The 288,358-nt window shown below is 42.2% G+C and overlaps 6 protein-coding genes, 1 non-coding gene and 1 pseudogene across 11 annotated transcripts; 6 read left to right on the forward strand and 2 right to left on the reverse strand.

Annotated features, from left to right (window-relative positions):
- The first annotated feature begins 8,060 nt into the window (after window positions 1-8,060).
- On the forward strand, window positions 8,061-50,425 carry LOC115199651 (electrogenic sodium bicarbonate cotransporter 4-like). The gene is made up of 27 exons (XM_029761965.1): window positions 8,061-8,137; window positions 12,422-12,534; window positions 18,363-18,590; window positions 22,916-23,045; window positions 24,677-24,837; window positions 25,391-25,531; window positions 25,783-25,902; window positions 31,615-31,670; window positions 33,860-34,017; window positions 35,133-35,220; window positions 36,106-36,260; window positions 36,464-36,592; window positions 38,307-38,481; window positions 39,885-40,018; window positions 40,275-40,455; window positions 40,654-40,744; window positions 41,417-41,481; window positions 41,949-42,140; window positions 43,253-43,366; window positions 43,855-44,016; window positions 44,398-44,576; window positions 45,460-45,532; window positions 45,822-45,890; window positions 46,267-46,440; window positions 48,265-48,447; window positions 48,581-48,705; window positions 50,254-50,425. The coding sequence occupies exons 2-27, from the start codon at window positions 12,423-12,425 to the stop codon at window positions 50,423-50,425; spliced, it is 3,567 nt and encodes a 1,188-aa protein (XP_029617825.1). The 5' UTR covers window positions 8,061-8,137; window position 12,422.
- Window positions 9,453-9,528, forward strand: trnat-ugu (transfer RNA threonine (anticodon UGU)). The gene has a single exon. It is a non-coding gene; the product is annotated as a tRNA-Thr (tRNA).
- A 4,005-nt stretch (window positions 50,426-54,430) lies between the features above and the next one.
- Window positions 54,431-56,417, reverse strand: LOC115199652 (2-oxoglutarate and iron-dependent oxygenase domain-containing protein 2-like; annotated as a pseudogene).
- Window positions 56,418-89,473: 33,056 nt separating this feature from the next.
- LOC115200379 (ATP-binding cassette sub-family B member 9-like) lies at window positions 89,474-108,965 on the forward strand. Its single transcript, XM_029763402.1, has 11 exons — window positions 89,474-90,586; window positions 94,358-94,472; window positions 94,678-94,808; window positions 95,811-96,016; window positions 96,209-96,406; window positions 96,665-96,793; window positions 97,141-97,329; window positions 106,229-106,402; window positions 106,655-106,814; window positions 107,038-107,174; window positions 107,731-108,965. The coding sequence occupies exons 1-11, from the start codon at window positions 89,887-89,889 to the stop codon at window positions 108,049-108,051; spliced, it is 2,460 nt and encodes an 819-aa protein (XP_029619262.1). The 5' UTR covers window positions 89,474-89,886; the 3' UTR covers window positions 108,052-108,965.
- A 289-nt stretch (window positions 108,966-109,254) lies between these two features.
- vps37ba (VPS37B subunit of ESCRT-I a) lies at window positions 109,255-129,649 on the forward strand. Of its 2 annotated transcripts, none has more exons than XM_029763400.1 (4): window positions 109,255-109,573; window positions 119,680-119,851; window positions 126,171-126,253; window positions 126,576-129,649. In XM_029763400.1, exons 1-4 carry the CDS (start codon window positions 109,469-109,471, stop codon window positions 127,056-127,058), a joined length of 843 nt encoding a protein of 280 aa, XP_029619260.1. In that variant the 5' UTR covers window positions 109,255-109,468; the 3' UTR covers window positions 127,059-129,649. The 2 variants fall into 2 exon arrangements, with proteins under 2 accessions (XP_029619260.1, XP_029619261.1); XM_029763401.1 differs by lacking the exon at window positions 109,255-109,573 and adding an exon at window positions 111,252-111,389.
- Window positions 129,650-131,495: 1,846 nt separating this feature from the next.
- ppp3cca (protein phosphatase 3, catalytic subunit, gamma isozyme, a) lies at window positions 131,496-175,529 on the forward strand. Of its 2 annotated transcripts, XM_029763403.1 has the most exons (14): window positions 131,496-132,467; window positions 140,827-141,024; window positions 144,057-144,181; window positions 149,256-149,367; window positions 155,894-156,039; window positions 156,245-156,384; window positions 160,152-160,229; window positions 160,337-160,431; window positions 160,668-160,793; window positions 160,977-161,054; window positions 163,682-163,769; window positions 164,553-164,650; window positions 166,210-166,236; window positions 172,367-175,529. In XM_029763403.1, exons 1-14 carry the CDS (start codon window positions 132,404-132,406, stop codon window positions 172,507-172,509), a joined length of 1,518 nt encoding a protein of 505 aa, XP_029619263.1. In that variant the 5' UTR covers window positions 131,496-132,403; the 3' UTR covers window positions 172,510-175,529. The 2 variants fall into 2 exon arrangements, with proteins under 2 accessions (XP_029619263.1, XP_029619264.1); XM_029763404.1 differs by lacking the exon at window positions 166,210-166,236.
- Window positions 175,530-177,868: 2,339 nt separating this feature from the next.
- Window positions 177,869-208,201, reverse strand: LOC115200381 (zinc metalloproteinase-disintegrin-like lachestatin-2). Of its 3 annotated transcripts, none has more exons than XM_029763408.1 (24): window positions 208,011-208,201; window positions 198,627-198,663; window positions 197,931-198,005; window positions 195,627-195,712; window positions 195,156-195,232; window positions 194,784-194,862; window positions 194,608-194,684; window positions 192,775-192,958; window positions 192,389-192,451; window positions 190,618-190,689; window positions 187,347-187,516; window positions 186,088-186,169; window positions 184,754-184,887; window positions 184,299-184,476; window positions 183,218-183,307; window positions 181,829-182,024; window positions 181,503-181,608; window positions 181,227-181,383; window positions 180,997-181,083; window positions 180,688-180,781; window positions 180,342-180,450; window positions 180,069-180,159; window positions 179,852-179,941; window positions 177,869-178,089 (listed from the first exon to the last, which is right to left on the reverse strand). In XM_029763408.1, the coding sequence occupies exons 3-24, from the start codon at window positions 197,986-197,988 to the stop codon at window positions 178,060-178,062; spliced, it is 2,310 nt and encodes a 769-aa protein (XP_029619268.1). In that variant the 5' UTR covers window positions 197,989-198,005; window positions 198,627-198,663; window positions 208,011-208,201; the 3' UTR covers window positions 177,869-178,059. The 3 variants fall into 3 exon arrangements, with proteins under 3 accessions (XP_029619268.1, XP_029619265.1, XP_029619267.1); XM_029763405.1 differs by having other exon boundaries at window positions 198,627-198,745; XM_029763407.1 differs by lacking the exon at window positions 198,627-198,663.
- Window positions 208,202-227,650: 19,449 nt separating this feature from the next.
- tcima (transcriptional and immune response regulator a) lies at window positions 227,651-228,678 on the forward strand. Its single transcript, XM_029763409.1, has one exon. It carries the CDS (start codon window positions 227,771-227,773, stop codon window positions 228,074-228,076), a length of 306 nt encoding a protein of 101 aa, XP_029619269.1. The 5' UTR covers window positions 227,651-227,770; the 3' UTR covers window positions 228,077-228,678.
- Window positions 228,679-288,358: the final 59,680 nt, after the last annotated feature.

Here is a 288,358-nt window from a genome sequence, read left to right on the forward strand (position 1 = left end):
CTGACTTCAAAAACTATAGATTATTAACAAGAAATGTGTGGAGTGGTTGAAAAACAAGTTTTATTGACTCTTACCTAAGTGTAGGTAAACTTCCGACTTCAGCTATATTAGTGTTCATATATAATCTCTATTTAGGGTTTAGTTGTGGTCGATTTGCAGTGTACAAATAATTATAATTATGTTGTTTTGGCCAGCCAACCATCCTCTCCAACAAAAATCAGCCGATGGCAGGTAGTCTTGGGCCAGTAACTGGAAGGTTACTGGTTCGAATCCCTGAGGTGACAAAATCTCTTCTGGTGCTGATGATGTGGATCTTGATTAAGGAAGCCCGCCTGCACTTCTATGATTCAAAGGGGTTGGGTTAAACGTGGAAGACACATTTCAGTGGAATGCGTTCAGTTGTGCAACTGACTAGGTATCCCCTTTCTTTTTGTCTACCTCTGAAGTAGTGAGACAGTCCATAAAAGGGAAAATAATTAATTTCCTACTGAAGCATGGCCATACATATTATCACAGCAAAGGCAGAGGTCATTGAATCCTTTCCCGAGGACTCAAATTCTGAATGCCATTTTTGTCAGCCATATGAAAGTAAATATACTTCCATATTAGCCTTTGAGATTAGACATGGAAATTCTATTAAATCATGAACTCCATTCAATCGCTTATTCTCAAGCACTAAGGGAGATAAGAGCAGCTCTCTTGGGATTTCCTCAATGTGATACTGTACCTTCAAACTCAAAGAGCACCTCCTCCCAGCTGTCCACCGCACTGAGGATAGGAAACATTATCACCACCGATAAATCTACAATAATCGATAATTTCAATAAGCATTTTTCTATGGCTGGCCATGCTTTCCACCTGGCTACCCCTACCCCGACCAACATCTCAGCACCCCCTGTAGCAACTTGCCCAAGCCCCCCCTCCCCTGCTTCTCCTTCACCCAAATCCAGACAGCTGATGTTCTGAAAGAGCTGCAAAATCTGGATCCCTACAAATCAGCAAAGCTAGACAATCTGGACCCTCTCTTTCTAAGATGATCCGCCAAAATGGTTGCAATCACTATTACAAACCTATTCAACCTCTCGTTTTGTCTGAGATCCCCAAAGATTGGAAAGCTGCCACGGTCATCCCCCTCTTCAAAGGGGGAGACACTCTAGACCCAAACTGTTATAGACCAATATCCATCCTGCCCTACCTTTCTATAATCTTCGAAAGCCAAGTTAACAAACAGTATCACCGACCATTTCAAATCCCACCATACCTTCTCCACTATGCAATCTGGTTTTTGAGCTGGTCATAGGTGCACCTCAGCCACGCTCAAGGTCCTAAACTATATCATAGCCGCCATCGATAATAGACAGTACTGTGCAGCCGTTGTCATCGACCTGGCCAAGGTTTTCGACTCTGTCAATCACAGCATTCTTATTGGCAGACTCAATAGCCTTGGCTTCTCAAATGTCTGCCTCGCCTGTTCACCAACTACCACTCAGACAGAGTTCAGTGTGTCAAATCGGAGGGCCTGTTGTCCGGACTTCTGGCAGTCTCTATGGGGGTGCCACAGGGTTCAATTCTCAGGCCGACTCTTTTCTTTGTATCTATCAATGATGTCGCTCTTGCATCTGGTGATTCTGATCCACCGCTACGCAGACACCATTCTGTACACATCTGGCCCGTCTTTGGACACTGTGCTAACAAACCTCCAAACGAGCTTCAATGCCATACAACACTCCTTCCGAGGCCTCCAACTGCTTTTAAATGCAAGTAAAACTAAGTGCATGCTCTTCAACCGACTGCTGCCCGCACCCTCCCGCCCGACTAGCATCACTACTCTGGACGGTTCTGACTTAGAATATGTGGACAACTACAGGTGTCTGGTTGGACTGTAAACACTCCTTCCAGACTCACATTAAGTGTCTCCAATCCAAAATGACATCTATAATTGGCTTCCTATTTCGCAACAAAGCCTCCTTCACTATTGCTGCCAAACATACCCTCGTAAAACTGACTATGCTACCGATCCTTGACTTCAGCGATGTCATTTACAAAGTAGCCTCCAACACTCTACTCAGCAAATTGGATGCAGTCTATCACAGTGCCATCCGTTTCGTCACCAAAGCCCCATATACTACCAACCACTGCGACCTGTATGCTCTTGCTGGTTGGCCCTCACTACATATTTGTCGCCAAACCCACTGGCTCCAGGTCTTCTGTAAGTCTATGCTAGGTAAAGCCCCGCCTTATCTCAGCTCACTGGTCACCATAGCAACACCCACCCGTAGCACACGCTCCAGCAGGTATATTTCACTGGTCACCCCCAAGCCAACACTTACTTTGGCCACCTTTCCTTCCAGTTCTCTGCTGCCAATGACTGGACCGAATTGCAAAAATTACTTTAGCCTCATATCTCCCTCTAACTAAGCATCAGCTGGCAGAGCAGCATACCGATCACTGTACACAGCCAATCTGTTAATAGCACACCCAACTACCTCATTCCCATATTATTACTTATCCCCTTTTGCACCCCAGTATCTCCACTTGCACATCTCTCTCCAGTGTTAATGCTAAATTGTAATTATTTTGTCTCCATGGCCTATTTATTGCTTTACCTCCCTACATTTGCACACACTGTACATAGATTTTTCTATTTTGTTATTGACTGTACATTTGTTTGTAACTTTGTTTTTGTCACACTACTTTGCTTCATCTTGGCCAGGTTGCAGTTGTAAATGAGAACTTGTTCTCAACTGGCCTACCTGGTTCAATAAAGGTGAAATAAAAATAAAGTGAGATGAGTATGCAATATAGCTTGCTTTATTCCTTATCACTTAATGTTGGTTTAATTGTAGCCTATTTCCAAGCAGGTGTCTGTTTTGGTGGGATGGAGTTATTCTTCCAATGTGAATTCATGACACCAGTTTTCCCTCCCTACTTCACTTAGACCACTCCCAATCAAGTCCTAGCAAAATTGTTGCTTGAGAAATTGCTCTTTGCTAACAAGCTATTTTTTTAATTACCATTTTAATAGAAAACTATCACAGTAATGTACTTGTTACCCAGAAATTATATTGAGATAAAACTGCATTGGATGTCAACGTCGTCGTAAGAACTGGACCAAGGCGCAGCGTACGTAGCTTTCCACATCTTTATTATAAAGTGAAACTTCAGCAAATACAAAACAATAAACGAACCGTGACGTTCTGGAGTGCTCACAGACAACTACACAAAACCAAAACAAGATCCCACAAAACACAGTGGGGAAATGGCTGCCTAAATATGATCCCCAGAGACAACGATAAATGGCTGCCTCTGATTGGGAAACATACCAGGCCAACATAGAAATAAAACAACCTAGATTACCCACCCTAGTCACACCCCGACCTAACCAACATATAGAATAAGAGGCTCTCTATGGTCAGGGCGTGACATTGGACCTCTAATGCTTAGGCTATTTCTATTTGCCTATGCTTGCAAATGCAGCCCGCCTCTCCATCAGTGTAGGCCACTGAGCAATGGTCATTAAGGACACCGTGTGAATGGGGAGAGGAGTGACAGACAGCTCAAAAGCATTCTGGTAAGTAGACTTACCTTCATACTTGTCGACCCTATCTAAGGGGCTGTATTTTTCATGCCACAATTGTGCAGCTTGAGTGTGTGCGGAAAGGATCACAGACTACCTGTGCTTTGACAAAAAAAGGGAAAAGTTAGTTTTACTTGGGGGTGTTTTGTTTCTAAAATCAGTGGAGATTTTATATACCTTTCGAAATAGTGAATAGTTAGTGCTATCCGGCATCCTTGGGACGTCCATAAACCCTAACCCTTACCATAATCCCAACCAAAACCCTTACCTTAACCCTTTATCATAACACAAGGTGAGACAGGAGGCAGATGGTTGGAGTCTTAGATGTTTAATAATCCAAAAAGGAGTAGGCAAGAGAATCGTCGTGGACAGGAAAAAGGTCAAAACCAGTTCCGAGTCCAGGAGGTACAGAATGGCAAGCAGGCTCGAGGTCAAGGAAGGCAGAATGGTCAGGTACAGAGTCCAGAAACAGGCAAGGGTCAAAACCGGGAGGACTAGAAAAAGAAGCATAGCAGGGGAATGGGGGGAAAAATCGCTGGTTGACTTGGAACATACAAGATGAACTGGCACAGAAAGACAGGAAACACAGGGATAAATATACTGGGGAAAACAAGCGACACCTGGAGGGGGTGGAGACAATAACAAGGACAGGTGAAACAGATCAGGGTGTGACACCCTTGCCTTAACCATTTTAACGCAATTTCAATGGGGTGATGTCAGAGTTGGATGTTCCAAGGTATCCTTCTTCTTGACAGTGATCATTCCTCCCAGTCAGATGTTTTCCTACCAATTTCAATATACTGTTGAGCCATGTGTATCCCAGTCTCAGCCTTGTGATGACACTTTTCTCCCTTCTCTCTCGACCTAAGGACCTCCCTGCCCCCACCTTTTCCTGGATCTTAAACAGTTCTCTTCCCTTTCCCTCCCTGTTCCACAACTCTTGACATTTGTTTTTAACCACTGTTATTTTTAACCCATTGGCTTCTGCTTTACTGATTTGATATTTCCATATCAGGATTTCAACATCATGTTTGAGAGCCTGCTTGGAACGAGCACCCCCGTTGTTCGCTTTACAACATGTTAATTCGTTTGCCTTGCGACCATGATATATAGGCATAAAGGCTGAGACAATTAGAAGACACAATGGCAGAATATATTCACCACACCTTTGTTTTATCACAAAACCGGATAGCGACCTCTGTCCAGTGAAGTCCACAAAGCATATTGCATGACCCACAGCATGGTCAAGCAAGTTAATGTTTCCACCATTTTCGGACAACTAAACAACTATTGATTTAGACCAACAGAGATAAAAAAATGTTTAACCTTTATTTAACTAGGCATATCAATTAAGAACAATGATTCCCTACCAAAAGGCCCCCCGCAGGGAAAGGGGCTGGGATTAAAAATAAAAAATAAAAACATTTAAAAATAGGAAAAAACACATCACGACAAGAGAGACACCACAACACTACATTAAAGAGAGACCGAAGACAACAACATAACATGGCATGGCAACATACAACAACACAGAGCTGCCTGCACTATTCCATCACCATTTCAACTTCAACATTTCAACATCATCAAATCACCTCTGCTTAGTCTAATACAGTGACAACTAAAAGATACTAAAACCTATTTAGTCCAATCAACATAAACTAAATATTGTGTGGCCGTCCATGATTCTGATTTTTGTGTGTGTGTGTGTGTGTGTGTGTGTGTGTGTGTGTGTGTGTGTGTGTGTGTGTGTGTGTGTGTGTGTGTGTGTGTGTGTGTGTGTGTGTGTGTGTGTGTGTGCACATTCGTGCAAGTACAAAAACATGTTGACTCACCCTACTTGTAGAGAAATGCCATCCTCCTCTCTTTTATGTTGAGGGAACGGTCTATCACTCTGTCATACAGTACACTTTTTAATTTGTTGTTGTCCTTGGCTACCTGTTTAAAATGCTTGCTCGCTAGCCTAACTTCCATTCATTGACATTAGCTTGTTAACATTAGCCTTCTATATCTAGCTACATACTGAACTTCCATCCTCCCAGGCCAGGGGCACAACAATGTATGAATTAATGGTTGGATCAGAATCTCCATTATAAATATTGGCCAGTACAGAGAATTAAGTAAGACCACAAGTCCAAATCCTTATATCCATCCATGGCTAATTTAGGAACCAGACAATTTTAGCTAGCTGGAATGCAACAATTCAAGTTTTTCTGTCAATGACATAGGCTCTCAATGGGATTTGATAGGACTGACGCCAAATCCAAGCTGGCTTCCATTAACACTCTTTTGTTGTTGCTCCAGGACCATTCACAGTTGAGCTCGCTCAGTTTAGCTCAACGCTATTCTTTTTTATCAAGGGAGGCCAAGTGCTCAGCTTGCTTCCCTTGCCTTCAATGCTACGGTCGGTAACGATGTCATACTGGTTTGAACCAGACAGCATCAGTTAGATGGCCTACACGTAGAGAGACAGAGGGGCGCTGTTTTTCTCGCTCGGATGCTTTCTCCTGTGAGATACATTCAGCCTTTTGCAAACTGAAGGAAAATTATGAAACACAGAGAGACGAAAGATAAATTATTTTATGATATAGAAGTTATATATTGGTACATTTTGTGGGGAAGTATGGCTTCCCATGACACACATGAATACACGCCACTGCTAGCATTACCACCAGCTGTCTCACCCTAAACAGGCACTGCAAAATCACATACAATACATCTTGGATGCTCCTTCGACACAAATTCATTTAAACTCATCAGTGCTGCACATGAGACAGAGCAGATAACAACTCCATTGTATAAACAGATAAAAGATCCGTTGCTCTTTTTGTCAATGTTCTCTTAAACTCAGGAACACTATAAGCTGCACCTGTCCTCCCTGTTTTAGGGTCCTTAGATGCATCAGTGAATATATTCAGCATAGTACTGAGATCTTACATATTCACTTACAATATTTACTGGATTACCCTCTCAAGCAATGTCCCAAGGAACCTGGATAGCAAGGACCCTTTTTGAAATGGCTTCCTATTGCTCCAGGGACCAATCACAATAGGAATATAAATAAAATACAATGTGATTGGTAACTGAGATGCAAAAATCTGAACAATTAGAAGAACCCATATGAGGCTATTTTAAAAGGTATAAAACCAGTCATCCTTTCCTTTTTTGATCAGTAAAACCTATAGAGATAGATACTTGGAAATAACCCGTTTTTGCATGGACTTTGCTGTTGAGGACTTACACCATTTAAAGCAGTCAGCTTCCTATGGGTCAGCACCCATCAGCACCCGGGGAACAGTGGGCACCCATCAGCACCCGGGGAACAGTGGGTTTACTGACTTGTTCAGGGGCAGATACGACAGATTTTTACCTTGTCAGTTCAGGGATTCGATCCAGCTTCGGGTGCTGGCCCAACGCTCCTACCCACCAGGCTACCTGCCTGGCAGTCCTCAATCGGAGTTAATTCTACAGTATTTAAATGAATCTTTCAAGGACAAAATTACATGTATTTAACTATTTTGTTGTTGTAGAAGGGACAGTAACATTAGAAATTTCAAAAAATTATACTTTAAGGATACAAATATATATATATATATATATATATATATATATATCATCTAGTGTACATATAAATTATTGGGTAATGCCCTCATAGAGTACCACAGTATGAGTCATAATACCCATCAAATCTAGCGGTTAAACAGGGAAATGGTTACGACCGTTTTTTCGACCATTCAGTTTTCCCATAGAGGATTTTAGAAACACTTAAAATAAGGGCTGTGTTTCGTGTAGGCTTACCCTGGCGTGACATTTTGCTAACAGTGTAAATCTCTCTCAGACAATGGGATTCCAAATATAAAATACAAATACAAATCCAGGCCCCCCTCATATTCTGTTCGCATTCCACTTTCTTTTGTACAACACCCTTGGTTTTGACAGCGACTTCTAGGATGGCAGATTCAGAGAGTGAAGTGGAGTTAAATTCAAGATGAGTCGTCACATCAGGCAAGCCTACTACAGTGAGAATCAATGATGATGTAGTTTCTCTAGACAGAAGGTATATAACAGTTGGTTTATTTGTGTGTGGCAGGGGCAACTAGTGTTCGAAATAAGTACACCTCATTGATGGTGGAAAAGGCATACAGGGTTCAATTGAATTAAAAAAACGGTATAACTGACAATATAAATATGTTATGCCCTGGTCAGCGGAAGGGTATGTGTGTGAGTGAGGGAATTTCTATGGACTTATATAGAGTAGTCATATCACTGTAGAAGGTTGATCAGTCAACCCCACCACCACCCAAACCAGCCTGTAGCCCATCCTCAATCCTAGTTGTCCGGTTAGAGAGAGAGTTAGGAAGATGAGAGCGAGAGAAACGGGTGGGGGGGGGGGGGGGTGAACTGAGAGAGAACAACTCTTCCCCATTCCTCAGTTTGGTGTTGTCAGTAGTTCATTAGAGCTCCATTAGTACAGTAGACTATGTTTTCATTGATGCATCCCTGCAATTAACAGAAGACCTCTCTCTCTCCATTTGCTCATTTCAGGCCAGGAAACTACACCAGGTAAGCCATCTTTGTGCATATATTAACCTGTCCTCCAGGTCTTGTTTAGTCTGGTTCTATTTGCAGAATCAAGGCTCCCTGCTGGAGATGGCAAATAGAACCGAAATTCACACTGTCAACTACTTACTGAAATGCAGATGATGATTTCCTAAAGTCTGTATCAATTGTTGAAACTTGATGGTTTATGAAATTAATTTGGAAATTATGTTTTACCTTGTAAGCTTGGATATCCCAGCATATATATATGAACTGGCGCCTGTCAATGAATAGTCTTGTAGAGATATGGGCACAAAAATGACAGTGGAGTCTTTGAGCAGTTGACGTTTTTGAGGAAATTCATCTAAGAAGCAATGTTCTTGGGGAATAAACATCATTGGGGTACAAAACTAAATTTAGTTTAACTCAATGAGCAGTACGGTTCCTGATACAACAGAAATGTCAGAGGGCTGGCCTTTTTTGGGTGCAGGGGTTGTTTTCAGCTAGAAACAGTATAATCTGCTAGGCAGATGTGATGTGACAATTGATTGTGAGATGGGGAGATGGGGGAGTGCAGTGCACGTGTGTTTAGAGAGTAGAGAGAGAGAGAGAGAGAGAGAGAGAGAGAGAGAGAGAGAGAGAGAGAGAGAGAGAGAGAGAGAGAGAGAGAGAGAGAGAGAGAGAGAGAGAGAGAGAGAGAGAGAGAGAGAGAGAGAGAGAGAGAGAGAGAGAGAGAGAGAGAGAGAGAGAGAGAGAGAGAGAGAGAGAGAGAACACACACACCATTGTTTGTATCAGTGTGCTGTGGCTGTTCACATTGAGTTTAAGTGCCTTTGCAGGCAGATCGATCAGGCTGTCAGAGCAGAGCGGTGATGGCCTGCAGGTCCCACTCTGCCTGCCCACTGGGTGTGAAGGACACTGATGTGACAGGACTAATTACACACACAGGAAGCCAGCAGTAACAAGAGCCACACACAGGAAGCCAGCAGTAACAAGAGCCACACACAGGAAGCCAGCAGTAACAAGAGCCACACACAGGAAGCCAGCAGTAACAAGAGCCACACACAGGAAGCCGGCAGTAACAAGAGTCACACACAGGAAGCCAGCAGTAACAAGAGCCACACACAGGAGCCACGCAAGCTCAACACAGCCTTAACCATCTATGGCCTTAACCATCTATGGCCTTAACCAAGCTTTTTCCATCTCTGCCTGCTATCCATTTCATAGTAATTGTAGGTTGGATAGTGATATTAGCAAAGGGTGGACTCATAGTTGGTAGCAAGGCATACACAGGTGGTATAGTTTGAAGGGAAATGGATATTAACTATTGTTTTTATTAAGCCTTCCCTGTAGCTCAGTTGGTAGAGCATGGTGTTTGTAACGCCAGGGTTGTGGGTTCGATTCCCACGGGGGGCCAGCACAGAAAAAAAATAATGTATGAAATTGTATGAAATGTATGCATTCACTACTGTAAGTCGCTCTGGATAAGAGCGTCTGCTAAATGACTAAAATGTAAAAAATGTTACCCTTTTCCTGCTTGATGATTTTGTGTTAAAGTGGAGTCAATGTAGTCAGGGTCAATTCCACAGTAACAGAATGACGCTGAGATATTATACTTCAAATGTATGTCAAACAAAAAACATTGATTACAAAGTTAAACAAAACATACAACTCTATGCACAATTACTAATTTTAACAATTTCCACAGAAAAATTTACAAAAACACATTTACTTAAAGAATAGTGCAGGTACAAAGTTTGGTAACAATGACCACGTTTTCTAAGAACTCTGTTAAATATCTCATTTGAATCAAGCTTCAAATATGTCTGTGGAAATAATGCGGTGTCAGCTATGATATGACACCTTGGGTTTGAAAAAATCTATTTTGGTTAATGAACTACAGTAGGTGAAGTGGATTAACACCTGGTAACAGAATTGCGGTAACAGAATGACATTATGGGTCCCTGATCTGTACTATACAGAAATGCATAATTATGAATGTCATTCTCTTCATGGTGATGTATCCTGAATAGGCACACAAAGGTAGAAATATGTAATATTTTGAGGTATTATTCTACACACTGGCTATTATTCTATTTTTATTTTTATTTAACCTTTATTTAACTAGGAAAGTCAGTTTAGAACAGATTCTTATTTACAATGATGGCCTAGGAACAGGGGCAGAACGACAGATTTTTACCTTGTCAGCTCGGGGATTCGATCTAGCAACCTTTTGGTTACTGGCCCAACACTCGAATCACTAGGCTACCTGCCGCCCCGAATGAGGCTCCGCCCCCAAACAAGACCATATTTGGTTGGTCCGCACTGAACCAAATCTGTACCAATCATAGACTGATGTGTTTCACAAGTTTGGACATCACAGTAGAGTACAGTATAGCACAGCACAGCACATTATAGTAGAGTACAGTACAATACAATCAATTATACTGTACACTACTCTAGTGTGCTCTACTGTACTAAACCTTATTCTACTGTACAGTACTGTACTGTATTGTACTGACCTATACTCTGCTAGATTTTTCTTTACTGTTCTGTTCTGTACTATACTGAACTATACTGTACTGTACTGTGTTGTCCAAAATTGTGAAACAGACATCTATGATTATTTCAGATTTGGACCGACAAAATGTCAACAAATTTTCCACGTCCGGTATCAGTTGGTGCTGTGTGCGTGAGAGGGCTGGTTACAGTACAATATATGGAAAGAAAGGGGAATCATGGGAAGGTGTCAGTAATAGTTGGTAGTGTTGACATTAACTGGAGAGAGAGAAGAGAGAGAGGGAGGAGTTGTCCAGACTGTTTTCACATTCTTGCTTTGACCACCACGTGACAGAAAGAGAGAGACAACAGTTATTAGCTGAACATAAAAGTATGCCAGTGGAAGAGAGGACAATAGCAGTTGAGCCAACAGTGGTTTGTGACTACTATGAATTCCCATTGAAGCTAATTCAGTTGCAGTAATTCTGTTACCGATTTGGTAACATAATGACACATTTGAATCACTTAATAAATCATAAACCAAATTGTTATCAGTAAAAACACTATAACAATTCGTAGGTCTACCTTTACTTGTTACTTCTGTGAACTTTCATGATCCTCTCTCATGAGGGAGAGAAATTAGAAAATATCTTAAAGATATGGGTTTTTTTGGTAACAGAATGGCAAGACACTAAGCAATATTTCTTAAACTTACAGAAGATAAACAATTTCTGCAAAACGAAATATGTGCTGATATTAGTTGGCAGGAGGCTTTACTTCAACATTGTGTTGATGTATTTCTAACACCTTTTAAGACTTTATCTGATAGATGTTTTCTAAGACCCCTTTTCCATCTGTTTGACCAGAAATCATATCGCAATGTTTAGGATGAAAAATAGTTACAAAATGTAAATATCTCTTATTTAAATATATATATATATATAGACTCTTAGCTTTCATTTGACTTCAAATGTGTTGTGCCCCTATGAACCTCATGGGTTTTTTTACATGGAAATGCCCTCAGGCTACTTTATGAATGTGTAGTTTAGTCAGTATTGTTTATGAACTTTGTGTGCCACGTTATGATGTTACCTGGGAATAGTAAGACCCACAAAAATGAGAAGCCTAAGTATTGTGAATGGCATTGCCCCATATCTAGTGGTATGTCAAAATGTCACGTGCATGAAGTACTCTGCTCATCTGTTTTAATTATTACATTTCCATTGAGTTGGCCTGCCATTTAATTATTTCCACATTGATCTGTGATCCTCAGCAGCAGCAGCCTCACATGCAGGTCAATGCACAGGGCTTACTGCTCCTGGGCTTACCAGGCTTCAGTTGGGTCTCACGCACGCACGCACGCACGCACGGACACACACACACGCACACAACTACAATAGTAGCTATATAGTCAGTCACATCCATGCAAGCACTCTTCTAAGTGCATACAGTATAAGTGAACTGTCTCGCCCCTCAAATCCTTGGCATGTTCTCTACATTCTCGGGGTCTCCCAGATATGGGAAATGTTCGGCACTCAGTCTGTACACACACTGACCTGTAATTTGTGAACATGATCGTTGTATATTGCCTGGCTATCCAAACTTTTTTCTCCGGCCAAATGCTACTCACTGACAATATTTTCTTCTCCGCAATGCTTCTGGATCTGAGTACCTCTCCGATGATTTCTAGAACACAAATACATTCTAACCATTCTGATTGATTGTAGAAACCGATGTGTTGTCAACTAAGATTGTGTAAACTGGGCTAAATACACACAGTTCTTCCCCTTACTGTCTTTCTTTTTTCCAGGATGGACCAGGAGCGAATGGGAGACCGGGGTATGGGAGACCGGGGTATGGGAGACCGGGGTATGGGGGACCGGGTTATGGGGGGCATTCACCATGGATATGATGAGGAGGAGGGTAAGTGAGACACAGCACAGTACATCAGGAATCTGTCCTCATCTACAATAAAAATGAATGATGTATAATGTACAATAGACCTATCATGATGGAATAGGTCTAACAGTCTGTTGCTTACAAGAATGGACATGAGAGATTTACAGTTACAGTTAGTTTGTTTTCAATTCCAGTATTGTGTAAAACAGTGGCAATTATTACTGAGTGGACTATCCTGGCTAAAATTGAATGAAATGACATTCATCATTTCAGTGTATTTAAGTATCTAATGTATCATTATTAGATCTGATCATTTGTGTAAATGTGCTGTTTATCTTGAAGAATGAATCATGTCCTATGTGATGATAATTGCCAATAACAAAGATGAAAGAATAACATGATCATGATGGGCATTGAATACCATTTTATATGTGAATATGAGTTTGTGTGTGTGTGTGTGTATGTGTGTATAAATGATTGTGTGTGTGGGTGTTTGCATGTACTTTCAGTTTGGTTCACCATGTCCTAAGCAGGCCCCTATCTATCCATTTGGCAGCAGGGCTGTGTGTATTTTCAGCAGGGCTGTATGTTGTTGTTCCAGCATTGATTTCTCTGTATTTAGCTTTGCACTGAGGCGGATGTCACAGACTTTTCATTTTTCAAGTTTTATTAGTTGTATGTACAGGGTACACATGGTATACACCATCCAAATAAATTCTTACTTGCGGGTTCCTTCTCGACAACGCAACAACAATAATAAATAATCAAATCTAAGAATACGAACATAAATGGCTCAGTAGAATAGAATAAACATTTTAGCATAAGTATTATACAGGAAGCCACAATTTATAGTCCAATATTTACACGAGTATAGGGGATTGGGGGGCAAGTGTTTAAATTGTGCAGTATTAACAATAGTAAATAAGAATCTTGTAGCAGCAGTTGTGATGGATTTGTTTAACAGAAGTCCCCACAAGAATAGTAAACAAACAACAATTTGACCAATTGGGGACATTTTGTTAGTCCCCACAAGGTCAAATGCTATTTCTAGTGGGTTTAGGGTTCAGGTTAGAATTAATGTTAGGGTTAGAATTAGATTTAGGGTTAGGGTTAGGAGCTAGGGTTAGCTTTAGGGTTAGGGTTAGGAGCTAGGGTTAGCTTTAGGGTTAGGGTTAGGGTTAGGAGCTAGGTATTAAGTTTGAAGGTAAGCCCCAGGTGCAGACAATGTCGAAGTAACAAAAGTTTATTAATTAAAACACGGGCAGGCAAAGGTACAGGATGGCAGGCAGGCTCAGGGTCAGGGCAGACAGAAAGGACAAAACCAGGAAAACTAGAAAACAGGAATATAGACCAGGCAGGAGCAAGGGGGAAAACGCTGTCAGGTTTGAGGAACAAAACAAACTGGAAACAGACAAACAGAGATCACAGGTATAAAGACAAAGGGGATAATGGGGAAGATGGGCGACACCTAGAGGAGGGTGGAGACAATCACAAAGACAGGTGAAACAGATCAGGGTGTGACACTAGAGTTAGGTTTAGGGTTAAAGTTAGGTTTTTGGGTTAGGGTTAGGGTTAGGGTTAGGGTTACGGTTAGGGTTAGGGTAAGAGTACGGGTTAGGTTAGGGTTAAATTTAGGGTTAGGGGTTAGAGAAAATTGGATTTTGAATGGGACTGAATTGTGTGTCCCCATTGTTAGCTGTACAGGACTGTGTGTGTATGTGTGTGAGTGGGTGCATGCGTGCGTGTATGTGTGTATGTGGATGTGTGTCTGCGTGAGTGCATGTGTGCTAAGGTGCGGAGAATCAGAGCAGGTGGACAGTCCAGTTCAAGTGTTTAGCAGTCTAGTGGTTTGTAGATAGAAACAGCCTCTGAGCCTTTTGGTATAAGACCTCACGCTTCTATAACGTCTCCCTGACAGTAAGGGATTGAACAGCTCGTGGCTGGGGTGTGTGTGCTCCTTGATGATTCCCTGGGACTTCCTCAGGCACCCGTTACAAATATGTTTCCTGGATGGGTGGGAACACAGTCCCAGTGAAATACTTGGTGAACTTCACCACACGCTGGAGGGCCTTGCGGTCATGGACCGAGCAATTCCCGTACCAGGCCATAATGCAACTGGTCAGGATGCTCTCGATGGTGCAGCAGAAGTATTTGGCAAGGACCCGGGGTGGAAAGCCGAATTTCTTAAGCCGCCTTAGGGTGTAAAGGTGCTGTTGAGCCCTCTTGACAAGAGTGGTGTTGTTGTTGGTCCATGTCAAGTTATCTATGATGGGGACGCCCAGGAACTTAAAACTGCTGACTCTCTCTAATGCAGTCCCGTTGATGTGGATCGGGGCTTGTTCCCTCCTCTACTTCCAGAAGTCATCAATCAACTCCGCTGTTTTGCTGACATTGAGGGAGAGGTTGTTGTCCTAGCACCACAATGCCAGTTCACTTACTTCCTCCCTATAGGTAAATTGGAGTGGGTCCAGTGTGGCTAGCATGCTAGCCTTGATGTGGTCCATGACCAGCCTCTTGAAGTACTTCATGATGACAGTGGTGAGTGTGATGGGTGATAGTCATTTGGGCATGTCACATTGGTTTTGGGCACTGTGACAATGGTGGTCTCCTTGAAGCAAGTGAGGACTACAGCCTGGGACAAGGACAGGTTGAAGATGTCAGAGAAGATGCCCACCAGCTGGTCAACACACACCTGGCCAGGGATGCCATCTGGCCCGGTGGCTTTGTGAGTATTTCATCTTTTGAGAGTTTTCCTCATGTCAGCCTTGGAGAGCAAAAGCACCTGGTCACCTGGAGCAGCAAGATCCTTCCTGAATACCTTGGTATTATCTGCCTCAAAGTCAGCATAAAATGTGTTAAGCTCGTCTGGGAGGGAGCCTTCAGTGGGCACCACACATTTGGATCTGCCTTTGTAGTCCCTGATAGCCTGTAGTCCTTGCCACATGCGTCGGAAGTCTGTGTTGTCGAACATCGATTCAAGTTTGAGTTTGTATCATCTTTTTGCGGAGTTCGTACCTGCTTGGCTTGTAAGCTTTGCGCGTCAACGAGTCATCGGGGTTTGTTCTGCTGACATTGAATGCTGCAGTATGGGCTCTTAGCATGGTACGGATTTCACCATTCATCCAGGGTTTTTGGTTTGGGTATGTACAGATTGTTATTGTTGTTACAACATCATTAACACTTTCCTAATGAAGCCTGTGACTGATGATATATATTCCTCAATGTTGATGGATGAGTCCTGAGTAGACTCTTTGAACATATTCCAATCAGTATTCTCAAAACAGTCCTGCAGCATTGATTCTGCCTCTGTCACGGATGTTTGTATATCCTCTTACAGATGGTCCATCACATTGTTTCCTCTCATGAGACAGGATACATGTTGGTGATACTTTGGAATAATTTGTTTTAAAATCTCCTGCGACAATAAAGACTGCTTCCGGGTGAGAGGATTCTTGCTGGCTAATGTCCTTGTACAGTTCGCTGAGTTTTGCCTTGATGTTTGCTTGTGGCGGTAGGTACACACTGTGATAACAACACCGGAATTCCTTCGGCATATTTTAGCATCAGAAACTCAAGGTCAGGTAACCAGGAGCTTGAGATGTTTTGTTGATGAGGATGCATACCCCTCTCCCTACTCTTACCAGAAGCCGCCGTTCAATCCATACGGAAAATGGAAAAGCCGTCTGGTTGAATAGCAGAGTCAAGTGAATTGTCTGTAAGCCATGTCTCTGAAAAATAAAGACACAGCATTCCCTGATGTCCCTCTGCGATTGAAGCATTAGCCATCAGAATGCTAGGAAGAAGAGGCTGTGTAGCCAGTCTTTTCAGCCTAGCTTGGAGTCCCCCTTACATTCCTCTTCTTCATCACCAGCGTTGCCTTCGGTCATCTTGGTCAGCAACAATGGGTAAGACCGCTGTGAGGGGAAAAAAGGAGTGGATGTAGTATTCCAGATCTGGGAGGCTGAGAAATGCAGTTAGTATGTAGCTTCCGATTCATGACCCAGAAGTGTTTGTCGGTCGTAGGAAATTATTGCACAAACATTCTGAGCAAACAAAGTAGAAATAGCAATAAAAAAGTAGAGAAGGAACCGGCAAGATGCGCTCCCTCCTCAGTGCCGCCATCTTTAGTCACCCCTAAAGCTAGGGGTGACTAAAGGTAACTTTGGTCAACTCTGAGTTCAACTTGGGATAACCGGTACCACGAAAGTGGATCACCTTTTAGCCAAGTAACTTTCTATGACAATGAATCCTTCAGATCTACCCTGCTGGTTAATTCAGGGTTAATGACATTTATGCTGAATGAAGTGTCTGAGCCATGAGTTGAGGACCAATCAAATCAGATTCCCTCCCTCTCGCAAAGATTGCGTCATCATCCACTTTATATTAATCAAATGTTTTTTTGTGTGTTAAAAAATAGGGTAACACTTTATTTGGATAGTCTGGATTATCCATCTGTAGATACTTATACTATCCTGTTGATAAGAAACTGCTTGCTAAGGTTACAGTTAGGGTTAGGGCTATGGTCAGGGTAAGGGTTACATTTAGGGTTAGGATAAAGGTTAAGGTTAGGGTATGAGCTAGGTTTAGGGTTAGTAGTTAGTTAGTTGAAATGTTACTGATGGATTATCCAAATAAAGTGTTACCAAAAATAGTCATGTTAAAATAACTATCACATTAAACATTTACTAATGACAAAATTATTTGAAACCTCAAACACAATAAAACGTTTGTATGACTTAATACAATTATTTTATCGATAGAAGTGGGAAAAAAGTATTTTACAATAAAGTAAAGACGGAACTTCTAAAAGCCTGCTGAATTTTCAAGACAGCTTTTCTTTCATTTTGATTTCGGCACAAATGAAAATATGACACTAACTTGCCCATGGCTTGATGTTTCAGCATTGTCTCAATGAAGAGTTTGGAAGTCGACTAGTCACGTGCGACATGCACGCGCAGTTACAAGCCTGCTAGAGTTAGTGGCAGGCAGAAGAGCAATATCCACCGTCCTAGTACAGATGAAGCCTGAGACGGAATGGGAAGCTAACTGAAGCTGGATAACTTTAGAAAACCCTGAGTAGATCTGGCTTACCCCTCAGGCCTCACATGCTAGGTTCATTTTTGGGGGGTCCTTTCGGCAAACAGCGTATTATTCAATTATTGGTTTAGAACAATGTTCTAATTGTGTTTTAATGTAGTTGTTGCGTAAAATGAACTTGATCATGCATTGATAATCAAAAAGGAGCCTATTGCAAAGCGACAGTACAGTTGGTATCAAAGTAATGTAAAACAACACAAACGTTGACATGGTTCCTGCTGTTAGTAGCTGACAGAAAAACATGACAAAGTATGTCATGTAAGAAAAGACAATGTGTAGAAGAAGAGTCATCTTTTACATGCAAATCATTGATTAGAATGCATTTTCTTTGTCATTCAACCCTGGCTTAAATACTTGAGAATGGTTTATTTATTAGAGAAACAGACATGAACACTGTATCATAATTTATTCATTGTTTGTTTCAATGATTGAACACTTATGGAAATGTCCCTTTGTGTACCAGGGATTAATGAGTGATGTGGTAGGACTCAGTGATTATGTTAGTCTGTCAAGGTTGTTGTTTGGCTTTTCTAGATACTGTTAAACTATTATTAAGCCCAGTTTAATCTCTTTTTGAGGATGTTTTGTTTCTGTAGTACATGTTTGCAGTACGTTCTCCTCAATGACTGATTTAAATCATGTATGTTAATGTGACTTTACATTACGGTTTGTTTACAGGCCATTAGTCCATCTGCATTGGTGACCCAGTAACCAACTTTGATGTTAACGTAAATTGCATTACCGTTTGACCACAGACCAGCAGAACATCTACATCGGTGTCCCGGTGCCTCGTGGGTACAGACGGAAACGCCGGCGAAGACGTTCTGCGGGTGGCCGTGAGGCAGCAGACAAGGAGAGGGGGGACAGACACTACGACCACCACAGACACCATGACCATGACGACAGAGACAGATACAGAGACCTAGAGGAGGGACTCATGGACCCACATGACCTCCAAGTCCCTCAAGACATCAACCGCACAAGTGAGTCATGGTCTGTCATGGTCTGCGTGACAAATGGCACCCTATTCGCTATGTAGTGCACTACCTGGGCTTCAATCACATCACACTCCAGTGCCTATGCACCAGAACAACCAATGATGTAAATGCATGTCTAATCACTTCACACATCACATCACAAGTGAGTCATGATGAGTCACATGTCACTATGCTGCACTCCAGTATGGAATGGAATGAATGGTATCAAACACATGGTTTCCATTTGTTTGATTTCATTTCATTCCATTCCCTCCACAAGTCACATCAGACTCCTGTGACGCTGGCTGCATCATAACAACTCTCAGTGACGCACGGTTTGGACAGTTGACGAAGAAAGTATTTCAGATTCAATAGCCAGCTGTTATTTCCCTTTTGGCGGCAGGTAGCCTAGAGGTTAAGCATGTTGGGCCAGTCATTGAAAGGTCGCCGATCCGAATTCCCAAGACCACTAGGTGAAAAACCTGTTGATGTGCCCTTGAGCAAGGCACTTAACTCTAATTTCTCCTGCAAGTCCCTCTGGATAAGAGCATCTGCTAAATGACTAAAATGTCAAATGTAGATAACTGCATATCTTTTCCTGTATGAGGAAGTGGATCTGTAATGCTTACAGGAACCAAAATAGAACATAAATCAGGTTTGGTTGGAATTGCATCCCTTGGCCAGAATGCTGACCTGGTTGAATTGCTAGGTGAAGCTGTCCACATCACTCTATGTGGTGTAACTGAGTTCAAAGCAGCACAGTAGTTTGAATACGCAGTTGTTTTTAATCTCAGTCAGCTTGTTAGCTGGTGTAAGAGAGCATCTGCATGGCTGCAATCTTAGGAGAGGGCTGTTACACAGGAATAAAAGGAACACTATGTTTGAATATATTTGAGAGAAGGAAATACACAGTATAGTTCAGTTCCACATAAATATGTTGTTTTGTAGAACTATCCCTATAAGATTAGAAGCTGTTTGAAGGTTGTGAGTCGTACAGAAGTACCTTCAGGACAACAACGTTTTGGGAGATGAGAGCTTAGAAAACGCTGAATAAAGGGAATTTCAGGAAAGTGAATGAAACTGCTTACTGTAGCGACAGTCTCTCTGTCTACCCGTACCTGTCATTTTCTCACACTTTGTAAACAGTTTGTGTCAGTGTTTTTATTACAGTTGGATAAATACGTAAAGGTTATATATATACACTACCGTTCAAAAGTTTGGGGTCATTTAGAAATGTCATTGTTTTTGAAAGAAAAGCACATTTTTTGTCCATTAAAATAACATCAAATTGATCAAAAATACAGTGTAGACATTGTTAATGTTGTAAATGACTATTGTAGCTGGAAACGGCTGATTTTTAATGGAATATCTACATAGGCGTACAGAAGCCCATTATCAGCAACCATCACTCCTGTGTTCCAATGGCACGTTGTGTTAGCTAATCCAAGTTTATCACTTTAAAAGGCTTATTGATCATTACAAAACCCTCTTGCAATTATGTTAGCACAGCTGAAAACTGTTGATCTGATTAAAGAAGCAATAAAACTGGCCTTCTTTAGACTAGTTGAGTATCTTGAGCATCAGCATTTGTGGGTTCGATTACAGGCTCAAAATGGCCAGAAACAAACCACTTTCTTCTGAAACTCGCCAGTCTCTAACCAGAATAGAAAGAGGAGTGGGAGGCTCCATTGCACAACTGAGCAAGAGGACAAGTACATTAGAGTGTCTAGTTTGAGAAACAGATGCCTCACAAGTCCTCAACTGGCAGCTTCATTAAATAGTACCTGCAAAACACCAGTCTCAACGTCAACAGTGAAGAGGCGACTCCGGGATGCTGGCCTTCTAGGCAGAGTTGCAAAGAAAAAGCCATATCTCAGACTGGGCAATAAAAAGAAAAGATTAAGATGGAATAAAGAACACAGACACTGGACAGAGGAACTCTGTCAAGAAGGCCAGCATCCCGGAGTCGCCTCTTCAACTGTTGACATTGAGACTGGTGTTTTGCGGGTTACTATTTAATGAAGCTGCCATTGGATCACAGGAGTGATGGTTGCTGAATATTTGTTCCTCTGCTGAATATTTGTTTCCCACTAGTTTTCATGTTTTCTACATTAGGAAAAAGTAATATGCTCTGTCTCATTCGCATGTACTGTCTTTCTACATAGAAATAGAATCACTATGATGATGGGATTCTGTTTCTATGGTCCTTCTCCATAGGCTGACAAGTGAGATCTTTGTGGGTACTAATGTATGCAAACAGGCAATATAACAGGAATTCACTCCTGGGTTGGTTCCTGTCGATACAATGATTTAAAGCCATTGATCCATCATGGCCTTTTACAGCTCAGTGTGTAATTTCTAGCCGGCTCTGGTCCATCCATCGGTTAGGTTAGAACACTGTGACCACCAGCTGTAGTGCAAAGCTCCCTTCCCCCAGCTAACTACAACCCACATATGGAACGTGTCCCAAATGGCACCTTGTTCCCTATTTAGTGCACTACTCTTGACCATAACCCATAGGGCTCAGGTCAAAAGTAGTACATTATATAGGAAATGGAGTGTCATTTGGGACGCAGGTATGGACATCTATGTCAATCTTCATGTAAATGTTAGAGAAAAAAAAAACGGATTTTCAAATGAATTTATTGTGTTATAGGTTTTATGATACTTGTATCTAAACCTAAGTAGATCGTTTTAAGATTGTTTTATACATCAGTTGGGGTCTCTCTCAGCTACAATATGAGGTCCTAAACCTAGAATGAAAGTGCATACTTGTACCTGTATGGGCTAATATGAGCCAATGGCCACCATGCATACCCCTGTTAGGTTCTAAGTTCAGGTACAAATCCAGTTGGACTACAGTTGGAGTCACCTCCATGTATTTCTAGTTCAAACAGTCTGTCACTGTTGCTGGGCAACAACTAAGTCTGTTCCTCCTATTGGTGTTGTGGTGGCCCAGTCTGAGTCCAGAACCTTCAGTCAGATAGTCTCCAACACGTTTAGTCAGTTTTATGCATAAATGCATCGTACTTTAGCAAGGTGTCATCCATATGAACTCAAGATGTTGTTTTGTTACAGAGCTGACATCATCAAGCCCCGTGTAAACAAACGGAAAACAAGCAGGGGTCTAGCCCCCCCTTTGAGATTCTTGACAGAGCAGCCAAGGAAGTGAGAGAGGGGAAGAAGTCCATAAGAGTACCAGCAACTAGCAAGGGCTGAAAAAATAGACTGAATGACACTGAAGAGGTACAGTGACAAACAAACATGTAGCTGTGTGAAAGTGAGGCTGTGACAGAGTAGCAGAGGAACACAAGGTCTCATCTGATGACTTGGAGTCTGAGCTTGATAAACAAATCAAGAATCTTGCCGATCAGTATCATGGGCTTAGTAGCCTCAAATGCAGAGAACTTGCCTATGAATTGGCAGATTGAAACATCCCTGTCCCAGATAACTGGTCAAGAGATGGAAGGGTAAGTGATATTGAATAAAGAGATCTATGTCTGAATGTAGGCATACATTTAAGACATTCAATATACCACAACCCTCCTTCCATTAATTAAACTTTGACCTACCAGCACCTTCACCCAGTCACAGGACACCGTCACCCACTTACCCTGAACCTATGCTCAATTTACCTCATACCCGGGGTAAGTTGTGCCAAGATATCACTTTTTCTGGACAAGCTATGTTGTTATTTTTAAATTAATTCTGATTATTTCCAGGGATACACAACATCCTGAATAATAGATATCTTTGTTAGAAAAAATACTATATTTCCCTTGACGTAGCGATGTTGAATGTATAAAACGTCACAACGCACCCCATTCTCGCCTATATTGTGGTTGTAATGTGACAAGCCAGGTCGCTGATTTAGCCTAAGCATTGACCGCTCGGTGTGGAGACCAAACCCTCTGGTTATGGGTGTTCCTGTTGGATTGATAGAAATGCTGTCAAGCTCAAGATTAGATCATTACCATTTCAGTGGAATGAAAGGGGAAGACAAGTTCAACACTTTCTGATGTATCAGCAAACCATCCCTAAATAATAACGTGTGAGGAATTATAACAAGCCAGTCACATTCTAATATTCAGCTTGACCTTTTCGATATTAGGAAATGTGATCATCACTGTCTGTTGTTACACCATTTCTTGAAACTAATAAGTGGGCACACCGGGAAAAGATTATGCATGCTTAGATTTCTGATCCATAAATGTAAAAATAAATAAATAATCTCCAGAGTAAATATGAGTCTGACATCAGTGATGATATCTGACGTGTGTGTGTGTCCGGTGTGTGTCCCCGGCGTGTGCGTGTGTGTGTGTTCATCCCAGTGTCCCCTGCAGCTGAGCGGCTGCGCTATATCCTGGGAGAGGAGGATGACATGCCCACCCCCACACTGTTCACTGAGATGGACACGCTGCAACAGGACGGGGATGAGCTGGAGTGGAAAGAGTCTGCTAGGTGACTGCTGACCCACAGATTATACACACAGACCTACAGAATCATAACAGATTACTCACACAGACCTACCAAATCATAACAGATTACTCACACAGACCTACCAAATCATAACAGATTACTCACACAGACCTACAGAATCATAACAGATTACTCACACAGACCTACAGAATCATAACAGATTACTCACACAGACCTACCAAATCATAACAGATTACTCACACAGACCTACAGAATCATAACAGATTACTCACACAGACCTACAAAATCATAACAGATTACTCACACAGCCCTACAGAATCATAACAGATTACTCACACAGACCTACAGAATCATAACAGATTACTCACACAGACCTACAGAATCATAACAGATTACTCACACAGACCTACAGAATCATAACAGATTACACACAGAGCCCTACAGAATCATAACAGATTACTCACACAGACCTACAGAATCATAACAGATTACTCACACAGACCTACAGAATCATAACAGATTACTCACACAGACCTACAGAATCATAACAGATTACTCACACAGACCTACAGAATCATAACAGATTACACACACAGCCCTACAGAATCATAACAGATTACTCACACAGACCTACAGAATCATAACAGATTACTCACACAGACCTACAGAATCATAACAGATTACTCACACAGACCTACAGAATCATAACAGATTACTCACACAGACCTACAGAATCATAACAGATTACTCACACAGACCTACAGAATCATAACAGATTACTCACACAGACCTACAGAATCATAACAGATTACACACACAGCCCTACAGAATCATAACAGATTACACACACAGCCCTACAGAATCATAACAGAAACATACAGTAGAAGCCAACCAATGTCAAATATGTTCATGCCAAAACAAGTTCTTGCCAAGAAATTGACAGCCTATGTTATCAACGTCTGAGTCACCTGTAGTATAGGCTAATTTATATTTTAACATGTGCATGGTGATACCAAAAATACATGCCATAAAACAAATTGTCCCACTCCTTCAGCATAGACAGATGTCATTCTAGAACCCACCAATTTTGAATGAATGAATGTCTGAGCTACTGAATATCTGAGCTACTGAATGTCTGAGCTACTGAATGTCTGAGCTACTGAATGTCTTAGGTACTGAATGTCTGAGGTACTGAATGTCTGAGGTACTGAATATCTGAGCTACTGAATGTCTGAGCTACTGAATGTCTGAGCTACTGAATGTCTGAGCTACTGAATGTCTGAGCTACTGAATGTCTGAGGTACTGAATGTCTGAGCTACTGAATGTCTGAGCTACTGAATGTCTGAGCTACTGAATGTCTTAGGTACTGAATGTCTGAGGTACTGAATGTCTGAGGTACTGAATGTCTGAGGTACTGAATGTCTGAGGTACTGAATGTCTGAGCTACTGAATGTCTGAGCTACTGAATATCTGAGCTACTGAATGTCTGAGCTACTGAATGTCTGAGCTACTGAATGTTTGAGTGTGAGTAATTCCCAAGACAAGCAGTCAGTGTTGACCTAATACCAGATTCGACATTAGTAATTTTTAACTTTAACTCATTTGACACCTCCAACTCATGTCCTCTATCTGTCCCTGTGCTGTGGTCCAGGTGGGTGAAGTTTGAAGAGAAGGTGGAGGAGGGAGGTGAGAGGTGGAGCAAGCCCCATGTGTCCACCCTGTCCCTGCACAGTCTGTTTGAGCTGAGGACCTGTATACAGACCGGCACTGTGCTGCTTGATCTGGAGGGATACTCACTGCCACAGATAGTTGGTGAGCAACACAAACTCCTTTGTACAGAGCACTAATGCATGCCAAATCAGGTTTGTGTGATTCTTGCCTAACGTTTAGATGTAGTACTGTAAACAATGTCAAGTCTCTGTCACAATTGACAAGCAGAGGCATTTCAGCATGGTTGCCCTTCTAAGAACAGTTAGCTTAATGTGTACAGATGTAGGATCTTAATTTGATCACCTTATTGCATGAGAACTTTCCGGCAATACAGGAAATGTAAAACCTGTAGTGTATTTGAGGTTTAAAACGGCTTCTGAAGTTTGTAATTACCACTTACAAATTTCAGACTTGATTTTCCCTTACAACATTTTGTATCAACCTCGACAAAAATGTCCATGAATTATAATCTACATAATAATTTACATTTCCTGTTGCTGCAGGATTATTTTCCTGCTGTAGCAAACTGGCTCAAATGAAGATGCTAGTAGCCTTCAGTTGTTGACAAGAAAGGTGTTATGGTACCAAGAAGGAAATTAATTGGTGATCGTGAGTGATTCTACACAAACAATAATAAGACCACATTCTCCTCCAGATGAAATCATTGAGCAGCAGGTAGATGAGGGCATGCTATCTCCTGACCTGAGAGAGAAGATCAGCTTTGTCCTCCTGAGGAAGCACAGGCACCAGACCAAAAAGCCCATCCACCGCTCTCTGGCTGACATGGGCAAGGCCAGCGGCGGTGGTGCCCGTGAGTGTCCCTCTGCTCTCTGGTCAAGTATGGCCGTCAGTAGCTTGAGACACATTATAGTACTTCCTAAATGTTACATTTGTATTCTACTTATATACATTAAAACATCTAACAGGCTGTGTTACACTTTCATTAATTGCAATTGACACATTTTCATACAATATTCTCAGTTTTATTCAATTAAATTCAACAAACGTTATTTATCCCCAAGGCGAAATTATAATCTTGTTCAGCAGTCTCCCATCTCTTTACTTGTATTACCTCCTCAGCCCGTAGTCCAGGTGCAGCGGCCGCATTCAACCGCTCCACAGAAGACCTCCGCATGAAATCACAGCCAGGAGGCTATGGTCGTCTGCGTGAGTCTGCCTACTCCTCTGTCTCTCTTTGTCTCACTCTCTCTCTGTACCTCTGTCTCTCTCTCTCTCTCTCTCTCTCTCTCTCTCTCTCTCTCTGAACCTCTCTCTCTCTCTCTGTACCTCTCTTTCAATTCAATTCAAAGGGCTTTATTGGCATGGGAAACATATGTTAACATTGCCAAAGCAAATGGAGTAGATAATATGCAAAAGTGAAATAAACAATAAAATGAACAGTAAACATTACACTCACAGTTTCAAAAGAATAAAGACATTACAAATGTCATATTATGTAACGATGTGTTGTAACGATGTGCAAATGGTTAAAGTACAAAAGGGAAAATAAATAAACAGAAATATGGGTTGTATTTACAATGGTGTATGTTCTTCACTGGTTGACCTTTTCTTGTGGCAACAGGTCACAAATCTCGCTGTTGTAATTGCACACTGTAGTAGTTCACCCAGTAAATGTGGGAGTTTATCAAAATCTGGTTTGTTTTCGAATTCTCTCTCAATTCAATTCAAGGGGCTTTATTGGCATGGCAAACATGTTAACATTACCAAAGCAAGTGAGGTAGATAATATACAAAGCGAAATAAACAATAAAAATGAACAGTAAATATTTAACATACAGAAGTTTCAAAAGAATAAAGACATTACAAATGTCATATTATGTATATATACAGTGTTGTAACGATGTACAAATGGTTAAAGTACAAAAGGGAAAATAATAAGCATAAATATGGGTTGTATTTACAATGGTGTTTGTTCTTCACTGATTTACCTTTTCTTGTGGCAACAGGTCACAAATCTTGCTGCGGTGATGGCACGCTGTGGTATTTCACCGGGTAGATAAGGGAGTTTATCAAAATTGGGTTTGTTTTTGAATTCTTTGTGGATCTGTGTAATCTGAGGGAAATATGTGTCTCTAATATGGTCATACATTGGGCAGGATGTTAGGAAGTGTAGCTCAGTTTCCACCTCCTTTTGTGGGCATGTGTGCACATAGCCTGTCTTCTCTTGAGGGCCATGTCTGCCTACGGCGGCCTTTCTCAATAGCAAGGCTATGCTCACTGAGTCTGTACATAGTCAAAGCTTTCCTTAAGTTTGGGTCAGTCACAGTGGTCAGGTGTTCTGCCACTGTGTACTCTCTGTTTAGGGCCAAATAGCATTCTAGTTTGCTCTGTTTTTTTGTTAATTCTTTCCAATGTGTCAAGTAATTATCTTTTTGTTTTCTCATGATTTGGTTGGGTCTAATTGTGTTGCTGTCCTGGGGCTCTGTGGGGTGTGTTTGTGTTTGTGTTTGTGAACAGAGCCCCAGGACCAGCTTGCTTAGGGGATTCTTCTCCAGGTTCATCTCTCTCTAGGTGATGGCTTTGTTATGGAAGGTTTGGGAATCGCTTCCTTTTAGGTGGTTGTAGAATTTAACGGCTCTTTTCTAGATTTTGATAATTAGCGGGTATCGGCCTAATTCTGCCCTGCATGCATTATTTGGTGTTCTACGTTGTACACAGAGGATATTTTTGCAGAATTCTGCATGCAGGGTCTCAATTTGGTGTTTGTCCCATTTTGTGAATTCTTAGTTGGTGAGCGGACCCCAGATCTCACAACCTTAAAAGGCAATGGGTTCTATAACTGATTCAAGTATTTTTAGCCAGATCCTAATTGATATGTTGAATTTTAAGTTCCTTTTGATGGCATAGAATGCCCTTCTTGCCTTGTCTCTCAGATCATTCACAGCTTTGTGGAAGTTACCTGTGGCGCTGATGTTTAGGCCAAGGTATGTATCGTTTTTTGTGTGCTCTAGGGCAACGGTGTCTAGATGGAATTTGTTTTTGTGGTCCTGGCGACTGGACCTTTTTTTGAACACCATTATTTTGGTCTTGCTGAGATTTACTGTCAGGGCCCAGGTCTGGCAGAATCTGTGCAGAATATCTAGATGCTGCTGTAGGCCCTCCTTGGTTGGTAACAGAAGCACCAGATCATCAGCAAACAGACTTCAGATTCCAGTAGGGTAAGGCCGGGTGCTGTAGACTTTTCTAGTGCCTGCGCCAATTCGTTGATATATGTTGAAGAGGGTGGGGCTTAAGCTGCATCCCTGTCTCACCCCATGGCCCTGTGGAAAGAAATGTGTGCGTTTTTTGCCTACTTTAACCGCACACTTGTTGTTTGTGTACATGGATGTTATAATGTCGTATGTTTTACCCCCAACACCACTTTCCATCAATTTGTATAGCAGACCCTCATGCCAATTTGAGTCGAAGGCTTTTTTGAAATCAAAGCATGAGAAGACTTTGCCTTTGTTTTGGTTTGCTTGTCAATTAGGGTGTGCAGGGTGACTACATGGTCTGTTGTACTGTAATTTGGTAAAAAGCCAATTTGACATTTGCTCAGTACATTGTTTTCACTGAGGAAATGTATGAGTCTGCTGTTAATGATAATGCAAAGGATTTTCCCAAGGTTGCTGTTGACGCATATCCCACGGTAGTTATTGGGGTCAAATTTGTCCCCACTTTTGTGGATTGGGGTGATCTGTCCTTGGTTCCAGATATTGGGGAAGATGCCAGAGCTAAGGATGATGTTAAAGAGTTTTAGTATAGCCAATTGGAATTTGTTGCTGTATATTTGATCATTTCATTGTCACGGCTGTCAAAAGGATCGAACCAAAATGCAGCATGGTTGTAGTTCCACATATTTATTTAATCCGTGAAACGTCGCGATACACAAATAACTAGAATAACAAAAACAACACACCGTGAGGCAGAGAGAAATAAACACTACTCAAAAGATAAATCACCCACAAAACCCAGGAAGAAAAACCCCTACTTAAATATGATCTCCAATCAGAGGCAACGAGGACCATTGCTGGAGACTCTGGGCTGCAGGCCGCCGCTGGAGACTCTGGGCAGCAGGCCGCCGCTGGAGACTCAGGACTGGGGAACTTCTCAGGACTGGGGAACTTCTGTAGGCCGTCTCAGGAGGTTCCGGACTGTAGGCCGTCTCAGGAGGCTTCGGACTGTAGGCCGTCTCAGGAGGCTCCGGACTGTAGGCCGTCTCAGGAGGCTCCGGACTGTAGGCCGTCTCAGGAGGCTCCGGCCTGTATGCCGTCTCAGGAGGCTCCGGCCTGTATGCCGTCTCAGGAGGCTCCGGCCTGTATGCCGTCTCAGGAGGCTCCGGACTGGGGAGCGTCGCTGGAGGCTCCGGACTGGGGAGCGTCGCTGGAGGCTCCGGACTGGGGAGCGTCGCTGGAGGCTCCGGACTGGGGATGCGCCGCTGGAGGTCTGATGCGTGGGACTGGCATAGGTGGCGCCAGACTGGTAACACACACCTCAGATCAAGTGCGGGGAGGAGGCACAGGACGTACTGGGCTGTGGAGGCGCACTGGAGGCCTGATGCGTGGGACCGGTACAGGTGGCACCGGGCTGCTGACACGAACCTCAGGGCGAGTGCGGAGAGGAGGCACAGGATATACTGGGCCGTGGAGGCGCACTGGAACTCTGGAGCTTATGGCTGGCACAACCCATCTTTGCTGGATGCTCAACCCAGCTTGACAACTGCAAGGCGCGGGCACAGATTGCACCGGCCTGTGGGTGCGCCCTGACGACCCAGTGCGCATCACCGCATAACACGGTGCTTGCCCCGTCACTTGCTCCCCACGGTAAGCACGGAGAGTTGGCTCAGGTCGTCACCCTGACTCTGCCAAACTCCCCCTGTGCCCCCCCCAAAAACATTTTTGGGGGTGCCTCTCGGGCTTCCGTTGGGCTAGCTCCTCATAGCATCGCCGTTCCACTTGCTCCGTTTCCACCTGCTTCCTTGGCAGGGTCTTGTCCCCTGCCATTACCTCCTCCCAGGTCCAGGACGTCCTCCATTCTCTCTTCTCCCGAGCCCAGGAACACTGCTCCTCCTGGGCACGCTGCTTGGTCCTTTTGTGGTGGGTGATTCTGTCACGGCTGTCAAAAGGATCGGACCAAAATGCAGCATGGTTGTAGTTCCACATATTTATTTAATCCGTGAAACGTCGCGATACACAAATAACTAGAATAACAAAAACAACACACCGTGACGCAGAGAGAAATAAACACTACTTAAAAGATAATCACCCACAAAACACAGGAAGAAAAACCCCTACTTAAATATGATCTCCAATCAGAGGCAACGAGGACCAGCTGCCTCCAATTGGAGATCAACCCAAAAAACAACAACATAGAAATAGAAAAACTAGAACTAAAACATAGAAATAGAAAAACACAAAACACCCCCTGTCACGCCCTGACCTACTCTACCATAGAAAACAACCTCTTACTGTGGTCAGGACGTGACATTCATTGAGAATACCATCAACACTACATGCCTTTTTGGGTTGGTGGGTTTTTATTTTGTCCTGTAGCTCATTCAAGGTAATTGGAGAATCCAGTGGGTTCTGGTAGTCTTTAATAGTTGATTCTAAGATTTGTATTTGATCATGTATATGTTTTTGCTCTTTGTTCTTTGTTAAAGAGCCAAAAATATTGGAGAAGTGGTTTACCCATTCATCCTCATTTTGGATAGATAATTCGTCGTGTTGTTGTTTTTCTCTCTGTACCTCTCTCTCTCTCTCTCTCTCTCTCTCTCTGTACCTCTCTCTGTGTACCTCTCTCTCTCTCTCGCTCTCTCCGTACATCTATCGCTCTCTCTGTACCTCTCTCTCTCTGTACCTCTCTCTGTGTACCTCTCTCTCTCTCGCTCTCTCTGTACATCTATCGCTCTCTCTGTACCTCTCTCTCTCTCTGTACCTCTCTCTGTGTACCTCTCTCTCTCTCGCTCTCTCTGTACATCTATCGCTCTCTCTGTACCTCTCTCTCCCTCTCTCTCTCTGTACCTCTCTCTCTCTCTGTACCTCTCTCTGTGTACCTCTCTCTCTCTCGCTCTCTCTGTACATCTATCGCTCTCTCTGTACCTCTCTCTCCCTCTCTCTCTCTGTACCTCTCTCCATCTCTCTCTGAACCTCTCTCTCTCTCTGAACCTCTCTTTCTCTCTCTGTACCTCTCTCTCTGTACTTATCTCTCTCTCTCTCCCTCTGTACCTCTCTCATTCCCTCTCTGTACCTTTCTCTCTCTCTCTCTGTACCTCTCTCTCTCTGTACCTCTCTCACCCTCTTTCTCTCTGTAGCTCTCTCTCCCTCTCTCTCTGTACCTCTCTCTCTCTTTCTCTTGCTGTACCTCTCTCTCTCTGAACCTCTTTTTCTCTCTCTGTACCTCTCTCTCTCTCTGTACTTATCGCTCTCTCTCTTTCCCTCTGTACCTCTCTCATTCTCTCTCTGTACCTCTCTCTCTACATCTCTCTCTGTGTACCTCTCTGTACCTCGAACATTGCCAAAGCAAGATACGTTTATATCTCTATCTCTCCGTACCTCTCACTGCTTTCATCATCTCTCTAGAACCTGTTTGTCTCTCTTTCTCTCTTTCTTTCACTCTCTCTTCCTTTGACTTCTTGTATCACTTCTAAATATCCAATTATTTCCCTGTCTTTTCAGATGTGTTTAAAGCGCTAGAATACTAGACAATATATAATAATATGTACTATAATAGACAATATTTCATCGTCTTCATGGCATGAACTCATTTCAATTGAAGAAGAAAAAACGGAAGAAAAAATGGATTTGCACATTTTTCATTGATAATTAGAACCCTCTCCATATCCTAAGCAATTGTTTACATGTACTGTGTTGTTTTGCAGGTCATGCCCAAAGTAGGAGCATGAATGACATTTCAGACACTCCGAGCACAGACCAGGTGACCCACTAATATAACATTACAACTCAGCAGGCTCAATTCAATCAAACATTATCCTTGCACAGAGAAATTACTGGTTTTAACTGAATTATTTTCATAATATAATGTATTTTTATTTCATGTAGTTTAATCTAGGTTAGTTACATTACTGAAAATGTCATTATCTCTAAGCAGGGATGATGTTAGTTTTCTGCAAAGCTGTTTGACTGAATTGCAACCAGAGTGTTTTTATGCAGGAATTAATGTTTCTTATTTTGTAATGGCAAAACGTGTTGAGTGTGTGTACTCCATGTGAACGCTATGATCCCTTATTGATGTCACTTGTTAAATCCACTTCAATCAGTATAGATGAAGGGAAGGAGAAGGATTTTTAGCCTTGAGACAATTGAGACATGGATTGTGTATGTGTGCCATTCAGAGGGTGAATGGACAAGACAAAAGATTGAACTGCCTTTGAACGGGGTATGGTAGTAGGTGCCAGGCACACTGGTTTGTGTCAAGAACTGCAACGCTGCTGGGTTTTTCCCGCTCAGCAGTTTCCAGTGTGTATCAAACTACCCAAGGGACATCCAGCCTACTTGACACAACTGTGGGAAGCATTGGAGTCAACATGGTCCAGCATCCCTGTGGAATGCTTTCGACACCTGAAGAGTCCATGCACGATGAATTGAGGCTCTTCTGAGGGCAAAATATATTCAATATTAGGAAGGTGGTCCTAATGTTTGCTATACTGAGTGTATATGTGTGTTTGTACATGTCATATAGTGCATTAAATAACATTTAACCGGTAATCTAATGTTACTTTCTGTACATATGCTGTAGAGGATTTGGATTGCAGTTGTGTTTCATTGTTGCCAGGGGAGCACGATGGAAACAGTGTTGTTAATTAAATCTTGGATTGTGTTTGTTTTAGTGCTCATGTCACAGAGTTATCTGGGGAGCAGGCGGGCTCACAACTCAGTGTTGTCTAAGGATGATTTAACAGTAGCATTTAAACCCAGTGAGAAATGCAGCCCCTCCGTGAACACAGGAGACTTCCGTTGTAAGAGTTGTAATGCTGTGATTGATAGGTCAGGTGTATTGTGCTGAGCATTGGGTTGAAACAGTTGCCTCTGCCAAGTTTATGCCCAAATAATTGTCTTGAGATAATGTGCTGGACAAATATGCCATGTTTAACTCAGTAGACACATCCATGAATACATCTCTGGGTACTTGACTGTTCCTGCATCTGTTTGGCTAGCGTAAAGCAGAACCAGGCTGGTTTCCAGGCTATGCCAATCTGCCTTGCTCAGGGGCAGAACAACAGATTTTTACCTTGTCAGCTCGGGGATTCGATCTAGCAACTTTTCGGTTACTGACCCAACGCTCTAACCGCTATTAGTCTCTGGTTGAGTGGTTTTTACTTAACGTAGTCGTAGGGGCATGTTTGAATAAACAGTAGGTCACGTGCCAGTTTGCTAGTGATAGCCCACGTGTCGTGTGAGTCGCTGGCAATGGCCTCCATAGATAAGCTGAGATAGCCCGTGACTGTGCTAGGTTTGTCTGGGTCAGTATTGAGCTGCCGTTGGGAAAACGTGCTTCTCAGTGTCCCATCCTCGTGCCTCTGCTGCCTCACATGTAGAGACTGGGATTGGCATTGGGATTGTACGTTCATATCGGGTGAGATCGTTAGTATGTCATTTGCAGCCCACCTTCGCATGCGATCGGTCAGTTCAGGTTATACGGCCACATCTCTTTCCCACAGCCAAGCCCCAGTCTCCAATGGATGTAGTATTTTTTTTACATTCACTAGAATTGCTTTAAATGTTATGCTCAGAGACTAGTTTATTTTATCCAGCAGAAACATAATCTGCCAGAACAGCAGTGAGGTGAAATGTAATGATATTTTCAAACAGATCAGTGAGTGGATAGATGAAAGGCCAAGGGCATTGATAGAACACAATGACAACATCATGCAGGAGAACACCATTGTATACACATATCTAATGTCTTCCCTGTCACAACTGAATCATTTATTAGTGTCATATTAGGATATTTATGTGCATATATATGTATTAAAAAAAACTTGAAACTTGAACTTGAAAATATGATGAAATTTAATCCAGTGTCCATACCATATATGCCCTGATGTATCAACTCTCTCTGACTGTCCTTCTTACTCCTCCCTCCCTCATTCCCTCCCTCCATAGCTAAGGAATAAGTTCATGAAAAAGATCCCTAGAGATGCTGAGGCATCTAATGTTCTGGTGGGTGAAGTGGACTTCCTGGATAAGCCCTTTGTAGCCTTTGTCCGCCTGGCTCAGGCCACCACTCTGGGAGGACTGACAGAGGTTCCTGTGCCCACCAGGTAATGAGCTGTCTGTCTGTCTGTCTGTCTGTCTGTCTGTCTGTCTGTCTGTCTGTCTGTCTGTCTGTCTGTCTGTCTGTCTGTCTGTCTGTCTGTCTGTCTGTCTGTCTGTCTGTCTGTCTGTCTGTCTGTCTGACACGTATTACCAGGGTTGACTGTAGCATCCAGGCACGTATTACCAGGGTTGACTGTAGCATCCAGGCACGTATTACCAGGGTTGACTGTAGCATCCAGGCACGTATTACCAGGGTTGACTGTAGCATCCAGGCATGTATTACCAGGGTTGACTGTAGCATCCAGGCATGTATTACCAGGGTTGACTGTAGCATCCAGGCACGTATTACCAGGGTTGACTCTAGCATCCAGGCACGTATTACCAGGGTTGACTGTAGCATCCAGGCACGTATTACCAGGGTTGACTGTAGCATCCAGGCATGTATTACCAGGGTTGACTGTAGCATCCAGGCACGTATTACCAGGGTTGACTGTAGCATCCAGGCATGTATTACCAGGGTTGACTGTAGCATCCAGGCACTTATTACCAGGGTTGACTCTAGCATCCAGGCACGTATTACCAGGGTTGACTCTAGCATCCAGGCACGTATTACCAGGGTTGACTGTAGCATCCAGGCATGTATTACCAGGGTTGACTGTAGCATCCAGGCATGTATTACCAGGGTTGACTGTAGCATCCAGGCATGTATTACCAGGGTTGACTGTAGCATCCAGGCATGTATTACCAGGGCCGGTTCGGCTCTTTTACCCGCTACTCTTTTCTGTCTATTGGTCTAGCTGTCTGTCTGTCAGTCTGTCTGTCTATATGTCTCTTTCTCTGTGTTCTTTGTATCTGTTCTTAAGCACATATTTTGACATTTTGTGGACCCTAACCTATTCCCCACACAACCTCACCTAACCTTGGTTGACAGTAAGTTGCTCTGGATGAAAGTGCCTGCTAAAGGACTAACATGTAACAAATGTCTGACATATACGTACTAGCTGTACATAATGGCTACATCTTGCCTTGTCCATTGTATCTGTTCTTATGCCCATGCAGCACATAATGTAGACATTTTGTGAGCCGTTGTTGAGGTTTCTTTTCCCCCACACTACCACAGGTTCCTGTTTATTCTGTTGGGGCCAACAGGAAAAGCCAAGTCCTATAATCAGATCGGTCGAGCCATAGCTACTCTAATGGTGGATGACGTAAGTGTCTGTCAATGTTTCTTTATTTCATGAATACAGATGACATGACAGATGACATGACAGATGACATGACAGTTGACATGACAGTTGACATGACAGATGACATGACAGATGACATGGAAATACAGGCTTGATGGTGTGTTAACTTGAGTCAGCCAGAACTCCGCATGGTGATAATGAGGCCTTCATGGCTTCCTGTTGGTACCAGTCAGCCTCTCATTATCAAAATATCATGGATATAAATGTTTTATGTCAGACAGGCAACAGCCTGTTATTTCCCATAATAGACTGGCAGGTGTTTTGAACAGAGTCCCACCACTGTCATACATGAAGAATAGGTCCCTGGGTATGCATCCCATTACCTAATGAGGAGAGAGGTCAGAACCTTGTATCAGATACTGCAGCGCAGAGTAATAACTCTCTATCTCTCTCTCTATCTATCTCACCCCTTCTCTCTCTCTATCTCACCCCTTCTTTCTCTCTCCCTCTCCCTTCTCTCTCTCTCTCTCTCTCTCTCTCTCTTTCTCTCTCTCTCTCTATCCACCCCCTTCTCTCTCTCTCTCTCTCTCTCTCTCTCTTTCTTTCTCTCTCTCTCTCTCTCTCTCTCTCTCTATCCACCCCTTCTATCTATCTATCTATCTATCTATCTATCTATCTATCTATCTATCTATCTATCTATCTATCTATCTATCTATCTATCTATCTATCTATCTGTCTGTCTGTCTGTCTGTCTGTCTGTCTGTCTGTCTGTCTGTCTGTCTGTCTGTCTGTCTGTCTGTCTGTCTGTCTGTCTGTCTGTCTGTCTGTCTGTCTGTCTGTCTGTCTGTCTGTCTGTCTGTCTGTCTGTCTGTCTGTCTGTCTGTCTGTCTGTCTATCTCCCCCTAGCTGTTCAGTGATGTGGCGTACAAGGCTAGAGATCGAGAGGATCTGATTGCAGGTATAGATGAGTTCCTGGATGAGGTGATCGTGCTGCCGCCCGGAGAGTGGGACCCCAAAATACGTATCGAGCCCCCTAAAAAAGTGACCTCGGCTGACAAGAGGTTGGACTCTAGTCATTTCCCCCTACTTAATAATAATACATAGTATTTTTTGATAGCGTTTTTCTAAAACCCAAAGACGCTTTAATTTTCAAGAGCCAACTCTGAGACCCAGATGTGGCAGTCTTTCTCAGTATGTCTGTCATCATCACTTCCTATACCTCTCTTCTCCGCCGGTGTGTACTTCCTGTTTCCTGTGTGTACAGGAAGTCAGTGTTCTCTCTGAATGAGCTGGGTCAGCCGAACGGTGCGGCGGGAGGAGGTGGAGGCCTGGCTGAGGATGAGGAGATGCCAGTGGCTCATGAACTGGGAGAGGAGCTGGCGCACACTGGGAGGTAGGCTACTGCATGGGAACTGGGATTTACACAGTTTGCATGTATGTTAGGAGACTAGAAAGTATGATAATGTGAGAGAAACTGGGTCTGAACTGGGATAAGAGAGGAAAACTACTGAGCGAATTGAGATATGAGTACTAGAGTGGAATTGGAACCTTTAGCTGGCCTTTGCATAGAGCTGAGTTGCTGGGACAACCTATTAGTATTCAAGGGATATTGCATCTAAATGTGCTTTAAAATGTCCTGTCTCTTGTTCATTCACATTTGGAACATTCACTCACTCAGGAGTGATGAGTAAAGTGACTGGTCAGGCAGTCAGGATAGCCAAGATAATCCCCTCTCCATTTCTCATCGGCCCGAAATTATTGTATTAAATCATCAGCGGTTCCAATTGGCCCACCCAGTCACACGGTGAAACGAAGTGACTCAGTGATGCATTAAATAGATGATAAAACATTTTAAACAGAACGTGTGCAGCATCATAACCAGAGTGTCTGTGACAAGCATTTTGTAACAATTTTGGATATAAAAAGGGCTTTATAAAATATATTTGATTGATGTCTGTGGCAGATTCTGTGGTAACCAGTTTATTGTTTTTTGTGTCTGTAGCATGTTCTGCATCATAACCAGAGTGTTTATGTGTGTGTCTGTGGCAGGCTCTGTGGTAACTAGTGTGTCTGTGGCAGGTTCTGTGGTAACTAGAGTGTTTGTGTCTGTGGCAGGTTCTGTGGTAGCCAGTTTGTTGTTTTTTGTGTCTGTAGCATGCTCTGCATCATAACCAGAGTGTTTGTGTCTGTGCCTGTGGCAGGTTCTGTGGTAACTAGTGTGTTTGTGTCTGTGCCTGTGGCAGGTTCTGTGGTAACCAGTGTGTTTGTGTCTGTGGCAGGTTCTGTGGTAACCAGTGTGTTTGTGTCTGTGGCAGGTTCTGCATCATAACCAGAGTGTTTGTGTCTGTGCCTGTGGCAGGTTCTGTGGTAACCAGAGTGTTTGTGTCTGTGCCTGTGGCAGGTTCTGTGGTAACCAGTGTGTTTGTGTCTGTGGCAGGTTCTGTGGTAACCAGTGTGTTTGTGTCTGTGGCAGGTTCTGCATCATAACCAGAGTGTCTGTGTCTGTGGCAGGTTCTGTGGTAACCAGAGTGTTTGTGTCTGTGTCTGTGGCAGGTTCTGTGGTAACCAGAGTGTTTGTGTCTGTGCCTGTGGCAGGTTTTGTGGTAACCAGAGTGTTTGTGTCTGTGCCTGTGGCAGGTTCTGTGGTAACCAGAGTGTTTGTGTCTGTGCCTGTGGCAGGTTCTGTGGTAACCAGAGTGTTTGTGTCTGTGCCTGTGGCAGGTTAAGTGGTAACCAGAGTGTTTGTGTCTGTGCCTGTGGCAGGTTCTGTGGTAACCAGAGTGTTTGTGTCTGTGTCTGTGTCTGTGGCAGGTTCTGTTGTAACCAGAGTGTTTGTGTCTGTGTCTGTGGCAGGTTCTGTGGTAACCAGAGTGTTTGTGTCTGTGTCTGTGTCTGTGGCAGGTTCTGTTGTAACCAGAGTGTTTGTGTCTGTGTCTGTGGCAGGTTATGTGGTAACCAGAGTGTTTGTGTCTGTGCCTGTGGCAGGTTCTGTGGTAACCAGAGTGTTTGTGTCTGTGCCTGTGGCAGGTTCTGTGGTAACCAGTGTGTCCGTTTATTTGTCAGTGTCTGTGGTAAGTTCTGCATCATAACCAGAGTGTCTATGGCAGGTTCTGTGGAGGTCTGTTTCTTGACATCAAGAGAAAAATACCCTGGTTGCTTAGTGACTTCTATGAAGGCTTTCACATCCAGTCCATCTCTGCTGTGCTGTTCATCTACCTGGGCTGCATCACCAACGCCATCACCTTCGGAGGCCTGCTGGGAGACGCCACAGACAACTACCAGGTTGGGCTGATTTAGCCTGAAATCCAGAACCATTCCAACTCTTATACGCCGTGTCATATGCTAATATGTTTGGCATATCACAAAGTACAATGAATGGAATGTTAGCACAAACAGACTGGTACCCAGGGTAGAGCCAATTCATTCATATACTACTTTTCTGAGTCGATGATTTGCAAAATGAGGCCAAACAAATAAATGTATGGTAGTTAACTTACTATAGCAGGTAATTGGGGGGGGGGGGGGGGGGGGGGGGGGATAGAGATAGAGATAGAGAGAGATGGATTTAGTTCAGTCGCTGGCCCTATCCATCACATACATACAGTATATGGACCAGTGACTGAACTAAATCCATTTGTTCATCTCTTTCTCTCTCTCTCTCTCTGTCAATTCAATTCAGAGGGCTTTATTGGCATGGGAAACATACAGTAGGTTTACATTTCCAAAGCAAGTAAAATAGATAATAAATAAAAGTGAAATTAACAATACAAAAACATTACACTCACAAGTTTCAAAGGAATAGACACATTTCAAATGTCATATTATGGCAATGTACAGTGTTATAATGATGTGCAAATAGTTAAAGTACAAAAGGGAACATAAATAAACATAAATATGGGTTGTATTTACAATGGTGTTTGTTCTTCACTGGTTGCCCTTTTCTTGTGGCAACAGGTCCCAAATCTTGCTGCTGTGATTACACACTGTTATTTCACCCAATAGATATGGGAGTTTATCAAAATTGGATTTGTTTTGGAATTCTTTGTGGGTCTGTGTAATCAGAGGGAAATATGTGGTTATACATTTGGCAGGAGGTTAGTAAGTGCAGCTCAGTTTCCACATAGCCTGTTTTCTCTTGAGAGCCAGGTCTGCCTACAGCGGCCTCTCTCAATAGCAAGGCCATGCTCACTGAGTCTGTACACAGTCAAAGCTTTCCTTAATTTTGGGTCAGTCACAGTGGTCAGGTATTCTGCCAATATGTACTCTCTGTTTATGGCTATTTCCAGTTTGTTCTGTTTTTTGGTAAATTCTTTACAGCGTGTCAAGTAATTATATATATTTTTTCTCATGATTTGGTTGGGTCTAATTGTGTTGCTTTTGCTGTCCTGGGGCTCTGTGGGGTCTGTTTGTGTTTGTGAACAGTGCCCCATGACCAGCTTGCTTAGGGAACTCTTCTCTAGGTTAATCTCTCTGTAGGTGATGGCTTTATTAGGGAAGGTTTGGGAATCGCTTCCTTTTAGATGGTTGTAGAATTTAACTCTATCTCTCTTTCTTACTTTCTCTCTCTCTCTCTCTCTCTCTCTCTCTCGCTCTCTCTCTCTCTCTCTCTCTCTCTTTCTGTCTCCTTTTCTCTCTGTCACACTACCCTCTCCCCCACCTGCCCTCTCTCTCTTTCTCTGTTTCAGGGTGTGATGGAGAGTTTCCTGGGCACAGCATTGTCAGGAACAGTATTCTGTCTGTTTAGTGGTCAGCCCCTCATCATCCTCAGCTCTACTGGACCTATCCTCATCTTTGAGAAACTGCTCTTCGAATTCAGCAAGTGAGCGAGCTCAACCCCACCCCAGTTCACAATCAGACACTGTAGCCTATATGTAGTATTTGAATACATATGGTTCCTCCTCTTGATTTGATGAGAATTCAAGCAACACGCACATCAGACATTTATTTGAATGGCATGATGGTGAGATAAGATTTGATGTGTCTTATTGGAGAGTGTGCGTCCATTCCATCTTCATAAAAAGACTGTCCTGCCTTCCACGTTCTGCCCCTATATCAATAATGTTCTTATTTATAAGGAACAATGGTATAGACTACATGGAGCTGCGTCTGTGGATCGGGATCCACTCCTGTTTGCAGTGCTTCCTCCTGGTCGCCACGGACGCCAGCTACATCATCAAGTACATGACCCGTTTCACAGAGGAGGGCTTCTCCAGCCTCATCTCCTTCATCTTCATCTCTGACGCCATCAAGAAGATGGTGGGTCACACACATGCATGCACGCGGACGCGCACACACACACGCAGGCGAGTGCACATGTACTCATACAGGCACAGACACACACACACACACACACACACACACACACATACACACACACACACACACACACACACACACACACACACACACACACACACACAAACACTTAACTGTTGATATAATGTGTTGCTACAGATGGGCTCCTTCAAATACTACCCCATCAACACTGACTTCAAGCCAGACTACGTCACCGCCTACAAGTGCGAGTGCCTGGCCCCAGACCCCAGTGAGTCCATCCTTGGCTGTATAAAATATTACTGAAGTGCAGAGTCCCCAGCAGAGGATATAAGGGTTGTTAAAGGGTTGAAGAGGGTTATGATGAGGTTATCAGGACCTAGTAGCCTGGGTGTCAGTCTGTTTCCACTCTCTCATTACAGCTCCTTATGGAATTGTCTCGCCAAACATGTCAAACGTTTGACAGGGATAGAAATGGCAATAGCACAAACAAATGTGGGTATAAACAGGACCTGGCTACTGCCAAGGGGTTTGGGGACACCAAGATAATAGAATGGTTTGGTAATATAAGGATGTATTATACCTTTATGCCTGTCTGGAGACATTTATTGCATTGCGAAATCTTATATTGCAAACGTTATGAGAATTGACTGAAGATACTTGACTACTGTAACTGATTTGTCTCACGTTTGTTTTTGCTGCACACACAAATGGCTGCTGTCTGATGCGAGTGAGTAACACTTCCTGTGTATGCATGAGCTTTAACTAGCTACTCTTTCTCTCTGTTTAAAGTCTCAAAGTCTACCTGTTAAAATCTTGTTTCATTTTGTATTTCTCTTGTCCCCTGACTCTGCCGTCATCTCGTTTTCTCTCTCTACATCTCAATTTCTCCTTCATTACCCTCATCTCTCTGTCTCTTTCTCCCTTCTTCTAACTTAAACAGTGGCTTCAATGATCTTCAATGGTTTAGTGCCAGTGCCAACTGATAACACCTCTAGTCTCTTTGGAGTAAGTTGTTGTTTTTATTCTGTGTATTTTGTCATGTATTTTTAAGGAGATGTTAGAACTGGTGTTATGTTGGAAACACAACATACCCTTCTGAATACCCATTAGCCTTAAGGGCTTCTCAATATTTCATTTTTTGACACAACAGACTTCCTAGTTGTAGTTTGTTTGAACTCAAACTTTAATGATAGTAAAAAACAGGAGTATGACACTAATCCATGTGGGAACTATTTGTTAAAAGAGTCTGTTCATTTTCTTTTTGAGTCTGTTCATTTTCTTTTTTTGACTCCCTTTTGTTCTCCTGCACTTTCTTCCCTGTTATTTTCTTTCTTTCTTTCTTTCTCTCTCTCTCCCGACAAATCCTCACATCCATGCCAATCGTTTTCTCTACACATCACCTTTTTCTTCCACCTGTAAAACTGTGTCCCCCTCCCTGCCCCCCTCCACCCCCTCTCCCTCTCTCCTACCAGTTAAACATCACAGGCCTGGACTGGAGCCAGCTCAGTAAGAAGGAGTGTGTGAAGTACGGAGGCTCTCTGGTGGGCAACACCTGTAAGTACGTCCCTGACCTGGCCCTCATGTCCTTCATTCTGTTCTTCGGGACCTACTCCATGACCGTCTCCCTCAAGAAGTTCAAGTTCAGTCGCTACTTCCCCACCAAGGTGAGACCAGAACGAACTGAAGAGGGGCTGGATCTTTACACAGTGACATACAGGCTGCATCACAATTGGCAGCCTAATGCAGCCACAGTTTCATATTTTTCAAGACAGATAGTCTGTTCCAGGGGTCGGTAACAAGTGGCCGACGGGCCAAAACCCTCCTGCAAGTGATTTTAAAAAAGACTTAAAAAAGACTAAAATCACCAGGAATTCAGCAGAAAATGTGTTTCATTTAACAAATCTGTTCAAAAGAAAGACATGTGATTGTATTTAAAAACTACATTGAGACACAATCAGTTTTTTTTGTCTTAGTTGTGGTCAATTTGCAGTATACCAATTATTATAATAATGTTCCGCCGCCACGACCATCCGCTCCGACAAAAATCTGATATGTTCAAAACTCTCCAGCCAGTGGAAAATACACATTCCTGTGGTGATTTAGTATAAATGTCCATAGAGGTTGGGTGTAAATAAGAGAAATGACCAAAACATGTTTATATCCAAACTTTTGTATACCATTGTCTCCCCCAACTCCCCCCTCCATGTTTTTGCTCCTGCTCCCTCTCTGTCGCTCTCGCTCTCTCTCTCTCTCTGTCTCTGTCTCTGTCTCTCTCTGTCTGTGTGTGTGTGTGTCTCCATTGTCAAACAGTGAACCCTCCCTCCCTGATCCTCAATGTACGTACTGGATCCCCTGGTGACCTGAACCTGCATGGTCCTCACAATATTCTATTCCACCTATGTTACAGCTTATGATTTTCAATGCATTTGAGATGTTTTTAATGTGTTTGTGTCTCTGCATTTGTTGTTCTTTGAGAGATGATTTGTTTCACACTAGACTTGTTTTGTATTTTTTGCTTTGCTTTGTTCTATGTGTCTGTCTGCATCTGTGTGTTTGTGTCTCTGTCTCTGTCTCTGTCACTATGTCTGTCTCTGTCACTATGTCTGTCTCTGTCACTGTGTCTGTCTGTGTCTCTGTCTGTCGCTCTGTCTGTTGCTCTGTCTGTTGCTCTGTCTGTTGCTCTGTCTGTTGCTCTGTCTGTTGCTCTGTCTGTTGCTCTGTCTGTTGCTCTGTCTGTTGCTCTGTCGGTTGCTCTGTCTTTGGCTTCTGTAAACAGCTGCGGAAGCTCATCAGTGACTTCTCCATCTTCATGGCCATTATGACCTTTGTCGGTCTGGACAGGTTAATTGGGCTCAAAACCCCCAAGCTCATCGTTCCCACAGAGTTTAAGGTAAAGAAACAGGTTTAAAATATTAGTAATGTTCCTGACCATACCCTGGGCATAAACCTATAGTGAATGTAGAAAAACATTATGAACACCTGCTCATTCCATGACAAAGACTGACCAGGTTATTCTAGGTGAAAGCTATGATCCCTTATTGATGTCACTTGTTAAATCCACTTCAATCAGTGTAGATGAAGGGTGGGAGACAATGCCTTTGAACAGGGTATGGTAGTATGTAGACGCCAGGCGCACCGGTTTCTATCAGAATTGCATTGCTGCTGTGGTTTTCACGCTCAACAGTTTCCCCTGTGTATCAAGAATGGTCCACCACCCAAAGGACATCCAGCTGACCTGGGAAGCACTGGAGTCAACATGGGCCAACATCCCAACGAATTGAGGCTGTTTTGGGGACAAAAGGGGTGTGTACATGTTTGTGTTTGTCCTTTAATCAAGGAATGGTCACTCTGACACAGCCCCTTACTGACTCCGTTTAGCCCACACGTCCCGACCGGGGTTGGATTGTGCTGCCGTTTGGGAAGAACCCATGGTGGGTGTATTTGGCCAGCTTTGTCCCTGCTCTCCTGGTCACCATCCTCATCTTCATGGACCAGCAGATCAGTGCTGTCATTGTCAACCGGAAGGAGAACAAACTGAGGGTAGTTGGATGTTTTTGTTGATTTATTTAACCTTTAATTATCCAGAAAGTCCCATTGAGGTTAGGAGACCTCTTTCACAAGGGAGACCTTGATGTGCTGTATTAAATACACAGCCAGCCTGTTATAGTGAAGACATTGATAACTAGTTTAACCTCAGCTTTTGGAGGACACAATGAGCATCAGACATGTTGTTTGCAATGATGAGTCATTTATATAGGAGATAAGACATACCTGTAGTTGTAAAATCTAGTTCCTAGACCCTTAATTGGGCTCTGGTGTCACGTTAGGGCCTACAGTACATAGTTAATAGGACAGTTACCTCAATGACATCCTGCAGTGTGAAATCATGTCCTGCTCTACTCTGTGTGTCCCTCCCTGCAGAAAGGGTGTGGCTACCACCTGGACCTGTTCTGGGTGGGGGTGTTGATGGCTGCCTGCTCCTTCTTGGGCCTGCCCTGGTACGTGGCCGCCACTGTCATCTCCATCGCCCACATTGATTCACTGAAGATGGAGAGTGAGTCCAGCGCCCCTGGGGAGCAGCCTCAGTTCCTGGGTGTCAGGTGAGGGAGCACAGAGAAGAGAAAATAGAGTGTGACTATAGACCAGTAGTATTCAAACTTTTTCAGCTGGGACCCCATTTTTTCCGGCAGAATTTCTGGGGACCCCATTTTTTTCCCGCAATAGTTTCTCGGGACCCCAACCCACCCCAAATCTAATGGCACAACCTTAAAATCAGTACATTTCAATTTTTACATCAACAAATAACCTTCAATTAATTAAATGTTTATCTCTTATCAAAATTAAAAGAAACCAATAAATACATTACGCAATAACATTTTATTTTTCAAGATATCTTTCTAAAAAACGTTTGTTCCCTGGATCGCGACCCTGATTTTTAATACCACTTCTTTAGAGGATATACAGGAGAGTACAGTCCAGGCAGAGCTTGTCTCTTGTCTGCTGTCTGTTACAGATGGAAAGGTTTGCTGGTAGTCATTCTCTCTCTCTCTCTATATATATATATATCTATATCTCTCTCTCTATATATATATATATATATATATCTATATCTCTCTCTCTCTCTCTCTACATATATATCTCTCTATATATATATATATCTCTCTATCTCTCTCTCTCTCTATATATATATATATATATCTATATCTCTCTCTCTCTCTATATATATATATATATATATATATATATATATATATATATATATCTCTATCTATATCTCTCTCTCTCTCTCTATCTCTCTCTCTCTATATATATCTCTCTCTCTACATATATATATATCTCTCTATCTCTCTCTCTATATATATATATATATATATATATATATATATACATACATACATACATACATACATACATACATACATACATACATACATATCTCTCTCTATATATATATATATATATATATATATCTCTAATGTACAGGGAGCAGAGACTGACAGGGATTCTGGTGTTTGTTCTCACTGGGGTCTCCATCTTCTTGGCTCCCATTCTGCAGGTCAGTAAAATATGATAATTTCCTCCAACCTAAACTAGGCTTATTGATGAAAGATAACAGTGGTAGTGGCCCAAATGGCACCCTATTCCCTATACTGTGCACTACCTTTGACCAGAGACTTATGAAACCTGGTCAAAAGTAGTGCACTGAATAAGGAATATGGTGCAATTTTGGGTGCAATCAGTGTGTTTTCTATACCAACACATGCCATTACAAGAGATCAACAGGAATATGTGTTGATGTTGTCTATGTAGTTTAATTGTGTGTTGTCCCTCTGGTCCACTCACAGTTCATACCCATGCCAGTGCTCTATGGTGTGTTTCTCTACATGGGCGTGGCATCTCTCAGTGGCATTCAGGTACGTAGAGACCAGAAAACACAGTCGACAGCCGGTGGTTATGTGTCAAATCAAAGTCTCATCGTATGGGCTTCTTAGCACGGCATGTATTTCAGATGTCATCACATGCTCTGTGGTGCGGTTATTTTCCTTCTGAGAATGTGTGTGTCTGGAGGGTAGGTAACTATGTATTCCAGCAACATCTAAGCCGCAATTGGAGATGCATTTTGATCAGGGTGTTAGCTAGGCTGCTCAGAGCACGGCTAGGGTCTCACTGTGTGTGTGTGTGTGTGTGTGTGTGTGTGTGTGTGTGTGTGTGTGTGTGTGTGTGTGTGTGTGTGTGTGTGTGTGTGTGTGTGTGTGTTCTCATTATGTCTCCCCTGTCACTCCTCTGTAGTTCTGGGAGAGGATCAAGTTGTACATGATGCCGTCCAAGTACCAGCCAGACTTCCCTTTCCTGCGTCACGTGCCTCTGAGGAGGGTCCACCTCTTCACCCTGGTCCAGATCATCTGTCTGGCTGTCCTCTGGGTGCTCAAGTCCACCGTCCTCGCCATCCTCTTCCCTGTCATGGTATTATTCATGACTCGCTTTTGAATGGAACAAGTATTAATGCAGGGGTGTCAGACTCGTTCCATGGAGGGCAGAGTATCTGTTGTTTTTTACTATTTCCTTTCAATTTGTGTCTAATTAAGACCTAGAAAAGCAGGTGAGGGAAGTTCTTACTAAATTAATTACCTTAACTGATCAATCAGGAACATAGGAGGAGCGAAAACTTGCATACACTTGGCCCTCCATCAAATTAGTTTGACCCATGCATTAATGCATAAAAAAAGTATTACTTAGATGTATTACCAACAGTCCCAATGGCCGTGTTTCGGGATACATTCAAGCACCCATCAACATACAAATGACCTGATAGGATGTAAATGTTGGTTACTTATGAAGTAATGTTGGTTACTTATGATGTAAATGTTGGTTACTTATGAAGTAAATGTTGGTTACTTATGAAGTAAATGTTGGTTACTTATGATGCAAATGCTGGTTACTTATGATGCAAATGCTGGTTACTTATGAAGTAAATGTTGGTTACTTATGAAGTAAATGTTGGTTACTTATGATGTAAATGTTGGTTACTTATGAAGTAAATGTTGGTTACTTATGAAGTAAATGTTGGTTACTTGTGATGTAAATGTTGGTTACTTATGATGTAAATGTTGGTTACTTATGAAGTAAATGTTGGTTACTTATGAAGTAAATGTTGGTTACTTATGAAGTAATGTTGGTTACTTATGATGTAAATGTTGGTTACTTATGAAGTAAATGTTGGTTACTTATGAAGTAAATGTTGGTTACTTATGATGCAAATGCTGGTTACTTATGATGCAAATGCTGGTTACTTATGAAGTAAATGTTGGTTACTTATGAAGTAAATGTTGGTTACTTATGATGTAAATGTTGGTTACTTATGAAGTAAATGTTGGTTACTTATGATGTAAATGTTGGTTACTTATGATGTAAATGTTGGTTACTTATGAAGTAAATGTTGGTTACTTATGAAGTAAATGTTGATTACTTATGATGTAAATGTTGTTTACTTATGATGTAAATGTTGGTTACTTATGAAGTAAATGTTGGTTACTTATGAAGTAAATGTTGGTTACTTATGAAGTAAATGTTGGTTACTTATGAAGTAAATGTTGGTTACTTATGATGTAAATGTTGGTTACTTATGAAGTAAATGTTGGTTACTTATGAAGTAAATGTTAGTTACTTATGAAGTAAATGTTGGTTACTTATGATGTAAATGTTGTTTACTTATGATGTAAATGTTGGTTACTTATGAAGTAAATGTTGGTTACTTATGAAGTAAATGTTGGTTACTTATGAAGTAAATGTTGGTTACTTATAATGTAAATGTTGGTTACTTATGATGTAAATGTTGGTTACTTATGATGTAAATGTTGGTTACTTATGAAGTAAATGTTGGTTACTTATGAAGTAAATGTTGGTTACTTATGAAGTAAATGTTGGTTACTTATGATGTAAATGTTGGTTACTTATGATGTAAATGTTGGTTACTTATGAAGTAAATGTTGGTTACTTATGAAGTAAATGTTGGTTAATTATGATGTAAATGTTGGTTACTTATGAAGTAAATGTTGGTTACTTATGAAGTAAATGTTGGTTACTTATGAAGTAAATGTTGGTTACTTATGAAGTAAATGTTGGTTACTTATGAAGTAAATGTTGGTTACTTATGATGTAAATGTTGGTTACTTATGAAGTAAATGTTGGTTACTTATGAAGAGTTTTACATGTATCTTCTTTCCTGTTAATGTTATTTTCTTGTCACAGAAGTTGAGGATAGTGATAATTTGCTTGTGCGGCCATCAGATCCTGGGGTTGCTGGTGGTGCGTAAGATGTTGGACATGGTGTTCTCTCAACACGACCTGGCCTGGATAGATGATATCCTGCCTGGGAAAGACAAGAAAAAGGAGAAGAAGAAGAAAGGTGATAAAGATGACATGAAGAAGAAAGACAAGAAGAAAGGGAGATCAGACGACAGCGAAGACGAGGTGAGAAATGTTAGGTTTTACTGCCACCAACTGGCTGGTTTAGAGAAAAACAATCCTTGCTAAATAATTAATTTCTGATGGCTGTGTTTTGTGTGTGTTTGTTTTGTGTGTGTGTGCATGTGTTTATATGCAGGAGAAGTACCACGCGTACTCCAACTGCTCGCCCAGCTCTGAGTCTGACGTGGACCGCAGGTACTGTGTGCTCAAACTACACGTCCCCTACAGTGACCTCCTTCAGCCCGTTGACGCCCAGTCACAGTGGGCTGCTCACTGCCAGCCAGGCAAATACTTCCCCTGATTCATAGATTACATAAACATGAAACATCAGCCTGGCAGATATAAGCAGACATACAGAAACATGCACACGCACGCACACACACACACACACACACACACACACACACACACACACACACACACACACACACACACACACACACACACACACACACACACACACACACACACACACACACACACACACACAGCATCCATAATTCCACACATACATTCTCACAGACACAGTATTCCATTGTGTTCAGCCAAGGCTGGGCTGAAGTATAAGCTATATCTCAGAGAATATGCCTTCATACCCTTCTCTCCATGCACTTTAATGCAATGCAGATGTTATTTTGGGTTTTGCTAAGCAGCCCTTGCTGCTATTTTCCCTGCACTCCTATGCGTTATGAAAACTAGTTATGTGAGTTGTGTAATTTTGTGTCAATGTGTCTCACATGCATGTGCATAATTCCAACACACTAGTCATACACTATCTCCTATGTATTCTTACTTCCTACTTTTAAGGCACTGGCTTGGTTTATATTCTGTAGAAATGTGTGGCATATTTGAATAGATGAATAAAAGTTTGACATTCTATCTGTATGTAGCAGATAGCAGTATTTGAGAGTGAACAGTGTTTGGTGCACTGTGACCTCATACCACATGCATCAGGCCTTTCTCAGAGTTTTGGTTGTTTCTTTTTCCTCCATGTGTTGTTGTATGTACCCAATAGTCTAGTAGTCTATCGATGGGTCCCATTCACAAACACTACTGTTTCGTTCTTAGTTGTGTCTTCATCCCATATAGTTGAATATTCCTCTCCCCTCTATCCTTTTAGTCATGTTATCTGCGTGTTGTCTTTGACTTCTTATGTCAAATAGAAACTATGATCAAATTCATGTCTGCATTGCTTTTAAGGAAGCATGGTTCAGCAGTATACAGTAGGCCTACATATTTGCTCAAAAAAAATCTGAAGAATGTGAAATTAGGAGTGGGGAAACTGCAACATGGGGAGAAACTTTGTTTCTTTTACTGTTAGTTTCACATCACAAACTGTGCATTGCATTCCTCCCCACATCTCACATTCCACATAGGCTGAGAACGACACCACAGAAAGGCTTGGAACACTACGGCATCAAGAACAGACATCAATTACAGTTGACAGCTAGTCTAACTCTCTGTCATGTTGTTTCACAGTAATTTGCCCAACCTGTCCTCTAGTCTAATTCACTCTCTGGTACTCTCTGGCACCAGCTCCAGATGACATCTCACTACTGACCCCCCCTGTCTAGCCCAAGGTTACTTTCCCCCTCGCCTGTCTCCAGTCCCCCTCCCTTCTGTGTTTCTTTCACTGTGTATGTCATATATGTCATTTAGCAGACTCTTTTATCCAGAGCGACTTACAATAGTGCATGTATACATTTTCGTATGGGTGGCCCCAGCGAGAATCGATCCCATCTGAACCACACAGGACATACATACAGGTATGTATGATATGTATGATAACTGGGACTTGCCGTTCCTCAGCATCACCCTGCATCTGAAGATCTCCTGCCCCTCGTCCCCGGCGGTGCCTATGGCCCACGGCCGTGGCATGGCCTTCCCCGTGCCCCAGGTGAAGATCGAGATGGAGTCGGACTACGACACAGACACTGACCACCCCCGCCACAGGGACATGAGCAGCGAAACAACGCTGTAGGCACTGACTACTGTGTGACAGAGCAGTGGTATACGTGGGTTGAACGCGGACGCTCTACAGTACATAGCTTTAGAGCGCTGACCCACTCACACACTAAGACTCTTCTAGAATGCCTGCAGAGGACAGTGCAAGGTGTCATGGACTAACAGCTGACAGCATATGACACCTAATGTAAAGAAATTAGATGCTGGGAATACATGTACATGGAATAACTTAGCTTGAATGTACAGTACATTTATACTTGATCTGATTCCTCATATAGCTGTCCATTTTGATGTGTCCGAAGTCCAAGCAACAGCTTCTGCTTTTAACCTAGGAGGCACTTTGCTGTCTTAAACTGTCATGGATATCTCTGTTGAGAACATGTTGACTGTATAAGCTTCAGGACACACGTAGCTTTAGAAACAACGTAGAGGGGTATAGGAGAAAGGGGGAGTGAAGGATCTCCTCTGTATGTGCTGTATATAATAATATATTTTATGTCAAGATATTTATATTTCTATAAATATATACAGTACCAGTTAAAAGGTTGGACACACCTGCTAATTCAAGGGTTTTTCTTTTCTTTTTACTATTTTCTACATTGTAGAATAATACTGAAGACATCAAAACTATGAAATAACACATGTGAAATCATGTAGTAACCAAAACAGTGTTAAACATTTTAGATTATTCAAAGTAGCCACCCTTTGCCTTGATTACATCTTTGCATACGCTTGGCATTCTCTCAACCAGCTTCATGAGATAGACACCTAGGATGCATTTCAATTAACAGGTGTGCCTTGTTAAATGTTAATTTGTGGAATTTAATTCATTCTTAATGTGTTTGAGCCAATCAGTTGTGTTGTGACAAGGTAGGGGTTGTATACAGAAAATCAGCCCTGTTTGATAAAACAGCTCAAATAAGCAAAGAGAAACGACAGTCCATCATTACTATCATTACTTTAAGACATGAAGGTCAGTCAATCCAGAAAATTTCAAGAAATTTGAAAGATATTCAAGTGCAGTCGCAAAAACCAACAAGCGCTATGGTGAAACTGGCTCTCATGAGGACCGCCACAAGAAAGGAAGATCCAGAGTTACCTCTGCTGTGGAGGATAAGTTCATTAGAGTTAACTGCACCTCTGATTGCAGCCCAAATAAATGCTTCACAGAGTTCAAGTAACAGACACATCTCAACATCAACTGTTCAGAGGAGACTGCGTTAAATCAGGCCTTCATGGTCAAATTGTTGCATAGAAACCACTATTAAAGGACACCTATAAGAAGAAGAGACTTGATTGGGCCAAGAAACACAATCAATGAACTTTAGACCGGTGGAAATCTGTCCTTTGGTCTGATGAGTCCAAAATTGAGATTTTTGGTTCCAACCGCCGTGTCTTTGTGAGACGCAGAGTAGGTGAACGGATGATCTCTGCATGTGTGGTTCCCAACGTGAAGCATGGAGGAGGAGGTGTGATGGTGTGGGGTGCTTTGCTGGTGACACTGTCAGTGATTTATTTAGAATTCAAGGCAGACTTAACCAGCATGGCTACCACAGCATTCTGCAGCGATACACCATCCCATCTGGTTTGCGCTTAGTGGGACTATCATTTGTTTTTCAACAGGACAATGTTTAACACTTTTTTGGTTACTGTATGATTCCATATGTGTTATTTGATAGTTTTGATGTCTTCACCATTATTCTACAATTTATGAAATGAGTAGGTGTTTCCAAACTTTTGACTGGTACTGTATATATAGTGTTTCTTTTTCAGTTTGTTCATACAGAGAGTTACACTGAGTGTACAAAACATTAGAAACACTTTCCTGATATTGAGTTGCATCCCCTTTTGCCCTCAGAATAGCTTCAATACGTCGGGGCATGGACTCAATGTTCCCTCAAATTGTTTGGGGCACTGAGTAAATTTCAGGTCTGCTGAGCGCAAACTTGAATGTTGTGAAAATTCTGTGCAACTTCCAGCGTGCATTTACTATGACCATTGAAGCTGTACCTGCTTTAACTTACAGTTGCAGACAGTGGTCAAGTAGGCTCCTGTGGCTATTTGATCATAATTCAGGCCTACCAGAGTGGCCTATCATCAAAAACAATGGATAAAATGCATCCCATAACATTTTAACATGGAAATAGCTGTTCTATCATTCAGCCTACAGTAACAGCCAATGTGTGGTGTTCAATGTAGGCCAACATTCCATGACTTTTGAAAAAAAACATGCATGGCTTGACATTAACCTCTTTATCGACTTGTCCTTCAGACAAGGATGTGACTGAAAATGTTGTTGTGTTGTTTGATGCAAGAAACCCCTTTACAAAATAAAATGCACAATTATTCCCATAAAATTATTATAGAAAATCAGACAAATTATGCTACCCTATGCCTATGGGCTACTTAGCTTATTCAAGCCTGTCTCAAAATAGAACATTGACCCGTTTAAGACAAAAAAAAGCTCTTTACCTGACTCACTTTTGAAAGATGTCTGGAAATGTACACATTTTGTGCTCTTGTTGGAAGCAATTACTCCCCCATTGCTGACTACGAATTAGCTATAACTGGGCTAATAGCTCACTAACTAGCAAAGGATATGAACAAATGTGCCCAGGTGGCTATATGCAACTCTGGCTTTGATCTCAAAACAAGCGCATCTACTCACTACCACTCATGCTGTAAACACAGTCCTGTGTTTGTGTAGAGTACGGGCTGAGTGGTGAGAGTCAATTTAATAGAAAGCTTACAACAAAATCTCTTGCATACTTAGCCATGCATACTTGCATAGTTCTTGCATAGTTTGTTTTGTTTCGGTATGCTGCATTGAAAGTGACTAATATTGGGTGGATTCGATCACAATTCCCACAGTAAAGGGAAACTTGGATAGTATTAACTAAGGGGGAAAACTCTAGAAAGTTGAGTGAAGTTCAATCTCCTGCTTCTCTGCATGGGCTGATATTTCTTCTGCACACACTCGCAGCTTAGAGGGAACATTGTCTACAAGGTGTCGAAAGTGTTCCACAGGGATGGTGACCCATGTTGACTCCGATGGTTCCCACAGTTGTGTCATGTTGGTGGTGGACCATTCTTGATACACACTGGAAACTGTTGAGCATGAAAAAAACAGCATGGTTCCAGTTCTTGATACAAACCGGTGCGCCTACCATACTCCGTTCAAAGGCACTTAATACATATTTTCTGTTGCCCATTCACCCTCTGAACGGCACATATACACAATCCATGTCTCAAGGCTTAAAAATTGTTCTTTAACCTGTCTCCTCCCCTTCATCTACACTGGTTGAAGTGGATTTAACAGGTGACATCAATAAGGGATCATAGATTTCTCCTGGATTCACCTGGTCAGTCTGTCTTGGAAAGAGCAGGTGTTCCTAATGTTTTATACACACAGTGTATAGTAAGTATAAAGTATAAGGTCCAGGATAACTTTAAGTGCAATCCAGAATTTCAATGTACTGTAGGTGATTGTAAAAATGGCCTGCCTTTTGATGTGACAAATTCGTTTTTGAATATCCTTCTTTAGCAAAAGAAAATAAGTGTTTGTGTGTGTGTGTGTGTGTGTGTGTGTGTGTGTGTGTGTGTGTGTGTGTGTGTGTGTGTGTGTGTGTGTGTGTGTGTGTGTGTGTGTGTGTGTGTGTGTGTGTGTGTGTGTGTGTGTGTGTGTTTTGAGAGGTTGTATGGTCCATCTCTTCTGCTAGCAAACTAGCTTTCCTATTCCCTGTTCCCTCTTGTGTTTTCAAGCCACTGGAAAAAAGAAACAACCAAAGAAATTGAATAGCCCACTAGACTGAATATTGTTTTTAGTGCTGAAAAGGATTGATTTGATAATAACATGGTTGAATACAGTGTTTTGCAATCACGTTATTATCCCCTACTGTGTGCAAATGACTGCGTGCAATTACTGTGCAGACACTGAACAAAAGGATGTAATGAAGGACAATTAGGGAGGAGGGGTTACCATACTTGACAACAAAAGAGGCATGCACAGAGGGGCAATAAATTGATTAAAAATTATGGTTTATTAAATTCAATATTATAAATAATATGTACAAATTGTATTCTTGAGATATTTGGTGTGTAAATGTGCTGTTGATCCTTTCAATATTATTGATTTTACCAATACAGAGAAAAGCCTGTGCATTATTGTTTTCTAAAAATATATTACTGATGTACTAAGATAACTACAGCTATGAATTTATTTATATTACTTACATTATGTATAAAGTTTACAGCATTTCAAATATTTTCCAATTTCTGTGAACAAGAAGCAAGCCCACTAAAAGTAAGGTACAAAGGTGAATGCTCAGGTTTTCTTCACAGTGTCTATTGACTTTTGGATATGTATTATCCCTACCTGGACAAAAGACCATTCAATTCACAGGCTACACATATTTTATGGACATGATATTTTAGCAAAGATTGGAATAAATTTCACACTGCGTAATGAAGTTTGTAGTGCAGTGTTATGTAGAAATAGTGATGAGACTACCGATGTTCCTAATGTCTACCACTCTTCCTCTCTATAACTCTTTTTTGGCACATGCGATAATCTCCATGATAAGCAGACATCCAGACACAAGTCATACTAACATACACAAATACATATGGACCAGCAGCATGAAGTTAACGCGGAACGCATGATACATTCTGTAGAAGAGACATCCTTGAGTCACTGGTGAAGCCATCTGTGAAGCCCTGTCCCTCGACCAAGATGGGCTTCTTTTTGCACATGGGGCACAGTTTTTTCACATGAGGCCCTCATACAGACAATGAAGTTCCAGCACTGGCCAGAGGAGATGGGCAGGGCACCGTGCATGTGTTGTCCTCTATAGAGGAGATACTGTCATTCCCTGCTCTACCTCTGTAGACACTCTCACTCAGAGGCACCTGCCGGGTCAGGAAAACACTATCAACCAATGAGCCACACTAGACTAACAATGAGAATGTTTACTCATAGGGCTGTGGCGACTTTTGTTTGTGCAACTAATACTTCTGGGAGATTTCCCAACCCGAAATATAACAGTGTGTAACCTGTATGAACTGGCATGGTTTTAAAACTACTGTGTGTGGAATCAATGAGAGATAGTATGAATCTAAATCAAGATCACAGCTTTATTTGTTCTTTCATTCTACATAAGGTCAATTCAAATATTTCAATATCTATAATAAATTGGTTATTACACTTCCCAATCTGGCTCTGATTAGGTACCTGTCTCATGTCACCAAAGTAGAGGTTCCCTTCAGTGAACTTTTCCCCCAGAGACACGTTGAGAGAGACCTTTGCGTTGTCGTAATGGTAGCTGAGATCCAGGTCTTCATGAATGTCGTATTTCACCATGAAGGCCTTGTGGCTGTCTAGGCTGTGTCCGCAACAGTTAGGGTAGAGCAGAGATGTGAGAGGCTACAGATACTGCACACGGAGAGGGGTGATGAAGCCATCGTCAAACCCTAGCTCGTTCAGGAGGATCTGTGTGGACAAATGAACATCACAAACAAAAGGAACATGGCTTACCACAGGTAACACTTGATACATTGAATATTTTGCCTGAGGTCTCCATATCTAATAGCCTACAGATGTATTTTATATGAATGAGGAAGCATACCCTGTAGTTGATCATTGTGTTGGGTCTGTAGACTGTTTAAAGTGTTCCATCTCTTCTATCAGCTCATCACAGAAGCTTTTTTTTTTAAACACAGGAAGCGCAAGATCCTTGGGGCTTCTAAAAAATGGAAAATAATGACATGCACCACCTATTTCAAAGAGGAACTCTTTATGGAAAACTCACCTGCTTCTGTCTGCATTAAACTCAACAGTCCCTCTTCACTGGTCTCATCACTTTCAACAATAATCCATCATCTGCTTAAACTCTGGAGCCAGATAGGATTCCTAAAGAGATAGTGTAAGTCAAATATTACACTTTACAATTTTAGTGTGTATGGAGACTACAGTATTGTAGGCTTCCTTCCTACCTGTAGATGGTAGACATGGTCATGGAGGGGTTTATAAATCTCCCGTATGGCAGCAGCTCTCTCAGTTGACTTCACACCAAGGCTCTGACGCCATTAAACTTCTTTGGCAATCTAGAAAGGAAACATTTAACCACACATCAAAATGGAAAGATCATTCAGTAGTGTCTAGACATCCGCGTTGCCTCCCACAATTTTCAAACGCTCCGGTTTTCGAGACTAATCATTCAGTACAATTTTAATAAATACTCAAAATGCGTGGGCCTACTTTGCTTTGTCAGGATATCCTCGAACTGTGTGTCAGTGGAGCAGCCAAGCTTTCTTAAGACCTGTTTGGCAAACATATTTTTGGTTACTAAAAGTTTGGTTTCTAGCTAACGTTAGCTCACAAACTAGTATATTTATCCAACAAGATGTTTTAACATGACAATTATTTGTAGATCTACTGTACTGGCTAGCTAGTAGATACCCACCGCTTGATAATAAGTTCTAACTGCTGCTGATCTGACATGACGTTTGAACTCAAGGAAAATATTCAGCGCTAAAACAACTAGTGTAAACATTTGCGTTACGATCCTTACAGTTTTACATGATTATCCTATGAAGATAATACACATAAACGTATTCAAGTTATATGAACATTCATAATAAAAAGCTATTGTTAGTAGTTAAATGAGAGTGAAAAGGGAGCTGTCAAAAGCAGTTATGGCATTGCTTCCGGATTTTGAGTTGTTTGTTGTGATCCAACGTTGTTATGTGTCCGATGTGAACCGATACTCTTAGCATTTCGTTTCCAAATCAACAAAAAGGCTTTAATAGAGACACATTGCTAAATATAAAATTTCACAATATTAAACATTACTTAATTATTTAAATGTGTGTCAATTTTTCTTGGTGTAAAATGTATTCAAGAGGAACTGTAAAAATAAAACTGTTCGAGTTGTGTTTCCGCGTGCGTCAACATAAATCGTCCGTTCTCTGAATACCAGGGCAACATGCGAATCTTTCCTCCGTTGATTGACTCTTTAGCTAGTTCTTCTTTTATCATATTTCTTTGCACGTAAGTCGGTTTCTCCTTCCATTATATAATTTGGCTTGCATATTTTACGTAGATTGAGGTCCATTTCGCTGCAGAGATGTTGAGTGTGGACTCGTTGCAAGTGGTGGCTGAAGAGGAGGTGGTGGAGTCGAGCTCAAACCGCTTGGGTGACATCTACACGTTTGTGGCCGAGGGCTGCTACCCCCAGACAATGAATCCCATACGAAAGAAGAATCTCAAAAGATATGCTCAGAAATTCATCATTGATGGTAAAAAAAAAAATAAAGAAAATGCTTGAGACGTAGAGCGATCTGAAATGTGTGCCGTTGAATGTAGCCTAGTGTCTCTTTCTAATGGCATGTTTCATTGATTGTTGTCTGTGTGGTTGTGTCGTCCTAGAGGGTCGACTCTACTATGTGGGGCCCAAGAAGGAGGAGAAGCGAGAGGTTGTGATTGAAGCTGAACGTAAGAGGCAGATATTCCTAGAGTGCCACTTTAATGACATTGGTCATCACCTGGGACAGAAGAAGACTGTTCACAGGATCCAGAGCAAGTATTACTGGCTGGGTATTGTAAAAGATGTCGTGGACTGGGTATGTTTGTCTATTTGGAGTTCAGTGTAATACAGCTCGGAGGCATACATTCATTCTTCTTACAAATTGTGCACTTGTCTGTCTCAGATAAAGGTATGTGAAACCTGTCAACACACAGAGAGGAACAAAAACATGACAAGGACTGTTCGGCCAATCAAAGTGGATGCTCCCTGGGAAATTCTAGGGATTGATATATTTGGTAAATAAACTCTCAGATATCTTATCAGAAAATGAAACTACTTGGCTAGTCTCACAACAATAGATGAACTCCGACTACAATTGTTTGTATGACTTTGTTGAATTTGTTCATGTTTTCACCAGGGCCTTTCCAAAAAACACAGCAAGGTAATTCCAGCGTGGTAATCGTCACAGATTACTTCAGCAAGTGGGTGGAGGCGTTTCCCATTCAAAAAAGAGATGCCCTCTCTGTTGCCAGATGTATATCTACATCCATTTACAGGTAATTCTACACACACACAATTTCATCTTGATTTGACAATTATTTGCAAGATACAACCATCATCACCAACATGAGTGGATATGAGATGGAGCACCATATTTGTTTTCCTACCAGGTTTGGAGCAGCAAAAACAGTTATCTCCACACAAAGCGTTGACTTTTGTGACGAGGTAAGACATTATTAGCCTGTTTCTATTTACAAGCTCTTAAAGTAACTGTCCAGTGGAAATCTCACTTTTAAAAGTTCATATTCTATTAACTCGTACCTAAATAATGTTGACTCGTCATTCTATACTCGTATCTGAGGCCAAAGCATGAATTTGAGAGAGAACAAAATCCATCTCAAACTTGTATCTCAAACAGACTGTTTAAATAATGCTTGCTATTTACTCATAGAACGTGCCGTCATGTTGGCTCATTGACTGAGCTGACCAATCAGGGGTCTACTTGCATTAATATTTTTAATGACCTGTTTACGCCCACACTATTCAAACACAGAAAAGCTGCTAGAATTGTTTTAATAAAACATTTATTATAACCACAAATAGGTGCTAAGTTTGCATGAAAAAAATCCAAGTCCAGGCGCTCGTGTGGGTTTGCAAGTTAAAAAGCAGTTAATGTGTGGGCTAAGTCATTAAAAATACATGAATGCCTTCATCAGGGTGTCAGATACAATGTGTGACACACTTGTGTAAAGGTGATCACAGGTACAGAAAATATGCTTTTTAACATACTTAATAAAATGAAAAAATAAACTTTTTTTCACTCATATTGTAATTAATTATAGGTCTATCAACATTGCCTCTGTAATGTGTTAATTCTAGGTGACAAAGCACCTCTGTAACAGGTGGAACGTAGTGCAGAGAGTGTCTGCTGTAGAGTTGAACCCGCTACACGACCACAGCAGTGGATTACTGAAGGGAGCCATCACACAGGTGGTGGCAGAGAAGCAGGCAGAGTGGGACGATTTCCTGGACCCTGTCTTATGTCTGTTTAGGACGACCATCAACCCCACAACAAAGTTCACACCCTATTCACTCATGTTTAATAGGAAAACAATTTTACCTAGTGAGGTGAGGTTTTGTTTTTTAAAGACATTTATTTGCGTTAATACTATGTCTTAGTTGTTGTTAATATTTAATTATTAATTTAAAATGTATTTTGTCAAGACCGACCAAGAGACGGATTTGTATCACTCAAAGGAAGAGGTCTCTGCGTGTATGACAGTGATGCAGGAGCAGCAGAACTCTGTGAAGCAACTGGTGAGTTTGAATTGGAAATTGAATATCTTGCCTTTTGGGAGAGGCTGTGCTACACTGCCAAAGAGAGCCTGATGAGCTTGTTTCATGGTTGCCACTTTTCATTTCTACTTCAATGCTAACTTACTTGACCTACAACCCTATTGCGCTCTACGGAGCATAGGTCATTGTATGACATAGGTCATGTGTGTAATTCCCATGTGAGCTTTCTCTGGATTCCACTGGAAATGGTCAATAATTGTTTGTGTTTACAGGTGATTGCCAACATGAATGCGGCGTACAAACAGGAGAAGAAGAATGCCAAGAGAAGAGCTCGGAACATGCCCTCCATTACCTTCAAAGTCACAGACCCATTGTTTGGCTCGGGTGAGTCGTCCTCCCAGAAGAAACTGAAACGGAGCATTTACCTTTCTTTCCCGGTAGAAACGGTCCTTGCCACTGAGCAATGCAGTTCTGATGACAAAAAGAGTGACTTGGAATACCCCCTGCCGATTTCTGATGCGCATTGAGGCCTGCTATGCTAGTGGTTATAGTATACAAGAAACATAATCGAGAAGCACACAGTGGCTGTATTAATGGATTAACAATTCCTCTTGCTTCAGTGGTATGATGGAGACATGATGTCCTCATAAGATGCTTCATCTCAGAGAGAAGATTGGTGAACATGGAGGCACCGGAATCAAGAAGCCTGACCAAAAATATTGATAAGAAATTATATTGGGTTGGACATATGTCCAAATACATAGGTTTTCCCAGTCAGTGCCTGGTGGGTTTGTGGTCTAGTCATTGATATTGTGAGGAATGTAGGTGCTAAAGGCCAATCCTATCATGTAGGATACACCTTTCTCCAACTCTGTTAAAAATGTGATATGAAGTTGTATTGACATCATGGAGCAGGGTATGTGCACTTGGGGTCAGCATCATTTTTTTTTGTGGCCACACTTAGAATACTTTGTCTTCACAATCAGTGATTCATTCATAGTTTTTTGAGTTTCGGCTCTGCTACATGCTTTAAGGAAGGACTTTAAATAACTGGTTAGGGTCCATATCAAATGATGGCATTTGATTTATTGCTGTGCATGGGATTCAATATTCCCAATAGCCCCAACATTCTATTGACCAGTGCAACCTTGAAGAAATGTGGATGGAAAAGCACAATAGAGTTCTAAAGTAAAAACTATGTATTTTAAAATAAGCTAACACAAAACAAATCAACCTTTTAACCTATAAAGTTGCAATATTCAGAAATCGCTCCACCAATTCCTGGTTGCAAAAATTCTAATAGTTCACCAAATGTTAGTTTTTGACAAAACAAGCAATGTATTGTGTAGAGCAGGGTTCTCCCATTGTCTGCCCCGGGGCCAAATCTTGGACCCGAGATGCAAAAACTCTCAAATGTAATGTACCAAGAAGGAAGTTACCCTACCTCAGTAATGCAAACGTTACGTTTTACCTTCATGAGGATAGAGAATGCAGGAGACAGTCAACTAATAAAGCAGGCAGCGGACCATTTTGTCGTGCTGACACGTAAAGCTGCAAGCGCAGCGCAATCAATAGGACGCGAACAGCGCCTGGTGCTGAAAATATAGCCAACTTGTTATGCAAGTGTTGAAGAACCTACACCAGTGGATTAATTTCAACAATAATCTTAATTGTAATTTGACTTTACAAACAACAAGAGGGCTTAATTGGAGTCTTTCTTCGAGACTATATAAAATACTTTAACTGGCTGAGGTAGGCTATGAGGCTTTACAGCATCGTTCACAATAACATAACATATGGCCTTATAGAAGTGGGACATTTTTTATTTGGCCTGCTTACAATTGCAACTGGACAAAAATGTGGCATCCTACATAAAACAATACTTAATAAAAGAAAAAAAGGTGATGTTTGTATCGGGATAGCCTGCTGCTTTAACGACAGAACAAACAGAAAATACTGTCAGCTTGAGACCTAAATATCCCAGGATAAGCACTCACAATAATATTAGTATTTACTAAATACAGTCATATAGGCCACTAAGTAACTTACTCAATGGAAAAAAGTTGCATTTCCCGTCAGACACGATCTTGGATGTCGTGCGAGATGGGTGTGATTTTTGATGCGCAGTCAGTCCTTGATTGACTTATGTGAAAGCTGTCGTGAGTCTATATTATGTTCATAGAGGAAAATTAGGACTTCCTGAAGTTGTCCCTCAGCTGCTTGATGAAATATTCCATCACCTCTGTGACAATGCTGCGGCCTGGTCCTGCTACCTGTCGTTTCTTCAGTGTTCTGAAGTGCAGTAACCTTCCAGATGACAAGTCCAAATCGAACAACTCAAGCTTTCTAGTAAAGGCCTCGAGTTTTTCCACCATGTCCACGACTGTTTTCCCTCTTCCTTGTAACTGGAGATTTAACCCGTTTCACTGACAGAATATGTCAGCCAAAAAAGCCGTGTGTGTATCTTGTAGTTACATTGAAGAGTTATCTTCGTCGGGCCTCTGTCTGGGGCGGGAAGGCCACTTTGCAAGTTCCATGCTTAGATTCATAATGACGTCTGAGATTGAATTATTTGTTAACAACGACATTTTCATTGCAAATAAGATACTGGCTTGGCATTGGGAATAAATGGTAAGATGAACGCATATCTCTCTGTACATTCTTCCCGGAAACTTCGATTTTCATTATTCATCTTTTGATACTTTTTGATAGGGATTTTTTCTCTTGTTATCAAGCTAATTATTCTGAACGAATGATGACGTTAAAAAAGTAGTGTATCTTACAGTAGGCTGTAGACCTGTTTTTCCCATTAATCAACAGAGAAATAGACAAAATAATATTTGAATAGGGACATGGTGATTTTATGAGCGTAATCATATCGAAATGATTGTTATTGTCACTGAATGTGTTATGTACTAATCGGATGTGTTAAACAAATGGTACAATTTGTAGTGTAGGCCAGTTAAATGTGATTATATGATATACTAATTATGTTCTGGACCGCCGACTATTAGCTCAGAAATTTTTTGGGCCTATGGCCAAACCTAGTTGACGAACCCTGATGTTGAGAAACAATGTACTATCTAAATCTCTGTGAAATATATTTTCAATAATCAAAAATATTGTATTTTCAGCTGGTTTGTACCTAGTATACAAAAACCGATAGTAAAAAAAAATTACACTAAACCTGAAGCATAGAAATAGCTCACATAGAACATATCTACCGCTTCTTAGCATGGACTGTAAAGAATATTGGCAAAGCGATTACATCATGGCATATTTTGTATGGGAACGCTCAGTGGCACATTTTGAAGACCAGAAAGCGCGCGCATCAACGACGCTATCTTGTTTCATGGAAGAGTTTTTGGAACATCGCATGCGCCGTTTGAGCTAGTCCAGAAAGTGACGTCACAGGCTCCGACAGTCTGAAAGGACAACATTCCATCACGTGGAGTTTAGGCAAACTTCCGGTAGTTCACATGTATGGTAATAGGCCACTGCATGCAAGAGCTGTCTATGTGCCAGAGGCAGCTTTTGTTGGGGTTTTTTGTCAGTGAGAGCTACCGTACTCTTCGATCTGCTTCGGTACAAAAGGTGATTGTTTAAATAAAATGTTATTGGTCACATACCCATGTTTAGCAGATGTTATTGCGGATAAAGCGAAATGCTTGTGTTTCTAGCTCCATCCGTGCAGTAATATCTAACAAGTAATATCTAGCAATTTCACAACAATACACACAGATCTAAGTAAAGGAATGGAATTAAGAATATATAAATATTTGGATGAGCAATGTCAGAGCGGCATAGACTAAGATTCAGTATTTGGGTCATTCTTTCGCTTGGGTAATATTTCAGTCCCTCTGACTTTTTGTATTATATTTCAAGTATTGGGTCACCAAAATGAAATGTTAAGATTTTGTATATACATTTAAATGTCCAGTATAAATGCATTTAAATAAATAAAGCATTAATTTAAACTTTTTATTTAATAAATCTCATTTCTTAACTGACACTAAGAATTGTGTCATGTCACACCCTGATCTGTTTCACCTGTCCTTGTGATTGTCTCCACCCCCTCCAGGTGTCACCCATCTTCCCTATAACCCTCAGTGTATTTATACCTGTATACTCTGTTTGTCTGTTGCCAGTTTGTCTTGCCAAGTCAACCAGCCTTTTTCCAAGCTCCTGTTTTTTCTAGTCTCTCTTTTCTAGTTCTGAGCTTTTGCCTGCCCTGACACTGAGCCCGCCTGCCTGCCTGTACCGTTTGGACTCTGACCTGGTTATGAACTCTTGCCTGTCCTCGACCTGCCTCTTGCCTGCCCCTCGTTGTTCAATAAATAAACCATCTATCTGCCTCCTGTGTTTGCATCTGGGTCTCGCCTTGTGCCGTTATACCCCCAGGCATTTCACTTAATTTTTACTTGGGAAATTAATATTAAAATGTGCACATAATAACTTTTGCCATTAATGCAAACATATATTTGTGTTATTTTGTTGAGAAAGTATTTTTATCAAATAAATGCATGATTATTGATTAAAATCACACAATTTAGCTCTGTCCCCCAGTCTACACTCAAGCCTGTCACGCCAACCAAACTCTGCCAATAAAAATGGTCAGCCTTATGTGCCATCATTAACAAGAAGTGACATCATTCAACAATTTTCAACTGCATGGTATGGAAACAGGCAAGTAATCGCATTCTTTTATAATTGTATTTTGTTTTTTAAAGTCAGGTGGGGATTGTCGAGCTGACCAATTCAACCCTGTTACATGAAATAAAGATGGAAAACTAGTACTTATCAAAATTATACTTCAACCCATGAAAATATACAATCTATTAATTTCATGCACACCATGTCCTTCACCATATGAGGAGCAGTGGCCATTTTGAGCCAAAAAACTCAACCCTGTCACATATAGTAACAGGGTTGTAAACCTGTGACAGGGTTGAGTTATTTACTTTATTTATAAATATTGCATCTAAACAAATGAATTATTCAACATATTATACATTATATATTGTTAATATTCACTTATGAAACATGCTGTAATGTGTTCCATGTGAACAAAAAATATATTTTAAAGCAGATAGCCTAGTGGGCAAGGCTCTTAACTTCAGTTGTTCCTTTAATTTGCTCTACATCCTAAATTACTCAAGGATTATAGTGTATACATGTACATTTTCTAAGAATCTTTGATTTAACGTTATCCATTGAAACATCTAGCGAATGATGGTACCATCAGCAGCAGAAAGACAAAGATAGCGTTGAGCACGTCAAAATGCTGACACAGAAAAAAGGGAACAATACCTTGAGAGAGAGCGTCAGATGGAAAAGAAATGTTGAGGCAGGGAAAAAGAAAAAGATCAGTGATTAAAGTGAGAGATCAGCGTCAGAAGCGTAATCAGTGGAGAACAGCATACAAAAGCAGCAAGGAGAGGAAAGGAGTATGTGAGATTGAGATGATGCCAAGCTCGATAAAAACGGAACCCTCCACCATGAGAATACACCAGGTCATCACACTTGCTCCTGGTCAGCTGATGTCTCGTGATGGCAGTTGCCTTTGTTCAACAAAGAAGGACCTAAACTGTACATGCTTTAACACACAGCACTTCAGTTTCAGGCTGCTCCAGAACAGCCAGCCAATGTGGATGCCAGCCAATGAGGAAGATCCACAAACTGTGGATGAAATCCAGTGGGGAAATCCAGGTCATCTTGGACAATGGTGTGTAGTGGAATATGATGATGACCTTTATCCAGGCATCCTCCTGGGCACGGATGAAATGAGTGTACAAGTGAAATGTATGCATCGTGTAGGACCAAACAGATTTTTCTGGCCTTCTGGAGACGACATCCACTGGTATCAGTTTGATGAAGTCCTTGAGATGATTCCACCCCCACAGCGTGTGACATCCCGCCACGTAGAGGTTGAGAGAGATGTGTGGGCCAGACTCTCAGGAAGAAAACCATGAATGAATATGGTGCTCCTGAGAAGGATAGTCATGGTGACACTAGTGCTGTAGTTAAAGCTGTTATAGCATTCTAAATGCCCTCGGAAAATGTTTCTACAGTTTGATAACACAATTAACTTTTCTGATGAAACCTGTTGAATGTTATTAATTACCCTATCACCCTAGTCTCAACCCCGTTACAGTATTCAACCCTGTCACCCTAGTCTCAACCCCGTTACAGTATTCCATCCTGTCACCCTAGTCTCAACCCCGTTACAGTATTCAACCCTGTCACCCTAGTCTCAACCCTGTTACAGTATTCAACCCTATCACCCTAGTCTCAACCCACGTTACAGTATTCAACCCTATCACCCTAGTCTCAACCCACGTTACAGTATTCAACCCTGTCACCCTAGTCTCAACCCCCGTTACAGTATTCAACCCTATCACCCTAGTCTCAACCCTGTTACAGTATTCAACCCTATCACCCTAGTCTCAACCCCGTTACAGTATTCAACCCTGTCACCCTAGTCTCAACCCCGTTACAGTATTCAACCCTATCACCCTAGTCTCAACCCCGTTACAGTATTCAACCCTGTCACCCTAGTCTCAACCCCGTTACTGTATTCAACTCTGTCACCCTAGTCTCAACCCCGTTACAGTATTCAACCCTATCACCCTAGTCTCAACCCCGTTACAGTATTCAACCCTATCACCCTAGTCTCAACCCCGTTACAGTATTCAAACCTATCACCCTAGTCTCAACCCCGTTACAGTATTCAACCCTATCACCCTAGTCTCAACCCCGTTACAGTATTCAATCCTATCACCCTAGTCTCAACCCCGTTACAGTATTCAACCCTATCACCCTAGTCTCAACCCCGTTACAGTATTCAACCCTATCACCCTAGTCTCAACCCCGTTACAGTATTCAACCCTATCACCCTAGTCTCAACCCCGTTACAGTATTCAAACCTGTCACCCTAGTCTCAACCCCGTCACATGACAATATTTGTTAAATAAAATAGCAAAGATGAATAAATATAAATGTAATGTTTTCTGAGCTCAGTCTGAAAGCACTTCATGATGACAGAAGTGAGTGCTACGGGGTGATAGTCATTTAGTTCAGTTACCTTTGCCTTCTCGGGTACAGGATCAATGGTAGCCATCTTGAAGCATGTGGGGACAGCATACTGGGATAAAGAGAGGTTGAATATGTCCGTAAACACTTTTTTGATATTGTCTGTCAACGCAATCACAACAATACATACGAAAATTAAAGTTAGTGCAAGCAGCCATATATCAAAGTAAGCTATTCATGGCTTGTGTTGGACGTATCTTCTGATACCCAAAACAAATTAATAATAAGATGTCTATTAATAATTCAAGCCTTGTCCCAATAAATCAGTAAATTGCCTTGTATAACCAGACTGGTTGTTATTGTAATCATCATATACAACTTAAAATCAAAAGGCTATCATCGTGCAGATATAAGTCAGGGCTATCATGTTTTATGTGCGGATGCATAACCCAGTGCCACGTAGTACCAACTCCATGATTCTGTAAGAAGCTCAAAACAATATGTAGCTAGCTATTTATAGAGCCACTGACATTGTGAGTGTTGTCAAACCAATATAGGATGTTAGATATACTGTTTCTTGCTATGGTTTGCTGTGACTCTAAGGTGGGGTGCATTTCAACATAAGTACAGCATGAGCTACATTATTTCTGTCCTGCTATTCAAAACAATAAGTGCTGTACATTTATTATACCAAAAAAATTAAAACATCCCACATCCTGACCTAATTGGTCACATACACATATCTAGCAGATGTTATTGGGGGTGTATCAAAATGCTTGTGTTCCTAGCTCCAACAGTGCAGTAGTATCTAACAATTAACAACAATACACACAAATCTAAAAGTAAAAGAATTGAATTAAGAAATATATAAATATTAGGACGAGCAATGTCAGAGTGGAAGTAACTAAGTAGAGTGACTAAGTAGTACTAAAGTAGAATAGAATATAGTATATACAGTATCTCACAAAATTGAGTACACCCCTCACATTTTTGTACATATTTGAGTATATCTTTTCATGTGACAACACTGAAGAAATGACACTTTGCTACAATGTAAAGTAGTGAGTGTACAGCTTGTATAACAGTGTACATTTGCTGTCCCCTCAAAATAACACAACACACAGCCATTAATGTCTAAACCGCTGGCAACAAAAGTGAGTACACCCCTAAGTGAAAATGTCCAAATTGGGCCCAATTAGCCATTTTCCCTCCCCGGTGTCATGTGACTCGTTAGTGTTACAAGGTCTCAGGTGTGAATGGGGAACAGGTGTGTTAAATTTGGTGTCATCGCTCTCACACTCCCTCATACTGACTGGTCACTGGAAGTTCAACATGGCACCTCATGGCAAAGAACTCTCTGAGGATCTGAAAAAAAGAATTGTTGCTCTACATAAAGATAGCCTGGGCTATAAGAAGATTGCCAAGACCCTGAAACTGAGCTGCAGCACGGTGGCCAAGACCATACAGCGGTTTAACAGGACAGGTTCCACTCAGAACAGGCCTCGCCATGGTCGACCAAAGAAGTTGAGTGTACGTGCTCAGCGTCATATCCAGAGGTTGTCTTTGGGAAATAGACGTATGAGTGCTGCCAGCATTGCTGCAGAGGTTGAAGGGGTGGGGGGTCAGCCTGTCAGTGCTCAGAACATACGCCGCACACTGCATCAAATTGGTCAGCATGGCTGTCGTCCCAGAAGGAAGCCTCTTCTAAAGATGATGCACAAGAAAGCCCGCAAACATTTTGCTGAAGACAAGCAGACTAAGGACATGGATTACTGGAACCATGTCCTGTGGTCTGATGAGACCAAGAAACTTATTTGATTCAGATGGTGTCAAGCGTGTGTGGCGGCAACCAGGTGAGGATTACAAAGACAAGTGTGTCTTGCCTACAGTCAAGCACGGTGGTGGGAGTGTCATGGTCTGGGGCTGCATGAGTGCTGCCGGCACTGGGGAGCTACAGTTCATTGAGGGAACCATGAATGCCAACATGTACTGTGACATACTGAAGCAGAGCATGATCCCCTCCCTTCGGAGACTGGGCCGCAGGGCAGTATTCCAACATGATAACGACCCCAAACACACCTCCAAGACGACCACTGCCTTGCTAAAGAAGCTGAGGGTAAAGGTGATGGACTGGCCAAGCATGTCTCCAGACCTAAACCCTATTGAGCATCTGTGGGGCATCCTCAAACAGAAGGTGGAGGAGTGCAAGGTCTCTAACATCCACCAGCTCCTTGATGTTATCATGGAGGAGTGGAAGAGGACTCCAGTGGCAACCTGTGAAGCTCTGGTGAACTCCATGCCCAAGAGAGTTAATGCAGTGCTGGAAAATGATGGTGGCCACACAAAATATTGACACTTTGGGCCCAATTTGGATATTTTCACTTAGGGGTGTACTCACTTTTGTTAACAGCGGTTTAGACATTAATAGCTGTGTGTTGTGTTATTTTGAGGGTACAGCAAATGTACACTGTTATACAAGCTGTACACTCACTACTTTACATTGTAGCAAAGTGTCATTTCTTCAGTGTTGTCACATGAAAAGATATACTCAAATATTTCCAAAAATGTGAGGGGTGTACTCACTTTTGTGAGATACTGTACATATGAAATGAGTGAAGCAGTATGTCAACATTATTAAAGTATAATAGCTGTTTAAGGCTATGGTGGATGGCATCTAAAAAATATAATTTCCCGAAGGGGTGTAATGAACTCTTTCATGCAGAAATAGACCAGGGCTATCATGTTTTTAATGTAAGGATGGCTTACCCAGTACCCACCCAAACCCTGAACAAATGTCTCTATTACATTGTTCACCAATAGCCATGCTTTATTCATCTTGCTCCCATTGGCAGCCCTCCACTGGTGCCACAAGGTGATGGAAGAGAAGACCAGCTTCATTCTTGGGAACAGCCGGTGGAAGTGCAGCAGGTCCTGCTTCATCTTCCTCACAATGACCACACTTTACCTGCACCAGATCATTCCCCCCCCCCACATGGACCAAGAGAATATGGGCCAGGCTGGGAATCCATTTGTTTGTAGAATATGGTGAGAAGACCAGACCACCTCATCCCACCCACCCCAAACCATGACACCCTTGCCTCTAACCCTAGACCCTACCTAACGTTTCTCTGGCCCTTTTTTCCCCGCGCCACACACAGTGCATTCGGAAAGTATTCAGACCCCTTGACTTTTTCCACATTTTGTTACGTTACAGCCTTATTCTAAAATGTTTTGAAAAAAAACACGAATCATCTACACACAATACCCCATAATGACAAAGCAAAAACTGGTTTTTAGATTTTTTTGTAACGATATGTGTTCATTGTACTGTACGTCCACTATATTTCGTTATTACACTTTGCGAGAAGGGTGGGAAAAGGTGGCCATAGCTTAGCTATGTAGCCTGAATCTTTAAGTTATGTTTTGGCCCAACATATTTGTTTGTGCCTGTTGCATTTAAAAGTTATACAAGTTTTATGGCCTTTCTGGTGTGCATTGTATTATAGGAGGATCTCTCACCAAAACACTATGTTACTTAAGCTACACGGCTAGCTCTCCTAATTGTTTTTGTCTATGCCTCAGGTGCGCATGTAGAGCTAGCTAGAGCACATGTGATTTAGTCCTCAATAACTAATTTGCATGATTTAAAACACCATCTAATTATAGTTCAGAAATCAGCAGCACCAGTCTTAAAATGCATAATCTGTACTGAATTGTGTGTTTTGTAAGAGGTTGTTACCTGTTAGACACTGATCTTTGATCGAGCTGTGCGCTGTTTTCTGTCTCCAGCAGTGCCATCAACTGACTGCTTCTGTAGAGGTAGATGTTACAAGCATTGCAATGAAGGCTTACATGCGTCTTTTTATTTAAACTACCGTCAATAAATAAGAACAATGATACTTTATTAAGGTATATCACAAAAGGACATTTACAACATTTGTGAATTACAATTCTACTTGGCTTACAACCGGAAGTTGCAATATGATGATGTAACAGTGTAATTGGTCCTTTGTATGACCTCTATTATTTCCTGTTTTTATTTCATCTCATTTCAGAAATGAGTGAAATGGTACGGTGTCACCCACAGCTGCCCAAAGTGATGCAGGAGAAGGCTGTGGGCCATCCTGACATGTTTCTTCCTGGATAAGATCTGTGAGAAGCTCATTAGCCAGGCCCCTAGTCACAGCATGGAGGTAGACTTGGCAGAGCAGGACCAAGCCCAGGACCTCGGCACCATCGTGAATGACTGCTTAAAGTTCAGACCTTAACCCAACTCGGCCCACTTGCACAATGGCCAGGAACATGATCCCAATTATGCTGGTGAGCCTAAATGACGATTGTGAAAGTGAAGGTCCCTGTCGCTTACTTCCCTCCCAAGCCCTGATAGAGGCAGAGAGTGGCAACCTTCCCGGACCCGGCTAGCCCAGAGGATACAGGCCCTGCTAAATATGAGTGAGATGGTCCAGCCTGCTGCAGATCTTTCTGGTGTCCTCCAAGGTCATCAATGATAAAGGACTGAACAGAGCAATCATTGCCCAGAAATAGGAAGGGCAATCGTTTTTTATGTGAGGATGCCTAACCCAGTGGCAGGTAGTTTATTATACCAACTCCAGGATACACTAAGATGCTCACATTCAAGAATTGCTCTAATTTTCACTGCAAACATTAGATATCAATATAATTTCACACGTGAAATAAAAATGTCACACATTTCACACAACTGAAAATAATTATGTTTGATGAGCTGAGCTGGGGATCCCTCCTTGCGGCAGCGCGGGCAAAGTGGGATAGAGAGCGTGAGTTTGTCAGTCTTGAGTTTGATAGAGAGTGTGTGTTTGTCACTGTAGTCGGCCAGGTAGCTCTCTGCTAGAGGCAAGAAATCAGCAGCAGCAGTGTCTTTGGAGCTCTGGCGTCGGGTGGCCTGGAACACACAAGTGAAATTTGATAAATGGCATGCAATTAACAATGTTAGCTGTCACACTCAAGCTAATGAAGGAATTAGAAACGTCCATCCCTGTTTGCATGAGTAATAAGAAAATAAAAATTAATTGTCACATACACCGGATAGGTGCAGTGACGTGTTTTTTACAGGGTCAGACATACCCACTGGGCAGACACTGGTTGAATCAACATTGTTTCCACGTCACTTCAATGAAATAGAAGTAACGTGGAATACACGTGGAATGCAAAGTGGAATAGGCGTTGATTTGATGTCTGTGCCCAGTGGGTAGTAGTATGGCGCCCGTGGAGCAAATTAGGGTTAAGGGTACATCGACAGATGTTCACCTCGGATACTGGCCCAACGCTCTAACGTTTAGCTCAGCTAAAAATGGTGCCGGAGAAGAAGGCAGACGTTTCACTTGTTCCCAACCGATTGTGTTTTTTGTTAGTTTATTTGCGTTTTTTTGTAACTTATTTTGTACATAATGTTGCCTCTACCGTCTCTTATGACTGAAAATAACTTCTGGACATCAGGACTGTGATTACCTACCACGGACTGGCAGAATCCTTTGTTCCCTTTAACGAGTCTGATGAGCCCGACGCGAATGATATACTGCTTTCTCAGGAACAGGCCCAGATCCCGGTGATTTGCATGAAGAAGAGGCGGAGAAAAAGGGGCCAAAGGGCGGGCTGCCTTCTGAGAATTCGTAGGTGATCGAATAAATTCTCACTTCCTTCCATTCTGCTAGCAAACGTGCAATCTTTGTAGAATAAAATAGATAACCTACGCGCAAGATTAAACTACCAACGGGACATTCAAAACTGTAATATCTTATGCTTCACGGAGTCGTGGCTGAACGACGACACTATCAACATACAGCTGGCTGGTTATACGCTGCACCGGCAGGTAGAACAGCGGCATCTGGTAAGACAAGGGGTGGCGGGCTATGTATTTTTGTAAATAACAGCTGGTGCACGATATCTAAGAAAGTCTCAAGCTATTACTCGCCTGAGGTAGAGTATCTCATGATAAGCTGTATCTACCTAGAGAGTTTTCATCTGTATTTTTCGTAGCTGTTTACGTACCACCGCAGACTGAAGCTGGCAAGAGGACAGCATTGAATGAGCTGTATTCCACCTTAAGAAAACAAGAAAATGCTCACCCAGAGGCGGCGCTCCTAGTAGCCTGGGGACTTTAACCTCTCTGGTATCATTGGGACGCTAGCGTGCCACCTCGACGACAGCCAGTGAAATTGCAGGGCGCCAAATTCAAACAACAGAAATCCCATAATTAAAATTCCTCAAACATACAAGTATTATACACCATTTTAAAGATAAACATCTTGTTAATCCAACCACAGTGTTCGACTTCAATTGGCACGTTATGGTCAGTAATGCATTGTCTCAAATAACAGCCGGTGGAATTGCAGAGAGCCAAATCTAATTACAGAAATACTCATCATTAAAATTGATGCAAGATACAAGTGTTATACATAGGATTAAAGATAAATGTCTTGTTAATCCAGCCACTGTGTCAGATTTCAAAAAGGCTTTACGGCGAAATTACACCATGCGATTATGTTAGGAAAGCGCGTAGCCACAAAACACCATACAGACATTTTCCAGCCAAGGAGGACTCACAAAAGTCAGAAATAGCGATTAAATGAATCACTTACCTTTGATGATCTTCATCTGGTGGCATTCCCAGGACTCCATGTTACACAATAAATGTTCGTTTTGTTCGATAATGTCCCTCTTTATGTCCAAAAACCTCCGTTTTGTTGGTATGTTTAGTTCAGTAATCCAAAGGTACAAAGACGAAAAGGAAAAAAAGTACAATAAAAGTTCATAGAAACATGTCAAACGATGTTAAAATCAATCCTCAGGTTGTTTTTGTCATAAATAATAAATAATATTTCAACCGGACAAAAGCTTCGTCAATAGAAAAGGAGAAACAAGAAATGCCCGCTCCCAATCACGCGCTGGGCTCATGTCTGGAAATTTCCACTGTCCACTCATTGAAAGTGCTGTATCTCCCTCATTTTTCAGAGTAAAAGCTTGAAACAACGCCTAAAGACTGGCCACATGTAGAAGAAGACGTAGAGATCGTGAATTGGGTCCTAAGTCTTTGTATGGTGGATAGGCTTTCAATGGAAAAACAGCCTTTCAAAATAATAGTACTTCCTGGATGGATTTTCCTCAGGTTTTTGCCTGCCTTATCAGTTTTGTTATACTCACAGACATTATTTTAACAGTTTTGGAAACTTTAGAGTGTTTTCTATCCAAATCTACCAATTATATGCATATCCTAGCTTCTGGGCCTGAGTAGCAGGGAGTTTAATTTGGGCACGCTTTTCATCCAAAATTCCGAATGCTGCCCCCTACCCTAGTGAAGTTAATGCAGGGAAACTTAAATCCGTTTTACCAAATTTCTATCAGCATGTTAAAATGTGCAACCAGAGGAAAAAAAACTCTGGACTACCTCCACACACAGAGAAGCAAACAAAGCTCGCCCTCACCCTCCATTTGGCAAATCTGACCATCATTCTATCCTCCTGATTCCTGCTTACAAGCAAAAATGAAAGCAGGAAGCACCCGTGACAAGATCAATAAAAAAAAGTGGTCAGATGAAGCAGATGCTAAGCTACAGGACTGTTTTGCTAGCACAGACTGGCATATGTTCCGGGATTCCGCCGATGGCATTTAGGAGTACACCAAATCAGTCATTGGCTTCATCAATAAGTGCATCGATGATGTCGTCCCCACAGTGACCGTACGTACATACCCCAACCAGAATCCATGGATTACAGGCAACATCCGCACTGAGCTAAAGGCTAGAGCTGCCGCTTTCAAGGAACGAGATTCAGCATATATGAAATTTCGCTATGCCCTCTGACGAACCATCAAACAGGCAAAGCATCAATACAGGACTAAGATCAAATTGTACTACACCGGCTTTGATGCTCGTCGAATATGGGAGGGTTTGCAAAACATTACAGACTGCAAAGGGAAGCACAGCCGAGAGCTGCCCAGTGACACGAGCATAACAGACGAGCTATACTACTTCTATGCTTGCTTCAAGGCAAATGGCACTGAAACATGCATGAGAGCACCAGCTGTTCCAGAAGACTGTGTAACTGCACTCCACACTGCCCTTTCCCACCGGGAAGGAACACCTATGTGAGAATCCTATTCATTGACTACAGCTCAGGTTTCAACACCATAGTGCCCTCAAAGCTAAGGACCCTGGGATCAATAAGCTAAGGACCCTGGGACTCAACACCTCCCTCTGCAACTGGATCCTGGACTTCCTGACGGGCCGCCCACAGGAGGTAAGGGTAGGTAACAACACATCCGCCACACTGATCCTCAACACAGGGGCCCCGCAGGGGTGCGTGCTCAGCCCCCTCCTGTATTCCCTGTTCACTCATGACTGCACGGCCAGGTACGACTCCAACACCATCATTAAGTTTGCCGATGACACAACAGTGGTAGGCCTGATCACTGACAACAACGAGACAACCTCAGAGACCTGGCCGTGTGGTGCCAGGACAACAACCTCTCCCTCAACGTGATCAAAAAAAAGGAGATGACTGTGGACTACAGGAAAAGGAGGACCGTGCATGCCCCCATTCTCATCGACGGGGCTGTAGTGGAGCAGTTTGAGAGCTTCAAGTTCCTTGGTGTCCACATCACCAAAAAAACGAACATGGTCCAAGCACACCAAGACAGTCGTGAAGAGGGCACGACAAAACCTATTCCCCCTCAGGAGACTGAAAAGATTTGGCATGGGTCCTCAGATCCTCAAAAGGTTCTACAGCTGCATGATCGAGAGCATCCTGACTGGTTGCATCACTGCCTGGTATGATAACTGCTCCGACCACAAGGCACTACAGAGGGTAGTGCGAACGGCCCAGTACATCAATGTACTGGGACCAAGCTCCCTGCCATCCAGGACCTCTATACCAGGTGGTGTCAGAGGAAGGCCCTAAAGAATTGTCAAAGACTCCAGCCACCCTAGTCATAGACTGTTCTCTCTGCTACCACATGGCAAGTGGTACCGGAGTGCCAAGTCTAGGTCCAAGAGGCTTCTAAACAGCTTCTACCCCCAAGCCATAAGACTCCTGAACACCTAATCAAATGTCTACCCGGACTATTTGCATTGCCCCCCCCTCCCCCTCTTTTACACCGCTGCTACTCTTTGTTGTTATCATCTATGCATAGTCACTTTAATAACTCTACCTACATGTACATATTACCTCAACTAACCAGTGCCCCCACACATTGATCCTGTACCGGTACCCCCCTGTATATAGTCTTGCTATTGTTATTTTACTGCTGCTGTTTAATTACTTGTTACTTTTATTTCTTATTCTTATCCGTATTTTTTTAAACTGCATTGTTGGTTAGGGGCTCGATTGTAAGCATTTCAATGTAAGGTCTACACCTGTTGTATTCGGCGCATGTGACTAATAAAATGTGATTTGATTTAATTTGAGTGTGACAAAGTGTTCTTTTTTGGAGGTGAAGGTGCAGCAGTGGTGCCAGGTTTGCTTCGGGCATCAGAACACACAGGAGGACCTCATTTAAGTTTTAGGTGAACACAAAACGGTAAATGACACGCCAATGAAGAATAAAGTATAGAAAAATTTTCCTCACTGAAGTGCTTCCTCCTCGGCAGCATTCTGCCAATGCTGCATGCTACGTTGATAGACAGAGTGTGTGTGTTTTGTGTGTGAGTGAAAAAGACAACTTAATAATAGTAGCACGAGACAATGGATGGTGCTTTAAGAGTTTGGGGAGGATGGAATCACATTCACAATTTGTTTTTTAACACAAGATAAAACACATTCAACTATAGAGTAGCAGGGACAACAACCAGGCCTGCTTTGGTTTAAAGCCCACTCATCACTTCAAGCTACAGGCCAAGAGTGAGGTGTTAGTATGACTGAGTAAGTTAACGTAGACAATAACACAGAAAGTGTTATTAAAGAATACAAACGGACAATAGGTACAGTTGAAGTCGGAAGTTTACATACACCTTAGCCAAATACATTTAAACTCAGTTTTACACAATTCCTGACATTTAATCCTAGTAACAATTCCCTGTTTTAGGCCAGTTAGGATCACCACTTTATTTTAAGAATGTGCAATGTCAGAAAAATAGTAGAGAGAATGATGTATTTCAGCTTTTATTTCTTTCATCACATTCCCAGTGGGTCAGAAGTTTACATACACTCAATTAGTATTTGGTAGCATTGCCTTTAAATTGTTTAACTTGGGTCAAATGTTTCGGGTAGCCTTTCACAAGCTTCCCACAATAAGTTGGGTGAATTCTGACCCATTCCTCCTGACAGAGCTGGTGTAACTGAGTCAGCTTTGTAGACCTACTTGCTCGCACCTTTTCAGGTCTGCCCACAAATTTTCTATAGGATTGAGATCAGGGATTTGTGATGGCCACTCCAATACCTTGACTTTGTTGTCCTTAAGCCATTTTGCACAACGTTGGAAGTATGCTTGGGGTCATTGTCCATTTGGAAGACCCGTTTGCGGGTCTTTTGTGAAGTGCACCAGTCCCTCCTGCAGCAAAGCACCCCCACAACATGATGCTGCCAACCCCATGCTTTACGGTTGGGATGGTGTCTTCGGCTTGCAGGCCTCCCCCTTTTTCCTCCAAACACAACAATGGTCATTATGGCCAAACAGTTTTATCTTTGTTTCATCAGACCAGAGGACATTTTTTCCTAAATGTACGATCTTTGTCCCCATGTGCAGTTGCAAACCGTAGTCTGTTTTTTTATGGCGGTTTTGGAGCAGTGGCTTCTTCCTTGCTGAGCAGCCTTTCAGGTTATGTCGATATAGGCCTCGTTTTACTCTGGATATAGATACTTTTGTACCTGTTTCCTCCAGCATCTTCACAATGTCCTTTGCTGTTGTTCTGGGATTGATTTGCACTTTTTGCACTAAAATGACAATTAACCCTTATACTGGCCAGGACGTGACAGTTCCCTTTATTTTTTGAGCAGTATATTTTAGAAAATACACCTTAAAGACTCCATACCAAATGATATCACATAATGGGCTCAGATACAATAAAAGTTGTTTTGGAGTGTTTGTAAGGTGTTTTAGACATATTTTTAGAATGCATGAAGATCAATACCAATATCGAAATCAAAACTTGGATGACAATTATGTCAATAACGGCAATAATCTATTTAAAATAATTACCTTGGAGGATCAACTACGATTAAGGTAAGAATGGTACAGGCCACATTTCAAAACAGAGGATTTACTCTACGTGCCCAGCCACAGAAAGTTGAGGTTACAAAACGTTTAGGTTTGAGAAATGTTACCATTCTCAAATTCACAGAAAGGGCTCTGGATGCTAGGACTGATAGTCTAACATCCAAATAGTAGCTCTAAACATATTTTGAATGCAATAAATGGTTTGTTCACATGTTTGTAAACATTAAAGAAAAACAGAATTATATTTTGGGTTATGATGGAGTGAGTCATTCTGAAGTCACGAGGCATATAGCTAGTCAAAATGTACTAGAATCATTGGCTAATGGCTATATCATTAATGTTGGCCCTACATGTCCACAAAACCTTCCTTACTAGTCTCTTTCCATCAGGGGTGAAAGTAAAAGTTCCCGATACAGACCTCCTACGTGTGCACGCGCTTGTCAAACAATCACTTCAAAGGGCTACTTTACTAGGCCACCTATGCACATTCATCCACTTGCAACATACTGTATTTCCACCCTCCAAACAGTGGTGAATGGAAAAAGACACCTGTTACACGAAACATCAAAAAGTGTAATGACATCTGGTGATTTTCATTTAGGCTTGAATTTATGCGTCCACTGCTGCCCACGTGCAAAATGTAATTGTTCTAGCCCAATGGTTCCCAAACTTTTTATAGTCCTGTACCCCTTCAAACATTCAACCTCCAGCTGCATACCCCCTCTAACACCAGGGTCTCAAATGTTGTTTTTTGCCATCATTGTAAGCCTGTCACACACACACTATACGACACATTTATTAAACGTAAGAATGAGTGTGAGTTTTTGTCACAACCCGGCTCGTGGGAAGTGACAAAGAGCTCTTATAGGATCAGGGTACAAATAATAATATAATAATAATCTATAATTATGCTCTTTATTTAACCATTTTACATAAAAAACCTTATTAGTTCATCGAAAATTGTTAAAAACTCACCACAGGTTAATGAGAAGGGTACGCTTGAAAGGATGCACATAACTCTGAAATGTTGGGTTGTATTGGCGAGAGTCTCAGTCTTAAATCATTTTCCACACAGTCTGTGCCTGTATTTAATTTTCATGCTAGTGAGGGCCGAGAATCCACCCTCACATAGGTAGGTGGTTGCAAAGGGCATCAGTGTCTTAACAGTACGATTTGCCAAGGCAGGATACTCTGAGCGCAGCCCAAACCAGAAATCTGTCAGTGGCTCAATTTTCACAGAACCGCTTGTTGCAATATCGATGAGGCTCTCTTGTTCAGATATCGGTAAGTGGACTGGAGGCAGGGTATGAAAGGGATAACGAATCCAGTTGTTTGTGTCATCCGTTTTTGGAAAGTACCTGCATAATTGCGCACCCAACTCACTCAGGTGCTTCGCTATATCACATTTGACATTGTCCGTAAGCTTGAGTTCATTTGCATACAAAAAATCATATAATGATGGAAAAACCTGTGCGTTGTCCTTGTTAATGCAGACAGAGAAGAGCTCCAACTTCTTAATCATAGCCTCAATTTTGTCCAGCACATTGAATATAGTTGCGGAGAGTCCCTGTAATCCTAGATTCAGATCATTCAGGCGAGAAAAAACATCACCCAGATAGGCCAGCTGTGTGAGAAACTCGTCATCAAGGAAGCGGTCAGACAAGTGAAAATTATGATCAGTAAAGAAAACTTTAAGCTCCTCTCTCAATTAAAAAAAATTTGTCAATACTTTGCCCCTTGATAACCAGTGCACTTCTGTATGTTGTAAAATGGTTACATGGTCGCTGCCCATATCATTGCATAGTGCAGAAAATACACGAGAATTCAGGGGTCTTGCTTTAACAAAGTTAACAATTTTCACTGTAGTGTCCAAAACATCTTTCAAGCTGTCAGACATTCCCTTGGCAGCAAGAGCCTCTTGGTGGATGCTGCAGTGTACCCAAGTGGCGTCGGGAGCAACTGCTTGCACGCGTTACCACTCCACTATGTCTCCCTGTCATGGTTTTTGCAGATACAGATACCAACATGAGCAGCAGCTACGTTTGGCAACATACAGACCATTAGTGGAATTCCCGCTAGAGAGTAACGGTTAACGTGATTGGATGTTAATTATTTGACTAGGCTACCTGTATTTGACATTGTGTTGTTATTTCTCTGAACACTAGATGGTTTCATTTTATTTTTGGCAGTGAAATGCGACTACTCAGGCGAGAAAAAAACCTCACCCAAATGTATAGCCCCGTTGGAGTAACCCCAGTTCGGAATACCTGTTCTAGTCCAACCATCTATCAAGTCCCATTTGCTCATTTTTCATGCCTTTAACCCTCTACTGGCATAAACCTAGCCCTAGCTGACACAAAAATATGAAATATTACAGATATACCTAAAAAAAACAAAGATCATGACCCTCCTTCGAATAGCGATTAGTGCAATTAAATCCTGAACAAACCATGTTTGCCCTTTTATCAACACTGGTATCCAAACGACTCCGAAGAACAAACACGGGAAAGTGGTGCGATCAGAGATCGGAAAAATATCTCTGATAGCGTTTATATCAGCCTGTAGGGCGGTAGAAGACTGGAACATGGGGGGAGAGGCACTCAAAATGGCGACATGAGAGGGTGTAACATTTCTAGCTGAGGAACAATTTTAGGGTTTTCTCACAAAGTTTATAGTTTTAGACTGCAGTTTCAATTTGTTTTTGTTTTCACAAAAAATGATATCTAACCATACAATTTAGCTATTTTGAATAATTTTGTAATTAATCAAACCATTGAAATATATTTTTGACGATTTCCAACGAAGAAGCTAGCTATGGAAAAGTTTCAGCGTGTGTAGTTAAGTTAGCCTGCTAACGTCTTCATAGCTAGTATCATAGAATCAGGACATGACCAAACTGTTGCTGAGATAATGGATGTTGAAACTTCCAAGTAGAAAAGAGGCATTGTTGAAACTCACTCATATGCTTGCAGTGTAAAAAAGGGGGTGAATGCGATTCATATCCGAATACCCCAACCATGGAGCAACTTCCAAAGAAGCTGAGAAGTGAACCATCAATGAGCCAGCTACAGGACAACATCGTCCGCATCCTCATGGCTAAAATCAAAGAGAGCGTAGATGACATCATAAATTTGGTGAAAAAGAACACTATCAGTATCGTTAACCTGAAGAAATCGATTGATTTCAATACTGGGAAAGTAAAAACTCTGAAGCAACAGAATGCAAAATTGAAAATTCAGGTTGCAAAGCAGGAGAAGTAACTCACTGAAAGAGTCAAAGGTAAACGAGAATGACCGGTATAGTCGGAGATGGAATCTTCTAATTTATGGAATAGCAGAAAAATCTGACAAGAACATCAAAGCAAGAGTGAAGGACATTTGCAGGGTAATAGTCCCGGAGGAGGAGCGAAATGTTGTTGCAGGTTCTCTGGATGCAGTGCAGCCTGGGTAGGCTGAGAGATGGGGAAAACAACCAGCCACCACGACCAGTGATCATGAGATTCATCTCCAGGACAGCGAGGGATATGACATGGAAAAGTGCAAAGAAAAATGGGGTGGGTATAATTTGTGGAACGTTCCAACAGGAATCTGTTAAAAAAAATTGTAAATAACAAGATTGCCAACAAACAACGCATACAAAGTTGTATAGCGGTAGAAAAAGATACCGGGTAGGGAGTGGGGGGGTACTGTCATGCCCTAACAATAGCCTACGGTAGCCTATGGACAAACATTAAGAATAAGCTACGTGTCACGCCCTAACCTTAGAGAGTCCTTTGGGTTCTCTATGGTGTATAGGTCAGAGCGTGACTAGGGGGGGTTCTAGCATTTGTATTTCTATGTTGGTGGTTTGTATGGTTCCCAATTAGAGACAGCTGGTAATCATTGCCTCTAATTGGGGATCATATTTAGGTAGCCCTTTTTCCCACCTGTGTTTGTGGGATATGGTTTTGTGTGAGTGCATTCAGCACCACATAGTTCACGATCGTTGTATGTTTATTGTTTTTTGTTTACGTTTTCACTGCAAATGTGGAACTCAACACACGCTGCACCTTGGTCCGTCCATTATCACGACCGTGACAGAATATCCCACCACAAAAGGACCAAGCAGCGTGCGATGGAGGATGAAGTGAGTTGGACATGGGAAGAGATAATGGGAGGACACAAGACCGGACTGGGGAGTCGCCAAGGAGCAATAGGGGACAGCAACGATGCCGGGGACCACGGACACAGAAACCCCAAGATTTTTTTGAGGGGGGCACATGGAGCTGTCTGCTGAGCAGCGGAGAGTGCCAGAGCCTGTCTGGGAGTCAGTGGAGGAGTTTAATGAGGGATACCGGAGAGAGGTTTTGGCGAGGAGTATGCTGCAGCGCAGGCACGCTGAAGAGCGTGTCATCAGTCCGGTGCCACCTGTGCTGGTTCCTCGTACTCGCCCTGAAGAGCGTGTCTTCAGTCAGCTGCCTCAGAAACCCCAAGAATGTTTTTTGGGGGGGCACAAGGAGCTGTCGGTCGAGCCGCGGAGAGAGCCAGAGACCCCCGGGGAGGTGATGGAGCTGTTGGAGGAGAGAGAACTGAGAGATATGTTGGCTAGGTGTATTCTGCATGGCATTCGCCCCGAGGAGCATGTCACCAGTCTGGTGAGACCTGTGCCGGCTCCATGCACCAGGTCTCCAGTGCGCCTCCCCAGCCCGGTGCTACCTGTGCAGGGTTCCTCGCACTCGCCCTGAAGAGCATGTCATCAGTCCGGTGCCACCTATGCCGGCTCCACGCACCAGGCCTCCAGTGCACCTCCCCAGTCCGGTACATCCTGTGCCTGCTCCCCGCACTCACCCTGAAGAGCGTGTCACCAGTCCGGTGCAACGTGTGCCGGCTCCACGCACCAGGCCTCCAGTGCGCCTCCCCAGTCCGGTACGTCCTGTGCCTGCTCCCCGCACTTGCCCTGAAGAGCGTGTCACCAGTCCGGTGCAACCTGTGCCGGCTCCACGCACCAGGCCTCCAGTGCGCCTCCCCAGTCCGGTACGTCCTGTGCCTGCTCCCCGCACTCTCCCTGAAGAGTGTGTCATCAGTCCGGTGCAACCTGTCCGGCTCCACGCACCAGGCCTCCAGTGCGCCTCTCCAGCCCGGTACATCCTGTGCCGGCACCCCGCACTCATCCACCAGTGCGTGTGTACGGTCCGGATACTCCAGCGACGGTTCACAGTCCAGAGCTTCCAGCGACGGTTCCCAGTCCGGAGCCTCCAGGGACCGTCAACGGCCCAGAGCTTCCAGTGACGGTCAACGGCCCGGAGCTTCCAGTGACGGTCAATGGCCCGGAGCTTCCAGTGACGGTCAACGGCCCGGAGCTTCCAGTGACGTCAACGGTCCGGAGCTTCTTGCGCCGGTGCCATGGCAGGAGCCTTCTTCTGCGCCGATGCCCAGTCCAGGCACGGTGTCCAGTCCCACTCCATGGCAGGAGCCTTCCTCTGCGCCGATGCCCAGTCCAGGCACGGTGTCCAGTCCCACTTCATGGCAGGAGCCTTCCTCTGCACCGGTGCCCAGTCCAGGCACGGTGTCCAGTCCCGCTCCATGGCAGAAGCCTTCCTCTGCGCCGATGCCCAGTCCAGGCACGGTGTCCAGTCCCACTTCATGGCAGGAGCCTTCTTCTGCACCGGTGCCCGGTCCAGACACGGTGTCCAGTCCAGCTCCATGGCCGGAGCCTTCCTCGGCGCCGGTGCCCAGTCCGGGCTCGTTGTTCAACCCAGCTCCATGGCCGGAGCCCTCCTCTGTGCCGGTGCCCAGTCTAGGCACGGCATCCAATACCGCTCCAAGGCCGGAGCCTTCCTCTGCGCCGGTGCCCAGTCCAGGCACGGCGTCCAGTCCTGATCCATGGCCAGATCTGTGGTCTGAGCAGGGGCTACGTCCCGCACCGGAGCCGCCACCGATGCTAGATGCCCACCCTAACCCTCCCCAACTAGGTTCAGGTTTTTGCGGTCGGAGTCCGCACCTTTTGGGGGGGGGGGTACTGTCATGCCCTAACAATAGAGAGCTCTCTGGGTTCTCTATGGTGTATTGGTCAGAGCGTGACTAGGGGGGTTTCTAGCATTTGTATTTCTTTGTTGGTGGTTTGTATGGTTCCCAATTAGAGGAAGCTGGTAATCATTGCCTCTAATTGGGGATCATATTTAGGTAGCCCTTTTTCCCACCTGTGTTTGTGGGATATGGTTTTGTGTGAGTGCATTCAGCACCACGTATCTCACGGTCGTTGTATGTTTATTGTTTTTTGTTTAAGTTTTCACTGCAAATAAAGATGTGGAACTCAACACAGCTGTGCCTTGGTCCGTCCATTATCACGACCGTGACACTAGGTGGCGAGTTGATGCCTATTCAGCAGCTAGTTAGCCAGGTGAATTGATCATGCCAACTTACTTTGTATGCGTTTGTTGTTGGCATCCTTGTTATTTATGAAGTTTTTGGTACAGAACGTTGGAACGTTACACAAATTATACCCACCCAGAAAATGACTATTTAAAGAAGAACAACATGAGGTTCAAGGAGGATCTGACAGCATTTGACAAAGAAGCTCGGAATCGTCTGTGGCCGATGATTGAGAAAGCAAGCAAGGAAGGAACGGAAAAGTGCATACTTTGCGGGAGCTAAGGCTTTTGTTAATGGAACGGAAATTCACGCTGACGCCTAGCTTGTTGACTGCTGGACTTATCAAGTGAGTTGTGCAAGACTGAGTTTTATTTGCATCTGATAAAACTTTATATTTCTTGAGGAAAGAGCATTGTTTGTGTGAACCAAACTTTTTTTTATATATATATATATTTTATGGCAGGGAAATTCGCACTGACACTTAATGTTAGCTTGCTGGCTATTCGTTTTTACCAATCTATGGTACAATGTTATTTGCAATTGTATAAAAATATATATAAATATCATTTAGGTCAACCACTTGAGTGGTGCAAAGGACTGTTTTTATTTGCAACTAGTAAGACCTTTTATTTTTGTGAGAACCCGATTCATGTGAACGTATACAAGTTTAATATTCTTCATATAGTCACTGTGATAGTAAATGTCCATTTCTGTTTTTTCTACTAATGCCAGGAGAATCCGTAAAATTTTGAAAAGGAAATCTTTATTTTTGTATTGTAAGGGTAAGAGTGAAGACTTTTATTTCATTCAAGAAACTCATGCCTGTTCCACAGATACAGCGTTTTGGAAGTGTCAATGGGGGAATGATATTGGTTTTCATTTGGTACTAATCGGTCAGCAGGTGCCGCTATTTTAAAAGGCAACTTTAAGGATCATATATTGAGTCATGAAGCAGATAATACAGGGAGATGGATTATACTATTGGTAGATGTCAACCACGTTCAATTCATTGTTGTAAATACTTATGCTTCCAATAACAAGTCAAGTAACTGTATTTTATTTAGAGACATTGAGAGGAAAATAAATAAATTTCCATTGGCCAAAGTAATATGGGGTGGAGATTTTAATACAGTATTACATGATAATCTAGATGGCCTCCTAAGGATAGCAGTTCTGTTTGTGAGATAAGGACTATATGTCTAAGGTTAAGTGTTCTAGATATTTGGAGACATAAGAACCCAGATAAGATTATGTTTACATGGAGTACCAAAGATTTATCTATACAATCCCGTATTGATTTCTGGCTGATATCTGAAGATATGGCTGACAAGGTTGATACAGTCTCGATTTAACCATCGATTTTAACAGACCACAAAGGGATCTCAATAAAGATAAATATGCATGGTTTGTCAACAAAATAAAGTTAGTAAAGGTTACTGGAAAATGAACAAGATTTTACTATAGAATGAAGTATTTAAGAAATAAGTAGCAGGAATTATTGATAAATACTGGAATTGTGCCTGTGTTATGAATACGTTTGGAAGTTACTGGGAGCTAATGAAATTTGATATAAGGCTTTTGGCTATTTCAATGGGGAAAGAAATTGCTCGTGCCAAGAGAGAGAAAGAATATGACATCATAAAGGGAATAATGGATTATACTGAACAAACCAATCAGGAATTACTGGAGCTATCATCATTGCAAATGCAGTAAGACTGTATCTATGAGGAAAAGGCCCGTAGAGCGTTTGTAAGATCAAGACGAAAATAGATGGAAGAGGGAGAGAAAAATACAAAATATTTCTTTAATTTAGAAAAAAGGGCAGGCGAAAAGACTTCTATATGTAAATTAATTATGAATAATACTCCCAATGAAAATCTAAAAGAAATCTCTCAGCATGTTGCCCAGTTTTATCAGAATCTGTATACATCAGCCCAGCCAACTTCCAATATGGACCTTTTCTTAGACAATGTAGCAAACATTGCTAAGAAGATAGATAATGATTTCAGGGATTTTTGTGATGATGAGTTATCTGAAATTGACATGAAAGACTATTAAAAGCCTTTAAGGACAATGGGTCCCCTGGAAATGATGGTTTAATAAGCGAGTTTTATAAAGCATTTAATAATAAATTGATTCCTTTCATTCTTGCTATGTTTCAAGAATCAATAGAAAAAGGGGAGTTCCCGGCTTCCTTAAAGCAAGGTGTAATTACTTTGATTCCCAAACCTAATAAGGATACTCTTTATATAGACAACTGGAGACCCATTAGCCTGTTGCATAATGATGGGAAATGATTTGCCCTTGTATTTGCTAAGAGGTTGAAACAAGGCTTGCATCATATAATTGATGAAGAACAATCTGATTTTATGCATGGTCGACACATTAGTAATAACATCAGGTTGATCTTAGATATGATTGACTATAATGACCTCATCCTTGATGATAGTTTTCTTATGTTTGATTTTTATAAAGCTTTTGACACTGTAGAAACATGAGTTTATGTTCAAAGCAATACATTTTTGGGGGGTTTGGTGACCTTTTTTTGAAAGCAGTCCAAACTTTATATAGTGGTTGTACTAGCTCTGTAAAATTAGCTTACGGGACATCCCAAAGATTTGATATTGGCCCTGGCATGAGGCAGGGCTGCTCAATTAGTCAATTTTTATTGGTTACTCAAATTATGGCTCTTCATATGAAGAAAAGGAATTTTCAAGGTGTTTCAGCACTTGGCAAGAAATTTAAACTATGTCAACTGGCTGATGATACCACCATATTTTTAAGAGACAGGAATGAGGTTTCTAAAGCAGTTTCCTGTATTGAAGACTTTTCCTTCGTTTCGGGTTTGAAAATGTATATCAATAAGTCAGTCTTATTTCCACTCAAGGATTGTGTTTTACAGGAAGTATATGGTATCCCAATTAAAGATAAGGTTACTTATCTTGGAATTGTTATATGCAAGGATGAAAAACAAAGGAGTGAATTGAACTTTAACCCCATTATTGAGAAAACAAAGAAGAAATTGAACCTCTGGTTGATGAGAGATATTTCATTATACGGTCGGGTTTTATTATCCAAAGTTGAAGGGTTATCCAGATCGGTTTATGCCTCGTTATCACTTGGCTTACCCCCCAAAATTGTAAAGGACTTAGATAAGATTCTTTATCATTTTATTTGGAGGAACAAGCCTCACTATCTACGAAAAGATATTCATTCTCACTAATACCCAAGAACAAGAAGGTCTTGAGGTTTTAGATTTCAATACTCTAAATAATACTTTTAAAATAAATTGGATTCTAAAGTATGTTAAGAACCAGAACAGTATTTGGAATGTCTTCCCTAAGTATTTATTTGACTCTGTTGGTGGTTTAGACATTTTGCTTCGATGTAATTTTGATATTGATAAAATCCCAGTAAAGTTGGCCAAATTCCATAAGCAGGCAATTTTAGCTTGGATGTTAGCGTATAAACACAATTTTTCCCCTCACAAATACTTTTTACGGAACAACAAAGATATACGATTTAAAAATAAGTCTCTTTTTTTTCGTAACTGGTTTGAAAAGAAAATTATTTTGGTTGGTCAGTTACTGAATAAGGATGGATATCTACTCTCATATGGGGAATTTCTTGATAAGTTAAAAATTCCAATAACCCCAAAAGAATATGCAATTGTTTTTGATGCGAATCCAAGGGGGGTTGTATCTCTTTTAAATTCCTCTGTGGTTGATGTAAGTAACATAGATTTACATGAAAATATATCCATTGGCAATATTAACATCAAAGATAAATGTAGTAATAAACAGATTAGGAATATTGTTTGTGATACTACAATTCCCTCAGCAAGATTCTTTTGGTCAAATATCTATGGTGATATACAATGGGGGAAATCATGGAAAGTTGCTAACAAATATTGTATCAGTAACAAAGTAAAGGAAGTTTCATTTAAAATGTTACATAGAATTTATCCTGTGAAACATGTTTTGGAAAGATTCAAGCTGAATATTGACTGTAAATGTGATTTCTGTGGAATGGAGGAGGATACCATTTTACATGTATTTTTTGCCTGTATTAATAGCAGAATGTTTTGGATTGACATACAGAATTGTGTTACAAAAAAATAGGACTGGTTGTACTATTTCATGGTTTTGATATAATGATTTATTTCAGAAATTCTGACATAGATACAGATGTAGTATATTTAATTCAACTGCTAATAATACTAGGTATATTTCATATTCACAAATGTAAATGGTCTAATTCAAAACCTAACTTTTTTCACTTTATAAATGAGTTTAAACAATATGACACCACTTTAACTAAAATGAAAAACAAAAAGGCAATCATGAATATGATTTGTTTGTTTAGGATTCCTGGCAATGTAAAAAGTTTGTTTGTATGCTTGTTTGCATGTGACTATTCCTCTTCCTTGTTTGTTGATATTTGTTAATTAAAAATTAAAAAAGGAATGGAACATCTTTCCCGCAGGATGCAGTGACGATACGGTTTTCTCTTTTCTTCTCTACAGATTATTGTGAAGTCAAAACTAGCTGCCGGTAGCAACACAACTATCCACATAACTTCGTCTGTGAGTGATTTTAAAGTAATCGGTTGAAGGACATACATCTGGTGAAATAGAAGCAAGTATTGGTTCATGATTGTGTTCGAAAAATGTTTTTATATCCACGAATATTGACTACGAAGATCGCCATACTCCCACTGACTATAATCGAAGGGTCTTGTTTTCTGGAATCAATTACCTGCAGTACCGGGGTCGGCCTTGAACTTCAAATCCTCAATGCGAGGGGCGCAGTCGTTCTCCCCTGCTTCTTAGACTTGCTGTCAATGGGAATTAGAGATATATAACTCAGATTTCTATGTGAATTTGGTCGGGTCACCCAAGAAGTTAGATATTGCAGTTTTAAGACTGTAATGATACATATTACTTCCACTTAATGCATATTTTAATGTTAATATTAAAATAAATATTGACTTGTCAGTTCTGTTTTTCAAAAACGCTCTCTCCTCATTCACGCGCACGTGCGCACACACACACACTCTCATTCACGCGCACATGCGCACAAACACACACACACACACTCTCTCTATTTTGAATAAACCTAATATAAATAACAATGTACAGGTCTGGTTGTCCATTTGCTCCGCCAAACCCGTCCTTGTATTATCTTGAGGGAGGAGCCTCTCACACCACAACTATTACCGGCTTCCGTATACACTAAACAAGAACGAGAGACGGGTCTGTCGCCTAAAATGTAATACATTGCTGTAGCAAGGAAAGCTGTTAAGTAATCGAATATCAGAGAAAAGACGAGCAACGGTATAGAAATGTGATAAAGTAACGCAAGACCTTGAAACCTGATGTCACGGGCGCATTAGTGATCACGGTCGGTATACAATATGAGTTGAATTAAAAACTACTCTGAAAAAAAACTTTATAATTGTTATACCCTATTAATTTCTTGTAATAGCAGCTCTATTAAAACCAAAATAAAAAGCTATGGTTTGAGTTTCCCTGAAACTTGTTTCTCCCAAGACTTTTTGACATTACACCACTGATAGACTGAAACAGAATGGGGGTCATAGTAGTGGTGAGCTGCATCTTGGTATTCATCCTGGTGGATGTTATTGTCACCACTGTCATCTACTTACATGGATCCCAGACTGCAATATTCACAGAGGATGGGCAGAACTTTGACATTCTCCACTCTGTCCTGGACCTCTGGGGTACTGTGCTGGTCAGAGTCTGCCTTCTGCTGGGGGCCTCCATAGGCGTGTTATGGAACAGAGTGGACGGTCCACACAGGGTCTCTGCCCTGGGGACCCTGACCCTCCTCATCTGCCTGACCATCAGTTCCTATGCCTCAGCCAAGCTGCTGATCCTGTCGGAGCAGGGCAATCTGGCTCACCAACCCTGGTTCCTTAGCCTGTTCTCCTGGACCTGTGTGTCAGCGCTGGGGACCGTGCTCCTCTGGAGGCTCCTGGGAAGGACTCCCAACACTGTTACTGAAGGAGAGGGAGGTGGTGGTGGAGGAGGACATGGGGGCTCTGAAGAGACTGAGAGGCTGGTGGAGACAGCTGGAGAGAATGGCACTGAAGAGGTGGAGGAGCAAGGACAGGAGCATGGTGGGAAGAAGAGGAGGAGGGCTAGCAGGAAAGGGACACAGGACCAGACGGACTCAAGGGCCACAATGGGGCGGCTGCTGTCCTACTGCAGTAAAGATGCTGGGCTGCTCTCTGTTGCCGTCCTCTTCCTCCTCATCTCTGCTGTGTGTGAGTAACTCTAACCCCTTATTTAAGGTCACTGCTTTTGACATCACCTCGACATTAGGGATGCAGCCATTAGCTGCATCCCTAATGTCGAGGTGATGTCAAAAGCAGTGGCGTGTATTCATGGATGCCAAAGGAACCCAGGCTTTCCCCCCAAAAATGACAAAGAAAATAACAAAAAAACATACAAAATAATTTCTTATTTGTATAACTGACAGAAAAAAAATTGAATTGTTGCATCTCCATTGTGTCGTTTTCCTCCGGTGACTAACTAGCTAGCTAAAATTGTCCCTTTCCTAAATTAGCCATGGATGGAGATAGGGATTTGGACTTGACAATAACGGCCATCGATTATAATGCCAATTCTGATCCAACCATAAATTCATACATTGATGTGCCCCTGGTCTGAGAGGATAGGAGTTAGACGTATTATGCTAATGTTAACAAGCTGGCCTGGCATATCGTTGCCCATGAAAGGAAGTTTTGGTAGGAAGCATGTACAGTGCCTTCGGAAAGTATTCACACCCCTTGAGTTTTTCCACATTTTGTTACATTACAGCCTTATTCTATAATGTATTTTATTTTTTAAATCCTCAGCAATCTACACACAATACCCCATAATGTCAAAGCAAAAACATTTTGGGGGAAATTTTAGCAAATGTAAAATAAAAAACAGAAATACCATATTTACATAAGTATTCAGACCCTTAGCTATGAGACTCGAAATTGAGCTCAGGTGCATCCTGTTTCCATTGATCATCCTTGAGATGTTTCTACAACTTGATTGGAGTCCACCTGTGGTAAATTAAATTGATTGGACATGATTTGGAAAGGCACACACCTGTCTATTTATGGTCCCACAGTTGTCAGAGCAAAAATCCAAGCCATGAGGTTGAAGGAATTGTCCATAGAGCTCTGAGACAGAATTGTGTTGAGGAATAGATCTGGGGAAGGGTATGAAAAAAGGTCCCCAAGAACACAGTGGCCTCCATCATTCTTAAATGGAAGAAGATTGGAACCACCAACACTCTTCCTAGAGCTGGCCGCCAGGCCAAACTGAGCAATCGGGGGAGAAAGACCTTGGTCAGGGAGGTGACCAAGAACCCAATGGTCACTCTGACACAGCTCTAGAGTTCCTCTGTGGAGATGGGAGAAACTTCCAGAGGAACACCCATCTCTGCAGCACTCCACCAATCAGGCCTTTAAGGTAGATTGGCCAGACGGAAGCCCCTCCTCAGTAAAAGGCACATAACAGCCCACTTGGAGTTTGCCAAAAGGCACCTTAAGACTCTCAGACCATGAGAAACAAGATTCTCTTTGACCTGAATACCAAGCGTCACGTCTGGAGGAAACCTAGCACCATCCCTACGGTGAAGCATGGTGGTGGCAGCATCAAGCTGTGGGGATGTTTTTCAGTGGCAGGGGCTGGGAGACTAGTGAAGATCGAGACAAAGATGAATGGAGCAAAGTACAGAGAGATCCTTGATGAAAACCTGCTCCAGAGCGCTCAGGACCTCAGACTGGGGGCGAAGGTTCACCTTCCAACAGGACAACGACCTTAAGCACACAGCCAAGACAACGCAGGAGTGGCTTCGGGACAAGTCTCTGAATGTCCTTGAGTGGCCCAGAAAGAGCCTGGACTTGAACCCGATTGAACATCTCTGGAGAGACCTGAAAATAGCTGTGCAGCAACACTCTCCATCAAACCGGACAGAGCTTGAGAGGATCTTCAGACAAGAATGGGAGAAACTCCCCAAATACAGGTGTGCCAAGCTTGTAGCGTCATACCCAAGAAAACTCGAGGCTGTAATCGCTGCCAAAGGTGCTTCAACAAAGTACTGAGTAAAGGGTCTGAATACTTATGTAAATGTAATGTTTCAGGTTTTTATTTGTGAAAATGTATAAAAACCTATAATCGCTTTGTCATTATAGGGTATTGTGTGTAGATTGACGAGGGGGGAAAAAACAGTTTAATCCATTTTAGAATAAGGCTGTAACATAACAAAATGTGGAAAAAGTCAAGCGGTCAGAATGCTTTCCAAAGGCACTGTATTTTATTCAGGTAGCCTAGGACAACAACAACTAAATGTGTGGAGTGTATGACAGAGTCATAGATTGTTTAGGCAACATGAATGAAGAGGATGGCATTTCGCTACAAGTAGGGTGAGTCAACATATTTTTTTCGATTTGCACGCACACACACCACAAACACACACACTCAGAAATCAGTACCATGGACAGCTACATCATATTTAGCTTATGTTGATTGGACTAAATCGTTTTTGGTGTCTTTCAGTTGTCACTGTATTAGGTGATGTTGAAATGGTGCTGGAATAGTGGAGGCAGCTCCTGATTTCTTTGAGACTTGCGGTATCTCTCCATGGTTCTAAATCAATAGTTGTTTAGTGGTCTGAAAATAACTTGCTTAAGTATGCTGTAGGTCATGTAAATGTTTGTTACATGCGATAGGTTTTGTGGAATTCACAGAACAGATGTTGCTCTCCGGTTTTGTTGTGAAACAAAGGTGTGTTGGAATTCATTTATCCACTGTCTTCTTATTGTCTCATCTTTAGGCCTCTATATCACGGTGTCAAGGCATGTGAACTAAAAGGTTATAGAGCAAACAACGCATTTATCACAACACATGTTGTAATATGATATTTTTCAATGGATTGGCTTCCCCAGTGATTTTACCCAAGCACCGCTACTGGTCAAAAGTTGCATGTTTGAGTTGTATCGGGGATGATTTTTTCAATTTTAGCTAACCCTAACCCTTTTCCTATCTTTAACCTAATTCTCCTAACCTGCCACGCTAATTCAGCTAACCTGCTGTGTAAGTTCTCCTAACCTGCTATGAAAAGTCACTTCTGACAGTTGCAATCATCCCATCTAGTCAAAACCCTTATTTAAACACAATCCTCAGATGACTAGGGCTTGACCCAATGTCTCACGTTACGCTCGTCCCTCAACCTAGACGGCCTTCGCGCTATCTGATGTGAGACAATGGGGCCTGACCAGGAACAACTCATGGCTCCTATAGCTTATTACTAGGGCCACAGAGTTCTTCTTGGTCAGTAACATGTCAAAAGGGGACCATCGCGCTCTCCCAGAAGCTTGGCCTCTGTGGAAAACCCGCAAATTCATACAATCCAAAGATGTAATGGGTCCACACTCAAAAAGATGTCACATAAAGCTTACTTCGTTTTTTAAATGTTTCTTATTTTCACTGCAGTGAAAAAAACAAATGAAGTAAGCTTTATGTGACATCTTTTTGAGTGCGGACCCATCACACCTCTTGTTGGTCAGTAACATGGTCAGGAAAAACTGGGCCCTATAGATGACAAATCAAATTGCTTAATGATCACCATTGTGAGGCATACACTTTACACAGTGCTGTGTGAGATAGTATTCTATCTATAATAGGTCAAGGGTTAACATATGTAATAAAGCAGCAATACTATCTTTGAAGTTCTGTTTTGATCCCATGCGTTTGTGTTTTACGACGGTGTTACTCATACCAGCATTGTATTGCATTTACGGTTGCAATATGTTTCTCTACTACTTATTAGCCAAACTTACTGTCTAATTACAGTAGATGACTCATGCAACATGAGTTAATAACCTAAGCATGTTGTATAACTATTGCGCTATTCTTACTCATTTACCTTCATTAGAGACATCAGTATGTTGCATTACCATATTTCTATTTTACACTGTTGTGCTTATTGTTAGCATTTCATAACAGTTAATGATACAATGTTATCCCATTCATAGGTGAGGCCTTCATCCCCTACTACATTGGGCAGGCTATAGATGGCGTTGTTATTCACAAAAGTATGGAGTACTTTACCAAGCCCCTGATCACCCTTACGGTGTTGGCCTTAGCCAGGTAAGACACTATGAATGGTTGAAGGTGTGTGTGTGTGTGTGTGTGTGTGTGTTGTGTTAACTTTTTAGACTATGTTATGTGCTATATCTTCTCTGATGCACTGTATCTGTGCTTGATTCTACATTTGAATAGATTATGACGTCCATTCTTGTGTGCTTGTTGCGTATATCCTCGGCAGTGTTTAATTTCTTGCATCTCTTCTCAGCTCTATTGCTTTTGGAGTACGAGGTGGTCTCTTTAGTCTAACATTTGCCAGACTGAATCTTCGCCTGCGGAACCTTCTCTTCAGATCTCTGATGCGTCAGGAGATAGGCTTCTTTGATGCTAACCACACAGGTGACATCTCAGTTGCGTACCAAATTGCATCCTATTCCTTTATAGTGTGGGCCCTGGTCAAAAGTAGTAGACTAAATAGGGAATAGGGTATCATTTAGGAGGTATTGTAGACCTCAACACTTATTTCCATTCATTCCCTTTTCCTTTGTTCCTCTGATCAGAAGATACATAAAACACTTGCCAACGCTTCACGTTAAGCCTGCAAGTATAATCTTTTCTTAGATCCCCATCAGCTGACACCATGACAAGAGCTAGTCTACCTGTTATAGCAATTTGTAATGCTTTCTAACTTGTTGTTCATGCTTTCTAACTTGTTGTTCATGCTTTCTAACTTGTTGTTCATGCTTTCTAACTTGTTGTTCATGCTTTCTAACTTGTTGTTCATGCTTTCTAACTTGTTGTTCATGCTTTAACTTGTTATTAATGGTTTATAACTAGTTATTAATGCTTTATAGCTTGTTATAAGGACGTATAATACGTCTAAAGTGATAATGTCTTATAACAAGGCTTATTATACTATGTTACGTCTCTCTATGCCTGCAGGCTTTAAGTAAAGCGGTAAAGTTGTGGAGGAAAAAACCCACTCTGATGGGAATCTGATCTCAAAATACAGTGAAGCTTTATTTGAGCATGCATGGGAAAAACGAATTCAACTCGCTCTTTGTTCTCACAGACATTTTATACAGACCCAGGATGGGTGTGGTGTTTCACATGCCATTCGCATGAGTCCGGTAATTCTGCTTATCAGTACATAGCAGCCCCACAGGCAGAAGACAAATCATACCAAGGACACTGATTAAGAGCTGTCTTACAGAAACTAAGAGGAATCAGATGGCCTGCCCCTTCTTCATATAAGATATAAGATAACAAATAAATATAAGATAACAAATAAAATGTTCCTCTTCCTTGCTTCTGTTCCTATCCTGTCATAAAATAATGAGAATATGGAAGTTTGGAAAGAGTTTAGAAAAAATACAACAGAAAAACCTGTTTGTCCTCCAGGTGACATCACCTCTCGTCTGTCCTCTGACACTACACAAGTGAGTGACTTGATCTCTCAAAACGTCAACATGTTCCTAAAGAGTTTGGTGAAGGGCATAGGGTTCTTCATCTTCATGTTCGGGATTTCCTGGAAGCTGGCTCTGGTCACCATCATGGGATTCCCCTTCATCGCAGTCATCTCCAAAGTCTATGGGGAGTACTACAAGGTACACACACGCACAAGCAAGCACACACTCAAATGCACAAACACACACACACACACACACACACACACACTTCACTTGTCTTTCCGAACCAATGTCCCCAGCCCATTTATTAAGTTGAAATGCTTGTGTGTATTAACAGGTTCATTCACACAGTATTTAGTTCGTACATTTTCTTATTAACCATCCTCTCAGAGACTGACCAAAGAGGTCCAGACTGCCCTAGCTCAGGCTAACCAGGTGGCCGAGGAGACCATTTCAGCCATGAAGACGGTTCGCAGCTTTGCCAATGAGGAACAGGAGGCTGATTCCTACTACGGCAGGCTGCAGGTCATGTTTCAGCTGAACAAGAAGCAAGCGTTGGCCTATGCCCTCTACATGTGGTCCAGTTGTGTAGGTATTACCCAGATGTGAGACCGTCACTGTAAATAAGAATCAAGCATTTTGTTCTTAACTGTGAAAGTGAAATAAATAAAGATAGACGGGGACTGAACGTTGCTCTGACATACAACAGATGGAGATTTACGGAGCTGCCGCATGTTTTATATCTGTTTTGTGTTTTTTTTCTTTATTGTATGCAGTGTATCGGTGCTATACCCTTGTCATTGGGTACATTCACAAGAGTTTCAAATGTGTTTGTCATTGCTTCAGATCTCAGAGCTTGTTCTTGAAGTGGCTATCCTCTTCTACGGCGGTCACCTGGTCGTTACTGAGCAGATGAGTGGAGGGGGCCTGGTATCGTTCATCTTATATGAGCTGGAGCTAGGAGAGTGCCTGGAGGCAAGTCTGACTCATTCAAATCAAAGTTTATTTGTCACATGACAGAATATAACAGGTGTAAACCATACAGTGAAATGCTTACTTACAAGCTCCTTCTCAACCATGCAGAGCTCAAAATCAGAGGTCCGAAATAGAAAATAGGATCTTAAAAAAGCAAGGAAACAACACTAGGTCTGATAAAAATAAAAGCACATATACTGTACACATGACAATCACAACCTATCCCTTTAGAAACCTTACATTACCATAGGCAATATGATGAAGACTTTCACTATGAAAATCCAGAGTAACTGAAAAAGACCATAATTGTGTTATCATTATCCCCTGTCTTGATTGAATTGTGTTAGAGCATAGCATCGGTCTACACGGGTCTCATGCAGGGAGTGGGAGCAGCTGAGAAGGTATTTGAGTACATGGACAGGGAGTCCAAACACCCACATGATGGGAAAGAGGTCCCTGATACCTGCAAAGGACTGGTCGAGTTTAAAGATGTCACGTTTTCCTACCCAACACGGCCCGAAACACAAATTCTAAAGGTATGTGTCAGCTGACCATTAAAATTGGGCACAAAGCTAGACTGCTGAGTGGAGCTATAGACAGAAAAACTTGTCAGGCAATTCTGTATCATTTCATGCCAGTAGAAAGTTTATACACCATTACCATAGAGTGAAGTTAACCGCTACATGTCTCTTGTCTATTGTCATAAAATAAAGCTATTAATCAATGTCAGTACATTTCGTCATGTCTAAACTTATATTTGTGATATACTGTATGTATGCCTATGCCATGATGGCTGGGTGTGAATGAAGGGATGGTTTGTGTCAGAGCCATCTATTTAGAGCACAGGTGTCAAACTCATTCCAGGAAGGGCAGAGTGTCTGCGGGTTTTTGCCCCTCCCTTGTACTTGATTGATGAATTAAGGTCACTAATTAGTAAGGAACTCCCCTCACTTGGTTGTCTAGGTCTTAATTGAAAGGAAAAAACAAAAACCAGCAGACACTAGGCCCTCCATGGAATGAGTTTGACACCCCTGATTTAGTAATTTGGCAATATGATTTGGCAATATGACTGTAATGAGTACTGTAATGAACATAAACTATGTAGATGTCACGGTTGTCGTAGGTAGGAGCGGACCAAAGTGCAGCGTGTGTGTCGTTCCACATTTTATTTTCACTGTGAAACTATGCAATACATACAAATAAACAGAATAACAAAAAACAACAAACCGTGACGCAGAGGTGAAACATACACTAACTCAAAAACAATCTCCCACAAACCCAGGTGGGAAAAACACCTACTTAAGTATGATCTCCAATTAGAGACAACGATGACCAGCTGCCTCTAATTGGAGATCATCCCAAACAAAACCCAACATAGAAATACAAAACTAGAACATAACAACATATAAAAACTAAACTAGAAACCCCCCTTCACGCCCTGACCTACTCTACCATAGAAAATAACAGCTTTCTATGGTCAGGACGTGACAGAACCCCCCCCCCCAAATGTGCGGACTCCGAACGCACCAAAACAAAAAAAATAACAAAAAAAAGGGAGGGTGACAATTGTCTATGGCGGCTCTGGTGCAGTACGCAGAACCTTCTCATCCTGCGGATCCTCCAGCAGAGGAGGCGGCTCCGGTTCGGGGTGTAACCCCCGCTCTGCCTGCTGATCCCTCCGCTTTTGTGTCACCGGACTCTGGATCGTCGCGGAAGGACCCGGACCATGGATCATCACCGGAGGTTCCGGACTGCGAATCGCCGCTGGAGGTTCCGGACTGCGGACCGCCGCTGGAGGTCCCCGGACTGCGGGCCGCCGCTGGAGGTTCCCGGACTGCGGGCCGCCGCTGGAGGTTCCCGGACTGCGGGCCGCCGCTGGAGGTTCCCGGACTGCGGGCCGCCGCTGGAGGTTCCCGGACTGCGGGCCGCCGCAGGAGGTTCCCGGACTGCGGGCCGCCGCAGGAGGTTCCCGGACTGCGGGCCGCCGCAGGAGGTTCCCGGCTGCGGGCCGCTGCAGGAAGCTCCGGACTGCAAAACGTCGCCGGAAGCTCCGGACTGGGAACTGTCGCCGGAAGCTCCGGACTGGGAATGTGCACTGGAGGCCTGATACTTGGGGCTGGCACAGGTGGCGCCAGACTGGTGACACGCACCTCAGGACAAGTGCGAGGAGTAGGCACAGGGCGTACCAGGCTGGATAGACTCACTGGAGGCCGGGTACGTGGGGCAGGCACAGGATATACTGGGCCGTGGAGGCGCACTGGAGGTCTCGATCATAGAGCTGGCACAACCCGTCCTGGCTGGATGCTTACTTTCCCCCCGGCAAACGCTGGGCGCTGGCACAGGACGCACTGGGCTGTGAATACGCACTGGCGACACAGTGCGCAGAGCCGGCGCAGGATATCCTGGACCAAGAAGGCGAACTGGAGACCAGGAGCGCTGAGCAGGCACCACCCTTCCTGGCTGAATGCTCAACCTAGCTCGACAAATGCGGGGCGCGGGCACAGATCGCACTGGGTTGTGAATGCGCACTGGCGACACAGTGCGCATCACCGCATAACACGGTGCTTGCTTCGTCACTCGCTCCCCATGGTAAGCACGGGGAGTTGGCTCAGGTCTCCACCCTGACTCTGCCAATCTCCCCGTGTACCCCCCACAAAACATTTCTTGGGTCTGCCTCTCGGGCTTCCATTGTTGCCGTGCTAGTGCCTCATATATTCGGCGTTCATCTCTCGCAGGCTCTATCTGCTCCCTTGACCGGCGATATTCCCCGGCCTGCCTCCAGGGTCCTCTCCCATCCAGGATTTCCTCCCATGTCCATTTGTCCTGCTGACCACGCTGCTTGGTCCTTTGGTGGTGGGAGATTCTGTCACGGTTGTCGTAGGAAGGAGCGGACCAAAGTGCAGCGTGTGTGTCGTTCCACATTTTATTTTCACTGTGAAACTATGCAATACATACAAATAAACTGAATAACAAAAAACAACAAACCGTGACGCAGAGGTGAAACATACACTAACACAAAAACAAAAACAATCTCCCACAAACCCAGGTGGGAAAAACATCTACTTAAGTATGATCTCCAATTACAGACAACGATGACCAGCTGCCTCTAATTGGAGATCATCCCAAACAAAACCCAACATAGAAATACAAAACTAGAACATAACAACATAGAAAAACTCAACTAGAAAACCCCCCTGTCATGCCCTGACCTACTCTACCATAGAAAATAACAGCTTTCTATGGTCAGGACGTGACAGTAGAACTGATAGCTCTGTCCGGTACCACAGGCTTCCATCGAAATATAAATCAAATCCAAATGCATTGGTCACGTACACAGTTTTGTAGATGTTATCACAGTGCAGCGAAATGCTTATGTTTCTAACTCCAACAATGCAGCAATATCTAGCAGTACAATAACAATACACAGATTATCAAAAAATTAAGACATGTCAGAACGAGAAATGTCACAACGAGCAATGTCAGAGTCCGGAATATAAATAAATAGATATGTATGTGAATGGTGTGCATAAAGAGCACATACAGTGCCTTCAGAAAGTATTCATACCCCTTGACTTATTCCACTTTTTGTTGCGTTACAGCCTGAATTCAAAAGTTATTAAATCATTGTTTTCTCATCCATCTACACACAATACCCCATAATGACAAAGTGAAAACATGTTTTTAGAAATGTTTGCAAATGTATTAAATTAAATACAGAAATATATAATTTTCACAAGTATTCACTCCTCTGAGTCAATACATCTTAGAGTTGCCTTTGACAGCGAATACAGCTGTGAGTCTTCATGGGAAAGTCTCTAAGAGCTTTTCAAAATTCTTCAAGCTCTGTTAAAGTCGTTGTTAATCATTGCTAGACAACCATTTTCAAGTCTTGCTATAGATTTTCTAGCAGATCCAGGTGTGCAAAGCTCTTAGAGACTTACTCAGAAAGAGTCACAGCTGTAATTGCTGCCAAATGTGGTTATTGACTCAGGGGTGTGAATACTTATGTAAATTAGATTTTTCTTTATTTCATTTTCAATAACGTTGCACACATACAATGCCTATAGAAAGTCTACACCCCCTTGAACTTTATTCACATTTTGTTGTGTTACAAAGTGTGATTTAAATAGATTGAATTTTTAAAAAAGTGTCATAGATCTACACAAAATTAACCATAATGTCAAAGTGAAAAGAAAATCCTACACATTTTTACAAATGAATAACAATTAAATAACAAAAAAATGGTAATTGAGTAAGTATTCACCCCTTTAGTATTTATTAGGATCCCCAATTAGCTGCTGCCGAGGCAGCGGCTACTCTTCCTGGGGTCCAAACAGGAAACAACACAAATCAAATCCAAATAAAATGTTATTTGTCACATGCACATGTTTTGCAGATGTTATTGCGGGTGTAGCGAAATGCTTGTGTTTCTAGCTCCAAGAGTGCAGTAATATCTAACAATACACACAGTCTAAAGGAATGGAATTAAGAATATATAAATATTTGGACGAACAATGTCAGAGCGGCATAGACTAATATACAGTAAAATAGGACAGAATACAGTATATACACATGAGATGAGTAATGCAAAATATGTAAACATTATTAAAGTGACTAGTGTTCTAATTATTAAAGTGGCCAGTGATTTCAAGTCTATGTATATTGGGCAGCAGCCTCTAATGTGCCAGTGATGGCAACATCACAACCAATTAAATATATAATATACATAAATCGACATACATAGCACTACATTTACATTACAATTCAGCCGTTCAGCAGACGCTAGCGTCCACTGCGACCCACAGCTAGAGTTCCCTGGGGTTCAGTGGTGTAGTGCTATTTTCTTTAGGCGAGGGAGGCAAAAAATATATATATAATGACGTCACCGTTTCCTCTATCTACGTTTGTACGGACAGATGTATGCTTATAGCCTGTCATTATAGAATATGCATAAAATGCGTCCTCCAATTGCAACTTCTGTCTATGCCCACATATATTGTCCCAAGAACATGTTCTATTTTTAAAACCCTCAAACACCAAGTTAGGCATACATCATTTCAAATTAGGCCGTTTATCACTGTCAACACTGTCATGTTTTACCGGTGAAACTGCATCTGCATGCCAATCATTTCAATGATCTCAATACGTTTCATGGTAATAGCCAATACATTTTAATCTTTTTGAGTTACTGTTTCGTGAGCGAATTAGAGCAGATGGTGTTAACAAACTATTAAACGTTCTAATATTTTGTTAAAATCAAAGCATTTATAATGCATAGTGGCACGCTCTGTTGAGTTTTTGCGCATGATAAAACATGTTTACTATTCAGCTTCAGCTAACCATTCTAAAATCTCATTAGAAATGAGGTGTTGTTTGTGTAACAGTAACGTTATAGGCCTACTATGATATTCTATTACAGTATATTCGGTTCTGTTATGTAAAATACTAATGATCTTGCGAGACATTGATTCAGCTTTAATCTAACTTTACTAAACAAGCACCATTGTTGGAAGTGATAATCTTGTATTTGTAATAATAATCCTAATAATAAGTGATGAGTATAGGACTATTAGATATTGAAAGCACAGCGCCAGGATCGCACAATGATGTTAAAGAACTTGAACCAACTTGTGGTGCAGAATGATAACTCTGCCATTCGGCCAGTTTTACCGAAACAATCATTTCGGTAAAACCTCATAGACTTACGGTTACGTGGTATAGTTATGTGTAGGTTATAGCCTAATAAATACATATAGCTTAATTTCATCGCACTGTTTGCAGGAGAGCTTAAATTGCGCCTAGGCATGTCTTTGTATTGTGTAGTTTACACTACGCTGTATTGATTGATTGGTTATTTTATATTTGTATTTAACCTTTATTTAACTAGACAAGTCAGTTAATTAAGAACGCATTCTTATTTACAGTGACGGCCTATCCCGGCCAAACCTGGACAACGCTGGGCCAATGGTGCGCCGCCCTATGGGACTCCCAATCACGGCCGGATGTAACACCGCCTGGATTTATTTAATTTACTAGACAATTGTTAAAATACATAGATAAGGGCCAGCCGGTGACTCCTACACATACAATTTTCAAACATCATCAAGGATAACACAATAAAGCTTAAAAGCGTATTTCCATTGTGGTTCCTTTGGAAGGGGGGGATACAGCAAGGTTAGGCGGCAATAGTAGTGGCAACAGACAATGACAGACAAAATTGTTGTTTGTTTCATCAAATGAGCTAATTAGTACAGTTTAATTTCCTAATAAACAACTATGGACAGGTACATCTCCCTTGTCTCACATACCCTTAATATATAAAACAATCAATCCCTAATATATACAAGACAATCACAATATGATACACAACAGATACCAAATGACAGACCATATGCTATCCGGGGCATTTCCTTCTCAGCCACGTACTATAATTTTACGACTCACTTTTGAGACATGCTACTATTTAGCAATTTTTTCAGTGTGAACTTCAAACTACCCATTGAAGGTATACGTTTCAAATTCTTTGGAAGACAATTTTCAAGAATGGCAGCTGAGTACAAAAAAGTGTATTTCCCCATACCACTATTACATCTAAAATGAACAACATCAATTTCACTCCTAGTGGAATAATGATGGTTATCCCGAACCAAGTTAATGTAGTTACATAGGTGCCTGGGGGTATTGGTGGACAATCTAGTGTACAAGACACAATTTAATCTGAGAGACTCTCTCCTCCACTTTGAGCCATTTAAGGCATTCAAAGCGGGATTGGTTAAAATGAGTACGTGCTGGAAGTTTAAGAATAATCCTGACTAATTTGTTCTGCGATATCTGCAATTTATTTTTAATTATCATGGGGCACTATTGCACCAGGAAGAGCACGCATAGTCGAAGTGGCACAGAACAAGAGCCCCTGATTTCATTAGCTTGAACACATGGTTACAATATACCCTATTACAGAATAAAATTAACCATAGAGTTGAACTATAGATTCATATCATGTATTTGTCTAGATTTAAACATGCTATCAAGTAGTGAACATTAATAAATATAATTTCAGGAAATTCGTTTTAAAACAACGGAAAAAATGCTTTTGGTGTGGTGTATTCATGCATCTCAATAAACTATAACCTAAATAAATGCATTATTATCTCTAATTTGGCCCAATTCACATTTCCAATTTCCCACACTGATATACCAAGCTAGATCGGGCCATGAGTCTCAACCAATAGCCAATCAGCTACATATCCCAAGCATGGCTACAGCAACTTCTAGAGAAGGTCAGGGTCCTAAAGACGGGTAGATGGGTAACAATAACAAATCAGACATTGAATATACACTACACTGACAAATATATGTGGACACCCCTTCAAATTAGTTGATTCCGCTATTTCAGCCACACTTGTTGCTGACAGATATATAAAATCAAGCACACCGCCATGCAATCTCCATAGACAAACATTACCAATAGAATGGCTCAGTGTCTTTCAACTTGTAACCGTGATAGGATGCCACCTTTCCAAGTCATTTAGTCAAATTTCTGCCCAGCTAGAGCTGCCCTGGTCAACTGTAAGTGCTTTTATTGTGAAGTGGAAACGTATAAGAGCAACAACTGTTCAGCCGCAATGTGGTAGGCCACACAAGCTCACAGAATGGGACCGCCAAGTGCTGATGCCTGTAGCGCGTAAAAATTGTCTGTCCTCGGTTGCAACGCGCTCTATTAAGTTTCAAACTGCCTCTGGAAGCAACGTCAGCACAATAACTGTTCGTCAGGAGCTTCATGAAATGGGTTTCCATGGCCGAGCAGCCGCACACAAGCCTAAGATCACCATGCGCAATGCCAAACGTCGGCTGGAGGGGTATAAAGCTCACCGCCATTGGACTCTGGAGCAGTGGAAACGCGTTCTCTGGATTGATGAATCACGCTTCACCATCTGGCAGTCCGACGGGTTTGGCGGATGGTAGGACAACGATACCTGCCCCAATGCATAGTGCAAGCTGTAAGGTTTGGTGGAGGAGGAATAATGGTCTGGGGCTGTTTTCCTTCACTAGCCCCTTAGTTCCAGTGAAGGTAAATCTTAACGCTACAGCATACAATGACATTGTAGACGATTCTGTGTTTCCAACTTAGTGGCAACAGTTTGGGGAAGGCCCTAACCTGTTTCAGCATGACAATGCCCCCATGCACAAAGCGAGGTCGATACAGAAATGGTTTGTTGAGATCAGTGTGAAAGATCTTGACTGGCCTACCCCAATCCCTGACTTCAACCCCATCGAACACCTTTGGGAGGAATTAGAACGCCGACTGCGAGCCAGGCCTAATCGCCCAACATCAGTGCCTGACCCACTAATGCTTTTGTGGCTGAATGGAAGCAAGGCCCTGGAGCAATGTTCCAACATCTAGTGGAAAGCCTTCCCAGAAGAGTGGAGGCTGCTATAGCCGCAAAGGGGAACCATGATTTTGTAATGAGATGTTCGACGAGCTGGTGTCCACATACTTTTGGCCAAGCAGTGTATCTTTAAGCATGTCATGTTAATAATTATGCTGTGGATGATGTGTTAAACCACCCACACATCAATGATGCATTCGTCCTTCTGAACTGAGCTGCAGGACAGGAAGGAAACTGCTTAAGGATGGCACCATGAGGCCATTGGTAATTTTAAAACAGCTGCAGAGTTCAATGGCTGTGATGGGAGAAAACTGAGGATGGATCAACAACATTGTAGTGACTCCACAATAATGACCTAAATGACAGAGTGAATAGAAGAATACAAATATTCCAAAACATGCAACAAGGCACTAAAGTAATACTGAAAAAAACAAGGCAAAGGAATATACTTTTTGACTTAAAAGTAAAGCCTTTTGTTTGGGGCAAACACAATACATCATTGAGTAGCTGCCTCTTTATTTTCAAGCATGGTGGTGGCTGCATCATGGTATGGGTATGCTTGACATCAGCAAAGACTCAGTTTTTCAGGATGAAAAGAAACGGGTTGGAGCTAAGCACATGCAAAATCCTAAAGGAAAACCTGCTTCAGTCTGCTTTACATCAGACACTGGAATTCACAATCTGCTTGATAATCTATGGCAAGACTTGAAAATTGCTGTCTAGCCATGATACCCAACAACTTGACCGAACTTGAAGAATTCTGAAAAGAATAATGGGCAAATATTGCGCAATACAGGTCTGCAAAGCTCTTATGAGACTTACCCAAGAAGACTAACAGCTGTAATCTCTGCCAAAGTTTTTTTTTTAACATGTGTTGACTCTGAAATTTCTTCCACTTTTACATTACAGTGTTTTGTGTAGATCGTTGACAAAAAAATACAATTAAATCTATTTTAATCCCACTTTGTAACGCAACAAAATGTGAAAAAAGTTCAAGGGGTTGTAGACTTTCTACACTGTATATGACTCTGGTTTGTGTCTCCAGAGTGTGTCCTTCACATTGCGGCCTGGGGAGGTGACAGCCTTGGTGGGACCATCAGGCAGTGGGAAGAGCTCCTGTGTGGGGCTCCTAGAGAACTTCTACCCCCCACAACAAGGCCAGGTGCTGCTGGACGGCCGGCAGGTGCACACCTACCAGCATGACCTCCTCCACTCACAGGTCAGCACTCCACACTTGTCCTCTGGCATTTTAACTCCTTGTTTACAATGGCGTCTTTGAGAATCTGTGTTAAATCGCCATTACTATCTGAGAAGTTTGCCATGAAATCCCCATATTCTGTCTCGTGCTAGATATAGCTTATACTTTTTAAACACCAGATGGAAGCAGTGTTCTTTTTTTAGTTGAAGACTGGTAAAGAACTCTATGCAGGATCCCTATCCCTATGCCTCTGTATCTGTGTTGTTTTTGCAGGTAGCACTTGTGGGCCAGGAGCCTGTCCTGTTTTCCCGTTCTGTAGAGCAGAACATAACCTATGGCCTGACTGATATCCCTATGGAGGCTGTGGTGCAGGCAGCCACCAAGGCAAATGCACACGACTTCATCACCGGTCTAACCAATGGCTATGATACAGGTGATATTAATGCTATTGCCTAAGCTGTTGGAGTGAAATATAAAAACTAACATCTTAGGAGGTAACTAAAAACTACTGAATCTTATGATGTTTACAGCAACATATGAAAATTGGCCGATCAGTATGTTGAGAAACACAGCATATCCTCACAATGTTCATATGATTTTGCATTTCTATTTTAAGATCTCTAACGCAATGGAACTGTTCCTCATTCCTTTCTTAGGAGTGGGTGAGAAGGGGACCCAGTTGTCAGGGGGACAGAAGCAACGTGTGGCCATCGCAAGGGCACTCATCCGCAACCCACATGTTCTGATCCTGGACGAGGCCACCAGTGCACTGGATGCAGAGAGCGAACATGTTGTAGGTTAAGAGGCAGGCCAAATCAGTGTTCTGTGATCGTGTTCTGTAATCTGTGTTTAATTAAATCATGTTGTGAATTATAGATCAAGATACAGTATATCCTGAAAAATGAAAACCCCTCCCTGCCTTGGTGGCTTTAAAGAGGAAGAGTGTATATTCTGTAATATCCATCTCCTCAAGTTTAATGACAATAACCTACTTCTTGTTTTAGTTCAATAACCTAGTTCTCTAAATGCAGTCTAATGTTATTATAACGACTCTTAGCTGCTGGTGTCCTCTCCCTGCTCTCTGTCTTCAGGCAAATCAAGTATTGAACTATACTAGATACTATTAACCCTGGAGAATCCTCTTTAGAATAAATAAACTGTCTGCAATGTAACTATGCTGCTTTCAAAAGGTTAGTATTATTGCAGAAGAATGTTTGCCAGCATTCAACGTATTCTCTTTATCTGTTGTCTCGAATTTGATGCCACTTTATATAGTTTTCTGAATACTATATATTGTGTTATTTAGACTTAGTGTAGCTTAGGATCCTCTCCCTGTTCTCTCTCCTCAGGTCCAGCAGGCTCTGAACAACAAAATGCGTCAGCACACAGTGCTGGTGATCACCCACCGCCTCAGCACATTGGAAAAGGCAAACAACATCATAGTTATTGACCACGGCTGTGTGGTGGAGCAGGGGCCACACAACCAACTCATGGCCAAGGGGGGCCTGTACTGCAAGCTGGTGCAGAGGCAGGTCCTGGGAATCGAGACGGGGGCAGAGGTCCTCAACACCCCAGAAAAGCACTCCTGGAAGTCCGAGGGGGGTAGTCAGCGGAGTAGACTTGATTGCAACAGTCCCAGTAAGTCTGAATGTGAAGCACCACGCTACTGAGAGAGCTTGGGCTCCATTTGTAGCTAACACTGACTTACTGGCAATCATGGACTAAGGAGTGCCCCATATCCAAGGCATTACATTACAGTACCCTAGATTCATTAAAGGCTAATAATAATTTAAACAAATCTTGTGTTTTATATATATTTCCACGCTATGCAGTTGGAATAGTACTGTGAAATTGTGAAAATTATGATAATGCCCTTTTAGTGTAAGAGCTGTTTGGAAAGACCTGTTTTGGTGGGATGGAGTTTTGGCCTGATTGGTGAAATCACCAGGCGGTAAATTAGTTAAAGGTCAAACTCCACCCCTTTCTCAATTTTCTATCAAAACAGCTGCATTGGACCTTTTAAGGGATTTAACGGTGTCCAAACCCTTGAATAATGCATAATTATTGAATAATCAATAAGAGTATTGGTATTTGGTAGCCATTTGACCAGCTTTGATGGACTTGAATGAGCAACACTTTAATTAGTTTATCAATGTTATTTTTCATAGTCTATTATACAGTCTATGGTTATCGCAGTGGTCTTTGTGTTGAACATACATGTATTTTGAGGTGGAGACAGCTCAAGCCAAAGTTAACATCGTTGATTGTATGACGTACAAAACAGTAATAGTATTGTGATACTTTATTTCTTATGGCAATACTAGGTGGAAATGGTAAAGGCATCTCCGCTTACATGTCAACAACTAAGCCTCTCTCTCTGTTAATGTGTAAATGTGTACTGTATACAGGACAGAGAGGTGCCTTCGCTGGAGACTATTTTTTAATTCTTTGCAAATTAATGGGAAGTGCATTATCTTCAAACTATGACACGATCATTGCTGATTTTGAATAGATTACATTTTATGTTGATGCTGTCTGATTCTTGATTTTGCACAATTAAATGTGAATTTACTGATTGAACTAAGATATGATTGTCATTCTGAACTAGGCTACTGAAAACATATTGGTTGTTGTTGCCTGTTGGTTTTACTGTAGCAGAGATGGCTCTGACTGTAGAATACTTAGATCATAGCATTTCTAAACCTAACACTAATACTGTACTTTTTCTCTTATTATTTTTACAATTTGAAATTACAACACAATAACAAAAAAAACAGGATATCACTACACTTATATTTTCTCTGAAGAAACTTAAAATAACTATACTTTAAAAAAATATATTTGTTTTTAAAATAACTATACTTTCTGTAATGTACTGTCTTTGGTATGATGCCAAATCCCCACCAATCCTGTCCTAGAGACCCACAGCTTCCGGTGATACTCTAGCTTTTTTGTTGTTGTGTATCTTCAGCCAGTCACCTAGCTTGATGCTGTTATTTACTCCTCGGATCGCGTGAACTCCGTGATGTGAAGGCCCTTCACCGGAAGGATCCGCGAGGCAAAGAGAGGAACACAGCTGTGACAGAAATGTCTGGTTTTGGGAACAAGTTTAGTTCGTACTCGATGACACAGCTCAACGAATTGCTTGAAGATGATGACAAACTCAACAGCATTGTTCAAGAAATGGAAGAGGTAAGCCACTATAACAGTATTACTATATCACTTGGGTTTTCTGCAGCATTGTTTCAATTTCAAGCCCTTTGTTTAGCTTTCGCCAGCTTGTAGGGTAGGCAACGAAGCCTCCAGGGAAAGTTAAGAATTTGCGGAACAATGGCATAGTTCCCTATATGTGTGTATATATACATATATAACCTCAGTTATGTGCGGGAAGGTAGAGTAACCTATTTCGATGTCAGGTGTGTCACGCTCTTTACTTTTTAGAACGTTGCTTTCTTACTCGAAGTAACCTTCCTGGAACTCGTGACGTTTCGTAGAATCGAAACACTTGCAGTTTGCCATTTTACAGAGTAACAAGCAAAAACACTCTCAGTGATTGACAGTACAAGAAACATGGCAACACTGTTGTAGTTAAAATGGGCAGAATCCTTCCCATGTTTGTCTTGGTAGTAGATTCATATTGATCAACATGGAAGGAAAATAGTAAAAATACGTACTTCCTCTCTGGGGAGGGAGTCCGGTATTGTGGTTGGTGACTGAGTGACAAAGCAAAATACTGTACGCTATGTTGCCAAGCTGCAACAATGACATGACATACAGTTCAGCTGGTCAGAAAGGATCTGTTTGGGAAACGTCAATTGCAAGACGCAATAGGGCAGGCATTCACACTTATTTTTGTTTAAATTGGTGCAATGCCTCGAAGTCATGGTCATGCGCCCGATCTAAAACTATTACATTTTCACTTGTATAAACAGCATAATTTTTAGCCCAAGGGAACCCTGCCCTGAACCCAGTTTGTTAGTAAATAAATGCATATGACCACAACTGGCCATTTTTAAGGACACTGATGACAACAAGCATGGCGTTGTCAGCTGCTGAATGGACTTAGTTGCAAACTGTGCCATGGCATTCTGCTCAACAAAACAGAATAACTGTCAGTACTTTGTTAGATTATATTGAATGTAAACTACTCCACGGCTTAATACTGATGATTGCTTAAGTTTTCAGAGTTCTCCTTGGTCATTACTTCTATTATCACACAAAAAACAAGAACCTAGCTGTCCCACTTTATGTGAGGGTGAACTTACTTGGTTCCTAGACATGAATTCCATAGAATCCTCCTTTCCTCTACAGATGAATCTAGGCCTTCGTAATCTGTCAGTTCTTTAACTGACATTGTCAAATAATCAATGAAACCAGCAAGCATTGATTTGCTTGTCTCTATGTGCTATCATCAGAGATCAGCTTTTTATAGTCCAAGTTCCTTTTTTATTACTCCCTCTATCTGATTCTAGCTGACCATGGTTTCGTTTTACTCCGTATGATGCAGCAACAGTTTGTGGCAATGGAGTCGAATGCCGATAGGGCTATATATCACAGAGCTACTGCTGTAGGTTACCAACCATGGACCATTAGCTATGTCATTACAGGTTACAGAGGGTGGTGTATTGACCTGACAGTGGAGGGAATTAGTCATAGTCTGTGTACCAAATGGCACCCTATTCCCTATATCCCTTTTGACCTGGGCCCCGGTCAAAAGTAGTGCTGCTCTATGTAGGGAATAGGGTGCCATTTGGTACACAGTGATATAAGTGAGAAGTGCTCCTAATGACTGGAAAAGGCAGTTATGACTAACTCAGGACACACCTCATTGAGTAAGTTGAGAAGTTCTGCACCTTTATCATATGATGTGTGTGTGTATATTGTAAGGGGACAAAGGCAAAGCTGCTGGCTGTCACAGCTCTGAACATGTGAATGTAATCTGAGCAGGTACAGTACGTTAGTACACTGTGTACTGCTCCAGGAATGAGAATTCATTGAATGCATACCCGTAAGTACAGACACGTGTACACTTTCGGCTAGCTAACACATTTGGAAACGCCGGCGCAGTTATTGTGTGCAAATGGGGTTACATTTAAATGTGGTCTGTTCTTGTTATTTGAGATGAAGAATAATCTCAGTCTGGATCTACACGAGTCTCTTCTGTTTGGTTTGCCTTGGTTTCGTATCATAGGCTACAGACTGACTGTTTTATATTTGTCTGGCAGCCAGACATCAATCAACATTTACATTTTAATCATTTAGCAAGCACTCTTATCCAGAGAGACTTACAGTAGTGAGTGCATACGTATTGACATCAAATTATATTTGGCATATGCTTCGTAAACAACTGGTGTAGACTAACTTGTGCCCTACCAGTAGATATAAACCTACTGTTCTAGTTAACTCTGTGTATTATTATTTTACTGCGCTCTCTAATGGTGTGTGTGTGTGTGTGTGTGCATGTTAGTCAAGGACAGACGGGGACTATAGCTGCCAGACTGGCCTTGGTTTGATCAGGCAGCAGAAACTGCACAGTATTTTCAACCCAACACATCCAGCTAAGAATAGCATATCAAGCAAGGAAAGTTCCCTTTGAACAAATGTTACAGGGAGGATCTGGATGCCAGGGTGCTGGGTGACCTAGTTGTCTATCACCACATGGTGTATCTTATGATTAACTTAACATGTGAAATGTACAAATTCTAAGTGAATTTGAGTTTAAGCTGATTGTGTACAGTCATTCAGCCTCTATGTGAATTCCTTCCATGATCAATGTCTCAGTAGGCAAAGCCTCTTTCTCAGTAGAGCTGTAAGAGAGGAGACATATTGTCACCATTTTGATGTGATTGTAGTTAAAGAGACCGGAGGAAGTAAAATAATATAACCACAGGTGTAAGCCAGTATCAGTCAGTGAATAAGAGACTGTGATATGTAACTAGACCTATACCAGGCCTGACATTGAGACATGTTCTCTTTATCTCACTCCGTTTGGCTAGGCAGGGCTCTGCAATCCTCTCTTGGACTGACAGGGCTCCAGACTAACATTTTCCCCTACTAACTTTCAGTTGGTGATGACCAGGCCATGATTAGGTGGACCCCCCCCCCCCTCTCAAAAAATGTGTGCAGCATCTCACAATACATTTGAGTCATCATCTTATACGTTATTTTAGTCATTCACAATGTTTTATTAAGAAGTGACAGACTACTGAGATGGTATTCAATAAATAAGTTCTAACATGTCCAAACAGGAATGCATGTTTCAAAATATTTAGATATGCAACCTAATCCAGTGATTTGTCATGAATTTTGGGTTAACAATTAGGCCTAAATAGGACTACAGAATTTCAGAATTTTTTTTGTTCAATAGACATGAATTTGCCTTCATCTTTATGTGCACTAATAATATATATATATATATATATTACACACACACACACAGTGAGGGGGGAAAAGTATTTGATCCCCTGCTGATTTTGTACATTTGCCCACTGACAAAGAAATGATCAGTCTATAATTTTAATGGTAGGTTTATTTGAACAGTGAGAGACAGAATAACAACAAAAAATCCAGAAAAACGCATGTCAAAAATTGTATAAATTGATTTGCACAATTAGCTAGATTGTAACTCTAATGATAAAATTAATACCCTTGTCAAACCAAAGGCCTTTGAAAATGAATTTCCTATCAATTTTAATCTCTTTCTAGAAAAATGTAATTTGTTGGTGAAACTTTGATAATTTCACAAGTCATTTTTGGTGGGTCAAAATGACATTTCATTAGGAATTGAAGTCCACCAATTTTTTTTTAACAGAATTTTAGGGATATGATACCACAGAGGTAGGGTTAGACAGACAATTTCAACCATTTAATCCTAAAAGTACCCACTAACGACTCAAAATCAATAGTAAGTAAACATCCATGATCATAGTCTTTCACAAATTGATTTCCAAATGTGTTTTATTCTTCCAAAATAAATCTCTAACAGAATTTACTTTTTTGATGTTATTAGAAGAAAGAGAAAGGAATTGACTTGGGTAAATTGTTCTTGATAAACCATCAGTCTTGCACAAAAGAACACAACTCAATTTTGAGTCATCACGTTGCAGCCCCTGACTTAATCTCTCATGGAATTAATTATACTATCAATGTTGAATTTTTTTTTTGTGATAACAATTCCTTAATATTAAACTTTGTTTTTAACAGGTACGGAGGCAATGTTGACTTGAGTCACAGCAATGCATTGGCATGATATCACATTTGTTAAGGTTGAGTCAACCTAGAGGCCATAGAACATTTATTGATTCTGTCAATAGCCAAGGGAGGAAAAGGGCAATATCATCTGCAAATTGACTGATATTTATATCTTTACCAAAAATACAGATCCCTTTTTTAAATTCTCAGATTTGTTAGATACGGATCCCTTTTCAATTCTCAGTAAATTGTTGGCTACAATAAATAAGAGTGGAGATTGGACTACCCTGTCTAATTCCTCTAGCAATAGAGAAACGAGGGGATGTTCCATTACTCATAGCCACCGAACTGCTATTATCATGTCTATTGACATTTTTGGCCTGATATTAGAAGGTTCTTGCTTTCGGTCTACAAAGAGGGTATTGCTAATCCTATTTTACTTCCTTCTTTGAGACCGGGACTAATAGGTTTTATGCCCAAACCAAAGAAGGACTCTCTTGGACAATTGGAGACCAATCACATTGTTGGCAACTGACTAAATTACTAGCCCATGTCTTGCTAATATGCTGAAAAAGGTGATGTGAAACTCATCAGTGAAACTCAACCTCATCAGTGAAACTCAACCTTAATTAAAGGAAGGAGTATTCATAACCATATACTGTTGATATTAGATTACAGTAGTTAATAGATGGCTTTATATTGTGTTTAGATTATACTTTTTTTGACACTTTAGAGCATAACATTTTTATTTAGAACTATCTCTACTTTTGAGTACAGGGAGAATTTCTGCAAAGTGATAAGGATGATGTAACAACAGCCCTTATCTGTGGTATATTGGCCATATACCACACCTCCTCTGGCCTTAAATATAACACCTACTGCTAGTAGCCATGTATTAATCTAACAGTAAATATCCTAAAAAAACAACTTTGCAATGGCTTAGTGCACTTGCAATGTGACTAGATGGTCACAGTCTGGAGCCCTGACTGAGCTCTAGAGGAGGCTCCGAATGAAAGCCTCTGTTTGGGTGTGATGCTGCCTCAGGCCTTCTGAGCTCGGTGGCTGTATGTGTGTTTATCAAGCATCAGAGTAGGAGTGCTGATCTAGGATTAGGTGTTCCCTGTCCATAAAAATCATATTAATTATGATCTAAAAGGCTGAACTGATCCTAGATCAGCACCCCTACCTACTCTGAGCCGCTTGATACAGATACGGCTGCTGTACTCAATCCCCACACAGCTAAAAGCCTCTGCCTTCAGCATAATAACGACATTATGTTATATGGCATCTTAAATAGGAAGAAAAGGAATATGTTGAGCAGCACAGTCTGTCTGGTGTGACAGTTTTGGTGTTCCCCTGTTAAATTTGTTCCTCATCTATTGTCACTGTACAGAGAAAGTGGAGAGCCAGTCATTAACTATTTACTTCCCCTGCAAAACATAGTGTTTGTTTTTTTTGGGTTTGACAGAACAAGCCTGCAGTCATGGATGCTATTTAAGGCTGTTTTTTTTCTCCAGTGAACTGTGTTGGAGTGGTTTATTGAGACACAGTTCTGGGAAGTTAGTTAGTTGGTTGTATGGTTTGGTCAGCTCAGGTCACGGCAGTACAGTGTGGGAAGCAGTGAAGCACAGTGGTTATGATTGCACTTAGCCTCTGGCCTTGTCTGAAATGTTGTTTTCTCTCTGTCACCCTCCAACCCATCCACTCGCAGCCCAAGTCCACACTGCTGGCTGGCTTCTGTCATTCCATGACAAGATAATTTGTTTTGGAAGAAGTGTTATACTTCCTATTAGGCTAGTTAATGCATTTTCAGAGCTAGGCCACATGATGCTGTTCACGCCCAAGCTACTCGCTTTTTCTGTCCATGTAGCTTGATGAGACTGACCCAAGTCATGTGGTAAAATTACTCGAGTCATTGCAATTAGTTATGCTCATTTTCGCTTAGCATTTAGCTAACAGCGTCTGTAATTTCGCTATCAGTTTGTGCAAATTTTGTTAGAATTATCGTAATAGGAGCCCCAGAGGGCATTTCTTTTTTTGAGCTACATACAGTACCAGTCAAAAGTTGGGACATACTTTCTCATTCAAGGGTTTTTCATTTGTATTGTTTTCTACATTGTAGAATTATAGTGAAGACCAAAAAACTATGAAATAACAAATATGGAATTGTGGAGTAACCAAAAAAGTGTTAAACAAATCAAAATATATTTGAGATTCTTCAAAGTAGCCACGCTTTGCCTTGATGCCAGCTTTGCACACTCTTGGCATTCTCTCAACCAGCTTCATTAGAAATGCTTTTCCAACAGTCTTGAAGGAGGTCCCACATATGCTGAGCACTTGTTGGCTGCGTTTCCTTCACTCCGCGGTCCAACTCATCCCAAACCATCTCAATTGGGTTGAGGTTGGGTGATTGTGGAGGCCAGGTCATCTGATGCAGCATTCCCTTGGTCAAATAGCTCTTACACAGGCTGGAGGTGTGTTTTGGGTCATTGTCCTGTTGAAAAACAAATGATTAAGTGCAAACCAGATGGGATGGCGTATCGCTGCAGAATGCTTTGATAGCCATGCTGCTTAAGTGTAGCTTGAATTCTAAATACCAACAGTGTCACAAGCAAAGCACCATCACAAATCCTCCTACATGCTTCACGGTGGGAAACACACATGCGGCGATCATCCGTTCACCTACTCTGCGTCTCACAAAGACACTGCGGTTGGAACCAGAAATTTCACATTTGGACTCATCAGACCAAAAGACAGATTTCCACGAGTCTAATGTCCATTGCTTGTGTTTCTTGGCCCAAGCAAGTCTCTTCTTATTGGTGTTCTTTAGTAGTGGCTTCTTTGCAACAATTCGACCAAGGATGCCTGATTCATGCAGTCTCCTTTGAACAGTTGATGTTGATGTCTGTTACTTGAAATCTGTGAAGCATTTTATTTGGGCTGCAATCAGAGGTGCAGTTAACTCTAACTTATCCTCTGCAGCAGAGGTAGCTCTGGGTCTTCCTTTCCTGTGGTGGTCTTCATGAGAGCCAGTTTCCTCATAGCACTTGATGTTTTTTGCGACTGCGCTTGAAGAAACTTTAAAAGTTCTTGACATTTTCCGTGTTTATTGACCTTCATGTCTTGAAGTAATTTGTCTTTGCTTTTTTGAGCTGTTCAGGCCATAATATGAACTTGGTCTTTTACCAAATAGGGCTATCTTCTGTATACCACCCCTACCTTGTCACAACACAACTGATTTTCTCAAACATATTAAGAAGGAAAGCAATTCTACAAATTAACTTATAACAAGGCACACCTGTTAATTGAAATGCATTCCAGGTGACTATCTCGTGAAGCTGGTTGAGCGAATGCCAAGAGTGTGCAAAGCTGTCATCATTGCAAAGGGTGGCTACTTTGAAGAACCTCAAATATAAAATATATTTTGACTTGTTTAACACTATTTTGATTACTACATGAGTCCATATGTTATTTCATAGTTTTGATGTGTTCACTATTATTTTACAATGTAAAAAAATAAGTAGGTGTGTCCAAACTTTTGACTGGTACTGTACATGGACACACTGGCTTTACTCAAACCAGTGGCATGTCATTAGTAAAGATTGAAAAAAGTAAGGGGCCTAAATAGCTGCCCTGGGGAATTCCTGATTCAACCTGGATTGGTTTGGAGGGGCTTCTATTAAAGAATACCCCCTGTGTTCTATTAGACAGGTAACTATTTATCCACAGTATAGCAGGGGGTGTAAAGCAATAACACATGTTTTTCCAGCAGCAAACTATGATCGATAATGTCAAAAGCTGCACTGAAGTCTAACAAAACAGCCCCACAATCTTTTTATCATCAATTTCTCTCAGCCAATCATCAGTCATTTGTGTAAGTGCTGTGCTTCTTGAATTTCCTTCCCTATAAGGGTGCTGAAAGTCTGTCAGTTTCTTTACTGTAAAATAGCATTGTATTTGGTCATCATTTGATCAGTTATACTTGGATGTGTAGTGTCTGCGTTTGTTGCTGGCATGTCATGCCTATCTTCCCAATGAAAAAAATCATTAAAGTAATTTGCGATATCTGTGGGTTTTGTGATGAAGGAGCTGAGTTTGCCTGTTTGGCCAAAATTGTATTTCGGTGCTCCTGAGCTTTTTACTCTCATTCTTTATATAATTTATCGTTGTTTCATAGTATAGTTTCTTCTTCGTTTTATTCAGTTTAGTCACATGATTTCTCTATTTGCATTACATTTGACAATCTGTTGTGCTGCTAGACTTATTTGCTATTCCTTTTGCCTCATCCCTCTCAGACATACAATTTTTTTTAATTCCTCATCAATCCGCTGTGATTTAACCGTTTTTAGTCATTTTCTTAATGGATGCATGCTTATTAGTAACTGGAATAAGCAATTTCATAAACGTGGCAAGTGCAGCATCTGGTTGCTCCTCATTACACACCACAGACCAGCAAATTATTTATATCAACAACATGGGAATCACTACAAAATGTCTTGTATGACCCCTTTTATACACTATATTAGCCCCAGCCTTTGGAACTTTGGTTTTCCTAGATATGGCTACTATATTGTGATCACTACATCTGATGGATCTGGATACTGCTTTCAAGCAAATTTCTGCAGCATTCGTGAAGATGTGATCAATACGCGTTAGATGATTTTAAATCCTGTGCTGTTTGTTACTATCCTGGTAGCTTGACTGATATCCTGAACCATGTTACAGGCACTGATTAGAGTTTGAAGCTTTTTCTTGAGTGGGCAGCTTGATTAAAGCCCGTCAATATTTAATTCACCCAGAAAATATACCTCTGTTGATATCAAGCATTTCACACACATTATCCGAATACTGACTAGCACTTGGCGGTCTATAGCGGCTTCCCACCAGAATGGGCTTTAGGTGAGGCAGATGAACCTGTAGCCATATTACTTGAACAGTATTTAAAATTACATCCTCTCTAAGCTTTACAGGAATGTGGTTCTGAATATAAACATCAACACCTCCATTGGCATTTGTCTTTTCTGTAGGTTTTATAACCATGTATTGCTACCATTGTATCGTTGAAGGTATTATCTGAGTTTCAGAGTCAGAATTTGAATATTATCTGTTACTACCAAGTTAGTAATTTCATGAATCTTGTTTCTTAATAAGCTACATATGTTAATGTGGGCTATTTTTAGCTCTTTACTGGGATGCTTGATTGTTTGCATTGCTTTACTGGGAAGCTTAGCAGAAGTATACATGCTCATGTTATTTTTGTTATTGCAAGGTGGGCTGCACACAGTGGACTTCCTACTAGGGCACACCGCCTCAGTGCTAACAGTATAACTCTGGTTCATAGGCACCTGATTACTGCAAACAATAGCTGTAGGATCAGCAGAGGCATTCAGGGCAGTAAAAGGGACATCAAGTAGGTTACTTACATTTTGTCTACCAACGCCCCTGGTATAATGTACTTTTGTAGTAGCATTATGACAACTCAGCGACACAATGGTAGGGATTAACTGAGCTGGGCTTGGGTCACTGATAACTCATTGTCTCAATAGCATTATAAGGCTGCATTAAAGGATCCAGGAACCCAAATTATGCTGGTGGATCCCATCCTCCTTAAGAAAATGTGTTTTGTTTCCAAAAGGTATCGAAATTGTCAACAAAAGTTACACCCATTGCGCTGCAATAACATGTAAACATATTAATCGGCGTTTCAGTGGTGTATTTGATCAGTGCATGTGCTAGCACCAGCTGAGCGAACCTCCTTTATGTGAGAGTGTAGTTCAGCAAAACAGAATATGCTTACTTAGAAGTAGTTTTCACAAACAAACTTTATACTGCATATCCGAACTCAGAATCAAGTATGCTTCCCAAAAATAACATGGTCACCGTGGTAGAATGTTTATTTAGATTGCCGATTTGCTGATTGCCATCAGGTAGCCTGATTTTCAGGTGTGTCCATGTAAACAGGATTATTAGGGAAATCATTCGTCTTGCAAACTTTTTAATCATTTAACTTTTTTAACTTTTTGTATTTATCTGACTATCCACAATAATCACATTATTATATTCATACAATCATATTTAATGTCTGTGCGATCCTTTGTATGTTGTAGATGCAGGAGGTGCAACAGACCAAGGAGATGATCCTGGCCAGTAACCGGAGCCTGGCAGAGCAGAACCTTCAACTGCAGCCCAGACTGAATCACCAGAAGAGCCAGCTCACCAAGTGCTACAGCTCCCTACAGGAGAGCTTCGAGGCCTACCAGGTTCACAAATCCAAACTAGGTAATATATGTTGAACTAGGTAATACACGCTACAGAAACAAGACTAAGGTTCCTGCCCTATTGGCCATTCTTGCTCAGACGAGGCTTTCTTGCTGTTTGAATTTATATATTTGAATTTGAAATGCATGACTGTTGACATGAATAGGTTGTTATGATAAACAACTTTTATTTTGGTTGACATGGTTTGTGTTATGGCTTGACGGTTTGAAGAAGTTCAATGCTATTACCCGGATTGCCAAATTGACAACTCACTTTGAGCATTTGAACATTGTAATTTACTGTCATGGCAGGTAGTTTGTAAGTTTGCATAATATTTTCTCTTCCTCTTGTTTGTTCTTCCGTTGGATTATGACACACAGACCTGACCAGTTTCTCCAGCTTTTCCCATCATAAGGCCCATATAGTGGCCCTAACCCAGTTTAATTTTCCCACTCGCAGTAGCTCATTTCTGCCAGTATTGAGCAGGATCCAGCATTGAATTGAGGGAGGGGGGGACACAATACCCTATAATGATAAAGTCAAAACATGTTTTTAGAATGTTTTGCAATTGTATTAAAAATGAAATACAGGAATATCTCATTGACATAAGTATTCACTCCCCTGAGTCAGTACTTTGTAGAAGCACCTTTGGCGGCGATTTCAGATTTGAGTCGTCTTGTGTATGACTGTATTAGCTTTGCACATCTGGATTTGGGGATTTTTCCCCCATTCTTCCTTGTTAGATGAGGAGCAGCGGTGAACAGCAATCTTCAAGTCTTTCCTCAGATTTTCAATGGGATTCAAGTCTGGGCTTTGGCTGGGACACATTCTTGTTCTGAAGCCATTCCAACGTTGCTTTGACTGTATGCTTGGGGTCATTGTCCTGTTGGAATGTATATCTTTGCCCCAGTCTAAGATCATTTGCACTCTGAAGCAGGTTCTCTTCAAGGATTTGCCTGTATTTGGCCCATTCAATGATCCTTACCTGTCTCTGCCACAGAAAAGCATCCGCATAGCATGATACTGCCACCACCATGCTTCAGTTGTAGGGACATCTCAAGGATGATCAAATTGAGATCAGGTGCATCCAATTTCCTTTGAAGTGTCATAGTAAAGGGGTGTGAATACTAGAGGTCGACCGATTAATCTGAATGGCCGATTTCAAGTTTTCATAACAATCGTTAATCGGTATTTTTGGCCCCCGATTTGCCTATTTTGTTTAATTTTTTAAAATGTATTTTTTATTTCTTTTGATAAGAGAAAAAAAGTAATTTTTATTTTTTTAACCACCTTTATTTAACTAGGCAAGTCAGATTAAGAACACGTTCTTATTTTCAATGACTGCCTAGGAACGGGGGTTAACTGCCTTGTTCAGGGGAGATTCGTGCTCTAACCACCTGCCTTACATTGCACTCCACGAGGAGCCTGCATGACAGGCTGACTACCTGTTACGCGAGGGCACCAAGAAGCCAAGGTAAGTTGCTAGCTAGCATTAAACTTATCTTATAAAAAAACAATCAATCTTAATGTAACAGTGTAGGTTCCGTCCCTCTCTTCGCCCCAACCCGGGCTCGAACCAGGGACCCTTGCACACATCAACAACTGACACCCACCGAAGCATCGTTACCCATCGCGCCACAAAAGCCGCGGTCCTTGCAACGCAAGGGGAAACCCTACTTCAAGTCTCAGAGCGAGTGACGTCACTGATTTAAATACTATTAGCGCGCACCACCGCTAACTAACTAGCCATTTCACATCGGTTACATTAACATAATCACTAGTTAACTACACATGGTTGATGATATTACTAGTTTATCTAACGTGTCCTGCGTTGCATATAATCGATGCGGTGCCTGTTAATTTCTCATCGAATCACAGCCTACTTCGACAAACGGGTGATGATTTAACAAGCGCATTTGCGAAAAAAGCACTGTCGTTGCACCAATGTACCTAACCATAAACATCAATGCTTTTCTTTAAAATCAATACACAAGTATATATAAACCCATATTTAGTTAATATTGCCTGCTAACATGAATTTGTGTCACTTCTCTTGCGTTCCGTGCAAGCAGTCAGGGTATATACAGCAGTTTGGGCCGCCTGGCTCATTGCGAACTGTGTGAAGTCCATTTATTCCTAACAAAGGCCGTAATTAATTAGCCAGAATTTTACATAATTATGACATAACATTGAAGGTTGTGAAATGTAACAGGAATATTTAGACTTAGGGATGCCACCCGTTAGATAAAATACGGAACGGTACCGTATTTCACTGAAATAATAAACGTTTTGTTTTCGAAATGATAGTTTCCGGATTCGACCATATTAATGACCAAAGGCTCGTAAGAATTCATTCAAACAAGCACCTTCGTGCGTTTTGCCAGCAGCTCTTCGCAATTCTTCAAGCATTGCGCTGTTTGACTTCAAGCCTATCAACCCCCGAGATTAGGATTGTGTAACCCATGTGAAATGGCTAGCTAGTTAGCAGGTGCGCACTAATAGTGTTTCAAACGTCACGCACTCTGATACTTGGGAGTGGTTGTTCCCCTTGCTCTACTTGGGTAACACTGCTTTGAGGGTGGCTGTTGTCGATGTGTTCCTGGTTCGACCCCAGGTAAGAGCGAGGAGAGGGACGGAAGCTATACTGTTACACTGGCAATTCTAAAGTGCCTATAAGAACATCCAATAGTCAAAGGTATATGAAATACAAATTGTATAGAGAGAGTCCTATAATTCCTATAATAACTACAACCTAAAGCTTCTTACCTGGGAATATTGAAGACTCATGTTAAAAGGAACCACCAGCTTTCATATGTTCTCATGTTCTGAGCAAGGAACTTAAACGTTTTTTTGGTCCTCCAATAATCGGTATCGGCGTTGAAAAATCATAATCGGTCGACCTCTAGTGAATACTTATGTATTTCATTTTTAAGGTCCAGGCAAGTTTTGTAAGAAAATGGCTAACTTACTGCAATTCTACACATTTTGAAATGGGTCAGAGAGGAAAATGTACAGTTCTAACAGCTAACCTAATGCTATTCGACATATTTTGCAATGAGGCTCAGAGAAAATGTTGCGGTTTTAAAGTTAATTTCCTGTAATTCTAAACATTTTGTTACATTTGACGTGTTCATATGCTATCTGGGGGGCCCCCGAGCTTTAGGGGACCGCCCCCTGCCTTGCGGGGCCTGTGGGGGTGCATCCTATGCCACTGAATAAATTGACTGCTGATACTTATGACCTGGTATGACGCGAAGGTTGCCAGGCAGCCCCCTCCAAACAGTATGCCAACATTTCACTTCAGTCTTTGTTGTGGTGGATGTAGCACTCATTGATAAAGTTAGTTTGTCTTTGTGTTCTCCTCTAGTCACAAGAGTAGTGATTTGGCCCTCCTCAATGCATAGGCTGCCATTTACCCCCCTGCAGCTGAACAGGCTTTCTGTCTCTCTCTGCCTCCTTTTGTACACAGTAGATGGTATTGTGCTTTTACATTGACATTTTAGTAATTTAGCAGATGCTCATATCCAGAGCGACTTAGTGCATTCATCTTAAGATGGCTAGATGGGACAACCAAATATCACAGTCCTAGAATGTAAATTTTTCCTCAAAGTAGCTATCAGTGAAATCAGAGCTAGAAATTAAAGTGTGTGTGTGTGTGTGTGTGTTAGTTCACAAAATGCATGTTATTTTTTGGTGTGAGAGGGGATGCTGTGGGATTATTTAAGATACTCTTTGAAGAGGTAGGGTTTCAGATGTTTTCAGAAGATGGGCAGGGACTCTGCTGTTCTAGCTTCAGGGGGAAGCTGGTTTCACCATTTGGGGTGCCAGAACAGAGAAGAGCTTGGACTGGGCTGAGTGGAAGCTGCCCCCCCCATAGGGGTGGGAGGGCCAAGAGACCAGAGGTGGCAGAACGGAGTGCTCAGGTTGGAGTGTAGGGTTTGAGCATAGCCTGAAAGTAGGGAGGGGCAGTTCCTCTTGCTGGTCCGTAGGCATGTACCATGGTCTTGTAGTGGAGACGAGCTTCAACTGGAAGCCAGTGGGGTGTACGGAGGAATGGGGTGACATGAGAGAACTTGGGAAGGTTGCAGGGGTTTGATGGCACAAGCAGGGAGCCCAGCCAACAGCAAGTTGCAGTAGTCCAGACGAGAGATGACAAGTGCCTGGACTTACATTCCCATGCTCTACTTGTGTGGCTGTTCCTTCATGGAAGGCCTCGCCACCTGCCCTTTGTTTGTTGATGGCGAGAGGGCTTTTGTCAAATGTAGGATACCGGTTTCCCTGTGTGCTGGCTGTCCTAGTTGTGGATTTGCTGTAAGCAGCAGTAGCAGCAGCCGTAGTGTATCTGCATGGGAAGGACAGAGCAGGGTTGTGTCCCAAATGGCACCCTATTTTTGCGCTGTATAGTGGATAGGGTGCCATTTGGGAGACAACCCACATCGCTGGGAGCAACTGAACTCAGCCATGTGACCCAGATGAAAAGCATGGTCTTACGGCAGAATCAACCCAGTATTGTTTGGTCTGTGTGTTTCCTTTGCATGCAGTGACTCCCTCCATCCTCCACCATAGCAACGGCAACAGGGGTGCTTCAGAAGATTCTCTAGGGTGGCAGTGAGTGGGGGCCAGGGTGGCAGGACAGACTGTGCCCCCCTGCCCCTTAGTACAACAGCGGGCTGTTGTGCTGCTGGCGTGTGAGGGCAAAAAAGCCCTGGAGGGAGGGAAAGAGTGAGAGGAAGACAGGCCAAAAACTCCCCCCTCACTGTCAGTGGAGGCTGGTCTGTATCCATTACTAAATGGCAGTCTCATGATCCCTGGGTCCAAACTGTGTGTGTGTTCCACTCTGGTCTTTCAGAGGTAGAGAATCATTCCATTGTGTGGAGGAGTGCTGATGCTCCTGTGAGTCTTCTCGTTAGAGTGGAGAGGGGATGAGAGTCATTTGGCTGGGCCAGAGGAAGAGCTTCTATCCTCCTAACACTTCACTCTGCAACTCGCACCTACAGTACGCTTGGATTTGGTTCTAATACACTACTTGGAACATGTCTAGTTCACAAATAAATCAAACGATCCCAGTCATGCCAATTGGACCGATGACCACTTCCCGTCCTCTCTGTTTAAATGTTGTTTTCCTGTGATATTGGACAGACAGTAGTTCTCTCTCTGTCAGTGTGGTAATTCATTGTGAGTGGGTGCACTCCGCTGGCTGGGGCAGCTGTGAAACGCCTTGCATCATGCCCGGGGAAGCTGGTTAAATTAGGACAGTTTTTTTCTGGCACTGCGCAGGGAGGTCGAGGGGGCCAGGCCTTTGTCTAGGCTTTACCGTGTTTTCTCGATCGGTTTTGCTATCTGTCTCTCTGTCTTTCTTGCTGGAGCTCCCTGATGTATAGCTCAGATCTGTCTTATTCTGACAAGTCAAATGGGTTTACACATACATACTTGTTTTGTTATTACACAAACATTGTAATAACAGATATGATTTTTAAAAAAAATTATGCAATCCAATTTTTCCAACCACTCATGTTCTCGTCTTCTAGGCTACATGAGGTCTGTCTTTCTGTAAGGTGTGATTTGCCCAGTGTTGGTGAAATGTGGGTGAGTTGGCATTGGCACCACACTAGTGGGTAGGGATCATAAACCTAGAGTTTTGCTGTGTGATCTGGTTGCTTTGGTGTCAGGTCCTGCATGTAATTCCAGCAGCTCCAGCTGGTATTGTCTTTCAGTCAGTAGACTGACTCAACACAGGAACCAGGCTGGCCTCTCGTTCAGCTTCCTTGGAGACTCCCTGACTGGGCCAAATAGCACCCCATACTCAAAGGGCTCTGCTCAAAAGTAGTGCACTATTTATGGAGTAGGGTACATTTACAGACGCAGGCCCCAATCTATTTCAGTTCACCGCTCATTATGAAAGACAGTCAGTCCCTTTGCTCAGAGTGGTTTTATCCTGGGAACTCATAATGAGGCCTTGGTTTTGGTGTCAGAGATTGTTGTAGAGAATGAGTGATGGCTGGATATGGAGCTGTGTGTGTGTGTGTTCCCTGCTCACTGGTTGAATACTCCCTCATACTTCTGTAGCAGTCATCATGTGAGTCAGTGTCTCATGTTATTGAGGCCTACTCATTATTTTCAGCAGTACAGTTTCAGCAGTCGTGTGACTATGAGAGGCGACTGTTTGAGATTAATTCTAGTTGTGGTCGTCAAACAAAATGTCAACTTTTGTCTTGTCCTTTCCGTTCTCCTCTGTCCAGACCACATATTTCCAAGTCTTGTCACTGACATGATGAATTCTAGCTGCATTCGTAAACAAAATGGTAACTTTGTTTATTTTTTTTTTCTCTTCTGCTCACAGATCACAGCTCTGGGAACAGTTCATTGGAGACATTTCTTGCTCTATTGCAGGCAGAGGGAGCCAAGATTGAAGAGGAGACAGAGGTAAACGGCATTACAACACCTCTCTCTGTCAAAGGATGGCCTAATGTGTCCTGCGGCATCAGTTTAAACACTGTGTCCTGCCGTTCCTGTTTTTATTTCCACTGTGGCCCAGAGGGCCTATCCATTTATGGTTTATTAATCTGACTTTATGGTCCCGTTAGTTACAAGTTGGGGGAACACCTCGCATTTGTTCTTTAGTTTTGTTACTGTCGAGTCCTCACATCTATTCATCACATTGTTTATACTTTCACATTTCTTTTTGCATGGAATCTCCAGACTGCTTTCATGGAATGTTTTTAAACCGTCCCTCTTTTCTAAACAGAACATGGCGGACTCCTTCTTGGACGGGGACGTCACCTTGGATGCCTTCATGGACTCGTACCAGAGCAACAGGAAGCTGGCCCACCTGAGGAGGGTGAAGATTGACAAGCTGCAGGAGATGGTGCTGAAGGGTGGACGGCTGCCTCGGGTCCCAGTCTCCTGCTCCCATCCTCAGGAGGTCTCAGCCAGGCCAGCCCCCCTCTACACAGAGGCCAACAACCACAACCCCTTTCCAGTGCCTCAGCCCAGGAGAGCCCCCCCTCCCCCTCCTGCCCAACAACCCCCAGCTGTAGCCCCCCAGCCCCAGCCTGCTGTCTTTTCCTACCCTGCCACCCCATACCCCCCTATCCCCCCCAGGGCGGGCCACCCTTTGCTCAGTGTCAACCCTGGGTACCAGCACCCTTTCGTGTCTCAGTACCCCCCTGCCCTGCCTCAGAGGCCTCCCCCTCGCATAGCTCCGCAGTCTGGCTTCATGATTCAGTAGTGAAGGGGCCACAGTAAAGGTGCATTACAGTACACGCAGTGGACTTGCACTGCAGCCTCGCTGGAACTATCTTCTGTGTTGTCACGGTGCAACGTATCACAAAGGGGGTTGATTGACTTGCTAAGGCTGGTCTGGGCATGTCCAACTGAAAGAACAAAAATAATCTATACAACATCGGGATTGAATTTGCACTCTTCTCACCAGAATCACAACTCCATTGCTACAACACCCCAGAAAGGACTTGACCTACCAGTCTGCCTATGTCTGCAAAGCTAAATCCCTCAGCGACAGGGCTTTAGATGTAGTCTAAAGTGAAATAAATGTCCATGTATGGTTCACTGGCCTCAGTAGCCTGGACTGGCCATCACCCCAGTTAAATGAGCCCTAGGTTTTCACCACTTTGTCCCAGTCAGACAGTCCATGCCCCTCAGTTATGTCCTCAGTCCTCCCTTTTCTCCTGACGGTGCCTCGTCTGAGGTATCTAAACGGAAGGGGGACTATAGCCGTTCATCGCTGTTTCTCATCTGCTGTGTCATTTGAATTGGATGTTTTTATGTTGCGTTACCAGAGACTGTTCACAGAAGATAATGGCGAACCATATGCAAAACGAACAGAGACTTTACTGTGCTGTTTTTAAAACGTATTTCCCAGGTATATCTGCACAAACCTGTATCCATTATATTCTGACTTACTTATTATTTCCATAGGGTAATAATAAGTAAATTTCCATAGGGTACTTAGAAATGTTGAGGCTTCTTCTTAAATTAATTAATATATATTTAGAGTACTAATGTCTTACAGGATGCTGGATGCTTATTTTTGCCAGGAAGGAGTGGACAGACATTTTTACAGAAATTGTGAGGTGGGTGCATCTCTTCTCCAGCACAGGGATTTGTCAAAGGATTGTATGGATCACATGCTCAATCCAATAGGGAGGACAGTTGGTCTCTGTTGCTCAGGGCAGATATGTGCAAACATGCTCTTGTCACAAACACACTGAACCCTGGGCCTCTTGCTCTGGCCTAATGAAGGATCTGTCCATGGCCATATAATACATTTTCCTTAACTATATTTTAGTCAGTTATCTAGTAAGCATATTTTATGCTCGACAGTTGAGACATTTGTTTGCCTTTTTGTCTTATCCTTCATCACTCCTTTCATCATTGAATTACCTTTTTATCTTGATTTTTACTTGGGTACATGTTCTAAAGCTTATTCTTGATGTTTTAAGTCATTGCTGTTGAAACAAGATTTAGTCTATATATCTTAATCTGTGATATAACCATATAGTCGATTATAAAATCACACATATAACTGAGCCAGTCATCCACAGTTGTGTGAGCAGTAGCACCCTCTGCATGTAGACAATGTTTGTGTTGGGCTCTAAAGATTTGATTCGGATCATATTGACTGAACACCAAAGATTCCATGTCATCTTAATGTCTCTGAAGTTGTTTATAGAGTAACCGTTGTGTAAAAGTACTATTTTCATACCTTCCTGCATACCCATTTGTTAGGTTTATACCCATATGGCTGTAGTTTGAGGTGTGCACATTTTAACGTTTGTAGCCTATTGTTTTTTCACACCAGACACTATATTCAGGAAATGGAGTCTGGATCAAACATAATGCAGTACCCATCTTAAATGTCTCTTTGCACCATTTTTATTACAAATACTAATCCTGAAGGAGTCACATCCTAATACAGTGGTTGGTTACCTTGTCCTAAATGCTGCAGTTGTGCACTGTTAGAGTCACTGAGTGCCTACACTGGACTGATTTATGGAGAATCATACGGTTCTATACTTGATCTGTGAACACTGACCATGCTTGACTGCTCTGCTGCTCTGGATCCCCCTAGCCTAAGAACATACATGTATAGTATGTTCCTAGCCCTTTGCTAACCCTACCATCAATGTTTTACTTCCCCTTGGCTGTGCCCCAGTTCAGTTCTCCAACTAATGTGATGGTTATGCATGCCTGGGGGCAGGAAAGGCTTGAGTCTGACTGCCTGTCAGGATTCAACTCTCCTAACTGGTGCTATGGGGCTGGTGCCACCGCTTCAGTTTGCTTCTGAATTTGTGCTTGAGAGGTATGTCTTTAGGGACTGTGCCTAATGCTTGTGTGGTACTTGTACCGCTTCTTTATACCATCAATAGGTGGTTTGCCTGCCCTGAAGTGGGTGACCACTATTTCTGTTCTTATGCATATCTATGTTTCACCAACACAATAGGACTCCTAGAGTTTTTAAATGTGTCTAATATCAAACAAATGCATATTTTAGATAAATGGGCCACAATCAGAGCAATACGTTTGCTTGTGATTTATTATATAGCCATTTTGTTTGAACTTGCATTTCTAACTTAAACTGTTAATCAATGATTAATTTCAGAGTTTTTCTCTGCTGTAGATAGCTGTTTGTCTATAACTGGCATAATTCCACTGTTTGGGCTGCTTTAAAACGACATTTGTATTACTCATTTTCATACATTGTTTGCTATGTTATCCAATGTAATGTTGTAGGTCTTTTAGCTTTTAACATTGTAGAGGTGATTGGTGGAATTATAACTTTTTTTAAGGATGATGAATCAATCAAGTGTTTTTTGTTGTTGTATTTGTCTCTTGAGTTGCGTCACACAGCTTGATCTGTAAGTTTCATGTAGGTTGTTTGGGAGTAGAGCTGGTACAGTTGGCCATTTCAACTTAATTCAGAATACTTAGAAAGGTTATATTCCAAAATGTGATGTTAACAATGACATCTGAGCTTGGAATGAACTTTCAATGGAGTTGATCTCCCTCTACGGCCTAGGCCTCACAGTCCTATTCCTTTTATAGGGCTCTAAATTTGACCAGGGCCCATAAGGCTCTAGTCAAAAGTAGTGCACGATGTAGGAAATAGGGTACCATTAGGAACACAACCACGCTTACCTACTGTCTCACTGTTAATATATTTTGCTGTGAAGATGTATACATTGTCACATCTTGATTATGTTATAATGAACATTGGAGTTAGAGGAAGGTTTCTTTTTTTATGAATCCTAATTACAATACCAGAGCCAGCCTTGATGGTAAAATCAAACTGCAGGGTATATTGAAACAAGACTGCCATCTAGTGTTAATTTACTGATGTTGCCATGAAGTATAATTACTGTATGAGGTTCCTTGGACAACAGGGGAGAGTCTCAATTGCATCCTCATGTCCTCTCTCGATTCCTTCTCAAAACCCATTGGAGGTCAGAGGCGGGACCTCTGGATGAGAAAGCCAATGGGTTTTGAGAATGAGACAGGGAAGCACAGAGTATGTAATTAAGATTCTCCCTGTGTGTGTGTGTGTGTGTGTGTGTGTGTGTGTGTGTGTGTGTGTGTGTATGCTGTCTCTGGGACAATATTTAACTATTGTCTAAATCAGACTTTTCCTAATCTAAACAGAAATCTGAAGTGTATGGATAATGATATGACAGGTTGGCTGCCTAGTTGGTGTGTCCAATAGGTGTGCATTCAATACAAAAAAATGTTACAACAATCAATGTCAGTGCAACAGGACACTTGATTTAGGAACTATCTACACTGCTTTGAATTCATTGTAGACTTCTCATTTATGATGAAACTAATTTTTACATTTTACATATTTTGTACCCCAAGTGATGTGCAGATGTATGCATTACGTTATAGCTACATCATGACCGGGTCAGGGTACAGAACAGAAAACCACATTTTTGGAGGAATGGCAACAGAACCAGCAACGAAAGTTATCTCTAGTGTTCCGGAACAGAACTGTTATTTTAAAATCTTGAGAACCGGTTAATAATGTTATTTTTTGTTCTTAAAATATACTTGTTTACAGTGGTGTAAAGTACTTAAGTAGGACGTCAAAGTATTTTGACTTAAGTTCTCTTTTTGTGGTATCTGTATTTTACTATTTATATTTTTGACAACTTTTACTAAACTACATTCCTAAAGAAAATGTACTTTTACTCCATACATTTTCCCTGACACCCAAAAGTACTCGTTACATTTTGAATGCTTAGCAGGACATGAAAATGGTCCAATTCACACACTTATTAAGAGAACATTTCAGGTCATCTCTACTGCGTCTGATCTGGCGGACTCACTAAACACAAATGCTTAATTTGTAAATTATGTCTGAGCGTTGGAGTGTGCCTCTGGCTATCTGTTAATTTTACAACAACATGAAAATTGTGCCATCTGGTTTGCTTAATATAAGGAATGTGAAATGCTTCATACTTTTGATACTCAAGTATATTTTAGCAATTACATTTACTTTTGATATGTAAGTATATTTAAAGCCAAATACTTTTAGACTTAAGTAGACTTTTACTGTGTGATGTTTACTTGAATCATTTTCTATTAAGCTATCTGTTACTCTTGTATGAGAATTGGGTACTTTTTACACCACTGCTCCCAGGATGCCAGCCTGGTTTAGGATCAGATAGGGCCAAGTAGTGGCATAGTGGTGTGGTTTTAATGGATGTAGGGTTAGTTGGTAGGCAATTTTCTTCCCTTTTGTCCGTCCTTTTGCCCTTCCCTTTTTGTGTCACAAAGTGTAATGAATTCATACTCCCGAACAGTAGGTGGAAACAAGGCAAGACAAAATCAATTAATAGGCAGGTCGTGACCGGCATCACACGCCAGTACAGTAGGTGGCGGTGTAAGCACTTCTCGATTGCGATCGGCCAACACAAATTTAAAGAAGAAGGCGCATCGATTTGACAAAAATGGTCTGCTCGAACGCGCCCTGTCTGTGTGGGCTGTCAGATTAGCTAGAGTTTAATCCGTTGGGTTACGACCAGAACGCTAGTTATACCTGGAACAGGGCTCAATAACCACGAGGAAACGCAGATTTGAAAGCGATAGATTAGTTACTCATTCATAAAATCTAAGTAATCCAAGCCATTTGATGCGATGTCTGAATAACGTTCAAATGGCTTGATAGCTAGTGATTTGTCAATCTGATAGACATCTAACGTTAACGTTAGTTAGCCAGCTAACAGTTAGTTAGCTAGTTTGCTCTTAAACTCTTAAAGTGGAAAATCGGATTTTCCACAAAATATTAAAGACTTTTGATACGCGGAACAAGCAGTCCCGGTGTTGATGGTCCACTTCAGTTTGTGACATTCTGACACGGACTAGCTAGCTAGCTTGTTAGCAATCGAGCATAGCTAGCTAGCTACTGTAGCTAATCAAATCAGTCTTTTCGGAAATAAAGCCAGTCTCTCTTCAGTCTCAACATAACGTCAAAACAGTGAAAGCAGCTAGCTAGTGCTAGAAGCTAGCTAGCTAGGTCATCGAGCTTGGTCCTGAGTTTTGAGGCAAGGCGAAACAATCATGTCTGGAAAAGACAAAGAGAAAGCCGGAGAAAAACAATCTACAACTGAGCGGCTCGTAAAAGGTGAGTTGATTTTGCAGGAGCTAGCTAGTTAGACTTCAATTTAACAGTCCATGGGTTAGACAGTTGGCTAGCTAACGTTAGGTAGTCAACAGGCACGACATATACAGAATGGACAGAGAGACAATTAATGTTACTCGCAATCAAAAAAGTTAGTTTGTCATAAGTTGTCTAGCTAACTAGCTTTTCTAATGTGTATAACCAGGGATGTGACGTCCTAATCCAAAAAACAAAATGCTTGTTTTTGTGACAGTCACCAATTACTCTGTGATGGGGTTACACTTGTGGTGGTAATTTTTAGGACCAGGTTTATAGCAGCCCTGCCATGAAGCTTGTGACCAGGACTCAGGGGGCCCCTGTGACGTTGGCTCTAAATCAGGGTTATTTAAACTTTTTCAGATCGAGACCCAAAATGTGAAATTGACTGTCGGCCTGTGACCTAAATTGTCTTCCAACAACCCAAATTAATAATAAATGGTGTGTGATTATAAATGTATTCTCATAACTCGTGACCCACCTCTCACATTCACAGGGCCAACTTTGGGTCCCGACCCAAAGTTTAAGAAACTACTCTAAATCACCTGGACATAGCTTTGTGGTTGCAGACAGACACTTTTTCCCATGTCTACTGACTCAGTCTGTGGTCAAGGAATGTGATGCAGGGTGTCATCATTAGGCAGGTTTCAGTGGGGCGGTCTAGATAGGCCTGTAATTTCTCATCATGAGGAATTGAGTGACTGTGTGCAGTGTGTCACACAAGCGTGACTAAGGGAGAGTGTGCTGTGAGAGGTTTGCTATTTCTGTGATTAGGCTGACAAGGGGGATTCCTGCACTCTGCTGTTGTGGCTCCCTGGGCAAGCAGAACCTCGTTAGCACTGCCTGGCCTGAACCGGTCTCTTCAGCCGAACCCGAGCCAGCTCCCGGGGAGACCCCCTCTATCAACCCAGCGCTACCAACCCATTCGGGGAGAGTGCTGGGTCTGCAGCAAGAGAATGCCCTGGCAGGGGATTGCAATTTGTATGCATGTCTGCTAGTAGGGAGAGGGTGAGTTAATTGCGGAAAGAATCTCCCCAGTGACGTGTACAACATGGTCTAGCTACCACAGGGTGTGAGAGAGTAGCGGGTGGGAGGAAGAGTGGAAGAAAAATCGGTTTGTTCGTACAGCCAGCCAGAAGCAGTGGGGGTCCCAACCTGGCAGTTTAACTGTACCAGGGCTCAGGAGAGACCTGGTGAGTAGGATGATACTGCTACTCCTCTGCTGGTGGTACTATCCACACGATTGATCTCACTCACTGCTAGATATGACTTAAAAGTTACTGAAACTGACACTTTGGATAGCCTACATTGTTGAAGAGATGGGATGTTGTGCAAGTGCTCTACTTGTATCACAATTGTAGCCCAGATGGAAAAGCAGAGATATTCATAATTCTTTCTTTATTGGTGAGTTCATATTTTGCACTCCACTTCATTCGTGTGAATTATGGGGAGCCTCAAATCAATCATTTGGTATGGGTAATTAAAAACTGAGTGTAGCCTTGGCAAGCGTTCTTGTCTGAACGGGAGCGGCCCAGTTGGGTCCTGTGCAGTGCAGAGCATGTGATGTCACTGACTAAGTGCCAGAGATGACCACAACTCTGTAATTAATTCATTTGGAACAGGCATTCAGTGATTAGGGCAATTTGGATGGGAGGGACCTTCCCACAGCACCCTGGGCCACATCCACTGCCCTGATTCTGTAGCCTAATCATTCAGTGTGCCATTGCCCCCTTTTGTGAGTATTTGATTATATAATAGACAGACAGACTATAATAGACAGACCAAATCTGAAACAAGTTTATCAGAATTCAGTGTTTCCACTATATGCATTTAGCAGCGGTGCACCGCGGCTGCTAAATCATTGCTACCACAATACTTTTTTGTTGTTCTTGTAGTTGATGTATTCATATTCCACAGGAAGATCCAATCCCCCCCAACTGCCGCTGCGGCTGAAAAGAAATCCTAGGGGAAACACTGAGAATTAAATAAATATTGTTTGTTTGGTTAAGATGTAGGCCTACTTCATTAGATTCAAGACTCGTTTGTTATGAAGCAGAGGCTATTGAACATCCATGCTAATTAGTAAATTAATCTGAAGGAAAGATGAATTTACAGTGTACTGTTAGGGTTGGGGGGTGTCCAGATTTGTATACTGTCATACAGTTTCTGTACCATACCAGGTATATGGTATTACCGGAAGTGCACAGTAGGGGCGCTATAGCCCCTTCCCCCAAATACAAAATATGTATTTATTTTGTTACTCACATAACAATTTGGGCAACAGGGATCTTGATCCAGGAGGGGATTGATTGTCTCTGCTGTAACCAAGAAGCTTGATCTTGACATCTAACCACTTAGTTAGCAAGTTAGCAAACCAAATGCATAGCTGGAGCCCTGAGCTGGATATCATTTATTTGACATCTTCGAATTCTTATAGTTATAAGCAGTAGTGTACCACGCAGCTCCTGCAATGTGTAATTTAACGGTATTGAAAATGATATCCTGGTATAAACTGTATATTGCCCAAGCCTAGTGTATGTCTATCTTAACCTATCATTTTGTTTCCAAAGTCCTGGTCCTCCTGACCAGTAGCAGTTTGACTTTCACCACTACTGCAGACTGAGATCATGCGCGGGTGACCCTAGAATACATGACTGATCTATGCGACGTTTGTTCCAACTGCCTTGCTCCAGTCAGTTTCACTGAGATGGTGGTGTTGATCCCTATATCTGGCCAGTAGGCCTAGCCCTTGACATATGGTTGCCACTGCCTGCCTTTGCCCCTCACCGAGTATCCATCCATCCATCCATATTTTCTTGGATCCTTGGGGCCAGGGTCTTGCCTCCAGTGGGGCTAGCTTGCTAGGCTACCAAATAAACAGACTCTGACCCTGTAATAATAGGCTAATAGAGGCTTTTCCCTAATCTCTTCTTAACGCTCGTACCCAGCTTACAGTTCCTTTCGCGTCCTGCCTCGTAGGCCCAGGAGCGCTTACGTTTATTTATACCACACTTGTCAGAGCATGACAGCTTGTCCTGATCATAGGGTGAGTTGGAGTTCACTGTGTGTGCTGCTGTAGCAATCCTACTGCAGACTGGCCGTCCGATCCTATGCAAGCCCATCACGTTTTCGCTGCACACCAAAACAAGGCTGCAGAGTATAAGGTTCTGGTCATAAGTAGTGCGTGAATAGGTTGGACTTGCGTTTGACTGATGGTTGCTCCAAAATAAGGATGCACATTTCGGTCAACTAACCGACTCTCATTAACCGGTTAACAAACTGTAAAATTTGTTCCAAACAGTAAAATGATGTGACCAACAGAGCATCATATACCGAACACAAGTTTTTCATTAAGAGCTTAATTGAAAAATGCAAAAATAGCAAGCCTATCATCTCACAGCCATGAACATGCAACTCCTGTAATGAAGCAGCCAATGTAAAACATTCTTAAAAGGGCTCCTGATGCAAGCGGTTCCTTGTGTGACCAATGAAAATCTCAGGTTGAAACTTACAATGTGTTGTTATTATGACTATGATTGTGCCTTTGGCTTCTGGACAAATAAATAATGTTGATATGAAAACAGGGATAGACACAATTTTTTAACACACTTTGCTGTAGGCTGCTGTTTACTAGTTAACAAAAAATTGTGTATGTCATAAAATATATTCATCCCACCCAGTATTGTAATCAAAACTTACCAGAAAGCATGTAGTCTTTGGCTCAGACTGTAGTAGTATGGGCTCAATAGCATCTCATTGGTGTGCAAGATCTTGAGAATCATCTGCACATGTGATGGAAGTGCACTGTGCATGTAGAGGGTTGCAATTCCATTGAATTGGGGATATTTTAACCAAAATATGCCACAAGACCTAGAATTGCCTTGTGTATCCCACAAAAAAGGTTCACTTTTGGGGCGGCAGGTAGCCTAGTGGTTAGAGCGTTGGGCCAGTAACCAAAAGGTTGCTAGATCGAATCCCTGAGCTGACAAGGTAGAAATCTGTCGTTCTGCCCCTGAACAAGGCAGTTAACCCACTGTTCCTAGGCTGTCGTTGTAAATAAGAATTTGTTCTTAACTGACTAGTTAAATAATAGCTTATTTTTTATTTAACCAACTTTTTTGATGATTTTAAGTAAAAATTTCCCAAATTCAGACCTTTTGCAACCCTGATTGTACGCAAGGAACATTTTTATTTATTGTATTTTTTTGTACGCAAGGAACATTTTGTTTTATTTATTGTATTTTTTTAGCCTAGATTTATTTATTTAACCTTTTTAACTAGTTAAACAGAACAGTTTTTTTTTACCATAGAGAATCAGAAAAGAATGTAGACTACTCTGCCTATTGTCTTTCATATTCAAGCCTGTCTCTAAATACAACACTGCCCCTTTAAGGCTCTCTTGGAGGATGGTTGGCCACCCTTGGTAGCCTATACAATATTACAATTGCAACCGAATACTTCGTCTTTAAAATAATTCCCTCCAGGGCTCGATATTAAGGTTGTTTTTTATAGTTGGATTTTGGCTAGGCTACTTTAAGACATGCCTCATAATATGAACTAAAACATTCAGGTTTCAAACGATTAAGGAGGCTATATGTTTTCAAAATGCATACTGCCTCCAGTTTAGATTACAAGGTGCTGACACACTTATAGTCCTACCGTTTTGCCTATGCACTCTAATGGAGGACACCTTTCAATTAGTAGTTGAGAAATAAAAATGTTGCCATAGAAAGCTGGAATCCTCTTTTTAACCTCTATGGGACCGGCGGGACGAATTCGTCCCACCTACGTAACAGCCAGTTGAATCCAGTGGCGCGATTTTTAAAATGTTTGAAATACTATTACTTCAATTTCTCAAACATATGACTATTTTACAGCTATTTAAAGACAAGACTCTCGTTAATCTAACCACACTGTCCGATTTCAAAAAGGCTTTACAACGAAAGCAAAACATTAGATTGTCAGGAGAGTGCCCAGCCAGAAATAATCAGACACCCATTTTTCAAGCTAGCATATAATGTCACAAAAACCCAAACCACAGCTAAATGCAGCACTAACCTTTTATGATCTTCATCAGATGACACCCCTAGGACATTATGTTATACAATACATGCATGTCTGTTCAATCAAGTTCATATTTATATCAAAAACCAGCTTTTTACATTAGCATGTGACGTTCAGAAAAAGCATACCCCCCGCAAACTTCCGGGGAATTTACTAACAATTTGCTAAATTACTCACGATAAACGTTCACAAAAAGCATAACAATTATTTTAAGAATTATAGATACATTACTCCTCTATGCACTCGATATGTCCTATTTTTAAAATAGCTTTTCGCATGAAGCACATTTTGCAATATTCTAAGTACATAGCCCAGCCATCACGGGCTAGCTATTTAGACACCCGGCAAGTTTAGCCTTCACCAAAATCACATTTCCTATAAGAAAAATGGTCTTACCTTTCCTGTTCTTCGTCAGAATGCACTCCCAGGACTTCTACTTCAATAACAAATGTAGGTTTGGTCCCAAATAATCCATCGTTATATCCAAACAGCGGCGTTTTGTTCGTGCGTTCTAGACACTATCAGAATGCTAAATCACGGTCGTGCGCATGGCGCAGAATGTGACAAAAAATTTCTAAATATACCATTACCGTACTTCGAAGCATGTCAACCGCTGTTTAAAATCAATTTTTATGCAATTTATCTCGTAGAAAAGCGATAATATTCCGACCGGGAATCTGCAATTAGCTAAACAGCCGAAGGTAAATACTCCACGGGGTCGAATCGCGCACGCGCCTAATTCTATTGTCCTCTGATGCGACACTTGGAAAAGGGGATTCTGTGTTTCAGCCTGAGGCTGCCTCGTCATCGTTCAGGTTTTTCCCGGGTTCTGAGAGCCTATTGGAGCCCTAGGAATTGTCACGTTACAGCTAAGATCCTGACTCTTCAATAAACAGAAGCAAGAACAACAACACCTTGTCAGACAGGGTACTTCCTGCATGAAACCTTCTCAGGTTTTTGCCTGCCATAGGAGTTCTGTTATACTCACAGACACCATTCAAACAGTTTTAGAAACTTTAGGGTGTTTTCTATCCAAAGCTGAACAATAATATGCATATTCTAGCTTCTGAGTTGGTGTAGGAGGCAGTTAAAAATTGGCACATATTTTTTCCAAAATTCTCAATGCTGCCCCCTAGCCCGTAGAGGTTAATCGTGGCCATAAACTCGCGATTGCATTTTGAATTGTTGCACAGTGATTTGGCTTATAAGAACACTTCACTCCAGGAGCTGCAGCTTTTGCGATGTCCGACAGGTAATATTCCGCTCCTCAAACGTAGATTTATATCCTGTGTGCATGTGATTTAAATAAGATGCGTAGCGTCTACCTAAAAATGCACGTGTCAATTTAATTCCACTAAATCATGCAAATTAACCTTTAGACTGATAAGCATAACCTGTCAAATGTATTTCCGGCAGCTAACCGATTAACTGTTAACGTTAACATCCCTCAATGATGTCAATGACGCTGGTGAAGAAAAGAAGCATGGTAATTTGTTTCAGCATGACAAACGGTGTTTGTCTCAGACAGAAAATATTATCAATTGATTCTGCTGCCGGCACATCGCACAAGTCAACCTCCCCACTCATCTCGCCAGACCAGCGCCAACCTCCTGGAAGCCTGAGATGAATGGTAGTAGGTTATAATGCATTAGGCTACCTCTGTTCCTCTGCACAGTCAGGTGCCATCGAGCTGATTAAACACACCCACACAAAAGCTAATTAGAGCTCACTCATATTCCAGCCTCTGGTTTATGTCGCTTTCATGATCATCCTTGATGTTCTGTAAAGTGTTATAAGCAGAGCCATGTGGAGACTCTTCTCAGGCATCAACTCTTTCCATGGAGGTCCTATTGTCTGGGGGTTTTGGGTTCTTTCTTTCAATTAAGCTCTAGACAAACAGGTGTGGGCAGTTCCTTACTAAGTAGTGCCTTATATTCATCGATCAAGTACAAGGGAGGAGCGAAAACCCGCAGACTCTTGGCCCACCGTGGAATGAGTTTGACACCTGAAGTGACCATGATATGGATGTTTTTTTTAATGACAGTTTGATTAGTTTGGCATTGCTGGGCTTCTTTAGAAAACAAAGACCAGTGTTCTTGTAGTAGAAGACAGTTACTGTGTAGCTCTGTGAAAGGTTATAGGTCAATTTACCTAATCTTTCAAACCAGGACAGAGGGAAGGCTAGGCCCTACCTGCCAAACTGGATATGGCCTGCCTCATTATTCAGATGCTAAATGCCTCATCCTATCGGTCTGTCTGCTGATTTGCATTGGAACAGTCCTTTCCTGTTTAACGATTGGAGGTTGTTGCCCCATGTAATCCAACTGCCAACCCATCCATTCCACACCAAGTCTATATTATAACCTACAACTAAAAACAACAATTGTCATATTTTCTAATTGCTTGCCTGCGTAGCTACTTGCTACACAATTTAGCCTAGTTTCTGAACAAAAAAGAGGAACATTTTATTTTTCATTTGACAACAGAGTCCAGTAGCTAAAACATTATCAAATGTCTTATGCCATGGAAACCTTTTGCACTCTGTAAGGGATTGTGAGACTGTAGAACAGATTAGTGACCAGGCTAGGCGGTTCATGTGAGGTGAGCCGGGATGGATTGGTGCTCGGCGTCTGAGACCTTGCATGGCTGCATTATTATAGCGTAGCCTCTTCATCAATAAGAGTCCTCTTGTGACCATAAGTTCATCACTCTCTCTAAATGTCTACCTCTCCTGATAACACCTCAGTGGGAATGACATTTGATACAGTGATTGACTAGCCTACCAGGGATGCTGCCGTCCGCTGCACTAGTATATTGACTGGGTGGACACTGGAAGCAGATGGGGAAACACTTCCCATCAGTTTGTTTCAAATTATTACTGGATGGCTTAATATTGTTTCATTGCCTAAGATCTGGGTTCTCATTCTATTTCTCTAGGCTAACTTAAAGCCTAGATTATTCATTTGTGCTGGCAAACCACATACAATCTGTAGTACACTAATAGTGGACATAATGCATTGTAGATTGCTGCACTCATTTAAGTATTGAATCTAAATGCAAGTGGATCTAGGTTGCATCCCAAATTGCACACTATTCCCTATAGTGCACTACTTTTGACCAGGGTCCCATCCTAAATGGCATTCTTTAGCCTATGTAGTACACTACTTATGACCAAAGCCCTGGTCAAAAGCAGTGTACTAAATAGTAATGCCTTTTGGTACTCATCCATAATACCTGTTTGGCCCTCTGTTCCCCTGTCCAGCTGTGCCATACCCTCCACAGCAGCGTCTGTCTATGAAGGAGCTGTTTGAGGATGGCAAGCCCAACCCAGAGACCCTCCGAACCCACCTGGTGAAGGAGGGCCGGCTGGAGGAGGAAGTGGCCCTCCGGATCATCAACGACGGAGCCAACATTCTGCGACAGGAGAAATGCATGCTGGAGGTAGAGGCACCCATCACAGGTAAGAGAAGTAGAGTACTTTATTGATCTGTTTGAGACAGAAATGTTTCTACTGCACAACTCCTCCGATATAAACACAGACGCGCATTAGGTTGGAGAGAAGGAACTTGGTCACCTTTTTTGTTACTGTACACTGAGTGTACAAAACATTAGGAACACCTTCCTAATATTGAGTTTCACCCCATTTTGCCCTCAGAACAGCCTCAATTCATTGGGGCATAGGCTACAAGGTGTCAAGAGTTCAACAAGGATGCTGGCCCATGTTGACTCCAATGCTTCCCACAGTTGTCAAGTTGGCTGGATGTCCTTTAAGGGGTGGACCGTTCTTGATACACATGGGGAAACTGTTGCGTGTGAAAAACCCAGCGGCTTTGCAGTTCTTGACACACTCAAACCTTTGCGTCTGGCACCTACTACCATACCCCGTTCAAAGCACTTAAATCTTTTGTCTTGCCCATTCACTCTGAGGCGTGTCTAGACTTCACTGTTCATGCAGCTTTAGAATTCTGATCATAGAGTTCTGATCATGGAATTCCAAACCCTTAATGCATCTACACCTACATTTAAATGTGTCTAACGTGTCCACATTGTGTCTGGATTACCTTTTCCAGTGCAATATGCATTCTACAAACAGTGGAATAGGCAAAATATGAAAACACCAACTGATGGCTGTAGCTAGCTAGCAATCAACGCTAAAGGGATTGAAAACGGGTTAACATAACTAATTTTTTTTCTAAATTTTAGCTAGCTGGCTAGCATTTGAGGCCAGCAAACACTTTCCTCACACACTTGGAACGTATTTCCTCCAACGTTATAATGAAAAGGTGCCTCCCGGTCCCAAAACACAAGTTTTCTGGAGTCTTCTGGGAGGAGTGCTGATGACATCACCCACTGTATGCGCTTTTGGTGGACTTATTGCGCCCAGACTGAGAAATCCGCACACAATGCCCCCCTTTTATTTAGTTTTACTTTTACCACTTTTTCTCCCCAATTTCGTGCTATGTAATTGGTAGTTAGTCTTGTCTCATCGCTGCAACTCCCATATGGACTCGGGAGAGGCGGCGGTTTAGAGCCGTGTGTCAACCCAGCCAAGCCGCAATGCTTCTTGAGACAATGCCCGCTTAACCCAGAAGCCAGCCCCACCAATGTGTCGGAGGAAACACCATACACCTGGTGACCGTGTCAGTGTGCATTGCGCCCGGCCCGCCATAGGAGTCACTAGAGTGCAAATGGGACAAGCACATCCCTGCCGGCCAAACCCTCCCCTAACCCGGACAACGCTTGGCCAATTGTGCGCCGCCCCATGGGTCTCCTGGTCGCGGCCGGATGCGACAGAGCCTGGATTTGAACCAGAATCTCTAGTGGCACAGCTAGCACTGCGATGCAGTGCCTAAGACCACCACGCCACTCGGAAGGCCCCTACACAATGCCTCCCCTGACCACCTGAAATGGTCAGCCAGATCTGAACACAATCAGACCACGAAGTGACTTTTGTGCCTCTAGACCTGTCTTTTCAATGCAATCTCCGTATTCTGATAACAGAAGTCAGATGCAAGTGTCAAGTGTAGGCGCGGCCTGAATTGCACACATACACAATCCATGTCTCAAGGCTTAAAAGTATTTTATTAACCTGTCTTCATCTACACTGAGTGAAGTCGATTTTAACAGGTGACATCAATAAGGGATCATAGATTTCACCTGGTCAGTCTGTCATGGAAAGAGCATGGAAAGTTTATAATGTTTTGTACACTCAGTGTATGTGCCTGGCTGTTGACTTGAAGCACCCTTTCAATGTTTTACGCAAAAAGAAAATTGAGTACATTCCCTCCCTTTATCTGAGGAGGAACTTACCTGCTGCTACAATGGCTGTCATTCACCCAGCCTCCACTAACTCTACTTCAAACGGATCTTATGCAAATAGTCACATTTAGCCTGTCATTAGGTCTAGTTGTGTTTAGCTTGTGAAGCCTGACCTTTTGGAATTTGTCTAAAGCAACATCCGGGTTTAGGAAGTTAGTTTTAAACCCCAGGTCTTATGGATTTAGGTTACATCGTATACGTTCTATGGATTTGAATAGTACACACATTAGTGCCTTCTCGTAGCCTGGTGGAACCAGTCTGATTCCTCCATTCTGTTTTACTGCACGTATCAAGTGAAATAGAATGGTGAGAACACAGGGATCAGGTTGCTTCCACCAGGCTAGATTACTTCCTCTGGCCTAGACATGCTGAGTGAGGATGATGCATGCACCTCTCTCTCTCTTAGACAGACGGACAGACAGACCGATGGACAGACAGTCAGTGCCATGGAATAGTGCCCAAACAGGCCCAGAGTAAACACAGCACTGGGCTGGGCAGTATGCTCTGGTGCCACACCGCTGTTTAATGCATCTGTTGACAGAAGGTGTATTGGAGTGGAGTAGACCCGTTTTACTGGCCATAGTTCTGAGCTCTATTTCACACAGCTGTCCTTACCGTCCTGATCCAGCTTCAGGACATATCAGAGTCCAAAACGTGTACGTGTACACACAGCAGTGCTCTAGGTTAGAATATTGGACCTTTTAACTTTCATACCTTTCAAATTCTCAGCACGGCTCAGGCAATTTCTCCAAATGTTAACACATCCAGATGAATAGAGGAAGAGTATTGTGGAGAGGTGCGCGTTTGGCCTGTGCTTCCCCCTCGGATGGTGGTCTCAGAGCCATGTACCTATGTCACAATGGGACGCTGGACTCTGAATTACACTTTAATCTTTCTATTGAAGGCTTTTTCTTCTGACTCCCTTCAGGGTTATTCAAGATGTTTTTGTATTACAGAGAAATAATGGAGGAAAACATATTGATTTAATATAGACCTACATTTATTCCCTGTAATTCACATTTTTACATGAATAGTTGACTACTTCATAGACTGAATGAGGCTACTCTCCCAAATTACTGTCAAACTATTGTCATAGGACCATGCCTCTCCTGTATTAGAGGATAATAACCTATTATGTTTCCTTCCCTAACAGTGTTGTTTGTTTGTCCTCAGTGTGTGGAGATGTCCACGGACAGTTCTTTGACCTAATGAAGCTGTTTGAAGTTGGTGGCTTGCCCAGCAACACGCGCTATCTCTTCCTCGGAGACTACGTAGATCGAGGCTACTTCAGTATTGAAGTGAGTTTACCCTACTGCCCCAATTCCCTCTATCCTTAAGTCTACCAATGAAAAAGGAGAATTTAAATTTGGTTGGGGGGGGGGGGGAATAAATAGCTGGGAGTCATTGGGGGATCAGGGTTGGCGACTGCCTGGTGAGTATTAGAGACCACTCAAAATGAGAGGGCAAAAGCAATTGGCCCTATTTTAAATCCTGCAGCAGGAGGAAATTCCCTGTCTTGAGTTTGAAGGCGAGCAGTGCGGCGGAGGCATTTAACATTGTAATGGTCGTCTGGCCCTGCTGGACTGGTGTGCCATGTTTAATTAAAAGGTTGACTCAGTGAAATGTTGTCACGAGCAGTATTGCAGATATTGAGATGAGCATAATGCACGAGATGCTCTCTCTCAGGCCCAGGGAGGGACGGACACCCGCTCTGCTCTCACAAAGCAGTATGTCATGTCTGACATTGCTTAGGGCCAAGTTGGCTAAGTCTTTTGTTACATCACATAGTCAAAACCTTAATTTTATCTGCCATCTCGGTTTATGGTCATAAGTCTGGGGTTCCCCACAAGGCAAAGCATGTGAATTGGGGTCAGTGTCCCCTACTTCAGCTAGATTAATCTGGGTGAACGTGTGTAGACCACAGAAACAGCCTGGATTCTATTTCTATGGTGTAGCCTAAGTTGTTTTCTTCCAAGTAGGGATGATTACGTGTCTGTCTTTCTGTGCGAAGAGACTGGCTGTCTCATGCTAGCTAAGTCTAAGGCCCTTTGCTGCCTTCATGCCAGCCTCTCACTCAGCCATCTGTCTCTGTATAATGTCTGCTAGACACACAGAGATGGCCCCGCCAAGCCCTCTTCAGACCATACTGCCTTAAACACAGCCGCGAGAGAGATTTCTTTAACAGTCATTGTCGTCATCATGGACATGTCAAATGGGTTCTCAGTCTGCTGCTTTCCTGTGCTTTCTGAATGGTCATCATGGTTACTGCATGATTTAGTTTGAAATGTGAGTGGGAAATGAACATCTCAGTCTAGGAGCCAGTGTCATGTAAAGTGGATGGAAGCATTTTCACTTTTGCGTAGCTGGAGAGCATTTAAATAACGAATTTTACAGCCAGTAATAAGAAGAGCAGCGTGTGGAGGATTTTAGCCCTAAAGTGGTACGAGACAGAGTGGAAACCTGGATCCACACAGCAGAGTGGATTGGTCCACAGGCTACAGAGCTGGGCTGGGCTAGCTGGGTTTTGAACTAGGGCTGTGAGGGGGTTAAACTGAAGAGGCCATAGGGCCTGGTCGGCTAACTGGGCCAAGCATCAATCGGCTCGGTCTGTGGTTGTGGAGGTCTTTTGATGGGAGGTGGTGGGTGAAATGTCACAGATGAAAAGGTGTCGGTGAAAGAGAATAGGGAATGACAGGTAGAGTCAAACACTGAGGGAGCTTTCCAGATAGGTGACTCCTGGGGCATTGAACTATTCTGTCTGAAATCTTGTCCTCTCCCTCATAACCCAGGCAGGTGACACCTCTGGAAGCACAATGGAGGGATGTGCTTGTACAAATCAAGGCTCATTCCACTTCCAAAATGTCAGAAACACTTAGCTAGCGTGTAGTCAAGCATGCAGTGTTTATTGTTCACTTGATTCTCACTTTACACCCTGGAAACCAGTGGCAAGGGTTACTCAATGGACTATCCTGGTTAAATAAATACTAATGAAATGACTCCATGTGCTCTCTGTTACACATCCTATATAGGTTAGTAATGATGACTTACTGTGCCTTAGTGTAGGGGTAAGGAGGAGGGTACTGTCAGTGCCTTGCTCTCCTAGAAGGACTGGCAGAAAGAGGCTGTGCTGCATAGATTAAACCAGTGTGTTAACTAGGCCAGTAATGAGATTTACCATTGGTCGAAGGCCAAGGGTGGACGAAAGGGGACCGACGCACAGCTCAATGAATGTGTAGGTGGTACCGTTCAAAATGTCATGCTATTTCCTAATGTAGTGCACTACTTTTGACAAGTGCTCATAGGGCCCTGGTCAATATTTGTGCACTACATGGGGAAAGTGGCGCAGTGGTCTAAGACTGCATCTCAGTGCTAGAGGCGTCACTACAGGCAACCTGGTTCGAATCCAGGCTGTATCACAACCGGCCGTGATTGGGAGTCCCATATGGCAGCGCACAATTGGCCCAGCGTCATCTGAGTTTGGCCGGTGTAGGCCATCATTGTAAATAAGAATTTGTTCTTAACGGACTTGCCTAGTTAAATAAATGTAAAAAAAATTAAATAGGGTGCCATTTGGGACGTACAATGTGAGATCTATCTACCCCACTGAATTCATCTCCATCCACCTCAGTATAATCCTCCCAATGGAACTCTGAATGGAAGCAGCCAGGCACTTTGGCCCTATCCCCCAGCCAATGCCTCCTCTGTACACCCAGATTTTTGATTCAACGGAGCTGGGCTCAGAAACCTGTGTATTCCAGTTCCCTATGATGGCCAAGCACACAGAGCCACTCTGGAATCACACATAAAGAAGGATAGGCTGTACAAGGAAAGGGGATCTCAATGCAGTTACCTTGGTAACAGAAAGATTGACTTTATCCTCTCACAGAAAGTAGGTAGCATTACCATTTCAGGCTGGCGATTTGCTCGGGTGTCTAAATTGAGCATGTGTGAGCAATCCATTTTATTCTTTGCCTCTACGTCTCCTTTCTTCCTCTTTGATACAGGAAAGTGCTCTCACCTATGGACCCCCCCCCCCCCCCAGACAGCACACGTCTAGCTCAGGCTCAGGTGAAGTGTGTGTCGACTGTTGAGGCGAGGGAGGTAGCAGCCACTCATGTCTGACACACAATGTGCTGTTCTGCTGCCTTTGTCTGCCTCCCCCGCTCAGCTCAGCTCAAGGCTCCAACAGGCAGGCTGGCTGAAAGAGGGAGCAAGAGAGAGAGAGAATACAGGAGGAGCGCTCTCCTCATTTAAACGCCTGGTCCCTTCAGCCTCCACCATCCACCCCCTCACTCACACTAAGAGGTCCTTTCACCGACTACTGCCCCCCTCCTTCACCCTGGCCACCTCCCTGGCCTGAACCTCTCCCCATGGTCAGCCAGTCCTCTAGCCTGGTCCCAGATTGGTTTGTGCTCTTGCCAACTCTTTGCTTTCATTGTCAAGTCATGTTTGGCATACCAATGAGTGACATGGAGTTGGCATGATGGCACAAAGACACTCACTCAGGTTACCATCTCAGCTCCATAACACTTTGTCCGTCCTAGAAATTAGAATTCAAGGGTAGCGTAATGCTCCCTCTCCACACCTCTCGCTTCCATTGTCTGTTATTGGTGTATCATATGAATGCACACCTGCTGGCCTTGGTTACCTCGGCACCCTGTTCTCAGGACTTAATGTAGGGCTCTGGTTGTGTTCCTGGCTGTATGTTTATTCTGAAGAGGAGGACTGGGGGCTGCGAGAGAGACTGAAAGTGGCAAGCCAAGTGGAGACTGAGTGCTGCTACCTTGTCTGTCTGTTGTCTGGGGGTGGAAGGGGAAGCAGTCTCATTTGGATTGTAAATGCTGCCAGCTTTTCATATTGTCGTCGCACATTAAATGCGTACTAGACTCTATTTGTGTCCAGCATCAAAGAGTGTCTGAGGATAAATACATTTTGATTGAATCTGGTGGGCGGTTTTTCTCCCCCTATGAGTGCCCTAAACGGGGAGAGAAAATGTTTCTATTGTTGCTTTTCGGAGGAGGTCAGTTTCAATGCGCTGTTTTTTCTTCTTCTCTGTGTACTGTAGACACAGGCCATCTGGTTAGTTGAAGAGGTGGCTTTGGCTGCATCTTATTTGGCTGGATCATATGTTTTAACTAGGGTTGCAAAGGGAAGTTGTTACTTTCCAGGTTTACCAGTAAACTACCAGTTTGGTAACTTTCAAGGAATTTATGGAATTTATCACATGCCATCTAGTGGCCTTTTTGGGTACTTCAGATTATCACAGGTGTCTGTCTCTGGCCCTTTGTGTGTTTTGTTTTTAGCCAGATTTTAAAATATATTATAAAAAAGCTGTAAAACATTATCCTGAATATAACCCATCAACTTAGTGAATACCAATGGTGTTTAATAGGAGTGTTTCAACATGAAATATCCTTTATATTTTACACCAGGGGTTGCGTTAATGCAGAATTCTGTGTTTTTCACACAGGAAAAAGAGAACCCATAAGAAATATCTTGCTGTGTTTTATAAATGCAGATCTAAAGTGCTCCTTATTGTGATTTCTGTACGGTATCAGACTCATTTTGAGCTTCCATTACACATGTAACTTTTGGAAATGTAGCTGGCTACATTCTTTCTATGATCAACTTTAGAAATATCATTTTTGCAAAAGAATACCTTGCTTTTTCATTGTAAGCTCATTTACCTGTGTAGCTGCCAGCCAAATAGCGTTGCACTTCTGTTGTCATCTGATGAAAATGAATAGATTTTCTGCCGTATATGTTGCACTAATGTGTTTTCTGTGAAGGAAAACTATAGTTGCACGTCCCTGATCACTCTGTTGAAGCAAGTACTTTTGATTTTCAATGTAAAATGCAGGTGAGGTCTGCTTTTTGAAAATGGAGATTTCGTAAGTCTAACACGACCCCTTACACACTTGTGTATGTTACTAGCTATGTCAATATGTCTTGTAATTGTTTTTGTGCCAAACTGGTGGCAGTTGTGAAAAAAGTCCAAAGTAGGAAGCATTGCAGAGTTAATAAAAAATAATTCCATTGTTTATTAATGCTTTTTTCATTAGGGCTATTTTCTCTTTAACCATATGGTTTATCCACTAAACTCAATAACATTGCTGCGGGGGATGGATCAAGACCCCTGTTGCCTAAATTGTTTTGTGCTTCAAAGAAATAGCGCCCCGTTTGGTAATACCGTATATCCCCGGTATGGTACAGAAACGGTACGTCTGCATGGATACCACCCAACCCCACGGTATAGGGATTTGTAATTCATTTAGGGCATTCAGGATCTATGCAGGCTTTGTGTTATTGAATTACATGCCTTGTCCCTCTCTCTTTGTCTCTCTCGCTGTGTGTCCTTCCTTCCCTCCGCAGTGTGTGCTGTACCTCTGGTCACTCAAGATCAATCACCCGACCACACTCTTCCTCCTGCGAGGGAACCACGAGTGCCGGCACCTCACAGAGTACTTCACCTTCAAACAGGAATGTAAGTACTGTCACTGCAGCATGGCAGGTCACACCAATGAGGACAAGCCTAATGTGATGCAACACTGTAGGGTACTACTTAGGGATCAAAGGACCTATCCAACCTAGAGTAGCAGACCTGGTTCTGCTCTGCAAACAGATGGAGCCTAAAGGACATGCTTAAAGGGGACCTTCTTCCCCCTAGCTTTGATGCCTATTGCTGCTCTTAGTGCAGTTGTATTTGTGGCTGATGAGCTTGGCAACCGTTCAGTGATAGACAGACACCAGGATCAGGAAGCCTGTCAGTCACAGTCATCAGATGTAACATCTCATCATTCAGAAGCCTTTAACCATGCATAGAGACCATTTCTCCTATTCAAGGTACAGACAGACAGTGAGCTGCAGAGGCATGAAGAACAGCCAGCCATCTTGTTATTCAGACAGTTAAACACAGAGCTGACACACCCACAATGTGTTTATAGAGGTGGTAGGTAGGTAGGTAGGTAGGTGTGTGTGGGTGGCATTGCATTCAAGCGGCAGCACAGGTGTGAGGCAATAGTATGCAAAGAAACAAACCCCACTTTGGAAAACAGGACAGGAAAGACAGCCACAACATTGGCAAATAGCATTTAATTGGCAAACACCCATTGGAAAGAAAGATGCTTGTCTAATTTGTTTATAATGAAAGCACTCATAAGTATGCATTTAAGCTAATTGAGCCGCGCCAGGCAGGCAGAGGCAGTTTGCATGACTGATCCGTGTTGCCCTTCTCTTCAGGATGAAAGTAAAACAAACGGTCTGAAAATGTCTAGTAATATGGTTCCTGGGTCGTTAAAACATTTCTCCAGGTGTTGTGAGATCTGATCCTCTGAAAAAGATGACTTGGAACGTCAAGTGAGTGAGTGTGTACCTGTATGTTTCTCAGGCATTTTGAGAAGCGATGGGTGACCGGTCTAAGACAGGGTGCGTCCCAAATTGCATCATATTACCTATAGTGGAATAGGGCAGGGTTTCCCAAACTCAGTCCGTGTTTTTGTTTCTAAAGCCTGGCCTGGTTGCTACGGCAACACTGTGATCCGCCCTGGACCATCCCACTGGGCACACCACATCATTTCAACGTGGATAATTGGGTAATATTTGGTTGAGACATTGATCAATGAGAGAACCTATATTCACCCACTCAAAAAGACAGCCAAAAGTGTGTTGAATTTCCGATGTGTTATCACAATTTTTTTTGCAACCATCGAAAAGCACAACCAAATTCCAATGTCTGTTTTTTTGGTTTAGTTGTCACTCATATGTATACCACTGCACTTTCATCTATTTAAAAGCACAGGAAAATAGAACACAATGTCAGATATTTTGTTTATTTATACAACAGATTAATATGTTATCACTGTGATTCATCTAATAGCAGAACCAAATGACCTTGATTGCCGTTAACGTTACATTAAAAGTACATGGCGCAAGTGTACTTAATAGGCAATTTATTGTACTTCAAAAGTGATATTGAATTGTTTGGTTATCAATGCAACTAGGGTTGGGCTGTACCCAGATTTTCATATCGTCATATGTCCTTCTCTCACGTTGGATTTACCGTATTACTAGTTTAGTACACAAGGGGGCACCAAGAAAAGCAATAAAAGCCCATTGGGTGTCTATTACCAGAATGCTAACAAAATTAGCACAAGTAATAGCGAATTTCCATGGAGGCTGCTGGCTAAATATGCTAAACAAGCGCAAACTAAATAGTGTAATTGCAAAGACCGGCAATCCAGCTCATGAAGAAAGAGTACCAGTCAAAAGTTTGGACACATCTACTCATTCAAGGGTTTTTCTTTATTTTTACTATTTTATACATAGTAGAATAATAGTGAAGATATCAAAACTGTGAAATAACACACATGGAATCATAACACACCAAAAGTGTTAATCAAAATATTTTTTATTTTTGAGATTCTTCAAATAGCCGCCCTTTGCCTTGATGACAGCTTTGCACACGCTTGGCAGTCTCTCAACCAGCTTCACCTGGAATGCTTTTCCAACATTGAAGGAGTTCCCCTCATATGCTGAGCACTTTTTGGTTGCTTTTCCTTCACTCTGCAGTCCAACTCATCCCAAACCATCTCAATTGGGTTGAGGTTGGGTGATTGTGGTGGCCAGGTCATCTGATGCAGCACTCCATCACTCTCTTCCTTGGTCAAATAGCCATTACACAGCCTGGACGTCCTGTTGAAAAATAAATGATGGTCCCACTAAGTCCAAACCTGGTTAAGTGTGCCTTGAATTCTAAATATATCAGACAGTGTCACCAGCAAAGCACCATCACACAACATCTTCCATGCTTCACGGTGGGAACTACACATACAGAGATCATCCGTTCACCTACTCTGCATCTCACAAAGACACAGCAGTTTGAACCAAAAATCTCCCATTTGGACTCCAGGCCAAAGGACAAATTTCTACCGGTCTAATGACCATTGCTCGTGTTTCTTGGCCCAAGCAAGTCTCTTCTTATTGGTGTCCTTTAGTAGTGGTTTCTTTGCAGCAATTCGACCATGAAGGCCTGATTCACACAGTCTCCTCTGAACAGTTTATGTTGAGATGTCTGTTGCTTGAACTCTGAAGCATTTATTTGGGCTGCAATTTCTGAGGCTGTCAACTTTAATGAACCTATCCTCTGCAGCGGAGGTAACTCTGGATCTTCCTTTCCTGTGGCGGTCCTCATGAGAGCCAGTTTCATCATAGCGCTTGATGGTTTTTGTGACTGCATTTGAAAAAACGTTCAAGTTCTTGACATTTTCTGCATTGACTGACCTTCATCTCTTAAAGTAATGGACTGTTTCTCTTTGCTTATTTGAGCTGGTCTTGCCATAATATGGACTTGGTCTTTTACCAAATAGGGCTATCTTCTGTATACCACCCCTACCTTGTCAATACACAACTGATTGGCGCAAATGCATTAAGAAGGAATTAAATTCCACAAATGAACTTATAACAAGGCACACCTGTTAATTGAAATGTATTCCAGGTGACTACCTCATGAAGCTGTTTGAGAGAATGCCAAGAGTGTGCAAAGCTGTCATCAAGGCAAAGGGTGGCTACTTTGAAGAATCTCAAATATAAAATATTTTGGATACTAAATGATTCCATATGTGTTATTTCATAGTTTTGATGTCTTCACTATTATTCTACAATATAAAGAAAAACCCTTGAATGTGTAGGTGTCCAAACTTTTGACTGATAGTGTGTGTGTGTGTGAGAGCCCCCCATGACTAAACACAACCAAATATCAGGATTTTGAAGGAGATTTATCTTCTACTTGAATCGTTCCATCTGTGCCACTGACTTAGTCTGGATTTAATTAAAGTTTGTCTACAAATTAACATGTTGGATTAATCTTAACCAAAAATCTAAATAAAAAAATAGGACTAAATCAAACTAAATGCACTTGAAATAAAGTTTTTGAATATAATTTAGTCCTATTATTGAACATAGATTTTTTTTTTTTTGGAGATGGAGACTCCAACACATCAATTATTAATTTATAGACCAACAAATTAAAGCCAGACTTAAGTCAGTGGCACAGATGGAACTATCCAAGCAGAAGATGCATCTCCTTCAAATGTTTTTATTTGGTTGACAACCAAACACAATTCAATATCATTACATTTAAAATCATCCAGTGCGTAATACCCTAGGCCTGTTGTATTGTCTATTTTTAGTTGAATTCTGAGTTAATTGAAATAATAGCTCTTGATGACTTTGCAAGTGCTATATAGTCCTAAATATTATCATTTATACTATGTGAGTGAAATTATGGTCACATTTTAATTTGCTCTGTTAAACTTACCCATTGGAATGACGTTGGTAGCAACCGTGAATCTATTTTGTTTTTTAAGTGCTGATCTCTCAACAATCATTCTCACGATAGCACATTGGTAATAGTCAGTGACAAATACTATAGCTAAGCAGGGCTTGGTTAAAACCCTGGATGGTAGACCAAAGGGTAGCTATAGATGGATCAATTCTCCAGTAGGAGGTGCTGCCCAGCCTATAGTTATTGTTTTTCTGATTGGAGATATAACGTTGAAGGTCTTGTTTTTTAAAGGTGGTACAAATTCAACATTTTATACAACGTTTGTCAATGTTGAAATTTGGTTTCCATGTTATAATCCTGTGGTTGAAATTTCAACAAGTTTGACTTTTTTCAAATGTAATGTTTTTTCAATGTAGATTCCACGTCACAATACGTGGACAAATTACGTTGAGTCAACCAGTTTTTAACCAGTTGGTTATTAGCTCTCCTCTCCGGAAGTCAGCCAGAAGCTCATGTGACTGACAACAGTTTAGCTATGGGATCCTTCGGCATAGAGCTAGGCAATATGGCCTGAAAATTAGATCGAGATTTGTTTTCAAACTTATGGCCGATTTCACAATATTTATCTCAATTGTTTTTTTTAACGTGTTGTACAATTAAAGGTCAATTACACTGCATTTCAAACAGTCAGCTATCATCATAATTTAATTTTATCAAAGTAGTTGAACCAGTTTTTTTTTCTGCAATCACTCGTCTGGCTGTCAAGTATCTCTGTGAAAAATGCCTTTTTTTATTTTTTTTTATTACAAATTTAAGTAGAACCATGCATAATGCACATTCACTAATAATGACTCACTTCTTGAAGCAGGCATTAGGCTGTAGAAAATGAACTCGGGTCTCATCAACAATCTCCCAAGCCCACGTGCTAGTGATTAGCCAGCTAATCTTTATATTTCAAGTTTAGACAACTTGGATCTATTTGCTAGCTAACAAGGTTGAATTCTTACAAACACACCCTTCTGTCTCCAACTGTTTAAAAAGCATGTTAGACTGTCCACTTTGTTCAGATGTTGAAATCAAGTGGCTTAACTTATTTCTCAGAATGAGAACAAGTTGATAATTCCTTATATAATTGTGTTTTATGCTTATTCCACATTTATAAAACACACTAGACAGGTAGCATGACAGTCTTTGCCTAAAATGCTGCTAGCGGGACATGGTACCCCAGTAGCGCGCACGACAAACTGAGCATTCATTTTCCAGAATCAATATGCATTGATACTCTTGTTTTAGTAGTGTCTGCTCTACGCACAATTTGAGTAGTTGAGACAACTTTTCTAACGATAGCCTTTTTAATTTCTATCTTACAGTAAAATATTGTCTCAATGTGTTGTGGTGTCCATATGACCAACTCTGTTGGACCAAACCTCAAATGCAAATAGCAAGTTGAAACCACTTGTCAAAGAGGAAGATGTGTTCTCAACTTTGTTGCTGTGAGAGGCAGGGGGAGGGGGCTCTTGATGTGTGTGTAAACCATAGAGTAAGTGGCGACGCGAGAGGTTTGACTCTTGCTAAAACTGAGACTTGCATCTTGTCATTCTATACACATCTCTGGTGTAAATGAGAAGACTCTCAGAAGAGCGAAGGCGACGAGACCAAAAATACAACATGAGAACAAACGCTCATAAAAACAAAAAAATAACAAACCTCGATTCTTGCGATAGGCGATTTGAAATATCGCACAAAAACATGCATTCTAATTAAGTCGATATTTCGCCCAGCCCTACTTGGGCAGATGACTGGCTTTCACTTGATCGCCAAAATCTTTAATAGTAGATTCAATTAGATGGGCTATAGCCAAGGCCCTAGTATTTCAAAGACTTGTTCTGGTTGGTCATTCAGCCTTTGGGTTAGTGTAAGGCTAGTGCAAGACTGATTCATTCCCTTATGTGCGCCTAGACAGGCCTCTGAACATTTTAACCATGTCAGGAAACATGAGTTCCATATAAACTGATTTCAAACCCTGAAGGTCAAATAGAGTGCGGTGTGGTTCTCTCTCCCTTCGCTACTTTAGAATAGTTTGAATGCTTCTCTCTCTCAATCATGGTACTCACTGATTATCTTGCTTTCCTTCTACTCTCAATGATAAGCATTTTAATTTAGGGCATTTTTTGGACTAGTTAATGAGAGCGGGAGGTTTGTTGTTAGGCTGAACTAACTGCTCCTAGTTTACTGGCCTAATAAGAAACACTGCCATTCTCTCGCCTTATATGGACTTCACTTCCTCAACAGTCAGTCAGTTAATCTGACCTGTGGTAAGTGTTGTGCAAGACAAGTTACACTGATGAAAGTTCACCAGCATCTAAAGTAAAGAAGCTTAAGCAATTATCCAGGAAGACACAACATCCGCTGCGGTGTATCCAGTAACTGTTAAGATAGTGGTTGAACATATGTAGATTACTAGTCCCAAATGGCCAGTGTGAAGTATGTGCTGCCACTACATGTATGCTGTTGCTACTAAAGGCTGACAAACAAAACAACGAAACCCTCTGAAATACTAGGCTGTAGCTAATTGATTCTACTTTCTACTAAGTTGTTTTGGCATGTAGACACGGTTAGTTTGACCTCAGTGACAATTTGTGGTACTGTCTTATCAAGTGTTTTAACTAGCGCTAGTAGTTTCTCTCTGAAAGCAATTGTGAAGTTGTCTCACCTGTTCCATATTTAGGTAAGATTAAGTACTCTGAGCGCGTGTATGATGCCTGCATGGAGGCCTTTGACTGCCTGCCCCTAGCTGCTCTTCTCAACCAACAGTTCCTGTGTGTACACGGCGGTCTCTCCCCAGAAATCAACTGCCTAGACGACATTAGGAAAGTAAGTTCACCTGGCACCTGATGAGAAAGTGGTGTTTTGAGTCCACGTTTGACTACAAAACCAAGTGTGGATACAGTTGGTTGATTTTAATCTGTAATTGATCAACTTTCTGTGACTCACGGTGCTGTGTGTGTGTGTGTGTGTGTGTGTGTGTGTGTGTGTGTGTGTGTGTGTGTGTGTGTGTGTGTGTGCGCGCGCTCCACAGTTAGACAGGTTTAAGGAGCCTCCAGCTTTCGGCCCTATGTGTGACCTGATCTGGGCTGACCCAGGAGAGGACTACGGCAGTGAAAAGACAGCAGAACATTTCAACCACAACTCAGTTCGAGGCTGCTCCTACTTTTTCAGGTTCGGGAACTAGTTCAGCACAATGTGTTCAGTTTCAGATGGATAAAAAAATATATTATATTCAATAATGCTGGCCAATGAAATCAAATAATACTGTTTGCCACTTGAATAGTTTCCATATCCTTTGAGTATCCAGGGATATGTCTGCATGATAGAACAAATGCTGACACTACACATCCAAGTATAACTGATTTGAAATGGTTAAATTCCAGGCTGTATCACAACCGGCCGTGATTGGGAGTCCCATAGGGTGGTGCACAATTGGCCCAGCGTCGTCTGGGTTTGGCCCGTGTAGGCCGTCATTGTAAAAAATAATTTGTTCTTAACTGGAAGATGCCCAGTTAAATAAAGTTTTAATTTAAAAAAATGTAATTTTGAATTCTTTAAAGTGAGTGTGGAAGAGGTGAGAAAATTGTCTATCAACAATGACAACCCACCGGTGTCTGACAACGTAGATGAACAATTACTGAGGATAATAGAGGACGGTATTGCCACCCCTATTTGCCATATCTTCAATTTAAGCCTACTAGAAAGTGTGTTCCCTCAGGCCTGGAGGGAAGCAAAAGTAATTATACTACCCAAGAATAGTAAGGCCCCCTTTACTGGTTTGAATAGCTGACCAATCATCCTGTTACCAACCTTTAGTAAACTTTAGGAAAAAATTATTTGACCAGATACAATGCTATTTTATTGTAAAAAGAATTGAGACTTTCAGCATGCTTATAGGGAAGGACATTCAACAAGCATAGCACTTACACAAATGACTGATTGGCTGTCAGAAATGGCTAAAAATATTGTGGGAGCTGTTTTGCCTGACTTCAGTACGGCTTTTGATATTATTGATCATAATCTGCTGTAAATGCATATGTGTTATGGCTTTACACCCCCTGCTATATTGTGGATAAAGAGTTACCTGTCTAACAGAACAGAGGGTGTTCTTTAATGGAGGCCTCTCACACACAATTTAGGTAGAATCAGGAATGCCCCAGGGCAGCTGTCTAGGCCCCTTACTTTTATCAATCTTTACTAATGACATGCTTTGAGTAAAGCCAGTGTGTCTGTATGTGGATGACTCAACACTATACACATCAGCTACTACAGCGAGTGAAATCGCTGCAACACTTAAGAGCTGCAATTAGTTTCAGAATGGGTGGCAAGGAATAAGTTAGTCCTAAATATAACAAAAAAAAACTAAGCATTGTATTTGGGACAAATCATTCACTAAATCATTCACTCAACTAAATCTTATATTAAATAATGTGGAAATTGAGCAGGTTGAGGTGACCAAACTGCTTGGAGTAACCCTGGATTGTAAACTGTCATGGTCAAAAACATGTTAATACAACAGTAGCTAAGATGGGGAGAAGTCTGTCCATAATAAAGCTCTGCTCGTCCCACCTAGTCAACAGTCAGTGGAATCGCGTGGCGCGAAATACAAATACCTAAAAAATGCTATAACTTCAATTTCTCAAACGTATGACTATTTTACACCATTTTAAAGACAAGACTCTCGTTAATCTAACCACATTGTCCGATTTCAAAAAGGCTTTACAGCGAAAGCAAAACATTAGATTATGTCAGGAGAGTACCCTGCCAAAAATAATCACAGCCATTTTCAAAGCAAGCATATATGTCACAAAAACCAAAACCACAGCTAAATGCAGCACTAACCTTTGATGATCTTCATCAGATGACACTCCTAGGACATTATGTTATACAATACATGCATGTTTTGTTCAATCAAGTTCATATTTATATCAAAAAACAGCTTTTTACATTAGCATGTGATGTTCTGAACTAGCATACCCACCGCAAACTTCCGGTGAATTTACTAAATTACTCACGATTAACGTTCACAAAATACATAGCAATTATTTTAAGAATTATAGATACAGAACTCCTTTATGCAATCGCGGTGTCAGATTTTAAAATAGCTTTTCGGCAAAAGCACATTTTGCAATATTCTGAGTACATAGCCCGGCCATCACGGCCAGCTAATTTGACACCCACCAAGTTTGGCCCTCACCAAACTCAGATTTACTATAAGAAAAATTGGATTACCTTTGCTGTTCTTCGTCAGAATGCACTCCCAGGACTTCTACTTCAACAACAAATGTTGTTTTGGTTCAAAATAATCCATAGTTATATCCAAATAGCTCTGTTTTGTTCGTGCGTTCAAGTCAGTATCCGAGCGCATTTCGTGACAAAAAATGTCAAAATATTCCATTACCGTACTTAGAAGCATGTCAAACGCCGTTTAAAATTAATTTTTATGCTATTTTTCTCGTAAAATAGCGCTAATATTCCAACCGGGTGACGTTGTATTCATTCAAAGGCTGAAATATTTTTTTTTAGAATTCTCATGAACGCGCATCTCCAGTGTCACTGTGTCACTGTTCCCAGCCTGACCACTAACAAATACTCCTGCTGTTCTTCGCCCAGAGACAGGAGACACGTCATTCCACTTTCTGGCGCCTTCTGAGAGCCAATGGAAGCCTTAGAAAATGTCAAGTTACAGCAGAGATGCTGTATTTTCGATAGAGATGCAACAGAAGGATAACAAATTGTCAGACAGGGCACTTCCTGTATGGAATCTTCTCAGGTTTTGGCCTGCCATATGAGTTCTGTTATACTCATAGACACCATTCAAACAGTTTTAGAAACTTTAGAGTGTTTTCTATCCAAATCTACTAACTATATGCATATTCTCGTTTCTGGGCAAGAGTAGTAACCAGTTTAAATCGGGTACGTTTTTTATCCGGCCGTACAAATCCTGCCCCCTAGCCCCAACAGGTTTTAACAACACTATCAACAAGGCAGGTCCTACAGGCCCTAGTTTTGTCGCACCTGGACTACTGTTCAGTTGTGTGGTCAGGTGCCACAGAGGGACTTCTGAAAATTACAATTGGCTCAGAACAGGGCAGCACTGCTGACCCTTAAATGTTCACAGAGAGCTAACATGAATAATATGCGTGTCAATCTCTCATGGCTCAAAGTGGAGGAGATTGACTTCATCACTACTTTTTTTTTGTAAGAAGTGTTGACAAGCTGAATGTACTGAGCTGTCTGTTTAAACTAGTAGCACACAGCTTGGACACCATGCATACCCCACAATAATAAATCCAAATAGTACACTTTGGGAGTGGACTATAAGGTATTGACAGTGCCAGTGTATTGTCTCCCCAGCTTTACTATTCTATCTCCACTGTTGTCTTTTCCAGATGTCATAGGTTTGTTCCATGGATGCTAACTAAATGTAGGTGGCCTGCTAATTGCCTGACCGGTCTCTGAGGATAGGAGAGGTGGAGCGGGGTTGTATAAACCCCAGTAAAAGCCAGCCCAGCAGCCACACCGAGATCTGTCCCTAATGGCACCCTATTCCCTATAGGGCCCTGGTCAAAAGTAGTGTACTATATAAGGAATAGGGTGCCATTTAAGACTCACACCAAGTCTCCTTGCTGGCTGTAGCTGTGAACTCCTGTTCTTTTGACTGCATCTGGATCAACTATCAGAGCTCATAAATACCACTGCCTTGCCTCTGCTCTACTTTGGCCTCACTAGTTAATTAAACCCTGTCTACCTCCCAGGCCAGAGGGCAATACACAAAATGTATTTCCAAAAGTAAAGAACCGCTAGAGAACGCTTCTAATGGTTTTACTCGAAGAATCTGTCACATTGCATGGTTGCCAGACTGACTCTGTGAGGTCCAGATTTAATTCCACTGGCTGTTCTAGTAGTTTTTTTCTTCTCTCTGTCTTGCCTTGCAGTTACCCGGCTGTATGTGACTTTTTGATAAATAATAACTTGTTGTCGGTAATAAGAGCACACGAAGCACAGGATGCAGGGTAAGTTTCACTGTTTTTGATCACTTAACGTTACCAAAAATAGAAATATTTATTTTTTGCTCTCTTCACTATTGTGTTGTCAAACTAAAATAATTGTCTCATCCCAGGTATCGGATGTACAGAAAAAGCCAGACTACAGGCTTTCCTTCATTAATTACAATCTTCTCAGCACCAAATTACCTAGATGTGTACAACAACAAAGGTTTGTGTACTCCTTATATCAAGACAGTGATATGTGTGGGTGTTTTATGCATAGTCTTATATAGCTGTTATGTCTACTGGCTGGGATTGGCGTTCCCCTCTTCTGTCTGGCCTCTTCTGTCTCCAAAATATGACAATTTGCCAATGTGTTACAAGTGCTACTTTTGCCAGTGCTACATTTTCTGTCTGTCAGAATGGCTAAGTGTATAATTATTTTGTTCTTGCTCCAACTTCCAGCTGCTGTATTAAAGTATGAGAACAATGTGATGAACATTCGGCAGTTCAACTGCTCCCCCCACCCCTACTGGCTGCCAAACTTTATGGACGTCTTCACGTGGTCTCTGCCCTTCGTTGGAGAGAAAGGTATGCATGTGGTCCCCGTCCAAACTCAGTGTTTTAGATTTAAGAATGCGGAGTATAATGCCAGAAAGGAGCATTGGCACATTCTAGTGTAATAGGTCTGCACCCCAAAAAAATGCAGCAAAGAGTGTTTTGGTGGTGGTGCTAACCTGAGCTGTGGTGCTGCCGCCTCTCCCCTCCCAACAGTAACAGAGATGCTGGTGAACGTGCTGAACATCTGCTCTGATGATGAACTCATGTCGGAAGGAGACGACCTGTGTGAAGGTAAGAGGCACAGCCAGGATTTCACCCTCGCTGGTCCACAGGTTACAAAACGCACACCTTGGATATCAAATTTTATTAGTCACATGCGCTGAATACAACAGGTGTAGGACTAGATACAGATATACAGGGGGGTACCGGTACAATGTGTGGGGGCACCGGTTAGTTGAGGTAATATGTACAGTTGAAGTCAGAAGTTTACATACACTTAGGTTGGAGTCATAAACTCGTTTTTCAACCACTCCACAAATTTCTTGTTAACAGATTATAGTTTTGGCAAGTCGGTTAGGACATCTACTCTGTGCATGACACAAGTCATTTTTCCAACAATTGTTTACAGACAGGTTATTTCACTTATAATTCACTGTATCACAATTCCAGCGGGTCAGAAGTTTACATACACTACGTTGACTGTGCCTTTAAACAGCTTGGAAAATTCCAGAAAATGATGTCATGGCTTTAGAAGCTTCTGATAGGCTAATTGACATCATTTGAGTCATTTGGAGGTGTACCTGTGGATGTATTTCAAGGCCTACCTTCAAACTCAGTGCCTCTTTGCAAGCCGAAGAACACCATCCCAAACGTGAAGCACGGGGGTGGTAGCATCATGTTGTGGGGGTGCTTTGCTGCACGAGGGACTGGTGCACTTCACAAAATAGATGGCATCATGAGGATGAAAAATTATGTGGATATATTGAAGCAACATCTCAAGACATCAGTCAGGAAGTTAAAGCTTGGTCACAAATGGGTCTTCCAAATGGACAATGACCCCAAGCATACTTCCAAAGTTGTTGCAAAATGGCTTAAGGACAACAATGTCAAGGTATTGGAGTTGCCATCACAAAGCCCTGACCTCAGTCCTATAGAAAATTTGTGGGCACAACTGAAAAAGCGTGTGTGAGCAAGGAGGCCTACAAACCTGACTCAGGTGCACCAGGTCTGTCAGGAGGAATGGGCCAAAATTCACCCAATTTATTGTGGGAAGCTTGTGGAAGACTACCCGAAACGTTTGACCCAAGTTAAACAATTGAAAGGCAATGCTACCAAATACTAATTGAGCTTATGCAAACTTCTGACCCACTGGGAATGTGATGAAAGAAATAAAAGCTGAAATAAATCATTCTCTACTATTATTCTGACATTTCACATTCTTACAATAAAGTGGCGATCCTAAGACAGGGAATTTTTACAACGATTAAATGACAGGAATTGTGAAAAACTGAGTTTAATGTATTTGGCTAAGGTGTATGTAAACTTCCGACTTCAACTGTAGGTAGAGTTATTAAAGTAACTATGCATAGATGATCACAACAGAGAGTAGCAGCGGTGTAAAGGGGGAGGGGGGCCATTTGATTAGGTGTTCAGGAATCTTATGGCTTGGGGGTAGAAGCTGTTTAGAAGCCTCTTGGACCTAAACTTGGCACTCCGGTACCGCTTGCTGTTCGGTAGCAGAGAGAACAGTCTGACTAGGGTAGCTGGAGTCTTTCAGTTTTTAGGGCCTTCCTCTGACACTATCTGGTACAGAGGTCCTGGATGGCAGGAAGCTTGGCCCCTACCCTCTGTAGTGCCTTGCAGTCGGAGTCCGAGCAGTTGCCATACCAGGCAGTGATGCAACCAGTCAGGATGCTCTCGGTGGTGCAGCTGTAGAACCTTTTTGAAGATCTGAGGACCCATGCCAAATCTTTTCAGTCTCCTGAAGGGGAATTGGTTTTGTCGTGCCCTCTTCACGACTGTCTTGGTGTGCTTGGACCATGTTGGTGATGTGGACACCAAGGAACTTGGCGTTCTCAACCTGCTCCACTGTAGCCCCTTCGATGAGAATGGGGGCGTGCTTGGTCCTCTCATTCCTGTAGTCCACAATCATCTCCTTTATCTTGATCATGTTGAGGGAGAGGTTGTTGTTGTCCTGGCACCACACGGCCAGGTCTCAGAACTCCTCCCTATAGGCTGTTTAGTCATTGTCGGTGATCAGACCTATCATAAAATTAAAAGCAAAGCTGCCCTTCTGTTTTTAAAGAGGCACTTCAACGCCATCTCTTTGACAGAGGCCCATACACACACACACACACACACACACACACACACACACACACCTCCATGTTATCGCTGGAGTGCTAAGTAAAGCTGGTAGCTGGTTTTATCAATCAAATGTATTCATAAACCCCTTTTTACATCAGCCAATGTCAACGTGCTATACATAAACCCAGCCTAAAACAGCAAGCAATGCAGATGTAGAAGCACGTCAGAAACAGTCTCTCGTGCCTGGAGTTCAGCTCGGAGATCTCAGGACTCGCTGGAGATCTGACAGAGCTCTACTTTTCTCCTCTCCCCTCCCCATTTTGTCTTCTCCACTCCATTTCTTCCTTTGGCTCCCTTAATTTTCCCCACTGTCCTTTCCTCTTCCCTATGATAATGTCAGACTACACTGAGTGTACAAAACATTAAGAACACCTTCCTAATATTGTGTTGCATCCTCTTTTGCCCTTAGAACAGCCTCAAATCGTCGGGGCATGGACTAATGTGTTGTTTTGTAGACTCAGCGTATGTCAAATGGTAGAAACCATTACAATGCCATATGAAATCTCCAACATTGCTTAGCATATTTTTTTTTTCTTGTATTTTATGAGAAGATGGTGGAATCCCAGCGGTACGCAAAGAGGTGATCCGGAATAAGATCCGAGCCATCGGGAAGATGGCCAGAGTCTTCTCTGTTCTCAGGTGAGACGTTCTCTCTGTCAGCATCACACCAGACAGCATATATTGTGTCCCGAATTGCACCCTCTTCCCTGTATAGTGCACTAGTTTTGACCAGGGCCCTAGGGCTTTGGCTATAAGTAGTACACTTTAGGGAATAGGTTGCCACTTCAGACGCACCCAAAGACTCAAGACCTTGAGGTTGGGAGTAGACTGAAGTCTATTTTTAGTTCAGACTTGAGTCTAGTTCATGACATGACTGAAGTCAGTTGAGTGCATAATGAAGTAATGTTTGAAAACACAGTTCTGCTTCTCGGAGGTTTAATGAGCAGGCAACAGTGAGTCACAACACTCAGCACCGTGCTGAGGCTATGTAATGACCTTAGCCTGCCACACAAATGCAATGGGGAAAGGGAGATGCCGATCAGCACAGAGATCCTAGAATTCACACATGTTCTATATGTAGGTCTATTACTGTTTCTATATAGCCTTCCCTGTAGCTCAGTTGGTAGAGCATGGTGTTTGCAACGCCAGGGTTGTGGGCTTGCAAACACCCACGGGGGGCCAGCACAGAAAAAATATATATATGTTTAGAAATGAAATGTATGCATTCACTACTGTAAGTCGCTCTGGATGAGAGCGTCTGCTAAATGACTAAAATGTAAATGTATATGTAGGCCTATTAGTGGCCCATATACAGGGATGTCATTGGATGCTACAGAGGAGTGTTTTAACGTATGTAGTTTCTTTGTTAGATATCTAAGGTGTCTCTTCTCCTTTCTCTCCTCTTTCTCTCTCGCTCTTCAGGGAGGAGAGTGAGAGTGTGCTGACACTCAAAGGACTGACCCCGACTGGGTCGCTGCCTCTAGGAGTGTTATCAGGCGGCAAACAGACCTTGCAGACTGGTAAGTGTTCCTTTCACCATCCCTCATCCTCCCCTGTCTACCATCACCCTGCTGTCTCTGTCCTCTCTCTCTTGTACCCCCAGCTCCACCCGTTCCCCATGCCCTACCCTCAGAGGGCCCTGGGGTCCCATGCCGTTTCTACCTGCACTAACGACACAGCCTTACCCCAGCCACAGTAAACTGAAGGATGTACGCTTAATGTTTTGCATTTTGACATGAATAAGTTCACTTTGGGGAAAAAAACATATTAGACCCGGCTCTTCTGCTTTCCTTTTTCCATGATGCAGTGGAGATGTGGAAACCGTCGCTGAAGCCTACACCTGGCCTCTGTTAATATACATTAGATGAACATCCTGTTAGATTGCTGCCCTCACTCCTCTAGCTCACTGGGCTACTATGGGCCTCACTGGTCACTATAAAGGGAAGATGTTGTGATTTGGGACACAACCTTCGTCTGTCTGGGGCTCTGTATCAAGCCAGCCGTTCCCGTGGGGTAGAGGGGGGACTATGGGCGGGTGTCCGGGGGGTCGGCTCAGAGCCGCCTGTCACTGAAGTGGCCGTAGCCCTGATCTAAAGGTCAACCAGCCCAGCCAGTGGGGGAAATACACACACACACCAGGCCTGTCAGCAGGAAGGAGAGGGGGACTGGTCTCCCAGGTGAGGCGGAGGTGTACTGAACGTCACCACAAAGCTGTGCGCACTCAGAGAGAAACCACATGATGTGACCTTTACCAGAATGCCATTGTCTGGCTCAGGCTGTGTCCCAAATGCCATCCTATTCACAATCAAGTGCACTATTTATGGCCAGACCCCTATTAGTAATTGGGACGCACCCTGTGTCTTTCACCATGTGTTATTCAGTGACACTAGTAACAGAGCACCTCATTAAGAACAAGTTGAATAGAAAGATTAAAGCTGTCATCTCGCCACAGTTGTCATCTGTCATCACACGTGTTCCTTTGAGAACTGAGCCTAAACACACTTCATTAAGAGAAATGTAGCAAGGAGATCCGTTCCCTTCTCCTCCCAGCAGACTTCGTCATTTGATTATGTTCCCATAACAAGATCCAGAATAACCCAAAAAAAGACACTTGTGTGCGTGCAGGCCGCTCTCACTCTGGTACTGTCCTAAATGACACCCTGTTCCCTATAGTGGCCTACTGTTGACCAGAGCCTAAATGACACCCTGTTCCCTATAGTGGCCTACTGTTGACCAGAGCCTAAATGACACCCTGTTCCCTATAGTGGCCTACTGTTGACCAGAGCCTAAATGACACCTTGTTCCCTATAGTGGCCTACTGTTGACCAGAGCCTTGTGGGTGCTCCTAATCCTAAAATAATAAATTGTCATTAGGGAGGCAGACTCTCTCTCATCACACTAAAAACGGTTTGAGGTGTATTTGAATGGTACTGTTGCTCTGGAAGGAGTCTTTAGAAGCATGTATAACCTGTTTTCCTGGTTGGTTGGCTCTGTCTGTTCTGTTCTGTGATTGATGTTATTTGGTCTCTGCATTGATGACTTACTTTTCTCCTTCTCACCACTACTCACATTGACATAGCTGCCGCTGAGGCCGCGGAGGCCAAAGGTACGCAAGTGGTCCCCGGATCCCTCCCTCAGTGTCTTGTCCTTGTTGTGTAACTTTTAACCTTTTCAAATGGGGCCTGCCTTAAATGTTCTATGCACTCCTGTTTTTGTCACTTTTGAAATGTTTTTTTGTTATTCTTGTTGTACGTTCACTGTGTGTGTGGTTCATGAAATGCTTTGTCATGGATTGATGTACTTCACTTTGCAAAATGGCTGCTCTTGCATTACCAGTGCCTGCAACTACTCTTGCATTACCAGTGCCTGCAACTACTCTGTGTGTGTACACAGTTGAAGTCGGAAGTTTACATACATCTTAGCCAAATACATTTAAACTCCGTTTTTCACAATTCCTGACATTTAATCCTAGTAAAAATTCCCTGTCTTAGGTCAGTTAGGATCACCACTTTATTTTAAGAATGAAATGTCAGAATAATACTAGAGAGAATTAATTTTCAGCTTTTATTTCTTTCACCACATTCCCATTGGGTCAGAAGTTTACATACACTCAATTATTATTTGGTAGCATTGCCTTTTAAATTGTTTAACTTGGGTCAAACGTTTCAGGTAGCCTTCCACAAGCTTCCTACAATAAGTTGGGTGAATTTTGGCCCATTCCACCTGACAGAGCTGGTGTAACTGAGTCAGGTTTGTAGGCCTCCTTGCTCGCACATACTTTTTCAGTTCTGCCCACACATTTTCTATAGGATTGAGGTCAGGGCTTTGTGATACCTTGGCTTTATTGTCCTTAAACCATTTTGCCACAACTTTGGAAGTATGCTTGGGGTCATTGTACATTTGGAAGACCCATTTGCGACCAAGCTTTAACTTCCTGACTGATGTCTTGAGATGTTGCTTCAATATATCCACACAATTTTCCATCCAAGTTTGTGAAGTGCACCAGTCCCTCCTGCAGCAAAGCACCCCCACAACATGATGCTGCCACCCCCGTGCTTCACGGTTGGGATGGTTTTGTTTGGCTTGCAAGCCTCTCCCTATTTCCTCCAAACATAACGATGGTCGTTATGGCCAAACAGTTATATTTTTGTTTCATCAGACCAGAGGACATTTCTCCAAAAAAGTATGGTTTTTGTCCCCATGTGCAGTTGCAAACTGTAGTCTGGCTTTTTTATGGCGGTTTTGGAGCAGTGGCTTTTTCCTTGCTGAGCGGCCTTTCAGGTTATATCAATATAGGACTTGTTTTACTGTGGATATAGATACTTTTGTATCTGTTTCCTCCAGCATCTTCACAAGGTCCTTTGCTGTTGTTCTGGAATTGATTTGCACTCTTCGCACCAAAGTACGTTCATCTCCTTCCTAAGCAGTATGACGTCTGCGTGAAACCCATGGTATTTATACGTGCGTACTATTGTTTGTACAGATGAACGTGGTACCTTCAGGCATTTGGAAATTTCTCCCAAGGATGAGCTAGACTTTTGGAGGTCTACCATTTTTTTTTTCTGAGGTCTTGGCTGATTTCTTTTGATTTTCCCATGCTGTCAAGCAAAGAGGCACTACATCCACAGGTACACCTCCAATTAACTCAAATTATGTCAATTAGCCTATCAGAAGCTTCTAAAGCCAATTTTCCAAGCTGTTTAAAGGCACAGCCAAATTAGTGTATGTAAACGTCTGACCCACTGGAATTGTGATACAGTGAATTATAAATTAAATCTGTCTAAACAATTTTTGGAAAAATTACTTCTCATGCATGAAGTAGATTTCCTAACTGACTTGCCAAAACTATAGTTTGTTAACAAATGTGTGGAGTGGTTGAAAAATGAGTTTTAATGACTAACCTAAGTGTATGTAAACTTCCGACTTCAACTGTATGTATGTATATTTGTATATTTTAGTGGCAAGAAAAAGTATGTGAACCCTTTAGAAATACCTGGATTGCTGGATAAATTGTTCATAAAATTTGATCTGATCTTCATCTAGGTCACAACAATAGACAAACACATTTTGCTTAAACTAATGACACAAACAATTATACGTTTTCATGTCTTTATTGAACACACCGTGTAAACATTTACAGTGCAGGGTGGAAAATGTATGTGAACCATTGGATTTAGTAACTGCTTTGGCAGCAATAACCTCAACATTTTCTGTAGTTGCGGATCAGACCTGCACAACAGTCAGGAGGAATTTTGGACCATTCCTCTGTACGAAACTGTTTCAGTTCAACAATATATGGCATGTCTGGTGCGAACTGCTCTCTTGAGGTCATGCCACAGCATCTCAATTGGGTTGAGGTCAGGACTGACTGGGCCACTCCAGAAGGTGTATTTTCTTCTGTTGAAGCTATTCTGTTGTTGATTTATTTCTGTGTTTTGGGTCGTTGTCCTGTTGCATCACCCAACATCTGAGCTTCAATTGGCGGACAGATGGCCTACCATTCTCCTGCAAAAAATCTTGATAAACTTGGGAATTCATTTTTCCGTCGATGATAGCAAGCTGGCCATGATGCTCCCTCCACCATACTTTACAGTTGGGATGAAGTTTTGATGTTGGTGTGCTGTGCCTTTTTTCCTCCACACATAGTGTTGTATGTTCCTTCCAAACAACTCAACTGTAGTGTCATCTGTCCACAGAATATTTTGCCAGTAGCGCTGTAGATGTCCAGGTGCACTTTGCAAACTTCAGACTAGCAGCAATGTTTTTTTGGGACAGCAGTGGCTTCTTCCATGGTGTCCTCCCATGAACACCATTCTTGTTTTAGTGTTTTATGTATCGTGGACTATTTATGTAAGTCTTTAGCTGACATTCTGGGATTCTTCTTAACCTCATTGAGCATTCTGCGCTGTGCTCTTGCAGTCATCTTTGCAGGATGGCCACTCCTAGGGAAAGTAGCAATGGTGCTCACCTTTCTCAATTTATAGACACTTTGTCTTACCGTGGACTGATGAACATCAGGGCTTTTAGAGATACTTTTTTGTAACCCTTTCCAGCTTTATGCAAGTCAACAATTCTTAATCTTAGGTCTTCTGAGATCTCTTTTGTTCGAGGCATGGTTCACGTCAGGCAATACTTCTTGTGAATAGCAAACTCAAATTTGGTGAGTTCTTTTTTTTTTTATATAGGGCAAGACAGCTCTAACCAACATCTCCAATCTTGTGTCATTGATTGGACTCCAGGTTTGCTGACTCCTGAAGCCAATTAGCTTTCAGAGAAGTCATTAGCCGAGGGGTTCACATACTTTTTCCAACCTACACTGAATGTTTAAATAATGTATTCCATATAGACGACAAGAAAAATACATTTCAGTGTTCTTAGTTTAAGCACACTGTCTATTGTTGTGACTTAGATGAAGATCAGATCAAATTTGATGACCAATTTATGCAGAAATCCAGGTAATTCCAAAGGGTTCACATACATACATGCATACATGCATAGGCAAGACAAAGTATGTGGACACCCCTTCAAACTTGTGGATTCGGCTATTTCAGCCACACCCGTTGCTGACGGGTGTATAAAATTACGCACACAGCCATGTGATCTCCATAGACAAACATTGGCAGTAGAATGGCACGTACTGATGAGCTCAGTGACTTGCAACGTCATTGGATGCCACCTTTCCAACAAGTCAGTTTGTAAAATTTCTGCCCTGCTAGAGCTGCCCGGTCAACTGTATGGGCTGTTATTGTGAAGTGGAAAAGTCTAGGCGCAGCAACGGCTCAGCCGCGAAGTGGTAGGCAGCACAAACTCACAGAACGAGACAACAGAGTGCTGAAGTGCATAGCATGTAAAAATCACCTGTCCTCTGTTGCAACACTCACTATCGAGTTCAAAACTTGCCTCTGGAAACAACAACAGCACAATAAATGTACGTTGAGAGGTTCATGAAATGGGTTTCCGTGGCTGAGCAGCTGCACACAAGCTTAAGATCACCATGCGTAATGCCAAGTTTCGGCTGGAGTGGTGTAGAGCTCACCACCATTGGACTCTGGAGCAGTGGAAACTCGTTCTCTGGAGTGATGAATCACGCTTCACCATCTGGTAGTCCGACGGAAGAATCCTGTGCTAACTGTAAAGTTTGGTGGAGGAGGAATAATGGTCTGGGGCTGTTTTTCATGATTTGGGCTAGCTTCTTAGTTCCAGTGAAGGGAAATATTAAAGCTACAGCGTATGACTTTCTAGACGATTCTGTGCTTCCAACTTTGTGGCAACAGTTTGGGGAACCCCCTTTCCTGTTTCAGCATGACAGTGCCCCCATACACAAAGCAATTTCCATACAGAAATAGTTTGAGATAGGTGTGGAAGAACTTGTTCGACGAGCAGGTGTCCACATACTCATGGTAATGTAGTGTACATAATAGGTCTCAAATGCCCAAGCAGTGGGCTCTTCATTTGGCAGGAAAGACTTTAGCTTGAACCTCAACATGTACCAGACAGTTACATTATTCCTAAGTCCTAGGGGCATTGCAAGATCTGGACCATGATAACATAAAGGCAAAGCCTAAACAGTCTTCAGATAGACTACAGATATACTGGACTCACAGATACAGAGAGTCAGACATTAGGCCTAGCAGTGACTTGTACACAAACTGTAGGCAGAGGCCACATGGGTGAGAGCTGAGGTTGCTGGTTTTCTTTCCATTGGTCCAGGCAGCTGGTCCCTGAGCAAAGCCTGATAGCCCCCCCAACATCACTAATGGAGATAGAACATACCTCCTCCTGGTTATCCAGGGATATTTTCAGTCTAATCCTGTTATGCTGCTTGGCTGTTGCTACTCTGTCACTGTCTGCTCATGTTGACATGTTACTATCTTAGCACTCAGATACTCTCCTTGACCGCATGCACATTTTGAAGTAGTATAGGTAGTTTGGTTTCTGTCCAATGATATTGATATGTTTATCAGAGCATGTTTTATAGGGTTTTATGTACCACTGTTTGCCTTTCCTTGCAGTGATTAATTTCTCACTGATGTTAAGAGGTATTAAGGTGTTTGGCACTTCAGCTGTTAGTTAAACCTGCAGATCTCTGGTTGTGCAAGAGTGCCTATTTCTGAGTGCAGTGTTGTAGATCACATGATCATAACATCAACTCCAAAACTACCATTTTACGGTGTTATTTTCCTGTTATTCTAAATATTCACATTTTTTGAAACATTATGGAAAAAATGGAATAGTTACTTACTGTACATCTCTGCTTTGCCCATGTTTTCTTTGTGGTTTCTCCTTGGCACTTGGAATGTTACAGTAAGTCCCACATTCACTGTGAGGTGTTGTAGCTTGTTCAGTGGTTTTTCCAACCGTGCAATTTTTCTGTACATACAACTTGCTGTGTTTCTGTGTATTCAATGTATGTCTGCACTGTTTTCAGTCTGTCAGCTATTACCTGCATTTGGTAACAAAATAACCTGGAATTCACTAAGGGCATACAATTTGACCGAATCAAGGCAAAACTGTGAATCTGCACAAAAAAGCTGTAAATGGTTTCATTTTGCAGGTTTTACCTATAATTCCTTATAGCAGATCCATCAAATACACTGAACAAAAATATAAACGCAACATGTAAACTGTTGGTCCCATGTTTCATGAGCTGAAATAAAAGATCCCCAAAATGTTACATATGCACAAAAAGCTTATTTCTCATGTTGTGCACAAATTTGTTTACTTCCCTGTTAGTGAGCATTTCTCCTTTGCCAATCTAATCCATCCACCTGACAGGTGTGGCATATCAAGAAGCTGATTGAACAGTGTAATCATTACACAGGTTCACCTTGTGCTGGGGACAATAGCGGCCTCACAACCCCAGACCACATGTATGGCGTTGAGTGTGTGAACGGTTTGCTGATGTCAACGTTGTGAACAGAGTGCTGTGTATGTGGTAGGGTTATGGTATGGGCAGGTGTAGGCTACGGGCACAATTGCATTTTATCAATGGCAATTTGAATGCACAAAAATACCATGACAAGATCCTGAGGCCTATTTTTTTTTAATATATTTTTTACATTTTTTAATAATTAAAAGGTATCTGTGACTGACAGATGAATATCTGTATTCCCAGTTTTTATATTTTTGTTCAGTATAATGGCTAACTATTTTTCACCAACTAAATGTTTAATTATTCAAAGCATTGTTTCCTTTGATTTCTAATTGTCCCTCTGTCTTTCATTTCTTCCTTCTAGCCATTCAAGGCTTCTCTCCCACAAGGAAGATCAAGGACTTTGCAGAGGCACAGAGCCTGGACAAAGTCAACGAGAGAATGCCCCCACGCAAGGATGGCCAGCAGTCAGTCAACCCAAATGCCCCCAAGAATGGCACAGACTAGACCTGGAGAGAGACCCCTTCTTATCCCCACCAGCCCCAGGCCATGGCTCTGTCTCATACACCCAAACTATCTTTGTCTCTTTAACTCTCTTCTATCTCGCTCGCTCCCTCCTTCCCACATTATCACATTCTCTCTCATCTTTCTTTCTCTCTCTGTCTCATTGAGAATCTGCCCCCAGCTGGCCTATACAGTTGGACAGGCACAGAACGTGGGTAGAGAAGACAGCACAGCACTGGGAGAATGGTTTCAGCCATCACGCAGTAAAACCATATGAATAAAACAAACACTTATTTTGTTTATTCAATTAATTATATTAGGTATATGTCATAGCTACAATTTCATGAAATCGTACATTTCTAAGATGTTCAAATGTATAAGCATACTGACATTCTTATAACAATGGTAAATGTCAGAGCAAAAACCATGAAGACAATTTTGTAAATTTGAGTTGATGAATGAGGTAGCTATTGAAGGAGACCTTATTATCTGTTTTTAGTCAACTCAATTTTCTATTTTATGTGTTTCACAAGGGAAAAGTTGTGTGTGTGCTCTCATACGTTTATATTTAAATTATATGATGTGTATTAACTGGAGAGAAAATAATTATGGGAGCTAGATTTGAGACGCCATTGCAGAAGATTATTTTATACCTCCATCGGAAGTTCAGTAAAAACACCAACTGTTTTTTTTGTCCAATTTCTTTGATGAAACCACTGAATGCTGTTTAGATATTGTTTGATGAAACCACTGAATGCTGTTTAGATATTGTTTGATGAAACCACTGAATGCTGTTTAGATATTGTTTGATGAAACCACTGAATGCTGTTTAGATATTGTTTGATGAAACCACTGAATGCTGTTTAGATATTGTTTGGGTCAACATGTTCCTCCTGTATTTTAAAGTTCGGGTAAACAGGGTTTAATCTTACAACCTTTAGTCAATCCTTGAGAAACTGCCCTGGGGCTGCAGGTAGCCTAGAGATTTAAGATCATTGGCCCAGTCACTGAAAGGTCGCTGGTTCGAATCCCCAAGCCAACTAGGTGAAAAATCTGTGCCATTGAGCAAGGCACTTAACCCTAATTGCTCCTGTAAGTTGCTCGGGATAAGAGCATCTGCTAAATGACAAATGTGAATGTACAATTTCCGAATGGTATGGAAAAAATTGTGTATGGAAGAATTGATTCTAGTTTGCTACGATTATTGATGTGACGTGTCAATGGATGGTGGTTAGTTTCTCTGGTTTTATGTGTTCTGTATGGTGTTTTGACAGTTGGTGTTGCTTGCAGGCTGTCACCAACCAACATTTTTACCAGTGTGTTTAACTGTAAGCAGCTGGGGGGGGGGGTTTATATAATATATTTAGATCATCTTCTGCAAAACCAAAGTCTGATTGAAAGGGGATATAGGCATACAGTATGTATTGGTACATCTCCAAGAAGACTTGGTGGTGGCACTGCTATTTGGTTTGCTTTTCTGGGACATTGAGCTGAGAGTGGCCAACTGTTCTGCAGAGTGATTTTTCTGGATGGGGAAAGAAGTCTTCATGGTAAAGAAACATGCATACCAACCTAATATCAAGGAAGAACAACCAGTGTCCTCTTCTCAAGATGGAGGGGTAATATTTCCCATGGAGCAGATGGGGAAAAACACTCATATTGTCCCAAAATGAACTGAAACTCCATGTTCATTTTATGTTTTAGATAAGATTTCTGTGTTATAATACTACTACTAATAATGACACTTCATTTGATTTTATATTGCTCTCTGGTCAACACTACAGAAAGGATGTTTTTGGGTTTCTTGACTCCATCTACTGTTGATTTGATGCATATGTGTTAGATGACTCCAGTGTGATGAACAGAAGGGAAAGCTCGGCTCCAATCAAATGTTTTAGTTGCTAGCAGTTTGAGGAATGCTGTAGCCCGAAGAATAGTACATTGAGTCATTCTCAGTGATGCTGTGAAGATTGTTTTGGGTATTTCCTTTCTCTTTATCATGTATCCCATGGACTGACACAATTATCAGTATCGGTGGTAGTGCGAAGTTGGGGACCAACTACAGACTCTATACATTGATCATGCAGTAAAAAAGCTAAGTAATTCCTGATGTTTCTTCTATCTTCATTTGATTGAGTGTCTGAGTATTATGGTCTTGACACCTTTTTGTCTTTATCACCTCCATGGCAGGAATGAGGACTGGACACTTTTGTAACACCTGCGCCGAACCCTTTAATAATTGACTTCTTTAAGACTTGTGACTCAATGAACCGGTGCTTAGAGTTTTAGCCCTAGATTTTTGGGGGGGCTAAAACTGCTTCTCTGACACTCCATCCGTCACATGTAGTTACTCTATTGTCTTCAATCATTCAAGAAAAGCATTGAGATTTGTTATTCTCATGTGAATTTTCCCTTTTATAATATATACAGCTTTAAACGAGTTGCTTTTAATGTGCCATGCCACTTCCTAAACAAACACCAACACCTGTGTGTGACTGGTGGGGGAGAATGGCCATCAGAATGTCCTGTTCTTGTGTTCAGCAGTGGTCATGGAGCGATCCTGGAGCCTGTTTCAACTCAATGTGGGTCAGGTTCATTGAATTGTCATTGCCTAGATGCTTATTTACGGCCCCTTTTTGTTAGTAAAATAAAAAATCATCTCTACTCTATTGTGGGTTCAGAAAATGGTCAAAAGATGCTCTTTAAAAATGTTTTTCCCCACATTCTCAACCGCTTAAAATGTTGGTTTGGTGTGAAGTTAGCTAGGACTTAGGGGGAGTGGAGACCCTGGTGTGAAGTTAGCTAGGGAGTAGAGGCCCTATAGTAGGGCTGTATTCCTGACCTCTTGTCAGTTTCTAAATATTTCTCAGAATGTGCAGAAGTATTTGTCATTCAAAAGTCTTTAGCTGTAAAAAGGATGAAAATAATCCTTTCGTCAAGTACAGTACTTGTCATGCGAGGCCATGGAATCTTAATCTATGTAGATGAATCGCTTGAAAAATAAAATGTAAATACTAAGCGTTTCCCTGTCCTGGCTGTCTGAGTTTTTAGCTCTGCAGATTTTACGATGGTATGCCAGATGTTTCTCACTTCAATGCTCTTGTTAAATTCTAGTTTCCCTTGATCTAAGTTATTCTACATGTTGCTAATATTTTCTCTACATGTCAGGTTGAATGAGTGGATGCATGTCATTGGGTTCTTCAGTGTTTAAATGTTGAGCCCTAAATGTTGTTTATAAATATCACAATTCTACATAAGCAGGACTGTCATGTCAAAAAAGAATTACATTTATTTTTTTCACGCTTGAAATGTTAATCAGGTGGTACCTCTTGTACAATCAGAGAGAAGAAAATAGTGGCAACAAATGTTACAGAAAATGCTATTCCTCAAGTAATGGTATATGGTCATTTCTCAGTCACAGTTGGTTATGCAAAATTTAGAATGTTCTACGCTGTGAAAAGATGCATAGGATAAAAGGTCTCGCTCACTGAATTTAATATTTGTGTTTACTTTAGTCAGCAATGTCTGTCTCCCTCAGTAATATTTACTATTGATAAAAGCTATTTACTGTTGGCTTACAGTATTCAGCAAAAGTCAGGCATATACAGTCAGCCTAGAGCAAATGTAGTATAAAATAAATTGCATATATCACATACTGTGCACTCACTCCCTCAAATGACAATGACAAATCACAGGTATAAAATTATATGGCTAATAAATACTAAAGTGCAATTTTTAAGACGTCTGTTCCTCGTAAAGAGGACTCCTCAGTCCATGGCTCATTTGTAGCTACAGCTGAAGTCGGAAGTTTACACACACTTAGGTTGGAGTCATTAAAACTTATTTTTCAACCACTCCAAAAATGTCTTGTTAACAAACTATAGTTTTGTGAAGTCGGTTAGGACATCGTTGTGCATGACACAAGTAATTTTTCCAACAATTGTTTACAGATTATTTCACTTATAATTCATTGTATCACAGTTCCAGTGGGTCAGAAGTTTACATACACAAAGTTGACTGTGCCTTTAAACAGCTTGTAAAAATTCTGGAAAATTATGTCATGGGTTTAGGAGCTTCTGATAGTCTAATTGACTTCATTTGAGTCAATTGGAGGTGTACCTGTGGATGTACTTCAAGGCCTACCTTCAAACTCAGTGCCTCTTTGCTTGACATCATGGGAAAATCAAAAGAAATCAGCCAAGACCTCATAAAAAAATGGTAGACCTCCACAAGTCTGGTTCATCCTTGGGAGCGATTTCCAAACGCCTGAAGGTACCACGTTCATCTCTACAAAACAATAGTACACAAGTATAAACACCATGGGACCACGCAGCCGTCATACCGCTGAGGAAGGAGACATGTTCTGTCTCCTAGAGATGAACGTACTTTGGTGCGAAGAGTGCAAATCAATCTCAGAACAACAGCAAAGGACCTTGTGAAGATGCTGGAGGAAACGGGTACAAAAGTATCTATATCCACAGTAAAACAAGTCCTATATCGACATAACCTGAAAGGCCGCTCAGCAAGGAAGAAGCCACTGCTCCAAAATCGCCATAAAAAAAGCCAGACTACAGTTTGAAACTGCACATGGGGACAAAGATTGAACTATTTGGAGAAATGTCCTCTGGTCTGATGAAACAAAAATGGAACTGTTTGGCTATAATGACCATCGTTATGTTTGGAGGAAAAAGGGGGATGCTTGCAAGCCGAAGAACACCATCCCAACCGTGAAGCATGGGGGTGGCAGCATCATTTTGTGGAGGTGCTTTGCTGCAGGAGGGACTGGTGCACTTCACAAAATAGATGGCATCATGAGAAAGGAAAATTAAGTGGATTTATTGAAGCAACATCTCAAGACTTCAGTCAGGAAGTAAAAGCTTGGCAGCAAATGGGTCTTCCAAATGGACAATGACCCCAAGCACACTTCCAAAGTTGTGGCAAAATGGCTTAAGGACAACAAAGTAAAGGTATTGGAGTGGCCATCACAAAGCCCTGACTTCAATCCTATAGAAAATTTGTGGGCAGAACTGAAAAAGCGTGTGCGAGCAAGGAGGCCTACAAACCTGACCTAGTTACACCAACTCTGTCAGGAGGAATGGGCTAAAATTCACCCAACTTATTGTGGGAAGCTTGTGGAAGGCTGCCTGAAAAGTTTGACCCAAGTTAAACAATTTAAAGCCAATGCTACCAAATACTAATTGAGTGTATGTAAACTTCTGACCCACTGGGAATGTGATGAAAAGAATAAAAGCTGAAATAAATAATTCTCTCTACTATTATTCTGACTTTTCACATTCTTAAAATAAAGTGGTGATCCTAACTGACCTAAGATGGAATTGTTACTAGGATTAAATGTCAGGAATTGTGAAAAACTGAGTTTAAATGTATTTGGCTAAGGTGTATGTAAACTTCCAACTTCAACTGTATCTGTAAAATTATCCCAAAGACGTGAGGTCTCAATGCACTGACTGCACTCAGCTCTGGCGGCCCTGCATTTGATGTCTTGGTAAGATCTGTGTGATCCTCCTGTTTCCTCTCCTCTCGATGGCGACATCAGACCCGTGGGGGTGGGGGCCTCAAAGCCTGGAAGATAAATGACATTGTTTAACTTAAGCCTGAAATTTTGTCCGAACATTAACATTTAATTAACCATCCCTTTAACTATTGTTGTCTATATATTAGTCTAGGGAAACAGCACTATGTGGGAGCTAACCCATTTGTCTTCGGAGACTACAGTGCCTTCAGAAAGTATTCAGATCCCTTTACTTTTTCCACATTTATTTAGGTTACAGCCTTATTCTAAAATTGATTAAATAGTTTTTTTCCCCCCTCATCAATCTACACATAATACCCCATAATGACAAAACAATAAAACGCTTTTTTAGACATTTTTTACATCAAAATGGAAATATCACATTTACATAAGTATTCAGACCGTTGACTCTGTACTTTGTTGAAGCACCTTTGGCAGCGATTACAGCCTTGAGTCTTCTTGGGTATGACACTACAAGCTTGGCACACCTGCATTTGGGGAGTTTCTCCCATTCTTATCTAAAGACCCTCTCAAGCTCTGTCAGGTTGGATGGGAGTGTTGCTGCACAGCTATTTTCAGGTCTCTTCAAAGATGTTCGATCAGGTTTAAGTCCGGGCTCTGGCTGGGCCAATCAAGGACATTCAGAGACTTGTCCTGAAGCCATTCCTGCATTGTCTTGGCTGTGTGCTTAGGGTCGTTGTCCTGTTGGAAGGTGATTTCCTATCTGTACTTTGCTCCGTTCATCTTTGCCTCTCCTCGCTAGTCTCCAACTTCCTGCCCCTGAAAAACATCCCCACAGCACGATGCTGCCACCACCATGCTTCACTGTAGTGATGGTCCCAGGTTTCCTCCAGACGTGACACTTGGCATTCAGGCCAAAGAGTTCAATCTTGAATCTTGTTCCTCATGGTCTGAGAGTCTTTAGGTGCCTTTTGGCAAACTCCAAGTGGGCTGTCATGTGCCTTTTACTGAGGAGTGGCTTCCGTCTGGCCACTCTACCTTAAAGGCCTGATTGGTGGAGTGCTGCAGAGATGGTTGTCCTTCTGGAAGGTTCTCCCATCTCCACAGAGGAACTCTAGAGCTATCTCAGAGTGACTATCGGGTTCTTGTTCACCTCCCTGCCCAAGGCCCTCCCTGTCCCCCGACTGCTCAGTTTGACCGGGTGGCCAGCTCTAGGAAGACTCTTGGTGGTTCCAAACTTCTTCCATTTAAGAATGATGGAGGCCACTGTGTTCTTGGGGACCTTCAATGCTGCAGACGTTTTTTTGGTACCCTTCCCCAGATCTGTGCCTCGACACAATCCTGTCTCGGAGCTCTACAGACAATTCCTTCGACCTCATGGCTTGGTTTTTGCGCTGACATGCACTGTCAACTGAGGGACTTTATATAGACAGGTGTGTGCCTTTCCAAATCATGTCGAATCAATTTAATTTACTACAGATTGACTCCAATCAAGTTGTAGAAACATCTCAAGGATGATCAATGGAAACAGGATGCATATGAGCTCAATTTCGAGTCTCATAGAAAAGGGTCTGAATACTTATGTAAATAAGCTATTTCTGTTTATTTTTAATACATTTGTCATTATGGGGTATTGTGTATAGATTGCTGAGTAAATGTTTGTATTCAATCCATTTTAGAATATGGCTGTAACATAACAAAATGTGGAAAAAGTCAAGTGGTCTGAATACTTTCCGAAGGGACTGTATATATTGAAATCTAATGGATTTCTTTTTTTTAAGCCCGTTGCATTTGTTTAGGATGTATCCATCATAATAACTAGATGCTGATATCCTCAACCATCACCATTACCTGTCGTACGGCCCTGAAGTCATGGGCTGGGGCTTGTGATTGGTTAGCAGCAGGAGGGGGTGGGGGCGGAGCACCCTTTGGTCGCTTGGGCTAGAAATTGTAAAGAGATGCATTAGCTAATAGGCACAAGTCCAGTTCATGAACACAATAATGATATCAACCAAATCCTACATTGAGATGATGCTCTATAAATCAAAAGGTATTTCACTGTTATTACCTGTTGTGGCATAGCGTTGTTTTGGCTGGGGATTGGCAGTTTGTTATTGTGGTTGTTGTACATGGTATAGGTTTTCTGCTGGGTATGGTAGCTGGTGGATGAGCAGACAGTGACATTTTGTATTCATTTAACCTTTATTTATTCAGGAAGTCCCATTACGTTCAGAAGACCTCAATTGCCAGGTCTCCCTTGTAAGAGATTATATTTCAATTCATCAAAAGGGTCATCTTGTTGCAGTGAAGTCTTTATAAACGGGCCACCTAGTGTACTCACCTAGGGAGAGTGGGGGACTGTTGTCTCTTCTTAAGGAACACAGCCACTACCCCAGCAATAGCAGCCAGGAGCAGCAGAGTGACTGTCACTGCAATGGCAATCAGTCCTTCTACAATCACACAGAGAGGGAGACTGTTATGGCAAGGTCTATGAGCTGAATGAAAGCTAAGAGCAAATCTTTTGGCAACACTTTACATGAAGATGTTCAAATACCTGTGTAGTAAAACACTAACACTCTAGTAACATTGCATTGACATGGGAAGTATTATCCCTTTTAACCACTGAAACCATGTTTTAAAAAAACAAAGATTTTCTGGATGTCTTTAGCAAGGTCTAAAGGGCCTACCTCTGGAGAGACCTGTGAAGCTTTCATCCTTTGTATCGCAGCCGGGAAGTAACCATCCTGGCTCACACTGGCACTCCATTTTGTGATTACACACCTGAAGTGGCACAATACAGAAACACATTATTATAATGGTTTTCTACAATTCTATTTTATTGTTTGTGGTGTGACCTGGAAAGATCTGCCCCAAACCGAGTGAATCGGAGGACATTTGTCAATGGCCTATGTTCCTTATAAGAGCCAAGGACCAAGTAAGTCATCCCCAAGCTCACAAATAGCAGAGACAGGGGCCGCTTGAAGCACTGTACTCACCGCATGTCCTTTACATAGTGCTGAGCAGTTGGTGACTCTAGGTCCGTAGGCTGTCTCAAAATCCACACATTCATTCTGGCTGCATACCTTGTTATAGAAGACGGGAAAGGGAACAAGGGTTAAGAGAAAATAACACTCGCCACATTAAATCTGACGTCTCATTTCATTTCCCCAAAACACAGCTAGAGGTACAGAAGCCTCGTTGGGAAAAGCCAAAAATATCACTACACCTTTCCATCATTACACTTGGTCCCAGTGTCCACCTGTCCAAAATCACTAGTGTGATCATCGTAGAATGAGGCTTTGCAGTCTGAGAATTTCACCATGCGACCGTAGTTGGGGTTGTCGTTACCGTTCTTGCAGAAGAGTTTCCCACACAGCACATCTCTACAGAGGAGAACAACGGTGAATCATATCAGTGATACACTGCTTCAGTAACGAACACTATAATCTGAGTAAGAAAAACGGTCTATTAAAATAGCATGGTATTGCTTGTCGGGACTCACTGTCTCTGGCAGGGGATGTACTGATCATTTGAAGGCCGTTTACAGTAGGCGTAGTACAGTCCTCTGGTGTTCTGCTCATAGCAGTACGTTCTGGCATTTCCAGCAGCTAAGGAGGGGATAACGCCCAATGTTACACAATGCGTTAGAGTAGTAGTGAAGCTACCATGTGTGTCCTCTGTGTCCACACTAATACACTACAGATGGAAAATGACAGGCAACAGTAAGGTTGTTGTGTGAGAATAGTTACCAGAAGAGCTACCTACATCACCTAAACAGATGAAAGGTGCATCAGTGTTGTTGAGACGGAAGGAAATGCTTTCACTTACATGGTCCATACATTTTCACACACTGGTCATGGTGCTGTGGACACTGGCCGTTGTTGCAGTACCCACGTCCTCCATCACAGGGAATCCCGTTGACAGTGAAGACGTCCTCGGGACAGTCGGCTGATTTCCCTGTGCAGTATTCTGCCAAGTCACAGTCATCATGCTTCATTCTGCACTCTCTGGACGAGGACAATATCTGTGGAGAGAGTTGTTGTTTCCATGTTTCGTATCACTAGCGTGATAGTCTTCCCGCAGCCGACTGCCATGAGTATGGCAAGATAGTCTATAAGCTTGGTGAAAGACGTGTCATGCTGCAACTGCACTCTGAATCTACTCTGTTTGCTGAAATAGAAGTTCAAAACTAGCCTGGCTGACACGCAGACCGACTTGGGACACAGCAAGCTGCTTTTGCCAGACAAGTTCTAAACAATACATATCCAAGACTAAGGAAATGTATTTTATTGTGATGCTATGGAAAATATTCTCCTTCCAGTAATTCCTTTACTTTTTAAGTTTCATAAAATGACAGAGTGAAAGTCAAATGTCTTTAATTTACTTGTACATTTGAGTCAAACAATCTTTGACATAGTTATGCGTGTCTGCTGCATGTCCACAAGAGGGCTTTTGTATCAAAGGAACACAGAAGGAAGTAAAGAGTGGACAGAGGGAAGATCTCAATTGCAAATATCTTGTCTCTTTCTCAAAACCCATTGGAGGAGAAGGTCAGAGGGGAGGGACCTCTGGCTTACTCATCCAATGGGTTTGAGAAGGAGATGGAGTATGCAATTGAGATCTTCCCAGAGCAGAGGCATGGTTGAACTGTGGTCTGCTCTCACCCAGTGGTGGAAAAAGTACTCAATTGTCCTATTTGTGTAAAAGTAAAGATACCTTAAAAGAAAATGACTCAAGTGAAAGTCACCCAGTGAAATTCTTCTTGAGCAAAAGTCTAAACGTATTTAGTTTTAAATATACTTAAGTATCAAAAGTATATGTAATTGCTAAAATATACTTAGGTATCAAACTACAAGTACAAATCATTTAAAATTCCTTATATTAAGCAATCCTGAAACTTAAACATAATTTACAAACAAAGCATGTGTTTAGTGAGTCCGTCAGATCAGAGGAAGTAGGGATGACAAGGGATGTTCTCTTGATAAGTGGGAATTATTAAATTTTCCTGTCCTGGTAAGCATACAAAATATAACTTTTGGGTGTCAGGGAAAATGTATTGAGTTAAAAGTACATCATTTTCTTTAGGAATATAGTGAAGTAAAAGTAAAAGTAAAAAAAAAAAAATAGAAATAGTAAGTTAAAGTACGGATAGCCCAAAAAACGACTTAATTAATACTTAAGTATTTTTACTTAAATACTTTACACTATTGCTCTCACCTTACAGTTGTCACAGCACGCTCCTGCAGCACACTCTGAGCCTTTAGTCAGTGTGCAGCTGGTGGCATTACAGCATGGGTTTGTACACTCCTATAACAACATCAAACCATACAGCACATGTCATTTTGATAATGATTTAAAGAGATCGGTATGTAAATACTGTATCTTAAAATAGTCAAGCCTCTGTGTATGTGTATACTTGGACTAGATACTAAGCGGTTTCCCACTGCATATTTACCCCTTAGTGTATTACACCACACTAAGACATACACTGACTAAGTAAAACAAACATTGTACTGTAGTAGGCTATCAAGAGAAACTGGAATTACAGGCCTCTGAAGCAAACAAGACTTGGCAAGAGAGGAGTGGTTCAGCAAGACAGGGACATAATAAGATAGTGTCTTATCAGCCTGACTAACAGGTCGGGACAGACTGACTTGACTAAATCACTCTACTTAACTCCAACTCTGACTTGAACGTAAACTGTGGATAAATATAATCAAAGTTTCTTATGCCTGCTTAACATATAGGTATGGCTATCATACGGTGCATGGACATGTACAGAATAGCCTGCTGTACTATGCACAGAAATGTGAAGCATGTTGAATTTGATCAATCTGAATCACATTACTGCTATGTCAGTACAGTCATTTGAAAAGAAATGTCCCAAACTTAGTAAACACGGGTTTTTCTGAGGTGGGCGGTGGAGGAGCTACATCAGTTATCGGGAAAGGTCTGTGCTTGTCATATACATTCCTTATGTTTACCCCTAGCCAAGGAAAACAGGCAAGATCAGACAAAGAGTAAATCTTATTCCCAGAAGTGTTTGTCTTCATCTGTCTTGTTGAAAAATAAATGTACTCTACATTTGATCAGATGCGGTCAAAGATTAAAGTTAACATTTTAGTAAAAGATATCTTTGAATAATATATATATTGTAATCACTTGACATCCTTGTATTAACTCCATGAGAACCAAAATACTTTTGTATGATTTGAATGGTGCCGTGTTGATCTAGGATAATGAGGGAAAATATACGAAAAAGGTGGTGCAAGGAAATGTAAATGATAGGTTCATTCACCTCCAGGGAGCCACAATCACACTGCTCTCCTATCTCCAGGAAGCCATTGCCACACACTGGGGTTGATTCCACATTCCGGTAGTCTGGCTTGTCCAGCAGACACTCAGGGTTACGATTATTCAGAAACCGCTCGTAGTTTACACTACTGCAGCTACTGAATGACTTTGGGATATCCCAGCTGAAAGAAACACTTTAGTTACCCAAATAGGCTATGTTTTCACTTAATAAAACCACTGAAGCACACGACTGTGCTATTGCTACACAGTCTCATGAGCTATGTTCCATGTAAATGTTTTTGCAATATGGCTGCTCTGTGTGTGTTATGGGCGGAGAACAATGCCTGTGTGTTCTTTAATAGAGGTTCCCTCTTCCTTGTACAACAAAATCAATCAGATGGTTTATCATTGACACCATTCCAATCTAGTCACAAGATTATATCTCAAAACAGTCCTTACCTGAGGGCCCCAGCCATTATACAACTATTCCCAGAACAAGTACAGGCACTGGAGTCATCGTGGTTCATGCCCAGGTTGTGGCCCATCTCGTGGGCCAATGTGGCCCCTACAGCAATGGCCCTGGGGTTGTGATCCTGTAGTAAAACCCATAGTTAACATTCAGTAAACCTGAATGTGTTGGACCATATTTCTCTTGTAAAATAAATGTTATATCAGTGAAACTGACATGGATGCATTGGTTAGTGATTACATTGCTATAGAGTATGAGTTACTGTTCCACTGTATTAAAGTGCACTACAATTGATCTTCCTTTTTTAGATTATCTACATGTCGGTTCATTGGCTAATTTACCATTTGAAATTATTACTTCCTCCATTCACATGATTTTTTTTTAAATTTCACATACGTATTTCTAAAATGAGTTAACCTTGCAATTCAACACACAATTTCTTATTTGGAAACATCACTTCTTGGAAACTTGGCAACATCTCTCTGTTGTCCCCTTATTGCAATACCACGTGAAGCAACATTTAGTTGAAATACCTCAAGCAAATACAGTACTATTACCACATTCAAATAATGGCAGCTCATCGTGTAGGCAAATGTAGGGATACGGTCCAAACACTTAAAAGACACACCCTATACCCTCAGCTCTCAAATTAAAAGGACACTTCTGATGACGTATCATGACGTCTGATGAGTATACACTTGCAGGCCAAGGGGCGAGGGAGAAAGGAATTATTTTTAAATGGACCACCCTTGGCCACCGGTAGCTTGTGGGTGCTTTATATGTGGTACAGTAAATTATGAGTGCATGTCTACTTATATTAAATATATAATTATGAATATACGCATACTGTATGATAGCTAGCAAATTATTTAGCAAACTAACGTTAGGCTGCCTAGCTGGAACTTCAAAAGGAAAATGTTTTATTTCTACAATTTCTAAAAGAGACGTGTTTGTGCCATCATGTGCATTAGTAGCACAATTTCTAACTTATTTGCATTCGTTTTTACTTATACTTGTATGTTGACTTCTCCATTGATGTTTTTACGTTTTCGTGGACTTTTCTTAGTGGATGTACAATTGTCGCAAATTGAATTATGGGGAGTTTCAGGCCCCGGAGTGAACATAATTGTACACTCGTAAACTTGACTAAAAACAAGGGCTGAGGGGCTTACGTTGCAAACATCCCTTGCTTGGCTAATCCCTTGGACCGTCCTCCAAGATGGCGACGGAGATTCCCCTAAGGGCATAAGGCGAGGGTAAGTGGACGAGGGTGTGTCTTTTATGAGTTTGAACCACAGCCAAGATCTAATGAAATGTACTTTACCTGCACAATCCCAACTGAATGATCTGAACATAGAGTCCCAATGAAGGCCAGACCCACCGTCGATCCCTCAAAGTCAATGCCACTGAAACACAGGGAACAAGAAACATATGAACCCCACATATGGATATATATCAAGCACCCATACATGTCACATACTCATGTTAAGGTAATGATTGTAGCTCAGTTGGTAGAGCATGGTGTTTGCAACACCAGGGTTGTGGGTTCAATTCCCACGGGGGGCCAGCACAGGAAAAAAAAATTAAATGTATGAAATTGTATGAAATGTATGCATTCACTACTGTAAGTCGCTCTGGATAAGAGCGTCTGCTAAATGACTAAAATGTGGGTCTATCAAGAATAATGTTCCAAACCAAGATGGCCTCCTTATCAGGTGACCCATCAGCTGACTGTCACCTGACCCTATTTAGCTGTCTGACAAGCACACCAATAGAGAATGATAGAGGCCTCTAGTGTCCAAAAGATTCCACCATTTTAATGTAGTCAACTGGGTGGGACATCCAACTTCAATGGCTGATCTCTCCTGGTGATCTTGTTGGAGTCATGTCATTGGAGGACTTCCGGTATGCGCTCGTGTTATCTGCCTCTTTGATGTGTTATATTTAAGCAATAAGGCACGAGGGGGTGTGGTATATGGCCAATATACCACGGCTAAGGGCTGTTCTTAGGCACGACGCAACGCGGAGTGCCTGGATACACCCCCTGATATATCAGCCTTATACCACAAAACCCCAAGGTGCGTTATAGCTATTATAAACTGGTTACCAACATAATTAGAGCAGTAAAAATACAGGTTTTGTCATACCCGTGGTATACGGTCTGATATACCACGGCTGTCAGCCAATCAGCTTTCAGGGCTCGAACCAACCAGTTTATAATCCTGTTTATCTTGTACTCAACTCAAACCTTGAGAGCCTCACAGATATGTGTTTAATCAGAGAGTCAGAGATAGAGGTGAGGCACTTTAGATGAACAATTCCATTTATTTTAGTTAGCTGATTAAGTGTGCGTTGTGGCCCACTTGAAGGTGTGTCCAGGCCTACCTGATGAAGTGTGCATTGTGGCCCACTTGAAGGTGTGTCCAGGCCTACCTGATGAAGTGTGCATTGTGGCCCACTTGAAGGTGTGTCCAGGCCTACCTGATGAAGTGTGCATTGTAGCCCACTTGAAGGTGTGTCCAGGCCTACCTGATGAAGTGTGCGTTGGGGCCTTCCTAATAAGTTGTGTACGTCATGACCTACCTGATGAGGTGTGCGTTGTCATGATGCTTGGTGTTGACCAGGTTGCTGTTCCTCCACTTGGTAAAGGCATCCAGGGTGGCACCAGCAGGGGCGGTCACTGATATCTTATCATTGTCTGACCATACCTCCAGACCAACCAAGGCAATGAAGGTGTTGAGGGGCTTGTATACCTGCAGGCAGATTAATTGCATGGTGAGGTGAGACTCTCTCCATTAAAACAAGTAAGGGTATTTTACCCGGACACAGATTAAGAATAGTCCTGGACTAAAACAAATGGAGATAGGTTCTCCGTTGAGTTTATTTTCTTGTCCTTTTTTGTCTAGGCTTAATCTGTGTCCTGGAAACCGGCCTTAACAGTTCATTGGATAACAATGACTTCCTACAGTCCCACCATGACGCCTGCATGTTTTGGACTTCTAACCCTATAAAAACGCTGTGTTTGAGCTACAGACTTCTGGGTTGTACATTTGGATTTGCCTATTTCTGCAACCAATTAGTCTGTGCAATTAATGGGTGGCGGAGCTAGAGCAGTGTTTGTGAGATAAGGTGTTGTGGCTCAGCACTTTTAAAAAACATTTCTTTATCTTTAGTTTGAGCTACAAACTATTAAAGGATATCTAGGAAAATCGGAGACTCTCATGAACATGTTTTGCTCTATGACACTCACAAGCCACACAAAGAAAGGGGTTGCTCTACATAGAAAATCATACTGTAATATACTCAGAGTTGCTGTCACAAACTCCAAACAGTTGTCACTGACTAGTTGGATATTCATTTCCCACTGAGCAAACAATTTATTTTCAATGACAGCATTCATGTAAATTCATTTTTTATCAGGTTTTTACATGTCAATAAAACTCATGAATGCAATTGTTTATGTCAAATTGTTTTGTGTTCTACTTGTAGCCCTGGTTGTCCTGAAAAGAAAATGGTAAAACACTTAATTATGCACCACCGAGAGCATCCTGAATGGTTTCATCACCGCCTGGTAAGGCAACTGCTCAGCATCTGACCTTAAGGCGCTACAGAGGGTAGTGCGTATGGCCCAGTACATCACTGGCCCTAAAAATTGCCAAAGACTCCAGCCACCCTAGTCAGACTGTTCTCTCTGCTGTTCTTCGGCTTGCAAGCATCCCCCTTTTTCCTCCAAACATAACGATTGTCATTATGGCCAAACAGTTCTATTTTTGTTTCATCAGACCAGAGGACATTTCTCCAAAAAGTATGATCTTTGTCCACATGTGCAGTTGCAAACCATAGTCTGGCTTTTTTTGCCGGTTTTGGAGCAGTGGCTTCTTCCTTGCTGAGCGGCCTTTCAGGTTATGTCGATTTAGGACTTGTTTTACTGTGGATATAGAAACGTTTGTACCGGTTTCCTCCAGCATCTTCACAAGGTCCTTTGCTGTTGTTCTGGGATTGATTTGCACTTTTCGCACACAAAGTACATTCATCTCTAGGAGACAGAATGCATCTCCTTCCTGAGTGGTATGACGGCTGCGTGGTCCCATGGTATTTATACTTGCATACAATTGTTTGTACAGATGAACGTGGTACCTTCAGGCATTTGGAAATTGCTCCCAAGGATGAATCAGAGTTGTTGGAGGTCTACATTTTTTTCATGAGGTCTTGGCTGATTTCTTTTGATTTTCCAATGATGTCAAGCAAAGGGATACTGAGTTTGAAGGTAGGCCTTGAAATACATCTACAGGTACACTTCCAATTGACTCAAATTATGTCAATTAGCCTATCAGAAGCTTCTAAAGCCATGACATCATTTTCTGGAATTTTCCAAGCTGTTTAGGCAGTCAACTTAGTGTATGTAAACTTCTGACCCACTGGAATTGTAATACAGTGAATTATAAGTGAAATAATCTGTCTGTTAACAATTGTTGGAAAGATTACTTGTGTCATGCACGAAGTAGATGTCCTAACCGACTTGCCAAAACTATAGTTTGTTAACAATAAATTTGTGGAGTTGTTGAAAAACGAGTTTAATGACTCCAACCTAAGTGTGTGTACACTTCCGACTTCAGCTGTATGCATAGTTACTATACAAATTACCTCGACTAACCTGTACCCCCGCACACTGACTCGGTACCGGTACCCCCTGTATATAGCCTCATTATTGTTATGTAATTTTGTTGTGTTACTTTTTCTTATCACTTTAGTTTATTTAGTAAATATTTTCTTAAGTATTTCTTGAACTGCATTGTTGGTTAAAGGCTTGTAAGTAAGCATTTCACAGAATGTGACAAATCCAATGTAATTTTTTTTTATATGATTTCAAAATAAGGGCTGGACATGCAGATAAATGAAGGTCAGCTAAATAAATAGGCATTTTTGCTGTGGTCTCACGACTGATAGGGTTCAAATATAGTGAGGTTTCAGTTGAATGACCTTCACAAGGCAGAGAAGAAAACAAGTACTGTACAAGCATAGACAGAAGACAAAAAGGTGAGGAATTTTTTTTACATGGAGGTGTTGGGTGACTGGACAGCAGGGACATGCTCCTGTCTAGGTGCTTTTAGTGACGCAGGTCTATTTACATGCAATAGTGTTGCTTTGAATTGTATTGGGTTGCACAAAAACAGTCCGTGGGAAGCCAGAAGTTAAATACAATTCCATTTCAACTTAATGTTGAAACCGCAGGACGGTTGGTCTAAAAAAATATCATATTATTAAACAGACTTTCCAAACGTGGCTCTGTTGTAGAGCCATTTTCTCTGTGCTTACCTCATGTCAAAATAAAAGTCATGCACATGTGCCATATGTGGAATAAAATGTTAAACTTGTGGGGAACTTTTATTTTGACATGAGTTAAGCGGAGAGAAAGTGGGTGTACAACAGATCCACATTTGGAAAGCCTGTTTAATTACAATTGGCTCATTCATCCCCCTCCTCTCCCCTGAAACTATTCCCCAGGTCGTTGCTGTAAATGAGAATGTGTTCTCAGTCAACTTACCTGGTAAAATAACGGTAAAAAAAAAAAAAAAAAATATGGTCCATTAGATATTTTGTCTCAAATTCCAGCCATCATAATGATCAACATTCCTGCTCTGTTCCCACCGGCACAGTAAGTTGGAATGGAATTGCATTTAACTTCTGGCTTCCCATGGACTGTTTTTGTGGAACCCAATACAACTGAAAGCAACTCTAGTGTATGTAAATACACTCATGTTGCTAAAAACACCTATTGTAGGAACTGTTGGGGATCTTATACGGGATTTACTGGCAGTTTGCTAATACTGCCACCTTGCAGTGACTGACTCACCATGTTGACAAAGTTGACCACTTCAAACATCCTCTTACGCAGCTCCCTGAGGTTACTCTTCATGTTCTTGTACTGAAATAGCATAATGTTATAGTACACTCACAAGAGAACAGCGGAGATCCTTTTTCACAATGCATTACTCACTACTGACTCATCAGATTCTGTATACTGAACAAAAATATAAACGCAATATGCAACAATTTCTAAGATTTTACTGAGTTAATTTGAGGAAATCAGTTAATTGAAATAAATCCATTAGGCCCCAATCTATGCATTTAACATGACTGGGAATACAGATATGCATCTGCTGGTCACAGATACCTTAAAAATAGGTAGGGGCTAGGATCAGATAACCAGTCAGTATCTGGTGTGACCATCATTTGGCTAATGCAGCGCGACACATCTCCTTCACATAGAGTTGACTGTGGCACGTGGAATGTTGTCCCACTCCTCTTCAATGGCTGTGCGAATTTGCTGGATATTGGCGGGAAATGGAACACATCGGTCCAGAGCATCCCAAACATGCTGAATGGGTGACATGTCTGGTGAATGTGCAGGCCATGGAAGAATTGTGTACAGATCCTTGCAACATGGGGCCAGGCATTATCATGCTGAAACATGAGGTGATGGCGGTGGATGAATGGAATGACAATGGGCCTCAGGATCTCCTCATGGTATCTCTGTGCATTCAAATTGCCATCGATAAATGCAATTGTGTTCATTGTCCGTAGCTTATACCTGCCCATGCCATAACCCCACCGCCACAATCAGGCACTCTGTTCACAACATTGACATCAGCATACCACTCACTCACACGATGCCATACACGCTGTCTGCCATCTGCCTGGTACAGTTGAAACCGGGATTCATCTGTGAAGAGCATAATTCTCCAGTGTGCCAGTGGCCATCGAATGTGAGTATTTGCCCGCTGAAGTCGGTTACAATGGCAGTCAGGTCAAGGCCCTGGTGAGGACAACGAGCACGCTGATGAGCTTCCCTGAGATGGTTTCTGACAGTTTGTGCAGAACTTCTTCGGTTGTGCAAACCCCCAGTTTCATCAGCTGTCTGGGTGGATCATCTCAGACCATTCTGCAGGTGAAGAAGCCAAATATGGAGGTCCTGGGCTGGCATGGTTACACATGGTCTGCGGTTGTGAGGCCGGTAGGACATACTGACAAATTGTCTAAAACGACGTTGGAGGTGGCTTAAGGTAGAGAAAGGAACATTCAATTCTCTGGTAACAGCTCTGGTGGCCATTCCTGCAGTCAGCATGCCAATTGCATGCTCCCTCAAAACTTGAGACATCTGTGGCATTGTGTTGTGTAACAAAACTGCACATTTTACAGTGGCATTTATTGTCCCCCAGCACAAGGTGCACCTGTGTAACGATCATGCTGTTTAATAAGCTTCTTGACATGCCACACCTGTCAGGTGGATGGATTATCTTGGCAAAGTATAAATGCTCATTAACAGGGATGTAAACAAATTTGTGCACCACATTTGAGAGAAATAAGCTTTTTGTGCCTATTGGAACATTTCTGGGATCATTTACTTCAGCTCATGAAACATGGGACTAACACATTACATGTTGTGTTTTATATTTTTGTTTATTATAGATATAGGTTGGTTTGATCTAAATATAATTTGGTAAAGTAATGGCCAATTAAATAATGTTAACGAAATATTGTCGTATGAAATGTTCAAGTGTATTGTGTTGATTCTGGTAAAGGTGGGACTTGTATTTCTGACGTATTTGTCTGCGAGTTCTTACCTCACGGTTGTCTGCAACGAGGACGAGCTCAACATACTTTTGCTGTTGCAGTAGAGATGGACCCTAATAAACAGGAAACCATTGTTGTAATATATATGGTTAATTTATTTTTAGGAAGGAAGTGTAGTGTGCTCATCCAACTTGAGTCAAGGTGCAACCCCAAAAATGTGATCATCATTGAAAAGAAAAAGGCGCCACCCTCGCTTACCATTAAAAACTCAATGTTTTTTCAAGCAAAGTTAAAAAGATTGACGTTTCAGCTATCAATGGCTTTCATTAGAACACATAATTTCCTGTTCTTCTATTTCTGTTTTGATGTGAGATACCACATCAGACTATATTTAAATGGGGAAATTTCAAATATATTAATAGATTGTATGTCTTACTGAGGCTCGAGAGCGGCTCTTGCTAGTTATGGGAGGGTAGTCTGCATTCCAGCTAGTGTTGGTGACTCCACACACCACCGGCTTGGAACTCTGGTCCTCGTATTTCAGAACTGCGTGATCGCCATCATCCCCCCCTGACAGAGGCTCAATCAGGTACCTTTGGGCGGCTGTTCTGAAATATCCCCTAAAATAAAAACATATAATTGACATGACACAACTGATTTGGGGTATAAAATAGTGTTTCACTGTGGACTTACACTACTGGTCAGAAGTTTTAGAACACCTACTTATTCAAGGGTTTTACTTTATTTTTACTATTTTCTACATTATAGAAATACATCAAAACTATGAAATAAAACATATGGAATCATGTAGTAACCAAAAAAGTGTCAAACAAATCAAAATATATTTTATATTTGAGATTCTTCAAATAGCCACCCTTTGCCTTGATGACAGCTTTGCACACTCTTGGCATTCTCTCAACCAGCTTCACCTGGAATGCTTTTCCAACAGTCTTGAAGGAGTTCCCACATGTGCTGAGCACTTGTTGGCTGCTTTTCCTTCACTCTGCGGTGCGACTCATCCCAAACCATCTCAATTTGGTTGAGGTCGGGCGATTGTGGAGGCCAGGTCATCTGATGCAGCACTCCATCACTCTCTTTCTTGGTAAAATAGCCCTTACACAGCCTGGAGGTGTGTTGGGTCATTTTCCTGTTGAAAAACAAATGATAGTCTCACTAAGCCCAAACCAGATGGGATGGCGTATCGATGCAGAATGCTGTGGTAGCCATGCTGGTCAAGTATGCCTTGAATTCTGAATAGATCACAGACAGTGTCACCAGCAAAGCACCCCCACACCAGAACACCTCCTCCTCCATGCTTTATGGTGGGAAATACACATGCGGAGATCATCCGTTCACCCACACTGCATCTCACAAAGACACAGCGGTTTGAACCAAAAATCTCCCATTTGGACCAGACGAAAGGACAAATTTCCACCGGTCTCATGTCCATTGTTCGTGTTTCTTGCCCCAAGCAAGTCTCTTCCTCCTATTGGTGTCCTTTAGTAGTGGTTTCTTTGCAGCAATTTGACCATGAAGGCCTGATTCACACAGTCTCCTCTGAAAAGTTGATGATGAGATGTGTCTGTTACTTGAACTCTGTGAAAAATGTATTTGGGCTACAATTTCTGAGGCTGGTAACTCTAATGAACTTATCCTCTGCAGCAGAGGTAACTCTGGGTCTTCCATTCCTGTGGCGGTCCTCATGAGAGCCAGAGCCAGTTTCATCATAGCGCTTAATGGTTTTTGCAACTGCACTTGAAGAAATTTTCCAAGTTCTTGAAATTTTCCGTATTGACTGACCTTCATGTCTTAAAGTAATGATGGACTGTCGTTTCTCTTTGCTTTCTTGAGCTGTTCTTGTCATAATATGGATTTGGTCTTTTACCAAATAGGGCTATCTTCTGTAATTCCCCCCCTACCTCGTCACAACACAACTGATTGGCTCAAATGCATTAAGAAGTAAATAAATTTGACAAATTAACTTTTAAGAATGCACATCTGTTAATGAAGCCTCATGAAGCTGTTTGAGAGAATGCCAAGAGTGTGCAAAGCTGTCATGGCAAAGGGTGGATATTTGAAGAATCTCAAATATAAAATATATTTTGATTTGTTTAACACTTCTTTGGTTACTACATGATTCCATATGTGTTATTTCATAGTTTTGATGTCTTCACTATAATTCTGCAACATAGAAAATAGTAAAAATAAAGAAAAACCCTTGAATGATTGGTGTTCTAAAACTTTGCTGTAGAAATGTGGGGCTGCCTACCTGAGTCCATCGCAGGTGCTCATGCTGACCGTTGACTCACTGTCATTCACAATAGTGCCGTGGTAGTAGCAGTGGTCCTGGAGAAGAGAATTCATTTAAAGGTTTAAGGGCCTTCTAATCAAGACACTTCTACACAGCCTCCTGCTACCTATCAAGGGTTTGTTATAATCACTTACCACATCCTGAGGCGTAGAGGTGACTGGTGTACCATCCTCAGTGTAGTAAGTCTCACTATAGTCGTTGGTGAGTAATTCGCTGAGGGAACCAAAATAAAGTTATTCATTCCATTATTTCATCAGGCACCTACATGTTCAAAGGAATTTATGCTGTGGTAAAACAAAATTGTGTCATTCCATTAATGACGTTTGACAATGATGCAGTGTGTGATTATAAAGGAGAACTGAAAATTACACTGTGGTAAGACAGTTCTCTACATACTGACCGTTCTTAAGGGGAATGAAGAAGCATGTGATCATTCTACTGATGTTGTGTGAGAGGTTAACATTTTGGAGAAAAAGATTGAAGGAGGCTTTTGCTAGAGTACATACCCATTCTTCTCCAGATGCATCTCAATGTCTTTCCCACCCACTCTCATTGCATACTTCATAGTTTCCAGTCTGGATGACTGATGGAGAGAATTAGGTCACACTTTATATGGATAGTTTACTATACTGTCTGTTGATCAGCAACTGCTTGCTACATTTAGGGCTAGGGTTAGGGTAAAGGTTAAGTTTAAGGTGAGGGTTAGTAGATAGTTAGTTGAAATGTTACTGATAGACTGTAGATACTTTGTAGAGCATCTACAGATGGACTATCCAAATAAAGTGTTACAGAGAATTAGGATTAGTTGATACCCTAGATGCAGTATAATATCTCCTCACTACATTAACATGGTTGGTCTTCCACCACTTTATTACAAGCATTAAACACAGTTGTTAACAAATAATATTTTGGTAATTGGTGTGTATTTCACATCAAAACAGCTCCTGTGCAGGGAGGAAGAACAGGAGAAGACTTACTTGTGTTTCTCTTTTCTGCAGAGAATGTAGCCTGATGGGTCGGACCACCTCATAGTCGCTCACTCCTTCAAGCGGACCATGACTCACTGTGGGGAGATAGAGAGAGAGATGGAGTGGTAGAGAGATGAGAGAGAATTCAACAATGGACCAACTTTGTCTATCGCAACACTGATCCTATCTATTCTTAACATAATAACCTGGAGAGGATGATGTTAGCCTGCTTGTCTCCAGGTATTGACTGGTCCAATGGTAAGGAACCGTCAGGTGGCAGTATAGCAGTGTTTTGCCCTTGAACTGCAGCAGCACAATCCCGGCTTTCCTTATATAAGTTACTCTATTGAAATTCCTGGTCTCCTGAACATTTCATTTTGATCGTCTGGTTGTTCATCAACTTCCAGCCACTTCATCCCCACAGTCCCTTGTGCAGCCAACCCTGTAATTATGGGTATGGGCTATTCCATTGTGTGTGTCTACCAAACCATGACAAATTAATGTGTGGTGCGTACACTAACAACATAGTTGGACCTTTGGTTGAGCTACGGCAACTATCTTGTAATGAAAGCTTCTGCTGACTTGGCCCTATCTTTTAATAAGCTTGGGCTTTGTGCGGAACTTTAATGCATTTCATTATTGTTTACACATTGTTTCTTCAAACTACAGAATGAATACCGCAGATACACAATGAACACAGGCTGTTTGACCCTTGCATACGATAATAGACTGTGATAGACTTGTATCCTGTCCAGGGGATGTACTTGTACATCAGGCTGCCTCACTCTACAGAACCAGGACATACTGTAGACTCCTGCTCCTATGAGCGTTCCAGCAATAATTATACTCTGTGTTATGTTTTGTTCTTGTATGACACAAATGGATACAGATGCTTCGTTATTTTGATGCCTTTTCTTGTTCTTTGTCAGGCCTGTTTTGATTTGTACTTGACCATGGCCATTGAATTGCAATACATATCCACTGCTTTGGGATTGGGCCACAGAGGAACATTGGGAATTATGTAATTATATTGGTCATTTCGTTTTCCAGTCACTTCCACCTTTGTGCAATAGCTGTGGGATGAGGTTATTATATTTTGTAAACGTATGGGTATTTTCAAGTGAATTTGCATGATTTGCGGGCTTTTTAATTGTATGTTTTACAACGAACGGTTCACATTAAAACAAACAATACTGAGCAAATGAGGCAATCTCATTCCATGTCTCTACTTATTGGAAGAGCTAAGGTTTTGAAATGCTGGCCATGCCCACGACAATCAGGGTGAATTTACCAGATAATGCAATTATCTCTGTGTTGTCATTCTATCCATTCCTTGGATTTATTCATTACGGAAAATGTTTACCGTTTAAAAACCAAACGGAAGCAAACAGAGCAATATGATCGTTTCTGTTGGACAAATTCAGGAAGGTCCCTCCTCGTTTGATTCGGGTTGCTTCCATTTAAGAAATGTTTTTCAACAAAATCTGTGTAACGAATGCACCCTACGTGTGTCAATACTTACTAACACTACTACAATGTGAAAATGAGTCTAAGTTAAGGTTTCATCACTAAGTGTATTTACAGGGGCTTACAGGTAGTACCTGCCTGACTCACCTCACCTGATCAGGTAAGGAGAAAGAGAGAGAGAGAACTGAGAAATGTGGCATTGTTGTGGTATAAAGTCCAGTTACAGCCACACAATTTACTACTGTAATTACTACTGTAACTATTATACTATCTAGAACTGATAGCATGATAGCACTGTCTAGTGCTCTGTCGGTGCCACAGGTTTTAATCATGACTTTCTGTATTTCCAGAAGCCATGAAAGAAACAAATGGATAAAAAGTAGTTTCGACTGAAATCTACACTGATTGAAGTGGATTTAACAAGTGACATCAATAAGGGATCATAGCATTCAGCTGGATTCACCTGGTCAGTCTCTGTCATCCTAATGTTTTGTACACGCGTTGTACTTTTGCTGCTATTTCGAATTCTGTTACTTAACAAATCCATGTGGAAATCTGAAAGCTCACATAGACTTCCAATTTAACCAAAACATTATTTCACTCCCTCAGAAAAACATATACAGTAGAGATATTATTTCCCCCTCTTCATCTAAATATTTTTGCAGTATTAAACAACTCATATTATATTTATTCCTCACTTTAGAAATCCTTGTTTTACTTTCTCCCATGAAAATATCTATACAGTCACTGTAGTAGTCTGATTAAAGTGCACTGAGAAGATGGCTGACTGGGGTTTAGTTAACCTGTCATTGTATTGTGTGGAGATGGGTGTATCCAATGACTTACCTGAGAGATTGAGTGAAGCAGTTAGGGTAAAGATCCACAATATATGTTTATGTGCCATTGTCGACGTGCAGACAGCTGCTGAAACAGAAGAGAGTGACTGAGAGGCTTTATAGGTTACATGGCTGCATGCTCATGTCATGTTATCTACCGTCCACAGGCCACACCTTATTAGTATCACACTTCCTGATTGTAATAGCTAGTGTACACACAACTTGCTACAGTGTGTGTGTGTCCCAAATGGCACCCTGTTCCCTATAAAGTGTACTGCTTTTGACGAGAGCCCTATGGGCCCTGGTCAAATGTAGTACTCTACAGAGGGAATAGAGTGCCATTTGGGATGCACCCAGCGACTTGTATAAACACACTCCAGGTTAATTGAAAGAATGCAGGGGAAAATACCAGGCACCAATGGTGTTGAAGGTGTTAACACAACATTCTTTTTGCATAACTTTGGCTTTTTTCCTGTAACCTCCCGTCCTACCAACATACGCACGCATGCAAGCACACACACACATACACACACAATGGCAACAGTTAGAAAATATATATTTGTCAATTCACTTTTAGAAGTGCATCTTCATAGAGATAAAATAAAAGAGTTTAAACCAGTTTCTGGAGAAGCTATGTTCCCACAGTTCCCTTTATCATTACAATACAGATATTAGTAACAGTAAGTTAATACATTTTTATTTGTACCTTTTTATTTAGAAGACTTAGTTCTCCTTCAGCTTGCCTGAAACCCATGAGTCAGCTTGAAACAGCTTGTGGTCTGTATGACGATGATGATGATGATGATGATGATCACTGTAAATGTCCTATTTAGGAGTTTCATAAAGCATTTCACTTCTCTTTTCTATGTTGTCACACTCTGTTAAGATTTACTGTTCAAATATAGCCGAGACAATTCATTGTTCATGTCAAATAAAGACTCGAACCCTATCAGTAGCAGTTTTGATGCCCAGCGGCTCTCTCACCCTATACGCATGCTTAGATCACACCCAAAATACTGACACGTCTAAGACAATAAGGCTCTCTCACCCTATACACATGCTTAGATCACACCCAAAATACTGACACGTCTAAGACAATAAGGCTATCTCACCCTATACGCATGCTTAGATCACACCCAAAATACTGACACGTCTAAGACAATAAGGCTATCTCACCCTGTACGCATGCTTAGATCACACCCAAAATACTGACACGTCTAAGACAATAAGGCTCTCTCACCCGCTATACGCATGCTTAGATCACACCCAAAATACTGACACATCTAAGACAATAAGGCTCTCTCACCCTATACGCATGCTTAGATCACACCCAAAATACTGACACATCTAAGACAATAAGGCTCTCTCACCCACTATATGCATGCTTAGATCACACCCAAAATACTGACACGTCTAAGACAGTAAGGCTCTCTCACCCACTATATGCATGCTTAGATCACACCCAAAATACTGACATGTCTGAGAAGACAATAAGGCTCTCTCACCCTATACGCATGCTTAGATCACACCCAAAATACTGACACGTGTGAGAAGACAATAAGGCTCTCTCACCCTATACGCATGCTTAGATCACACCCAAAATACTGACATGTCTGAGAAGACAATAAGGCTGTGTCTCACACTAGAGAAGGATGGCTAGGCCATTCCAGAACACTGGGGAGAAATGTATGCTGTGTCCCTGGGGATCTAATAATAGCAAACATACGTAAGTCATACTTTCTTCTCAGATGAGACCATCTCTCTACTTTAATGGTATAAACTACCCCATGGGTACACTAGGTGTAGGCCTACTACCTATTTTAAAGTGTGTGGTTTTTCAATGATCTGGTGGCACTGTGATACATGGTTGACAATGAAAGAATGAGGTGCCCTGAGGCTGATTGGCTGGGAATGACCCATCTCAAGAATCTCATGGTTGAGAATAGGGTCACTGGGTTATGTCTCTGTTCACTGCATTGACAAAGATGTTGGTTGCTCAATCAGTAAGAAATGCACTGTGATTAGGGCTGTGATGGTGACCATATTACCGCCACACCGGTGGTCACGAGTCATGAAGGCAGTCAAATTCCACGTGACTGTTTAGTCACGGTAATTAGGCTTCTGGTCTGATACTGCTGATGGTCATTAGTAGCCTTCCAAATTTGCTAACTGCCTGGTACTCAGCACTCTATTGTCCCTCTAATCACTCTTGACATCGATGCAAATGTGATATAAAATCTAATCAAACACTTAATGAGTCCCCATGAGCTCATGTTGTGCAACATTTCTATAGGCTATGCAATTGTGTGAGAAAACAGAGTGATGGCCTCTGTTAAAAAGAGGAGTATCCCATCAGCTTTATATAGGCTAGGCCAACTCTATTTATTTCTCAACCTTCCTAATATTAAGTACATTGCTTCTCTTTACAACAGGAGTATAGCCTACCTGGCTGGCATTAAAATGAACCACGGGAAAAGCATCCTCTTTCCGCCAATCAAGTGTATAGATTACATGTATTTTCCCCGTTGCTCCTGTTTTGAGACAGGTGCATGATAATGGTCCATTCAAAATAAAAACACATTTCACACATTATTTAGTATATGTAGAGACAAGATTAAATCAAGTATGGTGTGATGGGTGACATTATTAGCTTGTCAGTTGTGAATGACAGATTTTCACTTTTGAATGATGTCCAGCTTAAGGCAAGAAACAGCCATGCTTTTTTATATTTTTTTACTTTTTCAAATCATAGTCGCACACCTTATGTAGCCTAGCCCATAGGCCTAGAAGGTTTGTATCACAACTAAAGTGGCCAAATAAATTCTCAAAATGAAGCACATTAGTCCGCTTTACAATGGGTGTAGAGTCTAACTGGCATACATACATACAGTGCCTTGCGAAAGTATTCGGCCCCCTTGAACTTTTTGACCTTTTGCCACATTTCAGGCTTCAAACATAAAGATATAAAACTGTAATTTTTTGTGAAGAATCAACAACAAGTGGGACACAATTATGAAGTGGAACGAAATTTATTGGATATTTCAAACTTTTTTAACAAATAAAAAACTGAAAAATTGGCCGTGCAAAATTATTCAGCCCCTTTACTTTCAGTGCAGCAAACTCTCTCCAGAAGTTCAGTGAGGATCTCTGAATGGTCCAATGTTGACCTAAATGACTAATGATGATAAATAGAATCCACCTGTGTGTAATCAAGTCTCCGTATAAATGCACCTGCTCTGTGATAGTCTCAGAGGTCCGTTTAAAGTGCAGAGAGCATCATGAAGAACAAGGAACACACCAGGCAGGTCCGAGATACTGTTGTGGAGAAGTTTAAAGCCGAATTTGGATACAAAAATATTTCCCAAGCTTTAAACATCCCAAGGAGCACTGTGCAAGCGATAATATTGAAATGGAAGGAGTATCAGACCACTGCAAATCTATGAAGACCCGGCCGTCCCTCTAAACTTTCAGCTCATACAAGGAGAAGACTGATCAGAGATGCAGCCAAGAGGCCCATGATCACTCTGGATGAACTGCAGAGATCTACAGCTGAGGTGGGAGACTCTGTCCATAGGACAACAATCAGTCGTATACTGCACAAATCTGGCCTTTATGGAAGAGTGGCAAGAAGAAAACCATTTCTTAAAGATATCCATAAAAAGTGTTGTTTAAAGTTTGCCACTAGCCACCTGGGAGACACACCAAACATGTGGAAGAAGGTGCTCTGGTCAGATGAAACCAAAATCGAACTTTTTGGCAACAATGCAAAACGTTATGTTTGGCGTAAAAGCAACACAGCTCATCACCCTGAACACACCATCCCCACTGTCAAACATGGTGGTGGCAGCATCATGGTTTGGGCCTGCTTTTCTTCAGCAGGGGCAGGGAAGATGGTTAAAATTGATGGGAAGATGGATGGAGCCAAATACAGGACCATTCTGGAAGAAAACCTGATGGTGTCTGCAAAAGACCTGAGACTGGGACGGAGATTTGTCTTCCAACAAGACAATGATCCAAAACATAAAGCAAAATCTACAATGTAATGGTTCACAAATAAACATATCCAGGTGTTAGAATGGCCAAGTCAAAGTCCAGACCTGAATCCAATCGAGAATCTGTGGAAAGAACTGAAAACTGCTGTTCACAAACGCTCTCCATCCAACCTCACTGAGCTCGAGCTGTTTTGCAAGGAGGAATGGGCAAAAATTTCAGTCTTTCGATGTGCAAAACTGATAAAGACATACCCCAAACGACTTACAGCTGTAATCGCAGCCAAAGGTGGCGCTACAAAGTATTAACTTAAGGGGGCTGAATAATTTTGCACGCCCAATTTTTACGTTTTTTATTTGTTAAAAAAGTTTGAAATATCCAATACATTTTGTTCCACTTCATGATTGTGTCCCACTTGTTGTTGATTCTTCACAAAAAATTACAGTTTTATATCTTTATGTTTGAAGCCTGAAATGTGGCAAAAAGACGAAAAGTTCAAGGGGGCCGAATACTTTCGCAAGGCACTTTAAATGCATGAGTTTGATGTTTGGGGAAGATAATTTTCACCATAAAATGCACCTTCCTTATAAACGTATTACATGCATAATGGCATTTATGGTCTCTTTTGAGAATGGTGTTTTCCTGCTAATGGCACATTCACGCTTATAGCCTACTGCCGTGTGCGCATTGCTGAGCTTATAATGTGAAGAAATAGCCTAACAGTTTATCAACATTTTAAGCTAAAGGTTCTCATCTGTTGTGTCAAGCTCAAAACAGGTTTTTTGATGCTAGTGGTTGTATTAATTTGGGATCTATCGCACTCCACAACAGTCCCAGACTGTTTGGAGTATTTATTTCTCACCCAGAATAGGTCAACTTTTGTACTATGGTGGATAGTAGATTGACATAGGCTAGTACTTTTGCTGTTCGTTAGGCCTACTCATCTTGTTGGCTGACGAAAAGTAAATGGAGACAGTTCTTCCAATATCTTCAAAATGGATGTGTCTGTCTTCACTAGTAGCCTATGAGAAAGACCCGATCACATGACATGGAGAGCCATGTGAGTGAGAGGTGCTTCGGCAAGCAGCCGGGAGAAGGGAATTATAATTATTATATTTAGCCCAAGGGCACAACGGCCACTGGCTGCAAAATGCCAGGAAATTCAAGGTATTATCAATTGCTAGTCAAATTGTGAATGAGAGACTGATGAAGTGTGTACAGCCTGCACAAAAAACAAAGCAGAGCTCATGCCTTTCATGCAACTTTAAAGAAATCATCATTAGATTCGCATCATGCAGCCTTAGAATGTATTAAAAATCAAAACATATATCGCAACATTTGTATCACAACTAAAGTTGCATAAATAACTCTGCATGTGTGCACTCCCTCAAATTGTTTGGAGAAAATATCCTTTCTATTTTATTCAGCTATGTTCAATTGTATTCTTCATACTATAAAATAATATAAAATAATTAAACAGAATTCTAAGCAAATCTTGTCTGCTAAATGAACTAGTGTAGCCCAAAGACATATGGCATAGCCAGATCAGGGCCTAACATAAGGACAACTCAGAGTATGCTATTCTGGTCTTTTGAAATAGACTACATTTTCTTCATATCATGTTTCTTTAGAACTGTCTAAAATAAATCATGGATTCATTGTGATGGTGTAGGCTATATTACATGGATTTATTCAACTTTTTTAAATGTAGATGATCCAAAGGTCTGCATCAGTGGCTTGTAGGCTATGCGTGGAAGCCAGGAGATACTAAATGTGTTTATGTTTATTAACGGTCAATTACCGTGAGACCGACAGTTATTTGCTTGACATTTATCAGCTTACAAAATGTCATGACTGCCACAGCCCTAACTGTGATTTGATTTATTTTGGGGTAAAACAATTTGTACAGTTTAAAAACTATTTAAAAGTACAAAGAAGTCCAACAAGATACCACAATTCTTTCCAAGGTAGTCCTCTGTGTAGCTTGGTCAATGTGAGCTATCACGAGATCAGACTGATTCCACCAGGCTATGGGGCTCTGGCTAGGTGAGGTGAAATTATAGACTTAGATCAGACTGATTCCACCAGGCTATGGGGCTCTGGCTAGGTGAGGTGAAATTATAGACTTAGATCAGACTGATTCCACCAGACTATGGGGCTCTGGCTAGGTGAGGTGAAATTATAGACTTAGATCAGACTGATTCCACCAGGCTATGGGGCTCTGGCTAGGTGAGGTGAAATTATAGACTTAGATCAGACTGATTCCACCAGGCTATGGGGCTCTGGCTAGGTGAGGTGAAATTATAGACTTAGATCAGACTGATTCCACCAGGCTATGGGGCTCTGGCTAGGTGAGGTGAAATTATAGACTTAGATCAGGGCTGTTCAATGTCGGTCCTGGAGGGCCGAAAACACTTCTGGTTTTCATCCTCTCCTTCTATTAAGAGACCAAGTCAGACTTGGGACACCGGTTGAGTGCAATTAACTACCAGCTAGGAACAAATACCAGAAGTGTTTCGGCCCTCCAGGACTGACATTGAACAGCCCTGACTTACTGTAGATAGACATCGCATCTTTGTATGTCCCATTATGGCATCTGTGACAGTACGGGCAATGCCATTGAGGCAGTCTACATTGAGAAGAAGTCAATTTTCTTCTACTACTATTTGTATTTGTATTTATTATGGATTCCCATTAGCTGCTGCCAAGGCAGCAGCTACTCTTCCTGGCATCCGGCAAAATTAATTAAAATTAACACAATTTTAAAAACATTACAATACATTTATAACAGATTTCACAACACACTAAGTATGTGCCCTCAGCCCCCTACTCCACTATCACATATCTACAACACAATATCCATGTGTACGTGTGTGTATAGTGTGTACGTTATCATGTGTGTGTTTGCATGTGTCTGTGCCTATGTTTGTGTTGCTTCACATTCCCCGCTGTTCCATAACGTGTATTTTTATCCGTTTTTTTTATCTGATTCTACTGCTTCAGTTACCTATTGTGGAATAGCGTTCCATGTAGTCATGGCTCTATGTAGTACTGTAGTTCCCATAGTCTGTTCTGGACTTGGGGACTCTGAAGAGACCTCTGGTGGCATGTATTGTGGGGTATGCATGGGTGTCCGAGCTGTGTGCTAGTAGTTTAAACAGACAGCTCAGTACATTCAGTTTGTCAACACTTCTTACAAAAACAAGTAGTGATGAAGTCAATCTCTCCTCCACTTTGAGCCATGAACATCATTAATGTTATCTCCCTGTGTACATTTAAGGGCCAGCCGTGCTGCCCTGTTCTGAGCCAATTGTAATTTTCCTAAGTCCCTCTTTATGGCACCTGACCACACGATTGAACAGTAGCGCTTTATTATGGTCAGACCTCCCCCCATTTTAGCTACTGTTGTATCAACATGTTTGGACTATGATAGTTTACAATCCAGGGTTACTCCAAGCAGTGTAGTGTCACGACTCCTACCGTAGGTAGCTCCCCCTCCTGTTCGGGTGGCGCTCGGCGGTCGTCGTCGCCGGCCTACTAGCTGCCACTGATTTCCTTTTCCCCCTTTTTGTTGATTGTGTGCACCTGTTTTTGGTTTCGGGCTGATTAGCTGGGCTATTTTAGCCAGGAGGCCCGCCTGCTCTGTGTGCGTGATTGTTTCTCTGTTTGCTTTGCTTGGTGACACTCTGATTTTGTATTTTGCAGTAGTGCGTGTGTTTGCGCCAACAGTGTTTTGTCCCCTGTGTTTGGGGCACCTTGTTTTGTTGTGTGCTTTGATCGCTGTTTTGGGAAGGCTTGTGTTTTAGCCGTTGTGCTTATTAAAGCCACTACCCTGTATCGCAGCTTCCTGCATTTGATTCCTCCAGTACGACACCCAAGCCTTACATGTAGTCACCTCAACTTGCTCAATTTCCACATTATTCAATACAATATTTAGTTGAGGTTTAGAGTTTAGTGAATGATTTGTCCCAAATACAATGCTTTTAGTTTTTGAAATATTTAGGACTAACTTATTCCTTGCCACCCATTCTGAAACTAACTGTAGCACTTTATTAAGTGTTGCAGTCATTTCAATTGCTGTAGTAGCTGATGTGTATAGTGTTGAGTCATCCGCATACATAGACACACTGGCTTTACTCAAAGCACACTGGCTTTGAGTAAAGCCAGTGTGTCTATGTATGCGGATGACTCAACACTATTCACATCAGCTACTACAGCATGTCGTTAGTAAAGATTGAAAAAAGTAAGGGACCTACTCAGCTGCTCTGGGGAATTCCTGAATCTACCTGGATTATGTTGGAGCGGCTTCCATTAAAGAACACACTCTGTGTTCTATCAGACAGGTAACCCTTTATCCACAATATAGCAGGGGGTGTAAAGCCATAACAAATAGGTTTTTCCAGCAGCAGACTATGAACAATAATGTCAAAAGCCTCACTGAAGTCTAACAAAATATCCCCTCAACAATTTCTCTCCGCCAATCATCAGTCATTTGTGTAAGTGCTGCGCTTGTTGAATGTCCTTCCCTATAAGCGTTCTGAAAGTCTGTTGTTCATTTGTATACCTTAAAAATAGAAAATAAATCCCAAAAGTTTACTATGAGTTGGTAACTGGCAGATTGGTTGGCAATTTGAGCCAGTAAAGGGGGCTTTACTATTTTTAAGTAGCAGAAGGAAAAGTGCTTCCCTCCAGGTCTGAAGGCACACACTTACTATTAGGCTTAAATTAAAGATATGGCAAATAGGAGTGGCAATATTGTCCGCTATTATCCTCAGTAATTATTTCATCCAAGTTGTCAGACCCGGGTTGCTTGTCATTGTTGATAGACAACAATCATTTTTTCCCCTCTTCAACACTCACTTTACGGAATTCAAAATGATGCTTGTCGTTTATCATTTGATCAGTTAGACTTGGATGTGTAGTGTCAGCATCTGTTGCTGACATGTCATGCCTATGTGTGCTAATCTTGCCAATTAAAACATCATTAAAGTAATTGGCAATATAAGTTGGTTTTGTGATGAATGAGCAATCTGATTCAATGAATGATGGAGCTGAGTTTGCCTTTTCACCAAAAATGTAATTTAAGGTGCTCCAGAGATTTTTACTATCATTATTCATCTAATTTATCTTTGTTTCATATTATAGTTTCTTCTTCTTCTTTTTATTCAGTTTAGTCACATGATTTGTCAATTTGCAGTACGTTTGCCAATCTGTTATGCAGCCAGACTTATTTGCCATTCCTTATACTTCATCCATCTCAACCATACAATTTTCCATTTCCTCATCAATCCACAGGGATTTAACAGTTTTTACAGTCATTTTCTTAATGGGTGCATGCTTATTAGTTAGTGGAATAAGCATTTTCATAAATGTGTAAAGTGCAGTGTCTGGTTGCTCCTCATTACACACCACAGACCAATAAATGATTTACATCAACAACATAGGAGTCACTACAAAACTTATTGTATGACCTCTTATACACTATATTAGGCCCAGCCTTTGGAACTTGGATTTTCCAAGATATGGCTACTATATTGTGATCACTACATCCGATGGATCTGGATACTGCTTTCAAGCAAATTTCTGCAGCATCCGTAAAGATGTGATCAATACATGTTGATGATTTCATTTTTGTGCTGTTTGTAACTACCCTGGTAGGCTTACTGATAATCTGAACCAGGTTGCAGGCACTGGTTACAGCTTTTTCTTGAGTGGGCAGCTTGATGAAAGCCAGTCAATATTTAAATCACCCAGAAACTATACCTCTCTGTTGATATCACATACATTATCAAGCATTTCACACGTTACCCAGATACTGACTGTTAGCACTTGGTGGTCTATAGCAGCTTCCCACAATAATGGGCTTAATGTGAGGCAGATGAACCTGTAGCCATATTACTTGAACAGTATTTAAAATTAGATCCTCTCTAAGCTTTACACGAATGTGCTTCTGAATATTAACAGCAACACCTCCACCATTGGTATTTCTGTCTTTTCTGTAGATGTTATAACCATGTATTGCTACCACTGTATCATCAAAGGTATTATCTAAGTGAGTTTCAGAGATGTGAGTTGACAAACAAACTGAAAGGGTACTTACCGAGACCTGGAGTGTGTTGTTCGAACAGGTAGGAGGCAAGTTTGGTGATTTACTGCCGCTTGCAGTTATGGAATGTTTTCTCACAAGTATAATTGATTGGCTGATCCCTCCTGGTGACCTGGATGGAATCATGGGATCCTTTCTTAACCTATAGGAAGTGCCACCCAGTTGACTACTTGAAAATGGTGAGTCCTCAATGGTGCTGCATATGCTTAAACAGGGCTTTGGGCACTAGTGTTGTCTATCTAAGTCTAAGTTTTCAGATGTTATAGCCTCCCCTAGTGGGTCAGTTATGAATGTATGTAGGGTTCCTGTAGCTCCTCTCCCAATCCGTTAAAGCACTTCCATCTGAAAATATAGTGACTTCAGAGCAACCAAATACATTTTTTCTTCTTTCCAATACCTTTGTGTAACTGCTTTCATGTCTACAGAACAATTGTTATTCCTTGTACCAAAATTCAGATGATGAAACTATCATTATTCCACTTTGACAGACGAAGCCATGTGACAGACAATGATTTTAGACATAGACAGTGATGAACTGTGTCAAAGGGCAGCTGGGATGTTTCATTGATCTCTCTTTGTTTGTTTTTCTGCAGGGGACAGCAGAGAGACCGAGCAGGGAGAGGCACCAGGAGATGTAACGGGACAGGGGAAACACTGAGGAGCGGTGGTCACAGGCTGATGACCCTATAGCTGGTCCAAGGGCACTTTTTTGGAGGTGTGACATGCAGAGATGACCAGCAGGTTACCATATATCTACCAGTGTAAAGAAAAACGTATAGATTTTTCAAAAACACAGTTAAGCAATACTTACCACTGACCACTGAGAAATCTTCATTTTAGAGCAATGTTATGTCATTATTCATTCGGTAACACAGTGAGTTTACACCATTGTCTAGGTCACAATCAAAATCTCATGTGAACACTGGCCTCCGGTGAGCTGTTTTCATCTCTGTTAGGACAGACTAACCTTTGACAGTAAAATGATGTGATGAACGAATACCACCACAAGAGGGAGATCTTTCCTCATTAATACCTCAGGCTCTCAAACCAAGTGAATCTGCACTCCCCAGTCAATCTCAGCTAAGCTAGCTGTCTGCCTGCCTGCCTGCCTGCCTGCCTGCCTGCCTGCCTGCCTGCCTGCCTGCCGGCCTGCCGGCCTGCCTGCCTGCCTGCCTCCCTGCCTGCCTGCCTCCCTGCCTGCCTGCCTCCCTGCCTGATCTCCATCCCTGCCTGATCTCCTCCCCTGCCTGCCTGCCTGCTCTGCTTCCCTGCCTGCCTGCCTGCCTGATCTCCATCCCTGCCTGATCTCCTCCCCTGCCTGCCTGCCTGCTCTGCTTCCCTGCCCGCTCTGCTTCCCTGCCTGCCTGCTCTCCTTCCCTGCCTGCCTACCCTGCTCATCCGCCTGCATGTCTACCCAGCCTGTCTGCTTCCCTGCCCTGCCTGCTCTCCTTCCCTGCCTGCCTGCCTGCCCTGCCCACTCTGCTTCCCTGCCTGCCCGCTCTGCTTCCCTGCTTCCCTGCCTGCTCTCCTTCCCTGCCTGCTCTCCTTCCCTGCCCACTCTGCTTCCCTGCCTGCCTGCCTGCCTGCCTGCTCTCCTTCCCTGCCTGCCTGCCCGGGGCCGATATGAGCACAAGGGCAGGGCAAAGGGAGAACCGCTGGCTGGGGTTGCTTGCTCATCTCTCTGTGGGACAATGTGCCTTTATTGATTGCAGACAGACAGACATTCCAGCCTAGCAGCATTACACTTGGGATGCTTTAGGGTGGAGCCTTGTTGCCAGGGACACGGTAATCTGTTATATGGCTGGTTTGCCCTTGATGACAGAGGGAAGCGTGTTGCATGATGGTGCACCACCCTTTTACAATTGGATTTCTATGCACTATTTACAATGCATGTCACCAATGAAGAAAGACAAAGCATACCATCCCTGACAGTAAGAAAAATGCCCGCATGACAATTTTGGGAGACAGAAGGGAGATTAGGCTAGAATTTGGGATTGGATCTTCTTATGCAGAACACTTTCTCTAATAGGCACCATGTTGCATGATTCCTGATTCCCTGGCTCTGCAGAAGGAGATGAATCTGCACCTTGAAACTTTAGCTTGTCTGTAGAACTGATAACCATGTTATGTTATTGCTATCATGACTACAGCGATGCAGTTATTTTATTGCTGGTTGCAGACAGTCAGGCTTCACTTGGTTTAACATGTGTTGGTGCAGACTGCAGGACCGTGAAAATGACTGTACAACCATACAAATGAGGGACTGCAGCTGCAGAAAGCATTTGCCTGTGTGGCCCAGTTGTAATTCATAATTGCGAAACAGATTAATTATAAATTACTTACTGTAAATTAAACATCCTATAAATCTATGAAATTGGGGGATATAATAAAGCCTACAGATTTTGCATGGTTATGAATGGGACTGAAGCTGCCTCCTTGCCTACCAGGGCCTGTAACTGAAAGGTTGCTGGATCAAATCCCCTAGCTGACAAGGTAAAAATCTGTCGTTCTGCCCCTGTTCAAGGCAGTTAACCCACTGTTCCCCGGTAGACTGTCATTGTAAATAAGAATTTGTTCTTAACTGACTTGCCTAGTTAAATAAAGGTTAAATAAAAAATACAACAAAATAATAATATACCTGCCCTGCCCTATCCTGCCCTGCCTGCTCTGCCTCCCTGCCTGCCTGCTCTTCTACCCTGCCTGCCTACCCTGTCTGTCTGCCTGCCTGCTCTCTTTCCCGGCATGCCTGCCTGGGCAGATATGAGCACAAGGACAGGGCAAAGGGAGGACAGCTGGCTGGGGTTGCGTGCTCATCTCTCTGTGGGACAATGTGACTTTATTGAAGTTACTTAAGTTAAACATCCTTTAAATCTATAAAATTGGGGGATTTATAAGAAAAGCCTATATATGTTGCATGATTATGAATGGGACTGAACCTCCTTGAGCCTAATTTGTATTCACTATCTCTTTCTTATTGTATAACAGGCATACATGTAGCTGAGCAGTAGAAAGTTATGTAAAATTGTTAAGACTCTGTGGTGCATTGTCTTACATCAGATAGCACAACCTTTTTCATAATCAGTTGAGTTGTTTAGAATGCAAGGTGATTAGTAGATGTTCTTTAGTTATTTAGGATAACGTGATTAGTATATGTTCTTTAGTTATTTAGAATAAAAGGTGATTAGTAGATGTTCTTTAGTTATTTAGAATAAAAGGTGATTAGTAGATGTTCTTTAGTTATTTAGAATAAAAGGTGATTAGTAGATGTTCTTTAGTTATTTAGGATAAAAGGTGATTAGTAGATGTTCTTGAGTTATTTAGGATCAATTTGGTTTGTAGATATTCTTGAGTTATTTAGGATAAAATGTGGTTTGTAAAACAATGACTTCTACATGTGATGCTCTCAAACACAGCCAATGTTTGTCTGTGGTACTAATCTGCAGATGGGGTTACTGTGGGGTCTTACTGCAAGTTTGGGACTTGATATAAGAGCAGGTATAATGTTGCCTACTATGCATGTTCTATTCTGCTCTCTTAAAATAACCCTCTTGTCTTCTCTGCTATATTTAGAAACCATTAAACACACGTGAATGGTTTTATAGAATTAGTCTCATTGTGGAGTTGGAGAGTCATGTCTTTTTGACCTAATTCTGTTCCTCTTTCCTTCCTTCATTCTATGATCAAGGTCCAGGTGAGGCTATGTACCTTCTAATCAACCTGAGATGCTGGGCGAGGAATTATTGGCAAGGTTGAATGTTATTCCCTGCCTGTCTCTCTCTGCATGGTGAGCTGCTGATACTGATGTTAGCTCCCTCCTGTCTGATCTGCTTTCTTTAGGCAGGTAACCTAGTGGTTAGAGCATTGGGCCAGTAACAGAAAAGTTGCTTGTTCTAATCCCCAAACCGACTATGTGCAAGATCTGTCAATCTGCCCTTGAGCAAAGCACTTAACCCTAATTGCTCCAAGGTCTCATCAATAATGTCTGATCCATGGCTGTGACCCCACTATCTGAGGGTGTCTCAGGAGGAGTGGGATATGCAAGAAACACATTTCCATTTCACACACACACTACAGGTTACACACTTGTACATGTGTAAAACAGGACAAATATATGCACCCTCTATTTTACTTTTCTCCATTGTCTGGCCCTAGTGCTGCTGCTGTGCTGATGGGTATCCAAGGCCTTGCCTTGTGGTGAGTTAAGTCATCCACAAGATTGATTGATTTCTCCGGGTGACCGGTTTGAACCAGCTTAAAACAGACCGCATTAGGACCTGGCGGGCCGGCGGTGCTCAGTTCCTCATCCAAGCAGCCATGCTAAGCACAATTAAACCTCTGAGCTCACACTGTTTCCTGCGGGGCCAGGCTCGAGACGGCTCTATTGTGGTCAAGCCTTCTGTTTTTATTATTAGAGCATTATTATGTATTACTATGTGCAAATCGCATTGGGATTTGTAGGGTATGAATTTGAATAAATACACCCCGCTGCAGGTTGTATAATATGGATGACCTAATCAACTTCTGTGATTCTTCTTTTTTTGTGTGGAGAAGGGTAATACATGTGCGCCATAATCGTGTCTTTATGGAAACGATACAGACTAACATTTGTAACACTTTTCATTGTGCTGTAAAACAGCTGTAGAATGGATCACTTCCTGTCTGACATGGATTTGCTCCTCTTTGATCCTTACCAGATGAATCACACATTAGTTTTGTTTTGGTATTGTTTTGTAGTACAGGGCAGTACTACTATTTATAGTTCAGTAACACTAGCTTTTCCAGTGAAGGTGCTGCTGCGGATATCCCAAGCTTTAGCCAGGGATTCCAATGCATCTAAGTCTGCAGTTAGTTACTGTAAATAAGTGCTGTTTTCCTATGTATAAGTAGTGTTTTCCCTTATCTACTGTGGTGTAATCCGTTGGCTCTAGGGTCCTTGGCACAGTGCTCCGAGTCCCAATGTGTCCTCTGGCGCACAGCCTGCTCTGCTTTCAGTGAGTAAGGGAGGGAGTGAGCTGTTCTACGACAGACACACGCAAATTACTTAGTCACTGGCTCCAGTCCCAGCCGTGGGTGTGGGGAATCGTGAGTGGGGATGCTCCAGGCATGGGGAGAGGAATGGAGTGGGGAGTGGGCAGCTGTAGGGAGTGAGGAAGGAGCTAGTCGCAGGCCCCAGCCATAGGAAGCAGGAAGAGGGGAGTGGGGAGAGGAGAGAGGGGAATAAACAGTGTAGAGAGTGGGGAGGGCCCAGCCTTGGGGAGCGGGGGAGGGGAGTCGGGAAGACAGCCTCAAGCCCTGTCTGCCTGCTCTGACCTTGTCCTCCAGTCAGGATGGACAATAGGCCTGTCCCTCCCAGAGACTCTCCCGCTTTCCTCTGGTACTTTCCTTTTCTTCAACAGGCGCCAGTCCAAACAACTCCCTTCTGTACTGTAGGCAAAATATCAAGTCGGCAGGGCCAATAGGATAGACCTTACATTGATCCCAGATAAAATTGTTCTTGGCGGTGGTACCTAGAGATTGTCAGTTTGATTGTTGCTCAAGTAAATGTGGCCATTGTTGTAACTGGTACTGGTGCGCGGTTTGTTCACCCGCATCTGCATGCAATTGCTAATAACCCATCCGCAACTGCCCGACTATATGTGATGAAGTGAAATCTGAGGCCCGCAAATATAGAAACTATGCTGTAGGCTACAGTCAGAGACGGCAGAAACATTTTTGGACGGGGGTGTAGGAATTTTGGGGGCCTCATTTAGATATGCTTCTGCTTATAATCTCATTTTTTTAGGCTATTTGTTAGTCAACTTGTCTATAATTAGATACATGCAGCTTCTCTTCTGTCATTGGACTACTTGTTGCCCTAGAAGACTAAATAAACCCTTGCTCATCCAGAATTATTTCTTAAATCAATCAAATGAATGCTTCAATCTAGTTGACATCAGTAAAGTTCGTAATGTTCATAGCAAAGACGTTTAGGGACACGGGACAAAATGAAAGAAAAAAAAGAAACAGGAAAGATTTTCTGCGCATTCGCATTCTTTCAAGATGCTGAAAGAAATAAATCATATTTCTCCATTCCTGTTTTTGAGTCCTAATTTACTTGGTGATTCATTTTACAGCAAGAAATGCTTAATTAATTCTACAGTAGTTCATTTTAAGGATATTTGCGAGGACCTACAGTCAGTGTCAGATTTTTTTCTTCATTTAACCCATCTGAACTGCAGGTCTAGGCTGCAGATCCGTTGACGTGCCATAAGCCTATTTGAAGTGGCCTCTTGTGACTGTTGAATTTGTGTACCGCCTCACAATCATCACACAAAACATACAATGCCTTGCAATAGTATTCATCCCCTTGGCGTTTTTCCTATTTTGTTGCATCACAACCTGTAATTTAAATGGATTTTTATTTGGATATCATGTAATGGACATACACAAAATAGTCCAAATTGGTGAAGTGAAATGAAAAAAATAACTTAATTCAAAAAAATAAAAAGCTGAAAAGTTGTGCGTGCATATGTATTCACCCCCTTTGCTATGAAGCCCCTAAATAAGATCTGGTGCAACCAATTACCTTCAGAAGTCACATAATTAGTTAAATAAAGTCCACCTGTGTGCAATCGAGGTGTCACATGATCTGTCACATGATCTCAATATATATACACCTGTTCTGAAAGGCCCCAGAGTCTGCAACACCACTAAGCAAGGGGCACCACCAAGCAAGCGGCACCATGAAGACCAAGGTCAGGGACAAAGTTGTGGAGAAGTACAGATCAGGGTTGGGTTATAAAAAAATATAAAAAACTTTGAACATCCCACGGAGCAACAATAAACCCATTATAAAAAAATGGAAAGAATATGGCACCACAACAAACCTGCCAAGAGAGTGCCGCCCCCCAAAACTCACGGACCAGAAAAGGAGGGCATTAATCAGAGAGGCAACAAAGAGACCAAAGATAACCCTGAAGGAGCTGCAAAGCTCCACAGCGGAGATTGGAGTATCTGTCCATAGGACCACTTTACGCCGTACACTCCACAGAGCTGGGCTTTAGAGAAGAGTGGCCAGAAAAAATGCATTGCTTACAGAAAAAAATAAGCAACACGTTTGTTGTTCGCCAAAAGGCATTTGGGAGACTTTTCAAACATATGGAAGAAGGTACTCTGGTCAGATGAGACTGAAATTTAGCTTTTTGGCCATCAAGGAAAACGCTATGTCTGGTGCAAACCCAACACATCTCATCACCCCGAGAATACCATCCCCACAGTGAAACATGGTGGTGGCAGCATCATGCTGTGGGTATGTTTTTCATTGGCAGGTACTGGGAAACTGGTCAGAATTGAAGGAATGATGGATGGCGCTACGTACAGGGAAATTCTTGAGGGAAACCTGTTTCAGTCTTCCAAAGACTGGGACGGAGGTTCACCTTCCAGCAGGACAATGACCCTGAGCATACTGCTAAAGCAACGCTCAAGTGGTTTAAGGGGAAACATTTAAATGTATTGGAATGGCCTAGTCAAAGTCCAGACCTCAATCCAATTGAGAATCTGTGGTATGACTTAAAGATTGCTGTACACCAGCGTAACCCATCCAAGTTGAAGGATCTGGAGCAGTTTTGTCTTGAAGAATGGGCAAAAATCCCAGTGGCTAGATGTGCCAAGCTTATAGAGACATACCCTTTTTCACAAGAAAAAATATTTTGCATCTTCAAAGTGGTAGGCATGTTGTGTGACACGATACAACCCCCCAAAAAATCTATTTTAATTCCAGGTTGTAAGACAACAAAATAGGAAAAATGCCAAGGGGGTGAATACTTTTGCAAGCCACTGTAGCTGGCACTGCCATCAGTCTCTTTTACCATTTCACCAAATAGATATAAATTGCTCAAGAATTATACATTCATGTTTTTTTGTCTGTATTCAACCCGCCCGCCCGACACCCACCCACTCAATATTTCATGACCCTAAACCCGTCCGACCCACACGGGTTATGAGTTAACCTGGGCATCATTAGTGTCACTGGGCTTGCTTAACTACCAGTACAGCTTCCTTCCTCACAAGTCCTTGCTGGTACTCTGTCTCGGCCCCTCTGCCTCGCAAACACACATGACCGCCCACTTGACGTCTTATTCAATTACGCTATAGAAAAGGTACAAACTCAGACACAGTACAATCTAAGGATGTGAGTTACGCTATCAAATCCGCATATAGCACAGTTCTGGAATGAAAGTGTTGTCGGTCTGAACCATTGTTCGCCTTATTGTTCAAAATGGGATTTTTGGTGGTGATAAGTGAGTATTCCATCTTAATAATTACATAATAAATGGGCATAACGTGATGCCTATATCCCTCTGAGTTCCTTGCTCTCCTTTCATCCTTGGGGTGTCAAAATATTTTTTTTCATTGTTTTTACTTTTACCCTTTTTTTTCACCAATTGGTTGTTAGTCTTGTCCCATCGCTGCAACTCCCCTACGGACTCGGGAGAGGTGAATGTCGAGAGCCATGCGTCCTCCGAAACGCGACCCTGCCAAGCTGCACTGCTTCTTGACACAATCAATCAATAAATCAATCAAATGTATTTATAAAGCCCTTCTTACATCAGCTGATGTCACAAAGTGCTGTACAGAAACCCAGCCTAAAACCCCAAACAGCAAGCAATGCAGGTGTAGAAGCACGTTGGCTAGGAAGAACTCCCTAGAAAGGCCAGATCCTAGGAAGAAACCTAGAGACGAACCAGGCTATGAGTCCTCTTCTGGCTGTGCTGGGTGGAGATTTACATGGCCAAGATGTTCAAATGTTCATAAATGACCAGCCAGCAGGGTCAAATAATAATAATCACAGTGGTTGTCGAGGGTGCAACAGGTCAGCACCTCAGGAGTAAATGTCAGTTGGCTTTTCATAGCCGATCAGTCAGAGTATCTCTACCGCTCCTGCTGTCTCTAGAGAGTTGAAAACAGCAGGTCTGGGACAGGTAGCACGTCCAGTGAACAGGTCAGGGTTCCATAGCTGCAGGCAGAACAGTTGAAACTGGAGCAGCAGCATGGCCAGGTGGACTGGGGACAGCAAGGAGTCATCAGGCCAGGTAGTCCTGAGGCATGGTCCTAGAGCTCAGGTCCTCCAAGAGAGAGAAAGAAAGAGAGAGAAAGAAAGAGAGAGATAATTAGAGAGAGTATACTTAAATTCACACAGGACACCGGATAAGACAGGAGAAATACTTCAGATATAATAGACTGACCCTTGCCCCGCGACACATAAACTACTGCAGCATAAATACAGGAGGGGTCGGGAGACACTGTGGCCCCGTCCAACGATACCCCCGGACAGGGCCAAACAGGCAGGATATAACCCCACCCACTTTGCCAAGGACAGCCCCCACACCACTGCTCGCTTAACCCGGAAGCCAGCCGTGTCAGAGGAAACACCGCCCAGCTGGCGACCTAGGTCAGCTTGTAGGACCCCCCCCCCCCGCCACAAGGAGTCGCTAGAGAGCGATGGGACAAGGAAATCCCGGCCGGCCAAACCCTCCCATAACCCGGATGACACTGGGCCAATTGTGTGCCGCCTCATGGGTCTCCCATTCACGGCCGGCTGTGACACAGCCTGGGATCAAACCTGCGTCTGTAGTTATGCCTCAAGCACCGCAGTGCCTTAGATTGCTGCTCCACTTGGGAGGCCAGGGATGTCCAACTCTGACATCACCCCAGTGAAGTTGAAATAATAGAAAATGGTTAAGGTAAGGGTTAAGATTGCACTAACCATCCCTCTGACGTGGTCACCCAGCCCACTATCACACCCTAGCTCCATGCAAAACCATTAGCCACTGTTGACAGGAAGCCACAATCTAGTTGTAGATTCCAGTGAACCAACCCCTCTGAGTAACCCTTTGTTGTTTGTGAGTGGGAATGCAGTACTATGGTGATTGGTGACACAGTCCACCCCGCTGATTTCCTTTACCCTCCCCTCCTCCATCCCCTCTCACCCCTCCCCCCCACTCACCTGTTCTTGTTGTCGCCACGGAATTGGGGTAGTGTTGGAAATCCCTTCCCCCTTCTCTTTCCCGCTCATGTCTTGGCCCACAGGTGATCTCAGAGACACGGCAAAAGCGTCATCACCGGTAACCTGACGCTGGACCTAGGCCAGTATTTACTATGCCAAATCTCTCTCTCGCTCTCTCTCTGTCCCGCTCTCTCTCTGTCCCCCTCTCTCTCTCTGTCCCGCTCTCTCTCTGTCCCCCTCTCTCTCTCTTTCTCTCTCTGTCCCGCTCTCTCTCTTTCTCTCTCTGTCCCTCTCGCTCTCTCTCTCTGTCCTGCTCTCTGTTAGCTAATGATACACAGAGACACAGTGTCAACACTGTTTTTGTTCTGCTTTTAGTGTTTATTATTTTGGACATTTATCAAGTGACATTTAGTTACATTTACTGATACCTGTTTATGTTTTTGTGTGCTCCATGCAAGGCAAAGGAACATATTCCTGATCTGTAGTCGATAATTCATGATCTGTAGTCGATAATTCATGATCTGTAGTCGATAGTTCCTGATCTGTAGCCGATAATTCCTGATCTGTAGTCGATAGTTCCTGATCTGTAGCCGATAATTCCTGATCTGTAGTCGATAATTCATGATAATTCGAAAAGCCTATTTTTTGGATTTGAGTGGTTATGCGGTAACAATGTCAAAGGTCATGTTTATGTTTCATGTAAGAGAAAGCAACTGGCACATGTATGTCGTCCTCCTCACCTGACTACAGCCTTATGTTCCTGATCTGATATATCATATAAATTCTTCCCTTTTCCTCCATTTAATCGAAAGTGTGAATGATAAAGAAAATTGAGGTGAAAGGTGACCCAAAGGAGAAATAGAACATCCCTAGCAGAGTGTTGATGCTGAGTGAGGAAGGTACAGAGTACAGTACACTACAGTAGGCAGCAGCAGCATCTAAGGTGTGTCACAAATGCCACCATCTGGTCAAAAGTAGTGCACTACATAAGTAATAGGGTGACATTTTGGACCCATACCTCATCTGGGGTGGTGAAAAAGTACTCAAATCAAATCAAATTGTATTTTTCACATGCGCCGAATACAACAGGTGTAGACCTTACCGTGAAATGCTTACTTACAAGCCCTTAACCAACAATGCAGTTTTAAGAAAAATAAGTGTTAAGTAAAAAATAGATAAGTAAAAAATAAAATTAACAAATAATTAAAGTGCAGCAGTAAAATAACAGTATACACAGAGGGTACCGGTACAGAGTCAATGTGCGAGGCACAGGTTAGTCGAGGTAATTGAGGTAATATGTACATGTAGGTAGAGTTATGCATAGATAATAAACAGACAGTAGCAGCAGTGTAAAACAGTGTGTGAGGGGGGCAATGCAAATAGTCTGGGTAGCCATTTGATTAGCTGTTCACGAGTCTTATGGCTTGGGGGTAGAAGCTGTTAAGAAGCCTTTTGAACCTAGACTTGGCGCTCAACTACAGCTTGCCGTACAGTAGCAGAGAGAACAGTCTATGACTAGGGTGGCTGGAGTCTTCAACAGTTTTTAGGGCCTTCCTCTGACACCTCCTGGTATAGAGTGATGTACTTGGCTGTACGCACTACCCTCTGTATTGCCTTGCGGTTGGAGGCTGAGCAATTGCCATACCAGGCAGCGATGCAACCGGTCAGGATGCTCTCGATGGTGTAGCTGTAAAACTTTTTGAGGATCTGAGGACCCATGCCAAATCTTTTCAGTCTCTTGAGGGGGAATAGTCTTTGTTGTGCCCTCTTCACGACTGTATTGGTGTGTTTGGTCCATGATAGTTTGTTGGTGATGTGGACACCAAGGAACTTGAAGCTCTCAACCTGCTCCACTACAGCCCCGTCGATGAGAATGGGGGCGTACTCCGTCCTCCTTTTCCTGTAGTCCACAATAATCTCCTTTGTCTTGATCACATTGAGGGAGATGTTGTTATCCTGGCACCGCATGGCCAGGTCTCTGACCTCCTCCCTATAGGCTGCCTCGTTGTTGTTGGTTATCAGGCCTACCACTGTTGTGTTGTCGGCAAACTTAATGATGGTGTTTGAGTCATGCTTAGCCATGCAGTCATGAGTGAATAGGGAGTACAGGAGGGGACTGAGCAGGTACCCCTGAGGGGCCCCCATGTTGAAGATCAGCGTCGCCGATGTGTTGTTACCTACCCTTACCACCTGGGGGCAGCCCGTCAGGAAATCCAAGATCCAGTTGCAGAGGGAGGTGTTAAGTCCCGGTGTCCTTAGCTTAGTGATGAGCTTTGAAGGCACTGTGGTGTTGAACGCTGAGCTGTACGCAATGAATAGCATTCTCACATAGGTGTTCCTTTTGTCCAGGTGGGAAAGGGCAGTGTGGAGTGCAATAGAGAGTGCATCTGTGGATCTGTTGGGGCGGTATGCAAATTGAATGTACTTAAATGTACTTAAGTACAGTGGTGGAAAAAGTACTCAATTGTCATACTTTTGTAAAAGTAAAAAGTTAAAGTAAATGCTATACATCAAATTCCTTATATTAAGCAAACCAGACGGCACAATTTCCGTGTTTTATTTATTTACGGACAGCCAGAGGCACACTCATTTACAGTCCACCAGATCAGAGGCAGTAGGTATGACAACACGTTATATTGACAAGTTCGTAAATTTTGATATTGATAGGTTCGTGAATGTGCCTGAGCAACCAAAATGAAACAAGTACTTTTGGGTGTCAGGGAAAATGTATGGGAGTTTTTTTCTTTAGGAATGTAAAAATAATAAAGGAAAGTACACATACCCCAAAACTACATAGTACTGCTAATCTGGAATGTCATCCTGACACCCCAGGTCCAACCCTGCAGTGACCTAATATGATGTTCCTGATTGTGTGTTGCCTTGATGCGTCTGGCTTTCAGACTCTCTGATTGGAGAGTGATGTGAAGACGGATGTGCCGCGGACCTCGTGGAGGTCTTTGTGCAGCCAGCCATGATCAGGGGGAGAGGTGAGTGGGCAGCGACCGATTTTGTGTAATGCTGCCTGCCTGGGTGCCTGGGCTTCGTGTGTGGTAGAGATGCACAGTCATTTAATCTATATGCTCAGGTCTGTCCCTGGGGTAGAGAAGGGAGGGAGAGGAGGTGGGAGGAAGAAAGGGGAAACACAAGCTCTATATATGTAGCTCCGCCTGCTCTCTGCGTGCCAGTGCTGCCTCCAGAATCTCTGACCTATGACCGATCTCGCCCATCATCTGTACCAGGCTCCCTGAGTGTTATGAAACTTATCCCAGAAAAAAAAGAAAAAGCTGATTTTGTTTTTGTTTTTCCCCTCACAGATTTGTCATTGTAAACACGAAACATTTTCTGGTAAACCTTCCACTGCTAGATGATTTACTAAGCCTATTTCCCATAACTGTAGGCAGATAGATTGGACCCCCACCTGAGGAGCTCCTCTCTGTAATAGGCTTTAAAAGTCAATCAAGCGATGCTGTGTGGTTTTCGTGTTACCGTCAGGAGAGAAAACACACACCAGTTTAATATCCCTCTGCAGAGCTGGTGTTTACCATCCCAGAGCAGTTCAGCTGCAGTGCTTCTATGTTCCAGTGCCCTGTCCCATTCTGGGTTCCAGGGCCCTGTTCCGTGTTCCATCCCTCTGAGACCCTGCCAGACTGTCAGTCAGAAGCAGGAATGTGGCTGGTATGCCGGCCTTGTCTGGTTCATACTATGAGAAGCTAGCTGTCTGTTGCCATTGGAGAGGTGCCATGGGTAAGATCTGTTCAAAACACAGCCAGGGCCCATGGAGAGACACTTCCCAATAACTCTCATAAATGCCCTTTGTAATAAGGGGGTAATGGGTCCAGTAATCAACCTGTCATAGTTATGGGATGATTGCTGCCAGCACTACAGATTCCTGAAAGGGAATCAGACTTCCAAACAAGGGTGCAATGAAGGTCATGTGTACACATAAACACGCAGCTATGGGCTCTATGGTCGGCTGCTTGATCTGCTATGCTCTATTTCATGTTACATTCCATGAGTCACTATTTACTGGTCAGTGGTACTGTGCCCCAGGATATTTCATTTGACTGTCAACAGATTTGCTTCCTTTGGAATTTTTGGCATAGTATAGTTTTGTACCACATAATAAATTGTTCTTTGATACTTTGTACTTTGATTTGTTCTTATAGGAATCAGTGGATTTATAATCCTTTTTTATTGTGGGTTATGAATAGCATTATATATTAGTTCCATTAGTGTCCAGCTGCAGGCCATTGGTATCAGATGTCAGAGTTGACAGAGCAGTCAACACAGCAGTAGTGAAACACAAGCATTTCGCTACACCCGAAATAACATCTGCTAAATATGTATATGTGTCACGACTTCCGCCGAAATTCGGCTCCTCTCCTTGTTCGGGCGGCGTTCGGCGGTCAACGTCACCGGTCTTCTAGCCATCGCCGCTCCACTTGTCATTGTTCCATTTGTTTTGTCTTGTTTCCCCGCACACCTGGTTTACATTCCCTAATCACACTACATATATATTCCCTCTGTTTTCCCCATGTCTTTGTGTGGAATTGTTTTGTTACATGTTTCGTGTTACGCGCCAGGCTGTTTTTTTCCCCGGGTACCATGTTGTACCCGAGTGTGTTTAATTGTTTAACTTACGCATTATTGTGACTGTTGTCGCGCTTTTGTCACGCCCTGACCTTAGAGATCCTTTTTATGTCTCTATTTTGGTTTGGTCAGGGCGTGAGTTGGGGTGGGCATTCTATGTTCACCTTTCTAGGTTTTGTATTTCTTTGTTTCAGCCGGGTATGGCTCTCAATCAGGGACAGCTGTCTATCGTTGTCTCTGATTGGGAGCCATACTTACTCAGCCTGTTTTCCTTTGGGTTTTTGTGGGTAGTTGTTTCTGTTGTGTGGTTTGCACCTGACAGAACTGTTGGCTTTCGTTTGTTTCTTAAGTTCAAGTGTTTCGTATTATTAAAACTTCAATATGAACACTCACCATGCTGCGCTTTGGTCCCCTTCTTTTACAGACGATCGTTACAGCTTTGCACTTTTGCCATTTGGCTGGAAGTTTTTGACGCAGTTGCGTCCGTCTGTTGTTACTTCTGCCAATTAAAGTGTGCGCCTGATCACAACTCTCCGCTCTCCTGCACCTGACTTCTTACCAGTAGCTCACAACCTGACAGTATGTGACCAATACTATTTTATTTTATTTGAAATCATCATGCCCTATATGATAAGAGAACTGTGCCGATCAGCAACAGAACAGAAGGGCAGAACTATAGCAGCAATACAAAGAGAATGATATGTCAATGCAGTATTTCATATTATAAACTGGGTGGTTCAAGCCCTGGTAACCAGTTTATAATAGCAATAAGGCACCTCAGGGGTTTGTGATATGTTGCCAATAAGGCTAAGGACTGTGTCCAGGCACTCCTCGTTGCCTCGTGCAACAGGTTAAGAACAGCCCATATCCATGGTATGTTGGCCATATACCACACCCCCCTGGGCCTTATTGCTTGAATAACTGTGCCCTTCTGAACGTCAGTAGCCTAGTAAACAACACAGAGCTTCACGTATGTATTGGACACATTTGTCTGCTGCGTAATACCCAATAACCCTGCCCTCTATCCGATACGGCCGGCTTCCCATTAGAAGGCTAATACTGAGTATTGGTTTTATGATCAATGCTTTCCTACGTATTGAACAACCCAGGCTGAAAACACATTCAAATCTGTAGCCCGGCGGACATGTTATGAAACAGTCAGTTGGATCTCAAATGGCACCCTATTCCCTATATAGTGCATTACTTTCGATCAGATCCCTATGGGCTTTTGTCAAAAGTGATGCACTAAATAGGGAATTGGGTGCCATTTGGGACACAGGCAGCGTCCCAGACTGCTCTGTGTGATTTAAGGAGCACTAAGATAATACTGAAGAGGAGTTTCAATGTCACATTGCCTATATTGTTAATGAGTATAGGACATGGCCAAGTTAGCTGGCTGGTTGACATCATGTGCCAAACTACAATGCATGAAATCATCCACTCCAGACACAGGGGAATTGCAAGAATATCCTACAATGGTACAAGTCAAACTCCAGCTGTGTTAGAGTTAGGTAAGCCAAGCATGCACAGACAGGATGGAGAAGACATCAAATAAAAACAGTTTAGCTCATTCAAACCACTAGAAAGCTAACTCAGAACACTGGCCGTAACATCAATATTATTGAATTTCTACTGATATTAGAGGAGATTGTGGTTATCGGTGGCACCATATGGTGTCATATGATGTAGCTCACATACCTTCATAAAACAAGATGTAGACAAGTTCAAGACATGGGGACATGGGATAGAGGTAGCTACAGAAAGACATGGGGACAGGGGATAGAGGTAGCTACAGAAAGACATGGGGACAGGGGATAGAGGTAGCTACAGAAAGACATGGGGACAGGGGATAGAGGTAGCTACAGAAAGACATGGGGACATGGGATAGAGGTAGCTACAGAAAGACATGGGGACAGGGGATAGAGGTAGCTACAGAAAGACATGGGGACAGGGGATAGAGGTAGCTTCAGAAAGACATGGGGACAGGGGATAGAGGTAGCTACAGAAAGACATGGAGACAGGGGATAGAGGTAGCTTCAGAAAGACATGGGGACAGGGGATAGAGGTAGCTACAGAAAGACATGGGGACAGGGGATAGAGGTAGCTACAGAAAGACATGGGGACATGGGATAGAGGTAGCTACAGAAAGACATGGGGACATGGGATAGAGGTAGCTACAGAAAGACATGGAGACAGGGGATAGAGGTAGCTACAGAAAGACATGGGGACATGGGATAGAGGTAGCTACAGAAAGACATGGAGACAGGGGATAGAGGTAGCTACAGAAAGACATGGGGACAGGGGATAGAGGTAGCTACAGAAAGACATGGAGACAGGGGATAGAGGTAGCTTCAGAAAGACATGGGGACAGGGGATAGAGGTAGCTACAGAAAGACATGGGGACAGGGGATAGAGGTAGCTACAGAAAGACATGGAGACAGGGGATAGAGGTAGCTACAGAAAGACATGGGGACATGGGATAGAGGTAGCTACAGAAAGACATGGGGACAGGGGATAGAGGTAGCTACAGAAAGACATGGAGACAGGGGATAGAGGTAGCTACAGAAGGACATTGACACTGTTGATCTAGATCGCTACGTCAATTTTCAAAATGACTCCCTCAAATGTACATTATTTAGAAATCAAGAAACACGTATGCTAAGCATGTTCTCCCCTATGTGTTCTCATATCAGCGATTGTGTGGACCCCAGGAAGAGTAGCTGCTGATTTCGCAACAGCTATTGGGGATCCTAATAAAATACCAAAATACCAGATGTCACTGTTTTGAGGACACATTCATGATTTAGACATTGAGATATGGCAAACTATAATAAAGTGTTCTGCCAAGCCTGCGGAGACGGTTTATGTCTGTAGAAGGAGACTCTCCCCAGAGTGTCTCCACAGAGTTGACCCCAAGGGGAAGAAGGATGATAAGACCTTTGACCCTCGTTACATTTAGCACTCTTTTGTTATTAATGTGGTTAATATGGAGACACTCTGTGTGTATGGGAGAATGGCCCAAACCGCTGCACATCCGTTTCCCCTCTGGCTGAGCTGAGAGATCTCATTGTGTAGCGCTGGTCTGACTGTGTCTCTGCTCTGAACTACTTTTATGTCATAAACATTCCATTTTTGCCGACTCCGACGATCCGGAACCTGGCTAATATTCTGTGTCCTCTGTCATAACTGCCATGACAGCTCGAGACAGCCAGGTATCCTGTGGCGAGACAGTATACAGACAGCCCTGTACAAAAACAGAGTGAAGGAGGGGTTGTGTAGTGAGTAGGTTGAGGAATGAGTGTAGCTTGAGGGTTGAAGCTCTATGAACATTCACAGTGGGTATTTCCAGGATATGTGCCCTAGAGGTTTATGTATTAAGTGAAGTTTATATATTCCAAAGTCTCTTAAGGGGAACACCTTTCTCTGGCTCTGTCCCCATGGCACCCTATTCCCTATATAGTACACTACTTCTGACCACTGCCCATTGGGAATAGGCTGCCATTTGGGACGTACTCTCTGTTATCAACAGCCATCAGTATGGGGCTGGGTTTCAGTTCACTCCCCTCCAGCCCAGACAGACCTGCCAGTAAACAAACCTTCCCCGTGGTTTGGAAAACATAACGAAGGGTATTTATAGTGCTACCAGCTGGAATTATTGAATGTCACCTATATTCATCTTACAGTAAATAAAGTCAGAGTCATTTCAAGAAATTAGTGCCTTTTTCCAAGTTACAATACTCAAAAAACACCTAATTGGTGGATTGACCCAGTAACAGTTTAATACAATACAACACTGTAGTGGGGATTATTTGGTTCACTATTTCCTGTGTTTGATTAACTGTTGATATGGACTGATATGTACCTTGATGGTATGGGAGACGCAGACAGATGTATACCTTTGGGGGAAGGGAAACAGGACTCAACCAAGTATGTGTCAATACCTCATTTTCTACAATTATCTGTTGTAACTATAATACTGATGTACCTACCTTGGATCTGCTTAACTGCCAGTATGAAATGTCTGCCATCGTTGAATGTTATGGTTAAAGTTTGACGCCATTCTGGGCCTGGGACACACTGATAATGTACTGTATATGTGAGACGGTGTGATTCTGTAGCAGCTGATGTTGAGCTGATGTTTACAGAACATGTCGTACTGTCTGATTCATTTAGAAATGCCTTCTCAGAGAAGGCCTGTTAGACATTTCTCTGGAGGTGTCTCCCTGTTGCAACTTGTAATTAAACCAACATTATTTTGATTGATTTGATCTGTGTCTGCTCTCCTTTCTCTTCATCTAGGAATTCCCATTATGAACATTGATATTTATTTAATGCTCAACTGAAGGAACATTTTGAGTAAAGTTCAGGATGCCTTTATTAAAGCTGATCAAGGTTTAATTTGGATATCTCCAGGAATGGATGGTTAATTGTAAGAGGATTATTACTCATTGTAGAAACAATTTGCCAACTGCCATAGCAAGTATCTTCAGAAAGACTGCATAGACGTTTTCTCTTCATTTAAAGTGAGACAGAGCTATGAGAATTGTGGGTTGAAAATGAAAAGACAATGGTTTGAAGAAACATGTGGGCCTAAACTATGGTCCTATGCAACCAAAACACACTATCACATCTAAACAGGGACTCTTGAACTATTAACAACAGGATATGATGCTTTTCAAGACAAAGATGGAAATAACAATTTAAGTTATTCTGTACTATAATGACTCAACTAGCTACAGTGTGTGGCAATTGAGATCGAAATTCCTTTACATGTCCTTTGTGGGAACAGACATATGTTTACATGTATTTACTGAACTTGTGACAACTGCCTTCTCAATACACAGTAGATACGGGCTACGGAACATTTGCACACATCATGCACCTCAGTAGGCTCTGCCTCTACTGGATGATACATAATTACTGTTTTAGTCGGTTTGATGTGCGCACAGCAACAGTACAGAGGCGTTCCCTGCGGGAGGGTAGCACGACCAGTGATGTCACTTCTGTAACTGGGGCTTGACAGCATGAGCGTCCCTAGCAGCCCTTTAAATAGCGCAGGCGGCGCTCACAGTACTCACTCACTCCAATCCCCAGCGCACGAGCGAGTAGTGTTCCCTCTCCCTCATACAACCCCAGTCAAAGAAGTTGCTGGACCAACTAAAAAGAGAGAGTCAACAAGATGTCTAACTACGTTGTACACTCCGACTCCCGCCGTGTCAGTCCATCGGTCCACGCGAACAAATTCGACACAGCGCACCGCAAGAAGGCCGTTCCCAACATATTCGAGAATGTCAACCAGGACGCACTGATGAGGCTGTTCCAGAAAACGGGGGACATGAAAGCGGAGGAGAGGGTGAGGAGCATCTTCTCCTTCACCCAAGATCCAGCGGAGACGGCCAAAGCCCTGATGGCGCTCAAGCAGCGAAAGAAGGACAAGTTCCTCCAGATTGTAGGCATGGTTCGCCACATGCTGAAACTGCGTTGAACATTCTCTCTCGGCTCTACTGAACGAGTTGAATTGAAGTGCACTAGAATGACGCTGTGGTGGTTTGGCAGGTGACGCCGACCTGTCACCTGGCAAGGAGAAGGAGAAGCAGCGTCCTGGAATAGAGGAAGCCTAAATTCAAACCACTGTCTTCGAAGGCAACAAAGTATGACTATTCCATGAAGATGCGCTCCATGCGTAATAACATCATGCACTGGTTCGTATGGATACAACGTGCTGGAAGAAGAAAGGGGAGAATGGGAATACTGGGGGCTGTTGTCCCGAGCAAAGAAACAGGGAGACATGACGCTCTCCCTGACTGACTATGCATTCTGTTGAATGCTCGGCTGTCAATGTGCACCTCATAGGTGCCTATTTGCTGGTGAATAATAACTGTAATAAGATAAACTGCCTGAAAATGCCTGTTCCTGTGAAAACACATGCCTTTTCTCTGTACCATTTTAACTTTGTGATACCTGCTAATAGCACTGTTTAATGGTAGCCACCAATTTATTTGTCAAAACATTTTATAGGATCATGATGACATGCATTTATGAAATGTCCTTTTGCAATTTCTTTAATAAATGATTATTGAAATATAACTTCTATTATCTTTGCTTTCATTTCGAATGACTGCATCATATTATTGTTTTATACAAACTCTGAATGATCTCTGATAGTTATCTTTTCAGGTTAGATTGTAAATACACTGTCTTTTTTAGTATTATTAGTTTAAAATGGGCTTCATCCCTAATTCCATCAAGTTACACCCTTATACACTATTATAGATTCATTTTAGTTGTTTGAAGGGAGACATTCATAGAGAGGGGTGCTTAGCACTTTAAAACGTATAATACTGCACACATTTGTCTTGAAATGGGTTAACACACAGTGTAGTGTAAACGTTAGTGTGGCCCCTCTTCACCTGCATCCAGCCTTACATAATTTATGGCCTCTCCAACCTTTATATAATTAGTCAAGTCAGTTAAGAACAAATTCTTATTTACAATGATGGCCTACACCAGCCAAACCCGGACAACACTGGGCCAATTGTGCGCCGCCCTATGGGACTCCCAATCACAGCCGGTTGTGATATTGACTGGATTCGAACCAGGATGTCTGTAGCACTGAGATAGCCCTGAGTGCCTTAGACTGCGGCACCACTCAGGAGCCCATAGATCCCTATGCAAACAGAACAAGAAGAAGTCTGTCTTTTCATTGCCATAAAATGATAATTATGATATCATTATTCGTTATCATATCAAGTTACGTATTCATATTCATCATAAGAATATGAAATAATAGCAAATGACAATGAATAAATGTCAAGTCATGTATTCTAGGAACTATAGCTAATTTCTCTGAAATTCTCTCATGATTTCACTTTCTCTCTGTCAATGTTGAAAAAAAGGTGTTTCGTGGGGGGGGTGGGGGGGGGTAAAGTTACACATGGCTTGATGTGGTTAACCTTTATCAGGTTTCCCTCATGGGGCTTCCTCCAGACCAGTGCAAACCAGTTCTGCTGGGGAGGTTTTCTGCAGTGCCCAGCAGTGTTTGTGTAAGGTGTATCTCAACGTCCACACTCTGCAGATAAGAGCTTGTTTAAGTAGTATTACAGGGTTTAGGCCTGCTGCATTAGAGGTTATACAACACAATGCCTTTAACTGTCTCTCATCAGACAGTACAGGAGACATATTATAAGTGTCACCTATTAAAATGTCTAATAACAGTTTCCATATTTTCACACAGTGTTTGGGTTTTTATCAAGTCTGTAATTTTGGTCAGGGTTTTGCTATGGGTTGGCTTAGCTGGAGCCAAGGGGATCAGCGAGTGGATGTCTGCTAATCTCATTGCTTTGATAGTCTCTCTGCCGGCTCAAACCAGTTCTGATGCATCACCTGACATCTGACTGTACCTGGCCTCTGCATGTGCCGCCCTCCCGCTGCAGTGGGAAGCGTAGACACAGGAAACCCTAGCCTGCGGGATTTCTCAGGTGAATATCCACGTTTGTCAGGCATGCTGGCGCTAAGTCGTCGTAAAACACCTCTCTCTCTCAGTCTCTCAGTCTCTTTCTGTCACCCACACACAAATGCACAGACTTAGCTGCTGTTAAAAACTGTGAAGATCAAACACAACTTTTTGTTTCATAAACACAATAAAAAGGAAACTGTCCACCTCTGTTTCAAACAAAGTGTCTGACATTATTGATATAGATTTAGAGTCCATTTTTGGGGTTTTTGCATAACCAGTTGCTCCAGTTCGGTTGCTCTGTGTATCATCTCGCAGAGGACAGCATTTATTTCCCTCTTTTCCTTTTAAGGCTACCCAATTGTTTCGGAAAACAAAGCTAAAAGAAAGCAAAATATTTAAACCAATTGTCTAGGTGGCTGGGTGATATGTTTAACTCAGGGCTGTCCTCCTCTCCCGCCCTCTTCCTCCCTTTCATACAGCGATCAGTGCTGCAACACTTTGATGTTAACAGACACTGTGGCACACAACCTTTTAGCCTTTATGTTTGGGCCATTGCCATGGTGACCGGTAGAGACGGAGCAAGAGAAAGAGAAAGAGAGAGGGAGACAGGATTTTATGATCAGTGGGACTAGCCTCTGATTCCGGTGTAGACCGGTTTTAACCATGTGCTTTAAAAAGAGGAACTAAAGCCCCGTTCATACCTGATTCTAACATTCGTCCTTTGTCCTGATCATGTCCTGATCTGGTTTCTTTTTATTTATAAGATCTGATCACAATCAGATCACAATGCGTCTTTTACACTCTAAAAATCCGGGCACAATCAGAATGTGGACAAATTTCAGGACAAAGGCCACATGTTAGAACCAAGTATAAACAACCACAAGTTATCCTCATGACTCACATTTACTTTCTTGATAAAGGAGGAAAAAGCTACCCCTTCTCAACATTTTCTCTGTTATAATTCCTGGCGTAATACTAGGCTTATATTAACCAAATCTTTAATACAAACTCGCTCCTAAATGTAGCTCTATTGTTCCTTAATCTCTCAAATGAGTTGCATATTCTTGAAAAAGACACTAGTGACAAATCATAGAGCTACATTTTAATGTTAACTGAAGACATTTCTATAGGAGTTTAAAACCAAGAAGTACCATAACAAATGAATAGTGAATCACTGAACACAACCGACTCTTATTAGAGACAGTTTTCTATTGGAGGCAGGTGTCTATTTCCTTAATGCACACATATTTTGCTCAATAAAATGTTGCAAAGACTACCACACCGTTTATTGTGACCATTATAAACATTATAATAAGAAATCCATTGCAGATCAGACTTGCAAAGACTAGGCTGCCTATCATACACCCCAGATTTCACGTTTCAGCACCATGAATTTGATGTTCTGTTTTCATTTTGGTGGCGCCATGGCTAGCTATGACGAGATCATTTTTTACATATATTTTTCATGCACATCACAATGGGAATATCAGAACTGTGTCCATGGTAACCTCGTAAACAATTCATTTAGACCCAGCGTTTATTTTGAAACAGGCGTTTATTTGTTGAAATGTGTGCCGATGCCCAGCTATTAAAAGGGACAGGTGGCTATTTGAGACAGTGTTTCATTTAAGTTTTATGGTTATCTAAACTCTTAAATGCATCTCCTAAAACAGACATTGGTTTCCCTCAATTCCCTGGGTCAGATTGCCACACAGACAGATCCCAGAAGTTGTAAATTGGGAAAGGATATATCAGTAAACAGATTATAATGCATCAGTCCAGGTTTGTTCTGGTAAGAACTTTGTGAACCATGCATCCCATCTGCTGAGCAACTCCTTTGGTTTCAAGTGTTCACCACAACAAAGCAATTAAATCTTTACTGGCATCTCCTGTTAAGGAGGGTTATAAAACACAATTGAAAACAGACTGACTGTGAATGACCATTCAGCATATCACACTCAGCGCTAAATCTCAATAGCCCTTTTTTTCTGTTAAGCAAAAGGATTATGGCTGTAGAATGCAGGAAAAAGCTGTTTTTGAAAAATGCAAAAAAAACAACATACAGATGTGGGGCCTTGCCCCCCTCCGGACCACCCCCCAGCCATCCTCACGTACTTTGTGCCCCCTCAGATTGTTGGGGTGCATGACACCCCTGGTCTCACACCTCCTTCTATTTGATGATTCTGACCTAAGCATTTAAGCCCTATTTGTACCTGGTTCTAATGTGCAGTCTTTGTCCTGATTTTGTCCACGTTTTGTGTAGACGGTTAAAAGACACATTGTGATATGATTGTGATCAGATCTTCTAAGTGTAAACAGACAAAATCAGGTCAAGATCAGGACATGATCAGGACAAAGGACGCATATTAACGGCAGGTATAAACAGGGCTTCTGTTGCTACTGCCGACTTTTCTTCTTTCTCGTCAATCTCTCAGCCGTGTGTCAAAAGCAGCTGGCTGGCTTAAAGAGTGACGACCCAAGAGTCAAAGGGGATGAAAAGGTAGTCTCCATACAGGAAAGACTGGAATGGGTGAGAGTTAATGATGGAGATGAACAAGCACTGATTGAGACCTTTCCTTTAAAGGGAACACAAAATAATCACGCAGAAACAACCCGGTTCTGGTTCTAGGACCTCAGAGAGAGGATTCCTAGCATTTGGCACATTCTTGTGGGTATTAATCACTGGCGTTATGTCGTAGACAGCGACACACAACTGACTTTAGTCTCTGTTGTTTTTGGATGAATCAGTGTATTGTGTGTTAGGCGCCATTTGTGTAGGATTGGTGCTGCTGGGCGGTACATTGAGGCCAGGGTGTATGTGTGTTGCGTCAGTCCACTGTGTTGGAGCTGACCCTTGCTTCCCCATCATGTGCCCAGAGGGGGACCATGGAGACACACTGTTGATTCTTTCACATCCCAAGCAAAACATTTGGTCTGTTTCAGCTGTGCATCACTCGACTGTCTCTTCCTGTTGCCGTGGCTTTATTACACGTGTTGATTTAACAAGTGGGCTATTATCCATCAGTGAGGCACACTCTCAGTGACCACACACACACACACACACACACACACACACACACACACAATATGAGATGGAAAATGTGATCGTTGATGAGGTCAATGTTAAAAACAATCACATAGTTCTCAGACAGAGGAAAAAGCAATTGGATTGTGCCCATAAGTTACCCAAGAGGTCAAAAACAGCAGTTGCATGCAGACACACATTTCAATTCCGTTTCTGACTCTTGAAGACAAGACGAAAATATATTTTTGTTGTTGAATTGTATGTATTTTATTTATTTTACCTTTATCTACATAACCAGGTTGTCCCATTCAGTTCAGCTTGACCCATTCAGGTCAGGCTGTCCCATCGAGCTAGGCCCTAAACCTAACACAATGGTTGAATAAACATTTTCTCAACCCATACTGTATAGATTGGATGCTGATGTGAGCAGTAATCTTGTACACCTCAGCACTACATCAATGTGCAACAGGGCATAGTGGTGGATCTCTACATGCAGAGCAGTTCTTCTAACCTTTTGTAAACCTCACTCCCTCGCTCCCTCCCTCTCTGACAGGACTGCCTGTTCCTTCGGTTGTGTGCGTTAAGTCCCTGGAGCTGGAGTCATGTTCGGGGCAGGGCTTGCCGGACCGGGGATGGCTGGGGGTCTCTATTGTTCTGTGTGTATATGTGTGTGTATCTGTATGTCTGTCGTGTATGTGTGTGTGTGTGTGTGTATCTGTATGTCTGTCGTGTGTGTGTATATCTGTATGTCTGTCATGTGTGTGTCTGTGTGCGCGTGCGGGGAGTGCTCCAGAGAAGCCTTTTCCTTTGTGACGCTGAGGTTCCTCCTGGGGCTGGGCGGCCGGCAGACTGGCTGTCTCGCTCTAGTTCCACCATGTGGCCTTGCTATTGTTCTTCCCTTCACTCCCTTGTCCTGTCCCCTACGCCCATCACACTAACCCCCCCAGCGCCCTCTCCCCACCCTGTTCTGCTCCTGGCCGTGCAGGTGCTGCTAGACTGTAGGCCTGAGGAGGAAGCCAAGGCAAGACACAGCACAATTGCCGACCCCAGCTGCTATTTATATATCACTTTTAGGTTTTGGTTTATTTATTTGCATGTATTTTTAGGTCGTCAGCGATGCAAATTTTGTAACGATGGATTATGAAAAGGTTCAAAGAAGGGAAAGATAAAAGTATTTTTTGCCGCACTGCACTGTGAATGAAACAGGCCAACAGAGTCATGGAATTTCCCAATGTCATTTTTCAGGGGTTGTAGCATACATACTGTATATGGTACACTGCAACACTTGTCTGTGATCTTGCAGTAGCATTGTCTGTGATCTTGCAGTAGCATTGTCTTTGATCTTGCAGTAGCATCGTCTGTGATATTGCAGTACCATTGTCTGTGATCTTGCAGTAGAATTGTCTGTGATTTTGCAGTATCATTGTCTTTGATTTTGCAGTAGCATTGTCTTTGAACTTGCAGTAGAATTGTCTTTGAACTTGCAGTATAATTTTCTTTGATATTGCAGTAGAATTGTCTTTGAACTTGCAGTAGAATTGTCTTTGAACTTGCAGTAGAATTGTCTTTGATATTGCAGTAGAATTGTCTTTGATATTGCAGTAGAATTGTCTTTGAACTTGCAGTAGAATTGTCTTTGAACTTGCAGTAGAATTGTCTTTGAACTTGCAGTAGAATTGTCTTTGATATTGCAGTAGAATTGTCTTTGATTTTGCAGTAGAATTGTCTTTGATATTGCAGTAGAATTGTCTTTGAACTTGCAGTAGCATTGACTTTGAACTTGAAATGGGCAAAAATCACAATTTCTTGCATGATGTAACGTTCTCTCTGTGTCACGGATCCCTCTGGAACTTTCACTATGCACACCTGGCCCCTATTCTCACTGATTGTATTTGTATATATGTGCCCTTTGGTTTCCATTGGGCGGTCGATTATTGTTACTATGTCCGTTGGTGCATGTGAGTACCTGTGCTGTGTGTTTTGGCTTTCGTGACATTGTGGATTGCGCAGATGATTACAGGTCTCGTCCCGTGTGTTAATAATCATTGTGCGCTTGTGTTAGCGAGGTACTCCTCGCTCTTTTGTTTGGGTTTCAACCCTGTGTTTTTGTATAGTGTTTGTTTGGTCTTCGTCCCCGTGCACTTCCCCCCACGCCGTAATTTGGGTGTAATAAAAACCCATATTGCGCATTCCTGCATCTGTCTCCCGATCCTTTATGCCAACGTGACACTCTGGGAAGTGAACATAAGGTAATGGCTGAATGTAGGTGCCATTCCAAGGGTCAACTGTTATCAGTGGTGGTCGGGTGCAATCTTGAGCCCAGATAACACAACATCCATGCTTTGAGAGTACGGCGAGGACATATGCAGGCAGATCCCATCACTGACACCTAGTATAATGCAGGTGAAAGTGCTTGGCTGGTAATACCTACACAGAGACTGATGAAGAGTAATAGGTCAGTGGGTGTTTGAACCAGGTGTTGTGGGGTTTTAAGAGTGCACTTTGCACTGTAAACGGATCATAATGGGTGTCGTCTCACTCTCTCAACATGCTGATAATGTGTCATCTGTGCTCAAGATTCTTACACTTACGGGTAACTTTGTGTTTGCATAATGTGTGTGAGTGTGCAGCAGTGCAGCACAATCAAGTCAATGTTCAAGTTCAAGATTTGTCATCTTGAAATAGATATTAAACCTCTTTTACAAGACGGGCACTGCCACCCCCACATCTAAATCTAACACTAAGGTGTCCCGATGGGCACTGCCAACCCCACCCCCACGTCTAAAGCTAACACTATGGTGTCCCTTCTCCTTATTGATACATAAATAGGGATGGTGTAGTTTTCTGATTTTGGGGAGTTGTCCAGTCTCTGTTAATAACCTATGACACCTCTATTTGTTTAGATAAGAGGCCTTGTTAGACCTACAAGTGTTAGGTCCCTGTTTCTGGAGAACTGTGAAACTACTAACAATGACTCTTTCCCTGTGCAGACTTGCCCCCCATCCATCAGTTAAAACAGGAACTTGATAAAGGGAAGGGAAACTGATAAGCCTCTATTGCTTCGCGGCTTGATCCGTATCAGGCCTGGCAAACGTCAGGTGGAAGGCCGATGAAAGAGCGGATATTTAGCGGATATTTAGTCAGGCTTTGTCACCTCTCTCTGTTCTCTGGTGAAGTCAGATATTTCACTCTGCATCCTGATGTGTTGGACAGTTATGGAGGGTCATTCTTTTGTATGTTTACTATTAATTGTATACATGCAAAGGTATTTCAGTGGAAATACAGTTCCTTGTGTCTATAGGATTGATTGCAGTCTTTAACCTCTCTGGGGTATGTGGGATGCTAGCGTCCCACCTGCGGGACACACTATTCAACAGCCAGTGAAATTGCAGGGCGGCATATTCAAAACAACAAAAATCTCATAATTCAAATTTCTCAAACATACAACTATTATATCCCATTTTAAAGATACACTTCTCGTAATCCAACCTCATTGTCCGATTTCAAAAAGGCTTTACGGCGAAAGCATAACATTAGATTATGTTAGGACAGCGCCGAGACAAGAAAAACCACACAGCCATTTTCCAAGCAAGGAGAGGCGTCACAAAAACCAGAAATACAGCTAAAATGAATCACTAACCTTTGATGATCTTCATCAGATGGCACTCATAGGACTTCATGTTACACAATACATGTATGTTTTGCTTGATAAAGTTCATATTTATATCCAAATACCCCATTTTACATTGGTGTGTAATGTTCAGAAATGTTTTGCCTCCCAATACTTCCGGTGAATGGGCACATCAATTTACAGAAATACTCATCATAAACGTTGATAAAATATTCAACAGTTATTCAAAGAATTATAGATGCACTTCTCCTTAATGCAACCGCTGTGTCAGATTTCAAAAAAGCTTTACGGTGAAAGAACATTTTCCAATAATCTGAGTACAGCGCTCAAATATCAAAACAAGCCATACAGATACCCACCATTTTGGAGTCAACAGAAATGACAAAAGTTACATTATAAATATTCACTTACCTTTGATGATCTTCATCAGAATGCACTCCCAGGATTCCCAGTTCCACAATAAATGTTTGTTTTGTTCGATAAAGTCCATAATTTATGTCCAAATACCTCCTTTTTGTTCACGCTTTTTGTTCACGCTTTTTGTTCCACTACTCCAAATGCAGGAAACGCGCACAAAATGTCATGACGAAAAGTCAAAAAAAGTTATATTTACGTTCGTAGAAACATGTCAAACGATGTATAGCATCAATCTTTAGGATGTTTTTATCATAAATCTTCAGTAATATTCCAACCGGACAATTCCAATGTCTTCAAAAAAGAAAAGGAACACAGCTAACTCTCACGTGAGTGTGCGCCACTGAACTCATGTCACTCTCTCAGTCATCTGACTCCAGGAGTTCTTATTCTCTCCCCATTCACAGTAGAAGCATGAAACAACGTTCTAAAGACTGTTGACGTCTAGTGGAAGCCTTAGGAAGTGCAAAATGAACCCTAAATCACTGTATACTGTATTGGCAATCACTTGAAAAACTACAAACCTCAGATTTCCACACTTCCTGGTTGGATTTTTCTCAGGTTTTTGCCTGCCATATGAGTTCTGTTATACTCACAGACATCATTCAAACAGTTTTAGAAACAGAGTGTTTTCTATCCATATCTACTAATAATATGCATATTCTACCTTCTGAGCCTGAGTAGTAGGCAGTTCACTACGGGCATGCTGTCACGTCCTGACCAGTATAGAGGATATTTTGTTATTGTAGTTTGGTCAGGACGTGGCAGAGGGTAGTTTATTTATGTATTACGGGGTTTTTTGGTCACTGGTCTATGTTTGTATTTCTATGTGTATGTTCTAGGGTAGTTTTCTATGTGTAGGTTGGGTGCTGGACTCTCAATTGGAGGCAGGTGTTTCTAGTTGCCTCTGATTGGGAGTCCTATAAATAGGTGTGTGTTTTGTTTGTCACTTGTGGGTAGTTGTTTGATAGCACTGCTTTTGTTGAGCCTGCTTCTCTGTTCCTGTCGTTAGTTTGTTTATTGTTTTTCCTGTGGATGCTTTGCTCATATATATTAAAAAGATGAGAATCCACATTCCGTCTGCAGTTTGGTCCATTCACCACGACAGCTTTTACACACGCCTTTCATCCGGATGTCAAAATACTGCCCCCTACCCTAGAGAAGTTAATGCAGCCTCTCATCCTATGCTGTCTGGGTCTCCATATTGATCATCCAATGTCTCTTTGTCTGAACATAAACCAGTCAGTATGTACTGAACAGTATGTACTATAGGGTCTCTCTATTCAGGGCATGAACTTCCTCTTCTGTCTATATCCTCCAGTGATCCAGTAATACAGGGAACAGAGGAGGACGTTCTCTCTCTTCTCTTTCCCTGTCGTTCTCTCAATTACCAACACTACGACCAGGAATACGACTTTCCCGAAGCAGATCCTCTGTTTGGTCCACCACCCAGGACAATGGATCGGATCCCAGCCGGCGTCCCAAAACAACGGCGGCGCAGGAGGGGCAGAAGAAGTGGTTTTCTGGTCAGGCTCCATAGACGGGCACATCGCGCACAGCTCCCGAGTTTACTACTCGCCAACGTCCAGTCTCTTGACAACAAGGTAGACGAAATCCGAGCAAGGGTTGCCTTCCAGAGAGACATCAGAGATTGTAACGTTCTTTGTTTCACGGAAACGTGGCTCACTCGAGACACGCTGTCGGAGTCGGTACAGCCACCTGGTTTCTTCACGCATCGCGCCGACAGAAACAAACATCTCTCTGGTAAGAAGAAGGGCGGGGAGGTATGCCTTATGATTAACGAGACGTGGTGTGATCATAACAACATAAAGGAACTCAAGTCCTTTTGCTCACCTGACCTAGAATTCCTTAATCAAATGTCGACCGCATTATCTACCAAGAGAAATCTCTTCGATTATAATCACAGTCGTATATATCCCCCCCAAGCAAACACATCGATGGCCTTAAATGAACTTCATTGGACTCTATGTAGACTGGAAACCACATATCCTGAGGCTGCATTCATTGTTGCTGGGGATTTTAACAAGGCTAATCTGAAAACAAGACTCCCTAAATTTTATCAGCATATCGAATGCGCTACCCAGGCGGAAACAATCCTGGACCATTGTTACTCTAACTTCCGCGATGCATACAAAGCCCTGCCCCGCCCTCCTTTCGGAAAATCTGACCAAGACTCCATTTTGTTGCTCTCAGTCTATAGACAGAAACTAAAACAGGAAATACCCATGCTCAGGTCTGTTCAACGCTGGTCCGACCAATCTGATTCCACGCTTCAAGATTGCTTCGTTCACGTGGACTGGGATATGTTCCTCATAGCGTCGGACAATAACATTGATGAATACGCTGATTCGGTGAGTGAGTTTATTAGCAAGTGCATCGGTGATGTTGTACCCACAGCGACTATTAAAACCTTCCCCAACCAGAAACCGTGGATTGATGGCAGCATTTGTGCAAAACTGAAAGCGCGAACCACTGCTTTTAATCAGGGCAAAGCGACCGGAAACATGACCGAATACAAACAGTGTAGCTATTCCCTCCGCATGGTAATCAAGCAAGCTAAGCGTCAGTATAGAGACAAAGTAGAGTCGAAATTTAACGGCTCAGACACGAGAGGTATGTGGCAGGGTCTACAGTCAACCACAGACTACAAAAAGAAAACCAGCCCCATCGTGGACCACGATGTCCTACTCCCAGACAAACTCAACAAATTCTTTGCTCGCTTTGAGGACAATACAGTGCCAACGACACAGCCCGCTACAAAAACCTGCGGGCTCTCCTTCACCACAGCCAACGTGAGTAAAGCATTTAAACGTGTTAACCCTGCCAGCCCAGACGGCATCCCTAGCCGCGTCCTCAGAGCATGCGCAGACCAGCTGGCTGGTGTGTTTACGGACATATTCAATCTATCCTTATCCCAGTCTGCTGTTCCCACATGCTTCAAGAGGGCCACCATTGTTCCAGTTCCCAAGAAAGCTAAGGTAACTGAGCTAAATGACTATCGCCCCGTAGCACTCACCTCCGTCATCATGAAGTGCTTTGAGAGACTAGTCAAGGATCATATCACCTCCACCCTACCTGACACCCTAGACCCACTCCAATTTGCTTACCGCCTCAATAGGTCCACAGACGACGCAATCGCAATCACACTGCACACTGCCCTAACCCATCTGGACAAGAGGAATACCTATGTAAGAATGCTGTTCATCAACTACAGCTCAGCATTTAACATCATAGTACCCTCCAAACTCGTCATTAAGCTCGAGATCCTGAGTCTCAACCCCGCCCTGTGCAACAGGGTCCTGGACTTCCTGACGGGCCACCCCGATTTGGTGAGGGTAGGAAACAACATCTCCACCCCGCTGATCCTCAACACTGGGGACCTACAAGGGTGCGTTCTCAGCCCTCTCCTGTACTCCCTGTTCACCCATGACTACGTGGCCATGCACGCCTCCAACTCAATCATCAAGTTTGCAGATGACACTACAGTAGTAGGCTTGATTACCAACAACGACGCGACGGCCTACAGGGAGGAGGTGAGGCCCTCGGAGTGTGGTGTCAGGAAAATAACCTCTCACTCATCATCAACAAAACAAAGGAGATGATCTTGGACTTCAGGAAACAGCAGAGGGAGCACTCCCCATCCACATCGACGGGACAGTAGTGGAGAGGGTGGAAAGTTTTGAGTTCCTCGGCGTAAACATCATGGACAAACTGAAATGGTCCACCCACACAGACAGCGTAGTGAAGCAGGCGCAACAGTGCCTCTTCAACCTCAGGAGGCTGAAGAAATTCGGCTTGTCACCAAAATCACTCACAAACGGGCTGTATCACCGCCTGGTACAGCAACTGCTCAGTTCACAACCGTTAGGCTCTCCAGAGGGTAGTGAGGTCTGCACAACGCATCACCGGGAGCAAACTACCTGCTCTCCAGGACACCTACACCACCCGATGCCACAGGAAGGCCAAAAAGATCATCAAGGACAACAACCACCCGATCCACTGCCTGTTCACAAAGCTATCATTCAGAAGGCGAGGTCAGTACAGGTGCATCAAAGCTGGGATTGAGAGACTGAAAAACAGCTTCTATCTCAAGGCCATCCGACTGTTAAACAGCCATCGCTAACATTGTGTGGCTGCTGCCAACATACTGACTCAATCTCTAGCCACTTTAATAATTAAAAATTGGATGTAATAAATGTATCACTAGTCACTTTAAACTATGCCACTTTATATAATGTTTACATACACTACTCATCTCATATGTATATACTGTTCTCTATACCATCTACTGCATCTTGCCTATGCTGTTCGGCCATCGCTCATCCATATATATTTGTATGTACATATTGTTATTCATTCCTTTACACTTGTGTGTATAAGGTAGTTGTTGTGAAATTGTTAGATTACTTGTTAGTTATTACTGCATGGTCGGAACTAGAAGCACAAGCATTTCGCTTGTAGACCTTACCGTCTTACCGTGAAATGCTTACTCAGTAATAGAGAGAGAACTTGGGCTCCTGAGTGGCGCAGAGGTCTAAGGCACTGCATCTCAGTGTTAGAGGCATCACTACAGTCCCTGGTAATAAAATAACAATGATGAGGCTATATACAAGGGGTCCATAATAATGAGGCTATATACAGGGGGTCCATAATAATAATAATAATAATGAGGCTATATGCAGGGAGTACATAATAATAATGAGGCTATATGCAGGGAGTACCGGTGCTGCTACTTCTATACTTTTGATCAGCGCCTAGAGTGCCATTTGGGACGCACGCATGGGGTAACATACAGTACTGTGAGGAAAGGGGTCAGTGCTCAGTATGTTGGGTCAATTAACATTAAGATAACACAAGGTGCAAGTGAAATTTGACTTCCCCTTTTAACCCAACCTCTCTGAAAGGCACTCAGAGGTTATGGAGAGGTGCTAACTCTGGACTGACCTCTGAACTCCAGCCAAGGGGGACAATCGAGTGCAATATATTTATATGTCTGCATGTTGTGTGTAGGGACTTTAAATCCAGAAATGAGAGGATAATGATGCCCTTGGAGATTTGATTTCTTCTGCATCCCTGCTCTTTGTTTCACCACTCCTATTCTATGTTTTAGCTGCTCCTGCTGTGTTGCAATGACAAATACATATTGGTTTCTGCACATTTATTGAAGAAACATTTGAGCAGTTTTCTACCAACAACACACTGTCAATACTAGAGTAGAGTTCATCATCATATCAACGTTGTGTAACAAAGCAAAACTTCTCCCAAAGTTTGGAAAGAGTTATTTGAACAAGTTCAAAATAACAAAAACATTAGAAATGATGACATTTTGAAAAGTCATCATTTGGCTAAAATAACAAGCCCCAGAATAACTTCTGGGTTTGACAGACAATAACATCAGAGAGCTTCTGGGAAAAGGCCCAGCAGATGTCCAAACCACATCTAAGACACTCAGAGCTGAGTAGACAGTAAGTATGCATCTGGCTGTGCAGAGAGAGCGAGAGAGCGAGAGAGAGAGAGAGAGAGAATACACTAGTACTAGCAGCAGTCGGTAAACTGCCGGTACACCCCAGCCAGATCTGCATGAGCTCAGGCACCACAGCTTCAGATCCAGTTTGAAACCAGCTCAGATTAACCCAGCAGGCCAAGTCAGAGTAAGTTAGAGAGGGCACCGCGTCAGAGAGTATGTCAGGCAGGCCAGGCCAGGTCACCTTATCACGTGCAGCAGCCTGGCACCTAAAGCCCATAAGTAGCTCAGATGTCAGCCCGCCAGTGTGGCTGACCATGCCGTAACCACCTCTGTAATTTCAACTGTCTTAAAATGGAAGGTATTTAGTCAGGATCATTATAAGATGATTATAAGACATGACAACAGGGTCATACATGCTTAGGAAAAGTATTATTAGGTAACCCACCCCGTTCACGGAAATGGTTCTCTCCTATAGATAGTGAGTCACTTGGCCATAGGTTGCTTTGCAGTATAAAGCAGGCAGACAGGCATCGAGGCATACAGTTACTGTTTGATTGAACGTTAGAATGGGCAAAACGAGTGACCTAACTGACTTTGAGAGTGGTGTGATCATTGGTGCCAGGCACACCAGTTCCAGTATCTCTGAAACAGCCGGCCTCCTGGGCTTTTCACACACGACAGTGTCTATGGTGTACAGAGAATGGTGAAAAAAACCAAAAACATCCAGTCAGTGGCAGTCCTGTGGGCGACAACAGCTCGTTGATGAGAGAAGTCGAAGGAGAATGGCAAGAATTGTGCAAGATAACAGGCAGGCATGAAACATGCAAATAATGACAAAGTACAACAGTGGTGTGCAGAACAGCATCTCGGAACGCGCGACTCGTCGGTCCTTGTCACGGATGGGCTATTGCAGGAGACGACCACACCGGGTTCCATTCTTATCAGCTAAAAACGAGAAGATCACCAACACTGGACAATTGAGGAGTGGAAAAACATTGCCTTGTCCGACGAATCCTGGTTCCTGTTGCGTCATGCTGATGGTAGAGTCAGGATTTGGCGTAAGCCAAAGTCCATGGCCTCATCCTGCCTGGTGTCAACGGTACAGGCTGGTGGCGGTGGTGTAATGGTGTGTTTGTGGCATGTGTTAGGTCCCTTGAAACCAATTGAGCAATATTTACGTGCCCCAGAGAATTCAGGCTGTTCTGGAAGCAAAGGGGGCCCAACCCAGTACTAGATGGGTGTACCTAATAAACATTTAAATTGTATAACATTTTAATATTATAAAGGCATCATACTATATTATTGCAGGCTTAAAGAAAAGCTTTACCCTATTTCCTTTCAAGTTCTGGCCTTTTTTCTATATAGAGCCTTATCTCGTCGTATCTTTGAATTACATGTGCTTAGGGAGGTTGTTCTGTTCCACTCTGGTGAGCAGATCCATCTTAGTGTCTCTGGTAATAATGCCTTAAGCATCTTGTGACTGACAGTCAGACACAGATCAAACCCCCAATTCTCTATCAGCTTTTTCTTTCAATACCAAAGACCAAATGCATACAGGTGTGACCGTGGATCAAGAAAGTTAATGCTGTCACGATTTATCTTACACATGACTCTAAAATGTGATAAATAACCATGTTAACACAAATTCTAATAGGCAATAGGAGCAGGCATGGAAATGCTAAGCTGTCAGGCAGGCAGGGGGTATGTCAGATTGCTAGCCTGGCTGGGTGTTAAAGACCTCTCTACACAACACATGCTATGGAATAGCAGTCTTGGTAGCAAGCAACACATTACTGAGATTGTCAGCCCACCAGCTACCGTCTACTACCTTTAATGTTGTTTTGCAAACAAAGTTTGTTTTCAACAAGCAGAATGATGGAGAACAGCCAGGAGCCTAAATTAGAACTCTTTTCACGGCTTATCTTGTTTTATTTTTTTTGTCGAGGTGCAAGCTGTCTCACCAGATAGGGGCATTTGTTTACAGAGTGTTTAATTACCTGCATATGTTTGTGTGTCTTTGTGAGTTTGTGTGTGTGTGAGTTTGTGTGTGTCTTTGTAAGTTTGTGTGTGTCTTTGAGTTTGTGTGTGTCTTTGTGAGTTTGTGTGTGTGTTTGCAGCAGATAAAGAGATGGCTAGAGAGAGAGAGATCATTATTGTTATTGTTGATGTCATTATCTCAGCTTGCTTTAGCAACAGTGGCCTTGTCATTTATGCTAATAAAGCTTATCAGAGGGAGAGAGAGAGACAGAGAGCAAGAGAGAGAGAGATGACAGCTGCTTTGTCTTGTTTCTGACTCACTGCAGCTTTGTTAACTGCCCTTCATGCCCACACGTTCCACCAACGTCTCGAACAGTACCACCTAGAGCTTGTCACACTATCTAACACACTAAGAAATGCCTATTGACTCTTTGATAACGTTACTCACAGTGTCTGCATCCCAAACGGCACCTTAACTATACAGTAGCCCTGGTCAAAAGAAGCACACTATATAGAGAATAGGATGCCATTCGGGACAAAGCCACTGTACCTGTGCTCTGCTGAATTTGTGTTCAGGTTCGTCATAGCAGTGCTTTACACTGTGAAAACCCCATCAGAGCATTCTAAAGTAGGCTCTCATGTACAGAGCGATATCTAATGACCGAATAATGCATTTCCTCCACACTGTAGGGCTATAAAGATATACAATGAGTGTAGAAAACATTAGGAACACCTTCCTAATATTTAGTTGCAACTCCTTTTGCCCTCAGAACAGTCTCAATTCGTCGGGGCATGGACTCTAAAAGGTGGCGGCAGCGTTCCACAGGGATGCTGGCCCATGTTGACTCCAATGCTTCCCACAGTTGTGTCAAGTTGGCTGATGTCCTTTGGGTGGTGGACCATTCTTGATACACACGGGCAACTGTTGAGCATGAAAAACCTAGCAGTGTTGCAGTTCTTGACACAAACCAGTGCGCCTGGCACCTACTACCATACCCCATTCAAAAGGCGCTTAAATGTTTTGTTTTACCCATTCACCCTCTGAATGGAACACATACACAATCCATGTCTCAATTGTCTCAAGGCTTAAAAATCCTTCTTTAACCTGTCTCTTCATCTACAGTGACATCAATAAGGGATCACAGCGTTCACCTGGATTCACCTGGATTCACCTGGTCAGTCTGTCATGGAAAGAGCAGATGTTCTTAATGTTCTGCACACTCAGGGTCGCACAAACACACAACTCCAGCTCATGCCATCTTTACTCTAATATCAATGAGCCAATTCATGTTGTCTGTGTACTTTTGGACTCCTTGTGCTGCTTTGGGACTTACTGGAGAATTTAGCACAATCTGTTTATTACAGTATCCTGCTGTGCTAGCACTTTAAATTAAAATAAGATTGTATAAACAAGCCCTTTGCCCTCTTCTGTAGTTGAAACAAGTAAACAAACAAGTAAACAAACTAGTATTTGTCTGGATTTAATGGTTCCACCTGGCCCTGGGGGAGGTTGTGCTCCTGCCAGTTCAGGTCACCTGGGCATGCTCCAATGAACTCTGAACCCCAGGCACTGCCCTCCCTCCCAGTGTGTGTGTGTCCTGTATGACCTCTTTATTCTTCACCTCTACTCTACCTCATGTCACTAATATCCTCCTGTATATAGGATGTATACTGCATCTTCATATACTTAAGGGCTCTATTCAATCCGCACCAAGGGAGTTCAGCTTTACAGCGCGATTGAAATTTAAAGGCAATGTTCCCTCTTTACCGCAGACTGCATTCACAGTAAACACTGCACATGTCGGCTCAATCTGAAATTACCTTTACATTACCATCGGAGAATCTGTAACACTTCAACTTTACAGATTGAAAAGAGCAATTAGACTGTTCTTTTAATGAATTAAGGTTTTTGCCATATGTTCCTGATTACTTAATGTGTCCCATCTTCCAGTGCAAGACAACAATTCCTGATAACACATTCTTCAACATGCAGTCCTTCCTTGCCGTCATAATAGAAGGCTAGCATCCCAGAGTCACCTCTTCACTGTTGACTTCGAGACTGGTGTTTTGCAGGTACTATTTAATGAAGCTGCCAGTTGAGGACTTGTGAGGCATCTGTTTCTCAAACTAGACACTCTAATGTACTTGTCCTCTTGCTCAGTTGTGCACCGGGGCCTCCCACTCCTCTTTCTATTCTGGTTAGAGACAGTTTGCGCTGTTCTGTGAAGGGAGTAGCACACAGCGTTGTGCGAGATATTTTGTTTCTTGGCAATTTCTCGCATGGAATAGCCTTCATTTCTCAGTACAAGAATAGACTGACGAGTTTCAGAAGAAAGTAATTTGTTTCTGGCCATTTTGAGCCTGTAATTGAACCCACAAGGCCGGTTTTCTTCAATCAGCACAACAGTTTTCAGCTGTGCTAACATAATTGCAAAGGGGTTTTCTAATGATCAATTAGCCTTTTAAAATTATAAACTTGGATTAGCTAACCCAATGTGCCATTGGAACACAGGAGTGATGGTCGCTGATAATGGGCCTCTGTACGCCTATGGATATACAGTATTCCATAAAAAAGTCTGTTTCCAGCTACAATAGTCATTTACAACATTAACAATGTATACACTGTATTTCCGATCAATTTCATGTTACTTCAATGGCCAAAAAACTTGCTTTTCTTTCAAAAACCAGGACATTTTTAAGTGACCCCAAACCTTTGAACGGGAGTGTAGATCAATGTATTACTTATCCACAGAGTATTTATAAAATTATAGTTGAAGTCAGAAGTTTACACACACCTTAACCTTAGCCAAATACATTTAAACTTAGTTTTTCACAATTCCTGACATTTAATCCTAGTAAAATTCCCTGTTTTAGGTCAGTTAAGATCACCACTTTATTTTAAGAATGTAAAATGTCAGAATAATAGTATAGTTTTCTTTCATCACATTCCCAGTGGGCCAGAAGTTAACATACACTCAATTATTATTTGGTAGCATTGTCTTTAAATTGTTTAACTTGGGTCAAATGTTTTGGGTAGCCTTCCACAAGCTTCCCACAACAAATTGGGTGAATTTTGGCCCATTCCTCCTGACAGAGCTGGTGTAACTGAGTCAGGTTTGTAGGCCTTCATGCTCGCACACGCTTTTTCAGATCTGCCCACACATTTTCTTTAGGTTTGAACTCAGGGCTTTGTGATGGCCACTCCAATACCTTGACTTTGTTGTCCTTAAGCCATTTTGCCACAACTTTGGAAGAATGCTTGGGGTCATTGTCCATTTGGAAGACCAATTTGTGACCAAGCTTTAACTTCCTGAATGATGTCTTGAGATGTTGCTTCAATATATCCACATAGTTTTCCTTCCTCATGATGCCATCTATTTTGTGAAGTGCATCAGTCCCTCCTGCAGCAATGCACCTCCACAACATGATGCTGCCACCCCCGTGCTTCACGGTTGGTATGGTGTTCTTTGGCTTGCAAGCCTCCCCCTTTTTCCTCCACACATAACGATGGTCATTATGGCCAAACAGTTCTAATTTTGTTTCATCAGACCAAAGGACATTTCTCCAAAAAGCACGATCTTTGTCCCCATGTGCAGTTGCAAACCGTAGTCTGGCTTTTTTTATGTGGTTTTGGAGCAGTGGCTTCTTCCTTGCTGAGCGGCCTTTCAGGTCGATATAGGACTCGTTTTACTGTGGATATAGATACTTTTGTACCTGTTTCCTCCAGCATCTTCACAAGGTCCTTTTCTGTTGTTCTGGGATTTATTTGCACTTTTCGCACCAAAGTACGTTCATCTCTAGGAGACAGAACACGTCTCCTTCCTGAGTGGTATGATGGCTGCGTGGTCCCATGGTCTTTATACTTGCGTACTATTATTTGTACAGATGAACGTGATACCTTCAGGCTTTTGGAAATTGCTCCCAAGGATGAACCAGACTTGTGGAGGTCTACCTTTTTTTTCTGAGGTCTTGGCTGATTTATTTAGATTTTCCCATGATGTCAAGCAAAGAGGCACTGCGTTTCAAGGTAGGCCTTGAAATACATCCATAGGTACACCTCCAATTGACTCAAATGATGTTAATTAGCCTATCAGGAGATTCTAAAGCCATTACAAAAATTTTGGGAATTTTCCAAGCTGTTTGAAGGCACAGTCAACTTAGTGAATGTAAACTTCAGACCCACTGGAATTGTGATACAGTGAATTATAAGTGAAATAATCTGTCTGTAAGCAATTGTTGGGAAAATGACTTGTGTCATGCACAAAGTAGATATACTAACCGACTTGCCAAAACTATAGTTTGTTAACAAGAAATTAGTGGAGTGGTTGAAAAACGAGTTTTAATGACTCCAACCTAAGTGTATGTAAGCTTCCGACTTCAACTCTGAACAGTTTTTGTATGTTTCACTACTGTATTTTACAGATCACTTCAAGTCATTAAAGTCATCACTTCAAGTCACTCGGGCTCTCGAGTGGCGCAGTGGTCCAAGGCACTGCATCTCAGTGCAAGATGCATCACTACAAACACCCTGGTTTGATCCTGGGCTGTATCACAACCAGTCGTGGTTGGGAGTACCATGGGTGGGAGTACCATGGTTTGATCCTGGGCTGTATCACAACCAGCCGTGGTTGGGAGTACCATGGGTGGGAGTACCCTGGTTTGATCCTGGGCTGTATCACAACCAGCCGTGGTTGGGAGTACCATGGGTGGGAGTACCATGGTTTGATACTGGGCTGTATCACAACCAGCCGTGGTTGGGAGTACCATGGGTGGGAGTACCCTGGTTTGATCCTGGGCTGTATCACAACCAGCCGTGGTTGGGAGTACCATGGGTGGGAGTACCATGGTTTGATCCTGGGCTGTATCACAACCAGCCGTGGGTGGGAGTACCATGGGTGGGAGTACCATGGTTGGGAGTACCATGGTTGGGAGTACCATGGGTGGGAGTACCATGGTTGGGAGTACCATGGGTGGTGCACAATTGGCCCAGCGTCATCCAGGCTAGGGCTTAGCCGGGGGAGGCCGTCATTGTAAGTAAGAATTTGTTCTTAACTGACTTGCCTAGTTAAGTATATATTACAGATATATTTTGAATCTCAAGTGATTTTTAGACCAATTTGAATGAACTATTAATAATTGACATACTAACATCTGAAAGGGCAATCTTTAAAAACCATGGGATGTGTATTATTAGTTCTGATTGTGTACTGTACATTCCCTCACAAATACTTTTTTCTCCATTGAGTCACCACTATTTCTTTGGACCATTACTCCACCTTGTGGTCAAACTGAACACTATCTTTAGTTGCAAAGTACAGGACTTTAGCAGACATGTTGTGCAGAAGTAGCATACGGTACACATTGACATCATATGATCACAATGATTATGAAATAAGAGTTGAAGTTTTAACATTGGATAAAAACATGGAAGCCTGAAGCAAGGCAATAATATCCTATCACTTACGTTTCTACGTACTTAATATAGTTTGGACAAGACAATAAACAAAGAAGTCAGAGGAGCTGGGAAGGGGACAAGCATTTCCTCTATTGTGATGTACAGAGCTCTGTTTTGTGTCCGACTGTTTCTGACACGTGCTGCACATTCTTTACACTTGAATAAGGATGTCGTTGTGCTGTTTTTCAAAGGTCATTGTTATAAGGTCACTGTGGTTAGAATGTGATAATGACATAACAAGCATATGGAGGCAAGGAGCATGAAAACATCAACATTGTGACTCACTGTTTCACAGGACAGAATATAGGAGTTTTTCAAAAGGGGAAAAAGTAATGATGACTTTACGTGCATTGTCCATTCACTCCATTATTATGAACCACGACATGAACTTCAGATCATGTTTAACACGACTGGTTTAGCAGACAGTGCCAATATGTTGACATTTGGAAAAATAGACACATGAAATAGTGAAAGGTCAGAGTCGACAGACAGAAAAAATAACTTTTGTATCATGAAACAGAACCAGAGGGTGTCAGGCAGGCAGCGGGCTGGGGCAGGGCAATGGGCTGTGGACTGGGAAATTGGGCCGGGGCTGCGGAAGCAGGCTTGGGAACCGGGCTTGGGAAGTGGGCTAGATCAGGTGACTGGGCTGGGGCTGGGAACCGTGCTGGGGAACCGGGCTGGGGCTTGGAAACGGGCTGGAGAACTGGGCTGGGGCTGGAGAACCAGTAAGGGTAACTGGGCTGGTGAACCAGGCTGGGGCTTGGGTCTGGGCTGGGGCTGGGGAACCGGGCTGGGGCAGGGAAGGACAATGATTAGGTTATTGTGCTGCTGCCTGTACCCTAGACCTAGGGCACAGTGCATTCAAGGCCCCAGCTAAAGGCCAGCTGTTCACAATGATTACTGCTGGCAAGTGCCCTCTGCTGGTAAGTGCCCTCTTTAAAAAGGGAAGGCACCTTTATAACAGAGCTGAGCAGCAAAGGGCCTAGGGAAGGAACCACTCAGTACAGATGCATTATGAAACTAAACAATACAGTTGTGTTTGAGGAAGTTAGGCTAAGGAGGTTAGAGAATTGAGCTTTCAAACGATAAACTATTGAATATTAGGTGCACTACTTGGATCAGGGCCCATACAACTCTGGTCAAAAGTAGTGCACTATATAAGGAATAGGATACCATCTGGGACGCAGACAATGTTCACCGGTGGTTTTAAAGTGTCGGCCCACCGCCTAAGGCTAGCTATAATAATGCTATGATCCCCACATAGGAGGACAGATATTGTTGTCTTATTTATTGTTGGTAATTTAATGACAGTCTTTGGCCTCCTCTTAATCTCCCTGTTATCCTCTCGGAGTACTTCTCTCTCTGAAACCACATTGATGCTGTACTGAGCAGGCAGGATTGTGGGATTTTCCAACGACCAGAAATATGGTCATTGAATTTGAAATGGCTATTTTCCCATAATTGCTGTATTGTTGCCAGAGGTGGCGCCTGCCTAGTGATGGAGTTCAGTCACCGTGGGAGAGCTGAGCTTCTGTACGCGTCCCAAATGGTACCTTATTCCCTACAAAAAAAAGAGACATATGTGATGGTGTGTCAATGTAATCAAGTTATGAATTGATTGTTATATTTCAAACACAATGTTTTTTGGGGATTAGTTGTGGTGAATTTGCAGTTCACAAATTAATATTATTTATTTAACTAGGCAAGTCAGTTAAGAACAAATTCTTATTTACAATGACAGCCTACCCAGGAACAGCAGGTTAACTGCCTTGTTCAGGGGAAGAACGACAGATTTTTACCTTGTCAGCTCAGGGATTCGATCTAGCAACCTTTCGGGTTACTGGCCCAATGCTCTAACCACTAGGCTACCTACCGACCCATATTATAATTATCTTCCGGCCACCAACCCTCCGCTCTGACAAAAATCGTCTAGCGGCTAAATCTAGTTGCCTACCCCTGCTTTACATAATGCACTTACGAATGGGCCCTGGTGCCACTAATGGGCCCTGGTGACACTAATGGGCCCTGGTGCCACTAATGGGCTCTGGTCCCAGTATGGGCCCTGGTGCCACTAATGGGCCCTGGTGCCACTATGGGCCCTGATCAGAAGTACAGTGGGGGAAAAAAGTATTTGATCCCCTGCTGATTTTGTACGTTTGCCCACTGATAAAGAAAGGATCAGTCTATAATTTTAATGGTAGGTTTATTTGAACAGTGAGAGACAGAATAACAACAAAAATATCCAGAAAAACACATGTTTAAAATGTTATAAATTGATTTGCATTTTAATGAAGGAAATAAGTATTTGACCCCCTCTCAATCAGAAAGATTTCTGGCTCCCAGGTGTCTTTTATACAGGTAACGAGCTGAGATTAGGAGCACACTGTTAAAGGGAGTGCTCCTAACCGCAGCTTGTTAACTGTAAAAAAGACATCTGTCCACAGAAGCAATCAATCAATCAGATTCCAAACTCTCCACCATGGCCAAGACCAAAGAGCTCTCCAAGGATGTCAGGGACAAGATTGTAGACCTACACAAGGCTGGAATGGGCTACAAGACCATCGCCAAGCAGCTTGGTGAGAAGGTGACAACGGTTGGTGCGATTATTCGCAAATGGAAGAAACACAAAAGAATTGTCAATATCCCTCGGCCTGGGGCTCCATGCAAGATTTCACCTCGTGGGGTTGCAATGATCATGAGAATGGTGAGGAATCAGCCCAGAACTCCACGGGAGGATCTTGTCAATGATCTCAAGGCAGCTGGGACCATAGTCACCAAGAAAACAATTGGTAACACACTACGCCGTGAAGGACTGAAATCCTGCAGCGCCCGCAAGGTCCCCCTGCTCAAGAATACATATACATGCCCGTCTGAAGTTTGCCAATGAACATCTGAATGATTCAGAGGACAACTGGGTGAAAGTGTTGTGGTCAGATGAGACCAAAATGGAGCTCTTTGGCATCAACTCAACTTGCCGTGTTTGGAGGAGGAGGAATGCTGCCTATGACCCCAAGAACACCATCTCCACCGTCAAACATGGAGGTGGAAACATTGTGCTTTGGGGGTGTTTTTCTGCTAAGGGGAAAGGACAACTTCACTGCATCAAAGGGACAATGGATGGGGCCATGTACCGTCAAATCTTGGGTGAGAACATCCTTCCCTCAGCCAGGCTCATTGAAAATGGGTCGTGGATGGGTATTCCAGCATGACAATGGCCCAAAACACACGGCCAAGGCAACAAAGGAGTGGCTCCAGAAGAAGCACATTAAGGTCCTGGAGTGGCCTGACCAGTCTCCAGACCTTAATCCCATAGAAAATCTGTGGAGGGAGCTGAAGGTTCCAGTTGCCAAACGTCAGCCTCGAAACCTTAATGACTTGGAGAAGATCTGCAAAGAGGAGTGGGACAAAATCCCTCCTGAGATGTGTGCAAACCTGGTGGCTAACTACAAGAAACGTCTGACCTCTGTGATTGCCAACATTTCCCTCATTAAAATGCAAATTATTTTATAACATTTTTGACGTGCGTTTTTCTGGATTTTTTTGTTGTTATTCTGTCTCTCACTGTTCAAATAAACCTACCATTGAAATTATAGACTGATCATTTCTTTGTAAGTGGGTGTCACAGGTGTAGCCGTGTTGAAGTGACCAAATCGCAGGCGGGATGTGAATACTCATCTTTTAATGGTAAAGAATCAAGCGAACATGGAAAACAATAAACAAGAACGTCTAAAGACAGGTTAACAGGCTGTACTTACAATAATAGCAGTGCTAACGAAAACAACCCACAACCCCAAGAGAAAAACACACACCTAATATATGACTCCCAATCAGGAACAACGATATCCAGCTGTTCCTGATCGGGAGTCACACAGACTAACACAGAAACAGAACAACTAGAAACTACATACAACACACAACCTCTGCCACGTCCTGACCAATACTAAACAACACTCCCTCTGCTGGTCAGGACATGACAGTACCCCCCCCCCCCCCTAAAGGTGCAGACCCCGGAATGCACCAAAAGAAAACACAAAAATCCCCCCAATACCACAAAAACATTTTTTTTACCCCCTAAACAAAAAAGGGAGGGAAGGGAGGGTGGCTGTGCTACACCCCCCCCCCAACCCACCTATCCTGGAGGTGGCTCTGGTTCAGGCCTACTGCCCTCTAGATTGTAGACAGACTTGCTCGGGTCCGGACCGTAGGCAGACTCCTTCAGTTCCAGGTCGTAGGCAGACTCACTCCATTCCAGATTGTAGGCAGACCTACTCCGTTCCAGATTGTAGGCAGACTCACTCCGTTCCAGATTGTAGGCAGACTCACTCCGTTCCAGATTGTAGGCAGACTCATTTAGTTCACTGTTAATTAAACACTTATTCAGTTCCGGATCGCTGACAGACTCACCCGGTTCCGGGTCACAGGCAGACCCTCTCGGTTCCGGACTAGACACTGTTGCCGGATACTCTGGACTGCACACTGTTGCCGGATACTCTGGACTGCACACTGTTGCCGGATACTCTGGACTGCACACTGTTGCCGGATACTCTGGACTGCACACTGTTGCCGAGCTCTCGAGGCTGGGATGACGCACTGGACGCCTGATGCGTGGGGCTGGTAGAGGAGGTACCAGGCTGGATACACGCACCCCAGGACTAGTGCGAGGAGCGGGAACAGGCTGAATTGGGCTAGGCTGACTCATGGGAAGCTTGATCCGGGTTGCTGGTACTGGTCGTGCCAGACTGGAGGTACTCACTTCCGGGTTAGCACGAGAGGCGGGAACCGGAAAGACTGGGCCATGGAGGCGCACAGGTGGCCTTGACCGCACCTCCTGCACAACCCGTCCTGGCTGGGTGGAACTAGCAGCCCTGTATGAGCGGGGTGCTAGTACAGGTCGAACTGGGCTGTGCAGGGGCTTGCTGGTTACTGTGCGTAGAGCGGGCGTAGGGTAGCCTGGTCCTAGGAGGCGTACCGGCGACCAGATGCGCTGCGCCGGCATCCTCCTCCCAGGCTGGATGCCAACTCTAGCACGGCATCTGCGAGGGGCTGGAATAGCGCGCACCAGACTCTGCGTGCGTATGGGTGAGATGTTTCGCTGAGGTGCGCACTACAGCGCCCTCCACTCCATACACTCCTCCATATACTCACGGGTAGCTGGCTTATGGCTCTTCCTTGGCCTAGCCAAACTACCCCTGTGCCCCCCCCAAAAAAAAATTATTGGGGGTGCCTCTCCGGCTTCCTCGCCAGTCGTGTACCCCGGTAGCGTTCCCGGTACTCACCAGCCTTCCTCCACGGGCCCCCTCCGGCCAGAATCTGTTCCCAAGTCCATTTTTCATGAGTGTCCAACTCAAAGTCCCTTTTCTCAACCTGCCGCTCCTTTCTCAGCTGCTTGGTCTTGGTTTGGTGGGTTGTTCTGTCACAGGTGTAGCCGTGTTGAAGTGACCAAATCGCAGGCGGGATGTGAATACTCATCTTTTAATGGTAAAGAATCAAGCAAACACGGAAAACAATAAACAAGAATGACTAAAGACAGGTTAACAGGCTACACTTACAATAATAGCAGTGCTAACGAAAACAACCCACAACCCCAAGAGAAAAACACACACCTAATATATGACTCCCAATCAGGAACAACGATATCCAGCTGTTCCTGATCGGGAGTCACACAGACTAACACAGAAACAGAACAACTAGAAACTACATACAACACACAACCTCTGCCACGTCCTGACCAATACTAAACAACACTCCCTCTGCTGGTCAGGACATGACAGTGGGCAAACGTACAAAATCAGCAAATACTTTTTTCCCCCACTGTAGTGCACTACTGTATGTAGGGAATAGGGTGCCATTTGTGACGCGACCTGTGTCTCCAGCCATCTGTATGGAGAAGAGGCGTAGTGACTGACAGATCGCCGACGTAAACACAGATATTCACTCAGAGGAAAAGGTTATAGTATGCTGTCTGTATAGTGGAGGCTTGAGCCATTTAAAGATTCAGGGGAATTGTTAAGAAGGGTGCAAAGTGTTTTCCTCTGCGTGAGTGCTCAGCTGAAACAATGGCTGTCATTGGAATAATATTATGTATTCCAGACAGGCAGAGACATCTTGGGTGTCCTTGTCTTCTTTGTGGAGATAGCCTGTGAGAGCTGTCAAGGTTTGGACAATTTAAATACCAGACTGACAATACCACATCAAATAATTATTATGTCTCTTTTGGCTTCCAATCAAAACATATGATAATAGATTGTTGGCCTGTACTATGATTGCCTACAGAAGATAACAGTGTCTCAAAACTCTGAATGGTCCACAATGTGGTTTTTAAATCTGTAATTATGTGTAGCCAATTGTTGTAATATTATGGTGTTACTTGAATACATGTTTTTTAATAACTCTATTAGAATAGGACTGGCATGGAAATGACTGCTAATGTTTACACTTCCACGGCACACTGGGAAATTGCCACATGTCTAAACAAGGCAAAGATTGGTGTTATGAATGTTGTGTTTTCTTCAAAAACGGCGACTATATTTGTTTTGAAAAAAGGACTCCATCAATGTGTGAAAATACAAGCAGCATCTTAGATTTGAATCTAACAGGAGATGTTTATAATAGAGAAACACATGATTGATTCTCTCTCAGTAGTAGAAGTACAGTTAGTTCAGATGTCACGCAGTGAGGGAAGATAATTTCAAGTCATGACCTCCACCCATTACCACAATAACATCCCAAACAATCTTTAATTTGTCTTCTAGTTTGACCTCAGTTCACATTTGACTCAGAAGAGGTTGCCTGCATGCCCCTCCCCCTACAGTGCTTCTGTCTGAAACACAAACGTCTGCAGGCTCAGGTCATCCTGCAAGGGCACTATGGACTCAACCGCTTATGCTTGATCTCATGCTACTACCTTCAATCACACCAGGCTTTTAGCTTCACTAACACACGCAACAGCGCACGCAACACACGCAACACACTAACTCAGCCGAGCTGACAGAATTGTCATGGAATGTGTACAGTGTGCAACCATCCAGATACGTCTAAAGCCTGGTCATATTGCACCGTGATGTACTAGTGCTGTACCGAGGCCATGAGTAGACTGCTGCCTGCACATCAGAGGTTTACACTAACTCTACATCAACATCCATGTGCATTCAGATTGCTGTCATACGTAAAGAAGACATGTTTTTTTTCCTCATATAAAAGGCCATCAACACATAACAGCAGAGAGAGAGAGCGGAGACAATGAAGGGTGTTGAAATTCTCCAGTGTGTTGGATGCCTGGGGCCTGTTCCTTTGATCGGTTTGAGTGAGAGGGAACTCGACAGAGGAGAGAGAGCAAAAGAGAGGGAGAGAGAGTGAGAGAGATGGAGAGAGAGAGAGAGCATGCAGCCAAGTGTGGCGCAGTGGTGGCGGATGAATCGCATGCAGCTTTAATGACCTGCTCTACAAGGAGAACACGCATGGAGGAGGTGTGATTCCATTAGGCAGGGGGAGGAGATGGAGCATGTCACGCCCCTGATCCTGTCTGTGGAAAATTAACAGAGCAACACATACAATCATACCTCGATGACCTCTGTTGTTTGGGTTGTTGTCATTTCAGGGTTGACCAAAGTGACTGGTGCAGTATTAATACAACAGGTGGTACCGTATGATACTGTGTAGGCTTGATTGTGCAACAGACAAATGAGACCAAATGAGGTGCATAATTATATAACCAGAGAACAACACCGGTCACAGCTGAACCATCAGTTACTGTGCCGTAGAAGATTGGACCCATATGGTCTCCATACATGTACACTTAAGCAATTTAAGAGAAACATCTGCAGAGTCCTGGTGGGCATAAAGACAATTGTGCTATTCATCTTAATATACACACAGCGTTCTGAATTTGTTATCTGAATCTAATATATTTTTTCTTCTGAATCTTATTTTCATTTTCCTCCTGTAAAAAGATTGCTTCTGTTGTAATCCGATAAACACTTTTATGATTAATAACTCAGTGGGATGCATACTTAGTGTCATTTAATAACTCAACATTTTATTTGACAGCCCTGGGTCTTGGCACAAAAAGTAACTTAATGTGCTGGAAAGAGATTTGTCATATGAAACATGTTTATTTAATTCCTTCATGTGTTTAACTTCTCTGAGGGTGGGTGCTGCTATGAAGCTAACACTACACAGCCCTAGTAGAAGGCTTGCTGCTAAATTAATGTGACGTTTTGCTGAAGATTAAAATTAAGTCCCCCGGGTGATTAATTATAAAGGTAAGTTAATTCTGTTTCAGGCATAAAAGGGGGAGATAAGATCAAATGGATGTCTGAAAAACAGTTTTATAAAACTGTAAGCACGGGATGGATGGAGACGAACAGTGTTCTAAAAGAAAAAGGAAAGAGATATCCCCCAGTTAAGACTGTGTAGTCTGTGGATGAGTCCCAAATGGCACCCTATTCCCTACGTATATAGTGCACTACTCTTGACCAGGATCCATAGGTCCCTGAGTCTGAGTTATCCTGGTTAGATCTGCTTAGCACCGTGACAATTACCATACGCCCATGCAGAATGGTGATAAGGGAATGTTGGAGCTGAGCCTTTGCAATAGTCATCACTGATCTGCCACTGATAATCTCCAGCACCTCAAAATGCAAAAAAACTCAGAGATTTAAACAAAGTCATACTGGAGGAGACATGAGTGATTTGAAAGAAAATGAAGACAATTTTAGGCTTCTTCTTTTCATATTCCACTCGGTTTACACAGTACCCTGCCCCTTAGAAAAAAGGTGCTATCTAGAACCTAAAAGGGTTCTTTGGCTGTTCCCATAGGAGAACCCTTTGAAAAAGCCTTGTTGATTCCAGGTAGAACACTTCTGTTTCCAAGTAAAACTGTTTTTGGGCGCATGAATAACCCTTTCCACAGAGGTTTCTACATGGAACCCAAAATGGTTCTACCTGGAACCAAAAGGGTTCTCCTATGGGGACAGCCGAAGAACCCTTTCGGAACCCTTTTTTCTAAGAGTGTGTTAATAACATGATGGAATTCATGTATTACAAATAGCTGAAGGAATTGTATATCTTCAGGCAGTTAATGTAGCTGCATGATAAGAAATGCAACAATGAGGCCAATGACAGTGACAGTGACAGTGACATTTCTCAGCGGCTGAGAGAATCATTCACTTGACAGCTGTGTGATTTATCAGCCTGATCTCTAACACTGACATTGTCATGTAGTGAGGGACTGCCGCCTTCAGGGCACTCAATGTTTTAAACATGTTCATCACTCATTCTCTCATTCGGCATTCACAGGAGAAGAACAGAAACTAAGCAGGACAATTTCTTGAAAAAAAGGACTGCATCACATTTTACATGGTGTAGTTATTTGTTTTTCCTTTGCCACAATATGGGTAAGAGAGATAAATCAGGACGAAGTCATCTACAGTAGGGGAGTGTGGTTGAGCCAAAGAGGTAAGTTGAGCCACCTTTGTTTCTAGGAAATCAGTCAAAAATTCATAATTTGACCAAATATTTTGGAAGAGGCCATATTTTCATGGAGTCTGTGAAGGAAGAAACTACATAGAAAGTGGTAAGCAAGTTAGGTAAAATAACTGATTTTCACCCTGTTAAATGAATGTATTGTGTTATAGAAGGTTTCATGATGCTTGTATTGAAACCAAAGCAGATCATTTCAAGATGGTTCTATGTGTCAGTTGGGGTCTTTATAAGCTTCAATATGAGGTCCTAAACTTAGCATGAAAGTGCATCCTGGTAGCTGTGTGGGCTAGTATAGTTAAAATGTTTGCCTTAGGGTAAGTTGAGCCAATGACCATGGGTTAACTAGAGCCAATGGTTGAGCCAATGGCAAGTTGAGGAAATTGAAGTGTTTTCTTCCCAGGCGTAATGCAAGGCATTATCGCTGAGATATGAGTCAACAACAGGGCCTATGTTAAAAGTGTAAACAAAAATCTATTGTCATTGTGCTGAATTGTATTTGGGAAATAAAGATAGACATGTTTTAAACAACTTATATTTCATTTAGTATAGAAATAGGCGGCTTAACGTACCCTGTCCCTCTGCTAAATTTACCACATACCCAGGCTAGGTTGTGCCATGAGACCACTTTTTTTTACATTTTATGTTTTCAAAACTGTAATGTTTACATGAATTCTGATTATTTCCAGGGATACACAAGATCCTGAAATATATGAAGATCTTTGTTAGATAGAATACTACATTTCCCTTAACGGAGTGATGGTAAATGTAAAACATTGCTCAACTTACCCAACTCTCCGCTAATGTATATTCAATATGATAAATGTGATCATTTCCAGTTCATATCTAAACCTATGAAATCGGGCATGGATAAGGAAAGAGAATCAGGTTTTATAAAATGTTGTTTTCCCTGTAGACTGATGTATACATTTTTGACATTTTAGTAGACACATTTTCAGAGCAACTTATAGGAGCGGTTAGGGTTAAGTTCCTTGCTCAAGGGCACCATTTTTTACCTAGTCTATTCAGGGATTCAAACCAGCAACGTTTCAGTTACTGGCCCAACGCTCTTAAACACTAGGCCACCTGCCGTCCGATCATTTCTAAAGGTGTGCACCGTACAATAATATGATTATTTGAGCTAATTTTTTTATTTTTTTTTAATTATTATTATTATTTTTTTTTAATCAGGCAGGGGTAAGAATAGGGCATTTTCTAAGAGTTTTTTGTTGTTTCCCCTTGTCACGTCCTGACTCTAGTAAGATGTCATTTTCTATAGTAGAGTAGGTCAGGGCGTGACATGGGGTGTTTTGGGTTGTTCTATGTTTTCTATTTCTATGTTTAAGTTCTAGTTTTCCTATTTCTATGTTGGGATTGTTTGGGTTGATCTCTAATTGGAGGCAGCTGATCCTCGTTGCCCCTGATTAGAGATCATATTTAAGTAGGGGTTTTTCTTCCTGGGTTTTGTGGGTAGTTGTTTTCTGTTTAGTGTATGTCACCTGACAGAACTGTTGTCTGTCGTTTTGTTTAAGTATATTCATTAAAAGTAAATATGAGCACTCTACACGCAGCGCCTTGGTCCCCTTTATATGACCCGCGTTACACCCCTCTAGGCTTATGGTGGGATAATTGTGCCAGTCCTGCCTAAACTGATAAGACAGGCTTCTAGTCACAAAGGTTCTACTTGCTTTATCACTAAAGTTATTTATATATCTCAGTCCACAGGATGCCTGCAAATAAAGGCTTCAAATATTCAACAGGTGTTTTTGTTCCTTGGATATCCCCCATGCAGTATTATTATTTGTAAATTTTTTTCACTAAGGGGAGGATCAGCTTTAATATTATGGATAGGTTGTTGCTTCCATCAATGTAATTGTCTGCATCATTTCCAATCCCCCATATATTTTTGGAGTAAATATATATGTGTGTATATACATATGTGTGTATATACATATATGTGTGTATATACACATATGTGTATGTATATACATACATACATACATACATAAATGCATAAGCTTTCCTCTAATGCCCCTTGTCTTCCTCCATAGCAGGCTTCACTATAGAGCTACGGTACCACACCTGTAACCACGTTTGAGTGATGAACAAATTCCAGTCCTGGCACTGTATCCACCACTATAGTAAGACTATGTTGGGCTGGCAAAGACTTCAACATAATGCCTGACATAAAGAGGTGATGAGAATACAAATCTCATTCAGAGCACAGGGAGCCTTCCACAAATCAAATCATGCCAGGCAGTCAGTTATGATGAGAGGAGAATATCCATGCTCACATGGTATGATTTACCGCCAGATAGGAGTCTATAAAATGTGGGTGCTTTTAAAGGGAAGTTCAACCTCATCAATCGGAAAGAGAAAGTGTACCAATCCCCATTACTCTCACACTGAGTTGATGCTTTAGGAGTCCATGACAGTGTCCCAAATGGCACCCTATTCCCTGGTCAAAAGAAGTGTACTATGGGAATAGGGTGCCATTTTGGGTTGCAAGTCTGTCTAACACTGTGTTCATTGGATTCCTCTAGAAGTAATCTGTCCACTAGCTACATGTTTGACTCCAACACAAATTAACAAGAAAAGAGTCACATTGACTGTCCGCTCTGTTCATTATTCAAATATAGAGAAGCCACAAATCAATGACGTCAGCATGTGAGAGGGAGAAAGCCTGTACTAATCATCAGTGTGGTGTACACTATGTTTAAGGTGTCTTATGTGGTAAATAAGACCTTAATGTCATTGTGTTACAATTACCTTAAAAATCAGATATTGATCCAGTCCCGAGGTGCACTCACTGTAACACAGGTATTTAAGTTGTTTTTTGATGGCAGTCACAATTTAATTGTGTAGAGTGTAGCTAGTCTACTTACATACAACCAATTCTCATGTTGTGTGCAACATATTTATCAGGTATGAGGGTAAGACCCAGATGTAGACAACGTCAAATTAACAATGGTTTAATAATCCAACAGGGGCAGGCAATAGACAGGTCAAGACTGGGCATTCAACTGAGACTGCTCTTCTCTGTGTCACGGAGGCTCTCCGCACTGCTAAAGCTAACTCTCTCTCCTCTGCTCTCATCCTTCTAGACCTATCTGCTGCCTTTGATACTGTGAACCATCAGATCCTCCTCTCCACCCTCTCCGAGCTGGGCATCTCCGGCGCGGCCCACGCTTGGATTGCGTCCTACCTGACAGGTCGCTCCTACCAGGTGGCGTGGCGAGAAGCTGTCTCCGCACCACGTGCTCTCACCACTGGTGTCCCCCAGGGCTCTGTTCTAGGCCCTCTCCTATTCTCGCTATACACCAAGTCACTTGGCTCTGTCATATCCTCACACGGTCTCTCCTATCATTGCTATGCAGACGACACACAATTAATCTTCTCCTTTCCCCCTTCTGACAACCAGGTGGCGAATCGCATCTCTGCATGTCTGGCAGACATATCAGTGTGGATGACGGATCACCACCTCAAGCTGAACCTCGGCAAGACGGAGCTGCTCTTCCTCCCGGGGAAGGACTGCCCGTTCCATGATCTCGCCATCACGGTTGACAACTCCCTTGTGTCCTCCTCCCAGAGTGCTAAGAACCTTGGCGTGATCCTGGACAACACCCTGTCGTTCTCCACTAACATCAAGGCGGTGACCCGATCCTGTAGGTTCATGCTCTACAACATTCGCAGAGTACGACCCTGCCTCACACAGGAAGCGGCGCAGGTCCTAATCCAGGCACTTGTCATCTCCCGTCTGGATTACTGCAACTCGCTGTTGGCTGGGCTCCCTGCCTGTGCCATCAAACCCCTACAACTCATCCAGAACGCCGCAGCCCGTCTGGTGTTCAACCTTCCCAAGTTCTCTCACGTCACCCCGCTCCTCCGCTCTCTCCACTGGCTTCCAGTTGAAGCTCGCATCCGCTACAAGACCATGGTGCTTGCCTACGGAGCTGTGAGGGGAACGGCACCTCCGTACCTTCAGGCTCTGATCAGGCCCTACACCCAAACAAGGGCACTGCGTTCATCCACCTCTGGCCTGCTCGCCTCCCTACCTCTGAGGAAGCACAGTTCCCGCTCAGCCCAGTCAAAACTGTTCGCCGCTCTGGCACCCCAATGGTGGAACAATCTCCCTCACGATGCCAGGACAGCGGAGTCAATCACCACCTTCCGGAGACACCTGAAACCCCACCTCTTTAAGGAATACCTGGGATAGGATAAAGTAATCCTTCTAACCCCCCCCCCCTTTAAAGGATTTAGATGCACTATTGTAAAGTGTTTGTTCTACTGGATATTATAGGTGAATGCACCAATTTGTAAGTCGCTCTGGATAAGAGCGTCTGCTAAATGACTTAAATGTAAATGTTAAATGTAAGCCAGGCAGGGGTCAGTAAACCAGAGGCGGAGCAACGATACTGGACGGCAGGCAGGCTCAGGGTAGGCAGAGGTCAATAATCCAGAGGTGGGGCAAAGGTACAGGGCAGCAGGCAGGCTCAGGGTAGGCAGAGGTCAATAATCCAGAGGTGGGGCAAAGGTACAGGGCGGCAGACAGGCTCAGGGTAGGCAGAGGTCAATAATCCAGAGGTGGGGCAAAGGTACAGGGCAGCAGGCAGGCTCAGGGTAGGCAGAGGTCAATAATCCAGAGGTGGGGCAAAGGTTCAGGGCGGCAGGCAGGCTCAGGGTCAGGCAGAGTGGTCAGGCAGGCAGGCTCAGAGTCAGGACAGGCAAGGTTCAAAACCAGGAGGGCAAGAAAAAGAGAGACTGGAAAAAGCAGGAGCAAAAACACTGGTTGACTTGACAAACAAGACAAACTGGCAACAGACAAACAGAGAACACTGGTATAAATACACAGGGGATAATGGGGAAGATGAGCGACACCTGGAGGGGGGTGGAGACAATCACAAAGACAGTTGAAACAGATCAGGGTGTGACAGTACTATGACAGTCAAATCAAATCAAAATCAAATCAAATGTATTTATATAGCCCTTCTTACATCAGCTGATATCTCAAAGCGCTGTACAGAAACCCAGCCTAAAACCCCAAACAGCAAGCAATGCAGGTGTAGACGCACGGTGGCTAGGAAAAACTCCCTAGAAAGGCCAAAACCTAGGAAGAAACCTAGAGAGGAACCAGGCTATGAGGGGTGGCCAGTCCTCTTCTGGCTGTGCCGGGTGGAGATGATAACAGAACATGGCCAAGATGTTCAAATGTTCATAAATGACCAGCATGGTCAAATAATAATAATCATAGTAGTTGTCGAGGGTGCAACAAGTCAGCAACTCAAGAGTAAGTGTCAGTTGGCTTTTTCATAGCCGATCTTTGAGAGTATCTCTACCGCTCCTGTAACTGTTTTATGACTCCATTAAGCACTCTAAGTTATTCATTTTGTAATATTTATGTGATCAGTTTAATCTGATGGAGATGTGCTGTTCATTTGAATAATGACAACATTTTTAATATAAATGTCTTTCCTCACATAAGTCCATGTCCATGATCTTCACTTCCTCTAGGATGTATTTGATTTATATACATTTTGTAGTATTGCAATTTGTTACATCGGATAGAGATTTTCAGACACATGCTTTCATCATACGAGGTAGTATAGAGGCCACCCTCTGAGCCCTGAAGCTAAACCAAAGTAAATCTGTATCAACATTTTACTGCTTTTCCAGCATCTCTGCAGAATCTCCCAATCAGACAGAGACGGCCCCTCACATCAAAGCAAAACAAGGAAAACAGTCAAGTATAATAGAGTGCAAATGTCAACACTTTCTTTCTATCTCATTCCCGCAAGATTCTGCTGAGTCCTCACAGCTTGATTACAGTTTTTCTCAATTGCTAAAACACAATTTCTGAAACCTTGCTCCATTTCCTGAAAACATTCAACACAAAACCTCATCTTCAAGCACTATTTACATAACCTCTGACTCCTCTCCTCTCCTCATCTTCAAGCACTATTTACATAACCTCTGACTCCTCTCCTCTCCTCATCTTCAAGCACTATTTACATAACCTCTGATTCATCTCGCAAAATGAAACATTCGCCTCAAAACAGTTTTACCTAGGTTCAAAATGAAACACTGCTCTCAAATCATAAACAAAGTGATCAAAATGATAGACACTCTCAAGCAGTCAGTAAACAATACACCGAAAAATAGAAAACACTGTTAAAAACATACAATTCTCAGGGAGAAGTACATTTTTAATCTAAAAAAAGATTCATATTTTTCCGTCATTGTCTTTTGATGAACGAAAACATGTTCTATCATAGTAGCTCAAAATTGATCAGAAATTACTACTCTGCTTTGCTCTTTGCAATTTTGTTTTTTGTTCTTCCTCCTCCTTGTACCCCTATTTTTACAGTACTGAACCCTGCATCTCACAAACTTGTCCTTTGTCTCTGTGATATTGTAATTCTTGTTCTTTGTTGATATGAACCTGCAACCAGTCAAAATCTTTTGAGCAGTCAGTACTGTTACAGTTTTTCTCAATTGTTTACACACATTTTCTGAAAGCATGCCTCATATTCTCAGAACTCTACACACAAATCAAAAAACACACACACAATGGGCAAAACCCCTCAATTCTCCAGCAAAATGAAACTTTACATTCAAAACAATGTTATTTCTTATCAAAATGGTATTTGGTTTTCAAATGACACACACAAACCATCATATGAATAGACATTTATAAGAACCAGTTGAACACTGATGTGCTCAATGTAAAACACTATGATGAATGGAAAACATTTCTTCTCCATTCATCATAATGACTTAGGCCTTTTTTTGGTTCAGTGTTGCCATTACTACAGACAGTACATACATAAGTGTGTTGTAAAATATTTTAGAATATTGTTTTTATACTCAGAACACACAAATACACGGTAATAAATATATTTTATTTTATTTTGGCAACCATCTTATAAAATAACATCCGTCAAAGTTTGTCAGACATTTTTGTCCCTTTAACATTTGTTTGTTTTTAAGAATTGGGTTTTAAAATGTTCACACAAAGTTGCACATACAGTGGTCTACATACAAAACAGAAGAATTTAATGTATACAGTTACAGTAAAAAAAAAAAAAGAATAAATATAAAAAAACTATGCTGCATCCTCTGTTCTGTTGCGGTCTGGCCACAGCACCTCATCCACATCACAAGCAATGTTTTCCCTGGCCAAGCAGCGGGGGAAATATCGCCTAGCATGGCGATTCCAGCCATGAAAAGCATCAGCTGCTATATCTCCACATGCGTACGCGTTTGTGGATTTCGGTCATACACTTTCCATCTCCAGGCAGAAAAAAATTCCTCAATAGGATTGAGGAATGGAGAATATGGAGGGAGATAAACAACTAAAAAGCGTGGGTGGGCAGTGAACCAGTTACGAACCAGAGCAGCCCTGTGGAAACTTACGTTGTCCCAAATGACAACGTACCTGAGCTGCTCTGGGCCATCTACCTGATCTGGTGGAATGAGTGTGTTGTGTAGGGTGTCCAGGAATGTGATCAGATGGGCGGTGTTGTAGGGGCCAAGGGTAGCATGGTGATGGATGACCCGTGGTGGGTAATCGCTGCACACATTGTGATGTTCCCTCCGCGCTGGCCAGGGACTTGAACAATGGCATGCTGGCCGATGATATTCCTTCCCCTCTTTCATCTTTTTGTGAGGTTGAATCCAACCTCATCAATGAAGATGAACTGGTGCTCCACTGCAGCCACCTCTAGCTCAAGGACTCTATGAAACACACATGACAATATCAGAAATAGACATGGAGTGGTCACTATTGTGAAGCACAATCATTATGATTACAATTCTGAAATATGTATAATTTATACAGTGTTGAGAGTATGCATCAATTGTGGGATTGTATAGGACTCACTTGCACATAGTTATATCGCAATTCTTTGACTCTTTCTGAATTGCGTTCAAAGGGAACCCTGTAGACCTGCTTGATCCTGAGATTATTTCTGCGCAAGACACGGTCCAGTGTTGATAAGCTTACCCTATCAATATTTTGAAATATCTCATTGTTTTCTATTATTTTTCTTTGTATTTGCCGTAATGTTATGGCGTTATTTTCTAGGACCATGTTCATGATTTCAGTTTCCTGTTCAGGAGACAGAACACGTTCCTGACCACCTTGTGTTGGTAATCTTTCAGCTCTGCCAAACAAATAGTAAAATACTGTAAATACAAAGTAGGAATACATTTCCCAAATACTTGAAACATACTTTATTTTTACAGTCCTACAGGACAATCCACAGGCAATACTGTACTAATTGAGTACTGTATTGATATGCAGTACTGCAATTTTCTAGTGAGAGTAGATTTCTTACCTATTCTCATTTCGGAATGTCCGGATGATGGATGCTACAGTGTACCTGCTCAAATTTGGCTGTACTCTTTGCCCAGCATCCCTCATTGTTAGACCATGGTTGACCACATGATCAACCAAAGTGGCTCGGATCTCATCAGAGATTACGGTCCTTGGCCTACCTCGTCCTTGTCCTCCCCGTCCTCCTCCTCTTACTCTCACTCCTCTGGCTCTGCCTCTGCTTCCAATGTTGGCATCCATTGCTCCAAAACAGAAGAGCTCACCTGTTGCCCTTTTATGCTAAAGCTCTGATTGCTAATTGTAAAACTGTGTGACGAGTGTTTGCCCATGTGATGAGTCAGTGTGCATATTTGAATGGCAGTGTGTTCATTGTGAAAACAAGAGATTTTCTGCATGAAAATTGTGCCAAATGCAAAGAATTGTGTGTAGTGTTTTGAAAAAAGTGTGTTTTAGAACTGCAATTTGAGTGTAAAGCAGGAATTGTGCTTGTAGTTTAGCAGAATTGGTTCAGGGGGTTGGTGCATGAGTTCCATGTTGTGGTCATTGTGTCTCAAGTACCAGTATTTGTGTGTAAACAATTGAGAAAAACTGTAATAAATGGAAAGCACAATGTTCAGAGCCATACAATTTGTCCATTGTACAGTATACAGCCTTCAATGCACTGTACTACAGTATACAATACTAAAAGGGACAAAAATCAAAGGAGTAAACATGTGATCAATGTGCTTCTTCTTGTCTTTGGGCTTGGTCAGGCCAGAGCACTTCGTCGACATCACAAGCAATATTGTACCTCCTGAGGCAACAGGGGAAGAAGCCTCTTGTGTGCCGTATACAGCCCTGACATGATTCCTCACCTATATCACCACAGACTAAATCCATGGCTTGCAGCAGATTTACTCTGGTGTAGGGTTGTTTATCATACACTTTCCATCTCCAAGAGGAGAAAAACTCCTCAATCGGATTCAGGAAAGGCGAGTATGGAGGGCGGTAATGCTTTCGTTAGGAGAAGTATCAGAGTCAGGCGCAGGACGCAGGGATGAGTGCAAACAAAACGTTTTACTCAAAACCATTAAATAAAACTTCTTCCACAGCAATTAAACATGGTTGGGAGAAACACCTCCAACAACCACAAAACAGGAAACAATCACAGACAAGACAAACAAGGAAGCCAGAGGGTTAAATAATGCACATAATCAGGGAATCATCAACAGGTGTGTATAACTAAGACAAAAGCAAATTAACAGGGAAACATAGATCGGTGGTAACTAGTAAGCCGGTGACGTCGACCGCCGAACGCCGCCCGAACAAGGAGAGGGGCCGACTTCGGCGGAAGTCGTTACACCATTGATGTTAAACCATTCCCTTACCTGAGCAGCTCGGTGGAAACTGACATTGTCCCACACTATCACATAGGTGGGAATGGGATTCTCATTTAGCTCTTGACCCTGCTGCTCTTGAACCTGCTGCTCAAATAAAATATCTCTTAGATTGGCAATAAATGTTAGAAGGTGCTGGGTGTTAAATGGCCCGAGTGTAACATGGTGATGTAGAACACCATGGTTGCTGATAGCAGCACAGATTGTGACATTGCCACCTCGTTGACCAGGGACTTCAACAATGGCCCGCTGTCCAATCATGTTTCGGCCTCTCCTTCTCGTCTTTGTTAGATTGAAGCCTGCTTCATTGACAAAGATGAACTCATGGGGTCTGTCCAAGGATTCCAAGTCAAATATTGTCTGTGTAGAAATACAATATACTGTATGTAAGATTTTGTAAGTCGTACAGAGACAGTGCTATACTGTAGAGTACAATTAGGCCTACTGTATGCACTTCTGATTCACAGACATTGTATGTACTGAAGAGTAATGTCATTCACATAGTATGTGTTAGTACTGTAGACAATCTGGATTACAGTAAATGTTTCTGAATGTGCAAGTAAGTGTACATACTGAGCTCGCAGTTCTTTCACCCTTGGTGAGTTGCGCTCAAAAGGTACTCTGTATACTTGTTTCATTCGCATCCTGTTACGATGGAGGACACGGTCAATTGTGGAAATGGTCACACTGTCGATTCTCTGGAAGTGTGTGTTGTCTTGTATCACTCGTTCCTGGATTTCTCTGAGTCGTATTGCATTATCTTGAAGGACTTGCTCCCGAGTGAATATAGCAGTCCTTCCACCTGCATGTGGCAGCCTTGCAATTCTACAAAAAGTAGTTGTGCAGTTACAAAACATATTCATGCAGTACAATACATACAGTGATTAACTTTACAAATGTCTATTGAAACAGCTGCATATAGTGTAGTACAGTAAATTTGCAATTACAAAAATACAGTAGTATACTGTACCTGTTCTCTTCTCTGAATGTCCTTACTATGGTGGACACACAAAATCGGCTCAAATTGGGTTGCACGCTAAGTCCTGCTTCCCTTGTTGTCAGTCCATGGTCAAGAACATGGTCTATAACTGTTGCTCAAATTTCATCAGATATTTCCACTCTTTGTCTTCCTCTTCCTCTTCGTCCTCCTCTTCCTCTTTCTTGCCCTTCTCCTCCTCGTCGCCCACCTCGCATACGCACTCGTCCTCGTACATTGTTTCTTCTATCCATTCTCAGACTTTCTCCTTCCCACCTTCAACAACCTGTTTGCTTTCTGAACTGGCTTATACTGGTTGTGTCGCATCATTTGAAACAGGTTAAATCAATTTTGAGTGGTTGTGTTCAATCAGTGACATGTGTTCTCTATTTGTATTTGATTGTTGCCACTTGTGTTAATTAGTATGGATGACATGTGCATTACAGTGCAGAATGTGTTTTGAGAATGAGAATGTGTTTAGAGTTTTGCTGAAAATTCTAAGTGAGATCTGCAAATTGTGTTTTACCATGTGAAATGGTTTAAGGTATTGACAACAGACTGCATAATTAGCTAAATGAGTCCAGGCAACTGAGAACTTTGTTCAGCCAATGGGTTTTAGTGTTTTAGCAATTGAGAAAATCTGTAATCTACACAACTCAGCGTTGACCCGCTCCTCAATCTCTCCCTCATTTTTTATAATTAAATTCAATATTCTTGTTTATTTCACTTGTGTATATTATCACTTGCTTTGGCAATGTTAACATTTGTTTTCCATACCAATAAAGCCCCTTGAATTGTATTGAATTGAGAGAGAGAGAGAGAGAGCAAGAGAGAGAGAGAGAGAGAGAGGAAGAGTGAGAGAGAGCGATAGCGAGAGAGAGTGAGAGAGAGCGATAGCGAGAGAGAGAGAGAGAGCAGGAGAGAGAGAGCAGGAGAGAGAGAGCAGGAGAGAGAGAGGAGAGAGAAAGAGAAAGAGAAAGAGAGAGAGAGAGATAGAGAGAGAGAGAGAGAGAGAAATGAAGAGTGAGAAAGAGAACAGAAAAAACTACTCCATTATATCTTTCTATCATTAGTCAGATGAATCACGTTTATTCAGCTAAATTGAACATGGCGGCATAAATCACGTTGCAGAAACATGTTAGCTGTTAATTGGGTCAATGTCACCCGGGCAATGATCTCGCCATACTAGAAATCACATGGTGTCTGCAGTTCCCAATTTCCAGAAAACAATGATCTGATTGATTTTCAAAAGAGCATTGCTCAGGGACTTTTAAAGATGTATTTGTTATGTACCGCAGCCATGAGGAAAAACCACTAGCACAGAAGAAAAAAGTGCTTTTGATTCAAAGTTTGATAAACATGCAGTAGCTATGTCTGTTGGTTACTCTTGATCTGTCTGGGTGATAGGTTTTTTTCTGTAAATGAATGTTTTTCTTCTTTCCCACGCTGTGAATAAATACGTGTAGTGCCCCTGGAGAAGACCACTGGATGTCTGTGATGGAGGCTTACACTTCACGGGAAATGTTTGTTTATGAATGGCTGGCACTGAAGTAAGAGAACTGGTGCATGCATTTATATCCATTGAACCTTGTTAAATTCCAATAATTCCAATTACGAGCTAGTATAGAGGCCACCCTCTGAGCCCTGAAGCTAAACCAAAGTAAAGCTGTAGCAACATTTTACTGCTTTTCCAGCATCTCTGCAGAATCTCCCAATCAGAAAGAGACGGCCCCTCACATCAAAGCAAAGCAAAACAGGGAAAACAGTCAAGTATAATAGAGTGCAAATGTCAACACTTTCTTTCTCTATTGTCTTTCTATCTCATTCCTGCAAGATTCTGCTGAGTCCTCACAGCTTGATTAATCCACACATGATGGCACTTCTAGCCTCAGCTCAGCTTTGACCCGCTCCTCAATCTCTCCCTAATGTTTTATAATTAAATTCAATATTCTTTCACAAGAACAAAGTCAAGACTCTCGCTTCCACAAAGTCAATGATGAGAAAGAACCCAAGCTGGCGAGGAGAAAGGGTGTAGTTGAAATGCATTGGGAGAAGAAACCTCTCCTACTTAATCCCATACTACCACAGTAGTTTACTACATGGTCAAATCAGTCAAATCAACCTGGTGTGTTTGCCACAGGAAGAAACATAATAAACACATGTGTAACACACCAGCTTAATTTGACTGATTTGACCGTTTGTCTCTCCTGCCTCTCAGAGTCTCTAAATTAGAATAAAACTGTTTCCTTGGTCATCTGGTCATCTGCTCCTTCCAGAACAGAATCATTTAGTTATTTTGTTTCTTTCTATGGCAATGTGAGAGATAATAATAGCAATAGCATATATCCTACAGTAGGTAACATAGGTTTAAGAAACGTTTTGAATAATAAAGAGAGATAACGGGAGTGAGCGAGAGAGAGAAAAAGAGAGAGAGAGAGAGAGGAGAGAGAGAGAGAGAGAGATACTATTAAAGACTACCAGAACCCACTGGATTCTCCAATTACCTTAAAAGAGCTACAGGACAAAATAAAAACCCTCCAACCCAAAGAGGCATGTGGTGTTGATGGTATCCTCAATAAAATTATCAAATTTGCAACACATTCCAATTGGCTATACTAAAACTCTTTAACATCATCCTTAGCTCTGGCATCTTCACCAATATTTGGAACCAAGGACAGATCACCCCAATCCACAAAAGTGGAGACAAATTTGACCCCAATAACTACCGTGGGATATGCGTCAACAGCATCCTTTGAAAAATCCTCTGCATTATCATTAACAGCAGACTTGTACATTTCCTCAAAGAAAACAATGTACTGAGGAAACGTCAAATTTACATTTTACCAAATGATCGTATGACAGACCACGTATTCACCCTGCACACCCTAAATGACAAACAAACAAACCAAAACAAAGGCAAAGTCTTCTCATGCTTTTGATTTCAAAAAAGCCTTTGACTCAATTTGGCATGAGGGTCTGCTATACAAATTGATGGAAAGTGGTGTAGGAGGAAAAACATATGACATTATAAAATCCATGTACACAAACAACAAGTTTGTGGTTAAAATAAGCAAAAAACACACACATTTCTTCCCACAGGGCCATGGGGTGAGACAGGGATGTAGCATAATCCCCACCCTCTTCAACAAATATATCAATGAATTGGCGAGGGCACTAGAAAAGTCTGCAGCATCCGGCCTCACCGTACTAGAATCTGAAGTCAAATGTCTACTGATGATCTGGTGCTTCTGTCACCAACCATGGACGGCCTACAGCAGCACCTAGATCTTCTGCACAGATTCTGCCAGACCGTGGCCCTGACAGTGAATCTCAGTAAAACCAAAATAATGGTGTTCCAGAAAAGGTCCAGTTGCCAGGACCACAAATTCAAATTCCATCTAGACACCATTGCCCTAGAGCACACAAAAAACTATACATACCTCGGCCTAAACATCAGCGCCACAGGTAACTTCCACAAAGCTGTGAACGATCTGATAGAAGACAAGAAAGGCATTCTATGCCATCAAAAGGAACATACAATTTGATATACCAATTAGGATCTGGCTAAAAATACTTGAATCAGTTATAGAACCCATTGACCTTTATGGTTGTGAGGTCTGGGGTCTGCTCACCAACCAAGAATTCACAAAATGGGACAAACACCAAATTGAGACTTTGCATGCAGAATTCTGCAAAAATATCCTCTGTGTATAACGTAGAACACCAAATAATGCATGCTGAGCAGAATCAGGCCGATACCCGCTAATTATCAAAACCCAAAAAGGAGCCGTTAAATTCTACAACCACTTAAAAGGAAGCGATTCCCAAATCTTCCATAACAAAGCCATCACCTACAGAGAGATGAACCTGGAGAAGAATCCCCTAAGCAAGCTGGTCCTGGGGCTCTGTTCACAAACACAAACACACCCCACAGAGCCCCAGGACAGCAACACAATTAGACCCAACCAAATCATGAGACAACAAAAAGATAATTACTTGACACATTGGAAAGAAATAACAAAAAAACTGAGCAAACTAGAATGCTATTTGGCCCTAAACAGAGAGTACACAGTGGCAGAATACCTGACCACTGTGACTGACCAAAACTTAAGGAAAGCTTTGACTATGTACAGACTCAGTGAGCATAGCCTTGCTATTGAGAAAGGCCGCCATAGGTAGACCTGGCTCTCAAGAGAAGACAGGCTATGTGCACAATGCCCACAAAATGAGGTGGAAACTGAGCTGCACTTCCTAACCTCCTGCCAAATGTATGACCATATTAGGGACACAGAGTTGAAGTCGGAAGTTTACATACACCTTAGCCAAATACAATTAAACTCAGTTTTTCACAATTCCTGACATTTCATCCTAGTAAAAAATCCCTGTTTTAGGTCAGTTAGGATCACTTTATTTTAAGAATGTGAAATGGCAGAATAATAATAGAGAAAATTATTTATTTCAGCTTGTACTTCTTTCATCACATCCCCAGTGGTTCAGAAGTTTACATACACTCAATTAGATTTTGGTAGCATTGCCTATAAATTGTTTAACTTGGGTCAAACATTTCGGGTAGCCTTCCACAAGCTTCCCACAATAACTTGGGTGAATTTTGGCCCATTCCTCCTGACAGAGCTGATGTAACTGAGTCAGTTTTGTAGGCCTCCTTGCTCGCACACACTTTTTCAGTTCTGCCCACAAATGTTCTATAGTATTGAGGTCAGGGCTTTGAGATGGCCACTCCAATACCTTGACTTTGTTGTCCTTAAGCTATTTTGCCACAACTTTGGAAGAATGCTTGGGGTCATTGTCCATTTGGAAGGCCCATTTGCGACCAAGCATTAATTTCCTGACTGATGTCTTGAGATGTTGCTTCAATATATCCACATAATTGTCCTTCCTCATGATGCCATCTATTTTGTGAAGTGCACCAGTCCCTCGTGCAGCAAAGCACCCCCACAACATGATGCTGCCACCCCCATGCTTCACGGTTGGGGTGGTGTTCTTCGGCTTGCTAGCCTCCCTCTTTTTCTTCCAAACATAACGATGGTCATTATGGCAAAACAGTTATATTTTTGTTTCATCAGACCAGAGGAAATTTCTCCAAAAAGTACGATCTTTGTCCCCATGTGCAGTTGCAAATCGTAGTCTGGCTTTTTTATGGCGGTTTTGGAGCAGTGGCATCTTCCTTGCTGAGTGGCCTTTCAGGTTATGTCGATATAGGACTCGTTTTACTGTGGATATAGATACTTTTGTACCTGTTTCCTCCAGCATCTTCACAGGGTCCTTTGCTGTTGTTCTGGGATTGATTTGCACTTTTCGCACCAAAGTATGTTCATCTCTAGAAGACAGAATGCGTCTCCTTCCTGAGCAGTATGACAGCTGCGTGGTCCCATGTTGTTTAAACTTGCGTTCTATTGTTTGTACAGATGAACGTGGTACCTTCAGGTACACCACCAATTGACTGAAATTATGTCAATTAGCCTATCAGAAGCTTCTAAAGCCATGACATAATTTTCTGGATTTTTCCAAGCTGTTTAAAGGCACAGTCAACTTAGTGTATGTAAACTTCTGACCCACTGTAATTGTGATACTGTGAATTATAAGTGAAATAATCTGTCTGTAAACAACTGTTGGAAAAATGACTTGTGTCATGCACAAAGTAGATGTCCTAACCGACTTGCCAAAACTGTAGTTTGTTAACAAGAAATTTGTGGAGTGGTTGAACAACACGTTTTAATGACTCTAACATAAGTGTATGTAAACTTCTGACTTCAACTGTATATCCACTGAACCTTGTTAAATTCCAATAAACGTTTTTTATTTTACACAAAAAGAATATACCGTAACTACTTTTAAAAGTTGAATTAAGTATGAGTCCTATAGAATCCATGCATGGTGATTAATACAAAATTAAACATCCCCACAAACAAAGGAACCCATTAGACATGGTTCTCTATCAGGAAAGCAGCAGCACTCATCACTAATGGAGCTATAACAGGATTATATCCTCTGTGACTTCCATGAAGGTCACTTAGAGCTATGGTGTGACATTGAGAGAGGCTCTGGTGCTTGTTGCCAGTAATGAGGCAATGGCTAAGTGCAGTAATGTGTAATTATAGGATGTTCCTTTTCCTAGACTGAGGGCTGGATTTAATCCATATCGCGGAAGTATCGCAGAAGATCCGCATAACATTTTTAAGGTAATATCCGATTGAGCCGACATATGCAAAGTTCACCGTGAATGCAGTCTCTTTGAACACGGGAACATTGCCTTTAAATTTAAATCAAGCTAAAATGCATATCTTCCGTAATAGCCTACTTCTGCCATATGGATTGAATCCATCCCTGAGTCTTAAAGTCAAAAAGTGAGTTTGAAAACAACTACCTCTGAAAAAATGCTTATTGGAGCTTAATCGTGACAACCATGATGCTGTTGAATGCAATCTTAGCAATTTTTAAATTATATTATGAGCAATGTCTATTTTCTATAGGGAATTTGTTTTGCTTCATTCCATCAGAGTGTACAGATATGCTTGGTCTACACTTTCCCTGGGTCATTGTGGGAGCGATAGCATTTTAAAATTACATCTATTGGAAAGAGTACAGAAGAATTTCCATATGAGGCAGGCAGCTATCTCCGTTTATAATGAAATGCTATATCTCTTCACTCTTTTTTCATTACTTTTCTTGAAACCCCATTCAAAATATGGGCATTAATGCAAAATTGTTCATGTTGGCAATCTTATTTTATGGCAGGACAAAATCAGTGAAACGTTCTCACGAGCAGGCAGCCAAATTGTCAGATATCAGAAACAATGTTCTAATCTAAAACATTTATATTCTATTAATTGGCAGGAAAACCTTGGGAGTGGGGATTTGACTCTATTAAACAGTCTGATTGCTCTCTTATTGCTCTCTGATACATGCGTTCATTCGACTCTGGAATTCTTTCTGTCACTCTCTTTATATCTCTGTATGATAGACAGAGCATGTCATGGTGGTGAAGGTGGGGGAGGCTATATGAGGTCATATCTCATAGTCTGCAGCCAATGGATACAGATGCAGGATGTTAAATTGACCTATATTGTCACAGCAATATAATCCTGCAGCAAAAGGATTTTTAACATTTAGTTCTACAGGCTATTAGCTGGCCAAAAGTACACTACATGAAAATGAAATACTGTTAATAAAAAGGCGTGTTAATGTGGGTTTTCAGTGAATTTATATAAATCACAACAGCAACAAAAGAGAGCAACAAAAGAGAATAACAAAAGAGTGATCAAATTAAGATCCTATACCTGTAGGTCATCTCACATTAATGGCACCCCATGCCAGATCCCTGGTCAAAAGTAGTGCACTATAAAGGGAATAGGATGCCATTTGGGACGTAGTCATAGTCTGCAGCTGATGGATAGGTGTCACGCCCTGACCATAGAGAGCCCTTGTTTCTCTATGGTGTAGTAGGTCAGGGCGGGACGAGGGGGTGTTCTAGTTTAACATTTCTATGTTGGTGTTTTGGTTTGGTTCCCAATTAGAGGCAGCTGGTAATCGTTGCATCTAATTGGGGATCATATTTAAGTAGCTATTTTTCCCACCTGTGTTTGTGGGATATTGTTTTGTGTTTGTGCATGTGCACCACGTAGTCACGTTTTGTTGCTTGATTTATTTGCGTTTGCTTAAGTTTCACTTTGTAATAAATATGTGGAACTCAACAGCCGCTGCGCCTTGGTCCCATTCTTACGACAACCGTGACAATAGGTCCTCTCTGTCAGATCTGTGTGTGATGAGCATACAGTAAATTGGGAGGAGGAGAGAAAAGCCAGACGCAGCGGCTTGAAGTTCAGATGTTATTATATCCTTTCAAGACAGATGAGTTGGAGATGTAGTGGTGCACTCTGCTTTTCTCCCAGTACAGGGAGGGAGGACAACAGGCATAGGATTTAGTGCTGGTTTCCAATCCTTACATCCAGTCTGTATAAATCTCTTAGAGACTTACCAAATAAGACTCACAGCTATAATCTCTGCCAAAGGTTTTTGTAACATGTAGTGACTCAGGGAGCTGAATACTTATGCAACGACTATATTTTAGTCATTTAATCTATTCATCTTTTAAAAAATGTAATACATTTCTTCCACTTTGACATTAGAGCATTTTGTGTAGATTGTTGACAAACATTGAATGAAATCCATTTGAATCTCACTTTTTAACACAATAAAATGTGAAGAAATCCAAGGGGTATGAATGCCTTGCAAGGCACTGTATTGCATTCTTAACCTGAATAATCTCAGTACAACAGAGATTCAGATAAATGGAAATCAGTCTTGTATTCTCATAAGGCTGAATAAAGCAATCAGAGGTTATTGCCTGCCTTGTTTCAGAAAACAGCCAAGTTGCATGGAGTAGATTAAATCCTAGTGACCAGCTGCAGTATCTCACCCTGGCTGTGGAACAACCTAGAACAATACAATTCCCTCATCAGGATGTAGAAAAGCCATGTGAATTTTCTGTAGTGCATCATTTGGCACATTACAGCAAGTGGTGCTTTTATCAGATAAGGCTCTCACCAGCATTGTATTTGTCCTTTTATCTCATATATTTAATGATGGACGTATTACAGCCTCACCCTCATCTATCTTTGACAGAGAATCCGGACTGACAGATAAAGCACATTGTTTTCCTTTCTGGAGCAATTACTTACAGTATGTGAAATCGACGAAGGTGTTAAGTAAGATGTAACATGCACAGACACAATCTATAGACCTTAAATTCCCCTTGATAAAACCCTGAAAGGTCTCCAATATCTCTCAACGATTTGTTTTTAGCTCGGAAAGGAAATGTCCTTGTGCTCTTAAAAGGGAAGTTGGAGAAAGGAAGAAAATTCTCGAAACTCCACCATACCCTGCTTCTATAATTTAACCCCCTTGAATTTTTTGACATTTTGCTGCCTTAAAATAAAATCTAAACAGGGATTACATTATTTTGTTTCCCCTAGAGATCTAAACAACCTAGTCCACATTTTGAAAGTGAAAGAAAGTTATAGAACATTTTTAAAAACTGAAATATCATATATTATAATTGAATAATTCTCCACCCCCTGAGTCAATACTAGTTGGATGGACCTCTGGCAGTCATTACAGCTGTGAATCATTTTCATCAAGATTCTACCAAATTTGCACAACTCTTACAGTATATCCAGTTCCAAGAGATGTTGAATGTTCCTGATTTAAGAGGTGTTCCAGTTCTGACTTAAATTTGCTTGAAAATTAGAGACAAGGTTTGAATATTGCTGTCCATCAATGATTCCAAACCAAATTTAAAGAGCTTGAGCAATTTTGACAAAAACAATGGATACATTGCCCTAAGAGTTGTGCAAAGTTGGTATTAATGAAAAGGATTCACAGCTGTAATGGCTGCCAAATGTGCTTCCACCAAGTATTATCTCAGGGGGGTGGAGACTTATCCAATTATGATGTCATTATTATTAGTTTTTTTATTCTTAATTTAGAAAATGTTCTATAACTTTCTTTCATCTTGAAAATGTGGAGCAGGTCGTGTAAATCTGTAGAAAAAACATCTAATTGAATCCCTTTTTAGATTAAATTTTAAGGCAGCAGAATGTGAAAAATGTTCAAGGGGGTGTAGACTTTCTATCGGCACTGTAGTGCACTACTTTTGACCAAGGTCCATAGGGGTCTGGTCAAAAGTAATGCACTATATAGGGAATAGGTTGCCATTTGGGACAGACACCTTTGGTTTGATTGTAGATAATGTCCTTGATAAAATCATTGAAAGGGAAAGTACCATTAAATAGGTTTCCATAACATGCAGCTAGGTTTCTATCTGTCACACAGATCCCCTGAAGCTCTTTTTGACCTTTGATGTCATTGGTCAGACATTATCGTGAGTGACTTGTCCAGTCTTCAGCAGCCTAGCCTATATGGTGAGTAAGAATGACAATCTCTATATGGTGAGCAAGAATGACCTTCCCTCTGTAACTTCTTAATCTGTGGAACTCATGATGTGCATTACATCTACAGTAGACTCTGGTGACTTCCTTAGCTGATAAGGTTCTGGTAGTTTATCTACAATCTTCAATCATTCTTACCATAGCAGATAGACAATATGTGGAACATTGTGATACTGCGAATGTAAATAAGTCAAAGGAAAACACATATTACAGCCAACAAATCAAAAACAAAGAATCATAATTTACAAAATAAATAAGGGAAAGGTACTGCGGTTAAGGAGAGAACATTATCACATTCTAATTGCAGAACCCTTGATCACAAGTAGCTGACACCAGCGGTGTTGCTGATGTTGGGGGGGACATCCAATTTGTTTGCCTTATGTGCTTAAAGGGTAATTTATCCAGGCCTAATCGTTAAATGATTCAGCTGGATGTTTGATATGGGTCTGTGCCCGGGCTGGCACACTGATTGATTTCAGATTTGAATAATGGAATTGTCTTCCTACAAGTAAAGTGCCTCTTCAGCGGGTCTCATTCAATATCCACAGTGTTGTGGGTCTGATCTATGCAGCCGTGCGTCACTGCAAAACATCTGAACGTTTTTACTACAAACCAGTAAAAAATTATCATACGATTTCAGGAGAATCAACGGTACCTGCCCCGTGGCAGCTATAAATGGAACATTCACTAGCCTGCAAAATTCTATAAGATGGAATGGGTTTGGGGTGAAAAAACCCAGGAGCCATTTGAAAACCACTATAACATCTGACCTCTATATAAGGACAGCGCCTCACTAAGATATAATAAACTATCCCACAAATTTGGGACCAAGAGTAATGAAAATGTGAAAGCATGCAATGGCATATATATTTTGTTCACAATTTGTATTTGTATTTATTAGGAATCCCCATTAGCTGCTGCCAAACATATTAAAGCAATTACATTATATATAAAACAAAATATAAAACGGTACATCATATAACATTATTACACCACTACATATCTACAATACAAAATGTTTGATACCACCATACAACAATGTAGACGTGTCTGTACCTTTGTGTGTGTCTCTTCACAGTCCCCGTTGTTCCATAAGGTTTATTTTTACCTTTAAAAAAAATCTGATTCTACTGCTTGCATCAGTTACCTGATGTGGAATAGAGTTCCATGTAGTCATGGCTTTATGTAGTACTGTGCATCTCCCATAGTCTGTTCTGAATTTGGGGATTGTGAAGAGACCTCTGGTGCCAAGCACCAGCTGTCAGAGCAGCTCACAGATCACTGCACCTGTACATAGCCCATCTGTAAACAGCCCACCTATCTACCTACCTCATCCCCATACTGTATTTATTTATTTATCTAGCTCCTTTGCACCCCAGTATCTCTACTTGCACATTCATCTTCTGCACATCTACCATTCCAGTGTTTAATTGCTATATTGTAATTACTTCGCCACCATGGCCTATTTATTGCCTTAACTTACCTCATTTGCACTCACTGTATATAGACTTTTTGTTTTCTTTTGTTCTACTGTATTATTGACTTTATGTTTTGTTTATTCCATGTGTAACTCTGTGTTGTTGTATGTGTCGAATTGCTATGCTTTATCTTGGCCAGGTTGCAGTTGCAAATGAGAATTTGTTCTCAACTAAACTACCTGGTGAAATAAAAAAACACAAAATAAAAATGTCTTGAGGGGTATGCATGGCTGTCTGAGCTGTGTGCAGGTATTTTAAACAGACAGCTTGGTACATTCAGCTTATCAACACCTCTTACAAAAACAAGTAGTGATGAAGTCAATCTCTCTTCACTTTGAGCCATGAGAGATTGACATGCATGTCATTAATGTAAGCTCTCTGTGTACTTTTCAGGGCCAGCCGTGCTGCCCTGTTCTGAGCCAACTGCAAAAGTCCCTCTTTGTGGAACCTGACCACACTACTGAACAATAGTACAGGTGCGACAAAACGAGGGCCTGTAGGACCTGCCTTATTGATAGTGTTGTTAAGAAGGCATAGCAGAGCTTTATTATGGACAGACTTCTCCCCATCTTAGCTACTGTTGTATCAACATGTTTTGACCATGACTGTTTACAATCCAGGGTTACTCCAAGCAGTTTAGTCACCTCAACTTGCTCAATTTCCACATTATTTATTACGAGATGTAGTTGAGGTTTAGGGTTTTGTGAATGATTTGTCCCAAATAAAATGCTTTTAGTTTTGGAAATATTTAGGACTAACTTATTCCTTGCTACACATTCCGAAACTAACTGTAGCTCTTTGTTAATTGTTGCAGTCATTTCAGTTTCTGTAGTAGCTGACGTGTATAGCGTTGAGTCATCCGCATACATAGACACACTGGCTTTACTCACAATAAAGACAATTAATTACGGGTCAACATCTAAATATAGCTCCCAGCGTTGATCAAAGCTCGGAACCCTTGCGTTCTTGATCTGACTGATTACTAATCACGCCTGCCTCTTTGCGAACGAGTGGAATAATGAACAGTGGTTTGTTCATTGTGTTCGCTTGCGTCCCCTGGATTTGCCTTTTTAGCAGCACATTCACCACTCTCTCAAACGGCTAACTCCGCCCTCTCGCAGTCGAGGGCCTGAAACCTGAAACGAACTAACCCAGCTCAAAAGAGTCAGCTCAAGTAGGCAACTAGAGACGCTAATGACAGTGTATATGCAAGATGCCGGACAAAAGTACATTTTAATACAGTCCCACAACTTCTGCCGTGTCTAAAGACTTCCCACAAACAAACAAAAACCAACTCTAGGTGAATAAGTGCACAACTGGTAAATAGACACTTATAAACAGTGTACCACTCATTAGGAATACCTGCTCTTTCCATGACATAGACTGACTAAGTAAATCCAGGTGAAATCTATGATACCTTATTGATGTCACCTGTTAAATCCACTTCAATCAGTGTAGATGAATGGGAGGAGTCAGGTTAAAGAATGATTTTTAAGCTTTGAGACAATTGAGACATGGATTGTGTATGCGTACCATTCAGAGGGTGAATGGGCAAGACAAAATATTTAAGTGCCTTTGAACAGGGTATGGTAGTAGGTGCCAGGCACACCGGTTTGTGTATAGAACTGTAACACTGCTGGGTTATTCACGCTCAACATTTTTTGATGTGTATCAAGATTGGTCCACCACTCAAAGAACATCCAGCCAATTTGACACAACTGTGGGAAGCATTGGAGACAACTTTGGCCAGCCTCCCTGTGGAACGCTTTCGACACCTTGTTTCAATATGAACATCTCCACATGGTCAATCTTCCCTATAGGCCGTCATTAAAATGCAATGAAAATGCAAACAATACAGTTCTACAAATGTTATACCTTGTTGTTTATATCTGTGGTTGTACATTTTATCTCAATCTCCCACTGGAGTTTATATTTGACCCATTACCCATGTTTTTTTACCACTACATCCCTGATATTAATACAGTTTCACGCCCTGATCTGTTTCACCTGTCTTTGTGATTGTTTCCACCCCCCTCCAGGTGTCGCCCATCTTCCCCATTATCCCCTATGTACTTATACCTGTGTTCTCTGTTTGTCTGTTGCCAGTTGGTCTTGCAACGCCAGCTCATCGGTCACTCCACCTTCTCGGGAGCCCCGCTTACCTCCTCCGGGAACGCTTCAATGGAGAGCCGAGCATCTGTCGGGCATTCCTAGCTCAGTGTGCCCAAGTCTTTGAGCTTCAGCCCTCCTCCTTCCCCTCGTATCGCTCCAAGATAGCCTACCTCATCACGCTGATGTCTGGGAAAGCTCTCACCTGGGCTACTGCCGAGTGGGAACAACAGCCAGCCATATGTGTTAGTCTGGAGAGGTTCATGGGAGAAGTGAGGAAGGTCTTTGATGCCCCTTTCTCCAGGCAAAATGCCGCCCGGAAGCTAATCTAGATTCGGCAGGACTCCCACAGTGTAGCTGATTATGCATGTGGATTTCCGCACGTTGGCAGCGGACGGTGCTTGGAATCAAGTGGCACTGTTTGATATGTTCCTGCACGGTGTCTCGGAGGAAGTCAAGGATATGCTTGCTGCCCGGGAGTTACCTACGGAGCTCGATTCCCTCATCACTTTGACCATCCGTATCGATTGGCGATTACGGGAATGATGGAGGGAGAGGAAATTCGTTTTTGCTCGCACGTCCAGGGATCCCACCTTGCCACCTGGAAGCTCCCGATGGTCTCGATGCCGAGAGGACCCGAGGTTTCCCAACCTGCCCAGAGGGCTGCCAAAGACTGCCGAGTCACCGCTTCCTGAGCTTATGCCACAAGGCAGAGCTGGGCTGTCGCCAGCAGAACGGCAATACAGGATAGACATGAAGAGTTTGTCTGTATTGCGGGACTCTTGGTAATTTCGTGTCCTCTTGTCCTTTAAAGAAGCCAGGCTCACCGGTAAGGGCCCAGGCAGGTGGGTACAGAGACGGGACAGGTGAGGGTCAAAACCAGGAGGGCGAGAAAAAGAGAGGCTGGGAATAACAGGAGCTGACAGGACAAAGGCTGGTAAGCTTGACAAACAAGACGAACTGGCAACAGACAAACAGAGAACACAGGTATAAGTACAAAGGGAATACTGGTGAAGATGGGCGACACCTGGAGGTGGGTGAAGACAATCACAAAGACAGGTGAAACAGATCAGGGTGTGACAGTACCCCCCCCCCCCCCCTCTAGGGGCGCCACCTGGCGTCCTACCTGGGCGCATACCTGGTTGACCGCGGTGCCGGTGGTGGAAGTCAGTGATGAGTGCTGGGTTCAGATGTCTCTAGCAGGGACCCAGCACCTCTCCTCCGGGCCATAACCCTCCCAGTCAACCAGGTACTGGAAACCCCTGCCCTGTGGTTGAAACCTCAGGAGACGTCTCATCGTGTATGCCGGATGGCCATCGACGACACGGGGAGATGGGTGGGCCTGGAAATGGAAGACAAAGGACAGGCTTAATAACCGGATGTTATTGACCCATTGGGTCGAAGGCCGAGGAGATGAGTGGTAGTGGATAACGGTTCTTAACCATAATGTCATTAAGTCCCTGGTAGTCAATGCACGGTCACAGGGTCTTGTCCTTTTTATCCACGAAGAAGAAGCCTGCACCGGCGGGAGAGGAAGAGGGATGGATAAACCCAGCAGCTAGGGAGTCCAATGTAGGTATCCATAGCCTTGGTCTCCGGTCCCGACAGAGAGTACAGTCATCCCTGGGGTGGTGCGATGCTAGAGAGAAGGTCAATCCAGTTCTCGTCCCATTGAATATGCCCGCAACATCCTTCCCTGCTCTGCCACGGGCCTATCTCCCTTTGAGTGTTCCCTGGGGTATCAGCCCCCGCTCTTCCCTGAGCAGGAAGAGGAGGTCGGCATACCTTCTGCCCAGATGTTTGTCTGCATCTGTCGTTGTACGTGGAGGAGAGCCCGGTCAGCCCTCCTCAAGACCACCTCCAGATATCGACGACAAGCGGATCGCCATCGGACGCCGGCTCCCCGATATCGTCTCGGGCAGAAGGTATGGCTGTCCACCCAGGATCTGCCCCTCCGGTTGGAGTCTCGCAAACTGTCCCCCCGGTTCATCTGCCCTTTTCCCATCTCCAAGGTCATTAGCCCCTCTGCTGTTCATCTTCTTTTGCCCCGTACCCTTCATATACACCCCACCTTTCATGTGTCCCGTATTAAGCCTGTGTCTTACAGTCCTTTGTCTTCCATTTCCAGGCCCACCCCTCTCCCCGTGTCGTCGATGGCCATCCGGCATACACAATGAGACGTCTCCTGAGGTTTCAACCACAGGGCAGGGGTTTCCAGTACCTGGTTGACTGGGAGGGTTATGGCCCGGAGGAGAGGTGCTGGGTCCCTGCTAGAGACATCTAAACCCAGCACTCATCACTGACTTCCACCACCGGCACCGCGGTCAACCAGGTATGCACCCAGGTAGGACACCAGGTGGCGCCCCTAGAGGGGGGGGGGGGGTACTGTCACACCCTGATCTGTTTCACCTGTCTTTGTGATTGTCTTCACCCACCTCCAGGTGTCGCCATCTTCCCCATTATTCCCTTTGTACTTATACCTGTGTTCTCTGTTTGTCTGTTGCCAGTTCGTCTTGTTTGTCAAGCTTACCAGCGTTTGTCCTGTCAGCTCCTGTTTTTCCCAGCCTCTTTTTTTTCTCGCCCTCCTGGTTTTGACCCCCACCTGTCCCGTCTCTGTACCCACCTGCCTTACCACTCTGCCTCCCCTGACCCTGAGCCTGCCTGCCGACCGGTACCCTTGCACCATCTCTGGATTATTGACCCCTGCCTGCCTTGACCTGTCTCTTGCCTGCCCCTTGGACTATTAAACCATTGTTTATTCACCTTGTCTGCATCTGGGCTTACCTTGATTCCTAATATACAGAATTGTAAGTAATATTCTAATAATTCAATTGAATGTGAAAATACGATGATCTGTTTGCTCCAATGATGTTTGTTTGTGTGGAACTTGATTACTAATGCCTAGGAATACAAATGTGAATGCTATGTAATTTGAAAAGAGATTTCTATGTAAAGAGTTGATGATTTTATGCAATTCATCATTACAACTGCTTGAACAGTCACTAATGATAATAATAATAATGATAATAATAAATAATAATAAAAAGTAACACAATAAAAGAACAATAACAAGACTATATACAGGGTGTACTGGTACCAAGTCAATGTGTGGGAGAACAGGTTAGTAGAGGTAATTTTGTACATGTAGGTAGGGGTAAAGTGACTATGCATAGATAATAAACAGTGAGCAGCAGGGGGGGGGGGCAATGTAAATGGTCCGGGTGGCCATTTGATTAATTATAATTCACATTTCCTGTTGCTGTGGAATTATTTACCTGCTATGAGAAACTGGTCAAATTAAGACAGTAGATCTGTATAGAGAGCAGTTGTCAATAAGCGGACATGTAACATTTTCTAATGAGACCATGTTGCAATAGAAATCCCCGGTGAATTCATTAGCAGCCACTCAACATGAAGAACTAGGCAGACTTCTCACACTGTTTTTTTGTAGGCCTGTGGGCATAGTATCTCCAAGATGTCATCATCTTGTCATTGAGCCACATAACCTTCTGAGAACAGAAAGTTTCAGACCCTTTTCGGTCAAGCTCAGATTCAAACAATAAGGCTATGATGAGAGCAAATCTATGCCAACGATGGTGAACACATTGTTTCCCATCCCACACTGCTGGTTCAGATGTGTTGTGGAACATGATAATCCATTACCCGGTGTAGCAAGAACATCTGTTGCACAAGATGATGGATGCGTGGTTCAGAGGCTAAGTATAGCAAAGACACGTCAGATATTCATGAGGAGATATATTAAATCTTCCCAAAAGGATTTAAGTTCATTCAGTCTCCTTCTCCTTGGTGCCAGTGCATCAGTGAGGGGCTGAAGCAGTCTGGAACCATATGCGTCACACACAGAAACACTCATCATCTCCATATCCCATTAGTTTCACTCTTGTGGAGGAGGAGACGTGTTCATTCCTAGCCTGCAGTGATTGGGGATTAGATGATTTGTTACTACCCCGTGAGTGACACTTCTAGTTCCACTACCGTAGCATCAGAGATACCAACAAAGATGTTATTGTTACCGATCTGTTGTAGAGAATGTTCCTGCACAGCACGAAATGCCAAATGTAACATGTGTACAAGGTTTAAAAAATACTTTTAAAGTTTGTAATTTCCATATTAAATTTCAGTCTTGATTTGCCCGACAAATCAACCGCTACAAAAATGTCCATAAATTGTAATCCACATAATAATTCAAATTTCCTGTTGTTGCAGGACTATTTTCCTGCTGTTAGAAGCAGGCTCAAATTATTGTGTAAAGCTGTGGGTGTTTGTAAAGCTTTCTCTGCAGAATTCAACAGTGTGGTGCTCCTTCTGACTTATAACTATCCCTCTGTCAGACTACAGATCAAATGCCATATCATCTGCTTCCTGAAATAATGGCCTGGAAAATGCCACTGGAAGATGACATAATGATTTCACATACCGTAAGGATGTTCTAACTTTACAAAGCAGGTTCAACTGAATGCCTGCTGCATTATTGAACAGGCTTCTGTCTCTGGGATAGAGGAAGATATACAGGTATTACAGTATATGGGTAGAAATGTTTTCTGAGATTATTTGTCAAGGTTTTTCTCACTCCAG

This window comes from Salmo trutta, chromosome 9 (genome assembly GCF_901001165.1).
Source record: "Salmo trutta chromosome 9, fSalTru1.1, whole genome shotgun sequence".
In the NCBI taxonomy this organism is placed as follows: Eukaryota; Metazoa; Chordata; class Actinopteri; order Salmoniformes; family Salmonidae; genus Salmo; species Salmo trutta.

What these genes read in the sequence shown, in the direction of transcription:
- ppp3cca (XM_029763403.1), top strand. Translation starts at nt 132,404, where the DNA reads ATGTCTGGAAAAGACAAAGAGAAAGCCGGAGAAAAACAATCTACAACT. An exon ending in AACTGAGCGGCTCGTAAAAG is followed by an intron (nt 132,468 to 140,826) that starts GTGAGTTGATTT and finishes TCCCCTGTCCAG; the next exon opens with CTGTGCCATACCCTCCACAG. An exon ending in GGCTGCTCCTACTTTTTCAG is followed by an intron (nt 156,385 to 160,151) that starts GTTCGGGAACTA and finishes CTTGCCTTGCAG; the next exon opens with TTACCCGGCTGTATGTGACT.
- LOC115199651 (XM_029761965.1), top strand. Translation starts at nt 12,423, where the DNA reads ATGGACCAGGAGCGAATGGGAGACCGGGGTATGGGAGACCGGGGTATG. An exon ending in CTGCTCTTCGAATTCAGCAA is followed by an intron (nt 40,019 to 40,274) that starts GTGAGCGAGCTC and finishes CTTATTTATAAG; the next exon opens with GAACAATGGTATAGACTACA. An exon ending in GTGCCTGGCCCCAGACCCCA is followed by an intron (nt 40,745 to 41,416) that starts GTGAGTCCATCC and finishes TAACTTAAACAG; the next exon opens with TGGCTTCAATGATCTTCAAT.
- LOC115200379 (XM_029763402.1), top strand. Translation starts at nt 89,887, where the DNA reads ATGGGGGTCATAGTAGTGGTGAGCTGCATCTTGGTATTCATCCTGGTG. An exon ending in CTTTGATGCTAACCACACAG is followed by an intron (nt 94,809 to 95,810) that starts GTGACATCTCAG and finishes TTTGTCCTCCAG; the next exon opens with GTGACATCACCTCTCGTCTG. An exon ending in TCTACATGTGGTCCAGTTGT is followed by an intron (nt 96,407 to 96,664) that starts GTAGGTATTACC and finishes TCATTGCTTCAG; the next exon opens with ATCTCAGAGCTTGTTCTTGA.
- tcima (XM_029763409.1), top strand. Translation starts at nt 227,771, where the DNA reads ATGTCTAACTACGTTGTACACTCCGACTCCCGCCGTGTCAGTCCATCG.
- LOC115200381 (XM_029763407.1), bottom strand. Translation starts at nt 197,988, where the DNA reads ATGGCACATAAACATATATTGTGGATCTTTACCCTAACTGCTTCACTC. An exon ending in TACATCCCCTGCCAGAGACA is followed by an intron (nt 181,384 to 181,502) that starts GTGAGTCCCGAC and finishes TCTCCTCTGTAG; the next exon opens with AGATGTGCTGTGTGGGAAAC. An exon ending in CAGTCCCCCACTCTCCCTAG is followed by an intron (nt 180,160 to 180,341) that starts GTGAGTACACTA and finishes CTCATCCACCAG; the next exon opens with CTACCATACCCAGCAGAAAA.
- vps37ba (XM_029763400.1), top strand. Translation starts at nt 109,469, where the DNA reads ATGTCTGGTTTTGGGAACAAGTTTAGTTCGTACTCGATGACACAGCTC. An exon ending in TTGTTCAAGAAATGGAAGAG is followed by an intron (nt 109,574 to 119,679) that starts GTAAGCCACTAT and finishes TGTATGTTGTAG; the next exon opens with ATGCAGGAGGTGCAACAGAC. An exon ending in AGATTGAAGAGGAGACAGAG is followed by an intron (nt 126,254 to 126,575) that starts GTAAACGGCATT and finishes TTTTCTAAACAG; the next exon opens with AACATGGCGGACTCCTTCTT.